Source organism: Dendrobates tinctorius, unplaced genomic scaffold (assembly GCF_039654945.1).
Source record: "Dendrobates tinctorius isolate UK_male_01 unplaced genomic scaffold, ASM3965494v1 ptg000024l, whole genome shotgun sequence".
Classification (NCBI taxonomy): domain Eukaryota; kingdom Metazoa; phylum Chordata; class Amphibia; order Anura; family Dendrobatidae; genus Dendrobates; species Dendrobates tinctorius.
Window position 1 is genome coordinate 14,417,200 of NW_027361692.1, and position 288,358 is coordinate 14,705,557.

Below are 288,358 nucleotides of genomic sequence, written 5' to 3' on the forward strand. Positions count from 1 at the left end.
ACATGCGATGTTGAAGCCCAGGGGTCAATCAGGCAGCAGGCTGAGGCCAACTTGGAGCAAGTTTTATATTGGTTGTACACAACTACTGATTGTAACCGTAATCCTCTTTGGTCTCTGGCTCTACTGTCTCTAGTATTTCCCCTGGCCTCCAACCATGGCAGTTGCTGCTCTGCAGATTTGTGTGCACAATCCACACTTGTTCCTGAGTTACTGGGGCTCAGTCACGTCAGTTGATCCCCTGATGTGTGTCCGGCAAGGTGTCCTGCTCTGTCCACTATTAATGGGAATGGGGACAGAGCAGGAGACATTGCCGGACACACCACAGGGGATCAACTGACGGGACTGAGCCCCAGTAACACAGGAACAAGTGTGGATTGTGCAGACGGCACATCAGAGCAGCGACTGGCGGGGTTGGAGGCCAGGGGAAATACTAGAGACAGTACAGCCAGAGGCCTAAGTGGACCACGGTTAAAAATCAGTAGTAGTGTGATGTTGGAGGCAGCAGGAGACTTTGCCATCCGCACAGCAGGGGAACAGCTGGCGTTACTGAACCCCACAGACACAGGAGCGAGTGTTTCTATCTGTGCGGACGGCACTTCCAAGCTACAACTGGCTGTGTTGAATCCCAGGATCAATGCTCCGAGCAGGCTGAGGCCTACTTGGAGCAAGTGGAAAATAACATGTAGTGTGATGTTGGAGGCAGCAGGAGAAATTGCCGTCCGCACAGCAGGGGAACAGCTGGCGTTACTGAACTCCACAGACACAGGAGCGAGTGTTTCTATCTGTGCGGACGGCACTTCCAAGCTACAACTGGCTGTGTTGAAGCCCAGGATCAATGCTCCGAGCAGGCTGAGGCCTACTTGGAGCAAGTGGAAAATAACATGTAGTGTGATGTTGGAGGCAGCTGGAGACTTTGCCATCCGCACAGCAGGGGAACAGCTGGCACTGAACCCCACTAACACAGGAGCTAGTGTGTGTTTCTCTGTTAAGACGGCACTTCTGGCATTGTGGGAGCCCAGGATGAGGCATGGAGTTGGCTGAGGCCAACTTCCAGCATGTTTTATAGAGGTTGTAGACTACTACTGATTGTAACTGTGCTCCACTTAGGCCTCTGGCTCCACTGTCTCTAGTATTTCCCTTGGCCTCCAACCCCCCAGTGACAGCTCTGAAGTGGCGTCAGCACAATCCACACTTGTTCCTGTGTTACTTGGCCTCAGTCACGTCAGTTGATCCCCTGATGTGTGTCCGGCAAGGTCTCCTGCTCTGTCCACATTCCTATTACTAGTAGTGTGAATGAGGACAGAGCAGGAGACCTTGCCGGACACACATCAGGGGATCAACTGACGGGACTGAGCCCAAGTAACACAGGAACAAGTGTGGATTGTGCTGACGCCACTTCAGAGCTTTCACTGGCGGGGTAGAGGCCAGGGGAAATACTAGAGACAGTGGAGTCAGAGGCCTAAGTGGAGCAGGGTTAAAAATCAGTTGTAGTTTGAATGTGGATGGAGCAGGAGACTTTGCCGTCCACACAGCAGGGGAGCAGCTGGCATTACTGAACCCCACTAACACAGGAGCGAGTGTTTCTATCTGTGCGGACGGCACTTCCAGGCTACAACTGGCTGTGTTATAGCCCAGGATGAAGCATGCAGCAGGCGGAGGACAACTTGCAGCTGGTTTTATAGAGGTTGTAGACTACTACTGATTGTCACCGTGCTCCACTATGTCCTCCGGCTCCACTGTCTCTAGTATTTCCCCTGGCCAACAACCCCGCCAGTTACAGCTGTGAAGTGGTGTCTGCACAATCCACACTTGTTCCTGTGTAACTGTGGCTCAGTCCCATCTGTTGATCCCCTGATGTGTGTCTGGCAAGCTCTCCTGCTCAGTCCTCATTCACACTACTAGTAATGTGAATGTGGACAGAGCAGGAGACCTTGCCGGACACACATCAGGGGATCAAATGATGGGAATGAGCCACAGTAACTCAGGAACAAGTGTGGATTGTGCAGACGCCACTTCACAGCTGTAACTGGCGTGGTTGTTGGCCAGGGGAAATACTAGAGACAGTGGAGCCAGAGGCCTAAGTTGACCAAAGTTACAAATCTGTAGTAGTTTGCATGTGGATGGAGCAGGAGACATTGCCGTCTACACAGCAGGGGAACAGCTGGCATTACTGAACCCCACTGACACAGGAGCTAGAGTGATTTTCTCTGCGGAGACGGCACTTCTGAACACCAACTGGCATTGTTGGAGCCCAGGATGAGGCATGGAGCAGGCTGAGGCCTGATGGTGTTGGCATGTGGATGGAGCAGGAGACATTGCCGTCTACACAGCAGGGGAACAGCTGGCATTAATGAACCCCACTGACACAGGAGCTAGAGTGTTTTTCTCTGCGGAGACGGCACTTCTGAACACCAACTGGCGTTGTTGGAGCCCAGGATGAGGCATGGAGCAGGCTGAGGCCTGATGGTGTTGGCATGTGGAGGCAGCAGGAGACTTTGCCGTCTACACAGCAGGGGAACAGCTGGCATTACTGAACCCCACTGACACAGGAGCTAGTGTGTCTTTCTCTGGGAAGACGGCGCTTCTGAACACCAACTGGCGTTGTTGGAGCCCAGGATGAGGCATGGAGCAGGCTGAGGCCTGATGGTGTTGGCATGTGGAGGCAGCAGGAGACTTTGCCGTCTACACAGCAGGGGAACAGCTGGCATTACTGAACCCCACTAACACAGGAGCGAGTGTTTCTATCTGTGCGGACGGCACTTCCAGGCTACAACTGGCTGTGTTGTAGCCCAGGATCAATGCTCCGAGCAGGCTGAGGCCTACTTGGAGCGAGGAGAAAAAGCATTGTAGTGTGAGTTTGGAGGCAGCTGGAGACTTTGCCGTCCACACAGCAGGGGAACAGCTGGCGTTACTGAACCCCACTAACACAGGAGCGAGTGTTTCTATCTGTGCGGACGGCACTTCCAGACTACAACTGGCTGTGTTGTAGCCCAGGATGAAGCATGCAGCAGGCGGAGTACAACTTGCAGCTGGTTTTATAGAGGTTGTAGACTACTACTGATTGTCACCGTGCTCCACTATGGCCTCTGTCTCCAATGTCTCTAGTATTTCCCCAGGCCAACAACCCCGCCAGTTACAGCTGTGAAGTGGCATCTGCACAATCCACACTTGTTCCTGTGTAACTGTGGCTCAGTCCCATCTGTTGATCCCCTGATGTGTGACTGGCAAGCTCTCCTGCTCAGTCCTCATTCACACTACTAGTAATGTGAATGTGGACAGAGCAGGAGACCTTGCCGGACACACATCAGGGGATCAACTGACGGGACTGAGCCACAGTAACTCAGGAACAAGTGTGGATTGTGCAGACGCCACTTCACAGCTGTAACTGGCGTGGTTGTTGGCCTGGGGAAACACTACAGACAGTGGAGCCAGAGGCCTAAGTTGACCAAAGTTACAAATCTGTAGTAATTTGCATGTGGAGGCAGCAGGAGACTTTGCCATCTACAAAGCAGGGGAACAGCTGGCATTACTGAACCCCACTGACACAGGAGCTAGTGTGTTTTTCTCTGTGAAGACGGCACTTCTGAACACCAACTGGCATTGTTGGAGCCCAGGATGAGGCATGGAGCAGGCTGAGGCCTGATGGTGTTGGCATGTGGAGGCAGCAGGAGACTTTGCCGTCTACACAGCAGGGGAACAGCTGGCATTACTGAACCCCACTAACACAGGAGCTAGTGTGTTTTTCTCTGTGAAGACGGCACTTCTGAACACCAACTGGCATTGTTGGAGCCCAGGATGAGGCATGGAGCAGGCTGAGGCCTGCTGTTTTTTGAATGTGGAGGCAGCAGGCGACATTGCAGTCATCACAGCAGGGGAACAGCTGACGTTACTGAACCCCACTAACGCAGGAGCTAGTGTGTTTTTCTCTGTGAAGACGGCACTTCTGAACACCAACTGGCATTGTTGGAGACCAGGATGAGGCATGGAGCAGGCTGAGGCCTGCTGTTTTTTGAATGTGGAGGCAGCAGGCGACATTGCAGTCATCACAGCAGGGGAACAGCTGGCATTACTGAACCCCACTAACACAGGAGCTAGTGTGTTTTTCTCTGTGAAGACGGCACTTCTGAACACCAACTGACGTTGTTGGAGCCCAGGAAGAGGCATGGAGCTGGCTGAGGCCAACTTGCAGCACGTTTTATAGAGGTAGTAGACTAAAACTGATTGTAACCATGCTCCACTATGGCCTCCGGCTCCACTGTCTCTAGTATTTCCCCTGGCCTCCAACCCCGCCAGTGACAGCTCTGTAGTGGCGTCAACACAATCCACACTTGTTCCTGTGTTACTTGGGCTCAGTCCCGTCCGGCAAGGTCTCCTGCTCTGTCCTCATTCACACTACTAGTAATAGGAATGTGGACAGAGACCTTGCCGGACACACATCAGGGGATCAACTGACGTGACTGAGGCCAAGTAACACTGGAACAAGTGTGGATTATGCAGACGCCACTTAAGAGCTGTCACTGGCGGGGTTGGAGGCCAGGGGAAATACTAGAGACAGTGGAGCCAGAGGCCTAAGTGGAGCAGGGTTAAAAATCAGTAGTAGTTTGAATGTGGATGGAGCAGGAGACTTTGCTGTCCACACAGCAGGGGAGCAGCTGGTGTTACTGAACCCCACTAACACAGGAGCTAGTGTTTTTCTCTGTGCAGATGACACATCTGAGCAACAACTGGCTGTGTTGAAGCCCAGGGATTATAGTTCAGGTGGTAGAAACATGAACACAACAGGAGACCCGGATACAGTTGCCAACCAATTATTTAGTCGGGAAGAGGACTGGCAAATTCTGGGGAGATCCAGGCCTTGTTCATTTTCAGAAAAGTAAGCCAGTCGACGTTATCGGAAGAAAGTCGCATGCGACGGTCTGTTAGTACACCACCTGCGGCACTAAAGATGCGTTCCGATAATACACTGGCAGCAGGCAAGCCAGGACCTCCAATGCATACTGGCTAAGCTCTGGCCATGTATCCAGCATAGAGACCCAAAACTTGAAGGGGGAAGAGCCATCTGGGAGTACACTCACAGGGCAAGACATGTAGTCTGTCACCATCTGACGGAAATGTTGCCTCCTGCTGACTGGAGCCGTCAGTGATGGTGTAGTCAGTTGTGGCGGACACACAAAACTTTGCCACATTTGGGCCATAGTGGTCTTGCCTTGTGCTGAGGTGCTGCCTCTGCTCCCTCTTTGTGCCGAGTTTCCTCCACTGGGTCGACGCACAGAGGTGCTTTGTAAAGCACTAGCACCACTGCTGTCGGGTGGAATGGAAAACATGATGGCCTGCACCAGTGTGTCTTGGTACTCCCGCAGTTTACACTCCCGGTACAACGTTGGTATGAGGGTTTGCAAGTTGTCCCGGTAGCGAGGATCTAGGAGGGTGTACACCCAATAATCAGCCGTGTAGAGAATGTGGGCGATGCGGCGGTCGTTTCTCAGGCACTGCAGCATGAAGTCAACCATGTGCTGCAGACTCCCAACTGCCAAAGAACCGCTGTCCCCTGCTTGAGGCATGATCTCTGCCTGCTCTTCATCACCCCACCCTCGCTGTACATACTGACTAGAGCTTTGTGTACCTCCCTCCTGTGGAGAGATGTCTTCCTCCTCCATCGACTCCTCCTCATCCTCCTCACAAAGTGTCCCCTGCCTAGGCCTTTGTGAGGAAGCACATAGCGCAGACTGTCCAGAAGCAGATGGCATTAGGGACTCCTCATCCTCCACCTCTTCCAAAACCTCATCCCTTAGTGTTTGCAGTGTTTTTTGAAGCATGCAGATAAGGGGGACAGTCATGCTGACTAGTGCATCATCTGCACTTGCCATCCGCGTGGAATCATCGAAGGCACGCAAAACGAAGCAGATGTCCTTCATAGAGGCCCACTCAGTGGTGCTGAAGTGTGACCGGCGCACATTGCGACTTGTTTGCGCCTGATGCAGCTGGTACTCCATGACTGCTGCCTGCTGCTCACACAACCGCTCCAACATATGTAACATTGAATTCCACCTGGTGGGTAGGTCACATATGATGCGATGTTCCGGAAGGCGTAATCGGTGCTGCAGAGCAGCAAGGCGCGATCTTGCCGTGCTGGAACGCCGCAAGTGAGCGCACTCTATGCGGGCCTTGTGCAGCAGTGCATCAAGATCCAGATAGTCCCTCAGAAAGCTCTGCATGACCAAGTTGAGCACATGTGCCAGACATGGGATGTGAGTGAGGTTGCCAAGGCCAAGAGCTGCCACCAGATTTCGGCCATTGTCACACACTACCAAGCCCGGCTGGAGATTCGCTGGCAGAAACCACACGTCGCTCTCCTGCTTGATGGCACTCCAGAGCTCCTGCGCTGTGTGGCTTCGATTCCCCAATGAAATTAATTTCAGTACGGCCTGTTGACGTTTGGCCACAGCTGTGCTCATATTGGTCGTAACAGGCTCCTGCTGCGCTGTTTCAGAGGAACTGGAGTAGGAGGAGGAGTCAATGTGTACAGACTGGATTCCTGCAATCCGTGGAGTTGCAGAACACGTAGAGCGCCACTCTCCAGATCTGTACCCGGCTCCACAACATTGACCCAATGGGCAGTGAGGGAAAGGTATTGTCCCTGTCCATGGTTACTGGTCCACGCATCGGTGGTCAGGTGGACCTTGCTACTGACGGCGTTTAGTAGCGCATGTTTTATGTTTGCCTCCACATGTTTCTGCAGGGCAGGGACGGCTCGCCTGCTGAAATAAAAGCGGCTGGACACAGTGTATTGTGGGACTGCCAATGCCATGAAGTCCCGGAAGGTGTCAGTCTCCACCAGCCTGAATGACAGCATTTCAAGGGCCAGTAGTTTGGCAATGCCAGCATCCAGAGCCTGTGCTCGGGGATGGTTTGCCGAGTATGGCCGCCTTTTCTCCCATGCCTGTGCTACCGATGGCTGCCGAGTGGCCTGGGAGTGTGAGGATGACTTGGAGCGTGGTGCTGTGGGTGGAATGTCACAGGGTCTCCGGACAATAGTGCCAGAGGTTCCTGTGAGGAAGCCGAACCAGCTGTGTGTGAGCTGGAGGAAGAGGCCCCAACACGAGCTGAAGAGGTGGTAGGTGGTGCTGTACGTTGGCCTACGTCTTCAGTGTGTCTGTGTAACTCCAGCTCGTGCTTGGTCTGCACATGTTTCCACATATTAGTGGTATTGAGGTTGCTGTCATTTTTCCCTCTTTTGACTCTCTGATGACACAGCTTGCATTTGACAAAGCAAATGTCATCTGCAACTGTGTCAAAAAAGGACCACACACTGCAAGTCTTGGGAGCGCCCTTTTTGCCTTTTGAAAGTGGAATGCTCCTAACGGGTGCCGAAGTGGAGGCTACAGGCAACCAAGTCTGCCCCCTCCCTCTCCCTCCGGTTTTGGCCGTTCGGGGAATCTCTTCCTCAGAGCTGCTCCCACCACCTTCCTGTTCCTCACGCCATGATGGGTCAAGGACCTCATCATCTACACTCCCCTCTTCAAACACCTGCTTCTCCTGGGTTGTCTCGCCAGCACCGTACGCATCAGAAAGTGGTAACTGAGTCTCGTCATCATCTGATGTGTACTGAGGTGTGCTGACCATAGGCACTGGCCCACCCGCCTCTTCAGATTCAGAGGGACAAAGACGTTGCGCATCACTGCATACTCCCTCTTCTTCACATTCTGGAATGCTGCTTGGCTGGCCCCCTCTTTCCAAACCAACAGATTCCGAGAACAGAAGTAGAGACTGTGATGGCTCCTGTCCAGGGGTCTCTGACTGCCTGGGCACTTTGGCAGGTGGTGAAGAGACAGATGGTTGCTCTTCGGTGCTCTGGCCCTGAGAGGATGTGGAAGTAATTGAAGTCGATAAGTCGATGCGTTAGCTGCCATCCATCCGACAACGGCTTCAATTTGTTCCTCCCGCAGCAGTGGGGTACGGTGAGGTCCTACAAAGCTGCGCATAAAGGACTGTTGCCTGCTAAAACTGGGGGATGCTGACTCACTGGTGCCAACAGCAGGCACAGAATCCCCATGTCCTCTCCCTGCAGAATCCCCACGTCCTCTCCCTGCAGAATCCCCACGTCCTCTCCCTGCTGAAACTCCACGCCCACGGCCACGTGCCTTACTCCCTGCCTTCTTCATCTTGCTAGACTGAGAAAGATAGGCAGAAAAGTACAAAGGGGGGCCTTAGTGTGCTTATTCCTGAACAGCTGGTTACAGGTATAAGAAACACTAATTTTATGAAGTGTGTGTGTCGACTACACTTTAATAGGAGATAATGTGGCCTACACAACTTTCAAATGTAGTGTTTGGTGAACTTTGTTGTTTTTTTATGGGGTAAAAGAAACTAAAAGGATGTGACCAAAGATTTGAAAGTCAGAGTATCACCAACTTTCTGGAGCTATTACAATGCAGGCAGGTAACCTACAATGCAAAAGATGAGGCTCCAAAAAAATTGGGTAATACTAATCTGGCTGCAGCTGAAGGGCACAAGCCAGAAAAAAGGCTCCTCTATCTACTCCTATATAGTGTTTGCAACCAACCAATGTAGGTGGATATGGATGGATGCACACTAATATGAGAAGAAAAAATGAGCTGCAATTAAAGAAATATATGTGTGAGGCAGAGACGCACGCTGAGCAGCCTACAACCAGACGTAGCTGCAGGACACACTACTCAGCGTGAGCTGCACTCACACACAGTCAGAGACCTCTCAGACAGCCGTGAACAGTGCAGCTAAGTGGGCACTAACACTGACAGGCTGCAGAAAGGCTCCGCTGTGTACTCCTAGAGTGTTTGCAACCACCGTATATGGATACGGATGGATGCACACTAATAGGAGAAAAAATGAGCTGCAATAAAAGAAAAATGTGTGAGGCAGTGACACGCTGAGCGTCCTACAACCAGACATAGCTGCAGGACACACTACTCAGCGTGAGCTGCACTCACACACAGTCAGAGACCTCTCAGACAGCCGTGAACAGTGCAGCTAAGTGGGCACTAGAACTGAAAGGCTGCAGAAAGGCTCCGCTGTGTACTCCTAGAGTGTTTGCAACCACCGTATATGGATACGGATGGATGCACACTAATAGGAGAAAAAATGAGCTGCAATAAAAGAAAAATGTGTGAGGCAGTGACACGCTGAGCGTCCTACAACCAGACATAGCTGCAGGACACACTACTCAGCGTGAGCTGCACTCACACACAGTCAGAGACCTCTCAGACAGCCGTGAACAGTGCAGCTAAGTGGGCACTAGAACTGAAAGGCTGCAGAAAGGCTCCGCTGTCTACTACTAGTGTTTGCAACCAACGTATATGGATACGGATGGAAGCACACTAGATAGAATTTTTGAAAAATAAGCAGCTCAAAAAGAAAAATATGTATGAGGTAGCACTGAGGCACGCTGGGCGGCCTACAACTAGACGTGGCTGCAGGACCCACTCCACAGCGTGAGCTGCACTCACACAGCCCTTGCAGACAGCTGTGAACACTGCTGCTAGGGAAAAGCAAGCTACAGTGGTGGTTTATGTAGCCTGGGTAAAGCACAATATTGTTTTAAGAATCGCTATTTCTAACTGTCCCTCACAGTCTTGAACAGCAGCCTGTTCCTAACTGAATTCACAGCAGAGTGACCAGAAATGGCGGCGGCAGTGGCTTTTATAGTGCATCATGACATCATTTCAGCAGCCAATCACAGCCATGCCAATAGTTAACATGCCTACATGCCTAACAGGATGTGCCCACACTTCTGAGGAATCCCATTGGCTGAATCAAAGCGAGCGGGCTGATAGCATTATGGGAACTTCCGATTTCGGTATCCGATATGAAAAAAGTATCGGAAGTCAGTATCGGAATTCCGATACAGCTAATATCGGCCGATACCCGATACTTGCGGTATCGGAAAGCTCAACACTACTAATCACTGGTGAGTGGTCCAATGGGCATCTCTAGACTGTGCTCAATACCTCCGCTGTCTCGACAATTGCTGTCTTTCCAGCCTTAATTGAAGTGGCCGAGATCTCCGAAGTTATTCATGCAGTCTGATCAATTCTTGCAAAGTCAGCAAGAGGCTCTGTGTATAATGTCATCTATTTCAATGAAGGCTGGAGACATGGAGATTGTTAGGACAGAGGAGTTGCCAAGTACAATCCAGATATTCCCATTGGACTGCTTGGTGTCAACTAGCATATGTTGTGGGACATTTATAAAATATATTTTTTTATGCATGCAAGGCAACTGTGATCTTATGAAGTGGTTGCAGGAATGTCAATAAGATAGCACAAGGGTGGGGAATACAGTTTATATAGGGTTAACCTGCTGAAAGGTTCCACTAAAGGATAAAGAGGTTGAGGATTGTCACAGCAGAGGGGACTAGTGAGATTTATATCTGGGAGTGAGGCAAATTATAGCAGCACAGAGGGAGCAATAAGTTTATATATTTTATTCACTTATATAGTGCCATTAAAGGGGTACTCCGGGAGGATTAAAAAAAATATTCTAATGGCCTTCATAAACAAAGTTAACATGAAGAGTGCTGTTTATTCACTGCAGGGCTACTAGCAGGTGGATACACCCCCTGATCTCAGACAGCAGACAACTAGACATTATCAGTGGTCTGGCTGCTACAGAGCACCCTACACCCCCTAATTTGTGATGTATCATCCCAAAAGCGAGGGGGAGCAGTGAAGAGCATCTCCAGCATCACACTGAATTGGAGGAATTGTGAGGGTTACAAACAGCACTATTCCTATTAACTTTATTGTTTATTAAAGCATGGCCAATAGAATATTTTTTTATTTCCTTGGAGTACCCCTTTAATTCCACAGCGTTTTACGGACATCAGCAGTTGCCACACCATAGGGCCTTTGTATGTTGGTGCTTGTGGGTGAAGGTTGCCACAACAGAGATAGATGGTGAGGAGACTGGTTCCTATGTGTTAGGACTGATACTGTAACAAAGAGACTAGGCCACAGGAATATATAAGATTACCATACAATCTCTGCAGAATATTTGCTGCCAAGAGTGGTGACCATAGATGGTTGCTACAGGTACTGATAGATAGTGCTGTATTTCAGAAGGAGTGACACAAAAACTATACCCGAGAAAATCAGGAGCTGCTAAAGAGATTAATAGCAGGCTGTGTCAATGCCAGATGTCTACATGTAATGCTTCTCGTGACACTGTCAAAAACCACCAAACATGAAGGCTTCTTGTAACATTCTTTGTCCATCAAGCTTGTTTTTTCTTCAAGAATAAAGTTAAATGTCTAGTGTTTATATCTGCTTTCCTTTCACAATGTCTGAGTGGGAAACACTCTACCACCAAGGGAGACAGTATTCTATACTCTTAAAGAGTCACACCACCAGCAAATTACGCTCATTCTTTTGGGTCTCTGGAAAGAAGACAAGAGATGCTTTTCACTTTTTATAACAACTAAAAAGGAAAAAGAGTGACGGGGGAAGGGTGAATGAGTGTTGGACAGTTCTCGTGAAGCTCCTCCATGATTAAGGCAATTTACATCAAGGATCGTTCTACTGTATTCATATACCTTGGAGGAATGATAATTACAACCTGAAATCTCATATACTGAGTGTTTCAGTCTTTTTTTTCTTTTTTAGTTTGCACGATAATATCACAATTATGTAATATGTTCTCATCCACTCAAACACAATGAAATTTAGGTAGGGTATTTAACAAGTGAAGTTTAGATAAATGGTGTATTTTGTTACACAGTTATGCTGCTAGGCTGATTGCATATAATTATGTATTCAACCAATATTAACAAAGAAAAATCTCCATTTGCTTTGTGGAACATTTGGATTCTTAAAAGGCCATTTGTTTTCTATATATTTATACTGTATATGAATTGATTTTTGAATGAACCTTAGTTTAGACTAATACCAATCACAGTTGCTAAGTTAACAGTTCGAACTGCAATAAAAAAGAGAACTCTTTTACTAATATATTATTTTTCTCTCTGGATAATGATAAAATACACCATTACTGGAACCTACATTTCAATACATAGCTTAGTGCATGTATAGCACATTTTCTATATTAATAAGTAAGCTTATAGAGTTGGAACACTTCCACCTATTAATCATGAAAATGAAGAGCCAAAAAGCACACACGCTTTTTCATGCTATTTAAATCCTTAAAATATGAAAATTCTTTCACCCTAAATGACCTACTGGTGAACAGTGAAACAATAAAATGTTGTGTGCAACCTTCTGGGAACTGCAAGAAAAACACTGAGATTCAGCTATAACATTTTGTTTGGAATGTTACAATAGTTTGCTTCAGTTAGATTAGTATCTTGACTATACATTATTAACCCACAAAAGACTGAAATCTTCCCAATATCAGCAGCAACAAATCACTATATTCATAGAGTAGAGAACATTGTGATAATGAAAATCTATAGTATAGAGAAAGAAAACCATAATAGAAATACAAAATGTTAATTACTGTTTTTTCCTTTTTTAACTTTATTTGGCCACATTCAAAACAGACACAAGAAAAAAAGTTAAAAAGTTGAATTAAAACATTTTTCCAGTAGCAGGTTTATTATGATGACCTATTCTTGGGATAGGTCATCAATATCAGCTTTGTGGGGGTCTGGAAGCAGCTGGATGCAAACAGAGTACAGCGCAGTGGTGAATGGACAAGCAGGACATTTTCATTGGAAGCAACCATGAGGGGGCACAATCAGACTGCCTAATACAGCGGTCTATCATGTCTCCCAGGTAGCAGCATTTTGCCACCCCGCATGAGTAGAATTCAGCGATTTGCTGAGCCAGTTGTCAAACTGACAGTTGGCTCGGAGAACGTTTTTCGTCAGCTCCCTGCAGTCCATTGTAGTAGCATTTTTCAGGCACAAGTACAATTGAAGCTCTGTCCACAGGCGCTTTTGGGTAAAGGCAAAATCAGTTGCGTGATAAGTTGACATGACAACTTGATCATGCTACAAACGTCACTCCATTCCACAGAGAAGGAGGACGGTTGGTGATAAGGTTAGCCCTTCAAAGAGCTGAAGATGCAGAAGAGTTTGAGAGGGGGCTGGAGGACAGTGTGGGGAGAAAATTGTGATGGAACAGTATGAGGTGGAGAAATTGTGAGGGAATGGTACGGGAGGGAGAAAATTGTGAGGGAACAGTATGAGGATAGAGTGTTAGAGAACAGTATGGTGGGAGAAAATTGTGAGGGGAAAGTATGGTTGGAGAAAATTGTGATAGGACAATATTGGGGAGAAAATTGTCAGTGGAAAGTATGGTGGGAGAAACTTTTGAAGGGCCAGTATGGGGGAAATAATTGTGAGTGGAGAATATGGAGGAGAAGAATGTGAGGTGACAGATATGGGGAGATATGTGTGAGGGGACAGTATGAAGATGCGTGTGAGGGAATACGAAGGGCATTCATTAAAGATTTCTCCTGACCCACTTCTATTTGTCACAGGATGCTGAAACTGCACATGTGTAATGATATAAGTCTCTATAGGTTACGTGCCAATTTGCAACTCAGAACTGATAACGGTATTCATTTTACAGGTGCTGAAGTGGTGTGAGGTTATAATGGACCCAGTGGTATACAGAGCAGTCATCAAGTTCCTTTCTTGAAAGGTCGCACACCAAAGGAGATGTTCGATGAGATGAAAGAGGTTTATGGTGCTGATTCCCCATCATATGATGTAGTAAAGAACTGGCATCATCAATTCAAATATGGTTGGACTTCAGTGCAAACAGCTCCAATTCAAGGGCGACAACACTCTGCTATTGATGAACACACCATCCAGCAAGTGGAGGTCACCATTTTGGAAAATCGCCACATAACCATTCGCCACTTAGCCAAAAATGTCAAGATTAGGGTGGGGTCTGTAGAAAGAATAATACAAGACCATCTTCACATGCATAAGGTATCCACTAGATGGGTTCCCCGGCTGCTCACACCTTTCTAGAAGCAGGAACGAGTCAAATGCTCCCAGGCTGTATTGACGATGTGCCATGGAAATCAGGAGGACTTTTTCAACAGACTGATCACACAGGATGAAAGCTGAGTCCATCAGTATGATCCTGAGACTAAAATCCAGTTGATGCAATGGAAGCATCATGACTCACCGCCTCCAAAGAAGGCAGGCACCCAATCCTCAGCAGGCAAGGTCATGCTCACAGTATTTTAGGACCAGCATGGAGAAGTTTTGATGGATTTCCTAGGAAAGGGTACCATGATCACTGGGGCATACTATGCTTCACTGCTGTGGAAATTGCGGGAGGCCATCAAAACCAAAAGATGTGGCATGCTCACCAAAGGTGTCAGCCTTCTGCAAGACAATGCACCAGTTCACAAGTGACGTGTTGCCCAAATGGAAAAAAACCTGTCGACTTCTACAAGCAAGGTGTTTACAGTTGCTTAAAGAGATGGGAGCAGTGTGTGTCCCTATGTGGCACCTATGTAGAGAAGGAATAAAAACTGTGCCAAGTTTCATTACTCTCAGTCCACAGAAAGTGGGTCAGGGGAAATCTTTAATGAACTCCCCTCATATTATTGGGGAAGTGTCAGGGGATTGGTTGGAGAAAATAGTAAAGGGTCAGATCAGGGGAGAAATTATGGGGGAGAGTACGAGGGATGAAATATGTAAGGGGACATTATGAGTGGGGAAATGTGTGAGTGGAAAGTATGGGAGGAGAAATATGTGAGGGTACAGTATATGCATATACTGGCGGAGAAATTTAGGTGGGACAGTATGTGGGCAAAAGTGTGACAAGACAGTATGGGTGGAGTGTGAGGGGTCACAGTGTATGTGTGGTGTGTGGAGCAATATATAGAGGGGGCAACATAAGGAGACAGTGTGCGGCCCAGCAAGTAGGGGAAAGTATGTAGAGGGGAGAGTGTGAGTAGAGGGCACAGTACAGAGACTGGGCAGTATTGTTAGGAACGGCGGAACGCACTAAATAAAAATAATGAAGTGCGTTCGCCTTATCACCAACCGTCCTCCTTCTCTGTGGAATGGAGTGACATTTGTAGCATGATCAAGTTGTCATGTCACCTTATCACGCAACTGATTTTGCCTTTACCCAAACAATTCCCTCTTTTGAGGGTGACAGACATTAATTGGAACCCTCAAAGTAGATAAGTTCATCTTTAGGATAATAAGATCTTCTTTCTTCTTCTTTGACAAAATAATTTAATATCCTTATTAATAATAATAATAATAATAATATCAGATTATTGTTATTTGTTATACATACTCAATAACATAATGATGTGAATTCATGTTATGGTAAGCCGTGAACAATATTCATATAAAATATATATTATACTTCCCTAAATCTAAATTGAAGCATCTCAGGTCCGGACATCATCATAAGATCTTTCTGATCTCCTGACTGGAGGTTCTTCTGTGTCTTCCTTAGTGGCTTCAGTGCTTATCCACAGTTCAGTGTTTTCCTTTTCGGCATCTGGGTTTGGTGATTGAGATTCTTGTTCTTGCTTCTTAGGTTGAATAACTGGTGTAACTTCATGGAATTTGAGCATTATAGAATTTTCATCAATCACTACATCTCTGCTGGTTGTTACTGTGTTGGTCTCTGGGTGCAAGATTCTGTACCCCTTTTGAGTGTCGCTATAGCCCACCAGGACTCCTTGCTTTGCATGTGATTCCTACTTGGAACGTTTTTCTTTGGGAACATACATAAACGTTTTGCTTCCAAATATCCTGAGGTGCTTCAGCTTAGGCTTCTCGCAGTTCCAGAGCTCATATGGAGTTTTATTTGTGGCTTTACCTGGCAATCTCTTTTGAAGATAACAAGTGGTCACGATGGCTTCTCCACAATACGTTGTAGGTAGATTCGCATCAAAAAACATACTTCTTCCACTTTCACAGAGAATATGGTTCTTTCTCTCTGCAATGCCTTTTTGTTTTGGGTTGTATGAAATGGTAGTCTGGAACATGATTCTATCCTTTTCCAAAATGGTTTGTACCTTACCACTTGTATATTCCATTCCATTATCTGCAAGCAGGGCTTCTGGCATTCTTCCAAATTTGTTAGACACTACAGCAAAATATTCTTCAAGTTTCTTCAACCTTATGTGAATCAGGTACAGTAGGTGACTGTATATCTAGAGTAGTCATCCATAAATGTAAGAAAATATCTCTTCTTGCTAGGCGTTTGAACACTCATTGGACCGCATACATCTGCATGTATCAGATCCAGTGGCTGTGCAGATCTAGTGTTGCTTATTTTAGGAAAGGAATTTCTGGACATTTTACCTTTAAAACAGCTAGTGCACTTCATCATTTGACTACCCTGGTTGAATTCAATACCATTTGCAAGTTGAACTAGCTTCTGGGTCTTTGTGCCCAGGATGTCTGTGCCATACATGGATACAGTTCTTATGTAGATCTTGTCTAACATTGCACACTCTTTCTTTGCATTTTAGCTGATAAAGTTCATCTTGGATTTTCCTTCTGCAAGAGTATGACCCTTCTTTAAGATGATGCAGCTGTTATCTTTAAAAGTAACTTCATTCCCCTTTTGTGAGAGCTTCTTTACTTACAGAAGATTGCTTTCAAGGCTGGGAACATAGAGAACATTCTTTACTGGGATCTTTCTGCTTTGTGCTGAGGAAACTGGAGAGTGGAGGTAGCAGTCTCCTATTCCTTCTGAAGTCATATAGTGACTATTGTTGAGCATTCCAATACCGCAAATATCGGGTATCGGCCGATATTCGTGGTATCGGAATTCCAATACTGAGTTCCGATACTTTTAGCATATCGAATACCGGAATCGGAAGTTCCCATAATGCTATGAGCCAGTTTGATTTGATTCAGCCAATGACAACCCTCAGAAGTGTGGGCACATCCTGTTAAGCATGTAGGCATGTTAAGTAATGGCATGGCTGTGATTGGATGCTGAAAAGATGTCATGATGCACTATAAAGGCCGCCGCCGCCATTTCGGGTTCACTCTGCTGTGAATTCAGTTAGGGACAGGCTGCTGTTCAAGACTCTGAGGGACAGTTAGAGATAGCGATTTTCCAAATCATATTGTGCTTTACCCAGGCTACATAATCAACCACTGTAGCTTTCTTTTGCTTTACAGCAGTGTTCACAGCTGTCTGCAAGGTCTGTGTGAGTGCAGCTCACGCTGTGTAGTGTGTACTGCAGCCAGGTCTGGTTGTAGGCCGCTCAGCATGCGGCACTGCCTCATACATATTTTTCTTTTATTGCAGCTCATTTTTCATTCTCCTATTAGTGTGCATCCATCCATATCCATCTACATTGGTTGGTTGCAAACACTATATAGGTGTAACGTCCGTCTGCGGTTCTGGGCTGCAGCCAGGCAACACCCCGAGAAACACTGATACCCTTTACCCCTATACAGGGATCTGGATTTACAACAGAGCCCAGGAGGTACTGTCTGAATAGGAGCAGCGGCCAGAGCAGGACGGTCGTCAGAGTGAAGTACAAAAACGGCAGGCAATAGCAGAGTCAATTTCAGGCCAAGGTCAGAGTCAAAAACCAGGAGGGCGGCAGAGGTACAGAATCGTTAGGAAGTAGCAGAGTCAGAATATCCAGGCCAAGGTCACAAAACAGGAGAGTAGCAGAAGTACAGAATCGTCAGGCAAAAGAGGGGTCAGAAATCCAGGCTGAGGTCAGAGTCAAACAGAAATCAATCACTAAGTAACACACAGGGGAACCAAGAATATATCCGGCGGCTTGCAAGACCAGTCCCAAGGTATTTGAGGGATCAGGTCATCCCTCACAGGTTCCTGGACTGGTGATGTCATTAGGGCCGCCCCCAAGACCAGGCCAGATGGAGTTGCAGTAACCCCCTGATGACTGACAGAGGGGCGGAGCCTGCGCCCACCAGATGCCTGCGCAGGAGCCACTTCTCTGTCACCACCATAACTCACGGGCGGACCACGGCGCCTCCCAGTGGCCGAGGCAGGAACAGCCGTCCCCGAATCTGACAGTGAAGTGGCGGTCTGGCGCCTCCTAGTGGCCGTGACCGGAACAGCAGGCCTTGAGTCCAACGGTGACGTGACAGACCGGCGCCTCCTAGTGGCTAAAGCTGGGATCATAGGCCCTGAGTCTGACGGCGACGTAATAGAACCACGGCGCCTCCCAGTGGCCGAGGCAGGAACAGCCGTCCCCGAGTCTGACGGCGAAGTGGCGGCCCGGCGCCTCCTAGTGGCTGCGACCGGAACAGCAGGCCCCAAATCTGACGGAGACGTGACAGTACCCCCCCTTCCAAGAGGGGCCTCCGGACCCTCAAAACCTGGTTTGTCAGGGTGGAGGAGGTGAAACCTTCTAATTAGTGCTTTTGCATGGATGTCCCGCGCAGGGACCCAGGACCTCTCCTCCGGGCCGTAGCCCCTCCAGTGTACCAGATACTGTACGGACCCTCTTACAAGGCGGGAGTCAAGGACACCCTGGACTTCATACTCCAAGGACCCTCCGACCGAAATGGGAGGAGGAGGGGACGGGACAGGGTGAATTGGGGAGCGATACAACTTGAGGAGAGACTTGTGGAAGACATTGGGAAATTTGAAAGACTGAGGGAGTTTTAAACGGAAGGCCACCGGGTTAATCACCTCTATAATCTCGTATGGACCAATAAATCTGGGACCCAGTTTGGCAGACGGTACTTTAAGCTTGATGTTTTTGGTGGAGAGCCAAACCTTGTCTCCAACTCCCAGGTGCGGTCCTTTGGATCGCCGTTTGTTCGCTGCCGAGGTCTGTCTAACCCGGGCCCCTTTCAAGTTAGAGTTTACCTCAGACCAAATGGTTTTTAAACGATGTATATTTTTCTCTACCCCAGGAAGCTCCGACATTCTGGCCGAGAATGAGCCAAAGCGCGGATGCAGCCCGTGGTTGCAGAAAAAGGGGGTAGACTTAATGGAGTCCTGATACTGATTGTTTAGGGCAAACTCGGCTAGTGGCAGATGTTCTGCCCAATCGGACTGGTGTTCTGAGATGTAGCAACGAAGGTATTGCTCCAGAGCCTGGTTGACACGTTCGGTTTGCCCATTGGTTTCAGGGTGGTAAGCCGAGGAAAAAGATAGCTCAATACCAATGCGTTTACAGAACGCCCTCCAGAACTTTGACACGAATTGGGTACCCCTGTCAGACACAATATTGACCGGGGCACCGTGTAAACGTACCACATGTACAATAAACAGTTTACTCAACGTTTCCGAGTTAGGTAACCCCGACAGGGGGACAAAATGACATTGTTTACTGAACCTGTCCACCACCACCCAGATACACGTCTTTCCATCTGAGGACGGTAGGTCCGTAATGAAGTCCATGGAGATGTGGGTCCATGGACTCTCGGGGGTGGGCAAGGACTGGAGCCAGCCGGCAGGGCGAGTATGGGAGGACTTGGCGCGGGCACAGACCTCACATGCTAAGACATATTCTTTGCAGTCCTTAACCACCGTCGGCCACCAAAAATTCCTAGTTATCAATCTGGCGGTATTATTGAGACCAGGATGGCCTGCCAAGACAGAGTCATGTGATTCTCTAAGCACTTGTAGGCGAAACGCAGGTGGAACGAACAATTTGTTGGGTGGCGTAGTGTCAGGGGCTTGTTCTGGGGATTTACGGATCTCCTCCAGAAGGTCCAATGACACTGCGGAGACAATGATCCCAGTGGCCAATATCGGAACTGGTTCACAGTCCTCGGCTTGTGAGGGGCAGAAACTGCGAGAGAGGGCATCGGCCCTCACATTTTTTGTACCAGGGCGGAAGGTGATTATAAAATTAAACCTAGAGAAAAACAATGCCCACCTTGCTTGTCTAGGATTTAACCTTTTTGCTGATTCTAGGTATGTCAGATTCTTATGATCGGTAATTACCGTGATCTTGTGTTTGGCGCCCTCGAGGAAGTGACGCCATTCCTCGAAGGCCCATTTAATTGCCAATAGTTCCCGATTCCCAATATCATAGTTTTTCTCCGTGGGAGAGAATTTGCGGGAAAAAAACGCACATGGACGAAGCTGAGTGAGGGATGTAGTGCCTTGTGATAGCACTGCTCCCACTCCGATTTCAGAGGCATCCACCTCCACAATAAATGGACGGTCCAGATCCGGCTGAACCAAAACTGGGTTGGCCACAAAACTCTCTTTTAACGTAGAAAACGCCTGAATTGCCTCAGGATTCCAGTTGGCCACGTCCGCCCCTTTCCGGGTCAGATCCGTGAGTGGCTTGGCAATCTCTGAGAAACCTCTAATAAACTTGCGGTAATAATTAGCGAACCCCAAAAATCGCTGCAGCGCTTTCAGCGATTTTGGTTGCACCCAAGCCTTAATAGGCTGGACCTTGGCAGGATCCATGCGGAAGCCTTTACCTGAAACCATGTATCCTAAAAACTGTACCTCCTCAGCAAAAAATACACATTTCTCCAGTTTAGCAAACAAGGAGTGTTCACGTAGTCTTTGTAGCACAGAACAGACGTGTTGAGAGTGTGTCACTGGGTCAGCAGAGTAAATCAGAATGTCATCTAAATACACCACGACATACACCCCACAAATGTCTCTAAAAATATCGTTAACAAAGTGCTGAAATACGGCAGGTGCGTTGCTGAGTCCGAACGGCATAACCAGGTACTCAAAATGGCCAAGGGGTGTATTGAAGGCCGTTTTCCACTCATCCCCGTCTCTTATGCGGACTAGATTGTATGCCCCCCGGAGGTCAAGTTTAGTAAACCAACGGGCTCCTGTTAGCTGATTAAAAAGATCAGGGATGAGTGGAAGCGGATACTGGTTTTGTATAGTGATTGCATTCAACTCCCGATAATCAATGCAGGGTCTGAGACCACCATCTTTCTTCTCCACAAAGAAGAACCCAGCCCCAACTGGAGAAATGGACGGTCTGATAAACCCTTTTCTTAGGCTATCTGCAATATAGTCATTCATGGCCTGACGCTCTGGGCCAGAGAGATTAAATATTCTTCCCTTAGGGAGACGGGCATCCGGAATCAGATCAATAGGGCAATCATACTCTCTGTGAGGGGGTAGCTTTTCAGATTCTACAATAGAAAAGACATCCTCAAAATCTCTGAAAGCAAACGGTATGCGGGGGGTTTTAACCTTAACTTGGTTTACTGCCAAGGATATGCAATTTTTCTGACACTGTGGGCTCCAGCGTACAACGTCACCCAAGTGCCAGTCGATGACAGGATTGTGCTGGCGTAGCCATGGCATACCCAGAATAACTGCAGAGGTTAAATTGTCCATCACAAAAAATGACACCAGCTCAGTGTGTAAGGCTCCCACAGACATGGCAACCTTGGCAGTAACAAACTTAACCCCCTCCTGAATAATGGACGTGCCATTAATAGCCGTGGTTTTAATAGGGGCATTAAGTTTTAGTAGAGTTACACCCAAATTCCTAGCAGTCAAGGAATCCATAAAATTTCCTTCAGAACCACTATCCACATACGCGTTTAAACACAGCGATTTCTGACCACATGAAACTGAAATGGGTAATAAAACTTTAGCCGCATCTGCGGGCAATACCTGAACCTCTGGGCAACCATAGCCAGAGTAGTTGCCCAGAGGTCGACGTGCCAGGAGCATGGATCTCTGAGGTGCAGCTCTCTCCCTGAAGACTCCAGACTGCCGCATAGTTGTCCAAGAAAATGAGAGAGATCTTCCAGGCTGTGCACTGCAACAGGTGTTCAGGCCAAAAATCAGCTCAGTCAGAAGAAGAAAAAAAAAAAAAAGTTCAGGGAGACTGCTTTTGTATATGTTGGGTATATACACAAGAAGCAGTTAATTTTATGGCCGGATATAATGTAACGTCCGTCTGCGGTTCTGGGCTGCAGCCAGGCAACACCCCGAGAAACACTGATACCCTTTACCCCTATACAGGGATCTGGATTTACAACAGAGCCCAGGAGGTACTGTCTGAATAGGAGCAGCGGCCAGAGCAGGACGGTCGTCAGAGTGAAGTACAAAAACGGCAGGCAATAGCAGAGTCAATTTCAGGCCAAGGTCAGAGTCAAAAACCAGGAGGGCGGCAGAGGTACAGAATCGTTAGGAAGTAGCAGAGTCAGAATATCCAGGCCAAGGTCACAAAACAGGAGAGTAGCAGAAGTACAGAATCGTCAGGCAAAAGAGGGGTCAGAAATCCAGGCTGAGGTCAGAGTCAAACAGAAATCAATCACTAAGTAACACACAGGGGAACCAAGAATATATCCGGCGGCTTGCAAGACCAGTCCCAAGGTATTTGAGGGATCAGGTCATCCCTCACAGGTTCCTGGACTGGTGATGTCATTAGGGCCGCCCCCAAGACCAGGCCAGATGGAGTTGCAGTAACCCCCTGATGACTGACAGAGGGGCGGAGCCTGCGCCCACCAGATGCCTGCGCAGGAGCCACTTCTCTGTCACCACCATAACTCACGGGCGGACCACGGCGCCTCCCAGTGGCCGAGGCAGGAACAGCCGTCCCCGAATCTGACAGTGAAGTGGCGGTCTGGCGCCTCCTAGTGGCCGTGACCGGAACAGCAGGCCTTGAGTCCAACGGTGACGTGACAGACCGGCGCCTCCTAGTGGCTAAAGCTGGGATCATAGGCCCTGAGTCTGACGGCGACGTAATAGAACCACGGCGCCTCCCAGTGGCCGAGGCAGGAACAGCCGTCCCCGAGTCTGACGGCGAAGTGGCGGCCCGGCGCCTCCTAGTGGCTGCGACCGGAACAGCAGGCCCCAAATCTGACGGAGACGTGACAATAGGAGAAGATAGAGGAGCCTTTTATCTGGCTGGTGCCCTTCAGCCAGATTAGTATTACCCTATTTTTTGGAGCTTCATCTTTTGCATTGTAGGTTACCTTCCTGCATTGTAATAGCTCCAAAAAGTTTGTGATACTATCGCTTTCAAATCTTTGGTCACATCCTTTTTGTTTTTTTGAAAAAAACAAACAAACTAAAGTTCGCCAAACACTCCATTTGACAGTTGTGTAGGCCACATTAGCTCATATTAAAGTGTAGTCCACACACTTTATAAAATTAGTGTTTCTTATACCTGTTAGCAGCTGTTCAGGAATAAGCACACTAAGCCCCCCCTTTCTACTTTTCTGCCTATCTTTATCAGTCTACCAAGATGAAGAAGGCAGGGAGTAAGGCGCGTGGGCGTGGAGTTTCAGCAGGGAGAGGACGTGGGGATTCTGCAGGGAGAGGACATGGGGATTCTGTGCTTGCTGCGGACACCAGTGAGTCAGCATCCCCCAGTTTTACCAGGCAACAGTCCATTATGCGCAGCTTTGTAGGACCTCGCCGTACCCCACTGCTGCGGGAGGAACAAATTGAAGCCGTTGTCGGATGGATGGCAGCTAACGTATCGACTTCAATGGCTTCCACGTCCTCTCAGGGCCAGAGTACTGAAGAGCAACCATCTGTCTCTTCACCACCTGCCAAATTGCCCAGGCAGTCAGAGAGCCCTGTACAGGAGCCATCACAGTCTCTACTTCTGTTCTCTGAATCTGTTGGCTTGGAAAGAGGGGGCCAGCCAAGCAGTATTCAAGAATGTGAAGAGGGAGTATGCAGTGATGCGCAACTGCTTTGTCCCTCTGAATCTGAAGAGGCGGGTGGGCCAGTGCCTATGGTCAGCACACCTCAGTATGCATCAGATGATGACGAGACTCAGATGCCACTTTCTGGTGCGTACGGTGCTGGCGAGACTACCCAGGAGAAGCAGGTGTTTGAAGGGGGGAGTGTAGATGATGAAGTCCTTGACCCATCATGGCGTGAGGAACAGGAAGGTGGTGGGAGCAGCTCTGAGGAAGAGATTCCCCGAATGGCCAAAACAGGAGGCAGAGGGAGGGGGCAGACTTAGTTGCCTGTAGCCTCCACTTCGGCACCCGTTAGGAGCATTCCTCTTCCAAAAGCCAAAACGGGCGCTCCCAAGACTTGCAGTGCGTGGTCCTTTTTTGACACAGTTGCAGATGATATTTGCTTTGTTAAATGCAAGCTGTGTCATCAGAAAGTCAAAAGAGGGAAAAGTGTCAGCAACCTCAATACCACAAATATGTGGAAACATGTGCGGACCAAGCACGTGGTGGAGTTACAAAGACACACTGAAGATGTAGGCCAACCTACAGCACCACCTACCACCTCTTCAGCTCGTGTTGTAGCTTCTTCCTCCAGCTCACACACAGGATCGCCACATTACTAGTAGTGGGAATGTGGACAGAGCAGGAGACATTGCCGGACACACATCAGGGGATCAACTGACGTGACTGAGCCCCAGCAACACAGGAACAAGTGTGGATTGTGCAGACACCACTTCTGAGCAGCAACTGGCGGGGTTGGAAGCCAGGGAAAATACTAGAGACAGTGGAGCCAGAGGCCTAAGTGGATCACGGTTACAATCAGTAGTAGTGCACAACCTATATAAAACTTGCTTCAAATAGGCCTCAGCTAGCTCCATGATTGATCCTGGGCTTCAACATAGCCAGTTGTTGCTCAGAAGTGCCATCTGCACAGAGAAAAACACATGCTCCAGTGTTAAGGGGTTCAGTAATGCCTGCTGCTCCCCTGCTGTGTGGACGGCAATATCTCCTGCTGCCTCCACATTCAAACTACAGCACATATACAACTTGCTGCAATTAGGCCTCAGCCTGCTCCATGATTGATCCTGGGCATCAACATAGCCAGTTGTTGCTCGGAAGTGCCGTCTGCACAGATAAAAACACATGCTCCATTGTTAGTGGGGTTCAGTAATGCCTGCTGCTCCCCTGCTGTGTGGACGGCAATATCGCCTGCTGCCTCCACATTCAAGCTACATCACATATACAACTTGCTGCAATTAGGCCTCAGCCTGCTCCATGATTGATCCTGGGCTTCAAGATAGCCAGTTGTTGCTCGGAAGTGCCTTCTGCACAGAGAAAAACACATGCTCCAGTGTTAGTGGGGTTCAGTAATGCCTGCTGCTCCCCTGCTGTGTGGACGGCAACATCTCCTGCTGCCTCCACATTCAAACTACATCACATATACAACTTGCTGCAATTAGGCCTCAGCCTGCTCCATGATTGATCCTGTTCTTCAACATAGCCAGTTGTTGCTCGGAAGTGCCGTCTGCACAGAGAAACACTCATGCTCCTGTGTTAGTGGGGTTCAGTAATGCCTGCTGCTCCCCTGCTGTGTGGACGGCAATATCGCCTGCTGCCTCCACATTCAAACTACATCACATATACAACTTGCTGCAATTGGGCCTCAGCCTGCTCCATGATTGATCCTGGGCTTCAACATAACCAGTTGTTGCTCAGAAGTGCCGTCTGCACAGAGAAAAACACATGCTCCAGTGTTAGTGGGGTTCAGTAATGCCTGCTGCTCCCCTGCTGTGTGGATGGCAATATCTCCTGCTGCCTCCACATTCAAACTACTACTGATTTCAAACTTGTACTAGTGGGAATGTGGACAGAGCAGGAGACATTGCCGGACACACAGGGGATCAGCAGACGTTACCGAACCCCAGTAACACAGGAACAAGTGTTGATTGTGCAGACGCCACTTCTGAGCAGCAACTTGCGGTGTTGGAGGCCAGGGTAAATACTAGAGACAGAGTGGAGCCAGAGGCCTAGTTGGAGCATGTTTAAAATCAGTAGTAGTCTACAACAGATATTAAACTTGATGAAATTAGGCCTCAGCCTACACCCTGATTGACCCTGGGCTCCAACATCGCCAGTTGCTGCTCAGCAGTGTCTTTGGCACGGGTACTCCGTCCTGCCCAGCCTGGTTTCAGCACGCCTGCTGTTTCCGGGTAGTGTCAACGTCTCTTTGCCACCAATACTTTGTCCTGTCGTGTTAGCTGAGTCTATGGTACCTGCAGTTTTGGTGCTTCCTATGTGGGCTGCGGGTTCTGGTAATAAAGGCTAGTTCCGTAGTGCCAATAGGACAAGCACCCCCTGTAGGACTGTGGGTTTCGGTAACTGCGGCTGGCTCGCGGCCTTGCAACTTTGTTTTTCATGGGTACCTTCTGCTACCCATCCGGGTTCAGCACCGTCAGCTGGTTCTCGGCAGTGCCTTTGGCCTAGGTGCCTCCTTCTCGGTATCCGAGTTCCAGCAACGTCTGCTGGTCCTTGGTAGTGCTTTGTAGCACAGGTACCTCCTGCTTATTAACCGTGTTCCAGCACCGTCAGCTGGTCCATGGTTGTACCATTGGCTCTTGTTGCTTCTGCTGCCCATCCAGGTACCAGCACCGTCAGCTGGTTCTCGGCAGTGCCTTTGGCCTAGGTGCCTCCTCGGTATCCGAGTTCCAGCAATGTCTGCTGGTCCTTGGTAGTGCTTTGTAGCACAGGTACTTCCTGCTTAGTAACCGTGTTCCAGCTCCGTCAGCTGGTCCACGGTTGTGCCATTGGCTCTTGTTCCTTCTGCTGCCCCTCTGGGTTCCAGCACCGTCAGCTGGTTCTCGGCAGTGCCTTTGGCCTAGGTGCCTCCTTCTCGGTATCCGAGTTCCAGCAACGTCTACTGGTCCTTGGTAGTGCTTTGTTGTAGCACAGGTACCTCCTGCTTATTAACCATGTTCCAGCACCGTCAGCTGGTCCACAGTTGTGCCATTGGCTCTTTTTCCTTCAGCTGCCACTCTGGGTTCCAGCACCGTCAGCTGGTTCTCGCTAGATCCATTGACTCTTGTAGCTTCTGCTACCCATCCGGGTTCCAGCACCGTCAGCTGGTTCTCGGCAGTGTCTTTGGCACGGGTACTCCCTCCTGCCCAGCCTGGTTCCAGCACGCCTGCTGTTTCCGGGCAGTGTCAACATCACTTTGCCACCAATACATTGTCCTGTCGTGTTGCGGTCGGGTTAGCCGAGTCTATGGTGCCTGCAGTTTCGGTGCTTCCTATGTGGGCTGCGGGTTCTGATAATAAAGGCTGGTTCCGTAGTGCCAAAAGGACAAGCACCCCCTATAGGACTGTGGGTTTCGGTAACTGCGGCTGGCTCGCAGCCTTGCAACTTTGTTTTTCAAGGGTACCTTCTGCTACCCATCCGGGTTCCAGCACCGTCAGCTGGTTCTCGGCAGTGCCTTGGCCTAGGTGTCTCCTTCTCGGTATCCGAGTTCCAGCAACGTCTGCTGGTCCTTGGTAGTGCTTTGTAGCACAGGTACCTCCTGCTTAGTAACCGTGTTCCAGCACCGTCAGCTGGTCCACGGTTGTGCCATTGGCTCTTGTTCCTTCTGCTGCCCCTCCGGGTTCCAGCACCATCAGCTGGTCCTCGCTAGTTCCATTTGCTCTTGCAGCTTCTGCTACCCATCCGGGTTCCAGCACCGTCAGCTGGTTCTCGGCAGTGCCTTTAGCCTAGGTGCCTCCTTCTCGGTATCCGAGTTCCAGCAACGTCTGCTGGTCCTTGGTAGTGCTTTGTAGCACAGGTACCTCCTGCTTAGTTACCGTGTTCCAGCACCGTCAGCTGGTCCACGGTTGTGCCATTGGCTCTTGTTCCTTCTGCTGCCCCTCCGAGTTCCAGCACCATCAGCTGGTCCTCGCTAGTTCCATTTGCTCTTGCAGCTTCTGCTACCCATCTGGGTTCCAGCATCGTCAGCTGGTTCTCGGCAGTGCCTTTAGCCTAGGTGCCTCCTTCTCGGTATCCGAGTTCCAGCAACGTCTGCTGGTCCTTGGTAGTGCTTTGTAGCACAGCTACCTCCTGCTTAGTAACCGTGTTCCAGCACCGTTAGCTGGTCCACGGTTGTCCCATTGGCTCTTGTTCCTTCTGCTGCCCCTCCGGGTTCCAGCACCGTCAGCTGGTCCTCGCTAGTTCCATTTGCTCTTGTTCCTTCTGCTACCCATCCGGGTTCCAGTATCGTCAGCTGGTTCTCGGCAGTTCCTCAGCCTTCGTGTACCTTCTGCTACTTTTCTAAGTTCAAGCTTGTGGAAATGGTTTTTGGTTCTCACTCTGGATCTCCCTGACGACGACCATGAAGACGACGACCCTGAAGACCACACCGAAGAAGACCAAAAAGATGACCCTGAAGAAGATGACCAAGAGGACAAAGAACATGAAGACAGCCACCAAGATGCAGAACAACAAGAGACAGAAGACGAAGAAGCAGAAGAACAAAAAGCAGAAGAACCAAAAGCAGAAGAACATTAAGAATAAGACTAAAAATCCGAGCAACAAATATTATCTAAATTATAAGCAGAAGAAGACTAAGCAGTGTATGGGGGTGAGTCCGTTCCTCCTCGTGGTGCCCCTGGAAAATGCCTGCTGCTGCAGGCCAAACTGAACGCGGACAAATCCTGTTGTAAATCTTTTGTGACAGGCAGAACGGAAGGTGTAATCTTCAAACTTTTATAGATAACAACTACAGGAATGTCTGTCACAGATAAGAATATGATGAAGAAGAAGAATAGGAAGAAGATGAAGAACTAGAATATGAAGAAGAATAATCGTTGAATAAGAAAAATATGAATAATGTACAAAAAAAGAATAATAGGAAGAAGGTGAAGAAGAAGAAGATGAATAACGTGAAGAAGAAGTTGATGAAAAAGATGCTACTGCTGCTGAGGATCATGAAGGAGAAAGTGTGGGAGAAGTAAAAAAGAAGGTGAAGAGCATGGAAGTAGTGAAACATACATATCTGACAAAATATAAAAAAGGTTAACATAGTCAATATCTTTGTAACTCCAAACGTCTTAAAACATTTTTTATTCCTGCTATCCCATTTAATTGGGCTAAACCTTTATGCCTTTAATGTCTCCTCTACCTCCCGCAATACATTCTACATTATTCTTAGTTGTTTTTCGTCATGTAGAATTAACCTACAAGGAAAGAAAGGTTTTTTTTAATTCCGATATTTCTGTCCCATTGACTTGAATGGGACTTCCGGTGTCGGAATCGGCGATACCCGATACTTTTTGGATATCGGCCGATCCAATCCGATCCGATATTTCTCAATATTGGATGGTATCGCTCAACACTAATAGTGACCATTAGCTAAGATGACCTTTTCTGACTTGCTTTCATTAAGGTCAGTGAAGAAATCCTTGTTATTTGTCATATGACTGCTTGCCCCAGAATCTATTCACCATATATACTTTGCAGATGGGCCTGTACTTTGCAGCTTCAACACATGCAGAATCTTCCTTTACAGCTGCTTTAACCCTTTGATGACTGTTCTGCTTTTTAAAATGACTCATTCTTGCGTTCCAAATTCTGCAGTCTGCGTTAAGGTGGCCAAGCTTTTTACAGACAAAACATTCACGAGTTTCTCTTAGATTGCTCTTATATTTAGGGAAATCCTGTGTCTTTAATGCGGTTTCTGCCCTGGATTCATTACTGCTACTTACATGCTGCGTTTTTCTCTTGAATTCATCCACAGGTTTGCCTTTAACATACTCTAGTGTCAGCTTATCATCTGGCCGTGCATCTAGTACAGTCACGAGTGTGTCATAACTCTCTGGAAGACCACTTAATAGAAGTGCAGCAACATGAAAATCTTTAATTTCTTCTCCAATACCCCTGAGGCACTCCACAATCTCAAGGGTGTTTCTTATATAGTCCTGCATATTCTGTCCATAACTTAGCTTAGACTGATACAGATTTCTCTGTTATGATTAGGTAACCGAGGAGGATAACAGGGGAATAGACTAGGCAACCAGATAACCAGAGAGGTTGGTAACTTAGCGGGTTGCAGACCCCTAAACTGACAACACAATTAGAATTAGCCATGGGACGTACCTAAGATGCCCTAGATGCCTCGGCACAGCCAAAGAATTAACTAAGCCTAAAGAGAGAAAAGGGAAAGCTAAACTGCCTCAGAGTAGAACCCCAAAGGAATAGATAGTCCCCGAACATATATTGCCATTGAGACATGATGAGGCACGAAACACAGGCAGAAAATAGAGTAAGCAAATGATGGGGCCCAAACTGTCTAGATAGGACAGGAAAGGATACTGTCTGCAATCACGCAAAAAACCCTAAGAAAAAATCCAACATGTCTGATATGCAAAAATACTGAGGCCACACGACCACTCCCCCACTAAATCAGAACTCTGGTGTGAACTGGAAGCAAAGCAAAAGATACTGATACAGCAGGGGATTAGAAATACTGAAAAGACTGACATGAGCTGTGGCATATGGAACAGAGTCCAGCACAGGTCCCAGCAGGGAACAAGGCTGAACTCACTCCAGCAAAGCAGAAATCAGAGGAAAGCAAAAAATGGATCAAATGCAAAAAGATTCAAACAGACAAATAACATCTGAAAGATGCAGGACAAAGCAGGAGGCAAGCAGACTTCCAAAATGCTCAGGAAGAAAACCAAATCACCGGCAACAACTGAGGGAAAGTTGCTCACTTAAATCTCTCCAGTCTGTAATACCTGACCTCCAATCATCCTCCTCAGGTGACTGACTTCTGTCAGTCAGACCAGCTCCATTACCAGCAGCAACCACCAGAGGGAGCACAAACTCAGAAGCCAGGTCAAAAGTGTTCACAACATTTCTCATGAGATAAAGCTTGTTGCTGAGATTTGATCTTTCATGCACTTTCTGTAACTCATCCCACATCCCCTTTGCAGTTGCACACTTGCATATATGCACAATCTGATTATCATCTACACTGAGGGAGACTGTGCTTTGTGCTTTCTGATACTTCTCTAGCCAATGATATGGTATTGGATGAGGCACTTGAGGCACCTGAGTAAATTTCCACGTACCTTCTCTTATGAGCAGCATCTTCACCTTGAATTTCCAGGACTGGTAGTTCTGGTTAGTGAGGCTTGGTACTGAGATCTTGACACAATCGCTGCTAGTGAACATCTTCTCTGTTGCTCTGTGCTGCTTTTACTTTGGGCATCTGTTGCTCTGTTACTCTTGGGTTCTGTGTCACTCTGGGCCCATAACCTGTTGGCAGCGCATTATTCAGGGTACTCTCCAAGTGTGTGACAACAGAGCTTCTTTATTCAGGAACAAACAGGAGCAATATATGATAAGCTTAATAGATCAGGAATAAATCATCTGTGCATCATCTACAGCAGGCTGCCTCTCTCATACACAGACACAGGAAAAACAGGTAATACAGTCACATGCTCTCCCTGTGTGAGCCTCTGGGAGTTTTTTTTTGTTCTAACTTTATGAACAGCATACAAATCTAGTAACTAAACACTCATAGACAGAAATGGAGTTGTTTCACAAAACATATTCCAACAGAAATGCATTTTAGAATCTGAGATTACGATGCAAAAGTACATTTGATATCATGTCAACTCCAAGCAATTTCTGTATCTCATACTTCAAAGGATTATAATAATAATAATAAATTTTATTTCTATAGCGCCGACATATTCCGCAGCACTTTACATTTCGGAGGGGATTTGTACAGACAATAGACATTACAGCATAACAATAATCACATAGATTATAACAAATACCAAGAGGAATGAGGGCCCTGCTTGCAAGCTTACAGTCTATGAGGAAAGAGGTAGACACGAAAGGTGGGTGGTAACAGTTGCCCTGATTGTATGGACCAGCCATAATTTTAAGTGTCTAACAGTACAGACACAGAGGCTAATGGATGCATAAAGCATGTGGGAACATGATGCGGGGAACCTGGTTATGGTAAAACTTTTGGCTGTGCCACACAGGGATAGATTAGGTTAATATGTTGAGCCGATAGGCCAGTATGAATAAATGCATTTTCAGGGCACGCTTAAAATTGTGGGGATTGGGGACCAATCGTATTGACCTGGGAAGTGCATTCCAAAGAATTGGCACAGCACGTGTAAAGTCTTGGAGACGGGAGTGGTTAACCCATGAACAACATATATCACCTTTCTACTGGTCAGATGATTACTGGGTATGTGACTGCTGCAAACTGTTCATAAGAGCAATAGTCCCACATTCCTTGTGTGACTGAAGCATAAGTGGGTATGTGCGACCAATGCTTTGGAAGTCTCACATGCTCACTAATGCTTTATTCTAACAGGGCATTTTGGGACCTCTGTTTTTTAAATCAGTGGGGTTCTCAATGACTGGGCTCCCAGCAATCATACATTTGTCACCTATCCTGGGTTTATGTATCAGCCCCTTCAATTAAAAACTGTCTGTTATGCTGTGAAATGAATGGTGTTAGCCAAATTTTATCAAGGTTATAGAATAATTACTAATTATTTACAATTGTATATTGGAAACAGTTCTGCTTTTAGGTGAACATCTCATACTGCTTTTTAGTTTTTCATGAAGTAAAACAAATGACCCATCCTAGAACACAGAATGCCATTATTTACTGCTGATATATAGTTGTAGTAGTATCTCTGTATTGCACAATTACTTTGCTGTACTCTGTTTCAGATCTGACAGTGAGAGCACCGGCGATACAGATCACAAGTTAGTAGAAGTAGAAAACAAGTCATGTTCCTGGGATGCTGAGCCCACCTTTCAGAGCAGCTCTTTACTCTGTAGACCCCTGGCTGAGCCCCCTATACTACACAAACTGTACACTGTACACAGCTAGTAGCTGCAGAGGTGGAGCCCAGGGCTAGCCAAACTGGTTCTCATTGGCCTGGAAATGCTAAAGTATAAGACTGCCTATAAATTAGATCCTTTCTGAAAAATCTCAGTGCCCAGAGATAGCAGGGAGCTAATGCCAATGAGTAAGGAGCCATGAAGGGCATCTGGTAAGTGCAATGAAGTTGGAACCAGTGTGAAATAGTACAATTACTGCTACTAAAGTAAATAACATCTATGTGTGATTTTCATTTGCTACAACTTGTAAACAGTTGCACTAAGTAATTCTGGATACAAAATATTCATAAAATTTCAAATGCACTTCAATACATTCTAAGTTTTAAGTATATAATTTCACAATGTATCTAGTACTTCTCATTCAATGCACAAACTTTCATTTAACAGGAACCTGCCACTGGCCTTTTATACATTCAGCTTCCTGGGAACCCTGGTATATGGTACAATTGAACACTACACAAGTAAGTGCTGTCAATAGTTTATAGCCAATGATTGCCTTATAGCTAAATAGATGATAGACTAAAAATGTTTAACTTGACTTAAGATTAAATGGGGATTACGGATTGATTGACTGATTATTGAGTCACTGATTAGTGGATGCATTATATAGATATGGGATAGATAGATAGATATGGGATAGATAGATAGATAGATAGATAGATAGATAGGTAGATAGATAGATATGGGATAGATATATAGATAGATATGGGATAGATAGATAGATAGATAGATATGGGATAGATAGATAGATAAATATGGGATAGATAGATAGCTATGAGAGATAGATAGATGATAGATATGGGAGAGATAGATAGATAGATATGGAATAGATAGATAGATAGATAGATATGGGATAGATAGATAGATAGATAGATATGTGATAGATAGATAGATAGATAGATAGATAGATAGATAGATAGGGGATAGATAGATAGATAGATATGGGATAGATAGATAGATAGATAGATAGATAGATAGATAGATAGATATGGGATAGATAGATAGCTATGAGAGATACATAGATAGATGATAGATATGGGAGAGATAGATAGATAGATAGATATGGGATAGATAAATAGATGGATTTTTTTGTATTATGGCCAACCATTCTGTAAGTGCGCTGTCTACGAGCAAACTATAGATTGATATCATATAGATTGAAAGATAATTAGAAATAGACAGATGAATAGGTAAATAGATATATTAGATGTATAATTTAGAAACATATGAGAATATGCATTAGAAAGGGAGATGTCAGACAGACATTGACTAAACAAACTGTATATATATATATATTCTGGTTTTAAAAATCATTTGTTGTCAGATTTCACAATATAAACTGAATACACTATTAGCTAGATCTTTTAGACCTGATGATGCTGATGTACTTACTTTATAAATCCATGTCAGAATGTGAGCATCTATGACAGCATTCAGCTGGGTGCTCAGTTTCTTACCAGAATGATACAGCCATTCAAACTCAATCCATCAATAGGTTTGAGATCTATTTAATAATGGATTCAGCTTTGCATTGTGAAGTCTGGTGACAGATCTGCTTTAACAATGATGTTGTCATTGAAACATTTTGCTGTTTTTTTTTTTTTTAATACAATCCATCTTACCAGTCTGTCCCATTTACAGCCCATACTTACAAGGTGGGGCGGGATAATATCGGCATGAATTGCCCTTTGATCCTATGCAGCTGGTTTGCAGCCAAATAGCTGTAATTGCAGAATACAGTACATGTTACATTGGGGCTGAGAGGTGTTTTTGCACAGCTAATGTTGTTTAAAGGAAAGCACTGTACAGACAGGGCCACTGTGTGAGAAAAGAGCCCTCTGTGTAAAAGTGGGTGCTCTGCCCAGAGCCCCTGTACTCACAAACCAGACCTGAGTAACATTTTCCAAAATGTTTCTGGGTCATATTGAAGTCGTTTGTAAAGAAAAATGTTTATTTTTCCTGCTCACAGCGAATGCTTTCAGAAAAGCAGACCATTGAGTGTTTAGGTTAAGGTGGTCTTCTATTTGATCTCCACTCTCTACTTCGTGTAAATGTCAATAAACCACAGCATGCGGGCAGCAAAGCCACAGCCCATAGACATTCTTTCCAATAATGAGGGGTGGTGGGGGTGCTCACTGGAGGGTGGGCTCGCAGTGCTACTGTAATGTATGATTACAGAAGAACAGTGAGGCTTTCTCTTCTCTCAGAGCATCTAGAGAACCAATAATGTCACAGTTATTCTTGCCCAGATTATGTTTATTTTGGGACGATTGTATCTCCTTCATATTGAAAGCTGCGAGTGCCATCTCAATGTAAAGTGTCGCGTACAATATATAATATCATTAAAGGCGACCAAAGTGTAATGAACTGATATATGTTGTCGCTTACTGTCTCGATATCGCATATTAATATTGTGTTTCCCTTTAGGATTTCCATTCAGTTTAAAATACAACAATGTCCAGCACAAATGTCCACCTATCAATGGTGGACAGGATGACTTACCAGGTAAAAAGGACTATGACATCTTATATAAATACATATATACTCCATGAGGTAGATTTGCTAAGCATCAAACTTCATAGCTTGCTAGAATGCTATGATATTAGAGGAACATGCACTGGACAGAATGGATTCTTCTTGTCCTGTCAATTTACTTTCCATGAACTTAGGCAATGACAGTGGTATTGTACATCTTCATATCTTAGTAATCACATCAGATAATCTCATCAGACCAGCATCTATGGGGATACTTATAACCATACCCCCTGAGGAAGCTGTATATGCGAAACCTGCTTAGGTATTGGTAGCTAGTGTACCACTTTGGCACTTCATTGTTATGATTGTTAATGGTTATATGGGACTTTCAGTTTATACATGATAATTATCATTTCGCTTGCACTTTAATATGCACTCGATGATTGTTATAAGTGCGGGATTTGCCATTTAGTATATTATGCCATGTTACTTTACCTGCACGTTGCTATGCATTGACTCACACTAAAATATATAGACTTAGTAATCTGTATTGAAGTTCTGCATGAGATCAGCTTTTGGAGACATCAACTATATGATGATTTCGCAAGTAACGGTATCTTAATTTCATCTGTTTTAATGTTACAACTCTTTATCTATGAAAGGTTAATTATTTTAGCACTTACACATTTTTTCGCCTGTATATTTTGCATTAAACATACAGTACGTTGCAAAAGTATTCGACTCCCTGGAACTTTTCAACCTTTTCCCACATATGATGCTTCAAACATAAAGATACCAAATGGGAATTTTTGGTGAAGAATTAACAACAAGTGGGACACAATTGTGAAGTTGAACCAACTTTATTGGTTATTTTAAATTTTTGAGGAAATTCAAAAACTGAAAAGTGGGGCGTGCAATATTATTCGGCCCCTTTACTTTCAGTGCAGCAAATTCACTCCAGAAGTTCATTGTGGATCTCTGAATGATCCAATGTTGTCCTAAATGACTAATGATGAAAAATATAATCCACCTGTGTGTAATCAAGTCTCTGTATAAATGCACCTGCTCTGTGATAGTCTCAGGGTTCTGTTTGATGCACAGAGAGCATCATGAAGACTAAGGAACACAACAGGTAGGACCGTGATACTGTTGTGGAGAAGTTTAAAGCTGGATTTGGATACAAAATGATTTCCAAAACTTTAAACATCCCAAGGAGCACTGTGCGAGCGATCATATTGAAATGGAAGGAGTATCATACCACTGCAAATCTACCAAGACCCGGCCGTCCCTCTAACCTTTCATCTCAAACAAGGAGAAGACTCATCAGAGATGCAGCCAAGAGGCCCATGATCACTCTGGATGAACTGCAGAGATCTACAGCTGAGGTGGGACAGTCTGTCCCTGGGACAACAATCAGTCATAAACTGCACAAATCTGGCATTTATGGAAGAGTGGCAAGAAGAAAGCCATTTCTCAAAGATATCCATAAAAAGTGTTGTTTAAAGATGGCAACAAGCCACCTGGGAGACACACCAAACATGTGGAAGAAGGTGCTCTGGTTAGATGAAACCAAAATCAAACTTTTTGGCAACAATGCCAAATGATATGTTTGGTGTAAAGGCAACACAGCTCATCACCCTGAACACACCATCCCCACTGTCAAACATGGTGGTGGCAGCATCATGGTTTGGGCCTGCATTTTTCTTCAGCAGGGACAGGAGAGATGGTTAAAATTGATGGGAAAATGGATGGAGCCAAATACAGTACCATTCTTGAAGAAAACCTGTTGGAGTCTGCAAAAGACCTGAGACTGGGACGGAGATTTGTCTTCTAACAAGACAATGATCCCAAACATAAAGCAAAATCTACAATGGAATGGTTCACAAATAAATGTATCCAGGTGTTAGGATGGCCAAGTCAAAGTCCAGACCTGAATCCAATCGAGAATCTGTGGAAAGAGCTGAAAGCTTCTAGTTCACAAACGATCTCCATCAAACCTTACTGAGTTCGAGCTGTTTGCCAAGAAAGAATGGTCAAGAATTTCAGTCTCTCGATATAGAAAACTGATAGAGACATACCCCAAGCGACTTGCAGCTGTAATCGCAGCAAAAGGTGGCGCAACAAAGCATTAAGTAAGGCTGGTTTCACACTTGCGTTTTTTTGCGCTGTATTTTAGCGTTAAAAAACGCATGCGTTTTTTCCTATATTTTGCATGGGATGCGCTTATGTGCGCATACACATGCGTTTGTATGCGTTTTTCCGCGCATGCGTTTTTTTGTGGTGTGCGCTCGGCCGCACAAAATGCATCCTGTTGCATTTTTTGGGCGTCCGACTTGCCTCAAAAAAATGCATGCGCACGCAATGCGTTTTTTTTTACAGCAAGACACCCATTATAAGTCTATGGGTGCGCATATGTGCGCATTGCCATGCTCATATATGCGTTTTTTTGCGCATGCTTTTTTTGTTGACCATTAGTTAGACAATGGAATTTAGGGGTTTGGGTTAGAGTTAGGGTTAGTTAAGGGGGTTTAGGGTTAGGGTTAGGGTTTGGGTTTGGGTTAGGGTTAGTATGGTTTGGTTTAGGGTTAGGGTTTAGGGTTAGTTAGGGTTTAGGGTTAGGGTTAGGGTTTGGGTAGGGTTTGGTTAAGGGTTAGGGCTAGGGTTAGGGTTAGTATGGTTTGGTTAAGGGTTAGGGTCAGGGTTAGGGTTAGGGTCAGGGTTAGGGTATGGTTTGGTTAAGGGTTTAGGGTTAGGGTTATGGTCAGGGTTAGGGTTAGGGTTAGTAAAGTCATGGTTTGGGTTAGTGTGAGGGGCCAACTAATGTTGGAAAAAAGCGCAAACGCGGTAAAAATGCACTAAAAACGCATACAAACGCATAAAAACGCTGCGTTTTTTTCATGCATGCTCATAAAAATGCTTGAAAAAAATGCAGCATTTGTATGCGTTTGGATGCGTTTTTTCCATGTGTTTTTTTGCGGGAAAAACGCGCTGCAAAAAAAAGCAAGTGTGAAAGTAGCCTTAAAGGGGCCGAATAACATTGCACACCCCACTTTTCAGTATTTGAATTTCCACAAAAATTTAAAATAACCAATAAATTTCGTTCAACTTCACAATTGTGTTCCACTTGTTGTTGATTCTTCACCAAAAATTTACATTTGGTATCTTTATGTTTGAACCATAATATGTGGGAAAAGGTTGAAAAGTTCCAGGGGGCTGAATACTTTCGCAAGGCACTGTATTTCATTGTGTCTACATAGATATACAGCGTTATGTATACACGGTATAGCTACAATATAATTGTGCATTGTTTCATCATCTTTGCATATAATATACTGTACATTTTTGCCCAGGTGTACTTCCCATGCGGTTTACTCCTTACCGATATTTTGCCACTGATTGTTTTTCATACTATATCAATTGTTTTAATGTATTCTCAATACAATTAGAATTTTTATAGTTTTGCTCACTCTTTTTCATCCATTATCCCTGATGGTCATGTAGAATTCTTATATTATGATAGGGCTTCCTTATTTTCAAAGATATGTACAATTGTGTGAAAAAGTATTTGCCCCTTCCTGATTTCCTATTCTTTTGAATGTTTATCACACTTAAACATTTCAGATCACCAAATTTAAATATTAGACAAAGATAACATAAGTAAACACAAAATGTAGTTTTTAAATGAAGGTCTTTATTATTAAGGGAAAAGGAAATCCAAACTTACAGGGCCCTGTGTGAAAAAGTGACCCACCCCGCTTAAAACATAAATTTACTGCGATTTTTCACATCTTTGTAAGGATGAGTTAAAATCCCCTAGCCACACTCAAGTCTGATTACTGTCTCATCTGTTCTCAATGAAGAAATCTCTTAAATAGGGCCTGCCTGACAAAGTGAAGTAGACCAAAGATCCTCAAAAACTACTGAGAAACAAAGTAATTAGGATCTATCAGTCTTGTGAGGCAGTGACCAGTGTCACAGGTAGGGGTCGCTGTTTATGCTCAGCAAGATGCACACAGTGGCGTATTGAGGTCATGAGGGGGCATTGCAATCGCAGGTGTAGCTGTGATTGCAATGGTGAAGCAGTGACCGATGTCACAGGTAGGGGTCACTGTGTGTTCTCCCCAGGATGTGTATGGAGATGTAAGAAGGCCATAGGAGTTTATGGCAGTCACAGGCATAGCGGTGACTGCAATGCAGACTTGAAATAGTAAAAATAAGTGTAGTCTTGAACATGCTAGTGTCTATGGCAGATGTAGGGAAACCTGCTCTGGGATGTTGTGTTATGAAACAGACTGCAGGATGGTAGTCATTTCATTCCATGCCTGGGTTTTCCAAGTCGCTGAAGGCCACAGGTTTCTTTGTTAAAAACCCTGCAGGAAAGAGTTTGGGTGTGTTAGGGCCTGTTTCAGCTTGGTGTAGGTGAGAGTGCAGACCAGAGGCTCTGCAAAGCTTTGTCTGTGTGAAGAGACACAGGGCAAAGCGGAGCCATAGGTCTGGCACCCACAGTGTACACAGTGGTGCTGCCATCCACGGTGACTGGTCTTGGAGGTGGATTGTCTTGTGCCTGGAGGTGATCCGGAGGTAGACTGTCCTGTGCCCGAAGAAGGACTAGCGTGTTTAATGGCTGCAAACAGGTGGATATGGTACCTGGCTGTAATCTGAAGGATATCAAGGACTGTGTATGGCTGTAAGTAAGAGACATTGACACAGCGGTGCAGTCTCTCACTGTAACTGGTCAAAGGGAAGACTGGCGTGTTTAGTGACTGTGGTCGAAAGTACATTGTGTGCTATGTGAAGATGTGAGTAAGAGACATTGATACGGCAGTACAGTCGCACATGGCAACTTGCCAAAGGGAAGTGCAGCATGTTTAGTGACTGTAAATGGAATGATGCCATGTAGTATGTAGTGCGGTGAAATGGACAATAATATTGTGCACTGAGATTATATGCACTTGTGTGAATTTGGACATTTAATGCTTTAGAGAAAAACATTAAAGGAGTTTTGTGTTTGAACTTTGTGGGTCACTGCCTCATCACTGCCTAGCATGCTACCCATGGCACTACAGTCTGGAAAAGGTTATGAAGCCATTTCTCAAGCTTTGGGACTCCAGCGCACCACAGTGAGAGCCATTATCCACAAATGGTGAAAACATGGAACAGTGGTGAACCTTCCCATGAGTGGCTGGCTGACCAAAATTACCCCCAAGAGTGCAGAGGCAACTCATCCAAGAGGTCATGAAAAAACCCACAAAAACATGCAAAGAACTGCAGGCCTCACTTGCCTCAGTTAAGGTTAGTATTCATGCCACCATAAGAAAGAGACTTGGAATAATTGGCATGCATGGCAGAGTATCCAAGATGAAAGCCACTGCTGAGCAATAAGAACATAAAGATTCATCTCAGTTTTGGCAGAAAACATCTTGATGATCCTCAAGACTTTTGGGAAAATACTTTGTGGACTGACGAGAAAAAAGTTGAACTTTTTGGAAGGTGTATGTCCTTTCAGAAAATATACATACCAATAGTGAAATATGGTGGTAGTAGTGTGATGGTCTGGGGGTGTTTGGCTGCATCAGAGCCTGAAAGACTTGCTGTGGTAAATGGAACCATAAAATTTTGCTGTCTGCCCAAAAAATCCTGAAGGAGAATGTCCGGCCATCTGCTCATGACTTCAAGCAGAAGAGCACTTGGGTTATGCAGCAGGACAATGATCCAGATCACACCAGCAAGTCCTCTCCTGAATGGCTTAATAAAACAAAATTAAGACTTTGGAGTGGCCTAGTCAAATTCCTGACCTTAATCCAATTGAGATGCTGTGGCATGATCTTAAAAAAGGCAATTCATGCTCGGAAACTCTCCAATGTGGCTGAATTACAACAATTCTGCAAAGATGAGTGGGCCAAAATTTCTCCAAAGTATTGTAAGATTCATTGATTCATTGCCAGTTATCGCAAATGCTTGATTGCAGCTATTGCTGCTAAGGGTGGACCAACAAGTTATTAGGTTTAGGGGGCAATCACTTTTTCACACAAAGCCCTGCAGGTTTCCACTTCTTTTTCCTTAATAATAAAGACCTTAATTTACAAACTGAATTGTGTATTTACTTGTGTCATCCTTATCTAATATTTCCATTTATTTGATGATCTGCAACATTTAAGTGTGACAAGCCTGCCAAAGAATAGGAAATCAGGAAGGGAGCAAACACTTTTTTACACTACTATATATCTGGATCGCTATAGGAATTATAATATGTTTAAATAGTATGATTGGTGTAGGCTACAGTGAATACTAACGGGACACATGTCAGCTCAGAGATACATTCGCTTTTGTTGCTAAAATCCCAGTTCTCCATGCTGCAGACCTAGCAGAGCCCTGTATAACCCCACCCTCACCACTGATTGGCAGCTTTCTGTATCCAGTGAGAATTGTCAGAAAGCTGCTAATCATGGCATTAGCAACTAGTTTTCAAGTGATAATCTCCTGCAGGTAAAACACTGATTTTATTGAAACAATGACAAACAGCCCAGTAAGTGACACATTACTGGATCAGGGTCTCTGACCTTATATCATACTGCTCTCAGATTATATAGCTAAAACCTGTTAATAGATTGTATTCCTTTTTTCTTGCAATACTAAACAGAGCCAGCATTCAGGAGTTTGTTTAATGTGGGTGATAAACCTGTTAAAAGTAGAGTTGTGGTCATTGTACTATTCATATCATTTTTCCAAAACACACATACACACACAACTTGTGCCACGTGAATACTTGTATACATTGTTATCTTGCCATTTCCCTTGAGCACACTACATTTTACATTTGACGCTATTTAGAGGACTAGCTCTATAAGTCGGTGTCTATTCCTTTCACTGAGAGCGGTTTATCTCTTCCCCAATAAACATGAACCTCTCATTTCCTCCAATAGGCTTTGATCTGATCTCCAAGTTCCAGATAGACAGAGCGGCTTCAGTGGGGGCTATACAGACTGTGGTGGGGACATCACCATTCCAAGTGGCCTATCAGTTGGGAACAAATGTTGACTTCCGGATTCTAACCAGGTGCGTTACCTCCATCAACAACTCAATGATTTTTTCTTTAATAAACATATAATGGAAGTATTTGTTTTGTTTAAGGAATGTGCGTGGCCACACTTTAATTAATTTCCTGCTTCTCCAAACCACTTTGATTACATTAAAAGCAATTTTGTGGATAAAAGGATATTGAAAACAATATAGGAAAGCAAGTAAAAGGCTTTAATGTTCAAGTGGAAGCAATTTAAGTGACTTAGTAAACAAATTAAATTCATGACAAAGACCACATTGTTTTTTTTTTTGTTATTTTCTACACATATCCATTTATAAAAAAAATTGACAACTAGCTCCCCCTTGTGACATAAGAGAGACAGTGCAGGCGCTGTTCATAGGTTGTGGTGCTGAATTTATACCAGGTAGGTATGATTTAGATAAAAACTCATAATATAATAATACTAGTGATTATAATAATAATAATAATAAAAAACAAAATAGTTAATAAAATCAATAATAATCATAATTATTTTTGTTGTGTGTAACAGCATAATTAGACTTGAGACTAAGAACTTGTGACTGTTACAATATGGGAAGGTACACTAAATGAGATAATTAGCATAATTGCTGATTGCTCACTTGACAAGTATGCAAAGAGGGCAATTAACGTGAACGGCAGTTGTTTGAGTTGGAAAATTTAATTAATAAATGCAATTAAGCAGATTTGTATTCTTATAAAACTAGATGTCTTTTATGCTTAATTGCTCTCAAACTCGTTAACATTTTCTTTGAATTCTTAAGGAAGTTATTTATTAATCGTAAATTCACAATTTTTAGCACTGTCTTAGTCTGTATTGTTTTACCGCAAGAAAAGGAAGGAAGCGAGTATTGATCCATATATTCCTATGAATTTCCTGTCCATTACATTATGCTTATAGGCACATCTATGGCAGTGGGCTACCAGAGGAATATTCCTTTATGTTTACTTTCCGGATGAAAGACAGCACAAAGAGCAAATACTGGACTATCTGGCAAATCGTAGACTCGGAGGGGAAACAGCAAGCCGCTATCAACTTCAACGGCCCTAAAAAAGCCCTTGAGTTCTCTTATAAGGGAGCAGATGGAAAATTGAACACTATCACCTTCGCCCATCTCCCATTCCTGTTTGATACGAAGTTTCACAAAGTTTTATTTAGTGTGCAAAAGGATAAAGTCACACTTTATATTGATTGCATCAAAGTGGATTCATTCAAGCTGGTTCCAAGAGGCAAAATTAGTCTGGATGGATACACTATCATTGGGAAACTGAAGAATAACCATGAAACATCTGTACCGGTAAGCGTTTTTTTTTTGCCTTAATTCTATAATTTAGTTATTTTTACAGCTGATATGACATTGATATAAACGAATTTGTATCATTTAATGTAATTATGAATTTTACAAGTCTAAATTCTTATTATTTCTTATGGGTACTCTGCTTTATTTTTTTCTCCTCTTGACGCTTAATTTGGCCAAATGTTATTGGGGGTGCCCTGATTCTTCCCCAATGGCAGATGTTGGGAAATAAAAGCATTGGACATGATGGATTTTAACAAGTCCAATCCTTTGTTCCCAAAAGAGACTAGCTGTTTTTAAAAGTGTCTGTCACCAGCTAAATTCCCTATTTTTCCATTGAAAGGGCATGTACAGTTACCGATTAGATATTAGAAGAAACTTTTGACAGTGAGGATGATCAATGAGTGGAATGGACTGCCACCAGAGGTGGTGAGTTCTACTTCTATGGAAGTCTTCAAACAGGCTGGACAGACATCTGTCTGAGATGGTTTAGTGAATCCTGCATTAAGCAGGCGGTTGCACACGATGACCATGGAGGTCCCTTCCAACACTACCATTCTATGATTCTAAATTCAGTTCAAGGTTGGGAAGATATTCAGCAAACAGCTACTGAAAGTGTATGTGCATTTTCGGGCTTGTAGCACAAAAACCTATCTTAATTATTTCCTAATTAATTTTGTAGACTAGCAAATAAGTCTGTTTATATAGAGTCTATCGGTGATTAGTTTGAGAGCAATGAAAATGCCCTCACATATACTATAGTGGCAGCCATGAGTGGACACAGTAACAACTATTTTATCTATCCACAAACTGAACGCTCCATATTATTTAAAGATTCAACTTCTTAACGTCTCCAATCTCTCTTTCTGGATGCCGTATCCTTTCAATGATGGGTGGAAAAAGTTAAGTTAAATGACTGTATGACTAAATTAGTGATCCTAGCATTACCATACCACATTCTGCTATCGTTCTCTGTGCATAATAAAATATCCACTCAGGTCTCACTTGCATGATTATGGCAGCCAAGGTAGTTGGTCTTATAAAAAGCACTGAGAGCAATAACTTAAGGGCATGTCACACTAAGAGATATCGCTAGCAATATCGCTATAACTTGTGACGTTATAGCGATATTGCTAGCGATATCGCTGTGTCTGATACTTACCTACGACCGGCTCCCCGCTGGTTATCGCTGATCGCGCGAGAACGTCCAGGACTGTTTCTCGTCATCAGCTTCCTGTGGCGCTTCCTGCTGTGAGGACGAGCGACGCGTGGAGCCGGGCGGGAGGACGCAGGATCGCCTGGTGTGACAGGTAAGTAGCGATCCCCGTCCCCAGCGATGTCGTTAGTGAGATCTGCCTGTGTGGCAGCTCACTAGCGACCACTTAGTGATGTACCAGCGATCCTGACCACGTCATATCGCTGGTCGGGATTGTTGGTGCATCGCTAAGTGTGACAGTACCTTTACACTTGGGGGATGAGACGATAGTCAAACCAGTATTGAAAATTGGAAAGCCATTGTCAAGTTTCCAGCCAAGTCTTATCTTTTGGATTAGTGCAATTTCAACATGCTGCCTTTGATTCATTTTTATAATTGTATCGGTTGTAGTTCTCATATCACTGTAAAAGAACTATACTTCATGATAGAAAGATTAAGTTGAAATTTTCCCTACTTAACTCTTCATTAGCTAGCAATACCAAATTACTACTAACAGATTCTGTTCCAATATTCATTTAAAAGTTCTTAAAATACTACTTGAGTAAAGTCCCTATTGATTTAAATAAAAGCCCCCATAGTTCACATGATGCAGTTTTTTTCCACGTTTATTTCAGCATGGAAAAAAATTTAAATTATTTTGGCATTACGGATTGGATAAATCTTCCAATATTGCCATTGAATTAATTACAAGCAGAAAAATATGTCCCGTATCCATCAAAAGCAGCGTAAGAAAAGGTACCAGTTTATACAGCAAGTTTTTCTGCAATAAAATTCTTGTAAAGAAAACTCTGTGTGAACATTTTGTAACAGCAATTCTTCCTCATTATTACTAGATAACGTGGGTTCGAAGGATTGGGAACAATTAAAGGTGAATAATGCAGGGCAAATCACTTTTAGATCCCCTAATCCACAGTTACTACAATCCAATTTCATAAACATCCCCCCTCAGTCTCAGAAGTTTCTATCCAAATTATTATACAGATCTAATAAGGAAAGTAAAATAATGCCGAGTTAATGTCTCACTAAAAGATATGCTTTATACTTGTAGGGATGTGTTATTAGGCTTGAATTCACTAGGAATATTTTCTATTTCATAAAATCAAATGAATGGGTTTTGGCCTGTCAAATTTTAAGGACTATTTTTCAAATTCACATTTACAATAACTTATTGAATATGTATGGTAAATGCATAAATTTGCTTTAAAAACTCAGCGTACAATTTTCCAAAATTTGTATGAATTAGGATGAACATTGTGAAAATGGTTGGGGAAGCTTTTCCTTGCTGTATTGATATAGCACAAAGCTGGTATCAGTGTTTCATTTATCTTCTAAGCTGAGCCAAAAATAAAAAACGCGTTGATTGATAAAATAGAGACTACCTTTATAAAGTACTAGCTGAAGAGCCTGGCATTACCTGGGCATAGTAGCTAACTACGGTTAGTTATAACAAATTATAAAGATTATATCTATATATATAAAGCTGAGTGTAACGCCCTGCCCACTCAACATAGCCACATTCACTAGAATATCACACATCATCCCTTCAGCCAGAGCCACCGGACTACTACCCCTAATATCCCACATCATCCCATCAGAGCCACCGGACTACTACCCCTAAAATTCCACATCATGCCATCAGCCAGAGCCACCAGACTACTACCACTAATATCCCACATCATCCCGTCAGCCAGAGCTACTGGACTAGTACCACTAATATCCCACATCATCCCATCAAAGCCACTGGACTACTACCACTAATATCCTACATCATCCCTTCAGAGCCAATGGACTACTACCCCTAATATCCCACATCATCCCATCAGCCAGAGCCACCAGACTACTACCACTAGTATCCCACATCATCCCATCAGATAGAGCCACCAGCAGACAACTACCACTAATATCCCACATCATCCCATCAAAGCCACTGGACTACTACCACTAATATCCTACATCATCCCTTCAGAGCCACCGGACTACTACCCCTAATATCCCACATCATCCCATCAGCCAGACCAACCGGACTACTACCCCTAATATCCCACATCATCCTGTCAGCCTGGGGTCAGAACCAGAGCGCTGAGTGGAATGGTCTTAAGTTCCATAGCAGGGATCCCTTTAAGAGAGGCCTGGCGTCAGAACCAGAGCACTGAGTGGATTTACGCTGACTTTCATACCAATGATCCCTTTATTAGAAGGCTAGGGTGAGAATCAGAGCGCTGTGGGATTTACCCTAACTTTCATACCGGAGATCCCTTTAAGGGAGGCCTGGGGTCAGTACCAAAGCGCAGAGTGGATTTGCCCTCACTTCCATACCGGGGATCCCTTTAAGAGGGGCCTGGGGTCAGAATCAGAGCACAGAGTAGATTTGCCCTCACTTCCATACTGGGGATCCTTTTAAGAGAGACTGGGGTCAGAACCAGAGCGCTGAGTGGAATTGCCCTAACTTCTATAATGGGGATCGCTTTAAGAGATCCTGGGATCAGAACCAGAGCGCTGAATGGATTTGCCCTGACTTGCATACCAATGATCCCTTTAATAGAATCCTGGGGTCAGAATCAGAGCACTGAGGGATTTGCCCTAACTTCCATACAGGAGATCCCTTTAAGAGAGCCTGGGGTCAGAACCAGAATGCTGAGTAGAATTGCCATACCGGGGATCCCTTAAAGAGAGGCCTGGGGTCAAACCAAAACGCTGGATGGATTTGCACTGACTTCCATGCCAATGATCCATTTAATAGAAGCCTGGGGTCAGAAACAGAGTGCTGAGAGATTTGTCTTCACTTCCATACTGGAGATCCCTTTAAGAGAGGCATGGGGTCAGTACCAAAGCGCAGAGTGCATTTGCCCTCACTTCCATACTGGGGATCCCTTTAAGAGGGGCCTGGGGTCAGAACCAGAGCACTTAGTGGAATTGCCCTAACTTCCATTCCAATGATCCCTTTAAGAGATCCTGGGGTCAGAACCACAGCACTGAGTGGAATGGTCCTAACTTCCATACCGGGGATCCCTTTAAGGGAGGCCTGGGGTCAAAACCGAAGCTCTGGACGGATTTGCCCTAACTTCCATACCAATGATCGCTTTAAAAGAAGCTTGGGGTCAGAACCTCAGCGCTGAGGGATTTGTCCTAACTTCAATACCGGAGATCCCTTTAAGAGGGAAGATGTGCCTATGGGATGGAGGATGTGTGATGGGTATATTGGCACGGGAGGGGGTGATTCATTTCTGTCATGTGCTCTCTGCTCCTTTCTGAGGGCAGACAATGGCTGGGAGCTTATGTTCCTGGGGATGCTAGATTTCTCCCACCCAGTCAGTGTCTGCTGGGGTGTTGTGGAGTGGGAAAACTGTGGCTCATAGCAACAAATCACAGCTCAGCTTTCATTTATTTAACAGCTCTGATGAAATGAAAGATGCTTAGTGATTGGTTGCAAGGAAAACGTTTGCTCATAGCAACCAATCACAGCTCAGCTTCTTTTAAGCAGCTCTGGCGAAATGAAAGATGCTTCGTGATTGGTTGATGATACACACATACATTCAATTTTATATATAGATAGCATTAAAGCACCACTCCAGTATTTTTTTTTCCTTCTTTTTATTGCAGTGCTGGAGTGGTGCTTTCTAATCTAAGGTCCCTTCCCCCTCTCTCATAATTACCAGCTTCTGCCTCCAGTAGTTTGTCACCTGCCAGTTTGCTCCAGTGTTTGCTAGAGTGAGCTGGAGGTCACTTTTCAATTCAAGTCTATGAGAACCTCATTCTTGCTCTCTTAGACTTGCATTGAGTGCTTATGACCATTACTTCTGACTTCTGGTCAGTCAGAAGTTGGCGCTGTGTGACTGAGGTGGCACCAATAAAAGGAGAGTAAGTATAAGACTATGGTCAGCGACCTTAGATTTGAAGCACCATATCAACATTGAAAAAAAAATCTACTGGAGTGGTACTTTATGAAAAAGATTTGTAGCTGGCATCCTTGGCTCAGCATCATGGGTACCTCTAGAATTTACAAGGACTTGTTGAACTGCTGTTTGGCGTGAAACGGCTGTTGTTCTCTGTGCTTTCCGCTCACCCCTGCAACCCGATGTTTTAACTTTTCTCTTAACCTCTTTCCTCTTTGTGTCCATACATTATAGTTGACTGGTATTTACCAACCTTTGAGGTATGGATACGTAATGGCGATCTCCTGTGCACAGGGGCTGTGTGCACGATTGCCGCCGAGTGTTAGCTGATTCTGACAGCTGACACCAGGCACTCAGTACAGGAGTAGTGCCTGCACCCCTCCCAGCGCTTTGAATCCCTAAATACTGGGATCAAAATCGATCACATTATTTATCAGGCAAGCAGAGGGAGGTAGCCCCTTCTGCTCTCCAATTGGAGCCCTCGTGATGTCATTGTGAGAGGCCGATCATAGCCATGGTGACCAGATGTCATCACGACAACATACGGTTCACGAGAGCTAGCAAACTTGATACAACATGCATGTTGCAAGTTTGTCTGTCAGTGCAGACTCCTGCTTTGCTATGCCTTAAAAGCGATCAGACTGACAGTTTGTAAAGTATAAATCAAATGGTAACGCTGGAGAGACAAAAAAGAGCAAATAGGGTCTTATCTGATAACCAAATGGTGTAAGATATTATAGGTATGCTCACCTGATAGGGTTGTGACAGTCACAATTCCTAAAGAAGCATGTAAAAGCTACAGCGGGACCACCAATGAGATTCAGTGGAATAAATAAGGAATATTGTGCTTCAGAGTCCGTGCTGTCTATGGTTCAAAGATACGATCATACACGAAGTTGAAGCATGAATGCGGTTTATTGTCAACATATTTAAAAGTTTTCAAACCTCTTCAGCAAGACCAAATCACAATGATCCTCCCGCACCGCTCCCAGCACTTTAACCACCTAAATACTGCGATCAAAATCGTTTGCATTATTTATCAGGCAAGTAGAGGAAGGGAGCCTCCTCTGTTCTTCGATCACCTCCCCCCTCCACGACGTCATCATGAGGGGCCAATCATTGCCATGGTGACCCGATTTTGTCATGACAGCATCTGGGTCACCAGAGCTAGCAAACTTGCTACAACATGCTCAGAGAATAGTGTGGCAAGTTTGTCTGTCAGTGCAGTGCTGACAGTCTGTAAAGCATAGTGAAGCTCCCGCTTTGCTATGCCTTACAAGCGATCAGACTGCAAAAAGTGAAAGTGCCATACTGGGACAAAGTAAAAAAATTATAAATTGTAAATATATAGATATATACAGTATGTATAAGTACGTATCTGTATGTATAGATATATATATACACACGTGGTCAAAATTGTTGGTACCCCTCGTTTAATGACAGAAAAAGCCACAATGGTCACATAATAGTCACAGAAATAACTTGTATCTGACAAAAGTAATAAAAAAAATCAAAAATCTATGAAAATTAGAAAATGAAAGTCAGACATTGCTTTTTAACCATGCTTCCACAATTTTAAAAAAAAATAAACTCATGAAATAGGCCTGGACAGAAATGATGGTACCCTTAACTTAGTATTTTGTTGCACAACCTTTTTAGGCAATCACTGCAATCAAACGATTCCTATAACTGTCAATGAGACTTCTGCACTTCTCGACAGGTATTTTGGCCCACTCCTCAAGAGCAAAATTCTCCAGTTGTCTCGTGTTTGAAGGTTGCCTTTTCAAGACGGCATGTTTCAGCTCTTTCCAAAGATGCTCAATAGGATTTAGGTCAGAGCTCATAGAAGGCCACTTTGGAATAGTCCAATGTTTTCCTCTTAGCCATTCTTGGGTGTTTTAGCTGTGTGTTTTGGGTGATTATCCTGTTCCAAGACCCATGACCTGCGACTGAGACCAAGCTTTCTGACACTGGGCAGCACATTTCTCTCTAGAATCCCTTGATAGTCTTGAGATTTCATTATACCCTGCACAGATTCTAGACACCCTGTGCCAGATGCAGCAAAGCAGCCCCGGAACATAACAGAGCCTCCTCCAGTAGGGACTGTGTTATTTTCTTGATATGCTTCATTTTTCCATCTGTGAACATAGAGCTGATGTGCCTTGCCAAAAAGTTCCATTTTTGTCTCATCTGTCCATATAACATTCTCCCAGAAGCTTTGTGGCTTGTCAAGATTGAGTTTGGCAAATTCCAGTCTGGCTTATTTATGATTTTTTTCAACAATGGTGTCCTCCTTGGTCGTTTCCCATGAAGTCCACTTTGGCTCATAAAATGACAGATGGTGCGATCTGACACTGATGTTCTTGGAGCTTTAAGCTCACCTTTAATCTGTTTAGAAGTTTTTCTGGGCCCTTTTGTTACCATTCATAATTTCCATCTCTTTGATTTGTCATCAATTTTCCTCCTGCAGCCATGTCCAGGGAGGTTGGCTACAGTCCCATGGAGCTTAAATTTCTGAATAATATGTGCAACTGTGGTCACAGGAACATCAAGCTGTTTGGAGATGGTCTTATAACTTTTACCTTTTACATGTTTGTCTATAATTTTCTTTCTAATCTCCTGAGACAACTCTTTCGTTCGCTTTCTCTGGTTCATGTTGAGTGTGATACGCGCCATGTCACCAAACAGCACAGTGAGTATCTGTAGCCCTCTATACAGGCCCACTCACTGATTCCAAGATTGTAGACACCTGTGATGCTAATTAGTGGACACACCTTGATTTAACATGTCCCTTTTGTCACATTATTTTCAAGGGTACCATCATTTCTGTCCAGGCCTATTTCATGAGTTTTATTTTATTTAAATTCTGTGGAAGCATAGTTGAAAAGCAATGTCTGACTTTCATTTGTTCATTTTCATAGATTTATGATTTATTATTACCGTATATACTCGAATATAAGCCGAGATTTTCAGCCCATTTTTTCCCCCCTCTCGGCTTATATTTGAGTCATATACACCAGGATGTCGGAGGGGAAGGGGGGGCGGGGTTGTCAGGTCATATCTACCCGTCCTGGCGCTGTCTCTTCAGCCCCCAGCTTCTCCGCGATCTCCCTCCTTCCTTCAGCGGTCACATGGTACCGCTCATTAAACTCATGAATATGTGCATATTCATGAGTTTTAATGAGCGATACCACGTGACCGCTGAAGGCAGGAAGGGAGATCGCGGAGAAGCTGGGGGCTGAAGAGACAGCCCCAGGACAGGTAAGTATAGCGATACTCACCTGTCCTGCGTCCATGGCTGCTTGCTGCTGTCTGGCACATCATCTGTCAGTGACGTTCAGACAGCAGAGGGCACGGTGATGTGGTTAGTGTGTACCGTGCCCCCTGCAGTCTGAACGTCACTGACAGATGATGTGCCAGACAGCAGCAAGCAGCGATGGACCGAGGGACAGGTGAATATCTCAGGTGCCAGCAGTGACACTGGCACCTGGCCCCAGCGACGGAGAGGTGAGTATGTCATTTTTTTATTTTTAAATGCAGCAGCGACAGCACATGGCGGCATAATCTATGGAGCCAGCATATGGGGCATTATCTATGGAGCATCTTATTGGGGAATAATCTATGGAGCATCTTATGGGGGCAGCATATGGGGGCACAATCTATGGATCATCTTATGGTGGCAGCATATGGGGCCATAATCTATGGAGCATCTTATTGGGGCAGCATATAGAAGCATAATCTATGGAGCATCTTATGGGGGCAGCATATGGGGCCATAATCTATGGATCATCTTATGGGGTAGCATATAGAGGCATAATCTATGGAGCATTTTATGGGGGCAGCATATGGGGGAATAATCTATGGAGCATCTTATGGGGGCAGCATATGGGGGAATAATCTATGGAGCATCTTATGGGGCAGCATATGGGGCCATAATCTATGGAGCATCTTATGGGGGCAGCATATAGGGGCATAATCTATGGAGAATCTTATGGGGGCAGCGTATGGGGGAATAATCTATGGAGCATCTTATGGGGGCAGCATATGGGGGAATAATCTATGGAGTATCTTATGGGGGCATCATATGGGGGAATAATCTATGAAGCATCTTATGGGGCAACATATGTGGGCATAATCTATGGAGCATCTTATGGAGGTAGCATATGGGGCATAATCTATGGAACATCTTATGGGGTCATAACCTTTATGGAGCAGCATATGGGGCATATTATTCTATGGAGCATCTTATGGGGCCATTATTAACCTTTGTGCAGCATTATATGGGGTGTATTTTGTATGGAGCATCTTATGGGGCTATCATGAACTGTATGGAGCATTATATGGGGCTCCTGATTCAATATGGATATTCAAAAACATTTAACCTACTGATGTCTCAATCAATTTTACTTTTATTGGTATCTATTTTTATTTTTTAAATTCACCAGTAGCTACTGCATTTTCCACCCTAGGCTTATACTTGAGTCAATAAGTTTTCCCAGTTTTTTGTGGCAAAATTGAGCGGGTCGGCTTATACTTGGGTCGGCTTTTACTTGAGTATATACAGTACTTTTGTCAGATTCAAGATATTTCTGTGACCATTGTGGGTTTTTCTGTCATTAACTGAGGGGTACCAGCAATTTTGACCAAGTGTGTATATAAATAACAAAATGATAATAAAAAAAATATATATTGTACTCATAAATAAATATTTTTATTAAGAAAAAAATAACCAAAAAAGTACACGTATTTGGTATCTACATGTCCGGAACAACCTGACCTTATAAAATTGTCCCACTAGTTAACCCCTTTAGTGAACACCGCAAAAAAATAAATAAAAAACTAGGCAAAAAGCGATGCTCATTGTACCGCCGAACAAAAAGTGGAAAAAACGCGTTCAAAAAGATGAATGTAAATAAAAATGGCATCTCTGAAAATTTTATCTTGTCCTGCAAAAAACAAGTTGCCATACAACTCCATCAACGGAAAACGAAAAATGTTTTAGCTCTTAGAATAAAGTGATGCAAAAATAATAATTTTTCCTATAAAGCAGTTTTTTTGTGTGCAAAAGCACCAAAACTTAAAACAAATATGAATCTGGTAATCTATCTGACCCGAAGAATAAAGCTGCCTTATCTATTTTACCACACGAGGAACAACATAAAAAAAGAAAAAATCCTGAATTGCTGGTTTTTGTTCATTATTCATTATTCCTCTCAAAAATCAGAATAGAAAGCAATAAAAAAGAGTAATGTGCCCGAAAATGGTACCAATAAAAACATAAACCCGTCCTGCAAAAAAGAAGCAGTCACATGATAAAGTGCTGTGCAATGAAAAATTAAATTTGTTATATTGATAAAGGATACAATCCAAAAAATAAAACAACAAATTATGCATTTAATTGAAAACATCACTAATAAAGAAGGCTTTGTTGAACTGTCCTGTTATCAGTCTCTGAGTACTTAGAGTAGACTCAGAAGCAATAAGGTCGGGTTCCCACTGCGCTATGGCAGTCTGTTTAACGGACTGCGTTACACCGCGGTATAATGCGGTGTAACGCAGTCCGTTAATGCTGCCATAGCCTCCCATTATCTAGCGCATCGCGATGTATGCTGTAAAGCGGCACACGTTCGCGATGTGCCGTTAACCACTGATGGAGCCTCGGACGCGGGCTGCAGCATCTGAGGCTCCGTCACAGCTAGCGCTGAGAATTCATCAGCGCTAGCGGTCATAGCATGTCACTACTAGCGCTGATGAATCATCAGCGCTAGCGGTAAAGCATAACGCATATCGCGCTATGCTATACATTACTGCAGCCCGTCAACGCTATGCGTTGATAGGGTTGGTTAACGCTATGTGAACCTGGCCTAAGGTGCAAGTGCATATATTATCTGACCGTCAGATCTAAAACAAATAAATAGACCTAACCTAAAGTGCAAATGCTGTGCATATACTGTGTAGTCAATAGGTATTGTGGAAATAAATAGGCATGATAAATATTGTAAAATGCAAGTGCAAACATCTGAAAAAGTGGTCACAACACGGCAGCCAGAGACCCCCAAAGCGCATTTCGCGTATAGCTTCATCAATAGGGGAAAAGCTGTGTCAGGGAGAAGACCCAGGCTATTTAAATGTCAGGGCACCAATGGTAGCGCAGAGCGGCGCTCGCAGCGGTCAAAACATGAAGCCGGAAATCCGGGCAGTGGCGTCTGACCTCATGCGTCACCGCCCACACCATACGCGTCATGGTGGAGGCGGAGAGGCAAGAGCCGGAGGAGACACGTCGCTATGGAGACCAGCAGCATGTCACCGCAGGGAGCACACAACGTACCAAATGGAATCAGCGAGTGTTAAATAAATAATGCGGATACAGAAAAACTAAAAACTAAAAAAAAAAGATGGAACAGGACAAACTGGATGGGAAAGGGGGAATGTGAGCAGTAAAACAAAGAAAATGAATGGGCTGTAAAGAAACACACTTAAAGAAAATAAGGATATAAATAAAGAAAAAATAAATTAATAGTGTGAAATAAATGAATTGTGAATGTATAAAATTACATATGCATAAAAATAAAAGATAAATGTGAATATATAATCCACAATATAAAGTGACAAGTGCAAATAAAAAATTATAAGTGTTTACATAATAGATATAATTATATATTTATAAAAGTTTATAAAAAAAATATTGCATTAATAATAAAAAGGTACACAATCAAAAAAGTGACTGATGCTAATGAAAGACACTCAATGCATGTATCACTAGATGAACAAAATATTATAAACAGCCACAACAAAGATGTCTAAAGCAGATGAATGAGCAAGATGCCACATTAGACTTGAATCTCATTTAAACCGTTGATTTTATTGGTCGATCTTTTTGAAGTGTGTGGCAAAGTCCTCAGCAGAGATGAGGGAGGTTGGAGGGGGCAATGGTGGGTGGAGAAGGGAGTTAAAAGTTTTGAATAACTGTTTGGGGTTGTAGGATAGGTAAGATACGAGGGTTGTGAAGTAGGTCTGTTTAACAGAGGTGACGGCAGATTTGAAAGCAAGTGTTGCTTGTTTGAGTGCAGTGAAATCATCTTGTCAATTTGTTTTCTTCCAACATAACTCTGCAACCCTGGACACTTGATGGAGCTTTTTAGTGATGTTATTGTGCCAGGGTTGTCTATTGATACGTCGCGCTCTGCCATGAACAAGAGGGGTGACCATGTCAATAGCTGATGAGAGAGTGGCACTGTAGAAAGCAGTGGCACTGTCTGTGTCATGGATTGAGTATATGGATGCCAATGGTGGAATAGAGTCAGAGAGCGTGTGGGAGTCTAGGTGTTTGAGGTTTCTGTGGGGGTGCGCATGTTCCTGGACATGGGTGACAGGTGAGGAGGACAGAGATGAGAAAGTGAGTAGATGGTGGTCAGATAGACGGAGAGGGGAGGTTAAGAAGCTAGATAGAGAGCAGAGATGGTTGAATATCAGGTCTAATGTATTTCCGTCTGTGTGGATGGCTGAGGAGGACCACTGAGTAAGTCCAAAAGATGAAGTAAGGGACAGAAGTTTGGAGGCTGATGACTGAAGGGTATCAGTAGGGATGTTGAAGGCACCCATGATGATAGTGGGAATGTCAGTGGAAAGAAAGTGAAGAAGCCAGGTAAAGAATTGGTCAATAAAGGCAGTGACCAGGCCCGGAGGTTGGTATATGACGGCCACTTGGAGGTTGGAGGGAGAGTAGATTCGGACAGAGTGGACATCAAAAGAGGGTAGGATAAGGGAGGGTAGAGGTGGACCCACCCCATCTGTTGCCGGGGCGAGGAGTGTGGGTGATGTGGAGGCCTTCGTAACACTGTGCAGCAGGGGAGGTGGTGTCTGAGGGTGTCAGCCATGTTTCTTTGAGGCCAAGGAAGGCAAGATTGCGAGAGAGAAAGAGGTCATGAATCACATGAAGCTTATTGCAGATGGAGTGGGCATTCCAGAGTGCTCCAGAGAGAGGGAGCAGGGGAGTGGGCGTCAAGGGCGGGGGTTTTACACTGTAGAGATTGCAGTAGTTCATATTAGATAGGGAGCAGTAGGAGGGGAAATTAATGGGAAGTATTAGCGAAGGAGAGTGAGGATTAGTGAAGCAAACACTGTAAGGGCATATGTAAACATGGTGAAGGAGTTAGATGGGTTAAAAGAAAAGCTAGGTCCAAGTAGTAAGAAGTGCTTAATCGGCAGACATGCCCAAAAGAGACAGATACATAGTGTGGAGTCCTGACTCCTGCCGTGACTAACTGCTTTTAAAATAACTGCAGCTTCTGGATACTTAGCTGCAGTTATACTTTGCTGCAGGACATGTGCCAGACCCCACACGCGTGCACCCCTTAGAATGCTACTAAATTTATATATGTATCCTTCGGGGCTTTCATCTGAATCACGTCACTCAGAGACTAAGGCCAGGTTCACATAGTGTTAATGCAGTCCATTCAAAGTATAGCATTGACTGACTGCGTTAATGCTACTACCTAACGTGATCGCGTTATGCGATCGCACTAGCGCAGATGCTCAATCTGCACTGGCAGTGATGGACCCTCGAACGCTGCAGACCGCGTCCGTGGGTCCTTCACAGAATGACGGCATATCGCTAACGCATGCCGCTTATGACATGTGTTAGCGATGCGCTACATTATTGCCGTCTATGGGTGCATTAACGCATCTGTTACATATCGTTAATGCCGCTATGTAATGGATGCGTTAAACGAACCCCCCTAATGCAATATTAACCCATCCTTAGATGAAAACACCAAAGTAAGTGCTCAACATTGAGCACAGGATAGATGTGATCCCAAACTTTATGTAAAATGTTCAAAATAAAAGCTTTAACTCAATCCACAAAGCAAGTCCCCACTCAGGTCTGTCATCTGTCAACGGAAATATAGGGAGCTTCCATGTTACTGGTAGCACAAAGGTTCTGGAAAAGTAAAATGGCTCCTAGCCCCCCCCAAAGAAATTCAGCTAATTCTGTGCTTCTAAATCCAAATGCCCTCCTCCCTCCTGAGCCCCACAGTATGCCTAAACCACAATTAGCGTCAACATGTTTGGCATTTCCTGTAGCGAGGAGAGCCAGCCTAACTTACAGATGCTTGTCTCCAGAAGCATGAGCTGGGCATAATGTACTGGTCACTACAACATACTGGTCACTATAATGGCAGTTTCCAAGTTTCACTCAACAACATCCACTGGTGCTTGTTTCTGGAAAACACCCATGGAGTCAAACTCATCACTACACCTGTAGATAAATTTCCCAAAGGGGTATAATATCTAAAATGGGGTCACTTGAGGGGGGATTTTGCTCTCCTATCACTTTGGGCTCTGTATATGAAGTCCGCAAACTATTCTAGGAAAATCTGCACTCCAGGAGGCAAATAGAGCTCCATCCCTCCCTAATCTCGCCATGTGGCTAAGCAGTACTGTACAGTCATATATAGGGTATTCTTACATTCAGCAGAATTTGTGGGACAAATTGTGGTGCCATTTTTACGCACTTCCTAGTGTGAAAATGTAAAATCTAGGACTAGCACAACATTTTGGTGGTAAAAATATAATTTTTTTTCTTCACTGCCTAATGATATAAAATTCTGTGACCAACCTGTGGTGTCAACATGATCACTGCATCCCTAGATAAATTCATTAAGAGGTGTCGCTCTCTTATGAGGGGTTCTGCTGTTCTGGCACCTCAGGGCTCTGCCAATGTGACATGACACCCTCAAACTAGTCCAGCAAAATATGAACTTCTTCCCTTCTGAGCTTTGCATTGTGCTTCAAACACAGTTGTTGACCGCATATGGGGTATCAGCACACTCAGGTGAAATTGCACACATTTTGGGTTACATTTTCTCCTGTTATCCTTGTGTATATAAGAAATTTGGGGCTAAAATTAAAATTTTGTGGGAAACGTGATTTTTTTATTTTAACGGCTTTACATTGTAAAGTTTTGTGAAGCACACATCTAGGTACATTCCTTGAAGGGTCTAGTCACTTATTGGAGGTTTTCACTGTGTAGGCACATCAGGGTACAGGGGTTCTCCAAATATGATATGACATCTGCAGACCTTTCCATCAAAATCTGCATTCCAAAACTCCTTCCTTTCTGAGCCCTGCCATGCACCCAAAAAGTAGTTTTTCACCATATATTGAATATCTGCGTACTCAGGAGGAATTACAGAACAAATTTTAGGGTCCATTTTTTGCAGTTACCCATGAGAAAATAAAAAAAAATTGGGTCTAGATTTACATTTTTGTGAAAAAAAGTTAAATGTTTATTTTTTCCTTTCACATTCTAAAAATACTTGTGAAGCACCTGAAAGGTTGATAAACTTCTTGGATGTGGTTTTGTGGAGGAGTGCAGTTTTTAGAATGGTGTCACTTTTGGGTATTTACTGTCATATAGACCCCTGTTATGATTGGGTCACCAAGGAGGAAAGCAAGACCAAGCTAAGCCACAGAAAACCAGAGAGGTTGGCAACTAAGCGGATTGCAGACCCCTGATCCTATCCACACAACTAGAAGTAGCCGTGGACCGTACCTATGATGATTCTAGACGCCTCGACACAGTCGGAGAACTAAATAAGCCTAAAGCACGAAAGGGGAAATCTAAACTGCCCCAGAGCAGACCCCAAAGGAATAGACACGTCTGATAGAAAAAATACTGATGTCACTAGACTTCGCCCACTATATCAGCACTCTGGTATATTCTGAAAGCAGAGCAAAGAGAGGCCAATCTAATAAGGGACAAAAACAAACTGGCACAAACAGTAACATAAGGATGAAAATTCAGCACAGCCCCAGCCGGGGCTGGCTGACCACACAAAACTGAAATAGACAAAACCAAATCAAATGTGAACAATAGCAAAGAACACTTAGCTTGAGCATGCAGGGACTGAGCTGGAAACTAAGACCTCAGGAGGCAGGAAAAAATCACCAGCAAGGATAGAGGGAGTCGGCTGTCTTAAATCCAGTCAGAAACTCCAGATGTCCAATCGTTCTCCTCATTATCAGGTGGCAGGCCTCTGTTAATTAGATCAGCTCCATTACCTCCTGTAACCACCAGAGGGAGCCCGGAAAGAGAACTCGCGACTAGAGTTGAGCGACTTTGGTCGGATCGGGTTTCATGAAACAAAATTTGTTTCAGATGAAACTGGTCCGACTGAAGCAAAAAAAGTCGGAGTTTCGTCCGAAACCCGACCCCAATGCAAGTCAATGGGGAATAAAAGTCGGCATTTCATCTGAAACAAATTTTGTTTCATGAAACCCGATCCGACAAAAGTCGCTCAACTCTACTCGTGACCCCTCTGTCAATATAACCAGCTCCACTACCTTCACTAGTAACCAGAGGTAGGCCAGAAAGTGAATTCACAACAGACCCCTCAAAGTCACTTCAAATGTATTGTGGTCTCTAATAAAAACGGTTGTATAAAATTTATTAAAACATTAGAAATCGTTGGTTAACTTTTAACCCTTATAACTTCCTAAAAAAATGGTGTTTCAGAAATTGTGCTGATATAAAGTAGACAAGTGGGAAATGTTATTTATTTACTATTTTGTGTGGCATAACTCTTATTTAAGGGCATAAAATTGAAAGTTTGAAAAATGCTAAATTTTCAAAATTGTCACCAAATTTCCATTTTTTTCACAAATAGACGCAAGTCATACTGAAAAAATGTTACCACTATCATGAAGTAAAATATGTCACAAAAAACATTCTCAGAATCAGTGGTATCTAGTGAAGCAATCCAGAGTTATTACCTCATACAGTGACAATGGTCACAATTGTAAAATTTGGCTTGGTCATGAAGGTGAAAACAGGCTTGGGGCCAAAGGAGTTATAGTGTTGAAGTTTTAAGGGTATGTGCACATGTTGCAGATTTGCCTGCAGAATTTTCTGCACGGAAACTGCACCTCTTGGCAGAAAATGCAGCTAAAAATCCGTGTGGTTTTGATGCAGATTTTCATGCATTTTTTTAATGCGGATTGTAGGCATTTTTGTAAGCTAAATAAAGATATGTTATTTAACAAAAAAAAAAAAAGATATGTGAAGTCATTTCTGGTCCAGCCTCCTCTTTTACATTTGTCCAACCCACACTCCATTACACACAGATAGATAGATAGATAGATAGATAGACAGATCGATAAATAGAGATAGATAGATAGATATGTGATAGATAGATCTATACATAGATTGATAGATATTATCTATCTATAGATCTCTCTAACTATCTATCCCATATCTATCTAGCTATATATAGATAGATAGATAGATAGATAGATCTATAGATAGATAGATATATCTATATATAGATATATCCATATCTATCCATAGATATATCCATAGATTTATCTATCTTTTAATATATCTATGGATTGATATAGATAGATAAATAATAAGGACAATGTTTATTAATGAACAATATGTTTAATTTTGAAAAAAAAGGGAAACAAAATGGTGTGGTCCCCCGCGCAGTTTTCTGCGGCAGAGAGGGAAAGCCGATGGCCAGGGGCCAATATTTGTAGCCTGGGAAGGGGGTAATACCCATGGCTCCTTCCCAGGCTATGAATATCAGCCCGCAGCTATCTGCATAGCCTTTACTGGCTATTAAAATAGGGGGACCCCCCAAAAAATTCACTTTGGGTCCCCCTATGTTTTATAGCAAGAAAGGCTACGCAGACAGCTGTGGGCTGATATTCATAGCCTAGGAAGGGGCCATAGATATTTAACCCCCCGGCTACAAATACCAGCACGCAGCTGCCCCAGAAATGGTGCATCTGTACGATGCGCAAATTCTGACACTTAGCCTCTCTCATCCCACTGCCGTGTAGTGGTGGCATAAGGGGAAATAAGGGGTTATGGTCACCTTGCTATTGTAAGGTGACATTAAGCCCAGTTAATAATGGAGAGGTGTCAATAAAACGCCTATCCATTATTAATCTTTTGGTACCGAAGGGTTAAAAAAACGCAAACCAGCACAAATACTCCCTGTCCAATGCAGTCCCTCTTTAAAAACGAGTGTCCCACAATGATCTCCCCTATAGAGCTGTCACATAGCAAATGTATCCGGTTTATAGGCCACCGATGACACACTGACTAGAGATAGCTTTACGGCACTACAGCGTGAGAAAATTCTCACACTGTAGTGCCACAAAATGATAGGTGAACTTAGGTGACCTGTCGGCGGCGGAGTGATACAATGCGGATGATTATCTCCGTCATTGTATCACCGGAGCCCCTGGAGAGCGGTCTCATCAGCTGATGTGACAGTTCTCCACGGGGGATTGTCATGGGACAATTGTTATTAATTGGATTATGTCGGACACAGGGAGTATAGTGTTTGCTTTTCATTTCTTTGCTGTTGAGGGAGGACTTCGGGGATTAGGCATAGATGGTGAGCATGAACTATATGTGTACTGTATGTGTTTTTTTGTTTTTTACATTCAACAGATTAGCTGGATGATGGGACTACTACTGTCCCATCATTGGCTAATGTGTCACTCACTGTCACTGTAGCAGGCATAGCTACATCATCCCATCGGGCGAAGCTTGCATACACACACACACACAGCCCCGCAGACACCCGCACAGCCCCACAGATACCCGCACAGCCCCGCTGACCCCCTAGACAGCCCCAGCAGACACCCACACAACCCCGCAGACCCCTCAGACAGCCCCGTAGACCCCCCCGCACAGCCTCGGCAGACCCCCACACAGCCCTGCAGACCTCCAGCACAGCCTCGGCAGACCCCTGTAGACACCGGCACACACAAACACACGCACACAGACACCGCCCACACTCCACGCACACACTTCCCTCCTCCCGATATGCAGCGTTTCATGCGCAGCAAAACCGCAGATCTTTTTTACATCTGCAGTTTTGCTGCGGATTGGCCAAAATCAATGGAAGTCAATGGGTGCAGAAATGCTGCAGATCCACAAAAAGAACTGACATGCTGCGGAAAATAAAATGCTGCGATTCCGTGCGGATTTTTCCGCAGCATGTGCACAGCGTTTTTGGATTTCCCATTGATTAAAATCGTGCGGGGAATTGCATCCAAAAATGCTGCGGAAGTGCATCAAAATCCGCAATGTGTGCACATACCCTAAGAGATGGTGTGATTTCCTTCTACTTTTGATGTTATGCCACTGTTTTTTCTAAAGTAACCTGAAGTCTCTGAAAGGTCTGGCTCCTCTCAGCTTACATTCCAGAGGAGTGAATAGCAGATCACTGGGAGCAAATACCAGATGACAGTTTAGGGCTTTAGATGACTTGTACAAATAAGACGTATGTACAAAAGGAGAGCAATATCAAGTAGGATTTGAGGAAGTTTATCCACTGTTCTTACTAATTACATGTGGTAATCAAACAAGTAAATATAAAAGGGACTGTATTTTCAAGGGTTTTTTTCAGCATCACAAAATGATTATTTATCAATTTCAGATATTACTCCAATGCAGTTTCTAGCACAGTCACTATCAAGTAGAGGGCATGTACCTATAAAGAGCAATGTAAAAATCAATGAACACAAGTGCCGCGGATCTTTCAAACAGCTAGTCATCAAGGGTGCTGAGAAACCGAGCCCCACCAATCTCAAATTGACGACCTTTCCTAAAGATAAGCCCTTAATATTCTGATCCCGTAAAATTTAATGTTCAGACACAGTCTTCTCAGGTAACAAAAAGCCACAGCAATTATCTCTCAGAGAGCAAACCATGCTTCTTCTGAGGTTTGTATTAAGGTGATGACTTTTTATTCATGTGGCTGATGGGAATTTCGTGACAGTTTCCTTGATCTGCTGAGTAATATGTATGAGCTGTTCTACTCCATTCTGCATTAATGCAGGGATATTGTACATGACATCAATAATTAGCTGAGTACTAGAACATGAACTGAATGAAAACATTACTGGAGTTAATTGAGTCAAATCAAGAGAAGAAATTGTCACAAACTTGTTCTAAGATCGATAGTGCAGCTGGCTCTTCTGTCCAGGCAATGGCTGCAGTTGAGGTAGATATAATCTTACCACCTGGCAGTGTAGTATTTTTTTCTTTGATTTTCACAGCTATGTGGCCAATTATACAAGTATCCCAGCTTTTTTTGTTTTCCAAACGTTTTATTGGAGTTTTAATAAATGGGGAAGAAGGTGTAGGGGAGGGAAGGAAAGATGAAAAGGAAAAGAAGAAAAAGAGGAAGGACAACAATGTCCAAAGGTAAAGAATACATAAAATGTAACATGTTAATGCAGAAGCATATTATACAATGAACTATTACAAAGGTAAGTATTTAAGCATATAATATATTAAATTTGTTCCAAGCCAAAGCCCTAACCCCAAAGGGGCCTAAGGCAGGCGCACTCTGGTTGAAGACCTTAAGAGAACAGCTCCAGCCATCTAGACCATTTCCTAGCATGTTTGGCAAATTGATCATGCATATGTGCAAATTTCAGTTCAAAGGAATGAGGAAGGCTAATTTTGTCTATAATATCGTTAATTTGTGGAGGTTTTGGATTTTTCCAAAGGAAAGCGATATTGTGTTTGGAAACTAGTAAAATGTGCATAATCAACAGGCTGTTAGTAGGGTCAATTTTGTTAGCGTCTAGAGAAAGAAGGGCCAGACGAGGAGACAAAATAAGTTGCGTTCCTAAGATAAAATCGATAAGATTTGAAACCTTTCTCCAAAAGGGAACAATTTTGGGACATTGCCAAAATATATGCAAAATATTTCCTGGCCTTCCACAACCCCTCCAACAGAGCGGAGAATTGTCAGGGTTGATTCTATGGAGTCTTACAGGGGTATAATACCATCTCGTTAAAAGTTTGAAGTGGGTCTCTTGTAGTGATAAGGAAATGGTAGAGGCGTACGAGTGGGAGCATGCCTGTTCAAGGTCAGGAGGGTCAATTATTGTATGTAATTCGTTTTCCCATTTGATAATATTTTGAGCCTTGACCACTGCAAAGCTATTACACTACTTGTAAGCATACTCAAAACTCCAGAAAATATTATGGTCTATATTACAAATAAGATTAACTGCTGGTTCAGAAATTCTTGGTGAAATAGCAACGAACTCATGGAGTTTGTCTTTAAGGATGACATAATGTAAGAAAGCAGGAGTAGTAGATTGAAATCTATTCTTGAGTTTGTTATAAGGTGTACAAAGAGCACCATCGTATAAATCTTTGAGTCTTTTGAGACCAAGTGCAGACCAAACGGGGTCAATAGTCTGATTGGATGCTTGAAAAATAACTGATAAGGTCAAATTTTTTAATGTGACTTCTTTATTAGAGCCTCTTTTTGGAACAGAAAATTTTTTCCAAGCTTCAGAAATAGCTTGAAAAATTGGATGAGAGTTTTCAATTAATTTTTTATGAAGGAGTTGGTTCAAAATTAGTAGGTGAAGAGGTTTATAATTGTTAAAAGACAATTCTAGTTCATGCCAAGCTGGTGTCTTATCATGTGGCCACCAGAATGCGCTTTGTTTGACTAAATTTGCAGTGTAATAGGCTGTAATATTTGGGGAACCAGCTCCACCATAAGATTTATGATTGTAGAGAATGTTTTTTGCTATTCTGGGTCTTTTGTTATTCCATATAAATGAATTCAATGAGGCTTGGAGATTTGTAAGAGAAGAAGTGGGAACTTTTAAAGGAAGAGAGCGAAGTAGATATAGGATTTTTGGGAAGATGTATCATTTAACCATCATGATTCTTCCCCACCAAGAGAGTCCATCATCTCTAGATATATGAAATTCATTAAAAAGCTTTTTGGTAAGAATCTCTAAGTTTAATTTTATAAGAGAGTTTATATTTTTGACAAATTTTAGGCCTAAGTATGTCAGCCCTTCAGTAGCCCAACCCGAAGGCGAGAGGCCCTTAATTTTTCCTTGGTCTATTCCCAGGTTAAAGTCAAGTGTTTTGGATTTAGAGTTGTTTATTTTAAAATAAGAGACCTTGGAAAAAGTCTGGATTAGTTTGTAAGGCAGTGATAGAGTTGCTTGGATCGGTAAGGGTAAGAATTATATCATCTGCATATAACGCTATTTTAAAATCTCTATGCAAGGTTTTAATTCCTGAGATCTTTGTACTATTCCTGATTGATTAATTGGGCCAGAGGTTCAATGGCCAATGCGAAAAGCAATGGTGACAAGGGGAAGCCCTGTCTAGTCCCATTAGCTATATTAAACGTAGGGGAAAGATGATTGTTGGAATATACCCTCGCCCCAGGGCCAGAGTACAAAGCCATAATACCTCCCGTGAGTCGAGAATTCATTCCAAATTTTTTGAGAGTCGCTTTGAGATAAGACCAATTAAGGCGGTCAAACGCTTTCTCAGCATCAAGAGAGATAACAGTGGCTTTGAGATTTTTCGAGGAAATGAGCTTAATTATGTTAATGAGCCTTCTCATACCATCTATGGATTGTCTTCCTTTAATGAAGCCTAGCTGATCGTTGGAAATTAGTGTCTGGAGAAATTGATTTAGTCTATTAGCCAAGATTTTTGCATAAATGTTTACGTCTGTGTTGATGAGGGATATAGGTCTATAATTAAAAACTTGGCTAGTGTCAGAATTTGGTTTAGGGATTGCAACAATGGTCGCTTCCAGCATCTCTTTGGGAAATTGACCTGATTGGAAAGATGAATTAAATACTTTTACAAGGTGAGGGGCCAATAAATTACTAAAAGACTAGAAATAATCATTACTAAACCCATCTGGTCCGGGTGATTTAAATGTTTTAAGTTTTTTTATAGTTTCCAGGACTTCTTGTTCGGTGAAGGGAGAAGACAAAAAAGATAAGTCTTCAGAGTTGAGTTTTGGAAGGTTCATGCTGGAAAGGAATGATCCAATCTCTGAGGTAGTTGGCTGCAAATTAGGGTTATCCTGATTAATATTATACAGATTTTTGCAATAATCGGCAAAAGCCTTTACAATATTTTTAGGGTGGACCAGTGATGTACCATTAGAGGAAGTTATAGTGTCAATTCTATTCCGTTTCTGTATATTCTTAATTCTGTTTGACATGTGTTTTGAAGGGTGATCTATAGATAAGTAATGCTTGAATTTTGCCGATCTAATAGCTGAGTCGTAAAAATTGAATATGAGTTTCCTTAATTGCATTCTAAGATTGGTAAATTCTGATAATACAGCTTGTTTGCTAGAGGAAACAGAGGATCGACGAAGCTCCCCTTCTTTAGATTTAATTGACTGTTGTAGGGTAAGGATTTTATCTGTTAACTTTTTTTTGTATGGAGGAAATTTGGATTAAAACTCCCCTCAATACCGCCTTGTGAGCGTTCCAACAGGAAAATGGATTTAGGAGGACGGAGTCGTTTTCACTAAAATAATTCTGTAAGGCTGAGCTGATTTCAGATTTGGTGGAGGGGTTATGAAGCAAAGAGGAGTTGAATTTCCACATGAATTGGGGTTGAGTTGGAGGCCCTATTGTCAATTCAGCAGTTACCGGAGAATGATCTGAAATAGATTTATTAAGTATGGAGACGGAGGAGAACCTTGGCAAGGAGAAGACATCTGTGAGTATCAAGTCTATTCTAGAGGCCGACTGATGGCCATCAGAAAAATGAGTAAATTCTCTAGATGTGGTGTTCAAACAGCGGAATGAGTCCAATAGCTCGTGATTTTAAATCCAGCTGTTCAAGGATTGCGATCTTTTTCTGCTGGGGAGGTGGAGCCTAATGTATTATCTAGCACCATATTAAAGTCACCTAATAAAAGTAGAGTTCCTGAGCGTAAGGTGTCGATTTTTTTCATTAGCTTATTTAGGAAGCTAAGTTGTCTGATGGTGGGAACATAAGTATTAACTATTGTGAAGGTGTGGCCATTCAATTTGCATAGGAGAATGTGATAGTGACCTTTTACATCCTTGACTTCAGAGAGAAATTCAAAGGAAATTTAATTACCAATCAGGGTTAAAACCCCAGCTTTCTTTCGTGGGCCGCAAGACTCAAATACAAATGGGAAATTTTTGAGATTTATAGAAGGGTGGTTTTCTTTTTTGAACTTAATTTCTTGGAGGCATACAACCTCAGGATGTAACCCGTTAATTTCTTTATCAATGGAAAATCTCTTCCAAGGGCTATTTAGCCCCCTGACATTATAAGACACAACTTTTATTTTCATGTTACAAGAGTGGCAAGGACCGTTTGAAGTAGGGTAGATAAAATAAGGAAACCAGAGGGCACCTACCTTTAAAGAACTTAGTTTACAAAAAAACCAACCTAAAACTGAAGACCTGTTTAAAACCGAAAACAGGAAAACACAAAACAGTAAGAACAAAATTGTCCTTCAGAAAGAGCCTAGCCGGTAGGCTCTAATTCCTTAGTGGGGAAAGTTTGTGTAAGGATCCCATTAGAGGCATCCTTTAGCTGTCAATCATAACTGCACTGTTCCTAGAAGGAAAATAATCTCATGTGATATATGAGTCCATAAAGAAGTAAAGATGTAAGAACACCTGTGGAAAGAAGAATAATAAGCAGAATAATACACTGAACAAATAATCAAAAAGTGTAGAGAGGCCTTTTAACCGGGAGAGAAAATATGTAGGCAGGGTCTTTCCATTGGATCATCCCGTCTCTGAAGAGGGCCTGGGGTCTTGAGAGTTAGAGTTTCTATGGCGATCGAGTATCCTGCAGTAGGACAGGAAATCTCTTCCTTCCTTAGGCGAGAATAGGACAGTCGTCTTTCCTTTGTAGAATACCAAAAGTTTAAGTGGAAAGCCCCATTTATAGGGGATATTATTTTCCCTCAAGGTGGAGGTGACTGGCTTAAAAGACTTTCTTCCTTCAATCTTTTCCTTTGAAAGATCCGTGAATAGCTGAAGGTGAGCATAGGGTTCTGGAAAACCTCCTAGCTCTATAACCGATTTTTGAATTTTTTCCTTGATCTTGAAGAAGTGGACCCTTAAGATGGTATCTCTAGGTAGATCTTTATCGATATTCCGTGGTTTGGGAAGTCTGTGGATCCTATCTATGATGAGATCCTGGTCTGTAAGTGCCGGTAGTAATTTTTTGAAAATTGTCTGGACAAAGTCTTCTAGTTTATCCGGTGAGATAGATTCTTGTATTCCTCTTATTTTCAAGTTGTTTCATCTGTTCCTGTCTTCTATATCCGCAACTTTAATTTTAAGTCTGTGAAATTCAGATTTGAGGTCATGGGTGTCTTGTGATAAATCATCAATGTGTTCTTCCACTACAGTTAGCCATTTTTCGTGGTTGTCTAACCTGCTGCTAAATTTATCCAAGGTGGACTGTAAAATTTTATTTTGGTTTTCAAATGATTGAGACATACTGGACATGATTTTCTGGGCGAGAGTATCCATGTAAGAGTGTATGGATATAACATCCAGATTTTGGGAAGGAGAAGGATTGGTGTTATCCATCTTAAATTTTGACCTTTCCGGCAAAAAGTTTGGTGAATTATCTCCAGAATCAGGACTTGACGCGTCGTCTGGCGATGTGAATTTTTCAGAAGTTTTACCAGGATTTTTCCTTTTTGCTGAGAGAGATGTATCCATGACCTCTTTATGATGAGATCTGGTCTTAAATGGGTTAACGATATCCACTTGATCTTTAAAGTGAGGATTGTAAGAATCCTGAAATTTTTGTGCTTTTTGAGGAGTCGTATTAGACACTTTCGTTGATTTGGAAACTGGAGTAGCCTTGTGACTCATCTTGTGCCCTTTTTGAATCCTGCCTTGCAGGGATTATATTAGAGAGAATTGATATTATTGGTGATGTTTATACTGAATAAACGTTAAAAATATAGAAAATTCTTGTCTTCCTATGCCTTTTTATAAAAGGGACCGTGAGGATTGAGATACACCACAGAATCAGATGGCACTTTTAATATTGTATGATGCATACAGTAAAATCCTTTATCAACTGCGCGCCGATATAGACGCGCTCCCTGTGACTTTAAATGCAGCTCAGTGACGTCAGTCCCCGCTCATAAAATATGCAACAGGGGAGGCGGCAGCTGATACACGGCACCGCTGAAAAAAGGCAGATCACCCCAGTGGAGCCGCACAGGAGCGGTGGGGAGCGGAGGAAATATAGAAATAGGCACAAATCACGGACTATTTTGTGTCCTTCCGCCTCACAGATCTGTTGCGATTGTCAGCGTACTACGCCCGTAATACGCCAATGCAAGTCTATGGGTGTGCAAAAAATACGGATTACACACGGACCACACGTGTGACTTGCGACAAATACGCAGGTCTTTTGGCTGGTGACAGGAAATGGCCCAATCTATCATCAGGAAGCCTAGACATGCAAATCACCACAAATAGCGCTCCAGACATCCAGGAAGTCAGCCTCCACGGAGTACAGCAGCGTCATGGTGCCATATTTCCTAAATGTGGAGATGCTCATTGTACTGGTACAGAAGCGGCCAGAACTCTGGGACCAACGGGATGCCAATTATGCAAACCGGGCAAGAAAGGAGGTGTCATGGAGACGCATATGTCGCCAGATGTTCCATGACTTTGGTGATCGGCCACGTGAGGAGCAGCAGAAACTGAGTAAGTACAAGGCCCAAAAATGATTAAAATTACCTCACAACCAAAAATGCATACAGATTCTGCCCCCCTCCCCTTTCTGTGCTTCTACTTTTTTCCTCATGAGGCGGTTAGATTTTGATGTGACACATAGTTTCACACTGCCATAATTTTGCCCAGGCCACAAGCTCCTCATCCTCTTAGCCAACCAAGTTATTAAGTGCAGTTACTTGATACATGAACTATTCAGACCCTGTGTATCTGGCCTGGATGGGCCAATTAGATATGCCACCCTGCCTAGAAACCACACCCCAGAAGGCCACATGCCTAGACTACTGGTAGCAAATGTGACCGATCAAATATGTGAAATTGATAATATTTCCTGTCACACTGCAGTGGAAGATGTTATGAAACGCTGGCGCAGCATCCGGGATCAGTACCGGCGGGAACGTCAGCAGCGGTCCAGGAGTGGGGATGCGGGCTACGTAAAAAGAAAATACGTATATTATGACTGCCTCTCCTTCCTCGCCCCAATTCTGGATCTGAGACCGTAAGTAGATACCTCACACCACATTGCACCCATACTTTACAAGGCCAAAAATATTGATGTATTTTTGTCTCTGTTCTATTTCATAACAGAACTCAATCCAACCTTACGGATTGAGGAACGGGCTCAGAGACAGAGGCCATGATTGATCCTGTAGGGGATGAGGTGGCTGGCCCATCTTCTCCCCCAACAAGAAGCATGGGTGAAGAGCCATCACAAGAGAACCCATTGCCTGCCCAGCAAACACCACCACCAGGACCGTCTGCTGCTGGGCCATCACCCATACTGGAGGAGCAGGGCAACATGAGCAGCAGCCCAACTGCCCAGATACGGGGCTCCCCACAGGCTGCTGTAACATCCCGGCGAGGACGAAGAAGGCGGCAGATGGCTGTTCAAGATACCAGGACCAATGTGGACACTGGGGTCCTAAATTACCTATCTAGAGTCAATGCAGATGATGGGGAAGAGGCCTACTCACGTAGCCTTGCCCTTTATCTCCGTGCACTTTCCCGTGAGGTGGGGCTCCGTATTCGAGGATGTTTTCAGATCCTGCTTGATGCAAGCACACCCCATTTTGAATATCTGGAGAGGTGGCAGCTTTCCCCCAGAAATCTTATGCGCATGAGACCACCCACATAGATGCTTGCTCAAGCAGGGTCTGAACATCCTCAAATACGTGGCCCTACACCTCACCCCCTTCCTCCCCCTACCCAACCTTCCCTACAGCAGCAATATATGTCTGCCTCTAGCCAACCCCACCAATATGGCCACTTTTTCCCACCCAGTGTTGGAGGCTGGTCCCAACCTGGTTGGGGACGACATGGCTATATTGGTGGGTATGAGACACTGGCCTACCCGCCCCAACAAGAAGCCCCTCAGCAGTATTACTCTGGCCACTACCCCCAACAATCACAGGAGGAAGGTCAGTACCAACATCATGGGCAACAGTATGCCCCCACACAGGGCGATGATGCTCAAAATAGTCAGCAGCAACCACAGGCTGCTCTTCCGCCTTCTCCTTCCCCAACATTCCACAATTTATGAGTGGCTACAAACATGCAAATTGTTGATGCATACTGTACATCAGTTTCCATAAGTGGACTGATGGCAGGAGATATCCAGTGTGTTACAACTGGTGCTAAAAATCACAATCCTAAGTAAAAAAAAAGGTGCTCTAAATCATCAAAATGATGTAAAAAATATAAAACGAACATTTATTATGTAGGTTTTGCAAGCATATTAATAAACCACCATGACAGGCAAGGCTACCTTACGCGTTTCTAAGACATATTACATGTCTGTAAGAAATACAATATTTCACCGCGCTATACTGGTAAAGTCAAAGGATCAAAATAGACTACTCACTTGATAATACATAGAAAAGCCGTGCTGTCCATATAAAATTCGTAAATTTGTGGGCAGCTAACTTTCTTTCCAAATCAAGGCAAACAGCCTCAAGAACATCACGCTCTCTCTATGTATTATCAAGTGAGTATTGTAATGTGATCCTTTGAGTTTCCCTGTATAGTGCGCTGAAATATTGTCTTTTTTGCAGACATGTAATATGTCTCAGAAACGCGTAAGGTAGCCTTGCCTGTCATGGTGGCTTATTAATATAATTTGAAAACATTCATAATAAATATTTGTATGATATTTTTTATATCATTTTGATGATGGAGACCTCCTCTTTTTGACTTTGGATTACAATTGTCTAATGTTGCAATGTTGTAATTGCATTATATCTTTTGTTGGATATGTTTGTAAAATTTATTTTGCAACAATGCTCAAATCTGCAAAATGACCAATTTGGCCCATTGCCCAAGTTTTACATAGGGCAAGAATATGTTTGCCTTTAAGAAAAAAAACCCTAAAAAAAGGCAAAAGTAAAAATTTGTCTACTACACTTTACGTCTCTGTCTCAATTCTCAAAAACCGTATCAACATACGCTTACCAATGCAATTAAACAGTCATAGATTCAGAAGGGGTAGAAATATATATTTTTGGACACACATCAAACAAAAATTTACAACATAGAGACAGCATACTCTTGCCAAGAAGTTTCCCCTTCAGGTGCCAGAAAGTAATTAGTGAAAATATCACGCACTTTGAGGCCAGAGAGTGGTCTACGTTGAGGGTTGATAGGTGGTCTCAACCCACGAACATTGTCCGGCCTAAGCACAACACCAGCAGAGGAGGAACAATCATGTATCCTGGTGAAGTTATGAAGAACCACACAGGCTTTCACTACTTCATTAACATTTTGTTCACTCAGCTGAATGGCAGACTGAAGTACACGCCATTTGGCACAAAGAATGCCAAAGGAACACTCCACCAGTCGCCGAGCACGTGATAGGCGCAAGTTAAATATTCTGCGCTTGTGGTCAAGGTTGCGCCGAGGATATGGCCTCATGACTTTGCGTGTTAACTGAAAAGCCTCATCTGCCACAAGGACATACGGGACAGATTCTTGAGTGGAGCCTGGTAGCTGGCGTGGTGATGGTAGATCCAACTGGTTGGTGCGTAGCCGCCGAGCCATAATGGAAGTATTGATGACTCTAGAGTCTCCCGTCCTTCCATAGGCCTCAATGTCAACAATTATAAACTTGTATTGAGGGTCGGCCAGAGCCAACAATGCAACAGAAAAGTATTGTTTATAATTGAACAATTGGGAGCCAGAGTTCGGCGGCTTGCGCACCTGGATATGTTTGCCATCAAGGGCCCCAATACAATTTGGAAACTGGCATTCCTCCTCAAAGTCCCTTGATATCCTCAACCAGTCTTTCATCCTGGGCTCGGGCATGATGACTTGATGTAGTCTTGTCCAGATTTCACTACATGTTAACCTGACTATGCCAGAAATGGTAGATCTTCCAATCAGAAACTCATGGTGTAGGGCAGCATAAGACAGACCAGTGGCCAGGAAGCTGAAGAACAACAGAAAAGGAATATTTTAGAATGCACACATTTACAAAACAAACAGGTCCAAACATAACAAACTTGGTAGGATTTCAGAGCAAATAACACACACATCTTTGTTTGCACAATGAGTTAGTGATATTCAGTACATATTACACATAACATTCTGGTCTGTAAGTTGACACATATGTGGACTAAGATGAGGGCATAAAAGTTACTCCAAGAAGCAAAAAATACATACTTTGGCCAACACATCATGAACATAGAGAATATGGTTGTGTAGTACATACCGTATTATGAGTAGAAGTCGCTCCTCTGCAGATATAGCTTTGCGCATCCTTGTGTCCTGAAAGGTTATCCCAGGGCGCACTGTCTCCAAGAGTCTATCAAATGTTGCAAGGCTCATGCGACAGTATTGGTAGAATTTAGCCGGATGCTCCCGCAGAGAAGAATAGAGGCGGTGAAAATGACCTCTTGTGAGTCGTTGCCTCAAAAGTGGATGTACCCACATGCGTCTCCTCCTCCGCGGATCCTCTATCACTGGGTATGGTTGGCCAAAGCGGCGTGACAAAAGCCAGTTGAAGAGAACCTGCTCAGTTGTGTTGAAACTCAGACTGTTTGCCATGTTGCACATACAACAGCAACACACCTATTGAAGGTAAGGTCACAAATGGACAGAATGGAGGCAGCCACCTGTTCCTGAGGCAATAAATAGGGTGCAGGCTAATGATTTAAATTGCTTGCAGGCCTCAAAACCGTTAAATGTCCATTTTGCAAGGCTGCGAGAAAATCTTGCCATATGGAGTCCATACGGATGCCATACGGATTACATACGGATGCTGACATGCGCAAAAGACACGACCACACCTTGCTTACGGATGACATACGGAGCACTATTTAGGGGTCATTCATCCGTATTACGCATGTAAACTACGGACCATATTTTGCGTCGGTTAGTGTGACCCCGGCCTTACACCACAGCCGCCGCAAATACTGCAGGAGACCTACCGGAGCCCGTATGGATCCATAATACACCCAGAAAACAGTTAAATTTGGTGGTGGAAAGATCATGTTCTGGGGTTACATTCAGTATGGGGGTGTGCAAAACATTTGCAAGATGGAAGGCAATAGCCTAAAATATCAAGACGTATTAGCTACCTCTTATATTCCAAATCATAAAAGGGGTCAAATTCTGCAGCAGGATGGTGCTCTATGCCATGCATCCATCTCTACAACAAAGTTCCTCCAGGCAAAAAAGATCAAGGTGCTCAAGGACTGGCCAGCCCAGTCACCAGACATGAACATCACTGAATGCAAAAACCACGAATTGAAAATACCAATGCCACAATAAAAGCAGTGTAAATAGCAGGTAAACTCCTAAAGCAATAATTGAAAACACCAAAGCCAATATTAAAGCCAGGAAATAAATAAACAAAAAAGTAAAAAAGTAAAAGGGGTCATACCACAATGAGTCCGCTGTGCCGTCTGTTACAGCCCCCTGAGGAAGCCCACGTGAAACGCGCGTTGGGGCTGCGGTAATTTCTGACGGCACAGCGGACTCAATGTGGTATGACCCCTTTTACTTTTTTGTTTATTTCTTTCCTGGCTTTAATATATGGACATTTTTATATGATGTATACTCTGGTTGTTATACTAATGGTGCAAGATATGATATATTTGAGAGTATACCTGGCGTTATAGTCATAGATATATAAATATATTATGGGAAATTAAATTAATAAATATAAGTGATGGTTTGTAAATAAAAATGGAGAGGTCCTTCTACCAAGTCCATATACATATTATGCTGTAGCCTCAGATTTATGTCTGTCTATGTCCTTCTACAATTTGTTTACATGGTGTAATTTTTATATATAGATTTTTAATGATTGATTTAATAAAAATACTATATTTTTTATTGAACTGAGGTTTAGTACTCCTTTTTTTCTTTGGTGTTTTCAATGAACATCATTGAGCATGTTTGGGGTAGGATGAAAGAGGAAGCTTGGAAGACAAAAAAACAAAGAATCTAGATGAACTCTGGGAGGCATGTAAGACTGCATTCTTTGCTATTCCTGATGACTTCATTAATAACTTGTATGGATCATTGTTGAACCGCATGGATGCAGTCCTTCAAGCTCATGAAAGTCACACAAAATATTAAATATGACTCTAATAGCACCACAACTTAATTCACCAATGTTATGCAACATATATTTGTATTTTAAGTTAATTATTTGTTTGAATATCACATTACTTTCTGTGGCCAACAAAACTTTTGTCTTGCCAAAATCTGACCATTCTGTGTCCATTAACCCCTTCACTACCAAGGGTGGTTTGCACGTTAACTCCCGGACCAATTTTTACAATTCTGACCACTGTCCCTTTATGAGGTAATAACTCTAGAACACTTCCATGGATCCCAGTGATTCTGACACTGTTTTCTCGTGACATATTGTACTTCATGTTAATGGTAAAATTTCATTCATATAACTTGCGTTTATTTGTGAAAAAAATGGAAATTTGGCAAAAATTTTGAAAATTTTGCAATTTTCCAAATTTGAATTTTTATGCTCTTAAATCACAGAGATATGGCACTCAAAAAACTTAATAAGTAACATTTCCCACATGTTTACTTTACATCAGCACAATTTGGGAACCAAAATTTTTTTTGTTAGGAAGTTATAAGGGTTAAAAGTTGACTATCGATTTCTCATTTTTACAACACCATTTTATTTTTACGGACCACATCACATTTGAAGTCACTTTGAGGGTCTATATGATAGAAAATACCCAAAAGTGACACCATTCTAAAAACTCCACCCCTCAAGGTGCTCAAAGCCACATTCAAGAAGTTTATTAACCCTTCAGGTGCTTCACAGGAATTTTTTGAATGTTTAAAAAAAATGAACATTTAACTTTTGTCACAAAAATAATTACTTCAGGTTCAATTTTTTTATTTTACCAAGGGTATCAGGAGAAATTGGACTGGAAAAGTCATTGTGCAATTTGTCCTGAGTATGCCGATACCTGATATGTGGGGGGAACCACTATTTGGGCGCATGGTAGAGCTCGGAAGGGAAGGAGCGCCGTTTGACTTTTTCACTGCAAAATTGGCTGGAATTCAGATTGGACACCATGCCACATTTGGAGAGCCCCTGATGTGCCTAAACAGTGGAAACCCCACACAAGTGACCCCATTTTGGAAACTAGACCCCCCAAGGAACTTATCTAGATATTTGGTGAGCACTTTGAACCCCCAAGGGCTTCACAGAAGTTTATAACGTACAGCCGTACAATTAAAAATATCATATTTCTTCCTCAAAAACGATCTTTTCACCCCCAATTTTTATTTTCCCAAGAGTAACAGGACCCCAAAAGTTATTGTGCAATTTGTCCTGAGTACGCTGATACCCCATATATGGGGGTAAACCACTATTTGGGCACATGGCAGAGCTCGGAATGGAAGCAGCGCCATTTAACTTTTTGGCTGGATTTGTGATCGGACGCCATGTCGCGTTTGGAAAGCCACTGATGTGCCAAAACAGTGGAAATCCCCCAATTCTAACTCCAACCCTAACCCTAACCCTAGCCCCAGCCCTAAACCTAGCCCTAACCCTAGCCCTAGCTCTGACCCTAGCCCTATCCCTAATGGTAAAATGGAAATAAATAATTTTTTTTAATTTTATTATTTTTCCCTAACTAAGGGGGTGATAAAGGGGGGTTTGATTTACTATTTATGGCGGGTTTTTATTTTTGGCAGCTGTCACACGCTAAAAGATGCTTTTTATTGTAAAAATAGTTTATGCATCACCACATTTTGAGAGCTATAATTTTTCCATATTTTGACCCACCGAGTCATGTGAGGTCTTATTTTTTGTGGGATGAGTTGACGTTTTTATTGGTGCCATTTTCGGGCACGTGATATTTTTTGATCGCTTTTTATTCCGATTTTTGGAATGCAGAATGAACAAAAACCAGCGTTTCATGAATTTCTTTTGGGGGGTGCGTTTACACCGTTCCGCGTGCGGTAAAATTGATAAAGCGGTTTTATTCTTCGGGTCAGTACGGTTACAGCGATACCTCATTTATGTCATTTTTTTATGTTTTGGCGGTTTTATGCAATGAAAACAATTTTATATAAAAAATAATTATTTTTGCATCACTTTATTCTGCGAGCTATAACTTTTTTATTTTTTTGCTGATGATGCTGTGTGGCAGCTAGTTTTTTTGCGGGACAAGATGATGTTTTCAGAGGTACCATGGATATTTATATGCGTCTTTTTATTCGGTGGTATGATAATAAATCATTATTTTTTGCTTAGTTTTTTATTATTTTTTAAGGGGTTCGCTAAAGGGGTTAACTAATGGGACAGTTTTATAGGGTGGGTCATTACGGACGCGGCGATACCAAATATGTGTACTTTTATTGTTTTTTTGTTTTTTATTTTCAAAAAATGAATTTATTAGGGAATATTTTTTTTTAAATTATTTTTACACTTTTTTTAACTTTATTATAATGTCTCATGGGGGACATCACTGTCCTGTGACAGATCGCTGATCTGTCACATCACAGATCGCTGTGAGAGATCAGCGATCTGTCACAGGCACTGCTGCAGGCTTCCTCATGCCTGCGCTCTGTGGGCAGTGAGGAAGTCAGCTCCCTGCAGGCCCCCGAAGGTCCCCGTCGCTATATTGGATCCGGGGACCTGCAGGAAAGGCGACCCCCCGCAGGAGCGCTGCACATCGCGCTGCTGTGGGGGTCGCAGGGAAGCACGGAGGGAGCCCCCTCTCTGCCGATGCTTCCTTTAACCCCCGGTAAACCTTGATCGCGGTGTGCCAGGGGTTAACTGTGATAATTAGCTGACATCCGGCCACGATCAGGTGAGGGCAGCTGATCGCATTAGACGTACTATTCCGTCCATGGGACTTAGGTCCCAGGTCACATGGACGGAATATTACGTCCATTGTAGGAAAAGGGTTAAATGATCAATATTTCTGCATTGATGGCAATTTATTTTCTTAACCTAAACCACATTTCGGAGGGTTTCCAGCTTTCAAAAGAATAATTTATACAACCAATGGATGAATTTAACGTCAGGTTATAAGCTTTTATTTACATAACATTGATAAGTGACATAAATTCTGTTAGGGAGTGTAATATACTTTCTAAAATGCATTTTTTCAAGATTTTTTTATTCAAATGTATGTATTTTATAGTTTACTTTCTGAAAATTTGATAGGTAACAAATCAAAGACGTATTGCAATATATCAACCCACTGACTAACTCAGCAACCATGTATAAATAGGGCACTTAGGTGGATGAAGAACAAACTTGTTGCTCCCAACGGTGTCACATGTGGGTTTGTGGACCCACTGTGCCACAGGACTGGCCTGCCTAGGAAGGGGCATAGCTAAGCAGCTACGAGGTGTTCACTGGAGCTCCTGATGGGGGAGACAGACTGGGCTGCAGGTAGCCTCCAGGTAACACTCCTAGTCATATTCCGGTACTGCAGCTGCTTACCCCAGGGGTTAGGTAACAGGTTCTCTAACACGGACTAGGGCTATGCTCAGATGCTTTGGTCTAGGATACTGGATAAGGGGCTATCTGCAAACGGACCGGGGGACAGTGTTTCGGCACTGGCCGCACCTGGACCAGGGCACTTCTTTTATACAAGATGCCTCCCAGCTATTGCCTGGGAATCATCTTGCAGGTGCACTACATTATACAAGCTGAGGGCATTTACTATATGCACGCACTAGCCTTTTAAGAGTAGGGGATCATAGGCATGCGCACATAAGGCACGCCACCAGGAACTGCGGAGCGCACACGAAGACTGGACGTGGCAGGACGCAGAATCACGCCAAGGGAAATACATTACACTTGACTTTGGGAAATATAAATTTAGCAAAAAATTTAGTTTAAAACTGACAATTTTGATTCACTTGGTATTCGTATCTTCCAATTGCACACTGGGCTTGGTCACAGGCTGTGTCAATAAGATCTGTCCAGAAATACATGTTTTTTCTAAAAGATTAGGGCATATGCCATCAACTGGATTTATGCTGGCGTTCATCTACTCTAGCCTCTGTATGTTGGTAGTATGTGGGTTTTTTATGTTGCCATTGTGTGGGTTTTGCAAGTTTGCATTACATGGCAGCTTGCCACGATATTTAGTGCTCAGACCTAGATGGAAACTTGCATTTTAGTTAACAAATATGGTGTGTTTGTATGCTGTACATGTATCTTTGTAAGATCTAGAGATGTTTCAGTGTAAATGCACTTTAAACATGCTACATATTTCCCTTTAGCAGTCAAGATGTAGTTCAAATGCCAACCATTCAAATAGATGACCGATCATGTAACACAGAACAGATTTTAACTCATGAGAGCTACTCCATGATATTAATTTGGTTTAATATGTCATATGGAAAATGTTTTTCTTTATGAGACAATCTCTTCAATATTTTTAAAAATGCAAATCTTAATGGGACTGGCAAACACAGTAGCTTCTTCAATAGTCCTTCTTAAAGGGGTTGACCACTACTTTATGTAACGGGAGTGGTAGAACCACTGTGCTGTGGTCCAAGGAAAGCCTGGAGGGGCATGACTAGGTGAGCACCTGACTCTTCACTAGAGCCCCAGATGATGGGGTTAAGCTTGGCTCCCAATGGACACCAGGTGCTACTCCAGGACAGTACTCGGATGCACGGCAACTGACCCCAAGGGACAGGTAGCTGGAACGGCCCAGTATGAGAGTATGGCTGATATACAGACTGGCATGGCAGGTGCAGGCAGATCCAGCTGATCTACAGATTAGCATGGCAGGTGCAGGCGGATCCAACCTGGTATGCAGGCTGGCACAGCAGGTGCAGGCGGGTCCAGCAGATACACAGACTGGCACGGCAGGTGAAGGCGAGTCCGCCTGATATACAGGCTGGGACAGCAGGTGCAGGCGGGTCCGGCTGATTTACAGATTGGCACTGTAGGTGCAGGCAGGTACTAAATACAACCTAACAGTGCAAGTACTAGCAAGAAGTTTAGGGACGGACAGAAGGAAGCTAGCAGAACTGGCGGATACTAGACAACAGATACCTGAGAACTAGCAAGCGGGTAGGGAACAAACTATTAATGTTGCACAGGAGGTGCCTTAAATAGTAAGTTTCCCCCAGCCAATGGCTGAGGACACTTTAGGACAGCGTGTGTATCCTAAGCATAGTGCCCGGGGATCTGAGCGCTGTGCACGCACCCTAGGCAGCAGCAGACAAGGAAGGAGGAGGAAGAGTGGGAGTGAGTCAGCGTCCCTGCCAGGGGAGAGTAGCAGTGTGAAGAGATGCCAGCGCTACACTTTACATGTTACTTTCATCTGAATTAACTGCCATAGATAAACACTTCACTAAATGCTTTGATTAGCCAAATCTGGCTGTAACCTCAGCTGCTCTTCTGGGGTTTGCTGCAAGGGTGTGGGGGCTTACATTTAGCAGAGCTCACTCAGTTTCAGTGAATGCTACCAGCTCTCCGTGCAGATCCAGCTCATCCTTGTTTATCCTGCTATAGTCTTTTTAGAATGAGACTAAGTCTAGAAATCTCTCCATACATGAATCCATCCCTTTCATCCATAGATCCATCTCATCATCTATATCAGTAAGGGGGACTGGGGTTAATCTTTATTGAGAGTGCTGGTGTAATGGTGCTTTGTGCATTGCTTTTATTTCCTGCAGTCTCCTGTACAGGAGATCATGCTGATACTGTGTATGACTATAGGGGAGGAGTGGGATAGGTTTAGGCGAGGTTACAGGTCTGTGCTCACTGCTGGCTTCCAGCCCAAAACAAAGAATGATGGTAAATGTAGTGAGAGGAGAGAAAAGGATTCTGAAGAGGAAGTAATTGTTATGACAGCAGACACAGAAAGGCACAAAACAACATGAAACATGGCAGAAAAGTTATTTGGGGACCTTTAGGGGCATTATCCATGAGAATTTATGGCAAAACTAGTAACTGAATGAGGGTAGTGGACAACCCCTTTAAGTGGGCTTGCAGGCACTGCTTTCAACCAAGTTCCAGCGGTTTACCCTACTGTAGAAAGTGGCATCAAAAGGATTAATTTTCTGCACTCTATAAAGAACTGAAAAGTGATAGTTTCTATGCAGTGACACCAATAATCTTTATACTAATCCAGTACTAGTACAGAACACTTGTATGACTCCAAGGATGCTGCAGTTCCTTCTGTACTGTGAGCAAGGCTGGGGGTCGGCACATTTCAAACTAAAGATGGAGCCTAGCTCTGTCAGAGACGTTAATCCTATAAATTACACGCAGAAGATTTTATTTTTGTCTATTTACCTATATAACATGCTTTAGTTATAGTTACATGTTTTTCCTTATGTTTATCGTATCCACATATCCTCTTTATTTTTAATGAGATTATTGCTTGCAGTTTTACCTTGTTCTTGGAGGAAATAGCTTCTCATGGATGGAGTATTGTTGGCTACTATGATATGCCATCTAAAAAATATCATTTCCCAAATCTAATTAAATGTGTCATCATACACAGATACTAAACAATTTGTTTTTATGTTAAGGTGAAGTATCTAATATATAAGGAAAATAAAGTAAAGTACATAAAGAATTTCTTCACTGTAAGTAGAGGCAGCTTCAAAGCGAAGTAACCTGAAATCACTTAGGCTTTTATATTCATAGAATTCTTGTCTTTAGATTCCCCAGACTGTCATATACCTTAGCATTCCATACTCTTTACATTATACATGTCAGTATGCTGTATATTGATTTTTAGTGATCAATATTCAAGTCACAGTTATACAAGTGTAGCACTGACAAAACCACATGGGAAATCTTATAATGATGCTTTTCAATGCACAGAGTTAACTTTTCTTTAGGTTTCTAGGTGCAGAGAAAAGAGAATATTTTCTATAAAAACAGTGTAATGTATTAAACATTTTCTATCCTTCAAATGCTGCCTTCTTTGAAAAGACCAGTAGATGGCGATATTAGGTAATGCAGTATTTTCTCCTAGCCTTAAGAACAACAATTAATTATTATTAGGAGTTAAGGGAGTAAACTAATGGCCAATGCTAAATTTAGGATTACAAAAATAAAATGTAACAATGGTCTACTGCTTCTACTTTGATCAAAACAATTAATTGCATAAAAAGGGATTAAACATCTGCATGTAATGTAAGTAAATTCTTGCTAAAAAAAAAAAGGGTTCTCATTCCTGAGGTTAAACAATTGTGTACAGATGCTACCAAGAATTTAATCTGATTTCCTGGTGTCCCCCCCCCACTTACTTAATGCTGAATGTAGTATGTGCTTTCACTCTTTAAGGAGGGAGGTGTGAACAAATGAAAGGCCATGGACACTTTTGACAAGGAAAAAGTGATTTTCACATGTTAGTGGTTACCTATAGGTAATAAAAGTGCACAAAGGTTTATATTCATTCATTCATTTTCAGCCCCCTAATGTGCAATTTATAGCCTGATACAATATTCAGACTTTTGTATTATCGGAGTGTCTCTCTCAGTAATGTAGGCTGCATGTGAATGCAGGGTGATGCTACTTTCATTAGCGACCTCTTCTGCTGATAGCCACACATAAAGGTTGTTTGTGCTGCAATTTGTATGTCTGATATACAGCGGGTGATGTAAGTATTGAACACATCACTAATTTTCTAAGTAAATATATTTTTAAAGGTGCGACTGACATGAAATTCTCTCCAGATATTGGTAAAAGCCCATCCAACCTACACAAACAAAGAAATCAAACCAGAGCTGTGTCCCTTGCTGATTTGTATGCTGTCAATTTGATAAATCACTGTATTCTCTGCTGCAGATCTAGCAGTGCTCAGAATGCTGAGCCCTGCCCACACCACTGATTGGCATCTTTCTCTGTACACTGTGCATAGGCAGAAAGCTGATAATCAGTGGCGGGAATGGAGGTACGCAGAACAATTGACTAGAAGGAACTAGTCCTTTAGTGATAATATCCTGCTGATAAAACACTGATTTCATTGAAAAAGCATCTCACAGTCCAGTAAGTAACATATGACTGAAATCTGGCTCTCGAACCATACATTGTGCTGCTCTCGGATTACATAGCAAAGTCCTACTTTCAGATTCCCTTGAAAACAATAATGGGCACAGAGGTCCATTAACAAACATCTTAATTTGGAACGCAATTGAAAGCCTTGTATTTGCCTCTATATCCTGTATATACAAAAGTGGGGTTTTGATTATCTTTTTACAGTTTGAGAAGCAAAGAGTTATTTTTTATTTGCTCATTTATATAGTGCCATTAATTCCACAGCGCTTTAAAGACACTATTGGCACGGTCCCCGATGGGGCTCACAATCTAGATTCCCCTATCAGTATGTCTTTGGAGTGTGGGAGGAAACTGGAGAACCTGGAGGAAACCCATGCAAACACGGGGAGAACATGCAAACTCCTTGCAGATGTTGTCCTTGGTCAGGTTTGAATTCAGGACCCCAGCGCTGTAAGGCTGCAGTGCTAACCACTGAGCCACCGTGCTACGATACAGAGTAGTACTCTCGTGGGACATCAATAGGCATTGTTCTACATTAATATTCAAATATTCATTGCAAGTCTTTTTCTGCTTTGAAATTGGCACATAAGACTGTATCTTCTTTTATAATATTTGCTCTGTTAATAGGCTGTTCTCATTTATGATGATCTAACAGCAGTGTCTGTCTTTATTTATAAGCTGCGTTCTATCTGTGACGTGATGATGTCACAATAGTTTCTGCCTTTATATCTAGGCATTTCTAACCAAGGTCGGACCGGCCCACAGGAGAACAGGTGAATCCCCTGGTGGGCCCCCTGTACAGGAGTATGCCACTTCCCACCAATATGAGCAACTAGCTGAAGAGCCCGGCGTTGCCTGGGCATAGTAACCAACTATGGTTAGTTATAACAAATTATAATGATTATATTGCACATAAAAACATTTCACCTCATATATTCAACACTACAGATTTGCAACACAAATTAACTAAACGATTACCTAAGTATTGATAGTATTTTATTTTCAACTCATTCAAGAGCCTTTTGATAAACAACATGTTTGGTTTTTCCTTTTGGTGCAAAGATGAACAGATTTTTGGCAGTTCCAACTCTTGAATAGATCACGTTAAGTTGGCCATGAGAAAAGCATGGACATTGCAAATCGATCCCTACTACTTAAATCGATCCCTACTACTTTCAAGGACTGTCCCTGAGCATTGTTAATGGACATTGCAAATAGCAGTTGGAAACTGGAGGCGTTTAAAATCAAAAAACAAATCAGATGTAATGAGTGGAATTCTTGGAATGAAAATGTCCTCTCCTTTGGCACATCCTGTTTCTGAGCTGTGTATCTAACCCTATCCTGTGTGATAATGTCTGCTGAGCTGTGTATCTAATCCTATTGTGTGTTACTGACTGCTCAGCCGTGTATCTAATCCTATCCTGGATCTCCCCAAATTTACTCAACATATAAACTGCTTCACGAGAGAGAAGAATACGCTTGATCACTGCTATACAGTCATAAAAGGGGCCTACAGGGCAGTGAGGAGAGCAGCAGTGGGCTTTTCAGATCATTGTCTAATTCATTTAATTCCAGCCTACAGGCAAAGGTTGAAAACATCCAACCCTACAGTTTATACAAAGAAGACATGGTCTGAGGAGGCAAAATTGCAACTACAAGCATGCTTTGAATGCACGGACTGGGAGGTATTCCAGGAAACATGCTCGGGTCTGGATGAATGGGTTGATGCAGTGTCCTCATATATCCGTTTTTGTGAAGACACGTTTATTCCATCCAAATCTGTCCACTTTCGGGGAAACAACAAGCCGTGGTTTACAAATAAAGTCAGGTTGATCCGTAAGAGAAAAGAGGAGGCTTATAAAGCAGGCGATATTACTGAATTCAAGAAACTTAGGAACTCGCTATCTAAAGAGATCAAGTTAGCCAAACACGAGTATGCAAAGATTCTGGAGGAAAGGTTCTCATCAAAAGATAATAGATCTGCATGGAGAGGATTAAGAGAGGTCACCAATTATAAAAGCCACCCCACTATAGTGAACCCCAGCAGAAGTCTGGCAGCAGAGTTAAATGAATTCTACTGCAGATTTGAGGCAAGCTCTACACACAGTGGCTATTCATCTCTAAGCTCCTCAGTCTGTTCATATAAAGATCATTCATTGTGCAACACCCAAGTAGTGATCTCCGAGGCAGAGGTGACACACATCCTGAAGAGACTTAAGGTCAAAAAGGCACCTGGCCCTGATGGTGTATCTCCAATGTGTCTGAAAGTATGTGCTACCCAGCTTGCCCCTATACTGACAAATATATACAATGTGTCACTGAAAGAGTGCGTTGTACCTCAGTGTTGGAAAAATTCCACAATTATCCCTGTCCCCAAGAAAGTGGGATCCTCTGAGTTGAACGACTATAGACCAGTAGCACTCACATCTGTAGCTATGAAAGTCTTTGAAAGAATTATGATGTCCCACCTGATAAAATTCACGCAGAAGCTATGGGACCTGCTTCAGTTTGCCTATAAGGAGAATCGTTCGGCAAACGACACTGTCAATCTGGCACTGAAGTACATTTTGGATCATACAGATGAACTGCACTCATATGTCCGGATTCTTTTCATGGACTTTAGCTCAGCGTTCAATACCATTGATCCGAATTTACTTCATAAGAAAATGGTAGCTCTTGGAGTCCCTCTTAACTTATGCTTGTGGATTTATAACTTCCTGACAGCCAGGATACAGAGTGTAAAAGTTGGACCATTCACTTCGGACACCTTGGTCACAAACATCGGGGCACCTCAGGGGTGTGTTTTGTCCCCGTTACTGTTTTCTCTCTATACGAATGATTACATCTCTTCAGCAGACTCAGTAAAAATCTTGAAATTTGCCGATGATATGACACTGATTGGTCTCATCAGGGGAAATGCTGAAGACTTGTATCGGAGTGAGGTGGAAAGAATATGTGACTGGTGTAAAGCCAATAATCTTGTACTCAACACTAAAAAAACTGCTGAGATGGTTGTGGATTTTAGGAAAGATCAACATGAGATACTTCCAATCTACATCCATGACGAAGTGGTTCTTAGGGTCACAGAGACCAAATTCCTTGGTGTTATCATCTCTCATGATCTTAAATGGGGGAAAAACGTGGATGCTGTTATAAGAAAAGCACAACAGAGGATGTTCTTCCTGCGTCAGCTGAAAAGATATGGTTTGTCTAAGAATCTGCTGATCTTATTCTTTAATGCTGTCATCAGATCTGTGATTTGTTCCTCTCTGATAGTCTGGTATGGGGGAGCCACTGCGCATGACAAACTCCGCTTACAAAGGACTTTCAGAACAGCAGAGAGAATTATAGGTTCCCCCCTGCCTAAAATCCAGGATCTTTATGATAAGAGTATTCGATCCCACGCATTGAAAATTTCATCCGATCCCTCTCACCCGGGACACTCCTCATTCCAACTACTCCCTTCAGGACGTCGCTTCAGAGTCCCCAAATGCAGCACCAACCGCCATATGAACAGCTTCTATCCACTCTCTGTTCAACAATTAAATCGTCATGTGTAGACTATATACTGTATTTGTCTTGTTAGATGTTACTTGTTGTATCTGTTGTTATATATTATGTTGCCTCTTTGCCACAAAGAATTCCTTGTATATATGTAATATGTACTTGGCGATAATAAATTTGATTTGATTTGATTTTTGATCCTGTGTGATACTGACTGCTGAGCCGTGTATCTAATCCTATCCTGTGTGATACTGACTGCTGAGCAGTGTATCTAATCCTATCCTGTGTGAAACCATCTGCTGAGCCATGTATCTAACCCTATTCTGTGTGATACTGACTGCTGAGCCGTGTACCTAATCCTATCATGTGTGTTACTGACTGCTTAGCTGAGTATCTAATCCTATCCTGTGTGATACTGACTGCTGAGCCGTGTATCTAATCCTATTCTTTGTGATACTGTCTGCTGAGCCGTGTATCTGATACTATTCTGTGTGATACTGTGTGCTGAGCCGTGTATCTATTCCTATCCTGTATCCATCAAAAATTGAAAGCAGCATGCCTTAGAAATTTCAATGTGATGATGTTTTTATTCAGCCCATCAGGCTATGTGCCCATTCAGTGCAGCGTTTCGGTCCAGAAACGTCTCTATGGTGGAAAACAGATATAATTTCTATTATATGGTGAATAAGGGACAAATTTTGTGGCTGTAGCTGTAATGGTGCAGATGCCAATCCCGGACATACACACATACATACAAACATACACACACACACACACACACACACACACACACGTTTTATATATTAGAAAATTGCTCCAATACATTTAATTCACTATGTACAGACAAAAGCATCATCTCATCATCAATTAATTCAGCCAATTGCCCAGTTTATTATTATATGAGAGCATAGGCAACTTTATGACTGAGGCAAATGCAGTATTTGCATGTAGATGAATAGTAAGCACCCAGAGTCAATGTTACTGATTGGCCCTTACCACCCCAGTTCGACTCTGTTTCTAAATTTCTATATGTATATAAATGAATTTATTTATAGCATAATATCTTTATATATAATATTTCTCTCTATTATGTTAATGTTATAATAGTGGTTGTATTTGGCTCTAGGCTACACTCTGTCGATAATGATGATGGTCTGTATAGGCTGTGCACTATTATGGTCAAGCAACAATAATGTTGTGATGATATACCAATAGCTTATGTCTATGGTTAAAAGCTAGAGAAATTACAATTGCCTTTGTCGTCATTTATAACCTTCTTTTTTATTGTAGTATCTCACAATAGTATTCAATCCTGAACTGCATTCTACAGTGATAATGTCACAATAGTATTTGTCATTAATGTATAATAGACTCTACAAAATTGTATACCTATATACAGTACATAACCTAGGAATAGTGTGTGTCCTGATTCCTAGGCTCCGATCTATATTGTTGGTGTTGAAAGAGGGTAGAGGCTTAAGGACCCATACAAATTAGACTAATGACAGTCAAACCCGCCAATATTGATGGGTTAGGCTGATGGTCGGGCGAGATGTCGATGGCGCATGTCCTATTTCAGAAAGAACTTAAATAACTCAGGAGTGGTTTGCCGAATCAGCACTCCTGTCTGAGAGAGAAGACTGAGATGGCTGTCGGCCGAACCATCTAGGTCGAATTCTAGAAGTGTTTTTGAGGTGCAGATAACAAGAGCGAGCCAGTGATCGGATGTGGGGGGCGAATGAAAGCTCAGAGTCAAATATGACCCCAAGACAGCGGGCATGTTGCTGGGGAGTAATAGTAGAACCACACACGGAAATGGCAATGTCGGGTATAGGTACATTAATAGCGGGAGGAAACACAAGGAGTTCAGTCTTTGTCAGGTTCAGTTTCAGATAGAGGGAGGACATGATGTTAGACATAGCGTTTAGACAATCGCTGGTGTTTTCTAAAAAGGCAGGCGTGATGTCAGGAGAAGAAGCGTATAATTGGGTGTCATCAGCATAGAGATGGTACTGGAAACCAAATCTACTGATTGTTTGACCAATAGGGGCAGTGTACAAAGAGAAGAGGAGGGGGCCTAGGACTGATCCTTGAGGAACCCCAACAGTAAGGAGAAGATCAGAGGAAGAGGAACCAGCAAAAGATACCGTAAAGGAGCGGTCAGAGAAATAGGAGGAGAACCAGGAGAGAATGGTGTCCTTGAGGCCAATAGAGCGGAGCATAATGAGGAGGAGCTGGTGATCCACAGTGTCGAATGCTGCAGAGAGATCCAAGAGAATTAGCATGGAGTAATGACCATTTGATTTAGCTGTTAGTAGATCATTAGAGACTTTAGTGAGGGCAGCTTCAGTAGAGTGTAAAGAGCGGAAACCAGATTAAAGAGGGTCGAGAAGAGAGTTGTCAGAGAGATAGCGGATCAGACAGGAGCGGACCAGGCGTTCCAGGAGTTTAGAAATGAAGGGAAGATTAGAGACAGGTCTATAGTTAGTGGCACAGTTTTGGTCGAGGGATGATTTTTTAAGTAGTGGATGTATGATGGCATGCTTAAATGAGGAGGGAAAGATACCAGAAGAGAGAGAGAGGTTAAATATTTTAGTTAGGTGAGGGGTAACAGCAGGGGAAAGGGACTGGAGGAGATGTGACGGAAATGGGTCACTGGTGCAAGTGGTTAGGCGAGAAGATACAAGGAGCCTGCTTAATTCTTCTGTGACTGGTTCAAAATCAGAGCGTGAGCTAGATGCTGTGGGGGAGGGAGGACAGTGCATGGTTTGAGGTGATTGGGAGATAATTTCCTGTCGGATCTGGTCAATTTTTTCTTTGAAGTAATTGGCCAGATCATCAGCTCGAAGCTCCATGGTTGGGGCCTCTATTCTTGGGTTGAGTAGAGAATGAAAAGTGTCAAAGAGATGTTTAGGGTTATTAGACAGTGAGGTGATGAGGGTGTTGAAATAGGTTTGTTTTGAGAGGTGAAGGGCAGTGTAGTATGTTCTAAGCATAAACTTATAATGGATGAAATCTTCGTGTAGATTGGATTTTCTCCACAGATGTTCGGCGCACCTGGAGCACCGCTGCAGTAAACTTGTTTGCAGGGTGTGCCAGGGTTGTCGCCGTCTGCATTGTGGTGTTCTATTTATAGGAGGTGCAAATTCATCCAGGGCATTTTGAAGTGTTTCATTGTAATGCTTCAATGCAGAATCAGGACATGAGAGGGAGGAGATAGGGACTAATGAAGTCTGCAAGTTCTTCATAAGTTTCTGGGTGTTAATGGCCTGTATGTTTCTATAAGTATGGACAGTGGGTGTGACCTGAGCGGCCTGGCAGTTCTTGATAGAGAATGAAAGAAGGTTGTGGTCAGAGAGCGGGAGAGGGTAGCTTGCAAAATCATCCATTGTACAAAGCCGAGAGAAGACCAAGTCAAGGGAGTTTCTGTCTTCATGCTTTGGAGACTTAGTAAGCTGCGAAAGGCCAAACGAGGAGGTTAGAGATAAAAGGTGAGAAGCAGATGGGGAGAGGGGAAGAGCAATGGGGATGTTGAAATCGCCCATGATGAGGGTAGGGATGTCACAGGAGAGAAAATGTGGAAGCCAAGTGGCAAAATGACCAAGGAACTGATGGGAGTGGCCGGGAGGATGATACACCACCGCCACTCGCATGGAGAAGGGGATGTAGAGTCTGATGGCATGGACCTCAAAAGAAGGGAAGACAAGTGAGGGTAGTTGAGGGATAACCTGAAAGGTACATTTTGGTGATAGGAGCAGACCAACGCCTCCACCAGCTCTATTGTCTGATCTTGGGCTATGAGAGAAGTGTAGTCCACCATATGGAAGAGCAGCAGCAGCAGTAGTGTCTGACTGCTGGATCCAGGTTTCAGTAAGAGCCAGAAGGTTAAGAGAATTAGAAAGGAAAAAGTCATGGATGAAGGAGAGTTTGTTACACACTGAGTGAGAATTCCAAAGGGCACAATTAAAAGAGACAGATGGCATGCAGGGAATATTAATAAGATTAGAGGGGTTTCTGAGTGCAGCAGTTGAGGGGTTTGACTTTCTATAACATGGGGGACAACGGTTGGGAGCAATGTCTCCTGCAACTAGGAGAAGGAGGATAGAAAGAGTGAGCAGATGGTTAAGTGATTTGTGAGAGCGTCTCTGATGTTGAATGGTGGGACTGAATCGATCTGTGCTGTGTAGCAATGTGAAAAGAGCGTGAGTGTTATACATAGGAGAGGAAAGGAGTGGGGGGGCCAATATGGATGGAGTGTAGAGAGTTAATACCAGGGCGGTGGATGTGTGTGAATGCAGCGGCCATGATATAAATTACACAAATGCATATGGTATATATTTGTTGTAATCCAAATGTACAGGGAGTAGATGTATATAAATGTCTTACCTGTCTCCTGCCCTGTCTAACTGCCATGTTATAACTGCCTCATACTTTGATTAAATGTACTTCGATTAAATGTGCATAAATGCCTTCCCCAAGCTATGTCTGAATATATAGGAGGCTAAGGCTTAGATCTCCTTTTTTTTTTGCTCTCTCTCTCTTCTCGTTAATCAATCAAACTAAATTGAGACAGCAGGACCCAATAAATGTTGTGGTCAGATAAACAAATGTCCAGCACTACATGGATCATAAAGCACTTTGAAAAGTTTCTTGACTTCACAATATAAGGGAACAAGCAGAGTAAGTTGAAATAACTATATACCAGATATAAGCTTGCATAGTTGAAAACACATATATAGCATTCAGGATGAACTGCTTGCTGACATTGAATGGAGTGGAGACACACAGGAGTTGATTCAGAGCAGAGATTGAAAGAGCTGGTTACCAGATATAATAAGCTTGCATAGTTGAAAACACATATGTAGTATTCAGGATTAACTGCTTGCTGACATTGAATGGAGTGGAGACACACAGGAGTTGATTCAGAGCAGAGATTTAAAGAGCTGGTTACCAGATATAAGCTTGCATAGTTGAAAACACATATATAGCATTCAGGATTAACTTCTTGCTGACATTGAATGGAGTGGAGACACACAGGAGTTGATTCAGAGCAGAGATTGAAAGAGCTGGTTACCTGTATGAAGAGAATAGAGATGCGTGTCACATTCATCCTTGTTATAACTGCCTCATACTTTGATTAAATGTACTTCAATTAAATGTGCATAAATGCCCCCTGCGATAAAAAAATCGGATTGAATTTGGACCAATGTTATTCTATGATTGTATCTTCATCTGCTTTTTTTTTCCAGCTTGGATCGGATCACGATCGGACTGGAAAAAAAAATTGCAGCATGCTGCGATTGTAATCGGAAATCGGTACAGTGTGTGCAAATTGCTGGACATGTATTTAAATAATAAAAGATAATTTTTCCGAAAAAATGGCGTGGGCTGCCACGCAATTTTCGTAATCAGCAGAGGGTAAGTCGGTGACTGGGGGCAGATGTTTATAGCCTGGGAAGGGGGTAATACCCATGGAGCCTCCCAGGCTATTGATATCAGCTCACAACTGTATACTTAGCCTTTACTAGCTATTAAAATGGGGGACCTAAAAAAAACCATGACGTGGGATCAGAAAGGAAGGAGCACAGTTTGACTTTTTGATTGCAAAATTGTCTGGAATCGAGAAAGGGTGCCATGTAGCATTTGGAGAGCCCCTGATGTAGCTAAACAGTAGAAACCCCCAACAAGTAAGCTAATTTTAGAAAATAGACACCTCGAGGAATTTATATACATGTGCTATGAGCACCTTGAGCCCGCTGGTGCTTCACAGAATTTTATAACTTTGAGAAAATGAAAAAATAATTTTTTCCTGCAAAAAATTTGGATTTTGCCCCAATTTTTTCAATTTTCACAATGGTAACAGGAAAGATTGGATTGTTTGTTGTATACAGAGGTATGTATAGTAATGTAAATAGTAATAGAAATTGCAAAGCAATTACCTGGAAGTTGTGGTGCCACAACCCCATATGTGACTGTGTAAGAAGAAGGACCATGCCATGGGTACCTGTTCTGTGTCGGTTCTGAAACAGTTGGGGCTGTCTCCTCTGTTGTCCCAGGGGAAGCTTAGGGGACAGGACCAATCCTTGCAGGCAGAAGCAGGGTGTGTGGTTAAGCCTATACAGTCTCAGCGCATGCAGAAACCGGCAGACTTGGTGGGAGCAGACAGCACGCAGCAGAGAGAAGTGAGTGCTCCGGCCTGTGAGAATCAGTATAGCGCAGGCCCGCGCCTGAGCATCACTGCTGCCACTGATAGAGACTGTGAGGAGAGGCATGCAGTGTGCCCGTTGGTCACCACGAAGCTGGGTGCCAAACGCTTCGGGCCCGTGAGTACTGTGCGCCTTGCGTCTAAGAGAGACTGGGTGCAGGACCGCCATTTGTGCCCCGATTTCCCAGTGTATATCTGCTGGACCACGGTGGGCTCAGACAGTGCAGTGGCCCACATTCCCCCGGCCATACCAGTATATGGACTAGGGGCTCAGCGGAAGGTACCAGAGACCAACCGCTGCCGTCAGAAGACAGATCGTCGTTTCTCATGGGACCTCATCAGACAAGCATCGCACCAGCCGCTGTTGGTGCCATCGTCCATTCAGCTACACCCACTTCCTTAGAAACAACTGACAGCATAAGTGAACAAATGAACTGCCGTTACTGAATCCATTGTTCTTCAACACTGTATATCCTTTTGCCTTTGAACTGTACATTCTACCATTTAACTGCCTATTTCCCCATTTAACTGTTTACCTCCCTGCGTGGTGTATCCCCCTGTTAAAGTAAAGTTGTTAACTCTTGCTCTGCCTTCTGTCTGTCACTGCATCCCGCAACCTGCTAACAACTATACAGTACTCTTTGGCCATAAGGCGAGGCTTGGGAAGGAAGGAGTTCTATTTGACTCTTGGAGAACAAATTTTCATAGAATAGTTTGCGGACTCCATATACTGTACAGTACTCTTAAGTGCCACCTATAATTTTGTTAGAGGGAACCTGTCAACAGGACTGAGCTGAGTAACATGCAGACATTATTATGTTGGTGCCGTTATACTGATTAAAATGATACCTTGGTGATGATATCCGTCTTGTGGTTGTTATTTCTTCCTTATTTTCAGTTTTGAGTTAATGATATGCTCATGTTCAGGGGCGGCCTGTGGGGGGGTCTTCACGTGTTGCTCTGCTTAGGTATTCATGTGTATGGCTTCTGGCAAGTCACTGATCTCTCAGTCACTTGCCCCCTACTTTACATATTGAATATTATATGTATTGAAAAAGTCACCTTCAGCAGGCAGGTACTGACACTGCAGCATGATTGCATGTATAATAATTATCCATATATACTCGTGTATAAGCCAAGATTTTCAGCCCATTTTTGTATATACTCGTGTATAAGCCAAGATTTTCAGCCCATTTTTGGGGGCTGAAAGTCCCCCTCTCGGCTTATACATGGGTCATATACCTGGGGGTCGATGGGGGAGGAGGAGCGGGAGTGTCAGAGATCATACTTACCTGTCCTGCCGCGGTCTCTGCAGCCTTGCTCGCTTCTCCACTGTCTCCCTTCCTGTCTTCAGCACTCACATGGTACCACTCATTACCACTCATGAATATGCGCATATTCATGAGTGTAATGAGCGGCACCACGTGACCACTGAAGACAGGAAGGGAGATAGTGGAGAAGCGAGGCTGCTGAGACTGCGGCAGGATGAGTGAGTATAGCGATATTCACCTGTCCCCCGGTCCATTGCTGCTCACCGCTGTCTCTGCTGCGTCCTGTGTCAGAGACGTTTAGGCAGCAGGGGGCGTGGTGACGTGGTTAGTGCGTGCCGCCCCTTTGCTGGCTGAACAGTCACTGACACAAGAAGCGGCAGACAGCGGCGATGGACCCAGGAGAGGTGAGTATGGCTTTTTTTTTTGAGCACATGGGGGCATATTCTATGGAGCAGCATATGGGGGCATATTCTATGGAGCAGCATATGGGGGCATATTCTATGGAGCAGCATATGGGGGCATATTCTATGGGGCAGAATATGGGGGCATATTCTATGGAGCAGCATATCGGGGCATATTCTATGGAGCAGCATATGGGGGTATAGTCTATGGGGCAGCATATGGGGCATATTTTATGGGGCAGAATATGGGGGGCATAGTCTATGGAGCAGTATATGGGGGCATAGTCTATGGAGCAGTATATGGGGGCATAATCTATGGAGCAGCATATGGCGGCATATTCTATGGAGCAGTATATGGGGGCATAGTCTATGGGGCAGCATATGAGGGGCATAAACTATGGAGCAGCATGTGGGGGCATAATCTATGGAGCAGCATATGGGGGCATATTCTATGGAGCAGCATATGGGGGCATATTCTATGGAGCAGCATATGGGTGCATATTCTATGGAGCAGCATATGGGGGCATAAACTATGGAGCAGCATATGGGGGCATAAACTATGGAGCAGCATATGGGGGCATAGTCTATGGATTCCACCCTCGGCTTATACATGAGTCAATAAGTTTTCCCAGTTTTTGTGGCTTATACATGGGTCAGCTTATACACGAGTATATACGGTACATTGTTTTATTTGCTGTTTATAAATTTAGTCAGAAAGAAAAAAAAATTATGTCTTTAGTGACCTGTCTCCTTTTTTACATAATGCATATAATATTGTTGGCTTAGAAAAAAAGTAACTTTAGCAAAATGGCGACGGTGACGGCACCTGCTCAGTAGCGTCTATCCCTTATTGATAGATGCTGCTGCGCAAGCACCTTTGCTGCAGCCAGATTTTGCGCATGCGCAGTAGCACCTATTGCTTGCCACCATTGTGCTGGATGTTAATTTTTTTATGTTTTGTCGCTTCTACACTATAAAAACTATTTTATAGAAAAAATATTGTTTTCATACTGCTTAATTCTGACAGCTATAGCTTTTTTATTTTTATACTAATGGAGCTGTATGTTGGCTTGTTTTTTGCAGGACGAGATGACTTTTTCAACGATACTGTTTTTATTTTTATCGCATTGTATTCCACTTTTTTCCAGCAACTATAGTTTTTTACCGCACATTTTTTTAAAGTTTTTTTACGGTGTTCACTGAAAGGGGCTAACTAGTGGGACAGTTTTATAGGTTATGTCGTTCTGGATGCAACGATACCAAATGTATGTACTTATAGTGTTTTTTTTTACATCAGGTATTGCCTGTGGCTGGATGTAACAGGTCACCGTACATGGCACACCAGTAGATCAATGTTTGACCTCTGAGTGTCATGACAACAATCAGCTCCCAGTGATTTCATCTCTGGGGTGCTGATGGGGGTGAGAGAGGGATCCCCTTCCCTTTCACAACCTTCCAAATGTTGCAATCGCACTCGATCATGGTATCTGACAGTTTAATGAGCCAGGGGCTGTGCTGGCACCGTCCCTGACTCTCACTGCAGGAGCTCGGCCGTTAGTTGCGCCGACCTCCTGCGATGATCGAGCGGAAGATGCTGATAGTTCAACACCATCTGCTCGATCATGCTGTGATTGGTCAATCAGATTTGCTGACTAATCACAGCACTCTGAGTTCAGGGACCACTGACATTGATCCCCTCAACTCTTCCCATGCCGCTCACATGTAACTGTCACTGCGTGTTTACAAGAGTTTTAAAGCATAACGACCGTAGCACGTCATGATGTGTGAACTGACACCTGGTCATGACGTGCTTTGTCGGTCATTAGTTGGAAAGAGGTTAAAGAGCTTGTGCATTAGTTCTCATTTCCATATTGGACAATAAGAGTCACCCCTGAAAATGGTGCCTGTTGGAACTCAGGCCGGTGTCATGCAAGCATCCTATTCTGATTAGTAGGAATGGTGCACTACAACTGACTGGAGTCCAACATTTGCCTTAACTAATGTCCCAGTCATGCTGTAGCATCTCTTGCATGAAAAGGGGAAATTAGATAATAGATTTATTAGTGAACTGCCAACAATGTAACCAAATGGTTCCTAGCTATGTAAAGATTGATGTTAAAGGGATCCTGCCAGTAAGATTAAAGGGAACCTAAAAGGTCCCCATCCCCTCCTAACCAGCAGCATTCACATATGTATTACTAAATCACCTACCTACCCAACTCTTTATAATGTTATTCACTTACATTCATGCTTAAAAAAAGTATTTATAACCTCCGCTTTATCTATCCTAATTAGGCCTTTGACTAGTCAATGGGGCGTTATTTTCCTCAGACTAGTCAGTCCTCTTTGCATATTATCATTCCCCTGTGGATGTGATAACATGATTTGCAACACTCGCAGTCATCGCTAGCTTCCTACAATCTTGCACATGCACACATCTTTATTTGTCAGCATCCTTGAGCCTTTGAAGCTGGGCGTATGCTTCCTGGCTTCAGGTGCACAATGCCCATGATCGAAAATGTAGAAGGTGTACATGAGCTGTCTTCTGCACTTCTGGTCAAGTGCATACACCCAGCTTCAAAGGCTCAATGACACTGTTGAATAGAGCCGCACATCGGAGCTGCCGATTACTCTGTCTCTTGCAAAACATGTTATCGCGCCCCCATAAAATGATACCTTGATATCTGAAATCGGATGTCCACTTCTAGAGAAATCCCCTTTAATTTAATACAAGCTCTAAAGATAGATTCTCAGGGAGATCTATATCCGGCCCATAGATCTTAACATCTCATAAACATATTAAGAAAAAAGTGGATTTTTCTGAAATAAGACATCAGACCACAGATATCAAGGTATCATTTTATTCAGCTTCCTATGACTTATGTGCCCATGTAGACGGCTTAGGAGGGTTGATCCTGCTGACAGATTTCCTTTATATTTGATTATCTATTTAAATACAGTTACGGAATATTTATATCTTTTTGATGATCTTTTAATATTTATCCTTGTTCCTTTGCTAATATGACAACAGGTTAAACTTTGCATGAAAAATGCTCCTAATACTGATTATTTCTGACATTAGCCAAAGGCGCAGGTTAATAAGAGCGATATTAGTCTAATGCTCACAAAAGCTTGACTCCTAGCTAAACATTAAGGCATGTAAATCTTATCTTTTCGTTCCCTGGGGTTCTGCAGTACAAGACCAGTTTATTGAGGCTCAACATGATAAATAAATGTGAAAATGTCTCTGGCTGATCTTTGTCTCAATAAAGTAATTTCCATAATATTTAAAAGCATAACTTTCTTTCCTTACACTACCAGGAGAGGCTGAATTTGTAAATGTCAATTAGGCTAGCCCAAGTGAGAAGCGCTGAAGCATGGATCTCCGGCACGCTGAGCAGTGGAGGGCAGCACATTACATTGCACTGTTGATTTCCTATGCGCAAATCCGAATAACCATTGTGCACACAGAGGGCAGCAAAGTCTCAGTTTAATGACCATGATTTTGCAAAATGATTCTGTCTGGTTGCATAAATGTATTTTTTTTCTTCTGAGCATTCCGTTCTCTGTAGAAATAATGTGCACGCCATTTTCAACTGCAGTGTGTTCTGTCTCCTAGTTTCCATAGCAATGATCATTTATGTATGAAAGGAATTCATTATCTCCCATAGCAGCTACCGTACAACAGGCAGTTGCAGGAGACTTTAGCTCTTCATCATAGGTCACATTATGGAGGCCAGTCTACATATCTCACAGTGGTGAAACATTTCACAGGATCATAGCAGTCAGTCACAGAGAGCCCCTTGTGAACCAGCGTCATGCAGTGTATACCTGGAGCACACGCTCTAAAATGGCCCTTCTTACATTGGGGTCATTCATATAATCAGATGCACAAGCTACGTATATGGCAGCACTGTGATGGATAGAAAGCTATTTTAAATTGTAGCATAGCAATAAAAATTACAAAGGCAACACTAACAAAAGTGATATTAAAGCACCACTCTGGTATTTTTTTTATTTATTTTACCACTGGTGTGGTGTCACTAATTTATCTTCCCTGCCCCTAGTCTTATACTTATCAGCCGCCGTCTTTATCTGTTATTAGGGTTTCTCCAGTTGTCTTCTGCAGGTTGTGACCTGCTGGATCATTCCAGTGTTTGCTGGGCGGACAGGAAGTCACTTCTCAATGTAAATCTATGGGAACCAGAACAAGGTACTCATAGACTTACAGTGAGAGCTTGTGACCATTACCTCGGACTTCCTACTAGTCAGGAGCTCTGGTCACAAGATCGGGACCAGAGCGGCACCAGAACAGCTGAAGATAGCAGCTGGTAAGTATAATGCTAAGGTCATGGAACTTACATTAGTGGCACCACTCCAGTTCAGAAATAACAAAAAAAAATGGTGGAGTGCTGCTTTTTAAATTTTACACAAGAGTTTGCAATTTTAGGTGTTTACTTCAGAATTCTGACATACTATGCCTTTAAAAAAATGTTTGCGCAATGAAGAGTTGTGTAAAAGCAGTCTGACTTTTGACGTTTTTACGCCAGTCCCAACCAGTTCTGACAAAATGGGTGGAGGATGTATGGGATTCCGCATGGCTATCCCCATGCATATAATTCAAGAAAATTTACACCGCTTTAGTGGCGTAAATTTCTCCAGAAATGTACTCATGTCCCTGACTGGAATACGTCTCTGGCGCATCTTGTGCTACAGCATCCCTTCATTGAGACTAGCGTGAACAATTCCAGTCTTAATGAATCGGGCTCTTTAAAATGTGTAATGTATTTATGATGCAGTAGCCCAAAGTTCCCTACTAAGTTTTATCCCCGACTATTTTTATGATAATCTGTGACCATGATCATTATGTATGTTAAAGGGAACCTGACAGCCGATTCATGATTCCTGTTGCCAGAACTACAGGCATTCTGAATGGAACACTGGCTCCTCCATTTCAGCCAGTTATGTTTGACTTTGAAATGCTGTGCTGTATCGGAGAGAAACCGGTCATACTGTACATATCCCCTATTGCTCCATAAGTGACATCATGACAACAGCACATGACTCGCTGCAGCCAATCACTGGGCCCCGTCATGCAATCAACATTAGATGGCTGAACTGATTGGCTGCAGCAGTCACCTGCCGTACTTGTGATGTAACCGCTGCAGCCCTGTCAATAAAAACTGGGGGCAGAGACAGGAGGCAGTGCTAATAGGTGATAACTATGGCTAATTTTGGTATTGTAATTAATAAAATGCTTATAAATAAAACAAATATCTCGAAAATCTGTTTGCATTTTGACATTGGCGTCAAATTTCGACATTGTGTTTGCTTTAGTTTTAAGGAAAATTTCCAGAAGTGTTCTAGTTTTAAATAATCTATACGATTGCACATGAGCTAGCAGTGGTGTGAATTATCTACTATCTATCATCACAATATGCATACAGTCATGAATATTGTGTCCTTCACCTATCTATCTATAAATATCACATGGCAACTAAACCTGTTACAATTCTGTTTTCCCAGTTTGATCTCCAATGGATGTTAATTCATTGTGATCCTCTGCGACCTGAGAGAGAGTCCTGCACTGAGCTGGAAGCCCAAAGAGCGGTAAGTGGATATATATAGTGTCCTCCTCTGGATACTTCCTCCTTAAATATATAACATATATCTATGCACAGTTCTCTCTAAATGGAGGGCACAATACACAGCAGTGAAACTTCTTTGAGATTAAAGAAAATTGTCTAGATCAGTGGTCCTATCATCAAAGATATTCAGAAAATATATATGCCATAGCTAAATTTTTTACATACTGTTTAAGCATTTTCCATTCTGTGGGGTATTTTTATTTGTAAGTTAGAGGAGTTTTGTAGTTTCTACAGAATTAAGTAATGGTATGCCACAATCATGGAGCTGTGCCTAAATCATTAGCTGCACATGCCAACAGGGCAGCACGGTGGCTCAGTGGTTAGCGCTGCAGCCTTGCAGCGCTGGGGTCCTGGGTTCGAATCCCACCAAGGACAACATCTGCAAGGAGTTTGTATGTTCTCCCCGTGTTTGCGTGGGTTTCCTCCGGGTACTCCGGTTTCCTCCCACACTTCAAAGACATACTGATAGGGAATTTAGATTGTGAGCCCCCCATCTGGGACAGTGATGAAAATGTGTGCAAACTGTAAAGCGCTGCGGAATATGTTAGCGCTATATAAAGATTATTATTATTATTATTAACTGTGTTTCACAGTCCTCACCTCACTTTAATGACCTAGATCGAAGACAGGTGACTACAGGAATTCAGTGGTTAGATGGGGAAAGGGGCTTCCTCTGTTACTAATTCAATGCCTCCCCAATATGATTGTGGTGTGCTGATATTAATCTGTGATTCAACAATGATCCCCAGGTCTGACACTGACATAAGTCTACAGGGTCCTGCTAGAATCTGGGCATAGAATTTAGCTTTTAATAGAATCATTAAAACAACCCATAAAATTGGACATAACTATCCAGTCACTATTATAGACAATTGTCGTTAGAAATAAATGTATAAAGGGGCAAAAAAGCTATAATGCCCTAGTGGGCCCTAAAATGACCCTTCCTGACTGCGGAGGTTGGCACCCTAGATGTATATGGTGCCCCCGCTCAACGTCGGCATCCCTAGTTACGCCCTAGACCACCCTACGTATACAAAAAAGGACACAAAAAGAAAAACACACACTCACACCTATGGTACCGAAAAACAAAAGAGAAGAGACAATAGGTCTCATATAAAAGTGCTATAGTGCTGTAAACCTTATCTCGTAGTAAAAAATGTGGCCTTATCTGAGAGTTTGAGCAATAAGTATGAAAAATGCAGCTTCAAAATAACTTATCTCGTAGTCAAAAAGACAGCAAGCTGCAGTAGACAAAAATCTGGGCTTAATAACCTCTTAAAGAAATTTTTTGAAAAAAACGTCTACATAGGGGTTAAACTGAAATACTGGAAGATGCAGCTACAATAGAACTTATCTCTTAGTAACAAAAATAGCAAAAATGGCAGGCTGCAGTAGACAAACACCTAGGTTTAATCCCCCATTCTATAATCTGAAAAAAGACTGAAATGCTCAGCAGCACATATAACACAGGTGTACCAAAATCAGGACGCACGTTTGGACTAGAGCACACTGCACAAATTCAATGATAGGCATAAACGCTTGAATATCAAAGCAAATATGCTCTCTGCACAATGTCAATAGAAAAAAGCAGAGGTATGCAATCGCCCAGTATTCTATGCAACAGAAAGGGTAACAATAAATAATAATATATCTCAAAATGCTATCTCCGCCACAAAATAGCAGAAGCAGAGACAAGCATACTAGTATTATGCATAGACTGTGCAGTATTTCTTGCAGTAAAAAACAGGTTTATCAATACATCTGTTTATCATGAGGTACGTAATTTCACCTCAGCGTCCATTCACGGACAATCTGCCAAATACAATGTGCAGTAAAGATACTTATCAGCTATTGATGGAAACGGGACCCGACGCGTTTCCCCCTCAAAATAGGTGAGGGTTCATCAGGGGTCAGAAAATGGGGGTCTCATCATGCTGCACTGACCGGACGGCCAGGTTCTCCTTGATGTATTGTGACATGGCCTCCGTCTCCGGAAGAGACAGAGGATACACCCGACCCCGGGGAGGTTCTGCACCAGGCAGGAGGTCGATAGGACAGTCGTAGGGGCGGTGTGGCGGGAGAGTCTCAACCGCTCTCTTGGAGAACAAATCTGCGTACTGCTGATAGTGTTTAGGGAGCGAAGAGAGATCTGCGGGAGCTGCAGTGGAAGCAACCTGAACGCATTTGCTCAGACATCTACCCTCACAAGACTTACTCCAACTAAGAATTTTCCCCGAGGACCACTCAATATGGGGAGAGTGGCAGCGCAACCAGGGAACACCCAAGAGAACCTGATCAATACCCTCAGGCATAATAAGGAGGGACACTGTCTCGTGATGGGACGGAGACAGTGAGAGTCTTAATGGAGCAGTCTGATGGGTAATCTGTGAGGGTAATGTCGAGCCGTTCACGACTCTGATGGTTACCGCTTGAGGTAACCTGGCCAAGGGTATCACGTGCTGAAGAGCGAAGGCTGAGGACATAAAATTACCCTCCGCTCCAGAATCCATGGAAACCTCCATCGCCAGAGTGGAGGAACCGAACTCCAGCTCCCCCTTGAAGGTTAGCTTGGAGGAAAATGGTGTGGAGTCACGTGACCCTTCTGCTGTTGCCACTAGATGCGGGCATTTTTCCGAGCGCTGTGGGCACCTATTGGCAACGTGACCAGACTTTCGGCAGTAGGAATGAGCTTTGGAGGTTCGAGCAGGGCGGAACTTAGAGCCCGTATGATGCAGCTCCATATCCACCAACGACTCGGACGCTCGATTGGGTGGCTCCAGAGGTTTAGAGAAAGTTGGAGCCAACCTAAACCCTCGCTCTAGGAAACGGAGATTAATGCGGGTGGAGATGGTAATAAGCTCCTCCAGAGTACCGGGAACCTCCCGAGTGGCCAGAGCGCCCTTAATGTGGTCAGCCAAACCCCTCCAAAATATTGGTATTAGGGCCTTATCTGACCACTCCAACTCGGAGGCCAGTGTCCGAAAACGGATGGCATACTGGCTGACCGGGGATGAACCCTGTGTCAGGGCCAACAGCTGGAGCGCGGTATCATGTGTGACCCGTGGTCCCAGAAAGACCTGCTTCAGAGAGCCTAGGAACTGAGAGGCTCTCTGAACCGCGGGGTCACCACGCTCCCACAGTGGTGTGGCCCACTCCAGAGCCCTGCCGCCAGAAGGGAAATTAATCCGACCTTAGCCCGCTCAGAGGGGAATCGCACAGCCAGCAGCTCTAACTGAATAGCACACTGGCTGACGAATCCTCTACAGGAGGCACTATCACCCGAGAACTTCTCGGGCAGTGGGAGGTGGGATAACATCGGTGCAGGGATGGAAGTGGGAACACGAGAAACAGCCTCCGCGGCTGCCTGGGCAGCGGCCGCAGCAACATTCGCAGCCGAGGTTGAACGTTCGAGAGCTGCCAACCTGTCCCCCAGCTGCCGAATGTGGAGCAGTAGTTGCTGTTTATCCTCCATTACTAGCCAGACCCTGGCGCTAGTATAATGTTAGGGCTGGCGGAACTCACCAAATTATAAAATAATAGTAGGTGCGTTCGTAGCCCGGGGTCCACCGTGCAGAGGTGGTACACTGCTGCTAAGTAAAGACGGAAGTATAAAGCGGTGTGGGAAGGTCACACGTGGGTTAACGTCACCCAGTGTGAACAGCAGCGACTCTGTTTACTCTCAGAGCCGCACTACCGCTGAACATAAACACTGGAGCCTGTTTAACTCACAGAGCCCGGCCAAGGAGTGCACAGAAAGCGGTCACAGAACACTGCCCCAAGGACACTGGGTCAGAGTCCCTCTAGACCTTCTGAGTGCGCGTCGTCGCATCTGCGGATGCCGGTATAGACACTGACTTCAGTGTGTAGAGCACGTGCACTGTGGTGTGCCGAGCCACTGGTGGAGACCAATGCCTGTCACTGACTCTGACCTACTTACATCTAAGCCTGGGCTCTTAACAGGCTAGGCTGCACAACTCATGCGCACCAAGGGTAGGGGTTATTAATGAGTCATTCACCAGAGACATTCATACATGCATACGACACTCACTCTTGATAGTCAGGTAATGCAGTCTATACTAGCGCATGGCCGAGCGGCCATGCAAACCTTTTATAGCCTCGTGCTTCCGGGACCTTCCTGGCCTTTCGGATAGACCAATCCTAGCTGGAGAAGGACCTGAGCATGTGACCTTCGATCTCCAATGGGAGATCACACCATGGGCATGCTCAGTGGACCGCAAGGAGGACTTAATCCCTGGAGAGACTCGCTGCTGGCCAGCCTGCATTGCTAATGGTGGACCAGAGGTGGCAGCAGCAAGCAAGCCCACAGTGCTGGTCTGAGCAGAGTGCTGGGAAAGACGAGTCTGCTGAGCAGGCTCCTCTGTGGCCGAAGGAGAATGGGAGACCGTTGAGTGCAAGGCTCGGGAATCCTGCTGTGCAGCAGCAGAAACCCAACGCCTAACAGTGTGTCTTGTTGTGAGTTCATTTTCCCCTTCACCGTCGATGTCTGATGAACTCCCTCTTCTGGTGAAGGAAGGTAGTGAGGCTGATTACCAAACACCTGATCTGGTAGATGATAACTGGGTAACAGGAACTGCTGACTGGATATAAGGCAGCCGATGCCCTTCTGAGTCGCTGGTGATTTCTCTGCTGGATTCTTGGAGACCAGTCTGATTCCTGCTTCCCAAAGATAAGTTTTTGCTCTGCTATTGAACTTATTAGTTTTGTTTTGTTTTCCTTGTTTTTCGGAGTTCAGCCATCCCCGGTCGGGGGTGTGCTGAGTTCCATTTTTGTCTCTGATCAGTTTGTCTCTTTGCTCTGTCTTCAGAATTTACCTGAGTGCTGATATAGTCTTTTTGAAGTCCTAGCGACTTCAGGGCCTGTTTTTCCTATCAGTCGGTTGGGACATTTTTTGGTAGGGTTTTTTACGGATTGCAGACAGCAGCTTTTCTATCCTGTCCTTTTTAGTTAGCTTGGGCCCCATCGTTTGCTCAACCTATCTTTCTATCTGTGTTAGTGTTTTCATCTTGCTTCACCGTTATTATATGTTGGGGGCTGCCTATTGCTTTGGGGTCTGCTCTGGGGCAGTTTAGATTTCCCCTTTCTTTCTTTAGGCCTATTTAGTTCTCTGGCTGTGATTGAGGGGTCTAGGGCATCGTAGGAACCTCCCACAGCTACTGTTAGTTGTTGTGGATAGGATCAGGGGTCTGCAATAAGATAGCTACCAACCTCTCCGGTTTTCTGGACTTAGCTTGTATTTTTGTTTTTTCCTCCTTCGGTGACTCATTCATAACAGTGTCTGCATTAATGTGTGTGTAACATTGCTGGGCTATGGGGCTGCATTAGTGTGTGTGTGCGTGCGTGCGTGCAATGCATTGTGCTGTGCGTGTGGGGGCTTCATTATACTGTGTGTGTGGGCTGCATTATACTGTGTGTGTGGGGGGTTTGGGGCAGCATTATACTGTGTGAGTGTGTGTAGGGGGCTGCATTATATGGTGTGTATAGGAGGTCTCATTATACTGTGTATGTGGGGGCTACATTATACTGTGTGTGGGGGGTGTTGAATTATACTTTGAGAGGCCACTGCATTGTACTCTGAGGGGGCACTGCATTATACTCTATAAGGGGATGCTGCCTTATACCCTATGGAGAAGGCTGCATTATACTCTATTGGGGGCCACATTGTACTCTATGGGAAGGCTGCATTATACTGTATGTGAGGGTGTTGAATTATACTTTGAGAGGCTGCTGTATTGTACTCTGAGGGGGCACTGCATTATACTTTATGAGAGGATGCTGCATTATACTCTATGGGGGACTGCAATATACTTTATTGAGGGCCGAATTGTACTCTATGGGAAGGATGCATTATACTGTGTATGTGGGGGGGCTGCTTTATTCTGTGTGTGAGGGTGTTGAATTATACTTTGAGGGGCCGCTGCAATATACTCTGAAGGGGCGCTGCATTATACTCTATGGGGAGCTGCATTATACTCTATTGGGGGTCGCATTGTACTCTGGGAAAGCTGCATTATACTGTGTGTGGGGGGTTTCATTATACTGTGTGTCTGTGGGGGTTGCATTATACTGTGTGTGGGGGGTTGCATTATATTGTGTGTGTGGGGGTCTGTATTGTACTCTGTGTGTAGGGGTGGCTGCATTATACTGTGTGTGTGGGTTGAATTATACTTTATGAGGCAGCTGTATTATATGCTATGAGGGGGCTGTATTATACTCTATTAAGGGGCTGTATTATACTCTATGAGGGGGCTGTATTATACTGTATGAGGGGGCATTGCATTGTACTTTATGAGGGGGTTCTGCATTGTACTCTATGAGGGGGCGCTGCATTATACTGTATGAAGGGGCGCTGCATTGTACTCTGTGAGGGGGTGCTGCATTGTACTCTGAGGGGGGCTGCATTATACTCTGGGGGCTGAATTGTACTCTGAGAGGGGCTGCATTATGCTCTAAGTGGGGCTGCATTATACTCTATTGAGTGAGGCTGCATTGTACTCTATCAAGGACCATGGGGAGTGCATTATACTATATGTACTATATGGGACCTGCATTATAATGTATCGAGAAGTATGGGGAATGCAGAATACTATATGAAGGACTATGGGGTGCATTGTACTATATGGAGGACTATGGGGAGTGTATTAAAGTATAATGAGGGATATGGGGCACATTACACTATATGGAGGACTATAGGGCACATTACACTATATGGAGGACTATGGGGCACATTATACTATATGGAGGACTATGGGGTGTGCATTATACAATATGGAGGACTATGGGGTGTATTATACTAAACAACAAAATGCTGCCTATTCATCGAGTGATCAGATTGTTTATGCCAGAACAAAAATCATTGTTCTCGGCAGCACATTGCCCAGTGAAAACTGCAGATAAGCTGCTAATAACATGATACTGGGGACAGATTAATCTACTGGTGATCATTCTGTAGCAATTATTGTTCCTCAGCCAGTGTAAAGAGGCCGGTAAACAAGCATTGAACGACTTCAATATTGTCATTCGCACTCATTTAGCAGCCTGAACTCTGCACCTGTAAATACTACTGAAAAGTTTCTGTGTGACATGGAATATGTGAGCATTTGGGGCCCCACTTTAAATTTTTGCCCAGGGCCCACTTTGTCTAAAACCGGCCCTGCAAATCACATGCTGGCAGTCACATGACCGTTTGCGCTTGTCGCCGGCACTAGAAAATCCTCAGGGCGTGCTCTGTGTGCGAAGTGAGGATCCGCAAGTCTGCAGTCACATAGAGTGACTGCAGACTTTCATGATAAATCTGCACAAGCCCTTTTAATAGTATTAGCAATCTAATTTTGCTTTTTTCAAGCTTTAAAATAATATATGTAATTGTACATGACAGTGTTAATTACCTTTAAATATATACATATATTTTTGTTAAAAATGATTATATGAGCATATTTGTGGTTCAGCACTCAAGGACAGTTGGGTGGCTAAATATATGATGTAATAATAGCAGTCATGCTGCTTGTCACCCAACTTTCCCATAAACAGATAAAACAACAAAATTTTAGCAGTTTGTGAAAAGATGACAACTCTTTGGCTGAAATATCTTGAGGGATCATTTTCTTGAAATGGCTATTAACACGTGAGTGAATCAGGCTTTCACAGCCTTAGTCAGGTAAATGACAAAAATTAAGAGTAATGAAAAAGAAATGTAAAAAAAAGAAGAAAAAATAGTGTCATGTAAGTAATTTCTAGCTTCTTGATAAGACACAGGTTATAAGGTGATGGCGTGGGAATTTCATATTGGTCCAATAAAAATGAAGCTATTATACCAAATTGTAGAGGGTGTTCTGTGAGGTCAATAACCTCTTCCTACCAGTCCCACGTAAATGCAGTTGAGTATTATATTACAGTTCGAGCTTCCAGAGGAAGGGTTAAAAGAACTTCACAATCCTACCTTTCCCATCCCACAGACTAGGCATCCTCCAATCATTACTACCCTCCTCCCAGAACATTAATAAACATAAGGATCCGAGTCTTCTCCAGGGCTTACCTTGCTTCTTGTGTTAGCTCATTCACTTGGGGGATTTACTTGTGGGTCCTAATATTGGACAGGGACTAAGGATACTGAGATTTCTCCCCTGGCCATAGGTCTCACCATGGCTAAAAGTGTCAGGGAAAGCAGTGCCCTCCTGCTGGTGCTAGTGTTGCACCTCATTAGCTTCTCCTTAGCTCAAGTAAGTGTCAACTAACTTCCTTCATTTGTCTTTTCCAGGTCACCCAGGTATTGATAAAGGTAAGAGATGCTGCACAGGGCAGACGTTTGTAGAAGGGCTATACACTGCCTGAATGTATCTGCTTACAGCAAATGAAGTGTTAACTGATAAAAGTTTGGCTACTTTGTGGAAAGTTTACAAAACTTTCTAGCTCAGCATAAGTGATGTTCCAATGATACAATGTATACTGCAATGGCTTACATGGCATAGTGTTTTGCGGTTATCTTATGTGCACACAGGGGCAAGATAACGCTTTTAAGGAGACTAGTTTTACATTTCTGATTTGGCTAATCACTCCCTGGGCATGCCAATTACATGCCAATTAAACACCGCTTTCCTTAAAGTGATGCAGGCAGCATGGAGAGATTTCAAAAACACATAGTGAGTCGGAAAGTGAGTCTCAGGAGGACCATTGCCAGATGTGGGAATAGACTAGGGGTTGATGAAGGGTTAACAGTAATGCATCTCAATGCTTAAAGAAGCAAGTAGGGTTACAGTATAGGATACAGACAAGAAAGGGTTATCTAGGGTCAGAGAGAGAGAGAGAACTATGAAGGGGTTAAGATGTAGTAGGGTTAATATAATTGCAGAACAGGCATTTTGGTTGTTTGGGGAGAACAGGCAGGTCCAGGTAATAAAGGATCAGGGTGAGGGGTGTAGTAGAGGGGTTACATTAATACATGGTGAATGAGGGTGCAGTACAGGGGTCAGGAGGTGGCAAGGAAGCAGAATGTGGGGATACCGGCTAATGACAGCATACTACAACAGTTCTGGCCAGTTCACATCAAGGGGATGGACCTGACGTCGCCCACCCCCAACTTCTCTGCACATGGAGGAGGGAGGCAGAGGAGAGACCTCTACCTCACAATGTCCTCTTTGTAAACCCCCGTACAGCCACTGTAAAAATAGATGGAGAAAAAAAAGCCCAACAAGAAAGAGCACATTCATTCTGCCCGCAGGGGCTAAAGCCTGCACACTCCGCTGTCACAGCCGTGCAGAGAATATGCCACAGATCATATCTAACCTGTATAATATACCTATTCGTGTAATTATTCCAGATCGGCGATACGTAACAATGCTAAAGTATGACAGCTGTCAATCACTGGTTGCATTTGTGTTCATATATCCATGCCAAAAATGGTCGCTACATCCTATCAGCCTTTATTGTGTCGTTGGATATTTAGCTATAAACGTTCAGTCTAATAGCTGTAGACAGGTGTACACGGCATTGTACGCAGTATACCTAATGTATCCTATTGTTTTATCAGAGAGGACCCCCAGGACCCCCTGGACCAGCAGGTCCCCCTGGAACATCCGGAGTTCCTGGCATAGATGGCATTGATGTAAGTGTCATATTTAGAACAAATTTTGTATATATATATATATATATATATATATATATATATATATATATATATATACTTTAGTAACTGCAAGGATCATGCCTCCCATATAATCTACTATCACCTATGTGTTGAATGTAGTTGTCATCTGCCAATGGAGCTGAATTTTCGACTTTTGCTTTTATAGGGAGACAGGGGTCCAGATGGTCCTCCAGGCCCTCCGGTAAGTTTCAAGAATCCTCCAGACTGCTGTGTATTTTATTTGTTTTTTTTTCTTTTATTACTAATATTTCCTTTTATCAGGGTCCAGGTGGGGAACCGGGCAAACCAGGATCTCCCGGGCTACCAGGCGAGCCAGGAGCCGATGTGAGTATGATCACTATTACAAGGTGTTTTTTGAGATGCTGAGGTTGTGTAAGAAGGAGGGAAGTCCCTGCAGACGTCTTCGCTATGCAGTCTGGATAGAGGGCTTGTTGTCTGCACATAGCCTTGTGTTGGAGAGGATGGCTGAGGCTCAGATATCACAGCAGACTGTGTGTGAGCTCCATTCACCAAGAAGAGCAGTCACAGTGCTCACTTGTACTTGCAATGTTAGAACACGACTAAGCGTCAATATTGCAGCGTCCACATAGTATCTATTGTAATGCTGTGATTTCAGTTTATTACTATTTTATACAGAGGTGACAATTTTAAATGCAGCAGAGCCGATTTTGTCATTTGGCACGTAGTTTAGTCTACACCAGATTGTGTCTGTTTCTGGGAAAGCTGGGTGACAAGTAATATGGTGATAATTGTATTCTCTACAGACTTCAGAATGGCAGATTTGCTATAGTTGAGCAAACAGAGAATGAGGGACATGTACAGTATTTTTTTCAGTTTGGAAAGACTAGGTCTTAATTATTTCCAGTTTGATACGGTGGCCATATTAGCTGTCACCCAACTTTCCAGGAAGTGACGGATGCAGGCCGGCTCGGACTGGACCGCTGTAGAGCAGGAGAATTCTCTGGTGGGCCACCACACTCTTATATGAGCAGTACTTGGCACTATACCCTTAAATCTTCGCGTACAGATAAATTACAGACAAATGTACAGACAAATTTGTCATTTTGTGTTTTCTTGTTGTGTACAGATAACTGCAGCATCTTATTCATGTAACAATCTTCCAAGTTCATTGTTATATAAATTTGTGATTTGCGGATAATGTCACAGTTGCATGTAGTTGTAAACTGGAGCCCTGGAGTTGGTTTACATTTGGGCCCTTGGCACCCCAGCCCGACTCTGCCTGCAGGTAGTGTCAGCGTTTTATATTGTGTGCTGTGATTATCTGTTAGTATACTGACAGCTGCCTCGTCATGCTCATTGTGATGTATCAGAAATCCCGTCTCGTACATCAGACAATAACATATGGTATGACAGCGCGTCTCCGTATCACAGCAGACATTTCCTCACCGGTGACTTTATAGGAGAAGTCACATAGCTTCCTGCTCGACATCATCTTTGCTCTGATCAAGTTGCATGTTTGTCATATTGTGCTGATAGAGTATGCTTAGCCCGGATATGTGGGGCCTGCAGGCTGACTGTAATTATTACAATTACATGGGCTGCATACACAATGTTGATGGCATGTGAAACCTCCGCAGTTTACAGTCAGCCCTTCTTACTTCTGTGACTTGGATTTTTAACACATGTTGAGGGGCTATAAATAAATCACCTTTTTCCTACATCTTGTATATGTTTGTTGGCTGAAAGCAAAAAATTACCTTTAGGCTATGTGCCCACAGAAGCATTTTTAAACGCTCAGGAAACGGGTCTCCTTCCCAGAAAACGCGTTTTTTGCGATTTTTGCGCGTTTTTGATGCGTTTTTTCCGCGCGTCTTCTGGGCTATAGGAAATAGCCAAAAACGCGGACCTAAGCGGAAATTAAGGCTATGTGCACACGTTGCGGATTCCGCTGCGGGTTTTTCCGCGCGGAAATGCAGGTAAAACCGCAGGTAAAGTGACCTGTGGTTTTCCTGCGGTTTGGTCTGCGGTTTTGCCCTGCGGTTTCACACCTCTACTATGGTAAAGGTATAAAACCACTGCGGAATCCGCACAAACAATTGACATGCTGCGGTTTGTAAACCGCAGCAAAACCGCACAGAAAAATCCGCACCATCAGCACAGCGCTTCTGAAACCCCATAGGGTTTCATTGTACTGTACATGGTCAGCGGAACTGCTGCGTTTCCGCAGGGCCAAAACCGCTGCGGAAACGCAGCAGAATCTGCAACGTGTGCACATAGCCTAATGAACATGCTGGGTTTTTTACCGCTAAGCGTTTCCTTAGCGGTAAAAAACGCATCCATTGGCACAAAAAGGCATTAAAATGAATGGGATGCTTCTTTTAAGCGTTTTTGATGTGGTTTGCCCCCGAAAAACGCATCAAAAACGCTTAAGATAACGCAACGTGGGCACACAGCCTTAATGTGTTTTTAAACTTAATTATTCAGATTAATACATAGGTGTAGCAGAGCTGAATGACACATTGCTATGCAAGTGGGATCTGTAATGCTATCATTTATATCGGGTCCATAAAATGAAGACTTTATCTTTCATGTCACTGGCTAAAATCGGAGCATGATGGATGACATGAATCCATTTACCGGAAGGATGCAGAACACAATTAAAATTCCCAGCATGTTGCAGCACCGTGAGCACAGAGAAGGACCCCGGCCTTGTCATTTCTAATAAGTCCCATTTAGTGCACTTTGACCTTAAGGGCTTACGACGTCCAGTTACCTGCTGTGGGCCACAGTGTTCCCATTCTTTGAGGTTTAATAAAAATTTGGAGCGGGTATATTTGTACTTTTTGCAAAGTTTCATTCATTAAGTAGCATAAATGGGTGGGGTGTTAGACCCCCTCCGATCCGATATTGATGAGCTTTCCTAAGGATTTGTAGCCAATTTCATTTTAGTGGAAGACTCCTTCAAAGGAATTGACCACTTTATGTTTAATACAAGGGCTGGGGATGTGATTTTGTGACACTTGCTTATTTATACATATTACAGGTATCGGTGAGCGGATACATTCTGGTGGACTGAATTCTACTCGAGTTTTACAAAATTAAGCATTTGCCAAAATGCTGATTTTGTTTCATTCTCTTCATGGATTCAGCTCTCCATCCCCTTACTGTAATCCGTCTGGTCTTCACCGCATCTTCAGATTGCTGTCGTTCGCGGTGATTTCCCCGCCTAAAGCTACTTTCACACTTGCGTTTTTTTGCGATGCGTGCGCAGTGCAAACACGCATAAAAAATGCATCATGCGTTTTTATGCGTTTTCTTGTTTTTTGCGCATGGTTTTTGCAAAAAAAGCATGCTTTTTTTTGCGCTGCCGTGCACATGACTATGCGCACGTCAGCGCTCCCATAGACTTTAATGGGTTTTTGGGTGAATTTCATGCACATTGCGTGCGCATGTGTTTTTTTGAGACAGGTCGGACGCACAAAAAATGCAACAGGATGCATTTTGTGCACCAGGGCGCACACTACAAAAAAACGCATGCGCATACAAACGCATGACAATGCCCACCCATGTTAAGTATAGGAAAAAAATGCATGCGCATTTATGCGCAAAAACGCAGCGCAAAAAAACGCAAGTGTGAAACCTGCCTAAGTGCGTGAAAGGTCATAGCATCATGACGTGCCAGTATGCACCATGACTTTGCAGGCTCATGCACAGAACAATGATTGGCATCAATGTAAAGATCTGGTGAGGACCAGAAAGGTGATAGTGAAGAGTGGAAGGGTCTGAGAGGTGAGCGGTAAGTGGAGTATATGTGTTTTTCTTTTTACATCTTATGTTTATTATGCTCTTTGGTCCAGAGAGACCCCAGATCATAATAAGGGACATTGAATTTGTGGAGAATAATTTCAATGTGAATCTTATTTCCCGAGAATCTGCGTGAACTGGCAAATTTGCAGTGTTGCTAAACTGCTCATCTCTAATTACAGGCTTTCCTCCACATGTGACCAGACTTCCTCCAATTGAAAACAGCTTTCTCAAGTGCAGTGCTTTTTCATTTGAAGGAGGCTGATGGCCATGTTCCCAACACATTAATTAAAATAAACGTAACGTTGCCATCCCCTTTAAAGGCAATCTGTCACTATGTTTTTTCTACCCTGTTTGAGAGCATGATGATATATGGACAAAGACCTTGACGCCAGCAATGTATCACTTACTGGGCTGATTGCTACAGTTCGATTAAATCCCTGCTGTAGATCTACCAGTTTTCTGAATGCAGTACTCTGTATAGCCCCATCACCACAGATTGGCAGCTTTCTGTGTACACTGTGCATAGGCAGAAATCTGCCAATCAGTGGTGGGGGCAGTGTTCTGCAGAGCTCATGAATATGGAGGACTACCAGACAACAGGTTTACTAGTCCTGCTAATAAAACAGTGATTTTATCAAAACTACTGCTAGCAGCCGAGTAAGTGACACATCATTGGAATCAGAGTCTCTGTCTCTACATTATGCTGCTCTTAGATTAAGAGTCTGAAACCTGGTGACAGATTATCTTTAATGGGTACCTATCACCAGAAGAAAATGCTATTACCTGCAGATATGGGGTTAATCTGCATGGTAATAGCGTTACTAACCTGCCCAGAGCCCGCACCTAGCTGGATGCTGCTGGGAGAAAATGAACATTTTACCTCCAGGCAGTTTTTCGGTTTCAGTCACAGGGACGGGGCCAGTGTTGGTTCAGCAAAAAGGCCGTTCGTCCAGTGCATTGAGCTTTATGCTTTCATAAAAGTTTATTGTTAAACGCAGCAGCACAAAAAAACACAATAGAAAAAACAGTTTTTATGCTATGTTGGAACATGATAAGTTTTTGGTCTCTGTTTTCTAAGGGACCAATCCTTGTGACAAACACCACACATCGGCCAATACTTCTTATGGCAAAATATTGTAGCCATGTCCAGAAGATTGTACCCAGAACACTGGGTACAAAGAGGATTGTGCCCTGTACATTGGGTACAAAGAGGATTGTGCCCTGAACATTGGGTACAAAGAGGATTGTGGCCTGAACATTGGGTACACAGAGGATTGTGCCCTGTACATTGGGTACAAAGAGGATTGTGCCCTGAACATTGGGTACAAAGAGGATTGTGGCCTGAACATTGGGTACACAGAGGATTGTGCCCTGAACATTGGGTACACAGAGGATTGTGCCCTGAACATTGGGTACAAAGAGGATTGTGCCCTGAACATTGGGTACACAGAGGATTGTGCCCTGAACATTGGGTACAAAGAAGATTGTGCCCTGAACATTGGGTACAAAGAGGATTGTGCCCTGAACATTGGGTACAAAGAGGATTGTGCCCTGAACATTGGGTACAAAGAGGATTGTGCCCTGAACATTGGGCTTAGTGGGGAAAAGTTCTTCTAGATTTTTAAACATATTTTACTTATACTTACATTTATAGCCTGCCCATGCCATCCTACAAACCAACACAAGAAGCAGAAAAGTACTTTCCGTGGCCACTTTGCTCTTAACAAGTAGTGATTTGGGGTTGTTCAGCCTCTTCAGTCATTCACGCCGGTCATTTTACTCTGCTAATAGATTGTCAAGTACAGTCAAGAATATGGAGAAGAGATTCTTTCTTTGCCTAGCAATGCTGTGTTAATGGGAACCTGTCACCATAAAAGTGTAGTCCAATCTGCAGGTATCATGTTATAGCATGGGTGGGAAGTTTTGTGAGAAAAGATACAGTGTAGCCTGTGTTTTCATAATTTAAACCTCTGATCTTTCTGGGGTTTTATCCCCTTAGTGACAGAGACAATTTTGTACTTAATGACCAAGCCAATTTTTACAGTTCTGACCACTGTCACTTTATGAAGTTATAGCTCTGAAACGCTTCAAAATATTCCACTGATTCTGAGATTGTTCTTTCATGACAGATTGTACTTCATGTTAGTGGTAAAATTTCTTCCATATGACTTGCATTTATTTATGAAAAAAACAGAAATTTGACAAAAATTTTGAAAGATTTGCAATTTTCAAATTTTTAATTTTTGTGACCTTAAATCAGAGAGTCATATCACACAACATAGTTAATAAATAACATTTCCCACATGTCTACTTTACATCGGCACAATTTTGGAAACTTTTTTCGTTAGGGTATTATAAGGGTTAAAAGTTGACCAACGATTTCTCATTTTTTCAACAATATTTACAACACCATTTTTTTAGGGACCCACCTCACATTTGAAGTGAGTTTGAGGGGTCAATATGACAGAAAATACCCCAAAGTGACACCATTCTAAAAACTGCACCCCGGAAGAAGCTCAAAACCACATTCAAGAAGTTTATTAGCCCTTCAGGTGTTTCACGAGAACTAAAGCAATGTGGAAGGAAAAAATGAACCCTTTACTTTTTTCACACAAAAACATTACTTTAGATCCAAACTTTTTTATTTTCACAAGGGTAACAAGAGAAAATGGACCACAAAATTTGTTGTGCAATTTCTCCTGAGTACACCGATACCCCAAATGTGGGAGAAAGCCACTGTTTGGACGCATGGCAGGGCGCAGAAGGGAGGCAGCACCGTTTGACTTTTTGAATCCAAAATTGGCTGGAATGGCGAGCGCCATGTCGCTTTTGGAGACCACCCTGATGTAACTAAGCGGTGGAAACCCCCCAATTCTTACTCCAACCCTAACCACAACCCAAACCCCAACTCCAACACCACCTTAACCTTAATACCCCAACTGTAACCCCAAAGCAGCCATAACCCCAACACAACTCTAACCCCAACACAACACTAACCCCCACACCACAACCGTAACCTCAACACAACCCTAACCCTAGCCCCAATCTTAACCCTAGCCCAACCCTAACGCTAGCTCTAACCCCAACCCTAACCCTAGCCCCAACCCTAAGCTTAGCCCTAACCCTAATGGAAAAATGGAAATAAATGCATTTGTTTTAATTTTATTATATTTACCTAAAGGGATGATAAAGGGGAAGTTTGATTTACTATTTTTTTTATTCTGATCACTGTGATAGAGTCTATCACAGTGATCAAAATGAATCAATAGGAGAAATCTCCTATTGTTTCCAGGTGCCAGCAGGCAGATCTCGGCAGGCACTCTGCGCATGTGCCCCATTTCTCTCTCCTCTGATGTGCTAGATCATATCAGAGGAGAGAAAAATAAATGGGAAATCAGACTTTTTTTGCGGTCGCCGTTATTCGGTGAATAGCGAAGATGAGATGAAAAAATGACCTTAATCATGTTTTCCGGGATCTCAGCTACCCCCAGTAGCCGAGACCCCAGAGATTTTCCGACGCTGGGGGCGCTATATCCTTATTTCTCAGTGCCGTTAAAAAGCGGCGCTGAGGAATAAGTACCCTTAACTGTCGCCATTAAAATGCGTATTGCGGTCGTTAAGTCCAGTGGATGGTCCTATCAGAGACTGACAGCTGCCTGTGAATGTCTGTTTATATGATAGCTGTCAGTCACTGATATGACCACCCGCTGGACCAAAAATTCCAGCAAGAGCAGAGAATTAAATCATGATTATAATCAATCTTTTCTCACAAAACCATATATCATTGTGTTCAGCTCCCCCTGCTCTATAACATGGTGCCAGGAGGTTGGACTGCATTTTCATGGTGACAGGATCCCTTTAAAACAAGGATATGATGATGGGAATATGTACACAAGAGGTCAAATGAAAGGCCAAACACAGCTGTGTACTTTGCAATCTTATACCGAATCCACAGTTAGTCGGCTAACATGATGTCTTACAGAAAACCACTGATAAGTCATTGTGATGGCAGAATGTGCCTCATATAACATACCCAGCTTTGCCACAGTATACAGTGGGGAAAAAAAGAATTTAGTCAGCCACCAGTTGTGCAAGTTCTCCCACTTAAAAAGATGAGAGAGGCCTGTAATTTACATCATAGGTAGACCACAACTATGAGAGTCAAAATGAGAAAACAAATCCAGAAAATCACCTTGTCTGATTTGGCAAGATTTATTTTGCAAATTATGGTGGAAAATAAGTATTAAGTCACCTAAAAACATGCAAGATTTCTGGCTCTCACAGACCTCTAACTTCTTTAAGAGGCTCCTCTGTCCTCCACTCATTACCTGTAGTAATGGCACCTGTTTGAACTTTTTATCAGTATAAAAGACACCTGTCCACAACCTCAAACAGTCACACTCCAAACTCCACTATGGTGAAGACCAAAGAGCTGTTGAAGGACACCAGAAACAAAATTGTAGCACTGCACCAGGCTGGGAAGACTGAATCTGCAATAGGAAAGCAACTTGGTGTGATGAAATCAACTGTGGGAGCAATAAAAAGAAAATGGAAGACATACAAGACCACTGATAATCTCCCTTAATCTGGGGCACCACGCAAGATCTCACCCTGTGGGGTCAAAATGATCTCAAGAAGGGTGAGCAAAAATCCCAGAACCACATGGGGGACCTAATGAATGACCTGCATAGAGCTGGGACCACCGTAACAAAGGCTACCATCAGTAACACACTACGCCGCCAGGGACTCAGATCCTGCAGTGCCAGATGTGTCCTGCTGCTTAAGCCAGTACATATCCGGGACTGTCTGAAGTTTGTTAGAGAGCATTTGGATTATCCAGAAGAGTACTTGGAGACTGTCATATGGTCTGATGAAACCAAAGTAGAACTGTTTGGTAGAAACAAAACTGGTGTTTGGAGGAGACAGAATGCTGAGTTGCATCCAAAGAACACCATACCTACTGTGAAGCATGGGGGTGGCAACATCATGCTTTAGTGCTGTTTCTCTGCAAAGGGAACGAATGATCTGTGTACATGAAATAATGAATGGGGCCATGTACTGTGAGATTTTTAGTGCAAACCTCCTTCCATCAGCAAGGCCATTGAAGATGAAACATGCATGGGTATTTCAGCATGATAATGATCCCAAGCACACCACCAGGGCAACGAAGGAGTGGCTTCATAAGAAGCATATGAAGGTCTTGGAGTGGCCTAGCTAGTCTCCAGATCTCAACTCCATAGAAAACCTTTGGAGGGATTTGAAAGTCCATGTTGCCCAGCAACAGGCCCGAAACATCATTGCTCTAGAGGAGATCTGCTTGGAGGAATGAGCCGACATACCACCAACAGTGTGTGCCAACATTGTGAAGACTTACAGAAAACGTTTGAACTCTGTCATTGCCAGCAAAGGATATATAACAAAATATTGAGATGAACTTTTGTTAATGATTAAATACTTAGTTTCCACCATAATTTGCAAAATAAATCTTGCAAAAACTGACAAGGTGATTTTCTAGGTTTGTTTTCTCATTTTGACTCTCATAGTTGTGGTCTCTACCTATGATGTCAATTACAGGCCTCTCACATTTTAAGTGGGAAAACTTGCACAATTGGTGGCTGACTAAATACTTTTTTTCCCCACTGTATATATCTATTCTATTTTAACCTGTCACTCTGTGATTTCACATAGGCTTCTGAATTGTCGGTTTTATTCTATCTATCTATCTATCTATCTATCTATCTATCTATCTATCTATCTATCTATCTATCTATCTATCTATCTTTCTACAGTTTTGGCCAAAAGTATTGACACCCCTGCAATTCTTTCAGATAATACTCAGTTTCTTCCTGAAAATGGTTGCAAACACAAATTCTTTGGTATTATTATCTTCATTTAATTTGTCTTAAATGAAAAAACACAAAAAGAATTGTCCTAAAGCCAAATTGGATATAATTCCACACCAAACATAAAAAAGAGGATGGACAAAAGTATTGGCACTGTTTGAAAAATCATGTGATGCTTCTCTAATTTGTGTAATTAACAGCACCTGTAACTTACCTTTGGCACCTAACAGGTGTTGGCATAAACTAAATCACACTTGCAGCCAGTTGACATGGATTAAAGTTGACTCAACCTCTGTCCTGTGTCCTTGTGTGTACCACATTGAGCATGGAGAAAAGAAAGAAGACCAAAGAACTGTCTGAGGACTTGAGAAACCAAATTGTGAGGAAGCATGAGCAATCTCAAGGCTACAAGTCCATCTCCAAAGACCTGAATGTTCCTGTGTCTACCGTGCGCAGTGTCATCAAGAAGTTTAAAGCCCATGGCACTGTGGCTAACCTCCCTAGATGTGGACGGAAAAGAAAAATTGACAAGAGATTTCAACGCAAGATTGTGCAGATGTTGGATAAAGAACCTCGACTAACATCCAAACAAGTTCAAGCTGCCCTGCAGTCCGAGGGTACAACAATGTCAACCTGTACTATCCGTCGGCGTCTGAATGAAAAGGGACTGTATGGTAGGAGACCCAGGAAGACCCCACTTCTTACCCCGAGACATAAAAAAGCCAGGCTGGAGTTTGCCAAAACTTACCTGAAAAAGCCTAAAACGTTTTGGAAGAATGTTCTCTGGTCAGATGACACAAAAGTAGAGCTTTTTGGGAAAGGCATCAACATAGAGTTTACAGGAGAAAAAAAGAGGCATTCAAAGAAAAGAACAAACATGGCGGAGGTTCCCTGATGTTTTGGGGTTGCTTTGCTGCCTCTGGCACTGGACTGCTTGACCATATGCATGGCATTATGAAGTCAGAAGACTACCAACAAATTTTGCAGCATAATGTAGTGCCCAGTGTGAGAAAGCTGGGTCTCCCTCAGAGGTCATGGGTCTTCCAGCAGGACAATGACTCAAAACACACTTCAAAAAGCACTAGAAAATGGTTTGAGAGAAAGCACTGGAGACTTCTAAGGTGGCCAGCAATGAGTCCAGACCTGAATCCCATAGAACACCTGTGGAGAGATCTAAAAATGGCAGTTTGGAGAAGGCACCCTTCAAATATCAGGGACCTGGAGCAGTTTGCCAAAGAAGAATGGTCTAAAATTCCAGCAGAGCATTGTAAGAAACTCATTGATGGTTACCGGAAGCGGTTGGTCGCAGTTATTTTGGCTAAAGGTTGTGCAACCAAGTATTAGGCTGAGGGTGCCAATACTTTTGTCTGGCCCATTTTTGGAGTTTTGTGTGAAATGATCAATGTTTTGCTTTTTGCTTCATTCGCTTCATTCTCTTTTGTGTTTTTTCATTTAAGACAAATTAAATGAAGATAATAATACCAAAGAATTTGTGTTTGCAATCATTTTCAGGAAGAAACTGAGTATTATCTGACAGAATTGCAGGGGTGTCAATACTTTTGGCCACAACTGTATCTCTCTATCTATTATGTTTTGAAGAGTATTTTCTTTGAAAACGATGTGTAAATGCCAGAGAATTTCTCTATGTAAAAGCTCATGCTAAAATCGCATTGCATTCGGATAGCAATCACACTGCATTCAGATGTAAATCGGATGCCAGGTGTGAAATATCGGATTGTACTCGCATAAAAAATGCTTGACACTTACAAGACACTTGCATTACACTCGTCCGACTCTCCTGCATCAAAACTGGACCGATTTTAAAATCGCTAGTGTGACTCCAGCCTAAGCCTAACTATAGCCTCAATCTCAGGCTAGTTTCACACTTGCTTTTTTTTGCAGCGCGTTTTTCCCGCAAAAAAACGCATTGAAAAAACGCATACATAAGCATACAACTGCTGCGTTTTTTTCAAGCATTTTTATGAGCATGCATGAAAAAAACGCAGCGTTTTTATGCGTTTGTATGCGTTTTTAGCGCGTTTTTACCGCGTTTGCGTTTTTTTCCAACATTTTTAGGTGGCCCCTCACACTACCCAAACCATGACTTTACTAACCCTAACCCTGACCCTAACCCTAACCCTGACCCTGACCATAAGCCTAACCCTAAACCCCCTTAACTAACCCTAACTCTAACCCAAACCCCTAAATTCCATGGTTTAAAAAAAAAACCGCATATGCAAAAAAACGCATACATGAGCATGCCAGTGCGCACATATGCGCATCCATAGGCTATAATGGCCATTTTTAGAGCAAAACGTGCGCATATGTGCGCATGCGCTTTTTTGCAGGGCCAAAAAATGCAACATGCTGCGTCTGGAAAATCCCAACGCACACCCCAAAAAAACGCAGCGCATGAAAATCGCATACATGCGCTGACCAGTGCGCAGGTATGCGCACCCATGTTAAATATAGGGGAAAAAACGCATGCGCAGGTGTGCGTTTTTTTCCAGCGCTAAAAAACGCAAATGTGAAACCAGCCTTAGTTAGGGTTTGAAATAATATAGTAATATAACAGCAGCTTTTAGTATTGAATCATATCCTCTACACATGATTCAACAATGTCTTCATTCAGTAGCTGCTCATCTTCTGTCACTGCCTATGCAGAGCGCAGCAGATGAAATGAGTTTGTCATTTGCTGCTACCCTCTGGAAAGGCAGTGACTGATATTGCAAAGCTTTAAGGTTACTTCATTACATGGAAAGCTTTGATATCTTGGTCACTGCCTATGTAAAACGCAGCAGCCTATGATAAACTCATCTCCACTACTGAGCTCTGCAAAAGGAGTGCTGGGCAGGCTCTAAGAAAAAGTGGTGCATGATGTTGAAGTTTGTAAACTTTTGTAAACAGATGGGACGGAGTAAAATGACTTTGGAGCCCATCACGCTATACCGTTGCATAATTTTGCAATTGATCTGTGAAAGTTAATGAGGTTGAGGTGATATACTGTAAGTTAAGAGAAGCAGCATGCTACTAAACATAACACACACAAAACTATTCTCTACAGTGTTGCGTTAGAAGACTGAAGCGCAGGTTGTTTTGCAGATTACCTGGTGGCAGAAATTCGAAGGACATGATAGAAGATGGAGTTTATGCATTTATTGCTTTGTTGAGTACATTATGCTGCTCTCAGATTAGGCTGCAAAAACCTGCTGACAGATTCCCTTTAACACAACAAATGCCATTAAATTTGTATAATTCGGTGTGAGTTACACTTCTCTGTATCGTGATAGCTTTGTTATTTGAAGAAAGGCTAGAGCTGTATGTAATGTGTGAATTGTCCAGTAGATGGCACTCAGGTAGTGCGCTAGTCTGCTTCCTCCTGTTTGGTTTGTTGTAGTTTTGTGCGTGGTAACTGGTCTTTTGAGACTCTTCCCGTTACTCATCCGGATTATATATATTTCAGTTTTTAGACAACAGTGATATTTGTTATTTTTTTGAGCCGAGTTCTCTTACTCGTGAGTTATTTTTAAAGTGAGTCTGATGACCTTGGGTTAGTGTAGAAAACCCACACAAACAGTAATAGAAGTGGCTGACATTTGAGCAAATTTTGGTCTTGTTTTTCCGGACATTTTATTTATTGCTCTCTTGCTCTAAACTTTTGGATTTATTTATTTAAGCATTTTTCAATTTCTTTGACATAATTTGGCCAATGTTGACATTTTCTGTCATTGATGGCCAATTGGTAGGCTGGCATGAGGCTCTCCGACAGTTTACTTGCAGTCCTAGAATTCAGACAGTAAAAATAGTTGAGTCTCTACAAAGGCAGCCTATTTCACTGAGCGGAAAGAGATCAAGATTTCATTCTATAGCAAACATCTCTTTCTTACTAAACCTTGTATATAGTACATAATGTGGACTAGTGGTGCTTCTTAGGCTTGGGTCACATTCATGCAGGGCTCTCCACCAAGCACTACATTAAGGTTTCTGTCAGAAATCTCAAACTGCATTCTGACAGGAACCCTGACAGAGCACCGGCTTCTCCATAAGTCACTGTACACACTGTCTGACGGAACGCATCCACTTCAGACGTTCATAGAAATGTGGTTTGACATGTTTTTGTGCATGTCTGAAAAAGACCAATACTACCAGGACGGAGCTCAGTCAGAGTCTACAGTGTCTTCGGTGGCTTTATTCACTGAATGGCTCTCTGTTGCTTCCTGTCAGAATACAGTTCTTCAGGGACTCTGACAGAAACCCGACGCAGTGCACTGCATGAATGTGAACCTAACCTTACATGTACACGACGCTGGATGTATCTATGGTAACATCAGTGAAAACATCCGTCCATCACAATGCTGGCTAAATTCAGAGGAAAACTGACTTCTTTTCTGATTAGATATAGACCCCTTTAATTTTTTAAAAGTGCCATGAGGCAGTGTTTTATTTCCTTCCCTTGCTGTTTTCCCGCCATAATGACATCTAATGGCTAGCACAACTTCCACAATTGCTGTCATTCAGTATAACAAACTGCTAAATAAAAGCTTCTCAGTGATGGGGAAATGAAGAGCTTGTTGTTCCCTGTTGGCAGAATAAAGCCGGGTGATAATAGCCTTTGTGGTTGTTGAAATTGCCGCCATATATACTTCCAGAGATGTAGTTAGACTTTACCTCACCTGAGGCGAAGATTGAGTTTCAAGAGGTCTGCAGAAATTTTGTGGCCAATCAATATCCAAAGTTTTCTAAGAATACGCCACATATGAATTCAAAGAAGCTTATCACAGGGCGATAATGCCTCTCTAACCATCACAGTGCCCCCATTATTGGTGTCTTACCCATGTGTGTGGCCAGGTGGATGTCTTTTGTGGCCCTGTGGCCCACCTCTCTTTTGTGTGTCTGTGAGATTAGTGAGCGTGACCTTCTCTGTTTCCGTCCTTCTCCCCCACATTCTGCATCAGGTTGTGCAGAATACATTCAGGTGACATATGCTATATGTTGATAGCTTCCTATCTCATACATACTCTACACACACTGGACAGAGAACCAAGGAGAAAAACCCACAAATGGTCAGCAACAGCCTATAACAAATGGTTTGAGTGAATGTATGTATATCACTTTCACTAATTGTACAGAATATCCTCACAAAAGCCTTGTTAGAAGAAATCTGTCAGTAGGTTTTTCTAACCACACCTGATAGCAGTAGAATATAAGGGCAAAGACCCTGATTCCAGTGATGTATAAGTTACTGTGCTGCTTGCTGCAGTTTTGTTTTATCTGCAGCAGATATATCAATTCTCTGAATGCTGAGCCCTGTATGACACTCCTCCGCCATTGATTGACTACTTACAGGGTGGGACATTTATATGGATACACCTGGGTGGGCCATTTATATGGATAAACCAAAATTAAATGGGAATGGTTGGTGATATCAACTTCCTGTTTGTGGCACATTAGTATATGGGAGGGGGAAAGCTTTTCAAGATGGGTGGTAACCATGGCGACCATTTTGAAGTCAGCCATTTTGGATTGCACCTTTATAAATGGCCCACCCAGGTGTATCCATATAAATGGCCCACCCTGTATTATGTACACTATGCATAGGCAGAAAGCTGCCAATCAGTGATGGGGATAGGGTTGTAGAGAGCTCATGAATATGGAGGACTACATGGCACCAGGTTTACGAGTCCTCTAGTGATAATCTCCTCCAGACAGGTATGGATTGGGGCTGAAATTCAGCCCTGGCATTTGAAATCACACAGCACCATGCTGTCCATGTCCCCAAGCACCAGATGGGAATATATTACTAATATTACCATGGATGGAGGAAAGTAAGATTTACTACAAGACCAATATTTCTACTGATACTCGTGGCCTGCTTGGGTAAGTGATGGAGTCAGCGACTTTGTGCTCTGTCACAACTCTTAACAGTATGGGTGTCGTGAGAACACAAATTCTGGTAACAATGTAGCAGACAAGGCAGCCCACGAACAGACAGGCCCTTCTGGAAATTGCCAGAATTGCTAGATGGCCAGTCCGGTCCTGCCTCCAGATAAAACAGTGATTTTATCAAAACTACAGCTATCAGTACAGTAAATGACATATTGCTGGAATCAGGGTCTCTGTCCCTTCATCATGTTGTTCTCAGATTACATAGCAAAATCATGATGACAGATTCTTTTTAACCCCTTCACAGTCTTGGACGTATAGGTACATCCAAGGTAGTAGTATCCATACATATGATACGAGTTCCTGCGTTGAGTCCGCATGTTTCCCTGCACATGACAGCTGATCTGATAAGCTGCATTGTACCTGTAACAGCCGCATGTGGATCCGAGATAAACCCACTGCTGTTGACAAGTTAAATGCATCTGTCAGCCTATGACAGCAGCATTTAACGCGCCGGTGAGAAGCGCATCACAATACCCGCCCATTGGCAGGTGTCACGTGATCGTGGGACGCTGATGGATTGTAAATCTCCTATGAATGCCTGCCCGTGATTTATGAAACACTGCTATATGTAGCACATCAATAGGATGATCACAGCTTCAAGTCTCCTATTGAAGCCAGTAAAAAAAAAGTTTTAAAAAAATATTTTAAAAATTAAGAAAACATTAAAGTCCAAATTACCCGCCTTTTGCCTCATTTGAAATAAAACAATTAAAAAAAATCTGGTATTGCTGCGTTCAGAAATCTCAGATCCATCAAAATATAAAGTAAATTAATCTGATCAGTAAATGGCGTAACAAGATAAAAAAATAGAAACTCCAGAATTAGGTTTTGTTTTTGCCGTCGAACTTTGCAATAAATCGCAATAACAATCAAAACATCCTATTTACCTAAAATAGTATAAAAAACGTAAGCTTTGGGCACAAAAATAAGCCCTCACCCAGCCCCAGATCCTGAAAAATGGAGCCGCTACGGGTCTCGGAAAATTACTTTTTTTTTTTTTTTACAAAATTTTTCACCACTGAGATAAAAAAGAATGTATACATGTTTGGTATCTGCACACTCATACTGACCTGGAGAATCGTAATGGTAGTTTAGTTTAAATAAATGCTTAAAGGCATAATAATTATTGACACATTAATTCACATATCCTAAGTATTAATCATTTATTAGAAATTCAGAAACACTTGTCCTCATATCCTGCTTATACTTTAGTATTATTTCCTTGTTGAGATAAACCAACTCAATTTTATTGATAAAGTCAAAGGATAATATATAAGGTGAGCAGCACTAGAAAATAAGTTTTCTTTCCCGTTGTCAATATATAATTGGCATTTCCAGGAATCCTTTCACTCGTATTTACTGGTAATTCTTCTCTTGAAATCTTCTCTATGGTTTTATTGTGACTATATTGCATTAAAGTATTAATGTCGGTGAAGAATTTTCCCGTTTCTCTTTTTCTAAATGATTTCCTCACTGGGTTTGTTACCATTTAGTTAACAGGACTTAACATTTAAAGGAGTATTCCCATTTTATATAGTGATGACACATTACTAGGATATGACATCATTTTTAGAACAGTGGGAGACTTTTGGTACCCCCACAGATCTTGAGGATAGAGAAGCTGATATGTTAACAAAAGTCACTTTTTTTGACACTGCTTGATTTGGATTTCATGAAGAGTCCATGTTGGGTGGCCACTCAAAAAATAGCCACATTATTAAGTGGGTTTGCAGCTTGTCAACTTTTCTACTGGTAAAATACTGTGATTTTTTTTTACAATTTTTTTTCAAAAGGGATTGAGTAATTTGGGAGAAGCAAAGTGATAACTTTATACGCCCCTTTGAAACAATGAGGGTGCGCTACTCAACCTTAAGATGGCTCCCCACTCAGCGATAGTGTGGAAGAACTACAGCAGAAAGCCAATGCAAGAGGTGTTTTTTTTATTTACTGGAAGGAAGAACTCTTCATACGTTGTTATAATTTTAGGGAATGGGTAGAAGAAACAGTCTTTGTAATGAATTTAGTTACATAGGCCCCCTCGGGCTTTCCTTTGCATTTCACTCTTTTCCTCAAAGGCAAGCACTCTTTCACACTGTCTTCCGGTGGTCCCTGACTTTGTCCACAGCCAGTAACTCTTTTATATACCCTATAGCTGGTCACTCACACTGCGAATACGGTCTCTTTCTCAGCACAACTTGTAATAGGGCATGTAGCCTGTGACCATTTTTTGGCTCTATCTCCTGCGTGGCTGCCATCACTACTCACACTTCCTCAAATACTACTTGGCATCTTACCTATGCTTGACATTTCTTGGTGGGGCTCCTCCTCGCTCACTCACACAGACAGCGATAATTTTCTCAAGTGGATACGTTCCTTCCTTACTCAGAGGCAGCATCAATATTGCTCACCCACATCGCTCAATCTTACACAACCATAGGCATAAGCTTCTCTCCCCACCTCGCTGGAACCTTTCTCTATATAACTCTGTAGCACCCCCTTGTCACTATCTAAATGTGCGGTGGGACAATTGGTGAGTGCTACCTATTCTCCACATTCTCAATTAAGTAGTTTACGTACATTATAGATGGTGCACACCTTAGTTTTATCCAATGCCTTGGAGGTGAAATCTTTTATAGCTACTTGTGAGTAGTTGACAAGCTCAAATCCACAGTCTTCTGGTTTCATTTGTACAAAAAGCAGTTCTTATGACTGGCTCCATATTCATTCACTATCTGCTTCTGTGAAGAGGTATGCCTTTGCGAAAAGCAGCATGGATTAGCTGGAATTAGGGAGTGGTCTTTAATGGAACTCTGTGTCCCCAAACATGTGCCAAAATTTCTCGGGCAAAGTAAACCAACTATTTTAGAGTGGTGTAAACTTAGCCTACACAGTCTTACATTATGCCAGATCTATCAGACAGCATGACATACTGCTGTATGATAAATCTGGCACATTTTATGACTGCCTTGCCTAAGTCTAAACTTTCTAAGAATTTTTAGACAGCGTTGACAGTATTGATAAGTTTTTTAAGACATAATTGACTTGAATTTGTCACAAACTTTTGGCTTTGTCTGTTAGTGGAGTTATATGATTCTTATTTTTTTAGATTCTTGACCACTAATAGAGCTGTTTTATGATATATGTATCTTTAATGGAACCTTTTGAAGAACTCATTCATGTCATATAAGGGCATTCGTTTATAAATGTGTATTTTATATACCTAGAAAGCAATTTCTTTTTTTCCATACTTCTCAGTGTTCTGGAAAATAAGTATTGAAAAACAATGCTAAAGTATCATTCTCCATAACACATCTATACCGTGTACCACTGTAATACTTATTTCTGTCTAAACAATGAAAACCATACCTGAATTATGAATTGTTACTTCCTGATCATTATAACAGGGATTGACTGGACCTGGAGGAACCCCTGGACCTTCTGGACCAAGAGGACAAAAGGTAGACATTGAATATTGGAAATTTAGCCATACGGTATGGTAAAATCATACATGACACAAACACAGTGGAAAGGGGATGTGTTAATTAACCAATTAAATTGAAGAGAAAGTAGAAACACCCAAAAGCTGTTGATGAGGGAAATACTATGTTATTAGAAAATGCATTACATCAATATTCGCCCATACATTGCCTACTGATTGTACACTGCAGACTAAAACAATCTGTCTGCTGCTGGACCGTCTTCCTCTTCTCTGTCTCCTCCTGATAATTGAGGGATGGTAACAGTAGATGAGAGATTTTCCATATTTGTCAAAGGTCATCTAGTTATCATACATTATTATACTTATTGTGAGTATTTGGAAATTATGTTTTAATCGTTGATATGCACTCATTATATATTATTCTTTCAGGGTGAGCCTGGATTGCCAGGTTCCCGCGGTTTGTCGGTAAGTGACAATAACAGATTAATGGATTTTCAGTGGGATATGTAAAAATGATTAACATGCGTAAAGAACTACAGGGAAGCAAAATAAGATGTAGAGTTATTGTTGAACTATGAGCTTTTAATATAATGATTTCTCAGTGTACATGTGCCAAACCAAACAACGTAAAACAATGCATGTACCTGTAGTTTATCATTAGAGACCAGTGATTGCCTGAAACATAGTCTAGAGATGCAGTCACTACGGGCTTCAGAACTGCAATTTACTGCATCTCTTGCTTCATCAGTGTTTGCACAGAGCTAGGAAGGAACATGACAATGGATTCATGCTGTCCGAACCCTATATGTGTTTACAGGGAAAGACCTGTTAGTCATGGAGCGTGGGGAATATACAAGCCACTGGGACATGCCTCAGACTTGTCATCTGAGACACATTGTCTCGACTTGGATTTGCAAAGTATGTTTTCAGTAAAGCATGTAAGGCAGTGTCTGATTCATGCTGCCTGTGGTTCAGGCAGCATCAATCCCGTCAGGATCTCTTAAAGGCTCACTTACACGGGACGATTTCTACCCATGAGTGAGTGCCAATCAACGATATGGTGTCACGTGCCCCATCCTGAGTGACACGGCCAGCAGGCCGGTAACTGTTACAACAGGACGCGGCACGTGTAATTGTCCTATGTGACGCGGTCTGCAGGCCGGTAACTAATACAATACGACAAGGGAATAGGGAAAACCTGGGTAACAATAACAATGGTGGCCCTGCGATAGGGAACGGGGAAGTGGAGACCTCCTGTACTCCCCTGAGTCAGTGTCTACACTCCTAACGTTCCCTAGGCCGGTTCCGCACCGGGTGCCGATCAGGAACCTAAAAACCCTTACTCGCCCTGCACCTAAACCCTCGCTAGGGAATTGGTCGGTGCGGAAACTAATCCCACCACTGCACTAAACCCACATAAGGAAAAGTGACCAAACAGGGGAACACCACTTAGCTTTGCTCTGTTGCTTATGCTCCCAGCAACAGAGCCCACCACCTGCGTGCATCTTTTCCTCCACCGTGTCCAACATCTGGGTGCACTGTCCAGCAATGGAGTCCAGCACCTGAGTGCAGCTGTCCAGCAACGGGGTTCAGCACCTGAGTGCAGCTTCAGCAAAAGAGTCCAGCAACTGAGTGCAGCTCTACACCATAGCTGCCACTCCACCAAGCTTTGCAAGAATTCTTCACTGACACCATAGCTGCCACTCCACCATGCTTTCCACGAACTCCTCGCTGACACCATAGCTGTCACTCCAGGACTCTGACTGAGTTGTCCTGGACTCTTCTCAGCACCATAGTGCAGCCTTGGAGCAAACAGAGTCCACACCTGTGTGCAGTTGTCCAGAAACAGAGTCCAGCAAATGAGTCCAGCTTTTCTGCCAAAGAGTCCAACATTTTGAGTCCAGCTTTCAGCAAGCGAGTCCAGCATCCTGAGTGCAGCTCTACACCATAGCTCCACTCCACCAAGCAATGCCAGCCCTCCTTGCAGACACCATAGCTGACACTCCACCAATCCATGCCAGCCCTCCTTGCAGACACCATAGCTGCTACTTCAGCACTCTGACTGGGCTGCCTGTGACTCTCCTTCAGCTCCATTCTTTACCCAGGATTGCTTGCAAATGAGGAACTATCACCAACAGTGATTAACACACCTGATACTCTCTTATAGTGCAATCACACCTGTTACATAATTACGTGCACAAACTAAGGAAACCAGAGTGCAATGATCCTAATGGCCACCGGGGGGAAACTGCAACTGAAATCACCACAGTGCAATGACCCTAACGGCCACCAGGGGCAAAACCACCTTTGGCACACAGCCAAAGGAAAAAAAAAGTTACTTTGTGCATTTAATCTGTCAGATTCAACCTGGATCATAACATATGGAAGTTGATCAGTGCTTGATTGTGGCCTATGCACTGAAGAGTTCAACTAATATAGCGGTATCATAAGCAAGAGACAACCCGATATACACTCAGCATGCCGAAAGAGGTCATAGAAGAAGGGCAGTCTAAATAAGAGAATTACTTTTGTAAAAGTTCAAGTTTGAGGAATACTTATGGATGACCCAACCTTAGGATATACAAACAAAGGAATACAGCAGCACATTGTAAGTGCTAAGATGTTTTCCAACATTGAATATATGAAATTTGAACTGCATTACTGCGGTATACAGTAGAATATCCTTTTAAAAATGAAGGTGCGTAGTGCATTTTGTGAGAGCCCATCAGCTATGACAAGGCGTTACTTTCTTTAATGGGACCCTATCCCTATATTATGTCTCTTCCAGGATAAAATGACCTTAGGCTGATGGAAGGAGTGGTCAGTCAGAAAAGGAGGCAGACAATATCTCCTAGCCTAGGATATGAAATTAATGTGTGACTGATGACAACCATTGGGAATACAAAAATCATCAGAATAAGAATGGACAAATACTATAGTTCAGCCTCATTCATTCTTTTGAGTATCACCTTCTTCCTGCTGGTGAGGATCCCAGAGGTCAGACCCTTTCAATTACACTTTGATAGCCTATTCTAAGGCTGGACCATCAATAAAAATTCCTGGAAAACTACTTTAACACTATGGCACGAAATACTTTTTTTCCTTTTACTCTGTAAAGCTTATTCCTAGGTAAAGGAATTAGAGTAGTAGGAATTAACACAATACTCACAACAACTAAATCACATGTTAAGATTTTAGGTGAAGAAAGCACCTACATTTCCATTTAGAATATCATTTTGCTGTTCCAGTTCGGTCTGTTTGAGTTTGCTAAATTCAACCTAATTGGATAAAGGGAGAAGTTTTAGCATCTGGATGTGACAATCGATGATTAGTTATGTCTTATAATTTAATTCTCTTCGGTTATAATTTAAAGTGAAATGTAGTGTGAATGTCACGTTATATATAATGGTTATCAGAACTATAAATTATTTTAACAAATGAAGGATATCTTACCCATTTTGTACAGTGGTTGAAATTATGTTGGCACAGTCATTGCCTTAGAAAGATTAAAATGATATTACCGTATATTTAACACATGCATTGCAGTTCGGATGATTGACTTTTATCTCAGACAGTCTTGTAGTACTGAATATTACCTAATTTATTAAGAGGTGCACGCCAGACTGCTTTTTATTAAGATCAGGGTAAAGTAGGTGATTCTTAATACAGTATTTCTCCCCCAGAGTGTACAAATCCTTATCTCGTTTGCCCAGAAATAGGGATGGGCGAATCTACTCGTTAGGACTCGTTACTCTGCGAGTAGTAGGGGACTCGCAGGAGTCGGTACTCTGCGAGTTTCCAAGCAATTACTCGCACAGTAACGAGTCCAATGCAAATCAATGGCAATCCTAGTTTTTTCAGAGTTTAATACAAGCAATCCTAGTTTCTTAGCGATTTTGTGTCCCGCTGTCAGCAGCGAGTCTTAGCGAGTCTAGGACTCCTATATACTGTATTCGGGACTCGCAGAATACAGAATATGTTAATTTTCAGAGACAGCCTAGTTTGTTAGGTGAGAAAACTGTGAAGAGCACTACTATGATTGGCTGCTGTCCATCGTGATGCCTATGTCATGTATCACAGGCAAGGCTGTATATAAACCCTGCCCCCGCCATTTTGGGCACATTCCTGTGACGATCTGAGCTAGTGCAGGGCGAGTTGGAGACATAGAGCAGATCTAGGGACTGTTAGTCAGTGTAGGACCTCAAGATTCCTCACATATAACACAAAAGTTCTTTTCAGAACTACCAGGACGGAGGAGTACTGTAGAGGACTGTAGGTAGGGAGAAAGGCAGGAGCAGCCTTACAGTGCATACAGCACCATCCTCAGAGCTTAGCTTACTCACTCAGCTTCCATCAGAGCTGAAATCAGAAGCATAGCTGAGCAAATTTTCTTTTTTTTTTCCACCAGATATTATTGGGGTCATATTTACCCCTGCAGCGTTATTGTTTCTGTGGCAGACCAGTGCGTTGCTGCTATCTATCCCACCAGCTAATAGCACGCATGCTGCCTGCTTGTGTGCACTAAACAATTTTTTCAGGGAGAGTGCGTTGCTTCTCTGCTAAGTTACAGCACGCACTTCACCCCAGAGCGGTGACGCAGACAGCACCACAGTCCACCTAGGTGACTGCCTTTGCGCACTAAACAATTTTTTCAGGGAGAGTGCAGGGCTTCTCTGCTACCAGCTAATAGCACGCACATTACCTTCCTGCTGTGCCAATACGCATCACTAGCCTTGATTGTCCTCCTATTACAGTCCCCTGTAGTTATCCCCTTTGCACTGTGCATCCCCTGAGACTACAGCACGGGTCACATCACATCCCCCAGTGAAGCAGACCCCGGCCCGGTGCTGGGTACCACGGTTTCAGTGCGTCACAGACGCCAATGGTGACACAAGAAATCTCACTCTCTCCTAATCCAAAAAAGGGTACAGTAAAAGAAAATAGAAGAAATGACATCACATAACTCTTACCCATGTTTGCCTGCCCATCTTCTCCAGCGTGATCAAATGACGGGAACATACTTCTGGCGATGGACCTCCAAGCCATATTTCGCTGTCTTTCATCACCATAGCCAGGGTGGATGGGCTGCCACAGCTGGGGCCACTCTTCAACCAGGCCGATCAGCCTCTCTGTATCACGTCTGTTACACATCTTTGGTGGGCCTGTGTGTGCAGATCTGATCGCCCGGTGTGTGCGGATCAGATCGCCCTGTGTGTGCAGATCAGATCTGCCTGTGTGTGCAGAATATCAGATCAGCCTGTGCAGTAAATCGGTTAGCACAGGCAACATCCTGTTTAGCTTCTAGCGTGATATAGAAACGATTTTCTGTGCTTTAGGGATGAATTCTAAATCGCTAAGCTAGGGGCCACTTGCGAGAGTAAAGAGTAAAAAAAATGGCAGCACAGGAATCGCTGCAATACTCGCATCCCCATTCATTAACATTGGACTCGCTAGACTTGCAACGAATAGCGAGTTTCCGAGTCGGACTCGTTAGAGTCTAGCGATTCCGAGTATTTCAGGATTCGCCCATCCCTACCCAGAAACACTCAACTAATACCACATTCTGCGGACTATTGCAGAATAGTTTTCACTGCAGACCACACACTGCAAATATGTACATTTATGGTCACCTTTCAACCCTTACAAAACATGTGAAAGTTGCTAATGTTTCTATTATTCACCCCTTTACACTTTCTGTTATCTTCCAGCCCTATTACCGCAATAACCAATTCATTGTAGCAGCAACGTGATGTCATTAGTGACATCACACCTGTGGCCAGCAAGGGGCCCGCAATAGTTAGAAGCCGCTTTAATGTACACACACATTCATGCACAGTATAAGGGTCCTGTTTCACTAAACGACGCACCAGCGATCCCGACAACGATATGACCTGGTCAGGATCGCTTGTGTGTTGCGCTGAAAGCTGGTATCCAAGGTAAACAGAGGGTAACTAAGCTTGTGCGGCGCTTAGTTACCTGCTGTTTACCTTGGGTACCAGCTCTCAGCACAAGCACGCTGGTATCCAGGGTACACAGCGGGTAACTAAGCGACGCGCGCGCTTAGTTACCCGCTGTTTACCTTGGATACCAGCTCCTAGCATCTGCTTATAGCGCTTGGAGCTCGCTGGTCGATGGTCTCCTGCTGCCACACGCAGTGATTCGTGCTGGCCAGTGGGAGACCAACGATCAAACAATGGCCCAGGATGTTCCTGCTCGATAAGCGATACCCGGCGGGGGGGCGGTCGCTGATATGTGTCACACACAGCGAGATCGCTGTTGCGTCACAAAATCGGTAACTCATCAGCGATCTCGCTTAGTGTGAAGTACCCCTAAGTCAACATAAAACCCTTTTTATCAGGTGTATACAATACATAAAGCTTTGTTCACATCATGTTAGTGAACCGAATTTTGTGAAATTTTGCAGTTCATACACAAGACCATGTCAATAGTCCCACCTTAAACTTGTGTATGCAAAATGGCATTTTGGCATTTTCCATGACTGCTCTGCTCAGCAAACCATTTTTTGATGTAGTGTATATAATATGCTATTATACACATGGATTACAGTAGGAGTCTAGTGGTGATATGTCAAGAAATCCTCCCAAAAATGTTCATATTTCACACACACACGTCTTTGCACATTACCATCATGCAGTGTCTATCTGGTTTCCAATATAAGAACTATAGATGAATTAATAAGCATTTTACTATTGCATTGCCTTTAATTTACAAAACTACATACAATATAATCCTATTTTCATGTTCTTTTTCCAGGGTGGAGGAGTTTCAGGGCCACGGGCAAGTACATTGATTCGGCATTTATTTCCAGAAGCAATGTCATAAATAAAATACTGCATACCACGAAGTAATGTCGTTTGTAGATACAAATACTTTATTAAAAGATTGTATATTGAATGGAAATCCCGTTAGCTTTTGTACACTTAGCAGCCTGTATATACATCATCAACGCTCTGTTGCTGCTTTCATATAGATGATAATGTATGTGATTCTCTGCTGCATGGTATTATGCGAGAACAGGTTTTACTCAAAGTTCAAGAGCAGTAATAATCTGTCATGTCGCATGAAAGTATACTATTCCTTACCTTAAAATGAAGCATTTTGCTACCTGACAATTCATTGAGCAGTTGTTTTTTTATGTAAATGCACACTAATCCATTATGAGCCATTTTTTCCCCATTTTCGGGCAGCAGTAGTGAACAAATGCTTGAAAGGTTTGGGGTGGTTTACTCTAAAAAATATTGGAACTTTAGTATCAGAAATATAAGTAGCGATAACTAAGAAAATCATATGGTTACATTTCTAATTCTCATTACAGGGAGTACCTGGTCCCCCTGGACTTCCAGGAGAGTTGGGTCGGGTTGGCCCAGTGGTAAGAAGCTCCACTTATATATGTGTTAATATCATGTTTGATTCTCAGCAGTCATAGTATTCTTTTCAGAAAAGTGAGGTCCAGGTTTTTACACACCCTAAACCGCGCTGAGTCAGGGACACAACATATGATGTAAGTATACATCATAGGTAGTGAAAGGGTTGTTTTTTTCAGAGTTATTGACATATTCTGGAGACAAAGGACAGGGGAAGAAGTGGCTCATAAGTGGAGAAAGAAGCAGATTTCTGTGATAAGATATATTACAAAGTTTATTTTATTTGCTTGAACTACAGTGTGTCCGGAAAGTCATGGTGCACTTTTGACCAGTCACAGGAAAGTATACAAGCATACCACGATCCCCGGATCTGACCCCTTAGACTTTTACTTTTGGGGTACTGTGAAGCAGCATGTGTACATTGAACGTATCAGCGACATTAATCACTTAAAACAGAGAATCACGGACATTATTGACTCTGTTACACCAGACGTCCTTACCCGTGTGTGGCAAGGACTTCACTATTGCTTGGGTGTGTGTAGGGCAACAAATGGAGCCCACATCGAACTGCACTGAATAGGTATGAAGCTGGGAGAGTTTTTCTTTTATTTGGAGGAGATTTCACATTTCTATAGTTTTTTGTTGCTTTCCAGTGACTGGTCAAAAGTGCACCATGACTTTACGGACACACTGTATTGGTTTATACAAAGTTTGTTGAAAGTACAATTCCCATTTAACAACAATTGCCCAGGGCAAAATGATCAAAAATAACAAAACTGATTTTAACAAAACAGACCATTACAATATTAAGGCCCTAATTCATCATAGTGATTATGACATAATTCTGGTGTGAATTGCTTTTAAAAATGTTGCAACTTTTGTCGTTGTCGCCCAGCTTCACCAAAATGGATAGAGTTGGGAAAGAACGGAGGTGTGAAGGGCGCTCATCTAATTCATGACGAAATATACTATTCCTTACGCCAGCAATCTTACTCCAGTTCCTGATTGGAGTAATAAGTAGCAAGGCGCACGGACGTGCACACCACTTTTCAGCTGCTCTTTACTCATTACGAGGTGTGCATTGCTTCATGAATTAGAAGTGTCTGACTCCAGCACATCCCCTCATTAAGACCGGTGTGAAAATTGCCAGTGTTGATGAATAGGGGCCAAAAAATTGAATGCTAACGGTCACAATGAAGAAATTCTCATCTTCCCGTAACATAGCTGCAGCACACATGTTTTCCATTAAGCATCAGCTATTTCCTTTTTGGTATACATCATATCCTACTTTGTTTTGCAGCACATCATTTACCCTTTGTAGCACATTTACGCTTTATTTTGTAGTACACTATTATCCAATATCTTTTTCAAAAACATCCTAACTGATCTTGAACCATATCATCCCTTCTTTATAGCACTATGCCTGCTTGTTTTTTTTTGCAGCAAATTCCCAATCATGTGGCCCAGAGGAGCCACAATGGTAGTGTATTTATACACATTGATTTTCTGTAATCCTGAATGCTCTCCAAAGGAGGCCAAGCCAGTATGTTTCCACGATAAATTAACTCAATATTGGAGATTTAGTTAGCAACACTCTCTCCTTGATGCCATTATATATGATGTGACCCCTCATTTCTATCAGGGCACTAAATGGAGGAAGTGCCTGACATCTATCTGGGCACTTGGGACACCGAGTTGCTATTGGTTGCTGTCACCTTTAAAAATGTAACAGGTGATGTTTCACCCAAAAACATGCAGCAAAAAGGTAGATTATTTGTAAAATCTAACAGAGTTACATTGTAATTTACTGGCCCTTATTTCTCTATTGTAAGCCTATCTCTATGCACATCTCTTTAACAAGTGCGTTCAACCATGATCCAGCTACAAATACTATAGCCATGGGAGTAATTGTTGGAAAATAAAAGACGGAGCTGATGCACTTGTTAATGAAGTGGTCTGCTTGGAAAATATAACCTATTGACATTACAAGCACAACCTGAATGCCCACAAAGGTTATTTTCAATGCGGCATTGAGCTATTGATTAAATAGGTCAATATAAACTTAGACTAAACATGGCCGAGAACATCAATGTGTCTAGAAAGACTGACTATTTTGCAAGTAGGCAACATTTCAAATTGCAACTTTCCCGTAAGATAGCAGGAAACCAGCAGAAATCACAGCTCTGCTCATTGACAAGTGCTGTCATTAATGAATAGAATCTCCACTGCTCGTGTAGACCATTAAAATGGAGAATTAAAACGGTCTTCTGATGCAGTCACAATTAGAGTTTGTCTCTAGCTAAATTTCAGATTGTTGCTGAAATGAAAATGCTTTTTGTTTTTTGAACCCATACAAATATATTTTACAATAAATCCAAATCTTGACAGATTTGATCTGTAAATTACATGTGCATTTTTCATCATCTCAAGAGAAGTAATTTTTATTCACTTCATTCGATATGGGATAATGGTGGGCTGGAAATTGCACAGTAAGTTTGTAAGTGTAGAAGTTTTATCAAAATAAAGTTGATTAGTCATTACTGCTCATGACGAATTTGATATTTTCAGCTTAAATAACAAGTATAGTGGGTTTACTTTACGTCATTGTACATAACGGCTGATGAAGTGAACTTTCAAAGAAGACCTGTCATCTCTCTATTTTTAGTTTTTGAACAACTTTGTTATTCTCTCTATTATGAAATAAATAAAAAAATTATATATTTTTAAATTTTTAGGAGGAAGAGCGAGTCACAAAATACCTAACCATTTTCCTTTCATTAAACCTTGTACAAAACTTTTAGCGTGAAATTTTGCTGATTTTCCATCAATCCCCTGCTATTGGCAATTGGCCAAATACATTTTTAGTAAAGTATACTATTTATCTTCTGTTTAGGGTGATGCTGGAGGAAGAGGATCTCCAGGACCACCAGGGCCACCAGGACCACCAGTAAGTAGTTAGTAAGCATTATAAGCAATGTGATTTGGATCATGACAAACAATGCAATGTCATTATAGGTTTATTACAAATTGGAGCTCTAATCAGAGTTTTTCATTCAAATGTAACACCTTCAGCTCTTTATCAAGTTACATTACCATAATACAACCTGATCTGCCACATCATTAAAACCACTGACATATTTTAAATTGTTAGATTTACAAAGGGTAAGATCTATGAGGCTGCAAATAAGTAGTCAGTTCTTGTAGTGAATGTGTTGAAAACAGAAAAAAATGTGTAAGTGTAGGGATCTGAGACATTTTGGCAAGGGCCAATTGTAAGTGCCAAATCACTGGATCAGGCAATCTCTAAAATAGCTGATTTTATGGGGTTTTCATAGTATGCAGCAGCTAGAGTCCTACAAAATGTTTCTATGAAAGGGCACTCAGTGACCTGGTGACAGGGTCATGGGCATCTAAGGTTCACTGGTTCATGTGGAAAGTGAAGGATAGTTAGTCTAGTCAAATCTTGCAGAAAAGCTAATAGCCAATATTGCTGAAAAGAACAATAAAACCATGGAGCAATTGGAGAAGTTGGGCTGAATCACATTTCTTTTAAGTCATGGAAACAGACAGGAGTTCACGAGTGTGTCAGTTGCCTATCTGGAGAAGCGATGGCACTCAGATACCCTATGTGAGAAGGCAAGCCAGCAGAGTGAACATTATTCTTGGCAATGATTGCATGTATTTCCAGTTGGAGAACTGTACAAACTGTTTCGTGATTGGATCACACACATGACCTTTTTGATCACAAACAGATCTGGTCAGTGAAGGAGTAAACCAAGCATAAATATACACATGTGAATAAAACTGTTATTGTAAGACAAATCCACGATGGTCACTGAAATAACTTGAAACTGACAAAAGTAATTTTCAGTATAAATTTCCTGAATATTAACTAATGAAAATCAGACAATGTTTGTGAATTGTGGTTCAACAGAAAAAAAGCCTAATGAAAAAGGCCTCCACAAAAATAATGGTACTCCTGGAATAGATTGTAAATATTTTGACCATAGGGATATATGAAACTAAGCTGTGCACTGTAAATAGCATCAGAGGTGTCTACAAACTTATAATTAGTCTGCCTATTCAAAAGGTGAAAAGTAGTCACTGTGCTATTTGCTATCATTTTGTGTACCACACTGAAAATGGACCAAATAAAACTAAAGAGAAAGTTGTCTCAAGAGAGTAGAAATAAAATTATTGACAAACATGTTAAAGGTAAAGGCTATAAGATCATATTTGAACAACTTGATGTTTCTGTTACTAGAGTTGCACATATTAATCAGAAGTTTAAGGCCTTTTAGGACTGTGGCCAACCTCCCTGGACGTGGCTGCAAGAGAAAAAAATTGATGGCAAATTTAAGAGACGTTAATAAGAATGGCAACCAAAGAGCCCAAAATAACTTCCAAAGAGATTAGAAGTGAACTCCAAGTTCAAGGTACATCAGTGTCAGATTGCACCATCCCTTTCTGTCTTGGGCAAAGCGGACTTCATGGAAGACAGCCGAGGAGGAAACCACTGCTGAAAGCCACAAAACTTCTGGGAGAATATCCCTTTGACAGATGAAACAAAAGTGGAGCTTTTTGGCAAGTTATTTCAGCTCAATGTTCCTAGATGCAAAAACAAAGCATACAAAGAAAAGAACATTGTACCTACTGTGAAACATGCTCTGCTATGTTTTTGGGTTGCCTTGCTGAATCTGGCATAGGATATCTTCAATCCAGGCAAGATGCAATGAAATGTGAAGACTATCAACACATTCTTGAGTGAATTGTGCTGACTGTTGTCAGAACGTTTGGTCTTAATTGCAGGTCATGGGTCTTCCAACAGGATAGTGATTCAAACACACAGCTAAAATCATCCAGGAATGGCTAAGAGCAAAGCATTGGACTATTCTGAAGTGATGGTCTAAGAGCCCTATTCTAAATCCCATTGAACAAGGAGTAGGTCAAAATACCTTTGGACAGGTGCAGAAATCTTGTTGAGCATTCAAGAAATAGTTTGCTTGCAGTTATTGCCTCAAAAGATTGTGCAACAAAATATTAAGTTAAGGGAACCATCAATTTTGTCCAGGCCATTTTTACTATTTTGTTTTTTAATGTTTCTGTTATTTCAGTGTCTATTTAACAGAAGGGTACTAACAATTTTGTTCATATGTGTAGTTAACTTAGTCTGGTGTTCTGATATATCCAAATAATTCTTATTTTGCTTGGCCAATGCTGTTAGGATGTTGTTCTATTAGTGATAGAATATGGATGTTTTTTTCATCCCTGAAATTATTAAACAGTTTTTATGCTATCTAAACATAAAATGGTGTATCCAAAGTGAAAATCAGCATGATTCATATCAAATAGCAATTTGTGCTTTACATGATAGCAATATTATTATTTTGCTGCATTTTCTATATAAATAAGGTAATATCCACAAAACTCTGATATGTTGCATAACTATCCAATGGTTGGAGAGAAAAAGTTTGATGACCTGTGGTTGAACATTACAGGCATTTTATTTTCTTCAGAATTTCAATTACAATTGATTTCCTTGTGTTTTCTGATGTGATGTGTTTCTGACTGACTACAGATAACATCTATTTTTGTTTTTGACAGGGGACAGTTGCTCTACCTGAAGGCGATCCCCTGGTGAGCTCTGTGTGAAAAGCATTAACAGTTGTAGCTGTGTTCTCCATGCTTTCAATTTGTTAGTTATCAGAATTGTTATTTTATTTTCAGTGCCCTAATGCATGCCCACCAGGCCGTCCAGGATATCCAGGTTTGCCAGGAATGAAGGTAAATTAATGTTATGGAATAGTTTCTTCCATTTCTAAAGTTACAAATTAATAGCTAATGAGAATGTATATTCAATCAGAAGAACAGTTTCATCTCTTTGACAAAAGAGGGACACATTCTTGGTAGTAAATATATACCTGTATGCTTCTCCTATATCTGAAGAAATTTGAGTCATGTATTCAGAGTTAGTTGGAAATATATTTGGAGGTGCCAACTCATTTCTTAAGGTTTTGTTGAGTTTGTGCGTTATTCTTCTAGCAAAATTTCTGATCTTCTCAAAAATTGCTTCCGCAAATAATAGTGGTTAAAGTTTATGTGCCCTAACAAGTAAATATGTAAGCCTTGAGGGTCAGAAAAAATAGTCACGGTATTATGGTTAGATAATGAGTGGATCAATCCGTGAAGGATCAACTAAAGTCAAATTTCCTGAAATATGCGGTTTCACATGTATTCGAATATTTTGAGTTTTGATTTGGGGTTCACAAAAAATAAAACTTGCCTGGCCTCATTTCTAACGGTGCTGAAGCATTAGATAGTGGACTAATGTGATTTTGTGTTGCCGCATTGGCCTTCCCATAATGCTCTGCAGCTTTGACATGTTACGGATTATTATTCCTTATACAACAGTAGTCAGTATCTGGGCCATTACAGATTCTGGTTCTCAGAGAATTGTTTTCCATCTGATTTAGGGCTCCGTCATACATAGCGATCTCGCTAGCGAGATAGCTGCTGAGTCACAAGTTTTGTGACACAACAGCGATCTCACCAGCGAGATCGCTGTGTATGACAGTGATCAGCGACCGGCCCCCCTGCCGGTATCGCTGATCGCTGTAGGAAACCGCTGGACATTTCTTTTGTCGCTGGTCTCCCGCTGGCCAGCACGAATCGCTGCGTGTGACAGGCAGGAGACCAGCGATCTGCTGGTAACTAACGTACACATCGGGTATCCAAGGGATGTGCGTCCCTTAGATACCCGATGTGTACGTTAGTTACCAGCGCGCTGATGCAGGGAGCTGGTAACTAACATACACATTGGGTATCTAAGGGACGCACGTCCCTTGGATACCCGATGTGTACGCTAGTTACCAGCTCCCTGCATCAGCGCGCTGGTAACTAACAAACACAGCGACGCTGTGCTGATCGCTGGTAAAGCTGTCTGTGTGACAGCTCACCAGCGATCACATAGCGACTCACCAGCGATCCTGACACGTTGATATCGTTGTCGGGATCGCTGGTGAGTCGCTATGTGTGACTCCAGCTTAAGTCTGGTTTACAGACTGGTTAAGCCTGTCTCTTCTGTAGCGTATATGCTTTTATGGTCAGTAAGGTTGTCTCTCTCTCTTATGCCTATAACATGTAAGCTTTCATGGTAAGTGAGGTTGTCTCTCTTACATCTATAAAATGTAAGCTCTTATGGTCAACGGGGGCCTCTTTCTTTCTCACCTGGAGAGAGTAAGCTCTTATTGATTGTAGGGTTCTTTCTCTTACCTGTAGAGTATAAGTTTTTATGGTCAGTGGGATCTTCTTACTCTTTCTTTCTAACCTGGAGAGTGCAAGCTATTATAGTCAGCGAGTTCCTCTCTCTCTTTCGCCTGTAAAGTGTGAGGTCTTATGGTCAACAGGGTTCACTGTTCACTCTGCTCTCCCCACATGTAATTTTAGGGAAATTACAAGCTCTCCAGTATTGAAAGATGTGCAAATATATTCAAAAAATCCAGTTTGGGGGGAAAATTCAGTGAAGTCAGTGAATTTGAATTTCTATTAATCTCTAATCGAGGTCAATAATCTTTACGTAAAAGAACTTCAAATGTTAATTAGGGGGAACAAAATAAAGCTTGTAAATTGCTATAGTGATACAACACCAACATGTTCCTTGCAACTATAAATAGGAGGTGCTAATTACAAGATTGAACAAAATCCACGTGCTGTACCAGATAGAATAGGTAGAGTAAGTGGCAGCTGTAGACAGCTGATTGGCAGAGGGTGGCTGTGGCCAAGAAAAGCCATGCTTGGATGCAATGGCTCTAGAGAAGACATCTATGGTTGAAGAATGGGAAAGGTCATTCTATGGAGTCCGTAATCCTCGTCAATGTGTGATCAATGCTGTTGTGTTTGGACTGGCTCTGAATTAGATACTTAGGATCTGATCATGAAGCTAGCCTGGGTAACACATGAGTGATAGATCTATTTATACTAAATGGAAATCCAGTAATAACCATTTGAAATGGGATTAGCCTTATATGCTCATGTCTAATCTTTTATTTCAATATATTCTAATTTTTGTTAGAAAAAAGTTTACCTTTTAAATCATTCAGAACGTTTTGTGCTTTTTTTGACATCCTTTCTACAAAATTGTTAAATCTGGCAAGTTAAGAACCTGATGAATGCTTGTTTCTTTTTGGACATAATATAAACCCAGAATAGCTGTGTTAGTATCCTCTTGTACGACAAGAAGACCAGATATATGTGTATCACCATGAAACATTAATATTAATGGTCATTTTTATTTGTGTTGTGTTCCTAATATTAGGGCCACAAAGGTGTAAAGGGAGAAGCTGGTGAACCTGGAAAGCAAGGTCATAAGGTAATAACTAATTCAACAGCATTTCAGAATCAGTGACTACATAACATTTTTATTTTTTAAACACAGTATGTGATTAAATAAAAAGCATTTTGTTTGGACTGGTAAACCACAAGAAATACAACGAAAATATGCATTTTTTAAAAAGTTTTACAATTATTTATTTATAAGTTCTAGATTTATAGAGGTCCACAAATGCATCCCATATTATTACACTGTACATTGACAAATTGAATCTCATAGTGCATGAACACTCTACATGCACTTGCACTGTAGTTTCTATACATTTATTACCTTTGAATATAATAATCTAAGCTCCATTGATGCATTATAATGAGGAAGCTGGTAGACTTTTGATTAAGTGCAAAGTACCAATCTGAATAGATAGTCTTTTGACGGCCTGGATGTGAATGCCAGATGATTATCTCACATACAATCCTGTGGATGCTATGCTCCAGTTCTTTTGCATTGCAGCCTCAATTTTCATTTGTTCAGTAGATATGTTTACATTGTAGAGAATGGTAGTAATAAAGCGACTTTCATTCCTTCTTTAAATTTGTATATTACTCTTTCATTTCAGGGTGAAGAAGGTGAACAAGGAGGGATCGGTGAAATTGGTGCCCAAGGACCTCCAGTAAAGCTCTTTTAGTTTCATATTTTTAAAAGATATACAGTATATTATTTTACAGTTCAAAGTTTATAGGACAGACAGGCAATATTTTAATGTGTGTGTGTGAATATATATATATATATATATATATCTGTGTCAAATGGTTATAGTATGACTAAGTTAAGTTAAGCCTTAGGCCTCACCTTCCCACCTTAGTTGACTACTGGCTGAACGATGGTTCAGCTAATTATTCAGCTGATAACTATTTCACCTGACTCTCCCATACACAGGAGCACTCGCTGTGTTAAGCATACCTCTGCTCTCTATGAGAGAGCCGCTGTTAGACATCTCTGGTGGTGGCGTATTTCAGAGAGAACAAATGGACTGGCAGTCTGACATCAGAAATGTCAGATCCCTATCTTACCCAACAATCTATTGTCCGGAGCCCCCAAACTCACTAGAATGTCAGCCAAACCTATTGATATTGATGGATTTGGTCATCTAATTGTGTGAATTAATAATAATGTTGTTAATCAAGAAAAAAACTTTTGAAAAGTTTCATATGGCTCTTATCATGGGACCTACATAATTGTACTTTCGTACAAATGATGAGAATTGTAGTTGGTAGCCCACCTGAGTGTTCCCTCTATGGATCATAAAGCCAACACTTTAATATCCAAAATTGTGACCTTTAAGTCCCACTCTAAGACTACCATAATTCACCCAGTTTTGGACAAAATTAGAATAGACCCAACTTTTGCTGGGCTAATTGGGGCATTGTCCTGGTGATCAGGAATGTAGGCAGATATGTGTAATGAACCAGCACCAAGACATTTAGACATTTTGTATTCATTTCATTTATAGTGAAGATTTTAAACTCTTGGAGTTTTATGTAAAAAGTGATACGTGTTTGATTATTATCCTATATCTCCAAACTTGGGTGTGTGGGAGTGCGATAGCTACTTAGAACACATCCTAATGTAAATGGCGTGTTAATGTTTAAAAGGTTTAATACTGCAAAGACTCTGCTTAAAATTAAGAAAATCAGCCTTAGGGCTCGCTCAGATGAGCATATACATTGGACGAGTGCTATCCGATGCATACCAATGTTATTCTATGGGGCAGTGATGATGAGTGTTTTCTTTCTCATACCGAATTGGCATGAGATAAAATGTGCAGCATGCTGTTATACATGCTGTAGTACAAATTGGATGTCACAGACCCATTTAAGTCTATGGGTGCATGGAAATCATGGGACTGTTCTGATTTTGAAGGACTCACAGACTGGAGAAGATGGAGAAATTATGATCTGTATCTTCTCACCTGTGATACCATTCTCTCAGAATTCGATCACTATAAATTGACACTAGAATCAAACTCGGAGTTTTATCAGAGTGTTATTACCATAATAGAACTTATTCTCTTGGAGGAGAGAATATACACCCACATTACTCTGGCTTTATCTATGCACTGCAGCTCCAGCACTACCTCTCCACTGCTCCCTCAGTTGTTATTTCTGCAGCACTGCAGTTCTTATGCCCCGTCTAGTCAAGAGAAGCCTGCAGCCAATCACTGAACTCACAGACCTCATGTTATTTGCTTTCGCATCACATATGAAGTCAGTGATTGGCTGCAGAGGTCATGTGCAGTTGATGGGACTTTACCACTGCAGCCATGTCACCAACGGGGAGCAGCAGAGAAGAAACGCTGAAGTGGCATTCTGTAGGTAAGGCTGATTTTCCTACTTTTAAACAGAGGAAGTCTGTGCAGTATTATCATTTAAAAGGGGCAACATTTAAAGGGGATTTACTGTAACTTTCTAAATATACAATTAAATTAATATAGTATTGCATTTTACACATTGATAAAATATATGATCTCTATAAAAACAAGGTAAAGTTTACTTCATATGTATATTTATATTCCTTTTAGGGACCACAAGGTTTAAGAGGAATTACTGGCATAATGGGACTCAAAGGTGGCAAGGTAAGTTTTGATATAATTGATATGTAGAATAAAGTTATAGCAGTTTTGTGGCATTCACATATGCACTAAGTAGATATTTGATGTTTATAATAGCAATGTGTAACAATTGTTTTCATTTTTAGCTCATAAATCAATAGTACACATGAAAATGAGTAATATTACAATATATCTTATCAGAGAAATCTGCTTTTTTCTCCTCCTAGTTGATCTTTCACTCTCAATTCAAGGGTGAAACACATTTTCACACTATGGAGATGACAGTTGCTGCTCATAAGCTTCTATGGAGATGGGAGGAGGTGAGGAGGGAGGAGCTAGAGGCAGACACAGACATTCTGCTATAATTACAGTTCAGCTATGTGCACATGTTGCGGAATTGCGCGGAAATTTCTGTGGGAAATATGCGAGAAAACCGCATTTTAATTCCTGCCTATTTCCCGCGGAAAAAGTAGTGATTTGCAAGTGTAATTAGCTTGCAGAATACTAGCGTTTTCCAAGTGATCTGTAGCATCGCTTGGAAAACTGATTGACAGGTTGGTCACACTTGTCAAACATAGTGTTTGACTAGCGTGACCAATTTTTTACTATTGAGGCTGCCTATGCAGCATCAGTAGTAAAAAGATGTAAAGTTAAAAATAATAAAAAAAATAAAAAATCATGTTTTTCTCACCTTCCGGTGTCCTGCGCAGCGTTCCCGATCATCGCAATGCTCCCGTCAGGTCCCGTTCCCAGTGATGCATTGCGACAATGACCTATGATGACGTCGCGGTCTCGCGAGACCACTACGGTATCGCGAGACCGCGATGTCATCAAAGGTCATTATGGCAATGCATCACTGGGAACTGGACCTGCCGGGAGCATCGCTGAGGCCTGCTGATGCTGCGCGGGATGTCGGAAGGTGAGAATATGAAGATTTTTTTATTTTAATCCTATTTTTTACAGGGATATGTAGGTGGGTACCATCCGCAAATGTTCTGCTTGCATTTCGCATGGTGGGCACAGCCACATGCAGAAAGTAAGCAGAATAATGCATTCATGTGTGCAGATTTTCCCGCTATTCCGCACAAAGAATGAGCATGCTGCGTATTTTTCCATGATGCAGTTCCGCCTCGGAAAAATCTGCAACCTTAGTACAGCATGTGCGGAATGCCATAGGATTGCATGGGATGCTTTTTTTTTGCGTTTTCACGACAAAATCGGCCGTTTAAAATCGCCACGAAAACGCAAAAAAAAAACGCTACGTGTGAACACAGCCTTACAGTTCTCTCTAGAATTTTATGAGCACCAACTGCCATCATCAATCTGTCATGTAAAACTCTGTGTTCACTGAATGTAGATTTCACCAATGAATTGACAGTTTTGAGAATGAAAGATCAGTCAAGGAGGAGAAAGAAGCAGATTTCCTTGATAAGGTCTGTTAGAAAGGTCCTTATTTTCACCTATACTTGCATATATATATATGTGTGTGTGTATATATATATATATATATATATATATATATATGATCCTCAAGATGAAAGCAGCCACCAAGGAAGTTCCAGTTTAAGTCCTACTTATTAGCCCATCCGGCTAGTTGCCCATACAGCGACGTTTCGGTCCTATGAATTGTGGACCTTTTTTCTACATACATATATATATAGCCTTGAAATTGTTCCAGAAAATTAAGTATTTCTCCCTGGAAAGTATTGCATTTACACGTTTATTTATTTTCTTTGTGTGTTTTGGAACAGTAATAAAGCTTTGACAAAGAATGCAGTAATGTTCAAAATGCATTACCGCAGGGACATGGAACTTTTTAAATCAATTTTTCAAATAAAGGTGTTTGCTATTTTATGAAGCAGGAACCTCTTTTTCTTCGCATATTGGAACAACACAAAAAAATGAGAAAAAAATGGCAAATTGGGCACAATTTCAAACAATACACCAAAAATGGGCTGGACAAAATTGTTGGCACCCTCAACTTAATATTTGGTTGCACTCCCTTTGAAATAAATAACTGAAATCAATTGCTTCCTATAACAATCAACAAGTTTCTTACACCTCTCAACTGGAATTTTGGACCACTATTTTTGCAAACTGATCCAGGTCTCTCATATTTGAATGTTGCCTTCTAACAGCAATTTTAAGATCCATTTCTGAGTGCTTCTAGAAGTATGTTTGGGATCAATGTCCTTCTGGAGGACCCATGACCTAGGACACAAACCCAGCTTTCTGACACTGGGCACTACATTTCAACCCAAAATCCTTTAATAATCTTCAGATTTCATGATGCACATAGTCAAGGCACCCAGTGCCAGAGGCAGCAAAACAATCCCTAAACATCTTTGAACCACCACCATATTTGACTGTAGTTACTATGTTCTTTTCTTTGTAGCCCTCATTCCATTTTTGGTAAATAGTAAAATGATTGTACTTTAAAAGGTTCTATCTTGGTCTCATCTGTCCACAAGATAATTTCCAAGATGGATTTTGGCTTACTTACATACATTTTTGAAAACTGCAATCTTTCTTTTTTATGTCTCTGTGTCAGCAGTGGGGTTCTCTTGGGTCACAGTGATTATAGTGTGATCCGATTTTCTCGGATGAGAAGATGGAAAATAAAGTTTGTTTGTCTTCTGTATTCTGTCAGAAAATCAGATGGCACTGGGATTTTATCCCAATGTGGTCCGATTTTTTCCATGGACTAATTGACTTGCATGGCCAAGTGTAGTCCGAATATCGGATGCAAATCACGCATTCTGTGATTTTTTTTTTTGGACAGACATGGTCAGAGATAACTCCCATATTGAATACTTTTGTAGACTTGTATCTAATTCAGCTTCAACCATTATAGCCTATTGAAAAATATTAATTTCAATATTTCAAACTGTCTGTATAACATTGCAGGTGACAAGTGACAAGGACACTGAGACTAGAATTACACTCATCATTCTTTGCAGAAGCATTATGAATTGTAGTGAAATAATAACCACAATATTTTTCATATACAAATGAATATTTAGCATAGTTCTTGCAGCATACCACTAAATAATGCATTGTATTGTGTTATATACTAATAATGAATTTTTGTTTTTAGGGTGCTCGTGGAGCTGATGGAGTGCCAGGTCCTCAAGGTGTTGCTGGTGCTACTGTGAGTTTAAGTACTATTAAATCATTTTATAAACTGTGAATATATTACATATTGCATATACGGTACCTTTGTGCATAAGCTATATTGCTGTCAGTAGACATACTTGTAGAATTTGTAGAGAACACTGTCCTAGATATTTTTCCATTACATTGTATACTTTATAATATATAGAGCATCAAGATATTTCTTTAAAAAGTTCAGTGTAGCATTCAACCTTATAAAAACAGCATTCTAGCATTTTTTGCATATAAAATTCAGCACAGTGCACAGTAATGAGATGCTGGACTCTTTACCATGATGCAAACTTCCTTAGTGCTTTATTTTGTTGCTTTCACTTGGCTTCTTATTTTTTTAAATCATATCAGCTCTTCGTTGCTCTCTTCTCTTGTTTCCCCAGGCCCTTTTGTATTGTGTGCTAATTCACTTATATTTCACTTCCCATCTTATTTGTTCTATTCTCAAATTTTCTCCTCCTACTAAGGTTCTTTGCAATAGCTAGCTCTTTCCCCATTTGTATTTCACTTGCAGCCTTGCTTGTTATAGCACATTAGCAGTGCAACTTTAAGCAGTATATTCTGAGAGCTAAAGGAAGGGAAGTTGGAGCACATGCTTCAAGTAAGTTTAGTCAGCACAGTGCATGCCTCCTGCTCTTGAAAAACTGCAAGAAGTGCTGTCAGAAGATCAGGCAGCTGGGAATGCAAAAAAAATGGCAAGGAGGCACAAAACGTTGAACAGCATAGGTAACGTGCTATATAAAATTATGCATTTTTTACATTTTCAATCAAATAACAGGCATTCTTTAAAAAAGACTTGTATTCTATGTGTATTTCTGCTTCAGCTGATGTGCCATTTCTAGATTTTCTGCTTTATAGATTCCTACTTCTCATATTTGGATCCCATCAAGCAGGCTACATGGTTTTGCAAAAGGGGTAGTGACTCACATGACAGTATTCTCAGTGTTTGCTATGTTACTCAGTTTCAGTCTGTCTCCTGCTTGTGATTGATTTCTTCCAATCAGCTCTTGCAAGCAGGAGACAGGAGAGATTGAAGTTGCATCTCATAGAAATACACTGGAGATACTGCACACAATACACACAAGCAGTGTTTGATAGGGAGTTTAATAACTGTGGCAACTCATTGCATGGACTCGCTGCTCTTTTACATAAAGTAGAAATTACAACTGTTGCAGAGCACAGTACACATATCAAATCACATAACTATGTCACATAAAACAGCAGATCTGCATAATAACATTAGAGAAGTCTTCAGAGAGGGTGTTTAGATAACTTATCCATTTTTACAAATCAATGTAGACACTTGTTTTAATTTTCCCCAGGGTGACCAAGGTCAGAGAGGTTCATTAGGAGAAGCTGGACCAAAAGGTGAAAGAGTAAGTATATTGTTTCTATACGTTATGTTTAGCAAATACTTACACAGCTATAAGTCCATTGAAAGCAATAACATTGGGCGTTCAAATTCAATACATCTTGTACCTATTTTTTACCTTACTATCTTACCGGCTGTTGTGTCTTTAACCACATTTTACATGTCTTGTTATATGATTCTGTAATGCAATATGCATAATATTTATATTTTTCATCATACAGGGACCTGTTGGACCAAGAGGTATTACTGGAATGCCAGGGTCAAAAGGGGAATCGGTATGTATATATCATGGTGCTTTTTTTAATTAAAATTACAATACATTGTCAAAAGTATAACAACTGCTTACACTGCATTTATTGCTAAAGCTTTATAAAATCAAGCATAAAAGAACTGAATGAATGTTACTATAGAATTTTGTGATTTTTAATGTGATACTATCATTGATTTCCATATTACCAACCACTCATTTTAGTAAAGTTGTGTAGAATCTGGTGGCAGCTACATCTGAGGACACACATGCTCAGTGCTAAGATAAAAGGCCATTTGTAAGATAAAGTTTACAATAAATCTCCATTAGATACTTTATGAAATTCTTCTTGCTAAGCAGTCTCACAAGTAGATCACAATACACGCTGTCAAGAATCAATTAAACTGCATGTAACTTCTACAGAACTGAACAGGGGTGAAGTCCCCTGAAAAGTAGTGGGTTCCAGTGTCTGAGGGGACGTAGACATTTAGCAAAGAATGTGGAGCTATCAGGTTGGAGTCCATGTTGTGGGTGTGCTTATTAAGGGCATAGTGACTGTGATAGGGTATTGCATGGAACCACCATTCAGTGACTTTTTTTTTACACATGTACTCTGCTATTTTATAGGTGACTAAAGTTAAATTGTTCCTCCCCTCACAGACGGCATCCAATGGCCCCCATCTCACTCTAATATTGCTGTCCATGGACTCTTTCTCACAGACTGCTTCCCTTGTTCCTTCCCCTTTCACACAAAATGCTCCCTATTTCCTCTGCTTTACCTCATAGACTTCTCCTCATGCTCCCTTCTGTCTCACACAGATAGCTTACCATGAATCCCCTGTCTCACAGACTGCTCCTGTGTACCCTTTCTCTCACATACTGTGATTTGCTTCCAGACAGCTATCTAATACCCACCCATCTCTCCATGTTCCCTGCGCTCTCACTATGACTGCTCCCTACCTCTGCTGCTCTACCCTCAAAGACTGCTCCCCATGACCCTGCTCTCTTACATTGACTGCACTCCATGCCGCTTCTCTCTCACACAGACTGTTCCCCATGGCCCTGCTCGCTCACGCAGACTGCGCCACATGTGCTTGCTCTCTCATGCAGTCTGCTTCCTATTCCCCAGCTGTCTCACATAGACTTCCTTTATTCCCCACCTCTCTCACACAGACTGCTGTCCATGCCTCTGCTCTCTCACACAGACCACTCACTTTGCCACTGCTGTCTTACGCAACTGCTCCCCATGCCCCTGCTCCTTCACAAAGACTGCTCCCTATTCCCCTTCACTCTCATGAAAACTGCTCCCTATTCCCCCTGCTCTCTCTCACAGACTGCTCCCCATGCCCCTGCTCCTTCACAAAGACTGCTCCCTATTCCCCTTCACTCTCAGGAAGACTGCAACCTATTCCCCTGCTCTCTTTCGAAGACTGCTCCCTACTCCGCTTCTCTCTCATGAAAACTGCTCCCTATTCCCCTGCTCTCTCTCACAGACTGCTCCCCATGTGCTTGCTCTCTCATACAGACTGCTCTCTAAGCCTCTGCTCTCTCAAACAGACTGCTCCATTTGCCTCTTCTCTCTCATGCAACTGCTCCCCATGCCGCTCCTCCCTCACAAAGACTGCTCCCTATTCCCCTGTGCTCTCACTTAGACAGCTCCATTTGTCTCTGCTCTCTCATGCCACTCCGCCCTCACAAAGTCTGCTCCCTATTCCCCTGCTCTCACGAAGACTGCTTCCTATTTCACTGCTCTCTCCTGAAGACTGCTCCCATTTTCCCTGCTCTTTCATGAAGACTGCTCCCTATTCCCCTGCTCTCTCATGAAGACTACTCCCTGTTCCCATGCTCTCTCACAAAGACTGCTCCCTATTCCCCTGCTCTCTCGTGAAGACTGCTCCCTATTTCCCTGCTCACTCATGAAGACTGCTCCCTATTCCCCTGCTCTCTCACGAAGACTGCTCCCTATTCCCCTGCTCTCTCTCGAAGACTGATCCCTATGTCACCTGCTCCCTTCTCCCTGACAGACCTGCCTGCTCTCCACTTGTGCTCCATCCCTAGTTACTATTATCCCAATCAGTAGCTTGCAGCACAACATCTTTTTTTGGTCTCCACATTTTTTTCCTCTATAGATAAGCATTACTGCCTTTCAATAAAGTCATATTTATGTAATTTATGAAAAAAAAAAACACCAAATATAAAACATGACCAAAACATCACTGCTGACACTTATCAAGTACAGTATACCAAGCTGAGGACAGGTGTAATTGGGCCCTTTGTGACTCTATCACCTATGGTCTCAATAACCATGCAAGTAGCCTTATAACACGCATGTGCCTGAGATGACAGAACTTGATTGTGACACCAAATCTAAACCTAGTTTTTAAATAACATATAGTATATTTTGTTCTTCTAGGGATTGCCGGGCGTTGATGGCCGTGATGGAATCCCTGGAATGCCAGGGTCAAAGGTAACTTTGAACAATGTGCACTCAGTATGGCTTTTTAGCAGGCAGATTAATATTTATGTTAGAGAATATGTTGAAATGAATGAATCATTTATCTGACTATGTTTATTACCATTACAAGGGTTTGCCAGGTGAATAGAACAGTTGTCACATGCGCAACTCCTTCTTCACTAACTTCTAAGGAACGGATGAACATAGTCATTCAATCAATCCTGTAGAATTGAATGAAGCAGAGGTTGAGATAAGGTAGAATAGCTGTGCACAGTTTGCCTAAGTATGTTTGTGTTTTACACATTACAGCACATACAGTATATAGATCTAGTTTGATCATTTACATTGACACAAAGGGAATTTTTCATAGTAGCACTTATCCTCTCAGCACCTCATTGCAGTCAATGATAATAATGCTGCCATATTTCAAGTACACGACATTTATGTCATGAAACACATGACTTATTTAATATCCCATTCTATAATGCTTTAGCCAAATGAAATGAGTGTTATAAAGTGTAGAACCTTTGATGCAGATTTCTAAAACTGACAAGGTTAATGACAGCTAAGAAGTGTCACTAGTCTATGAATAGAACTTGATTGATCCTTCCCATTATTAAACCATTAGAACCTATTCTGGCATTACATACTGATGATAATGACTTAAAAGAGGTATAAAACACTTTGATACAATGATCTTACAGGCCAATAACCAATATGGTACCTAATGCTATAAATATGATTAAACGTGCATGTTTTGCATTGATTTGTGTTAATTAGATCTTAATTCTTTAGATACGGTTTGCACATTTATAAATTTGATGGTTGAAACATAAACATGCCATTCTGCAATATGTCAGTTTTAAGGTACGAGTGTGAAAACTAGGAACAATCCAATATAAAAAAACATAAACTCAAAGCTGTAATCAATCAATCTCAATATCGTACAAGCATGATTAATATCACGAGTGACAAGTTCTTAATTATTACACTCTATGCTAGACTGTTTATATTTGAATTTTACTGTAACTGCTTTTGGATTTTGGCTGTCATCTGCCACACCTACTGCGTATTGATAGCTAATTTGTGCATAAAAGTTTCTACTTTTCTACCCCTAATAATATAGAAAACAATTATGGTGCATAAATGTGCCTGTCCTGTATGATGTTCATTTCTACTCTGTCTCTTAGGCCACTCCTGTATTCAACAGGGGAAGCCGTGCTATTCAATATAATATGATTCTACGGCACTGCCTCCTCAACTGTAATTGTAAGTAGGAGACAGAGAAGACCATTTAGTGCAGAGTGTGAAAACTCGGGGGCCTCCAAGGCACCTAATACTCCAGGCAAAGGGAGAAAACTCCCTCTGTCGCCCGTTTTTCCCACTTGCAACACAGACACACAATGGTCCACACTGTACATTAAGGCTGTGTGCCCACATAGCGATTTTTAAGCGTTTTTGCAGCGATTTTCAGCGCGATAACGCAGCGAAAACATTTTAAAATCGTGTACAGAATGCCCCCATGCATTCCTATGGCATTCCGCACATGCTGTGCTAATGCTGCGCTTTTTTCCGCGGCGGAATCGCATCGCGGAAAAAATCGCAGCATGCTCATTCTTTTGTGCAGAATCGCAAATAATTACCGCGATTCCGCACCCATAGGAATGCATGAGAATCGCTTACTTCCCGCATGTAGCTATGTCCACCATGCGGGAAGTTAAGCGTCTCATGTGCGGTTGGTACCCACGGTGTGGAGGAGAGGAGACTGTCCTCCAGGCCCTGGGTACCATACCCCTGTAAAAAAAAGAATAAAAAATAAAAAATCAGGGTATATTTACCTTCCGGCGTCCCGCGCTGCCATCCCGGCCTAAGCGTTCCCAGTAATGCCTTGCGGCAAGGCCCTGTGATGACGTAGTCTCGCGTGACTCTAGCGGTCTCGCGAGATCGCTATAGCAATGCGAGACTACGTCACCACAGGTCTCGCAAGGCATTACTGGGAACGCTGAGGCCCGTGATGGCAGCGCGGGACGCCGGAAGGTAAATATACACCGATTTTTTTATTTTTTTTAGCATTTTAACATTCTATCTTTTTGCTATTGATGCCGCATAGGCGGCCTCAATAGTAAAAACCTGGTCACACTTGTCAAACACTGTTTGACGAGTGTGACCAACCTGTCAATCACTTTCCAAGCGATGCTTCAAATCGCTTGGAAAGTGCTTGAATATCGCACACGAAAATCGCAGCAAAATCGCGGTAAAATCGCGCGATTTCTGGGAAGGAGTCAGTTTTTTGGTGTGCGTTTTAACACGCACCGTGGACACATAGCCTAAAACTAATAAAATAAAAAGTGATCCAAAAGTTGTACAGTATGTACTCCAAATCATAGTAATGATAACAGCTCATCTTTTAAAACAGAAGTGTGCACACACAATGTTTTAAAGTGATATTATTATTGTGTAAGGTGGACAGGGTGGTAGTCATGGCAACAAGCTGTAGTGTTCCCACACCCTGGCGCCCCACACATTAAATATAGGGTCCCTTATGCAAAGTGTGTAAAGTGCGCAACAAGACACTCACTTTAGTTGTCAGAGTCCCCTCGGCTTCTGTTACTCCGGCTCCGCATCCATGAGCTCTACAAACCATTTTAGAGACAATGTCGTTTTTCAACAGTTCAACTTTACTGAGCAGTAGGGTATCCATCACACATGCAGCACAGTGTACACAGAGTTGCATCTCTCACCCTCTTCCTGTCTTCCTAGCAATTTCTGCTCTTCCTGGACAATTTCTGTCCTGTCTTAGCAACCTCTGCTCTTCCCTGCCTTCCCGGCATCTTCTATTCCTTCTGGCAATACCTGCCATTCTTCTGGCAATTCCTGCCTCACTTCCAGCAATCACTGCCTTTTTCTTTGACAATCTCTGTCCCTTTTCAGCAATCAATGCTGTTTCGGACAATCCCTGTCCCTTTCCAGCAATCACTGATCTTTTGGTCAATCCCTGTCCCTTTCCAGCAATTACTACTCTTTCAGACAATCCCTGTGCCATCTGTGCTTCAGGCCCACCAGCTTTTTGCCATTCCCCTGGTCCAGCTTAGAGTTATAGGGTAACGGTCTTGCCGTCTCAGCTGCCTGCCCCCTTGTCCCTGGCGTAAGCTTTGGATCCTCCTCGGGACGGTTCTGTCTAAGCTGGTGACCGCCTGCACAACACTCAGTCTGGGTTCCTTTCCTGCCTTAGCAGCTTCACCCCCACAGCTGTCAGACTGTGTCTTTTCACTGCTGCATCTGCTCTGCACTGACTTCTTACCCTAGGCAAGGCTGCCTGAGCTCTGCTCACTAACCAGGAAGTGTCTACACTATATCCTATTGTTCTGCACTACAGTACACTACACTGTAAGCTCCTCCCCATCTGGAAAACCTCTATCCTGACTAAACCTAAGTTAATACCTCTATTCCCTATCACTTCTATGTCCTTTCTATTCTAATCCCACTATTGTACTATGCTACCTTCTATTCTATCCTTAAGCTTATAAACAGTGCATACAGTTATGCTCAAAACTTTACATACCCCAGCAGAATTTTTGCTTTCTTGGCCTTTTTTTCAGAGAATATGAATGTTAACACCAAAACTTTTTCTCCACTCTTGGTTAGTGGTTGGATGAAGCCATTTATTGTCAAACTACTGTGTTTTCTCTTTTTAAATCAAAATGACAACCCAAAACATCCAAATGACCCTGATCAAAAGTTTACATACCTTGGTGATTTTGGCCTGATAACATGCACAGAAGTTGACACAAATGGGTTTGAATGACTGCTAAAGGTAACATCCTCATCAGTGACCTGTGACAAATGCCAGGAAAATTGATTGGGATGCAAAGAAAAACCCACAAATAACATCAGCTGGAATACTTGAGCACAACCCCCATCTGTGGACGTTGGGCACTCAGACCATCCTTATGGAGTCGGTTTCTAACCGTTTGTGCAGACACATGCACATTTGTGGCCTGCTGGAGGTCAGTTTGCAGGGATTTTGCAGTGCTCCTCCTGTTCCTCCTTGCACAAAGGCTGAGGTAGCGGTCCTGCTGCTGGGTTGTTGCCCTCCTACGGCCCCCTCCACGTCTCCTGGTATACTGACCTGTCTTCTGGTAGTGCCTCCAGCCTCTGGACACTACGCTGACATACACAGCAAACCTTCTTGTCACAACTCACATTGATGTGCCATCTTGGATGAGCTGCACTACTTGAGCCACTTGTGTGGGTTGTAGAGTCCATCTCATGCTACCACGAGTGTGAAAGCACAACCAACATTCAAAAGTGACCAAAACATCAGCCAGAAATCATTGGTAATGAGAAGTGGTCTGTGGTCCCCACCTGCAGAACCACTCCTTTATTGAGGGTGTCTTGATAATTGCCAATAATTTCCATCTGTTGTCTATTCCATTTGCACAACAGCATGTGAAATTGATTGTCAATCATAGGTTTGATTTAGTTGGAGTTATATTCTGTTGTTTAAGTGTTCCCTTTATTTTTTTGAGCAGTGTGTACAGTGGGGAAAAAAAGTATTTAGTCAGTCAGCAATAGTGCAAGTTCCACCACTTAAAAAGATGAGAGGCGTCTGTAATTTACATCATAGGTAGACCTCAACTATGGGAGACAAACTGAGAAAAAAAAATCCAGAAAATCACATTGTCTGTTTTTTTTTCATTTTATTTGCATATTATGGTGGAAAATAAGTATTTGGTCAGAAACAAGCAATCAAGATTTCTGGCTCTCACAGACCTGTAACTTCTTCTTTAAGAGTCTCCTCTTTCCTCCACTCATTACCTGTAGTAATGGCACCTGTTTAAACTTGTTATCAGTATAAAAAGACACCTGTGCACACCCTCAAACAGTCTGACTCCAAACTCCACTATGGTGAAAACCAAAGAGCTGTCAAAGGACACCAGAAACAAAATTGTAGCCCTGCACCAGGCTGGGAAGACTGAATCTGCAATAGCCAACCAGCTTGGAGTGAAGAAATCAACTGTGGGAGCAATAATTAGAAAATGGAAGACATACAAGACCACTGATAATCTCCCTCGATCTGGTGCTCCACGCAAAATCCCACCCCGTGGGGTCAGAATGATCACAAGAACGGTGAGCAAAAATCCCAGAACCACGCGGGGGACCTAGTGAATGAACTGCAGAGAGCTGGGACCAATGTAACAAGGCCTACCATAAGTAACACACTACGCCACCATGGACTCAGATCCTGCAGTGCCAGACGTGTCCCACTGCTTAAGCCTGTACATGTCCGGGCCCATCTGAAGTTTGCTAGAGAGCATTTGGATGATCCAGAGGAGTTTTGGGAGAATGTCCTATGGTCTGATGAAACCAAACTGGAACTGTTTGGTAGAAACACAACTTGTCGTGTTTGGAGGAAAAAGAATACTGAGTTGCATCCATCAAACACCATACCTACTGTAAAGCATGGTGGTGGAAACATCATGCTTTGGGGCTGTTTCTCTGCAAAGGGGCCAGGACGACTGATCCGGGTACATGAAAGAATGAATGGGGCCATGTATCGTGAGATTTTGAGTGCAAACCTCCTTCCATCAGCAAGGGCATTGAAGATGAAACGTGGCTGGGTCTTTCAACATGACAATGATCCAAAGCACACCTCCAGGGCAATGAAGGAGTGGCTTCGTAAGAAGCATTTCAAGGTCCTGGAGTGGCCTAGCCAGTCTCCAGATCTCAACCCTATAGAAAACCTTTGGAGGGAGTTGAAAGTCCGTGTTGCCAAGCGAAAAGCCAAAAACATCACAGCTCTAGAGGAGATCTGCATGGAGGAATGGGCCAACATACGACAGTGTGTGGCAACCTTGTGAAGACTTACAGAAAACGTTTGACCTCTGTCATTGCCAACAAAAGATATATCACAAAGTATTGAGATGAAATTTTGTTTCTGACCAAATACTTATTTTCCACCATAATATGCAAATAAAATGAAAAAAAAACAGACAATGTGATTTTCTGGATTTTTTTTTCTCAGTTTGTCTCCCATAGTTGAGGTCTACCTATGATGTAAATTACATACACCTCTCATCTTTTTAAGTGGTGGAACTTGCACTATTGCTGACTGACTAAATACTTTTTTTCCCCACTGTGTATATATATATATATATATATATATATATATATATATATATATATACTGCTCAAAAAAATAAAGGGAACACTTAAACAACACGATGTACTAGGATGTGTTCCCTTTTTTTTTTAGCAGTGTATATATATATATACATACACACACAAACACATATGGCCTTGAAATTGTTCCAGAAAATTTAGTATTTCTCCCAGGAAATTATTGCAATTACACATTTGCATTTTTCCTTTGAAAACAATGTGTAAATGGCATAGAGAATTGCTCTTTGTAAAAGCTCATGTTAAAATCGCACTGCACTCGGTTGTAAATCGGATGCTAGGTGTGAAAATTCGTATTGTACTGGCATGACACTCGCATGTCACTTGCATTACACTCGTCCAACTTTGCAGCAACAAAATATGACCAATTTTAAAATCGCTAGTGTGACTCCAGACGAAGACTGAAGATCTGCTGTGGCTGAAGATTGGATGGTTAGTAAGTATAGGAGCTGAACAGAGATGTTGAGATGTTGAGGGTCAGATGAGTATTGTAATTTTTTTTTAACGGACACGACATCAAATAAATAATAAAGCTATTCTGACATCTATTTGGTTATCATCTTCTCCATGTAGTCCAGTCCGGCCCTAAGTCAGAGCAGTTCTTTGTTTTGTTTTGCCCAGTCCAGCTTCCAGCACTGATTAGGTCTTATGCGGTGTCATGACATGCATTGCACCACGTGGTCAAACTTAAAAAAAAAATTAAAACAAGTATTGAAAATGTACTGAAATAACACTGACCTGACACTGACAATATTTGTAAGAGTGCTTTCACATTGCATTCAGGCACCCGCTCTGTGACTCCCGCACAAAACGGGATTCTAACGTATGCGCCAAAGGGGCCATAGACTATAATGGTGCGGGCAGAGTGAGCGTGAGCTCTGACGTTCATCTTTTTAGGAGGCAGAAACTCAGACGCAGTCTACTACCTCTGAGTGTCCATCCCCAGTAGGCACAGCCATCCGAAAATGATGCACGTCAGAGCTCATGTTTGCTCAGCTCACAGTATTATGGTCTATGGCCCCATTGGCGCATACGTTAGAATTCCATTTTGAGGTCAGTGAACACATTTACCTGCATTCGATAGAACAAAGCAATTTGGACGCAGTGAAAATATACTGCATCCAAAGCGCTGCTACTTCCTGATCATGGGCACATAGCCTAAGTGATAAATATCTTTCATGGGATGTTGTAAAGCCTCACCAGAATACATTTAGAATAAATGAAACATCAGAAAGTGAATATTTTGACCACATGGGGATTTAGGTGAAATTTGAAGCTATCCAATGCTGCAGCAATCTTCTTTATCTAATATATTTCATATTTATTTTAGGGTGACTCTGGAGAACCTGGAGCCCCAGGAGAAGCAGGTCTGCAAGGATTGCCAGTAAGTTTACACCTGATACTCAGTATTCACACTACATTGCTGTAATATACCTTAAAGATTTATTTCCAGAATAGTAAATTATCCCCTTATTCCTGGAAGTCCAATCACTAGGATACACAAGTGATCGTAAGAATGGGGCTCTGAAATTTGGGAACCAAGCTCTACAGCCCCATTTTGAAGATCATTTACTATTTTATGAATTATCCAGTCATGTTTAATGCTGTTGCTGTTCAGTTACAATTTGTATACACATGTCGTATCAATTTAAAGTCAATCTGTCACCAGGTTTTGAAAACTCATCTTAGAGCAGTATAATGTAGGAAAAGAGACCCTGATTCCAGTGATGTGTCACTTAGTTGACCGGGTGCAGCGCTTGAGACACAATCAGAATTCTTCGATGTAGCATCTGTCCTCAGATTAAACAGTAGAAACCTGCTGACAAATTCCCTTGGCAGATCTGCTCGGCAGAGGCCAGACAGTATCACATGGAAAAGAGCTGCAGAGCTGGAGTAATTCACCAGTAATTCATGAGTAATACTTGTACAAAGTTGGAGTAATTCACCAGTAATACAGAGCTGGAGAAATTCACCAGTAATACAGAGCTGGAGTAATTTACCAGTAATTCATTAATAATACAAATCTAAAGTAATTCACCAGTAATTCACCAGTAATACAGAGCTGGAGTAATTCACCAGTAATACAGAGCTGGAGTAATTCACCAGTAATAAAGAGCTGGAGTAATTCACCAGTAATTCCTTAATAATACCAATCTGAAGTAATTCACCAGTAATTCACCAGTAATACAGAACTGGAGTAATTTACCAGTAATTCATTAATAATACAAATCTAAAGTAATTCACCAGTAATACAGAGCTGGAGTAATTTACCAGTAATTCATTAATAATACAAATCTGAAGTAATTCACCAGTAATTCACCAGTAATACAGAGCTGGATTAATTCATCAGTAATACAGAGCTGGAGAAATTCACCAGTGATACAGAGCCGCAGAGCTGGAGAAATTCACCAGTGATTCACCAGTAATACAGATCTGAAGTAATTCACCAGTATTCCACTGGTAATACAGAGCTGGAGTAATTCACCAGTGATACAGAACCGCAGAGCTGGAGTAATTCACCAGTAATTCATGAGTAATACAGAGCTGGAGTAATTCACCAGTAATTCATGAGTAACACAGAACTGGAGTAATTCACCAGTAATACAGATCTGAAGTAATTCACTAGTAATTCACCGGTAATACAGAGCTGGAGTAATACACCAGTAATACAGAGCTGGAGTAATTCACCAGTGATACAGAGCCGCAGAGCTGGAGTAATTCACCAGTGATTCACCAGTAATACAGATCTGAAGTAATTCACCAGTATTCCACTGGTAATACAGAGCTGGAGTAATTCACCAGTGATACAGAACCGCAGAGCTGGAGTAATTCACCAGTAATTCATGAGTAATACAGAGCTGGAGTAATTCACCAGTAATTCATGAGTAACACAGAGCTGGAGTAATTCACCAGTAATACAGATCTGAAGTAATTCACCAGTAATTCACCGGTAATACAGAGCTGGAGTAATTCACCAGTAATAAAGAGCTAGAGTAATTCAACAGTGATACAGAACCGCAGAGCTGGAGTAATTCACCAGTAATTCATGAGTAATACAGAGCTGGAGTAATTCACCAGTAATTCACCAGTAATACAGATCTGAAGTAATTCACCAGTAATACAGAGCTGGAGTAATTCACCAGTAATTCACCAGTAATACAGAGCTGTAGTAATTCACCAGTGATACAGATCTGAAGTAATTCACCAGTAATTCACCGGTAATACAGAGCTGGAGTAATTCACCAGTAATACAGAGCTGGAGTAATTCACCAGTGATACAGAGCTGGAGTAATTCACCAGTGATACAGATCTGAAGTAATTCACCAGTACTACTGAGCTGGAGTAATTCACCAGTATTACAGATCTGAAGTAATTCACCAGTAATACAGAGCCACAGAGCTGGAGTAATTCACCAGTAATTCACCAGTAATACAGATCTGAAGTAATTCACCAGTAATACAGATCTGAAGTAATTCACCAGTAATTCACCGGTAATACAGAGCTGGAGTAATACACCAGTAATACAGAGCTGGAGTAATTCACCAGTGATACAGAGCCGCAGAGCTGGAGTAATTCACCAGTGATTCACCAGTAATACAGATCTGAAGTAATTCACCAGTATTCCACTGGTAATACAGTGCTGGAGTAATTCACCAGTGATACAGAACCGCAGAGCTAGAGTAATTCACCAGTAATTCATGAGTAATACAGAGCTGGAGTAATTCACCAGTAATTCATGAGTAACACAGAGCTGGAGTAATTCACCAGTAATACAGATCTGAAGTAATTCACCAGTAATTCACCGGTAATACAGAGCTGGAGTAATTCACCAGTAATAAAGAGCTGGAGTAATTCACCAGTGATACAGAACCGCAGAGCTGGAGTAATTCACCAGCAATTCATGAGTAATACAGAGCTGGAGTAATTCACCAGTAATTCACCAGTTATACAGATCTGAAGTAATTCACCAGTAATTCACCAGTAATACAGAGCTGGAGTAATTCACCAGTAATACAGAGCTGGAGTAATTCACCAGTGATACAGATCTGAAGTAAATCACCAGTAATTCACCGGTAATACAGAGCTGGAGTAATTCACCAGTAATACAGAGCTGGAGTAATTCACCAGTGATATAGAGCTGGAGTAATTCACCAGTGATACAGATCTGAAGTAATCCACCAGTGATACAGAGCCGCAGAGCTGGAGTAATTCACCAGTAATACAGATCTGAAGTAATTCACCAGTACTACTGAGCTGGAGTAATTCACCAGTAATTCACCAGTATTACAGATCTGAAGTAATTCACCAGTAATACAGAGCCACAGAGCTGGAGTAATTCACCAGTAATTCACCAGTAATACAGATCTGAAGTAATTCACCAGTAATACAGATCTGAAGTAATTCACCAGTAATTCACCGGTAATACAGAGCTGGAGTAATACACCAGTAATACAGAGCTGGAGTAATTCACCAGTGATACAGAGCCGCAGAGCTGGAGTAATTCACCAGTGATTCACCAGTAATACAGATCTGAAGTAATTCACCAGTATTCCACTGGTAATACAGAGCTGGAGTAATTCACCAGTGATACAGAACCGCAGAGCTAGAGTAATTCACCAGTAATTCATGAGTAATACAGAGCTGGAGTAATTCACCAGTAATTCATGAGTAACACAGAGCTGGAGTAATTCACCAGTAATACAGATCTGAAGTAATTCACCAGTAATTCATCGATAATACAGAGCTGGAGTAATTCACCAGTAATAAAGAGCTGGAGTAATTCACCAGTGATACAGAACCGCAGAGCTGGAGTAATTCACCAGCAATTCATGAGTAATACAGAGCTGGAGTAATTCACCAGTAATTCACCAGTAATACAGATCTGAAGTAATTCACCAGTAATTCACCAGTAATACAGAGCTGGAGTAATTCACCAGTAATACAGACCTGGAGTAATTCACCAGTGATACAGATCTGAAGTAATTCACCAGTAATTCACAGGTAATACAGAGCTGGAGTAATTCACCAGTAATACAGAGCTGGAGTAATTCACCAGTGATATAGAGCTGGAGTAATTCACCAGTGATACAGATCTGAAGTAATCCACCAGTGATACAGAGCCGCAGAGCTGGAGTAATTCACCAGTAATACAGATCTGAAGTAATTCACCAGTACTACTGAGCTGGAGTAATTCACCAGTAATTCACCAGTATTACAGATCTGAAGTAATTCACCAGTAATACAGAGCCACAGAGCTGGAGTAATTCACCAGTAATTCACCAGTAATACAGATCTGAAGTAATTCACCAGTAATACAGATCTGAAGTAATTCACCAGTAATTTACCGGTAATACAGAGCTGGAGTAATACACCAGTAATACAGAGCTGGAGTAATTCACCAGTGATACAGAGCTGGAGTAATTCACCAGTGATACAGATCTGAAGTAATTCACCAGTGATACAGAGCTGCAGAGCTGGAGTAATTCACCAGTAATACAGATCTGAAGTAATTCACCAGTACTACTGAGCTGGAGTAATTCACCAGTAATTCACCAGTATTACAGATCTGAAGTAATTCTCCAGTAATACAGAGCCACAGAGCTGGAGTAATTCACCAGTAATTCACCAGTAATACAGAGCTGGAGTAATTCACCAGTAATTCACCAGTAATACAGAGCTGGAGTAATTCACCAGTAATACAGATCTGAAGTAATTCACCAGTAATACAGAGCTGGAGTAATTCACCAGTAATACAGAGCTGGAGTAATTCACCAGTGATACAGAGCCGCAGAGCTGGAGTAATTCACCAGTAATTCACCAGTAATACAGATCTGAAGTAATTCACCAGTAATACTGAGCTGGAGTAATTCACCAGTAATTCACCAGTATTACAGATCTGAAGTAATTCACCAGTAATACAGAGCCACAGAGCTGGAGTAATTCACCAGTAATTCACCAGTAATTCAACAGTAATACAGATCGGAAGTAATTCACCAGTTGTTCACCGGTAATACAGAGCTGGAGTAATTCACCAGTTATACAGAGCTGGAGTAATTCACCAGTAATTCACCAGTATTACAGATCTGAAGTAATTCACCAGTAATACAGAGCCACAGAGCTGGAGTAATTCACCAGTAATTCACCAGTAATACAGATCTGAAGTAATTCACCAGTAATTCACCAGTAATACAGATATGAAGTAATTCACCAGTCGTTCACCGGTAATACAGAGCTGGTGTAATTCACCAGTAATTCACCAGTATTACAGATCTGAAGTAATTCACCAGTAATACAGAGCCACAGAGCTGGAGTAATTCACCAGTAATTCACTAGTAATACAGAGCTGGAGTAATTCACCAGTAATTCACCAGTAATACAGAGCCACAGAGCTGGAGTAATTCACCAGTAATTGACTAGTAATAAAGAGCTGGAGTAATTCACCAGTAATTCACCAGTAATACAGAGCTGGAGTAATTCACCAGTAATACAGATCTGAAGTAATTCACCAGTAATACAGATCTGAAGTAATTCACCAGTAATACAGAGCTGGAGTAATTCACCAGTAATTCCCCAGTAATACAGAGCTGGAGTAATTCACCAGTAATACAGATCTGAAGTAATTCACCAGTAATTCACCGGTAATACAGAGCTGGAGTAATTCACCAGTAATACAGAGATGGAGTAATTCACCAGTAATAAAGAGCTGGAGTAATTCACCAGTAATACAGATCTGAAGTAATTCACCAGTAATTCACCAGTAATACAGATCTGAAGTAATTCACCAGTAATTCACCAGTAATACAGATCTGAAGTAATTCACCAGTAATTCACCAGTAATACAGAGCTGGAGTAATTCACCAGTAATACAGAGCTGGAGTAATTCACCAGTGATACAGATCTGAAGTAATTCACCAGTAATACAGAGCTGGAGTAATTCACCAGTAATACAGAGCTGGAGTAATTCACCAGTGATACAGAACTGGAGTAATTCACCAGTGATACAGATCTGAAGTAATTCACCAGTGATACAGAGCCGCAGAGCTGGAGTAATTCACCAGTAATACAGATCTGAAGTAATTCACCAGTACTACTGAGATGGAGAAATTCACCAGTAATTCACCTGTATTATAGATCTGAAGTCATTCACCAGTAATACAGAGCCACAGAGCTGGAGTAATTCACCAGTAATTCACCGGTAATACAGAGCTGGAGTAATTCACCAGTAATACAGAGCTGGAGTAATTCACCAGTGATACAGAGCTGGAGTAATTCACCAGTGATACAGATCTGAAGTAATTCACCAGTGATACAGAGCCGCAGAGCTGGAGTAATTCACCAGTAATACAGATCTGAAGTAATTCATCAGTACTACTGAGCTGGAGTAATTCACCTGTAATTCACCAGTATTACAGATCTGAAGTAATTCACCAGTAATACAGAGCAACAGAGCTGGAGTAATTCACCAGTAATTCACCAGTAATACAGAGCTGGAGTAATTCACCAGTAATTCACCAGTAATACAGAGCTGGAGTAATTCACCAGTAATACAGATCTGAAGTAATTCACCAGTAAATCAGATCTGAAGTAATTCACCAGTAATTCACCGGTAATACAGAGCTGGAGTAATTCACCAGTAATAAAGAGCTGGAGTAATTCACCAGTGATACAGAGCCGCAGAGCTGGAGTAATTCACCAGTAATTCACCAGTAATACAGATCTGAAGTAATTCACCAGTAATACTGAGCTGGAGTAATTAACCAGTAATTCACCAGTATTACAGATCTGAAGTAATTCACCAGTAATACAGAGCCACAGAGCTGGAGTAATTCACCAGTAATTCAACAGTAATACAGATCTGAAGTAATTCACCAGTCGTTCACCGGTAATACAGAGCTGGAGTAATTCACCAGTTATATAGAGCTGGAGTAATTCACTAGTAATTCGCCAGTATTACAGATCTGAAGTAATTCACCAGTAATACAGATCTGAAGTAATTCACCAGTCGTTCACCGGTAATACAGAGCTGGAGTAATTCACCAGTAATTCACCAGTATTACAGATCTGAAGTAATTCACCATTAATACAGAGCCACAGAGCTGGAGTAATTCACCAGTAATTCACCAGTAATACAGAGCTGGAGTAATTCACCAGTAATTCACCAGTAATACAGAGCTGGAGTAATTCACCAGTAATACAGATCTGAAGTAATTCACCAGTAATACAGATCTGAAGTAATTCACCAGTAATACAGAGCTGGAGTAATTCACCAGTAATTCCCCAGTAATACAGAGCTGGAGTAATTCACCAGTAATACAGATCTGAAGTAATTCACCAGTAATACAGATCTGAAGTAATTCACCAGTAATTCAGCGGTAATACAGAGCTGGAGTAATTCACCAGTAATACTGAGCTGGAGTAATTCACCAGTAATAAAGAGCTGGAGTAATTCACAAGTGATACAGAGCCACAGAGCTGGAGTAATTCACCAGTAATACTGAGCTGGAGTAATTCACCAGTAATTCATCAGTATTACAGATCTGAAGTAATTCACCAGTAATACAGAGCCACAGAGCTGGAGTAATTCACCAGTAATACAGATCTGAAGTAATTCACCAGTAATACAGAGCTGGAGTAATTCACCAGTAATTCACCAGTATTACAGATCTGAAGTAATTCACCAGTAATACAGAGCCACAGAGCTGGAGTAATTCACCAGTAATACAGATCTGAAGTAATTCACCAGTAATACTGAGCTGGAGTAATTCAGCAGTAGTACTGAGCTGGAGTAATTCACCAGTAATTCACCAGTATTACAGATCTGAAGTAATTCACCAGTAATACAGAACCACAGAGCTGGAGAAATTCACCAGTAATTCACCAGTAATACAGATCTGAAGTAATTCACCAGTAACACAGATCTGAAGTAATTCACCAGTAATTCACCAGTAATACAGAGCTGGAGTAATTCACCAGTAATACAGAGCTGGAGTAATTCACCAGTGATACAGAGCTGGAGTAATTCACCAGTGATACAGATCTGAAGTAATTCACCAGTGATACAGAGCCGCAGAGCTGGAGTAATTCACCAGTAATACAGATCTGAAGTAATTCACCAGTACTACTGAGCTGGAGTAATTAACCAGTAATTCACCAGTATTACAGATCTGAAGTAATTCACCAGTAATACAGAGCCACAGAGCTGGAGTAATTCACCAGTAATTCACCAGTAATTCAACAGTAATACAGATCTGATGTAATTCACCAGTCGTTCACCGGTATTACAGAGCTGGAGTAATTCACCAGTTATACAGAGCTGGAGTAATTCACTAGTAATTCACCAGTATTACAGATCTGAAGTAATTCACCAGTAATTCACCAGTAATACAGATCTGAAGTAATTCACCAGTCGTTCACCGGTAATACAGAGCTGGAGTAATTCACCAGTAATTCACCAGTATTACAGAGCTGGAGTAATTCACCATTAATACAGAGCCACAGAGCTGGAGTAATTCACCAGTAATTCACCAGTAATACAGAGCTGGAGTAATTCACCAGTAATTCACCAGTATTACAGATCTGAAGTAATTCACCATTAATACAGAGCCACAGAGCTGGAGTAATTCACCAGTAATTCACCAGTAATACAGAGCTGGAGTAATTCACCAGTAATTCACCAGTAATACAGAGCTGGAGTAATTCACCAGTAATACAGATCTGAAGTAATTCACCAGTAATACAGATCTGAAGTAATTCACCAGTAATACAGAGCCACAGAGCTGGAGTAATTCACCAGTAATACAGATCTGAAGTAATTCACCAGTAATACAGAGCTGGAGTAATTCACCAGTAATTCACCAGTATTACAGATCTGAAGTAATTCACCAGTAATACAGAGCCACAGAGCTGGAGTAATTCACCAGTAATACAGATCTGAAGTAATTCACCAGTAATACTGAGCTGGAGTAATTCAGCAGTAGTACTGAGCTGGAGTAATTCACCAGTAATTCACCAGTATTACAGATCTGAAGTAATTCACCAGTAATACAGAACCACAGAGCTGGAGAAATTCACCAGTAATTCACCAGTAATACAGATCTGAAGTAATTCACCAGTAACACAGATCTGAAGTAATTCACCAGTAATTCACCAGTAATACAGAGCTGGAGTAATTCACCAGTAATACAGAGCTGGAGTAATTCACCAGTGATACAGAGCTGGAGTAATTCACCAGTGATACAGATCTGAAGTAATTCACCAGTGATACAGAGCCGCAGAGCTGGAGTAATTCACCAGTAATACAGATCTGAAGTAATTCACCAGTACTACTGAGCTGGAGTAATTAACCAGTAATTCACCAGTATTACAGATCTGAAGTAATTCACCAGTAATACAGAGCCACAGAGCTGGAGTAATTCACCAGTAATTCACCAGTAATTCAACAGTAATACAGATCTGATGTAATTCACCAGTCGTTCACCGGTATTACAGAGCTGGAGTAATTCACCAGTTATACAGAGCTGGAGTAATTCACTAGTAATTCACCAGTATTACAGATCTGAAGTAATTCACCAGTAATTCACCAGTAATACAGATCTGAAGTAATTCACCAGTCGTTCACCGGTAATACAGAGCTGGAGTAATTCACCAGTAATTCTCCAGTATTACAGAGCTGGAGTAATTCACCATTAATACAGAGCCACAGAGCTGGAGTAATTCACCAGTAATTCACCAGTAATACAGAGCTGGAGTAATTCACCAGTAATTCACCAGTATTACAGATCTGAAGTAATTCACCATTAATACAGAGCCACAGAGCTGGAGTAATTCACCAGTAATTCACCAGTAATACAGAGCTGGAGTAATTCACCAGTAATTCACCAGTAATACAGAGCTGGAGTAATTCACCAGTAATACAGATCTGAAGTAATTCACCAGTAATACAGATCTGAAGTAATTCACCAGTGATACAGATCTGAAGTAATTCACCAGTAATTCACCAGTAATGCAGATCTGAAGTAATTCACCAGTAATTCAGCGGTAATACAGAGCTGGAGTAATTCACCAGTAATAAAGAGCTGGAGTAATTCACCAGTGATACAGATCTGAAGTAATTCACTAGTAATACTGAGCTGGAGTAATTCACCAGTAATTCACCAGTATTACAGATCTGAAGTAATTCACCAGTAATACAGAGCCACAGAGCTGGAGTAATTCACCAGTAATACAGATCTGAAGTAATTCACCAGTAATACACAGCTGGAGTAATTCACCAGTAATAAAGAGCTGGAGTAATTCACCAGTGATACAGATCTGAAGTAATTCACCAGTAATACTGAGCTGGAGTAATTCACCAGTAATTCACCAGTATTACAGATCTGAAGTAATTCACCAGTAATACAGAACCACAGAGCTGGAGTAATTCACCAGTAATTCACCAGTAATACAGAGCCACAGAACTGGAGTAATTCACCAGTAATACAGAGCCACAGAGCTGGAGTAATTCACCAGTAATTCAACAGTAATACAGATCTGAAGTAATTCACCATTAATTCACCAGTAATACAGATCTGAAGTAATTCACCAGTCGTTCACCGGTAATACAGAGCTGGACTAATTCACCAGTAATTCAGAGCTGGAGTAATTCACCAGTAATTCAGAGCTGGAGTAATTCACCAGTAATACAGATCTGAAGTAATTCACCAGTAATTCAGCGGTAATACAGAGCTGGAGTAATTCACCAGTAATACAGAGCTGGAGTTATTCACCAGTAATAAAGAGCTGGAGTAATTCACCAGTGATACAGATCTGAAGTAATTCACCAGTAATACTGAGCTGGAGTAATTCACCAGTAATTCACCAGTATTACAGATCTGAAGTAATTCACCAGTAATACTGAGCTGGAGTAATTCACCAGTAATTCACCAGTATTACAGATCTGAAGTAATTCACCAGTAATACAGAGCCACAGAGCTGGAGTAATTCACCAGTAATACAGATCTGAAGTAATTCACCAGTAATACAGAGCTGGAGTAATTCACCAGTAATAAAGAGCTGGAGTAATTCACCAGTGATACAGAGCTGGAGTAATTCACCAGTAATAAAGAGCTGGAGTAATTCACCAGTGATACAGATCTGAAGTAATTCACCAGTAATACTGAGCTGGAGTAATTCACCAGTAATTCACCAGTATTACAGATCTGAAGTAATTCACCAGTAATACAGAACCACAGAGCTGGAGTAATTCACCAGTAATTCACCAGTAATACAGAGCCACAGAACTGGAGTAATTCACCAGTAATACAGAGCCACAGAGCTGGAGTAATTCACCAGTAATTCAACAGTAATACAGATCTGAAGTAATTCACCATTAATTCACCAGTAATACAGATCTGAAGTAATTCACCAGTCGTTCACCGGTAATACAGAGCTGGACTAATTCACCAGTAATTCAGAGCTGGAGTAATTCACCAGTAATTCAGAGCTGGAGTAATTCATCAGTAATTCACCAGTAATACACAGCTGGATTAATTCACCAGTAGTACATAGCTGGAGTAGTTCACCAGCAATTCACCAGTAATACATAGCTGGAATAATTCACCAGTAATACAGATCTGAATTAATTCACCAGTAATACATAGCTGGAGTAATTCACCAGTAATTCACCAGTAGTACAGAACTGGAGTAATTCATCATGTAATATCATCTGCCAGGTACTGTAGAACAGCTCCCATTCAGTAGAGTAAAATGGAGATGTAATCCTCTACTTAGCAGAACTTCTGCTATTCAAAAGAATAGGAGCTATTGTGCTGTACTCGGCAGCAGCCAATGTGCATTGATTGAAGCTGGGCTCTGCAGATCCGTTCCATTTGTTTACATCTGGCCATAGATGGAGCAAATAACAGCTATTCAGTGGGGTCTGCCTTGACTCGAACCACCATAATCTCATTTTGATAATCTATCACACATAGATACATTATCAATATGGTGTGACCATACAAGACCTTTAAATCTATGAATGAGTCTTATATTAATAATATAGAAATCACATGGTATTGATCAGGCATATATGGATAGGTCATCAATATGGTGTGAATGGATGAACCCTATAATCATATGACCTGCCAAAAATAGAAGACTTCAAAAATTAAAACACTAAAATTACATTTATAGTTTACTCCAAAATCACAAAACGTGTTCCTCAATATTTAATTATTAAGAGACTTCTCATGTGAGAAAAGTGATAGCTTTATAGGGAATGTGTAGTCAGAAAATGGTTGAAAACTCCTCGCTGGGAGACAAACAGTTAACTTTGAAAAAAGAGCAAATGTAAGATGACAGCAGTCCAACTATCAAACTTATCATGTCCTTATGGTCCTTCAACGCAGATGATCCGTTGAGGGTTGTAGTATTGGCAGCGGCCGGAGTAGTCTCCACAGAAGGGGCCCCATAGACGGCGATCCAGCCTCTGGCGGCAATGGGTGATCTCCAGTTTTACCCATTGAGCCCCTAGTCCATGAGCCTGTGGAGCCAAAACAATGAGAGCTGGACCAATCCCGGAATCAAACATGAGCTTAGGCGTGCTGTCCGGCATATGGTCCCGCGGCCTAATGTCCACACCTTTGCACGCGCACGGTCTTGTGCTTAGACGGGTGCACAGTGCTCCTCACACTCACTGTCACATTGGAGCACTCAGGAGATCTCGGCCACAGTACTTCTCAGCGCTGTCTGTCACCCTGTGGAGCGAGACGCACGTCTGCTTCTGTTCGCGCTGCCGGCCGGAAACTATCACTTCGTGTGCTTTTTCTCTGTTTCTGGCTTAAACACGCCCCCTCTTCCCAGGTCATGTGACCTGTCCAGTTCTCCATTCCTTCCCCTGGGCAACAGGGGACGCAGCCTCGACAGTTCTGGACCCGGCTCAATACAGATACCCGCAGCCTGGTCTTCCTCCTTACACATTTTGTTCATTTTATGGGAAAGTTTGCAACACTTTTTCAGGTGGATTCCGGACAAAATACACCTGAAAAAGACGCTGTGTGCACATAATCTAAGACTATTTTGTAGAGATTACTTTTCAGTAGTGGCTCAGGCTCATTGACTTTTTCAGGAAATTTTTATAGGCATACTCTGATATGTAAAGGTCATTGCGAAGAGGGAGACTGTTATTATCACCTATTGTGAAAGGTCGTTGTAATCCTGCCTGTAATGATAATGCCTGATGAAGTCATCTGTACAGAGCGGGAAGCATGAGACTAGTGTTTGGCTTAGTGGCCAGTGTGCAAATGATTAGATTTCTCATTTTTGTAATACAAATAATAATATGTAAAAAAAGATTATATTTTTTTAAATTCAGAATTAAAATGTTAGGCTATCTTCTGATGACACTTTCTAAGAGCCTTGTACTCCTGTGATTTAAACATCCTATAAATCATCATGCAGTTTACTCTCATAAAGATCATTATCGTCATCTACAACAACACCTTAATACTTTGACAGGTGGTTGTGGCATAATTTTCACAGAAAAATAATGACCACCTGCTTCTTTCTCCACATCACTTCCAAGTGTAGGCACCTCACATGAGATAATTACCTGCCTCCCCTGACAGAGGTCCAGTTGGCAGCTATTGTATAGGTTGCAGGATATAGACATGCAGAAGCAAGTTTTCAATTCTGTATTCATTATTTTCTGAACTACGGATCGTAATGAGTAAACACATTGGTAGTTTAGTGTGATGGAAGTATATTTAAGACAATGATTTCCACAGAATAGCTTCAGGGGATGTGTAAGTGTAAGCCAACAATATATGTGACATACCTATTTTTATTTATTTACTTGCATGGGGAAGATGTAATGATTAAGATCGCTATAAATAGAGAGAAACACGTGCGAGTTTCTTGCATCACATACCGTAGTGTGATCCCGGCCTTAGGCCAAATGACCAGACAGATATGCCTGTTTTAGAAAGCAAATACAATACTTAAAAACTAAAAAAGAAAACTCCTTGAAGAGATCACAAAATCAAAAGCTTTGATTTTACTCCGGACGGATTCATGGTATGCATACTACATAAATCCAGTTTTAGGGTTCGCCAACATTATTGTATAAAAATCAGTCCCATTCTCAACAAGAAGAGTTGCACAATTTTTTCTCAGTTGGTGTCCCAGTACAAACTTTTTTTTTTACTCAGCAGCTATTAATCATTTACAGGACCATTTAGGCTATGGGCCCACAAAGCGTTTTAAAACGCACAATGAAAACCGGACTTCCTCCCAGAAATTGCACGTTTTTTTCAGCGCGATTTCACCGCGATTCTGTTCGCGATTTTGCAGCGATTTTCCCAAGCACTTTCCAAGCGATTTGAAGCATCGCTTGGAAAGTGATTGACAGGTTGGTCACACTCGTCAAACATAGTGTTTGACAAGTGTGACCAGCTTTTTACTATTGAGGCCGCCTATGCGGCCTCAATAGTAAAAGATAAAATGATAAAAATGATAAAAAAATAAAAAATCGGGGTATATTTACCTTCTGACGTCCCGCGCTGCCATCCCGGGCCTCAGCGTTCCCAGCGATGCCTTGCGAGATCTGTGATGACGTTGGTCTCGCGTTACTATAGCGATCTTGCGAGACCGCTAGAGTCACGCGAGACTACGTCATCACAGGACCTTGCCGCAAGGCATTACTGGGAACGCTGAGGCCCGGGAATGCAGCGCGGGATATCGGAAGGTAAATATACCCCGATTTTTTTATTTTTTATTCTTTTTTTTACAGGGGTATGGTACCCAGGGCCTGGAGGACAGTCTCCTCTCCTCCACACCGTGGGTACCAACCGCACATGAGACGCTTAACTTCCCACATGGTGGGCATAGCCACATGCGGAAAGTAAGCGATTCTCATGCATTCCTATGGGTGCAGAGTCGCGGGAATTCTTTGCGATTCCGCACAAAAGAATGATCATGCAGCAATTTTTTTCCGCGATGCGATTCCGCCGCGGAAAAAAGCGCAGCATTAGCACAGCATGTGCGGAATGCCATAGGAATGCATGGGGTGCATTCTGTACAAGATTTTTAAATATTTTCGGGCCGAAAATCGCGGCAAAAACGCTTAAAAATCGTATCATGGGCACACAGCCTTAAAGTTTCCTATATTACAGAATTGTAATGTATCCATAATAAACAGATGATATACCGATGGCTTGTGATTTTTTTTTTCTTTCACTGATTTCGGAGTGAAATCACAGCATGACGCAATTTTTTTTCTCGCGCTGAATACCATTGAGAAAAAATAGGCAGGTCTGTCTCATTGAATAACATTGGTCTGAATGCTATCCGATTTTTTTATTGGATCGCACTAGTCCTCGTTATATGCCAGTGTGAGCGAGTCCTTAGGGAGGTTTCACACGTCCAGATAAATCCGGTACCGGAAAACCTGGTACCGGAGCTATCCTTGTCCGTGTGTCCTTGTGGACACGTGGTACCTCCATGTGGCACACGTGTGGCAACCATGTGCCGCATGTGTGCCACATCAGGACCACACGGACGGCGCCGGGAAGAATTGCCACAGTAAGCGCTGTTCCCGGCGGCTGGTGCTGACCGCGGCTGTGATTCTGCTCTCCTGCTCTGCTGGCAGGAGAGCAGAATGAATGAAAACCCGACATGGGGTTCCCCTCATTTTCATAACCAACCAGACGAAACTTACAGCTGGGGGCTGCATCCGTCAGCTTCAGCCAGGTTGGTTGTGAAGAATAGAGGGGTCCCCATGCTGATTTTTAAATTATTTAAATAAATAATATAAAAAACCGGCGTGGGGTCCTCCTATTTTTGACAACCAACCTGACTAAAGCTGACAGCTGAGGGCTGATATTCTCAGGCTGGTAAGGGGCCATTGATCTTGGCCCCCCAGCCTAAAAACAGCAGCCCCCAGCTGCCCAGAAAAGGTGCATCTATTAGATGAGCCTAATCTGGAGCTTTGCCCAGTTCTTCCCACTGCCCTGTAGCTGTGGCAAGTGAGGTAATAAGGGGTTAATGGCACCTTTCTATTAACATTGAGTGACATTAAGCCCAGATTAGTAATAGAGAGGTGTCAATAAGACACCGATCCATTACTAATCCTACTGTAAAGAAAGGGTTAAATAAACACTCACACAATAAGAATAAATTATTTTAATGAAAGAATACAACACACACATTTTTATAATCTCTATTACACTGGTAATTCCTCAGCGAAGCCCTCGTTCTTCTGAAAAAAAGTTGAAAACAATAAAACAAATCGATACATTACCTGTCCGGCGCTCAGTCATGTCCCACGGCATAAATCCATCTCGGGGGTTAATATATTTACAGTTGGAGAGCTGCTAATTCAACCGCTGCCCACTGTAAATGACTGGGGAATAAATGGAGCAGCTGGCGCATGCTCAGTAACTAGCGGTGACGTCACCGTTCATCACTGAGTGCGCTCTGCTCCACTCATTCCCCAGTCATTTACAGTCGTGAGCGGTTGTATTAGCAGCATTCCAACTGTAAATATATTAACGCCCGAGGTGAATTTACGCTGTGGGACATGAGCACCGGACACGTAATGTTTTGCACACGGACACACGGCCCATGAAAACCTGCTGACATCTGAATTGACCCATTCATTTGAATGGGTCTATGTGTGTCAGTGACTATTTTCTCACGTACCGGAGACACTGACGTGTGAAACCGGCCTTATACTGATACTGACTCTATCTCCTCCTTGATGTTCAGTTAAGGTTCCTCACAGACTATGTGCAGCATGATGTTTATGGACAAAGCACAAAATCATCTAAAGGCTCATTTAGATGTCTGTTTATCATATACTAGTTTTATCCGAGTTTTTCACACATGTCCATTATAGTCTATGGGGCTATAATGTCCACATGTCTAAGTTTTCTCGCAGATACAGTGGCCTGCAAAATGAGCAAAACAGAGACATGATCGGTTTTTAAATTTTGAACCACGGATCAATCTTACCAATTGAAGTGAGAGTTTCGGACAGAGCATGAACGTCATCCTAGATTAATCTATGATTCTATGATTCTCTCACTGTTTGATAGCAAAGGCTAGGAATCTTTCATTGTTTGATTTTTTTGGCAGATGAGAAAAACTGGTGGTAAAAACTGCAACACTGGTGAAATACAAACCAAACATATCCATCAGACTGATGAAGATCAGTCACTTTTTCACTTATGAAAATTCTCCTCTCTACCCAAAAAAAAAAAAACAATAAAAAAAATGTCAGAATGAGGCCTAACTTGTACTTATCATCAAGTTTTACAGTAAAGGGAATCTGTCACCAGGTTTTTGCTACTTCATCTGAGCAGCATAATGTAGGAAAAGAAACCCTGATTCCAGCGATGTATCACTTAGATTACTAAGTGCAGGAGTTGTGATACAAAATTCTTAAATTCTTAAATGTGGCATGTAGCAGAGCTGAAAAACTAACCCCGCCACACGCCATAGCTTTCTGTGTACATTGTACAGTATATTGAAAGTAAGCTGCAGAATCTGTGCTGGGGGCGTGGCTGGACCAGGAGTCACGTGAGCTGAAGTCCTGTAGTTTTAATCTCCTGCTGATAAAACACTCATTGTATTGAAACAACCTAGTAAGTTACACATCTCTGAAATCAGTGTTTCTGTCCCTACCTGATGCTGCCCTCAGATTAAATAGCAAACACCTGCTGACAGATTCCCTTTTAAAAAGGTCCAACGTAGCTTACTAAGTCTTTGTTCTGTTCTGTACCAGCACCATGCTTTCTGTGTATACTGAAACCATGACAGCTACGAGGGATGTGATGAATCAAGGCAGAACTTATAGGCTATAATTGGATCCCTCATCTATTTCTTTGGGTTCCTATAAAGTGTAGAATAAAATTACAGCTACAGACTATGTTATTCTTGCTCTAACATGATGGAAATCATAGAATCATAGAATCGTAGAGTTGGAAGGGACCTCCTGGGCCATCTGGTCCAACCCCCTGCTCAAAGCAGGATTCGCTAAATCATCCCAGTCAGATGTCTGTCCAGCCTCTGTTTGAAGACTTCCATTGAAGGAGAACTCACCACTTCTCGTGGCAGCCTGTTCCACTCATTGATCACTCTAACTGTCAAAGAGTTTTTTCTAATATCTAATCTGTGTCTCCTCCCATTCAGTTTCATCCCATTGCTTCTAGTCTTTCCTTGTGCAAATGAGAATAAAGTTGATCCTTCTACAATGTGACAGCCCTTTAGATATTTGTAGACAGCTATTAAGTCTCCTCTCAGTCTTCTCTTTTGCAAACTAAACATTCCCAAATCCTGCAACCTTTCCTCATAAGACAGGGTTTGCAGACCGGTCACCATTCTGGTCGCTCTTTTCTGAACTTGCTCCAGTTTGTTGATGTCTTTTTTAAAATGTGGTGCCCAAAACTGGACACAATATTCCAGATGAGGTCTGACCAAAGAGGAGTAGAGGGAAATAATGACTTCACGTGATCTAGACTGTAAGCTTCTGTTAATACATCCTAGAATTGCATTTGCCTTTTTTGCTGCTGCATCACACTGTTTACTCATATTCAGTCTGTGATCTATTAGTATACCCAAGTCTTTTTCACATGTGCTGTCACTTAGCCCTATTCCTCCCATTCTATATATGCTTTTTCCATTTTTATTGCCCAGATGTAGTACTTTGCATTTCTCCCTGTTAAAAACCATTCTGTTAGTTGCTGCCCACTTCTCCAGTTTATTTAAATCTTTTTGAATCCTCTCTCTCTCTTCTCTAGTATTAGCTATCCCTCCTAGCTTTGTGTCATCAGCAAATTTAATCAGTTTACCCTCAATTCCTTCATCTAAATCGTTGATAAAGATGTTGAACAATACAGGGCCCAGGACAGAGCCCTGTGGTACCCCACTTGAGACATTCTTCCAACTGGATGTGCAGCCATTTACGACCACTCTTTGGGTCCGATCACTAAGCCAGTTATGAATCCACCTAACAGTTGCCTTGTCCATTCCATACTTAATCATTTTTTCAATAAGGATTGTATGAGAGACTTTGTCAAATGCTTTGCTGAAGTCAAGATATACTATATCTACAGCATTTCCTTGATCCACCCAATCAGTGATACCGTCATAGAAGGAAATTAAGTTAGTCTGACATGACTTATTAGTTACAAACCCATGCTGACTCTGTTTAATCACTTCATTCTTATCCAGGTATTGACATACATGTTGTTTAATAATTTGTTCAAAGATCTGTCCTGGTATAGAAGTCAGACTCACCGGCCTATAGTTACCTGGGTCCACCTTCTTCCCCTTTTTGAAGATAGGAACAACATTTGCTCTTCTCCAGTCTTCTGGCACTTCTCCTGTTCTCCAAGAATTTTCAAAGATTATAGAGAGGGGTTCAAAAATTTCTTCTGCTATCTCCTTCAGTACTCTGGGGTGTAATTCATCTGGACCTGGAGACTTGAATTCATTTAGGCTAGCTAAGTGTTTCCTCACTATCTTTCTGTTTATAGATATCCTGGATTCTTCTATTCCCTTAATAGGACAGTGAATAACAGTTGATGTTACATTTCCTTCCTGAGAGAAAACAGATGCAAAATAGGAATTTAAAAGTTCAGCCTTCTCAACATCCTGTCTTACCATTTCATCATTTTCATCCTGTAAAAATCCTATAGCATCTTTGACTTTTCTTTTACTTTTGACATATCCCCAAAATCCTTTATTATTGCTTTTGACATCTCTTGCAAGCCTCAATTCATTTTCAGCTTTAGCTAATCTGATTTGTGCCCTGCAGGTTCTGCAGACAGCATTATATTCTTCTTTAGATATGCCTCCCTCTTTCCATTTTATAAACATTTTTTTCTTCCTTTTTAGCATGTGCTTAAGTTCTGTGTTCATCCATCCTGGTTTCCTTAACTGCTTCCTATTCTTCCCTCTTTTCGGAATTGTTAACAACTGTGCTTTGAGAATTTCATTTTTCAAGATTTCCCATCCTTCCTGGACATTTTTGTCTTTAAGGATATCCAGCCATTGGATCCCTCCAATTCTCTTTCTGAATCCCTTAAAATCTGCCTTTCTGAAATCTAACCTTGACGTCTGAGTCTTCACAGGTCTTCCGCCTCTAGTTATCCAAAATTCTAAAATAGCATGGTCGCTACCTCCTGACGATTAAGTATGATAATGGCAGAAAGGTATTCTAAATGAGTAAAACCTCTTGGAAACAAGGAATGACTTTTGTTTGACTAGCAGTTCACATATAAAGCAACAGAAAGTAAAAGTTGCTAGTTCTGCTCTTCTAGAAACACACATATTCATGCTCAATGATAAGAGCCGAGTTAAATTATAGACTAGGTTCTTCAATCCCGCTCTTATGTATTGTGATTATCGGACAATAAAAGTCACAGCCAGTCATCTATCACTTTTTCATTCATCTCTCTCTGCCATCTTTCCTTGTAGAACAATGTTAGAATCTGTTCTAAGATTATAATTAAAGCCACTCATCATGTCTCACTTCAACTGCCGAAAAATGTTCCTATTTGGCATCCTAATAAGCCATATGTTCCCACTCGAGTCTATTCAAAACATTGCATCTATGCTCATCCATCTAAGGCACCACAAGATGCCTGTCATCCCCCATAGAAATGAGTTCATTCTTGTGCCGATATCTTCTAGGATACTACTCAAATCAACGTACTCGTTTCCTAACTTAAAAGAATATTGGATTTCAATGTGTATCCTTAATAATATCCTTACTACTACTAACTACGAAGCATATCCTTACTACTTCTTATCCTTCCCTGAGTAGACTTGTTTTCTTATGTTTTTATAACCCAAATTAACAAAAGTATAAAATACGTAATTTTGATTTTAACTTTGTGTTTATAGGGTTTGCCAGGCAGTCCAGGAGCAAAAGGAGTAGCTGGAGAGAAGGTAACAATGTCGCTTTGACTAGACTTGACGTTCCTTTTTAATGTCATTTTGAAGGTTTTTTTACCTTCTATTTTGTATGTTACACCTGTTCATTTTGGCAGATCATCATTCTTGCAATCTGGGCTACACATATGATTTGTCTGTTGTTGATAGTTTAATAGCTAGAAATGATTTGGGCATTATAAAGATGCTCAATCATTAGGGTTACGTATAGTGTAGCCATTGAGAAAAATTATTCAGAGTTAAAAATAGAATGTATTCACCCAGTAATGAGTAATGTTATTTTTAACATGTGAGGCAGATTGGCTTTTCCAGCAAAAATGTATTTTTTATAGAGAGAAGCAATATGAGGTGATTACACGTGGCTGTAAACTGGAATTTGATTTTTGATTTTGGCAAACAACTTCTAGTCTTGATCAGATTTTCAGCCAGGTAGTAACCTCATTTCCCCACAGACACTATGCAGTCAAAGTTGAATGACAAACCGTAGGAGTATTAACTAAAGAGTATCCTTGAGGATAGGGCTCATACACACAACATGCTACAGAGCCATAGGCACTCTAGTGCTGACATATTGAGTTCTGTATGGAATAGTTTTATATAAATTCTTTGTTAGGAGGAATTTATTAAAGGAGTTATCCATAACTTTTTTTTAACTATGATCCTAAAAACTAGCATTTGTTAAAAAAGGTAACTACCGGCCTGTTCTATTGGGTGCTGGCCCAGCGGACTTTAGCTTCACCACATCCTTTTTCACTCTGCTCTAGTGGCGGGGCATGACTGCTGAAGTCATGATGATTGATAGCCGGATTTCCGCAGTTAGGCAGCATAATGCCAGCTGTCAATGAGCATGACATCGGCAATCGTGCCACATTAACAGAACAGAGTGGAAGAGAAGCTGCTGCTTTGTCGATGTTACGTCAGTGGAAGCCACAGAGTCTCTGGCAGTAGTGGTTCAATGACTGCTCAGTGCCAGCAGGGATCGGCTCTGGGCACAATAGGCAGGTAATTAGAAACTGCCTACCTGTTAGTTCTTAGGCGCAAAGTAAAAAATTAGATAGTCCTGATAAACCCTTTTAAACATGCATTTTTATGCAAAGCTGTCCTGAGTTTGATGTGCATGCATTTTAATAAGTTAGTGCATCTCTAGCTCTGCATACGCTAGAAATTTAAATATATGGCAACCATGACTTGATGCAGACTTGCACTATAACGGACACCAACTTCTGGATAAACCCTGTAAAGCTTGCAGTTTTTATGCAAAGCTGTTTAGTGTATGATGCGTCTGCATCTTAATAAACTAGGTGCATATCTTGCTCTGCATGCGCCAGAAATTCAAATTTATGCCAGCCATGGCCTGTTATAGACTTGTACTATAATTTGCACAAATGTCTGGCGTAAATTACATTAAATTTGTGAGGCCGCAATGTACTTTGCCCCCAGTTACTAGATTCTGTTTATTTTGGATGGGATTTTCCACAAATCTTCTCTTTTATGTATGTCTATCCCAAATGTTGTATCTTGCCTGGAATGTTCTTAGGCCATGTGCACACGTTGTGGATTCTGCTGCGGATCGGCAGCGTTTCAGGCTCTGCGGGTCCACAGCAGATTTAGGTGCGTTGTACAGTACTATTGTTTTCAATGGTAAACTGAAAAACGCTGTGCACATGCTGAGGGTTTTTCCGCACGGATTTACGGCGGGTTCAAATCTGCAGCAAGCAAATTCTTTGTGCGGAATCCACAGCGGTTTCACACCTTCTCCATTATAGATGTGTGAAACCGCAGGGCTAAACTGCAGGCTATTCCGCAGGTAAACGGCAGGTCTTTTGACCTGAGAATTTACCTGCGGATTTTTACAAATCCGCGTGGAAAAATCCACAGCACCTAAAACTACGTGTGCACATAGCCTTAAGGGTATAGCTTATTTTTCTAAATGTATTCTAACGTAGTATTGATGATTGAGGCGTAAAATATTGATGCTTCAGATTCCTAACTCTCTCATTTTTTTCTTATTTTTAGGGAAACTCTGGTGCTCCAGGTGTAGCTGGATTAATGGGAAAATCTGGTAAACCTGTAAGATTTAGTTTTCTGTAATTTTTTTTAAATTTATCATTGACTTCATATCAACACAAGGAAAATCAGATCCTCAGTTATATATAATCTAGAAGAATTGAATCCCCAAAAATGCAAGTGCTCCAGCATTCTTAAAGTTGGACTAGTTTTTGTACATTCAAAGCTAATGAGACCATCTGTTTATATCTTTACAGGGTGATCAAGGACCTCAAGGAGAAGTCGGCCCAAGAGGACCTGTTGGACCTTCAGTAAGTAAACAATCTTAGAGATCATTCAGTTATTATACACAACATTGACTTTTAGGTGGGGATGGATGTGCCCTTTAATATCAGCCTGTAGACTATTCTTAACACTTCTTACAATAATTTCAATTAAAATCCTTATAATTTGCACTGAAAGCAAAAGAAGCAGATTCGAGAGAATCCAAAAAGTTAATTTTAGTTTAGTACCAGGAGTTATTGGATGTCATATATGGAAAGCGTTCAAGATTCTAGAGGACTACTGACCATGAACATATAGTAGAACACTAATCTTTCTTTCGCATTTAAATGTCAAACTTCTATTAGGGTTAATTAGTAATAAAGATTGAGGACTAGTTCTTTATAGATCAGAATGTTCTGAACAGAGATTGCATAAATATCACAATTTATACTTTATGTATAGTATATATGCATAAAGTCAAGACATATCTCAATTATTATGTAAAGGAAACAAAAAATGTATTGTAAATTGTGTGCATATCGTAGTAGCTACCATTATAACAGTATAGAAAGGTAGATAAGGTGCTAAAGCATCATAGTATGTACTGAAGAGTCAGTATGTATGTATCGATATACTTTCTTTGCCAAAATTCATTCTAAATATTGAAAGACCAATAGATTCAATAAACAAGATGATTTTTACATTGTGTTTTCACTTTGGTGAAACATGCCAAAAATTGGTAAATTAATTCTATGGTTTAGACACTATGGCACCAGTTCATCAAAGTGATTTCACATGAAATTTGATATAAAACATGTCGATAAGCTGCTAAATTTTTTGAAAAATCGAGAATGAGCAAAAATGTATTGACTTTTGGAGTTTTCACACTAGTTTCAGTCAGCTCCAGCATAATGGAGACAGTGGAATGAAGACATCATGCCACAGCTTGTCTACAGTGGGTACGGAAAGTATTCAGATCCCTTTAAAATTTTCACTCTTTGTTTCATTGAAGCCATTTGGTAAATTCAAAAAAGGTCATTTCTTTTCTCATTAAAGTACACTCTGCACCCCATCTTGACTTTTCAGGTCTCTCTAGAGATGCTCAATCGGGTTTAGGTCAGGACTCTGGCTGGGCCAGTCAAGAATGGTCACAGAGTTGTTCTGAAGCCACTCTTTTGTTATTTTAACTGTGTGCTTAGGATCATTGTTTTGTTAGAAGGTGAACCTCCGGCCAAGTCTGAGGTCCAGAGCACTCTGGAAGAGGTTTTCATCCAGGATAGCTCTGTAATTTGCCACATTCATGTTTCCTTCAATTGCATGAAAAACACCACCATAGAATGATGCTGCCACCACCATGTTTCACTGTTGGGATTGTATTGGGCAGGTGATGAGCAGTGCCTGACTTTCTCCACACATACCGCTTAGAATTATCACCAAAAAGTTCTATCTTCATTTCATCAGACCAGAGAATCTTATTTCTCAGAGTCTGGGAGTCCTTCATGTGTTTTTTTTCGCAAACTCTATGTGGGCTTTCATATGTCTGGCACTGAGGAGAGGCTTCCGTCGGGCCACTCTGCCATAAAGGCCTGATGGTAGAGGACTGCAGTGATAGTTGACTTTATGGAACTTTCTCCCATCTCCCTACTGCATCTGTGGAGCTCAGGGACAATGATCTTGGGGTTCTTCTTTACCTCTCTCACCAAGGCTCTTCTCCCACGATTGCTCAGTTTGGCTGGACGGCCAGATCCAAGAAGACTTCTGGTGGTCTCAAACTTCTATTTAAGGATTATGGAGGCCACTGTGCTCTTAGGAACCTTGAGTACTGCAGAAATTCTTTTGTAACCTTGGCCAGATATGTGCCTTGCCACAATTCTGTCCCTGAGCTCTTTTTCCAATTGCTTTGACCTCATGATTCTCATTTGGTCTGACATGCACTGTGAGTTGTGAGGTCTTATATAGACAGGTGTGTGCCTTTACAAATCAAGTCCTATCAGTTTAATTAAACACAACTGGACTCCAATGAAGGAGTAGAACCATCTCAAGGAGGATCACAAAGAAATGGACAGCATTTGACTTAAATATGAGTGTCTGAGTAAAAGGTCTGAATACTTATGACCATGTGATATTTCAGTTTTTCTTTTTTAATAAATTTGCAAAAATTTCTACATTTCTGTTTTTTTTCAGGCAAGATGGGGTGCAGAATGTACATTAATGAGAAAAAAATGAACTTTTTTGAATTTACCAAATGACTGCAATGAAACAAAGACTGAACAATTTAAAAGGGTCTGAATATTTTCCGTACCCACTGTAATTCTTGATGAGCTTTGCACCTTAGGCTTTCTTCACACGTATGCTTTTTATGTCCGTATGTGGTCCTTTATTTAAGGATGACAAATATGGACATACACTCACCCATTGTATTCAATTGTCGTGCGCACATGTCAGTTTTTTGCGCGAGCAGGAGACAATAATGAAAGTGGCCTTCAGCAGCCGGCTGGCTCCAAGGAACAGCGCTAACTGTGCCGCTCCTTCCCTGGCGCCGTTACTTGTTATTCTGATGACAACTCCCATCATTGTCTCCTGGTCACGCTGATCTCAGCATGAGCAGGAGATCATGATGACAGCTGCCTTCAGCAGACAGCCGGCGCCAGGAAACAGCGCAAATTGTATCTCTGCTTCTCTGATACTGATACGCATCACACAGACACACGGATGGCACACAGATGTAACACACTGACCATTGGACAGTACACAGAGTGCACATGGATGTCACATACGCACACACAGACACGGACCACGGACCTGACCAGGACTGTTTTCTCCTGTACAGGAATCACCAGGACGTGTGAAGAAGGCCTTGAACTAGAAATTTTACCCCAGTCCCTGATTTAAAAAAAATTGTGACAAATCAGGTGCCACTTTTCAGATTGAGTTATTAAGAGGTGTGCACATCTTAATGAATTAGGTGCCTCAGACTCCAACATGCAGATTCGTCAAGACTGTCATGCACAACCGATCAGTGGTATAGCAAGGGTATATTGAGCTCAATATGAAGGACTTCATAGCAAAAAAGGTTTACTAGTCCTCCAGTGATAATTTCCTGCTGATAATATACAGGGATTTCTCAACGCTAAAACAAGCAGCCCAGTAAGTGACACATTGTTGTAATCAGGGTCTCTGTCTCTACCTTAAGCTGTTCTCAGATCAGGTAATAACCAGGTAATTACCAGACATTTGGTAATAAATTCCTTTTAAATCTGCAAATAAATATGCTGCCCTCTACAGTTGCTGATGTAACATGGCACATAAGCTTTAACTGTGTAAAGATAGACATACACCTTAGATAGTGGTCAGCCAAAATAGTTACTCCTCCTGAATCCCCAAATGCGTTCACACTTTCCTTATCCTAGCATGTTCCTAAAAGGGTTTCTGGTCTTTTTTTAATTACCAGTGGGAAACTGAAAAAAGTAAGTTATACTTACCACTAGTGTTGAGCGATACCATCCGATATTCAGAAATATCGGATAGGATTGTATCGGCCCTATACACAAAAAGTATTGGGTATCGCCAATTCCGATCCCGGAAGTCCCATTCAAGTCAATGGGACAGAAATATCGGAATTAAAAAAACCCCTTTCTTGCCTTGTACATCCTGTTCGGGAGGGGGGAAGAGTGTGGGCGGACACTGTGCGTGTCTGTGTGTGCGGGCGGGGTCTGTGCAGGCCTCTCGGGGGTCTGTGCCGACTGTCGGGGGCCTGTGCCGGCTGCCGATGGTCTGTATGGGCCTCTCGGGGGCCTGTGCCGGCTGTCGGTGGTCTGTGCCGGCTGCCGGGAGCCTGTGCCGGCTGCCGGTGGTCTGTACGGGCCTCTAGGGGGCCTGTGCCGGCTGTCGGTGGTCTGTGCGGGCCTGCCGGGGGTCTTGTGTGTGTGCAGGCACCGTCCGATGGGACTACAAGTCCCATCGGGCAATGCCTACTACGATGACAGTGATTGACACATTAGCCAATGATGGGACAGTAGTAGTCCCATCATCCCGCTAATGTGTTGAATGTAAAAAAAAAACCAAAAAAAAAAAACTACATATATACTACATATATACAACATTCATACATACTACATACATACTACGTATATACAGCATACATACATACTACATACATGCTACATATATACTACATTCATACAATATACATACATACTACATACATGCTACATATATACTACATTCATACACACTACATACATGCTACATATATACTACATTCATACAACATACATACTACATACTACATACATGCTACATATATACTACATTCATACAACATACATACATACTACATACTGCATACATGCTACATATATACTACATTCATACAACATACATATATACTACATACATGCTACATCTATACTACATTCATACAACATACATACATACTACATACTACATACATTCTACATATATACTACATTCATACAACATACATACATACTACATGCATGCTTCATATATACTACATTCATACAACATACGTACATAGTACATACATACTACATACATACTGCATACATACTACATACTGCATACACACTACATACATACTACATACAATACATTCATACATTCATACAATACATACATATAGACATACAGTACATATAACATAGAGTACATACTCACCATCACTTGTCACTTTGATCCCCGAAGCCAGTGTCATCTGTGGTAAAATATGAAAATAACAAACAAACAATATACTCCCTGATCCGCAGAAATCCACGCGTGTCCCACGCCGATCTCCCGTGGAGAACAGCAGCATCAGCTGATGTGACCGTTCTCTACGGGGCTCTAGGAATCCAGTGACGGGAGGTAGGTATCCTTCTGCACTGTATTCCTCCACCACTGTAATAAAATAGTCCCTGGTCTCACTTTATGGCAAAAGCTGCATGGGAACTTTCTCACACAGTAATGCCAAAAGTGAGACTAGGGACTATTTTTTTACAGTGGTGGAGGAATACAGTGCGGAAGGATACCTACCTCCCGTCATTGGATTATTGAAGCCCCTAGAGAGTGTTCGCATCAGCTGATGCTCCTGTTCTCCACGGGAGATCGGCGTGGGACCCTCGTGGATTTCTGCGGATCAGGGAGTATATGGCTTGTTTGTTATTTTCATATTTTTTCATAGATGACACTGGCTTCAGGGATCAAAGTGACAAGTGATGGTGAATATGTACTCTATGTTATATGTACTGTATGTCTATGTATGTATTGTATGAATGTATTGTATGCAGTATGTAGTATCTATGTATGTTGTATGAATGTAGTATATATGTAGCATGTATGTAGTATGTACAGTATGTATGTTGTATGAATGTAGTATACATGTAGTATGTATGTAGTATGTATGTTGTATGAATGTAGTACATATGTAGCATGTATGTAGTATGTAGTATGTATGTATGTTGTATGAATGTAGTATACATGTAGTATGTATGTATGTATGTTGTATGAGTGTAGCATATATGTAGTATGTATGTAGTATGTATGTATGTATGTTGTATGAATGTAGTATATATGTAGCATGTATGTAGTATGTATGTATGTATGTTGTATGAATGTAGTATATATGTAGCACGTATGTAGTATGTATGTATGTTGCATGAATGTAGTATATATGTAGCATGTATGTAGTATATATGTATGTTGTATGAATGTAGTATATATGGAGCATGTATGTAGTATGTAGTATATATGTATGTTGTATGAATGTAGTATATATGAAGTATGTATGTAGTATGTATGTATGTTGTATGAATGTAGTATATATGTAGTATGTATGTAGTATTTTTTTTTTTTTTTACATTCAACACATTAGCCGGATGATGGGACTACTACTGTCCCATCATTGGCTAATGTGTCAATCACTGTCATTGTAGCAGGCATCGCCCAATGGGACTTGTAGTCCCATCGGACGATGCCTGCACACACACAAGACCCCCGGCAGGCCCGCACAGACCACCGGCAGCCGGCACAGACCACCGACAGCCGGCACAGGCCCCCGAGAGGCCCGTACAGACCACCGGCAGCCGGCACAGGCCCCCGGCAGCCGGCACAGACCACCGACAGCCGGCACAGGCCCCCGAGAGGCCCGTACAGACAAACGACAGCCGGCACAGCCCCCAACAGGCCTGTACAGACCCTCGAGAGGCCCGTGCAGACCACCGGCAGCCGGCACACGCCCCCGAGAGGCCCGTACAGATCACCGGCAGCCGGCACAGGCCCCCGACAAGCCTGTACAGACCCCCGAGAGGCCCGTACAGACCACCGGCAGCCAGCACAGGCCCCTGAGAGGCCCGTACAGACCACCGGCAGCCGGCACAGGCCCCCGACAGGCCTGTACAGACCCCCAAGAGGGGCGTACAGACCCCCGACAGTTGGCACAGACCCCCCGCAGTCGGCACAGACCGCGCATCATGATGACATCATTTCAGCAGCCAATCACAGCCACAACACTGGCTCATTGCATTATGGGGACTTCCCATTCCGGTATCAATATTGAAAAAATATCGGTACTCGGTATCGGAATTCCGATACAGCGAATATCGGCCGATACCCGATATTTGCAGTATCGGAATGCTCAACACTACTTACCACCAAAATCTAAGCCCTGTTCCAGTAGTCTGATGGTCTCCAATGGACAGGAAATGATGATATGACAACCACCAGTCACCTGACATTGCATCCAATGTGAAGCCTCAACAGTCTAATGATTGGGGGTCATGAAGTCATCACTTTTGGTCTGGTGGACACTAAATAAATGGCAGGGCTAGTTTCTTTTATATTTTTTTTTAATCGGGGTGGCTTCTCACTGGTAATAAAAAAAAGTCTCTCAAACCCTTTAAACTGGGGCTACATGGCAACTTTGGCCACAACACATGTTGCTTGACCAAGGTTTGCTCAGTGCTGCTGCTACATTGAAATGCAATATAAGCGGATAGGGCTGCATTGCGACCATGAGGATACTGTGACTGCGACAAGGAAGATGCAAGAAATCTGATTATGTTAGACTTCTTGAGACTTGTTTGGCGCAGTTGCAGTACCCTCGTGTTTGCAGTGTGACCCCATTCACTTGTATTGCGGTGCTTTGTAATAGTGGCACTGAGTGAACTGTGGTCACGCGACCGGTGTCACAGCCAAAATCGTCATACAGATGTAGCCAAAGGGAACCTGTCAGTACATTTTTACATAATGTTGAAAATGCACTACCAATATAACAATGCCCTTGCCCGCATTTTCCACTGCCTCGGAATAACCCTTGACTCTGCCCTGTCCTTCAAACTGCACATCCAAGCTGTTTCTACTTCCTGTTGCCTCCAGCTCAAAAATATTTCCAGAATCCGTCCCTTCCTCAACCGTCACTCTACCAAATTGCTTGTGCATGCCCTCATCATCTCCCGCCTCGACTACTGCAACATCTTTCTGTAGCCTCCCTGCTAAAACTCTCGCACCTTTCCAGTCCATCCTTAACTCTACTGCCTGACTAATTCATTTCTTTCCTCGCTACTCCTCCGCTTCTCCCCTCTGTAAATCTCTTCACTGGCTCCCATTCCCTCAGCATATCCAGTTCAAATTACTAACACTGACCTACAAGGCCATCTATAACCTGTCTCATCCATATATCTCTGAACTAGTCTCCTCATATCTTCCCTCACGTAATCTCCGATCCTCCCAAGACCGCCTTCTCTCCTCCACACTTATTCACTCCTCACCCAACCGCCTCCAAGACTTCTCCTGAATATCCCCCATCTTCTGGAATTCTGTGCCCCAACACGTCTGACTATCAACCACATTCGGATCCTTCAGACGGAACCTGTAAATCCACCTCTTCAAGAAAGCTTACAGCCTGCAATGACCCCGCTGCCTCCTCACCACTATCGGAGCTACCGCCTCACTATCACCAGAGCTGCTGCAACCCCCCTAACCTACTGTCTCCTTCCCCACCATCCTGTAGAATATAAGCCTGCAAGGGCAGGGTCCCCCCCCCATATCAGTCTGTGATTGTTAGTTTGTTTACTGTAAGTGATATCTGTAATTTGTATGTAACCCCTTAACCCCTTCTCATGTGCAGCACAATGGAACCAATGGTGCTATATAAATAATAATAATAATAATAATAATAATAATAATAATATGTACTGAAACATCCCCATCCATCCTGATGTGCATATGGCTTCTTTGCTAGATTTTTAATGTCTTACACAATGGATATCCCCAAGTAATTTTTTTGTGGACGTTAAACATTTATACAGCCATATGATTACTTTTATATATAAAAATGTACTCTTTAAGAGAAAGAGGGAAATAAGATACTTTTGATACTTTTGGAGGCAGATTATCTAGTTTGAGAGCTAAGAATAGGATAGTTTAGATTCTTCTTCCTCTTAATTACAGTCAGCAAAATTTTTAGTTTACAGTTTTGTCTCACAAAATGTCATATAACTAATGTAATACAAGATAAGTAAAATAAGTTATTTACAGATTTTCAACATTGTAACTGCAGAGTGTTGGAAATTTCTCATATACGTTAAGATAGGTTAGTGCCCTAATATGAGCAGGAGAGTAATGTATAAAGTAGAATTAAATGGAAATCTTAAAGGGATTCTTTCAGCAGGTTTTTGCTATGTTATCTGAGGACAGTATGCTGTAGAGGTTAAAACACAGATTTCAGCAATGTATCACGTATTAGGGTGTTTGCTGTTGCTTTCTTACAATGAAGGTTTTATCAATAGGACATTATCACTACTCGGACTACAGCTCAAGCACCTGCTAGACCGACCACGCCCCCTCCTCGGATAAGCAGTTTACTGTCTATAGATAATGTACACAGAAAGCTGTGGTGTGGGGGCGGGGCTGCCTTTCTCAGCTCTTCTACATGTTACATTTAAGAACTCTGATTCTATCACATCTGCTGTACTCAGTACACTAAGAGATACATTCTGAATTGTAGTCAGCATAGCATAGAGAAGGAGAAGCTAAATGAGTTATACATTTATTGGAAAAGAATCAGTATAACTTGTATGTTATTCATTGAAATCCTTGGAATAGTTTGCATATACGTAAGTCCAGTGGGCGGTCCTACTGAGTGATTGACAGCTACACAGGAAAGACTGACAATCACTGAATAGGACCGCCCACTGGACTCATATACATACAAACACCACAGATTTCAATGAATAAAATGCAAATTTCACTTAAATTTTTCCCACAAAATACAATCTGATCAGCTCCTTCTTCTCTATAACATCCTCCTTGCTGTCTGATCAGATACCATTTTCAACATGACACATTCCCTTTAAATTGCAGCTATCTTCACTGCTGCTTGATTAGAGCAGTGCTATGGCAATGAAATGCTAGGGAGCTTTGGTGACTTTCTTCTCTTGATTTTTCTTGAATTGATAGACCCCTACTGACTATTATGTAATTCACGTGATTGCGTTTCATCTGCGATTTATGAAAGTATTACATTGGCAATACAGCTTATGTATGTTATCTCTCTGTTTTGTTCTTTTAATTAAGGGTGACAGGGGCGAGTCAGGTCCTGTAGGCCCACCTGGACCACCTGGAAAACTAGTAAGTAAAACAATATTTAAGCTGAAAATTTTTGATAATGAAAAATATATTTCTTGTGTTGAAGCACTAACAAAGACATGTTAAAATATCTGAATGTCCTAAAAATTGCTACAAATACAAGCCGGTTGGAATAATTACAAAGAGCAATGAACTTCCTTTAGGAAAAGAAATGATTGCAATTTTCAGAGCAGCAAAGTGAAAAGATGTTCTCTGTCTGGAAGTAATGAGCATGGCAATGAATGCCCCCTTTCTATGCAGGCTGGCCGGTATTTACATAGCATCAGCAAAGAGGGTCCGCTTTGAAAGATTTCACTGTTCATAAGGAATGTAAACCTTGGGGATCGTAGCGCACAGGGGAAGCCAAGAATAAACAGTCATCGCTGTCATTTCCTTTTTGCTCATTTCAAATAATACAATTTGCATTTGAAGAACAACACAGTGTCGACTTTATGTGCTAGAATATTAATGTCAGTGTTTTTTTTAAAGGGTCCACGAGGTGATCCTGGCTTTTTAGGTCTGCCTGGCCCTTCTGGCCTTCCAGGAGTTAAAGGTGACAGGGTAAGTACTGTCATGTGCATGTCGCTATGTGCTTATACACTGTACAGCTAAATCATGCTACTAAAATTATACATGAGAAAATAGTCATATTTAAAATATATGAATATAGTTGTAGTTACATAAATCTATGAATTGGATTCTGATAAAGTTACGGTGTGTCCATAACATCTTATAATCCCAATTTAATATATCCATATACCGTATGTAAGCGATCGCTGCAGAGTAGCGGCATATGACAGTTTACACTGCAGCATGTGGCCAATGCAAAATAAAATCTCTGACATTTTCTAACAAAGGGATATCTTCCTGCTGGCAAGACAGCAAGCAACAACTAGGGCATGTAATTAACAGAATGAGAAGGAGCACTTCTTGGCCAGAAATGTATAATTGAGGTAGAACTGGAACATTTGCAAATTATGCAGAGATAATGATAACGGTGAACATAACCATTGAAATTCGTCCAATTATGTGTCTACGTACATCAAGGCAGTAGAGCTTAAGTATTAGGCAAAAGCAAATTTTGAGCCTTTAGCTTGATATGCCATTTTGCATGATGAAAATGTTGATATCTGAACTTAATATTTTCATAGAGAACAATTTGGCACCTATTATACCAAGAACAGGGGTTTAACTAAGTTATAAATATAATTTTCATTTTTGTTTTTTCATCACTACCCTCCAGGGCCATGTGGCATCAATTATTGCATTCTGTTTATAAGAAAGAAATGCTTAACTATGGATAAAATGATTTTTACGTATGTAAGGGGTACTTTTCATAAATCATTTATTTATTAGAACTATAAATATACACAATCATAAATACAGATGCTACCATTTTTCCTCTACTACATTTGCCAAACATAGCTGGATCTTATATAGTAAGAATGGATATAGTCATATGTACTGTACATACTTCTCTGTTAGCGCCAAGACCCCCATCAGTCTCAAGAATCGGGCAGGTCAGAACAGTCAGAACTGGGTCCTGCTCTGCCCCTGTGTATTTTGAGGCCTTCTGGCACATATGCAAGGTGAATTACAAGAGTTATTGACCATCCTAATTGGGTATAGCTTGCCATAGTGGGATGGCTTTTATGCTTTTTTGAGGGTATTTGCTCATTGTTTTTAAGGTTCCATCTTTGGCAAACCATACCCTATTTAGCAAGAGGGGATCCATTAAGCTGTAATGTACCTTCTTCTTTGTTTCCGCTGGGACCACCATTGATTTCAAGAACTGGGGCTCTATGGTGCCCGGCTGATTGGAGCGGAGGTCGATCATGCACACTGCCTCTCCATTTATTCTAATGGGAATAAAAAGGATAAGCTGTGCACAGCGCCTGGCAATCTTTGGCTTTAGTTAATGGAGCAGTAGTGCGCAGGATCGACACATCTGCTCCATTCAGCTAAGACTCATCAGAGCCCCAATTTCCAGGAGCCATGGTGGTCAGACTCTCAATGATCTGAAAATTATCCTGTATTCCATGAATAAGGGATAACTGTCAACTTTAGAATGCCTCTTTAAGTAAATGATTAGCATTATTTTCATCTTCCTGTTGATTAACTGGGGTTTTTAATAGTGATGAGCGAGTATACTCGTTGCTCGGGTGGTCTCCCAGTATTTTGGCGTGCTTGGAGATTGTGTTTGTCGACACAGCTGCATGATTTGCGGCTGCTAGACAGCCTGAATACATGTGGGAATTCCCTAACAAACAGACAATCCTCACATGTATTCAGCCTGTCCAGCAGCCGCAAATCATTCCGCTGCTTCGACACCAACTAAATCTCTGAACACGCCAAAATACTCGGAGGACACCCGAGCATGCTCGGGATAACCCGAGCAATGAGTATACTCACTCATCACTAGTTTTTAAGTACAACATCTACAATTGCGTTAGCTTTACCCTCCAGTTGCCCTTTTGGCTCAAAGTTTCTATTGTCCACGATTCATCTTCTTGACATGTTGCACCATTGTTTGACCTAATGAGTTAGTTGAAGAGGAGTAAAATACACTTACAAATGTGCAAGAATTTTCAGTATGTCCTCACTTTATTACAAGTTCCCTACTAGCAGAGATGAGATTTGTGGTCTTAATATATACATTATTTAAGATTTATAGGAAATGTGGAAAAACATGTATATAATCTTTTCCTTAAAGGGTCTGCTTGAGATGGAGATATTGCTGACACACACAAACATCTGCTGCCATTGGAAGTGCGCAATGAAGATAGCCGTAACATCATAGCTCCTTCGTACAGTGTCTAGTGACTGTTCTTTGGTACTCCAGCTCAGCTTCTATTGAAATAAATGGGAGCAGAACTGCAGTACACTGCGTACCCCCAGCAGCAAGTATAAGCTGATTAGTGGGGGGTACCTGGTGTTCGACCCCTATCCATCTGATATTTCTAACATATCATTAGGACAAATCATTAATATCTCAATCCCAGACAACCTCATTAATTACGTAAGGCTGAAAGCTACTAATTTTAATGACAGCTAGAAATATTAAAGTTGGTTATATTATCATATAATAAATCATAATTACATATAAGTACAAATGGGCAGTTGTTTCCTACACAGATAACACACGAGGACTAAAATACCTTTAGAATAGTCATTTAAAAGACGTTAAATGTAAAATTCTTCTTTGACTTAAATCATTTTTACATTACTGGCTGATTTGATTTAGCAATTACAACAATAACAACTCAGTGGGTATTTTTTTTAGAATATTTAATATATTGTAAGGCTGTGAATTAGGGGCATCCCCTGCTAAGAATCAAATTGAAATCAAAATAAAAAAAGCTATAAAAAGTATTAAGCTGATTCATTTTTCTTATCAAAGAACCTTCAACTGGCATGTTTGTTCCACAAGAGTCAGAATTTTTTTTTCTTTTTTACAAAGGTCACACAGATATGTTTGCAAAACTAAATGTATAAACTTTGTTTGATAAAAAAATGCTTTATGGATATTACACTATTACTAAACTCACTAACATGAATCCTTTCTCTGTGCTGTTGGGTTCATGTTGGTCTTGGGTACAATGAGAACAATAGAAAAAAGAATTTCATCGTCTGCGTATAATACTTTCCATAAACTCACCTCCATAAGAAGGTCCTATTGTGGAAAGAGGTAGTTGTGAGTACTATTTGGAACATTTAGGGTCACCAATATTAAGATTTTTTTGTTATTGGAACGCTGGAGTCGGACTACTAATCTAAGTTTCTTGCACTTAATGCAGCGTCCAACTTTATCTTTTAATCGCGCCACTCTAGCCAGTCTCCAGCAGTTTGTGTACTGCCACAGTGCTCCATCGTTTGATGGGCGATACGAAAGTCACAAGCAATGTAAGTCTATGAGAGCCAGAACGAGATTCTTGTAGACTTGCATTGAAAGCTTGTGACCGGTATCTCTGATTTATGGTCAGTCAGAATTTGTCACAAGATGGTGGCACAGAAATGGACCGGCGCCAGGATAAGCTGAAGACGCCAACTGGTAAGTATAAGACTAATGGCAGGGACCTTACATTAGTAGCACCAGCATTGCATTAAGATCATTATAGACGATTGTCTTGAAGGAGTGGCCACGGTGACCCTGCTTAACAATAAAATGTTTCCTGCATCTAGATGATTGGTCATGGTGCATGCTTTCATAGATAAAGTTTCAAGTTGGCAGTTTGCCATTATTATGGCTCCCAAAGGTAGTTATCTATCTATCTATCTATCTATCTATTTTTCTATCTAGCTATCTATCCATCCATCCCTGGTATACAGTTCAGGTGTCATTCAGAAATCACACACTTACCAAACCATCAACTTGTTGTCTGTTAGCAGAATCACTTGTGGGGCATTTTACAATATCTCATAACGTGAACTGTGGAAAAGCCAGTATGTTATGAGACTGTTTAAAGAATCTGGCAACTCATAATAGGGCTTCTATGGGCAGTGTTTAACAGGTCACATGGAAAATTCATTTTTCCACCACTTTCCAGAAATCTAACCTTTGCTGTAAAGCTTTTTTGTGTTCAATGAGTATCTGCTGCCCAATGGAGTGAGTTGAAAGTGGAACTGATAATACGTTAAGTCAGAACCAGATCGATGAAATAAATGATATAATCAGCAGGCACACAAGATCAGGATGATAGACACAATACAACTGGTCTATGCTGTCAACCATATTTTGCACATACAGATATATCTTTCCCTAATTTCCTCTTGGCTGCACATATCCTGACATGGGTGGCATATGAACCACTTTGAAAAAACATGATTTTTTGTGCTACTTTGTCAGAAGTTGTTTATACTATATGTGGCCACACACTGGGTGACACTCGTTCAAAAATGTTGCATACATGTTGCTAGAATGTATTTAATTTGTATAGTCAGAAATTAGATTCCTTAAAAAAAAATTGGGATGTTTGGATAATAGATATACTTCTGTAACATGTTAGCCATCAAGGTAAATCCATTGCTCACTGATTGAAAATTTGGAATTGTTGAATCAATTAAATGTGGAAAATGTGTGAAGTACTATATTGTGTGAAGTATATATAGTACAGACTGTTATTTAATTTTCTAGTGTAGAAGGTACGTGAGCCATAGTAAGTTTAGATTCATCATGTAATAGAATAATTGTTGATTTAAGCATGTATATGTATGCTACAATGGAATTTTGTCATGTTGCTGATATATTGTTGGGTAGATTAGTGTCTCCAGCTACTAAATTGTATGTGTAGGCAATGTGCAGGCAAAATAAAAATGTCTATACGCATCTCTCGCGATGGCACAATTCCAGTGGTGTTAGCACTTGCGTTCCCGGGGAGGTTAAATACATGCTGATTTTATTATTTTACCTGGTCATGACAATGTCTTGCAAAGTGGTGAAGATAGAAAACCCCTTTAATTTTTGTCGTGGCTGAAATCAAATTCCAGGATAAGATTTGGAATCTTCAGCTCATAAGTCTATTTTTTAGTCTAGTCCAATATTAAATATCAGCAAACTGATTGATTTTGGGATTTGATTTTCCAGCTTTGAGCTTCAAAGCTGATGAATCAATTTGATTTTATCTAGTGAACAGTTGTGTTTATATGAACTGTAAATTGCAAACTTGATGAATTGATCTGCTCATCCAAGGGTTGTTCTGACAGGCTTGTGTTCGATGGCACTGTCCTTCAAGATTAACTTTGTTGTTATACTGTATGTAAATGCTTTTAAATAGTTAAAAATAACAAAAAAATGTATTATTTATATCTAAATTCTTAAGGTATCTTTAAATGTCAAGGAATTACAGATTATTATTTACTACTAGGGCTGTTACTAGTGGGTTCATTGGAATTAAAAACAGTCATGTAACATTTAGGGCCTGCTCCATTGCTGGACTCTTTGCCCTTTTGTATGGCTAATATGGGCGATTTATAGGGTTCCTTAAACTAGGGTTACTAGGTTCCTTAGACTAGTGTTCCACAGCGACTTTTGATCTCCAAGATGTCACAGTGAAATTGAGTTATTGAAACCTTGTACTTTCCCCTGGGTAACTTGGAACTATCACAAAAATCCAGATCATGTTTGAATTTGTGAAATTATGCTTGGCTGTTTTCCTGTTAGAAGTTAAAACAGGAATTTTGCAAGCAGAGTCTAAATCATAATATACTACACCTTTGTTGAGTTCATAAGTTAAAAGGATTATCCAGGACTACTTTTTTTTACAAGGTGACTAAGAACTAAGAACTTACAGGCCGTTACAAACTACCTGCCTGTTGTGTGCGGCGCCAATCTCTGCTGGCAAAGAGTGTTACCAGACTGCTCATGCCAGCAATTCAGTGGCTTCTGATGATGTCACATTGACAGAACAGCGCCTTCTCTTCCTCTCTCCTCTGTTGATGCAGTGTAACTGCCTAAGTCATGCTGAATGAATGCCGGCTCACAGCTGCCTAACTGTGGGAAGCTGGCTGTCAATCAGCATGATGATGGGAGTCAAGCCCATCAACACAGCAGCCCGGAAGAAGAAAAGCTGCTCTGTTGATGTGAAACAGCTGAATCACTGGCAGGAGTGGTTGGTAACTGATCTGAACTTTGACATTTAGGAAAATCCTTTTAAAGATTCTAAAACACTATAAGAAAAGAGGAAATCTACCTTAACAGTTGTTGTTGATAGGCTTCACATATGTAGGAAATGTATGTAATTGCAAGAAAAAATGAATTGCTGTAATTATTGTGTTAATAATAAACCTGTATCCTGTAGTTAAAAGCCTTCTGAATTTGGATTAACACAAAAGGGTTAATTGATAGTAATAAATAATGCTGATAAGTTGAGAATTGTATTTTTTCTATACATCCAGGGGACTGCACTGCATGGACCTAATATCCCTATTTTCACGTGAACTTCTGTACAGGAGCCTCTCTGGACATACTTTATTCATAGACCTCAGTGCACACCATTTATCCAGAGGTTTGGCTGTATAGAAGCGCATGAACATTGGAGAATGAGTTTCTGATAGATGTTTATCATATTGTTTCACTTTTTTAGTAATGAATCATTTGATAATGAATTATTAATTTCTGTCAACTCTTTTATCAGATGAACTAGCAATAATCTGGAGTCACATTCACCTTTTGGTATAATCAGGTCAGGTTAGCTGTCAAAGAATTTTTAGCACAAAAAATGCAGAAAATGTCAAATAGTTTAATAGAAAAAAAAGCTATTATTGCCAACAGTGTGAGCCTTTACCTGCACATGTATGAATCTTTTTTTTAAACACCATTGTAGTCTGTGGCAAACAGCGGGCTGTCTTCCAGACATCCACATACATATTTGACATGAATAGAAACACTTCAGAGACTTCAGTCTTACGTGGAGAACTTCATGTCTAAGGTTCCTCTGCATGGGGGAATTGTCTATGCGCACAGTTGATGCAAAAGCGTGTAATAGGTGGCATATAAAATTATTGAGCCCTGAAAGAAGACTGACATTCTCCCAGGGTGTTGGCCATCATCTTTAGGAATAAGTTACAGTGGGAAGAGGAAATGTTTCACCTGCATTTGATGGCAGCAGATCCCTGGATTCTTTTTTCTTTTCTATAAGATTTATATCCAGCAACATAAATGGGGAACAGGAAGAAGCACAAGGCATTTACAAGCGAAGAGACTGGGCTTCATGTCTCTCCATGTTTATTCCACTGTGAACACTAATCATTTATGCCTCCAGTAGACTTGAGATTTGACAGGCTGCAGGGATGAGACTGGATTGTTGTAAAAGTTTTAATGTCTGCGCGGTGATGTCGAAACTATTTTATTTACTACAATCATGTAGAAGGAGAATAAAATCCCACTGCACTGTGTACTGATGAGTGTGAAAGGAACCCAAAAACACTCGCAGTCTGGAAGTTCTGCTTAAATGCTTCAATGAATACATCGACATAAAGAGCAGCTATGTTTAAGAGGCCATAATATAAGTAACATATTTAAAGTTAACATACATTTTTATCTTTTAGGATGAGTATAAGAAGAATTTGTCTTAAGTCTTTCAATACTGAACAGTTTACTAATACTTTGTGTTTCAATTTCTCACCATTTTTGAAATCTCATCTTTTTGTCAGTAATATATGCAGTGGGGAAAATAAATATTTGATAAGTGTTCGAAGAAGAGTTGATGCGGCACCAGTTTACTCTACAGCAAGTGTAGAGTAGGAGGGCTTCTTAAAGAAAAACAGGTCTGTGAGAACCAGAAGTTTTGATGGTTGATAGGTGATTAAATACTTATTTCATGCAATTAAATGAAATTTCATTATTTAAAAATCATACAATGTGATTTTCTAGATTTTTTTAAAATTCACTGTACCTACCATAAAAATTCCAGACCACTCCATTCTTTGTAGGTGTGAAAATTTGCAAAATCGGCAGTGTATCAAATACTTTTTTTCCCCACTGTCCATGCAACTTCCCAGTCCTGACCTTGCCTTATTTATGCACTTCATGACTTGTTAGAAAGTATCCAGTCAGATAGCCCATTTAGATGAGCCAATATAAACAAGTGTTTGTTAGACTACCTGACAAAAGTGGAAAACTCTTGTTTATTAAGTGCGATGATCAGCATAAATATCATTGTTATCAGCAGCACACGGCCCCATATAAACAGGTGATATGCTACCCATAACATTATATTCTATACACACAAAGTGATCACACTGTGCTAACAATCTTTCTATGGCCATAGAATGTTCGGCAGTTTTTCTAAACAGGCCAGTAAACGACCACTAATTAGCGTGTCTGTAACTGATCATGTGGTTGTCTAGCGGCCCATCTAAAGGGGTCATACTCATAAGCTATCATTTGTAAACCTGCGGATCCGCAGCAGAATCCACAACGTGTGCACATGTGGTGCCCCTGAGGCTCAGTCGCCACAGAGGTACTGCACCTTCTCCTAAGGTGTAGTGCCCCACCATCCAGGTAAGGTGGGAACTCATTTCCACACTCCAACACTCGCACCCCACACAGCAGGGTAGTTCTGCACAACCACATTGCGGCTCAGTGCTTAGAGAGTAGCAGAGCACCTCTGGTGGTTTCCTGCTTGGAACACTGGATGTGCTGGGAGGTGGGTGGAGTTGAGATATAAAAGAGTGGGAAAGTGTAGGATTACAGGTTCAATCTGGCAGAAGGTCAGGTGGGTAAGAAGTCACTCAGACAGGAATGAGGATCCCTGGAAGAAGGGATGGAGGAAGGAGTGTTGCAGCTGCCTCAGTGATCTGAGCCAGCTGGCACGGGAAAGGGAAAGAATGAGAAAGTCGTAGAACTGCAACCTAAGCTTCCATAAGAGAGAGAAAGATCAGTACAGAACGAAGGAGTAAGGAGAACAGAGAGGACGTGGGTTGGAAGAGGAACCCTGCCTATAGGTTCTCAGCGCAAGGCCGGGGCCCGGTCCCCGAGGTTGTATGGACACTTATGGTTCTGCAGCAGACACCGGTGGAGTAGTTGGCTATAAATGCACTACTTCCATCTAAGACTTGGGGCACAACAGCAACACGGATAGAGAGCCGGGACTTAGGAGTAGAGAGTCCCCGAAGCAGGCTACAGCTGTCTGCCATACGAGTAGACTTCTTGGGAACATCTGACAAGTGGAACTCCAGAGTACCACGGTACTGGAGCTCTTCACACTTTAAGGCGCAATAGAGGAGTCGTTCAGAAAAGGTACATGTTGGCGGAGTGTTGGAGGGGAGCTTTCCATCTGGCCTGGAGGTTGACTGAGTCTCTGACCCGGAGGACACGGCCCGGAGGCAGGCACCCTTGTGTACCACAGACTGTGAGTAAAGCTTTGGAAGTGCAAGCCTCGGTGTCCTCCATTCATTCCTGCGCCAACCTGCTCAGCACCGCTGCATCTGGGTACCATTCTTTACACTGCCTTCACCTTTCCACAACCATTACAACTACACTGCCCTGGGACATCAGCCCTGCCTGTGGAGGGCTATACCATCACTGCTGCACCATACCATCTGTCCCAGAGGATCTGTCTGAAGCGTCGGCTTTACACCTCCCTTGCTGAGCACCACAGGTGCCGTCATGAACTATTCCACTTAAACTACATTACATTCCCCCATTACTTGGGCGCCCAGGGCCACGGACCGGGTCACCGCTGCTGTGACACATTCCCCTGACAACGGCCCGGTACCGAGTACCCCACGGCCCTGGGAGAGCGACCCACACATACTCTAAGAGCGTCAGGTTCCCCGAGTGGGCACCAATGCGTGAGTCCCTTCTGCCTCTCCTTGGTAGATATCCTACTGGATACATTGATACTTTTCAGATGGTGTAATAAAAGTAGTATAATATTATTAGCCGCATAACTGTACAATATTTAAACTTTATTTTCATAAGAGTAGAAACTTTTCATACCAATAGCAATTTCTCTCTCTTGTTTGGTTTGGAAAAAAGGCAATACATTTTTTTTTAAATGTTTGTCCTTGTAAATGTGACACTAGTTTATAGCTGCTGTATAAGTGTATATGAATGCACTCCAGGCTACCATCTGTTGTGAAACAACTTGTGAACACTGACAAATTAATAGACAAATTGTTGACAGTTTTAGCTGAAATGTTCTACAGCCTTAAATTAAAGTTATAGGATGTTGCATTGATTGTGCAGCATCAGACTACTTTTTTTTAGGTCAGTGCTTTGACTATAGAGGACAAATTCTCACTACATACTAGTTGTCACAGCTTAACCATAGCTGGAAATTCATGAATTCCAATTAAAGGAAGTCTGTCACCACCAAAGTGCAAATTCAACGAATGTGAATATGTATATTGGGGCTTCACCACCATGAAAATCATACAAGTAGCAATCATTTTAGTGGTGCAGTTGCAGGTCGCTTCGGTGCACCCTATGTATGGCCAATGGCTCGGGACACCATTACACTATCCGATTTGCACTGTCTCGGAGATTGACTAACAGCGCTCGCTTTCTCATAGTCAGCGCTGGCTGCCTGCTCCTGCGTGTGCGCACTAACACTGAAGGATCCAGCAGCATGATCACATTGTCACTGATGGTGTGCAATCAGTGTGTGTGTACTGGGAGAAAATGAGCTTATTTCCTCTTGGAGCTTCTAGCTTTCACTCAAATGTGCGTGCACAGAGCGGTACAGTTACCATTCACAGCGCCGCTCATTATACTGTGAGGAGTGTCTGTAAAGACGCCCCAGCACATAGTCCCGGCACAGGTAAAGCGATGCAGTAATATCTTACGTCACCTATATCTTTGACGTTATATGCGTCACCAGTGTCATGTGCCCCCATGACTTAAAGCCAATGACTCCTAAGAGGAAATAATTACATTTTCTCCCAAAAATCACATTCTCAGTAACATATCCAGGCAGCATTGTAATGCTATTTGCCTGCAGATTAACCCTATATATGCAGATAAATAGCGTTTTCCTTGGAGACAGGTTCCCTTTGCAAGTCCAATATATTTGTACCTGTGCCACTCATGCACGTTTCCTTTAGGAGATGCAGACTTTGTTCTATTCAATGACTGGTAAATTCTGAATTGGATCCGTATTACAAATGACCCAATTCTCTAGAGCTCAAACTGTTTCTGTTTGTAGCATCAGAACTAATAGTCATTTGTTTGCGTAGTGTCAGATCATGCACTCTCTATGTAATTACTCTGACAGGTCTTTTTTTTTCCCCTCAATTTATTTGCCTTAGTTTGTTTAATTTTCTATTACCTTTTCAAAGTGTTTTCTATGCAGCTACGAAAGAACATGGGATTTGTAATAAAATTACATTTGTTTGATTTGCGGAATATAGGCCGTTGTAGCTTTAATCCAGCGCTGGCAATTCCTGACTGCACTGATTAGTAAACATATGCAAATACATGCTTAGAAGTGTTCCTTGTAATTGTAGGATGCTTGGAATATTTTCAAATGTAGCTCAACTCCCGGGATTTAATCCATTTATCTCAACTGAATCTTCAGACATTCTGAGACTCCTTCTCTGTTCTTTATGCTTGTGTTTATTTGCAAACAATCACTAAAAGCGAACTATTTTCTGCATAAAACAAACATGTAAACAAATATTGTTATAAAATCTGCGTATTACTTGCCGTCTACTACCTGTCAGTAATTACTGAAATGTGTCATACTAAGGCAATCTTGTTTGAATTCAAATAGAAATGTTCCTAAAGCAAAATCATATTCATCTTACAAATATCCAGACATAGATCTGCCACGCGGTCACTTAGGGTTGGGGAAGGCATGTTCTTATTGGATTCCATCTCCTTGCATACAGTTTTACATTTATCTGTGCTATATGATAATCTTCCATCTAATTTTACTAAAATTTAATTTGTGTTCCTTTAGGGTGGAGTAGGTGAGAATGGACCTAAAGGAGAACAGGTAAGATCTGTGTTTGAAGTATATTATATTTGTTAATTGATATGCCTACTGTATGTAGAGTAGTTATGGTATGAGAGCCTAACTGTATGCTCCTCACTACAGGGTGAGGCAGGAGAAGAAGGATTTGCTGGAGACAAAGGTGAACTGGTAAGAAAATTACATGTGCATAATTTCTATCTATCTATCTATCTATCTATCTATCTATCTATCTATCTATCTATCTATCTATCTATCTCATATCTATCTATCTATCTATCCCATATCTATCTATCTATCTATCTATCATCTACCTATCTATCTATCTATCTATCTATCTTTATTGATCTATCTTCTAATTATCCGTTTACATTTTACTTTTAGATACTTTTATGCATGTCATATAGGTAGATCTTGACACGATCAAATTGGCAACTGTTTAAAGGATATAGAAATAACATACAGATGGATCCTATGGAGCATAATGACTAAGCAACATAATTGGCAGGAAACAACCACTTATTCACAGTAGTGAGGCTTGTCCATTTGCTGCTCTTGAACTGAGAGATTGACTTGTGCATGTATAAGACATGTTAATGCCCACCTAATGCCAAACGTCTACTTTAAAATATTGTCTGTAATAGTTTAAAAATCATGGTTTCCTTGTATTTTTCAAAGTTAAAATTTTCAAAAATGGTCATTATTATTTTCATGTGCTGTCCTTTATAGCCAATAACAACTACCCGACAAAACAATTAAAACTCAAGCTCTATTCATTGAAACTGTAAAATGATAAATATTGTGGCACACCACAGTAGAAGAGACTGAGCCCAGAAGGTGTGACAGAAGATTTCCTTGCCTATTATATCATAATTAAAGGACTGGGCCACTTTATGTTCTTTTTCACAGATGTGTTGTGGACATGCTTCTGTCTACATTTACTATAATAAAGTTATGACAGGTTCTCCTCCTGCACTTGCTGGTACGGCCTTCCTCGCAGACTGCACTGCTCTCCTGTCCACAAAGTGGCTGCTGATGGAGGAGCATGTGACCAGACCCGTCCATCAGACTCGCACAATTAATAAGCACCTCACATGGAAAAGCTGCTTTTCTATTGGAGGAGGCAGATGGGCTTGTCTGGTCACATGCTCCTCCATCAGCAGCCATTTTTTGGATAAAAGACCTGTGCAGTCTATGAGGAAATCTTATAAAGAAGGAGAACCTGTAACAGTTATATATTAGTACGTGCCAAAAAATCATGTCCTCAACACATAAACACTAAACACTGTTTTTAATCATAGTGCATCCTTGGTGGTACAGAAATGTACTGTATATTGCTGTTATTCATCCACATGACAATGCCATTATACTGATAGAAGTTAGTAGCAAGAACCCTCCACAGTTCCACAATATATATGGCCAAGAAGGCATATACTGATCACAGCAAAAAATATAGAATATTTTTACTTTGGGCCTAGAGTTTGACCACTGTGGATGGCCATGGGTCACCATATTCTGCTAATGAGACTTTGTTGGACAAACAAACCCATCTATATACTATATTTTGTACATACTTAGATGATTAGTTTGTCTCAAATTCTAATTAATCTGGTTTAAATTCAATGTCTTGTATTCATGACTTACTTGTCTAATTGCTTCATTCCTCATAAATTATTTATTGCATTTCCAGCATAAAAAGGAAAATTTAAGTTTGGACATGAATTTGTTCTATGTGCAAATGTCTAAAAAGACAAATGAGCTGGTAGGCTGCCCTCCTATAATAAAACCAATTAGTGAGTAATAGTACAGTGACAGTCTAATATGTACCATAAAGCTTGTTAAGTCTAATCAATGTATGTGACCAATCTTTTCCTACAATCCTCCATTAAACATTTTGTTTATGCTGCATAGAAAGTCTACAGAATAACATGTGGAATGTATTTACTGTCTTTATTTGATTTTTTTTATTTAGGGTGAAGTAGGAGGTGCAGGTCCAAAGGGATCGGTAAGTGGTAATTTTTTACTTGCATAATATCAAGATAAATTAATATTACACTATCTAGATACAATTTCCTAAATGTACCAGACTAGGCATCAATTATATTATGTGTTTTACCCTTATTTACACCTTTCCCTGTAGCTTTTAAAAATACATGCATTTCTAGTACTTATGTAGTGGTTTTACAAGTGCTGTTAGCAGGGTTTTTAATTTTTATGCACTTCTTATATTTTTAAAGTCCTATAGAGATGTCTGTGGGAAAAACACCATAGAAATAAAACCCTATCGCATACTGAATTTTAATGAAAGTGCCAATGACTCCAAAAATGCTACAATAAAATTAAGTTCAATATACAGTGCCTTGCGAAAGTATTCGGCCGCCTGGAACTTTTCAACCTTTTCCCACATATCATGCTTCAAACATAAAGATACCAAATGTAAATTTTTGGTGAAGAATCAACAAGTGGACCACAATTGTGAAGTTGAGCGAAATGTATTGGTTATTTTAAATTTTTGTGGAAATTCAAAAACTGAAAAGTGGGGCGTGCAATATTATTCGGCCCCTTTACTTTCAGTGCAGCAAACTCACTCCAGAAGTTCATTGTGGATCTCTGAATGATCCAATGTTGTCCTAAATGACTATTGATGATAAATATAATCCACCTGTCTGTAATCAAGTCTCCGTATAAATGCACCTGCTCTGTGATAGTCTCAGGGTTTTGTTTGAAGCACAGAGAGCATCATGAAGACCAAGCAACACAACAGGCAGGTCCGTGATACTGTTGTGGAGAAGTTTAAAGCTGGATTTGGATACAAAATGATTTCCAAAACTTTAAACATCCCAAGGAGCACTGTGCATGCGATGATATTGAAATGGAAGGAGTATCATACCACTGAGAATCTACCAAGACCCGGCCGTCCCTCTAAACTTTCACCTCAAACAAGGAGAAGACTGATCAGAGATGCAGCCAAGAGGCCCATGATCACTCTGGATGAACTGCAGAGATCTACAGCTGAGGTGGGACAGTCTGTCCATAGGACAACAATCAGTCGTACACTGCACAAATCTGGCCTTTATGGAAGAGTGGCAAGAAGAAAGCCATTTCTCAAAGATATCCATAAAAAGTGTCGTTTGCAGTTTGCAACAAGCCACCTGGGAGACACACCAAACATGTGGAAGAAGGTGCTCTGGTCAGATAAAACCAAAGTCAAACTTTTGGGCAACAATGCCAAATTATATGCTTGACGTAAAGGCAGCACAGCTCATCACCCTGAACAAACCATCCCCACTGTCAAACATGGTGGTGGCAGCATCATGGTTTGGGCCTGCTTTTCTTCAGCAGGGACAGGGAAGATGGTTAAAATTGATGGGAAGATTGATGGAACCAAGTATAGGACCATTCTTGAAGAAAACCTGTTGGAGTCTGCAAAAGACCTGAGAATGGGAAGGAGATTTGTCTTCCAACAAGACAATGATCCCAAACATAAAGCAAAATCTACAATGGAATGGTTCACAAATAAACATATCCAGGTGTTAGAATGGCCAAGTCAAAGTCCAGACCTGAATCCAATTGAGAATCTGTGGAAAGAGCTGAAAACTGCTGTTCACAAACGATCTCCATCAAACCTCAATGAGCTCGAGCTGTTTGCCAAGGAAGAATGGGCAAGAATTTCAGTCTCTCGATGTACAAAACTGATAGAGACATACCCCAAGAGACTTGCAGCTGTAATCGCAGCAAAAGGTGGCGCAGCAAAGTATTAAGTTAAAGGGGCTGAATAATATTGCACGCCCCACTTTTCAGTTTTTTAATTTCCACAAAAATTTAAAATAACCAATAAATTTCGTTCAACTTCACAACTGTGTCCCACTTGTTGTTGATTCTTCACCAAAAATTTACATTTGGTATCTTTATGTCTGAAGCAAGATATGTGGGAAAAGGTTGAAAAGTTCCAGGGGGCCGAATACTTTCGCAAGGCACTGTAGCTTTCATGGCAGAATTTTGGAATAAAAGCTTTGGAAGTTGGAAAATGTAGGCACAAGTTGGAGAGGCACCTAAATTTTGTAGCGTTTTGCATTTTCTTGCCAGTTTATCCCAAAATGGGTGGCACTTGGGCAGGACAGAGACATAGGGGGAGCATGACGCCACATCTTGTCTAATTCATCAAGAGCTGTGACGTTCCTTACTCCAGAAATCTCACTTCAGTACCTGCCAGGAGAGAGATTTCTGATGTAGGGCACAGAGGTGCATGTCACTCAACAGACTCTCCAGATTCTAGAACAGACATGCACCTTTTCATGAATCAGAAGCATCTAACTCCAGCATGCTCCCTCATCAAGACCAGCGTGAACAACCCCAGTCTTGATGAATCAAACCCAATGATATATCATTATACACTTAAAAGTAACATCTGCCCGCTGCTCTTTCAAACAAAAAAATGCACTGAAAAATGTCACAACATGACAACATGTGAATTTAATAACTGCGAACCGCAACACTAGAAACCCCATGATAAGTAGAATGGGCATTCCCGAGTGTTCTGTTCCTTCTCACCTTCAGAATTGCATGTACTTTACTGCTCCATTTCAACTTCTTGGGAGTAACCATATCAAGAAAGCATTACTATGGCAGTTTATGCACAAATTGTTCCATGCCACATCTCCATTTTGATACACTTGTTGTGACTTGCACAATTTTTACCTAAGTGCCAGATGATATATGCATCCTATGAAACTATTAAAAGACCAGTCTTCAGGGTTTTCAATCCCAAAAGCATTGTTTATACCTGTAAAGCTCTTTACATTGTTACATTTTTCACATTTGAGCCCAATAAATAAGATATATAAATGAGATATAGTTTTGATTTAATGAACATTCAATTGCCAGAAACCTGATTACCTTATATCTTCTCAAAATATTTGAACAGATTTTATTGAAAGATCTGGAAGTTGTAATTTTTATTGCCTACATAGAATTCTGGGAGCTCCATCTGTTTGAAACATAATGTATCCTCTGATGTTTTACACAATGCAGTCATTAGTGGTCTGATTTAGTCTAAATCTTAAGTTTCAAACATAAACTAAACTTTAAGCTACTTTATCATCTCACTGTGTTAAAAATACTATTTAGAACAATGAATACAAAAGGCTGATTCCTATGCCATAAGCTGTTTACTGTGGGTCATTCTCCCTGAAACCTTGGCAAAAAATTGATTTTGCTGTCAGCTAAAAAGTCTACCACACAAAGACTTGGCTCAAGCCACTCCATCCAGTGGATTCCAAGATTCCAAGGATTCCTGGCCTTCACCCTCTAACCACTTCTCTGAGATGTGAACTAACAAAGGGGCCCGCTGGGTTGCATCCATGGAGAGACTGCTGGCCAAAGGAGCAAGTCTGAGGCAAGGATGGTCGAACAAAGCCAAGTCAGTGTCAGGAAAGACAAAACAAGTTACAAAACCAAAATATAAAATTGATGTCAGAGGGAAAGCCTTGGTCATATACCAGAAGATCAGTAAAGAATGGAGTCAGACAAGACAGAGTCAGAATTTAAAGAGAACATAAAACAAACGTGGTCATTGTCACTAGCTGGGATCAGAATCAGAAACGGAACATAAAAATAGCACCAGAGATGTAGGAATACCAAACAATAGATGGCAATGCCAAGCAGTATGCTGGAAGTTGAAGTAGGTCCTGGTACTGCACCATTGGCAACAGGGAACTGAATATACTTGATTACATTTCCTGAGCTGTTTTACAGCACATATCCATTCTTCCTGAGTGGCAAAGCAAGTCTCAATCAAACTCAGATACCTGGATTACCCAGCAATATTGGCCACAACAGCTGCTCTATCACCAGCAACTCCCACAGGATAAATACAGCTGTGCCTAGTGACAGAAGTGTAGTAGCAGGTGTGGCATCAGAAAGTATATCACAGAGATTGTCAGTTGAAGGCTCGGCACTTCTAAGAATCAGAAGACTCAGTCGGCACCATGCATGGCCAAGCTGACATCAGGCTTCACTTTCCTCTGCCTGAATGCTGCGGTGCCTTTAGCTGACAAGCTCTATGATATACTTTCTAATGATCAGCACATCACAGGACTTGTCAGCTGAATGGACACCACTTTAAAGCAGCATCCAAGCAAAGAGGAGAGTGAAGTCTGATCTGAGCATGCATGCTCAAACTGCAGTCACTCACCGAGATGTAGTCATGCCCTTACTAGTGAGGTGCCCTGCTCTGTTTGTCTGATTCCGGTCTCTGGATTGGAAGTAGCAGAGTCAGAATCAAAACAGAAGGATATATGACCTAGAGAGAGCTGAGCTTGCAGGAACAGGGTAGGAAATAAAAGTATATTATAAAAGTGTTAGCTAGGAAGAGTTGGGAGAAATGAAAGGGGGTTAAATTATTAGAGAAAACCTATTTAAGTTTTCAAATTATTAAACTCCCATGCTACAAAAATTCTCCTCAAGATAAATTAGTGCTTTACAAGTTGAAGTCAGTTTTGCTGGAGGCCACGTTGACTTTACTGGCACTAAATTTATCAAAGTGTTGCACAATGATAAATATGGTGCATTTTTAGATATTTTTTTAATTTTTGTGCCACTTGATCATTGTGATATTGTTTCGAGAGTTGTATTTATTTTTACTTAATTCATAAATATGGCTTAGACCTATCTGTAAAGCAATGTACCGTATGTCCACTTCCCTATCAACATTTTAAAATGCTGAGAATGGTGCAATATGGGAAATGTTCAAGCAAATATGACACACATCAAAATTTGTGACCTTTAGTCATTAAAAAAAAACTGTTGAAAAAAACCTTTATAAATTCTCCAGCTGAGTTCTTATCTAATGTAACAGATTCTTCTAATCTATAGTGGTATGGTATGCATACTACTATTTTATAATGATTGGGTCTCCATCTAGGGTTTTACAAATTTTTAAATGACTTAGTGTGTTTATGTTATTATATATGTACTATCTGTTTAAATCAAAATCTATTTATGCATAGACTGGAAACCCTGGAGAACCAGGCAATCGTGGTCCAGAAGGTGTTCGGGGTCTACCAGGTGTAGAAGGTCCTCAAGGTTCTCTTGGCCCACGTGGCATGCAAGGCGAACAAGGAGCACCAGGGTTACCAGGCAGTCAGGGTCCAGCAGTAAGTGATTGTCTTGTTGCTTTTAATTATGTCTTTTGCTTTTAAATTATATTTATTAACCTGTTTTCTTTGCATGTAACATTTTATTTTCTTTAATCATAGGGTAGGGAACCAACTGATCAGCACATTAAGCAAGTCTGCATGAGAGTTTTACAAGGTATGTTGGGTTATATTAGACCTTTTTATACAAATTCAGACTCATTTCACTATACTGTATTACATTGTGGCACATCATAAAACTTTTCAATACTAACACAAAATCAGTAACAAACTCCTCCCATCCCATTTACCGTGTGCAATATATAATTTTGGCTTCTTGTATAGCAGATGGGCCTTAATATTCCCTCAGATAGAACTGGTACATCTGCAATTTTGAAAACAACTAAGGTTAAACTAAAAAAGGTCCTTTTTTACAAGATAAGACCAGTTTTTCTATAAGAAAGAATATTAAGTGAATCATATTCAGTCTTACAGTGAAATTTCTAAACAGATCTGATGTGCTTTAATCACCATAAATATGCATATATTCATTACTGAAAGGTAAGGAAAATTATTATGTAACTTTTTTTATCTTTGTTTCACAGAACAGTTAGCAAGCTTGGCAGCTAGTCTCAGAAGGCCAGAATCTGGAGCAGTTGGCTTACCGGGACGACCGGGTCCACCAGGACCACCTGGGGTACCAGGAGATAATGGTGTTCCTGGACATGTTGGAGCAAGAGGACTTCCTGGGCTAAAAGGACCTCCTGGAGAAATTGGTATTAAAGGTCCAAAAGGTAGGATATAACGCTAACTAATCAACCATAATGAATATGATAGACTCCTTCTCTCGAGACTATTCCCATGTTGTGTTCTCTGGCAAGGTCACATACTTTACTGATAATGCACTGGTCCTATTCTTTTCATCACCATTTAATCATGGCGACATTCCTACTATGGAGGTTCACCTTCACTACATATATGTCCAGTGCATACCTAGAGTCCGATGGGCCCAGGGTACAATATTTGGAATGGAGTCTCCTCCATTCCTTCACACGTTGGTCAGATGTATGGGCCCTTGTAGCATTCTAAATCCTTTAAGGACATACATGTTGCTCCTCCCATTATGTAGTAATGTCCCCATCCCAGGTGGCCCCTTTCCGCTATATGTATCCCCCATCCTGTACCCCTTTCAGGTATATATGTTCCCAAACTGGGTCCATTCCAGGTATATATATCCCACACCCTGTGCTTCTTCCTGCTATATATGACCCTCATCCTAGTATATATGCCCTCCATCCTGGGTGTCTTCATGTACTATATGCCCCCCATCCTGGTATACAGTATATGACTCCCATCCTGGGCCCCATCCTGGTATATATGTCCCCCATCCTGGGCTCCTTCGTGGTATATACAGTATGTGTACCATCCTGGTATATACCCAGATCCAAGGTGCTCTCGATGTCGATGGGCCACCTTCCTGCACGAACCTGGTCGCTGTTGTAGAAGGCGCGATTGTTATGCCCTTGTATATGCCTTTTTGTAGGTGACCAGAATATTTGTTTTTTGCTTCATATAAGTGAAAAAGTAATAAACATAATAATGGAAACAACTCAGGTGTTTTCTCTTATCTCTTTTAGCCTGTGCTTAAAGTTACAAAGAACTCTAAAAAAAAATAAGAAAAAAAGCAACCTGTCTAGCAGCATTATAATAGTGTGATTTGTGCGCTTGGATGCCTTTAATTATTTCTAGTGGAGGAGTCTGGCTGATATTAGCACAGTCTCATGAATTGTACTACTTCTGGCAGTGGAAATTACTATGCTATGACCGATCGTGGTAGTATGTCATTATATAATAGAGGTTTTCCAGGGTAAATTAAGAAAACACATGTTTAAAACCATGTATTTTAACACATATTCGAAATTTCAGCAAGATTATTTATTAGCTGTTTAACAGCATTTTCCTGGGGGGTTCTCGCTGCTACTTGAAAATGTTAAATATCCTGGATGATTATTACAATGCACCTGTTGCCTAGTAACATTGACAATCTGCCAAGGGCATCACAAGCAGTTGCTAGAATATTTTTTGCTAGAACCTATTACCTGTGCAACTGGACTTGGCAATTTCCATGGTTCTTTGTGCCAGAAAATGTCGCTATAAGAGATGACCATAATAATTTGTATATTTATTCATAATTGTAATCTTAAACTGTGTACGACTGGGGTAAGTATGGCACAGTGACCAAATTCTTATATGTTTCTCATCTTGTTGCTCAAGTAACACTACATTTGGATGAAAAAACTGTAAGAACTTGCACAGAAACTGTAATGTTTGGGCACACAACATCTTTTAGATACAAGAGTTCTTGCTGAGTTTTTCAAGATGAATTTGTGTCAGGAAACACCAGCACCTGTTGTCCAGAAGCAACATTTTAAGGTTTCCTTAGGTCTAGAGATGGGCAAATCCGAACAGTAAAGTTCAACGTCCGTACCGAACATCTACTGTTCGGGCACGGACACCGAACACGGATTTCACGAGGAAGTCCGTGTCACTGTTCGGGTTCGCCTGCCTGAACACTGGGTGTTTGTCATGCTGTCAAGTGCATGACAGCGTGGCAAACACTGCTTCTAATTGGCGGGGAAATCATCCCCGCCAGTCAGAGAGACGCGGTTCCCATGCTTGCAAAAGACAGCAGGAGCACTCAGCTGTGATCGGACGTATAAAGCTTATCTTTGGTCACTGGTGTCAGCTGATAGGACTACTGCTCCTATCATCCAATACCTGCTACCGCTAATTACAATGAGAGCAGGAGCGGCAGATGGGAGTATTCATTAGCCGCTCCTGCGCTGTTATTAAATAATTTTTAAAAAATGGCGTGGGTTCCCCTGTATTTTTGATAACCAGCCAGATAAAACTCACAGCTGGGGGCTGCAACCTTCAGCTGTTAGCTTCAGCAAGGCTAGTTAGCAAGAATAAAGTGGTCCCCACGCTGATTTATTAATTATTTAAATAAATAATTTAAAAAAATGGCGTGGGGTCCCCCCCATTTTTTACAAACAACCTTGCTAAAGCAGACAGCTGGGGGCTGGTATTCTCAAATAAGGGGTCATGGATATTGTCCCCCCAGCCTAAAAATAGCAGCCCACAGCTGCCCAGAAAAGGGTCATCTATTAGATGGGCAAATTCTGGTGCTTTGCCCTGCTATTCCCACTTACCCTGTAGCGGTGGCGAGTGGGGTAATATTTGGGGGGTTGATGTCACCTTTGTATTGTCCGGTGACATCAAGCCCATGGCTTAGTAATGTAGAGGCGTCTATAAGACACCTATCCATTACTAATCCTATAGTTGTATTGTAAATAAAGACACAGACAGAATAAAGTCTTTTATTAAAAATAAGACTAAACACAGTTTTCCATTTTTATTTAAATGCCTAATCCTAGTGAAGCCCTTGATCTCCTGTAATAAAAGTAAAATAAAAAAACAATATACCATACCTGTCTGTCATCATTCTTTCCCACGCCGTAATCCATGTCTGGGGATAAACCGTTTTCAACCTGGATGGTGCCAAGATGCGACCGTCCTGGCTGAAAACCACTGGTGAATGAGATGCTGGGAGCGCAGCCTCAGAGACCGTGACATCATAGAGGTTATGCCCGGTCACTGAGGCTGTGTTCCCAGCCAGTCTGAACTGCAGTGACCTCAGTGATATCCCCGCTAGCACGGTGAGAAAAACTCTCACGCTGCTAGCGGGGATGTCACCGAGGTTGTCGCAGCTCAGCCCGACTGGGAATGGAGCCTCACTGACCGGAGATAAGCTCAATGACGCCACCACTGGTCTCTGAGGCCTAGGTCGCAGTAGTTCATACACCAGTGGTTTTCAGCCGGGACAGTTGCATCTTGGCATCGTCCAGGTTAAAAACTGTTTATCCCCCAGACATGGATAACGGCATGGGACAAAACGACGGACAGGTATGATATATTGTTGTTTTTTTATTTTACTTTTATTACAGGAGATCAAGGGTTAAGCGTTCATATAAAAATGGAAAACTGTGTTTAGTCTTTTTTTAAATAAAGGACTTGATTCTGGCTGTGTCTTTATTTACAATACAACTATAGGATTAGTAATGGATGGGTGTATTACAGACAACTCTCCATTACTAAGCTGTGGGCTTGATGTCACCGGACAATATAAAGGTGACATCAACCCCACAAATATTACCCACATGTCACCGCTACAGGGCAAGTGGGAAGAGCCGGGCAAAGCGCCAGAACTGGTGCATCTAATAGATGTGCCTTTTCTGGGCAGCTGTGGGCTGCTATTTTTAGGCTGGGGGAGGAGGCAATATCCATGGCCCCTTGCCAGCCTGAGAATACCAGCCCTCAGCTGTGTCCTTTAGCAAGGTTGGTTGTCAAAAATTTAAATAATTAAAAAACACTGTGGGGACCCCTCTATTCTTGCTAACTAGCCTTGCTGAAGCTGACAGCTGAGGGTTGCAGCCCAAAGCTGTGAGTTTTGTCTGGCTGGTTAGCAAAAATACAGAGGAACCCACGCCGTTTGTTTTTTTTAATTATTCATTTACAGCGCAGGAGTGGCTAATGAAAACTCTCATCCGCCACTCCTGCTCTCACTGTAATTAGTGGTAGCAGGTGTCAGATGATAGGAGCTGTAGTTCCATCAGCTGACACCAGTGACCGAAGGTAAGCTTTATACCTCCGATCACAGCTGAGCGCTCACGTTTTGACAGCATGGGAACCGTGGCTTTCTGACCGGTGAGGATGATTTCCCTGACAATCAGAAGTGGTGTTTGCCATGCTGTCAAGCACATTACAGCGCAGAAAACACTGGATGTTTGAGCCCCCCATTCAAGTGAATAGGGTCCAGTTTCGGGTCCAGGTACTGTTCTGGTACCCAAACTTTTTGTAACTGTTCAGCCAAATCTGCCAAACCCGAACATCCAAGTGTCCACCCATCTTTACTTAGGTCACTTCTTTTAGCTGCTTCACAGCTTTGGCATCTTGAAGTGTTTTCAAGAAGCTCAGAAGACTGAACATATGAACAGCAAGTCGTTTTTACATATAAATTCATTCTTTTGAGAATTTATTTAATGTTTCTTTAGGCCGTCATGTGCACATACCCTAGAGCTGTACATAGATATGTGGCAGAGCTATATGCATTACAAGTACTGCCATACTAAGATATTCTGGATGCAAAACTGAGAATAACTCTATAATTATACAAGACACAATTTTCTTTCTAAGGTAGTTTTAAAGTAGCAGACTATAAACCACTCTGAATCTAGAGCAATGTAAGCTGTTATATAATCCCATTACACACTATAGGTGCCCTATTATGTCGCCATTCAGCTGAAGCTTTATATAGTTGTACACCAGCAACATTGCTGCACATGTTATCCTAAAATCTCTAATACATGAAGTTACAAAGTAGCCAGACAACAAACCCCTGAAGAGGTGGAAACAGAACTGAGTAGTGTCATGGAGCTATGAATTTTGTGATAGGATAGAAGACTTCTGACAGTAGCTGACACAGAAAGAAGAGGGCCCTTGTGCAAGAATGATACATGGGCCCTTTGCAGTCCAATAGCTCATCGTTATGCATAATTCCACCTGCCCTGGAGGTGGTAGTAGGGCCCCTTACCTCTCGGGCCCCTGTGCGGCTGCGCAGGTTCCCCCATTTGTATGTCCACCCCTGCCTTCGTCTTCTCATGATGTAAAAGGGCAAGATTTCTTACAGGGAAAGCATAAGGTTTTCCCTACTGTCAATCCACCAAGCAACATCAGTGGGGAATTAGCCTTGTCACTAGTTTAGTTACTGATTTTTCAATTATTTGATGTCACTTAGTATTATTCTTTATTTTCCAAACATGCTCCAATTTCTAGTCCTCAGTGCTGGTCCTAGGTACTGATGACTACAAGTACGGCTTGGGGTTTGACAAAGTAGAAATATTTCTGTGTCTGTGCATGACCTGTGCTGTTTGTGAAGTAGCAAGTGGATATCAATAACTAAGTGGACGCCCTTCTATGTCTATAAACTAAACATAGCAGATAAATTCTCATCATACCTAACAGACCGAACATTTAGCATCTCCCTCTCACACACCACCTCCTCACCTCGCCCCCTGTCTGTTGGTGTTTCTCAGGGCTCTGTCCTAGGACCCCTACTATTCTCCATCTACACCTTTGGCTTGGGACAGCTCATAGAATCCTACGGTTTGCAGTATTACCTCTATGCCGATGGCACGCAGATCTACCTATCTGGACCCAACCTCGCCTCCTTACTGACTGAAATCCCACAATGTCTGTCTGCTATCTCAGCCTTCTTCTCTGCTCGCTTTCTCAAACTGAACATGGACAAAACAGAATTCATCATCTTTCCGCCATCTCACTCTACCCCTCCAATAGACCTTCCCATCAATGTCAATGGCTGCTTTCTTTCCCTTGTCCCGCACGCTCGGTGCCTTGGGGTGATCCTCGACTCTGCGCTCTCTTTCAAACCACATATCCAAGTCCTCGCCTCCTCCTGCCGCCTCAAACTCAAAAAATATTTCCCGGATCCGCTCATTCCTCAACCACGAAACCACAAAAACACTAGTGCATGCTCTTATCATCTCCCGCCTCGACTATTGCAACCTCCTACTCTCTGACCTCCCCTCTAGCACTCTGGCTCCCCTCCAGTCCATCCTACACTCTGCTGCCCGACTAATCCTCCTGTCTCCCTGCTATTCCCCAGCCTCCCCCCTATGCCAGGCCCTTCACTGGCTTCCTATTGCCCAGAAGGCTCCAATTCAAAACCCTATCCATGACATACAAAGCCATCCACAACCTGTCCCCTCCATACATCTGTGACATGGTCTCTAGGTACCTACCCGCACGCAACCTTCGATCATCTCAAGATCTCCTTCTCTACTCCCCCCTTATCTCTTCTTCCCACAACCGCATACAAGACTTCTCCTGTGCTTCCCCCATACTCTGGAACTCTCTGCGGCAACACATCAGACTCTCACCATCAACGGAAACCTTCAAGAAGAACCTGAAGACCCACCTGTTCCGACAAGCCTACAGCCTGCAATGATACTCAGTCTACTGAACCACCGCACGACCTGCTCTACCCTCTCCTACTGTATCCTCACCCATCCCTGTAGACTGTGAGCCCTCGCGGGCAGGGTCCCCTCTCCTTATGTACTTGTGTGTCCCTTGTCTTACACATGTTTATTATACTTGTCTATATTTCCCCTTTTCACATGTAAAGCACCATGGAATAAATGGCACTATATAAATGCATAATAATAATAATAATAATAATAATAATAATAATAATAATAAATTAACTGGATTAGTTATTGACATAAAAGAATCAACCAGCCCCCTTCACACATAGCACTGGTGATGGCTGACACATGGGGCTATTTCCTCCTTATGTCAAACCCAACATGATATTGAAGCTGTCAGAACTTAAATAACACTTAAGTCTCAAAGGGATGTAAGATTCGTATGATGAATATGGCACTCACAAGTGATAGTGCCCACCCCATATATAGCAGTACACATTTCCAAGTTCCTTAGAAGTGCCAAGTCTTAGTAGGTGACATATCTTTGTGCTCTTGGAAAACCCCTTTAAGATCTCTTTATGGTTATTTTCAGTCCTATAATAAATGTCAGGTAATGCATAATGATTTTTTTATGATTTCAGATTATAAAATGAGCTGTGGAGCAATTGCATAGATAAACTATCAGGAAATATATAGAATGTTAGACTAATGTGAATGTTGATATCTTTGTAAGGAGCTGCAGAATATGTATAAGCCAAAGGACATGTAAAAAAGTAAAAGCTTAAAACCACTTATGAAAGGTTGTTGATGTCATACCAGAGATGCCTTTCAACTCCTTGTAATATATAGGCTATAATGTGTTATCATAAAAGAGTACACGCTGTATATCATTTTACCTGCACAGTAATATAGGCAATCCGTCTGTGGACGGCATCAGGCATTGAAACATAAGCTTAAAAGGTCTGATCTCGTTTCTATTTGACACTTCCACACACATCTTAAAAGTGTCAATGCATCATCAGAATCCCATTTTCATTTATCAGGCGGCAAGAATTGAGTATTTGTTGCGAGGCGATTTACAAAGCACGAGGATAGAGAGGATCAGAATATATTTCCTTTTCAACACGATTCTTAATTTGTATTTTAACCTTTGCTATATTTATTGTGTGAAAGGAGAATCTAATTTTTCATATTTATATTCTATCACTGCTTTCATGGCTGCTTTGCATAATTGCATAAATGGCATATGATTCATAATTCCTCATCTCCAGGGAAGAGTCATGCCGTGCAAGCTATTGTGTGTTGGAAATTCATAACACTTTTAATAGTTGGGCATAAAAAAATGCTGTACTGATTCTTCCTGCTTTATAGGAACTGTATAAAGGACTGAACCCAATCAATTTATTAAATGTTACCATTCACATTTAGGTGATTCTGGTGAAAGAGGAGAGAGAGGATTACCAGGCAGAGGTCCAAAAGGAATGCCAGGAATACCAGGACTTACAGGTATGGACTAATCATTTGCTAGCTATTATACATAGCTGATACATAATGATGGAATTGTGAATATTAAACGGAATCATCAAAGACAAGCCATGCAGATTGGATAACATATGGAGAGAACATATGAAAAAGGACAGAGTGTTAGTACCCAGGAGATGAGCAGCAGAATACTAGGCAAAGCTATTGCCTATGTAAAGATGTAGATTTAAAGTCAATTTATTAGTATTTATCATGTGATTAGCATATGCCATTTACATCAGGATTGAAGGTAGTCATAGGAACTGTTCATCCTGGCCACACTCGTGGAAATGGATAAGCGCTATGTTCCAGAGTGTTTAGAAATTCTACCCAATTAATGGAATTTGGCATTCCTCAAGGATCCATTCCTGATGGAATTAGGATGTTTGCACTCATTTATTTTACGTCTATAGTGTTTCCAGGGAATATATGCATAGAATGTTAAATAAAACACATGACTGAAGTTGTCCATACCTATCGTTTCTAAGCTTAGGATATGGATTTTACTTTTTGTTTGTGAAATATATGCAATCTAGTTACTGTATCTACCCTTAATGTCCCAAAATTCAAACGCAGATAATGTCCACCTGTTTAGAGTAAATCCACCTTGGTCGGTCAAAGTACCAGATTTTCTGGTGTGCTTTGACACAATAATGGGCATCAAAGGAACCCATAAACTCATTTTGAGTTGATTTTTTGGAGCTATTCACTTGTTAGCAGAGTCTCTTTCTTATGGACACATTTACAAATAACCTGTCTGATTTTATTAATAATGTACTATGTGTGCATTAATTACAAAGGGTTTTTCCCCCCAATTTGGTGTTGCTCCACTAATTTGTATACATGTATAATTGAGATGTCTGAAAAAGCTCTACTAGAATAACTCCATAATAACTAATTGGAAGGGTATAGCATTTATGGCACATATCTTTCAGAAGACACAGTTTCCTATATCTATAAATTAATATATTGTAGTTGATTCATTGATGATATTTATAGTCAGGCAGCATGAATCAGAGTCTGCCTGTATGATTGCAGTCAGTTATATTGCTAATTGTTTTATGTAGCTCTCTGGCATTGCAGAGAAAGTATAGCTAAAAGATCTGGCTGGAGACTATAGATAGAGACGAGACTAGTCTGGAGCTACCCCAGCTGGTTTCTCCCAGCATCGCTCCTGGTGATTGACAGATATTTCCCATAGTGAGACCTGTCAATCACCTGTGGTGGAGCTGGGAAAAGCTGAGGGTAGCATTAGACTAGTCTCATGTCTCTTTATAGGATCTTCAAGCTACGGTATATTTTCTCTGAAACATACCTGACTGCAATGGTTCAGCCAAGCTCTAATTCATGCTGCCGATGATTTTGGGAAGCATGAATCAGGTGACAACTACCTTTTATTCGCATCTGTAATACGAATCTAAAAATCATCTTATTTGGATTTGTATTCAGTGTATTTTGGGATACACCTTAGAACGAATATTGATCTCACAGGGACAGACTTAAGTCTTTTCTTACAGTCATGTGAAATAATCCTAAGCCTACATTCCCACAATGAGCTTTTAGTGTGTTATTGTGAGAAAAGAAAAAGACATCTTATATAAACAGGGACCACCAAAAATTAATACACAGCACAATTTTTATTGGAGCATACAGCAAAAAAAAATTAAAAGCAGTTAAAAGATCAATTGATGACATACATGACAATTGCTTGAAATAAGGCTCAACCCTGCCTAGTAAGCAGTCATGAAAATAAACATTCTACCGTACATATCACCACTGAAAATCAGAAAAAATGAAAATAAATATAAAGTATTTGCATGTGTGGTTAGCACAAAAAAACATCACCTATGCATATCAAATCTCAATGTGCACAATGTGCAGCAAAATGTCAGAAAAGAGCACAGAATGTATGGAGCCAAATGATCAGATACACCAATATGCATTAACCAGCACTATATGCACACATATGGGCCCAAGTAATGAAAGCAATGATATATTTTGACCCACACTACAGTATGTGCAAAAAACACGCTATGAACTGAGTCAGAATGGCTCGTAATGTATAAGACTATAGTGATAGAATAAAGCGTGGTAAGCTAGTAAAAGTAGGGAGTCAATGCCCACAAACCTGTGACCTGCTGAATGCAGCCCAAACAGCATGGTATGCCAAGACAGGTGGGGAAAGAAGATTTTGCCCAACGCGTGTCGCTAAACACTGTGGCTTGCTCAGGGGCCTGTCTTTTGGTGCATCATACTGCATATTTTTGCTGCAGCAAAACGCAGTGTCTTACAGTTCCAGCAATGTGGATGTGATTTATAGCATTCTCCTGCCCACTGTGCTTCTTATTTATGCTGCGTAAACACACCTGCGGTTCATTTTTCAAATCAGCAGCATGTCCATTTCTCTTGCGGGCACGCTGCATTATTTCTGTGCATATTTTTTCCAATAGACTACAATAGATGTGGAAAATCAGCAGGTAAAAAAACACACATGCGTTTTTAGTGTAGAAATGCATCAAAAACGCATGTAATCTGCACCTAGGTATATCAATAAAGTTTTGTCAAAGCCAAATTCCAATAAGTATCAAAAACAAAGCAGCTTTATTTACACATCAACAAGAGACAAAAAACCACAGTGTCAAAAGCGTGATAAAAGCACATGTTAAAAATGCACTCAAAAATGCAATGAAAAAGCGCAAGTAACTTAATTTACATAATAGAAATAGCGCAGAATTTCTGCAATGTTAAAAACTCACCAAAAGCTCATAGTGGGAACATAACCCTAGACAAATTTTCTGCATTGACTAGACAGTTTTGAAAAGGTGCATGGCTAAATGGAGTCATAACATGTGCCAGACTGACTATTATAAACAGATCTGGCAGAATTCAAATATCTGCAGATTGCACAGAATTTCTCAGGAAATTGGAATTGCAGGAAAGTTATTCCTTGCAAATTGAATGCCCTTTATTATGCTCTGGGGTCTCTACAGACCCCAAGGCATAATAAACATAATACAGCTCTGGTAAAAATTAAGGGACCACTTCCAAATGTTCAGTTTGTCTGATTTTTCTCTTTATACAGTGGGGCAAAAAAGTATTTAGTCAGTCAGCAATAGTGCAAGTTCCACCACTTAAAAAGATGAGAGGCGTCTGTAATTTACATCATAGGTAGACCTCAACTATGGGAGACAAACTGAGAAAAAAAAATCCAGAAAATCACATTGTCTGTTTTTTTTTCATTTTATTTGCATATTATGGTGGAAAATAAGTATTTGGTCAGAAACAAAATTTCATCTCAATACTTTGTGATATATCCTTTGTTGGCAATGACAGAGGTCAAACGTTTTCTGTAAGTCTTCACAAGGTTGCCACACACTGTTGTTGGTATGTTGGCCCATTCCTCCATGCAGATCTCCTCTAGAGCAGTGATGTTTTTGGCTTTTCGCTTGGCAACACGGACTTTCAACTCCCTCCAAAGGTTTTCTATAGGGTTGAGATCTGGAGACTGGCTAGGCCACTCCAGGACCTTGCAATGCTTCTTACGAAGCCACTCCTTCGTTGCCCTGGCGGTGTGCTTTGGATCATTGTCATGTTGAAAGACCCAGCCACGTTTCATCTTCAATGCCCTTGCTGATGGAAGGAGGTTTGCACTCAAAATCTCACGATACATGGCCCCATTCATTCTTCCATGTACCCGGATCAGTCGTCCTGGCCCCTTTGCAGAGAAACAGCCCCAAAGCATGATTTTCCACCACCATGCTTTACAATAGGTATGGTGTTTGATGGATGCAACTCAGTATTCTTTTTCCTCCAAACACGACAAGTTGTGTTTCTACCAAACAGTTCCAGTTTGGTTTCATCAGACCATAGGACATTCTCCCAAAACTCCTCTGGATCATCCAAATGCTCTCTAGCAAACTTCAGACAGGCCCGGACATGTACAGGCTTAAGCAGTGGGACACGTCTGGCACTGCAGGATCTGAGTCCATGGTGGCGTAGTGTGTTACTTATGGTAGGCCTTGTTACATTGGTCCCAGCTCTCTGCAGTTCATTCACTAGGTCCCCCCGCGTGGTTCTGGGATTTTTGCTCACCGTTCTTGTGATCATTCTGACCCCACGGGGTGGGATTTTGCGTGGAGCACCAGATCGTAGGGAGATTATCAGTGGTCTTGTATGTCTTCCATTTTCTAATTATTGCTCCCACAGTTGATTTCTTCACTCCAAGCTGGTTGGCTATTGCAGATTCAGTCTTCCCAGCCTGGTGCAGGGCTACAATTTTTTTTCTGGTGTCCTTTGACAGCTCTTTGGTCTTCACCATAGTGGAGTTTGGAGTCAGACTGTTTGAGGGTGTGCACAGGTGTCTTTTTATACTGATAACAAGTTTAAACAGGTGCCATTACTACAGGTAATGAGTGGAGGAAAGAGGAGACTCTTAAAGAAGAAGTTACAGGTCTGTGAGAGCCAGAAATCTTGATTGCTTGTTTCTGACCAAATACTTATTTTCCACCATAATATGCAAATAAAATGAAAAAAAAAACAGACAATGTGATTTTCTGGATTTTTTTTTCTCAGTTTGTCTCCCATAGTTGAGGTCTGCCTATGATGTAAATTACAGACGCCTCTCATCTTTTTAAGTGGTGGAACTAGCACTATTGCTGACTGACTAAATACTTTTTTGCCCCACTGTAGGTATAGTTTTGAGTAAAATGTAAATTGTTCTTGTAGTCTACAAACTTCTGACAACATGTTTCCGAACTTGTAAGCAATAAATTGTGTATTTTTTTTTCTGAAAAAGAGAAATGGTCAAAATTAAAAAACAACAGTGCTTTCAGACCTCAAATAATGCAAAGAAAACAAGTTCATAATTATTTAGAAATAACAATACTAATGTTTTAACTCAGGAAGAGTTCTGAAATTAATATTTTGTGGAATAACCATGATTTTTAAAAACAGCTTTCATGCGTCTTGGCATGCTTGCCACCAGTTTTTCACACTGCTTCTGGTGCAAAAATTTAAGCAGTCCTTCTTTGCTTGATGGCTTGTGACTATCCATCATCCTCTTGATTACATTCCAGAGGTTTTCAATGGGGTTCAGGTCTGAAGAATGGGCTGCCCATGACAAGGTTTTGATGTGGTGGTCTCTTAATTTTTGCCAGAGCTGTATGTATAAAGTAGAAAAAAATGCTTAAACTCACCTTACCACTCAGCTCTTTGGCCCATCCACTCCTTACCATCTCCCTTTACTGTAGGTTCTCCTTGCACATCTATATCACTGATGTCAAATGTAGATTTTTGTAAAGTTAAATTTCACTTGAATACATTTTTTCATCTCTAATATTAATGTTAACGAAGCCAGTCAAAACGAAGAGAAAAGTGTCTACTATAGAAAGCTAATTTCTGCCGGGCTTGTCTAGTTGCCTGCTGTTGTCAGTATTAATAAATACGACACAATATTTGCACCTAACCCATTACTGTGTTCTCTAGTTTGGATTCATTCCCTAAACAGAATCATCTCAAAATGTAAGATGTGTATCTATAACAGAAAAAAGTTGTTAAGGTTGAAGGTCTGAGGTTACGCCTGCATGATTTTACCAATCAATACTGCTGCCATGTAGACAAGTATATAAGTCATCAGCAAGCACACCGGTAAGGGCAGCTGCCTGAAGAGCAGGGCAGAGTGGTTTTTCCCTCCTTGGTAAAGACCAGAGATTGTAAATATCTTTCGATGATGAAAATGAAAAATAAATATATAAGGAATTGTTCCCGCCTAGACTAAATGATATGATGCATATAAAATTATGTAAAATTAAAATATTATTCTTAAATTTCTTCACGGAAGCATTACAAGTAATGTCAGTAGTGTAATAATAATAATAATATAATAATAATAATAATAAATTTTATTTTTATAGCGCCGACATATTCCACAGCACTTTACATTTCAGAGGGGATTTGTACAGACAATAGACATTACAGCATAACAATAATCACATACAGTAGATTATAACAAATACCAAGAGGAGTGAGGGCCCTGCTCGCAAGCTTACAGTCTATGAGGAAAGAGGTAGACACGAAAGGTGGGTGGTAACAGTTGCCCTGATTGTACGGACCAGCCATAATGTTAAGTGTGTAACAGTACAGACACAGAGGGCTAATGGATGCATAAAGCATGTGGGAACATGATGCTGGGAACCTGGTTATGGTAAAATTTTTGGCTCTGCCACACAGGGATAGGTTAGGTTAATGTGTTGAGGCGATAGGCCAGTCTGAATAAATGCGTTTTCAGGACACGCTTAAAATTGTGGGGACTGGGGACTAATCGTATTGACCTGGGAAGTGCATTCCAAAGAATTGGCGCGGCACGTGTAAAGTCTTGGAGACGGGAGTGGGAGGTTCTGACTATTGAGGATACTAACCTCAGGTCATCAGCAGAACGGAGGGCGCGGGTAGGGTGGTATACTGAAACAAGGGAGGAGATGTAGGGTGGTGCTGAGCCATGGAGGGCTTTGTGGGTGAGGGTAATAAGTTTAAAAGAATAATAGTGTAAAAGAATAATAAAAATTATAGCGGTTTTGTAGTAATCTGAATTGCCAGTGCTGAGATACTGAGCTTTGAATCCACATACACATTAGCCTGGAAATGCACTGAGGCATGTCCGTGCACACAGAGTACAACAACACCCCCTCAATGCACTTTTCGGCTACTTTGTGTGAAAGTCGGCCTCAAAGAATTCACATGTTGTAATATGAACATAGTATATTATATAAACCCAATGAGACCTGAAAGATTTACTTTAAAGTGTAATCCTCATTTTAACTTTAATTTCTTGAATAAATAGTACACATGAAAATAAGCAACTTTGTAATATATCTTATCAGAGAAATCTGCTTCTATCACTTCCTGGACAGTTCACTCTCACTTCATGGGTAAAATCTGTATATTTGAGGTAGGAGATGACAGTCGGTGCTTTTAAAATTCTATAGCGAGAGGAGAAGAGAGAAACTGGAGGCAGACACACACATTCTGCTGCACCTGCAACTTCTCCTGATGCGACATTTCTAGTTCCCCACAGAACTTTATGAGCTCCAGTTATCATCACCTACCTATATATAGGAACATCTATATTCACTAAAGGCAGAATTTACCCATACACTGAGAATTTTGAAAATGAACAATCAATCCAGGAGAAAAAAGAAACAGATTTATGTAAAACATATTTTCCAACGTTTGTTATTTTGACGAGTGCTATTGATTAGTGGAAAAAAAAAATTGCTCTTTCTCTCCTTCATGACATTTGATGTAACTGTATTCCCACAAATTGACGGACAGTTACATCATGATCATTTTGGCACATAAGCTATGCTCGCACGATTGCCACCAGAAGCTCAGCTTAAGTGATAGCTGAGCTTCGGCTGTTTAACCCCCTAATTTCCATGATCAATAGCGATCGCAGCAGAAGTTTAGGAGAGGGCTCCCTCTCCCACCCGATCGGCACCCTGTGAATCTGTGAAGCATATGTGGGTTCAAGTTCAAGATGCTTATCATACTCAAGATAAATTCATTGAAATCAGGAGGTCTGCAAACGCGAAATGGCGTCGACTGTCTATTATAGTCAATTTTGCGCTCTAAAAGTCAAATAGCACTCTTTCCCTTCTGAGCCCTGCCATGCACCCAAACAGTAGATTTTATACCACATATTGGGCATCTTTATACTCAGGAGAAATTGTGCAACAAATTTTGGGGTCCATTTTCTCCTCTTATCCTTGTGAAAAAGAAACATGTAGAGCTAGAACAACATTATTGTGGAGAAAGTTACAATTTTCATTTTTTCCTTCCACATTGCTTTATTCCTGTGAAGCCCCAATGAACTTTTTGAATGTGGTTTTGAGCACCTTCAGGGGTGCAGTTTTTAAAATGGTGTCACTTCTTGGTATATTTCTGTCACATAGACCATTCAAAGTGACTTCAAATGTGATGTAGTCCATAAAAATGTTTTTTTAAATTTTGTTGGAAAAATGAAAAATTGCTGATAAAGTTTTAACCCTTCTAACTTCCCTTCTAAAGAAAAGTGATATTTCAAAAATGATGCAGATGTGAAGTAGACATGAGGGGAATGTTATTTATTATTTTGTGTGGTATAACTATCTGGTTTAAGGGAATAAAAATTCAAAGTTTGAAAATTGTGATATTTTCACAGTTTTTGCAAAATTTTTGATATTTTCATAAAAAAAGCAAATCATATCAACCTAAATTTACTGCTAACATAAAGTACAATGTGTCACGATAAAACAAATCTCCAAAGCATTGGGATACGTTGAAGCGTTCCAGAGTTATTACCCCATAAATGGACACTGGTCAAAATTGAAAAATTTGGCCTTGTCAGACAAGTGAAAACAGTCTTGGAGGTGAAGGGATTAAGCTTCCTTTCTACCTTAAAGGGAACCTGTCACCCCCCCAGGCGTTTTTAAGTAAAAGAGCCACCTTGTGCAGCACTAATGCTGCATTCTGTCAAGGTGGCTCTTTTATTTAGCGTCCCTTCCACCGCCGAAATAATCGTTTTTAAAATTGGTCAGACATACCTGAATTTTGACAGGGGGGAAGGTTTTTCCCCCCAGACACAGATGCCTCACATACGTCAGTCATGTACTTCTTTTGAATTTGGCGCTGCCTGCTCAGCGTTCATTTCTTTTTCTCGTGCTTGCGCTGTAATATTCTGACATCACCACAGGTCCTGCTGCACCACTGCTCTGCTGAGCTCCGCCCCTCCTGGTCACATGGTGCTGACGTCATCACAGGTCCTGCAGCACCACTGCTCTGCTAAGCTCCGCCCCTCCTGGTCACATGGTGCTGACGTCATCACCGGTCCTGCTGCACCACTACTCTGCTGAGCTCTGCCCCTCCTAGTCACATGGTGTCACATCATGTGATGTCATAGGATGGGCAGCGCTAATTGCCATGCCCAAGAAAGAATATTACAGCGCAGGAGTGAGAAAAAGAAATGAACGCTGAGGCGGCGGCGCCAAACTCAAAAGCAGGACATGACTGACGTATGTGAGGCGTCTGTGTCTGGGGGGAAAGACCCGCCCCCCTGTCAAAATTCAGGTATGTCTGACCAATTTTAAAAACGATTATTTCTGAGGTGGAAGGGACGCTAATTAAAAGAGCCACCTTGACAGAATGCAGCATTAGTGCTGCACAAGGTGGCTTTTACTTAAAAACCCCTGGGGGGGGTGACAGGTTCCATTTAATGGTCCAGCAGTAAATATTTGACTGTTACCTTGGAAGTGGATCAATTACTCTTGGTTTATTGTTTGTTTTTTCGGCGAGTTAATAGAAATAATTTTATTGGGTTGGTATTGATGATATCTAAAGTTTATTATGCAATAAAATGTGATCAAGCATACGTTCTATAAAACTTGAGAATAGATCATATTCTTCTGATGGCCCCAAGGAACATCATCATAATCTGTGAACATTCTGAAATTGAAAAAAAAGACAACCTCAGCTAATGTCACTGCAATTTGTAGTTAACCCCTGTCACCCTTACTTCAAGGGTGAAATCTTCTTAACTTCACTAGAAAATATCTAAAACATTGCGCACACCCCCATGATATCGTAGCCGCGGCTGCCCTCTACAGCAAGAGCTTGATGTCATGAGTTTAGATGTGACGCGCTTCAATAACATTGCCTAAAACCTGCATTTAATTTTATTACAGATAGCTGGAAAATAAGTGAAGACTTCACTGCAGGGTTTTAAAACACATAACAAATGAGTTCCTGGAATTATTTTGGACTTAAGCTTGCAATATCTGGCTAGTAGATGTAATAACATTAACATTAGCTAGATTTTCTAGTATAATATGTATTCGTGAAATCTAGCATATTTAAAGTAAGAGGGAGCGCACAGCTTGATATTGAATTATAATGCCATTCATCACAGAATACCATTTGCACAATATGTTTTCAGTTCTTCTAAAGATTTCTGTACCAAGAAAAAATAGTTTGATTTTACATAAGTTTTTTAATCCTTAAGGTGAACCAGGAAAGCCAAGCTACGGGCGGGAAGGTCGTGATGGAGAGAGAGGTCCACCTGGCCCCGGTGGACAACCTGGAATTCCAGGACCACCAGGTCCTCCTGGCCATGCGGGATTCTGTGATCCATCCTCTTGCAGCCTTCAGGCCATTGCTGCTCCCCAGTCTGCTAAAGATTCCAACATGAAAGGACCTTGAACAGCTTAAATGCCATGTTACTGTCTGCAATTACATCCCACATCAAAGAATGGATTGAACGGAAGAGATAATAAACAAGGCTCTTTTTTGATTCTGAACAGCAGACATTAACAAACTGTGACATTTATAATTTAAAAGAAATTACTACCGAATTTGGAAAAAAAAAAAGATGGTGCTTAAAATACTCAGTCAAGACCTCCAAAATATGTCATTCTAATAAATGTTTAATTTGCCACTTCCAGGGTGTGCAGGTGTCTCCATGGATGAAGAAACTTCGTATTTACCTCAAGTGTTAATCACCTTCATAGTTATTACCTATAGCCCAAAAGGTAAAGGTGTAAAACAGTGACGTAAGTTAAAAATACGACATTAGCTACAAAATATGTAAAGTAAAGGCAGTTGTAATGTAAGACCCTATACCAAAGACCCCAAACCAAAAGGTAACCAGGAAATGACACTTTTATCTATGGTGAATCCATTAGGTGCTTTTTTTTATATTTGGATCACTGTATATCCATGGAGGAAAATGGTATAGAAGAAGAACCAAAGTGACACACTGAGTGCACAACATGTGCTGTAAATCTCTGTAAATGTGCTATGGGTGACGTCAATGACCAGCGTGCCTTCAACATTCAGCATTGTAATTGAATAGATGATTCTTCTTGATTTTATATGGTTTTTTTTTCAAGCATTTTGGGTTTATAATCTAACTCCACCCCTCTGTGACATCAGCTCCTCAATGTGATGAAATCAATAGCAGATTTTAATATCCAGAAATAAAATTGTTTTAGAACAGAGAATATTTATTTTCATGTGGCATCTCTGAAAAAGAAAAAGGAAGAATAAATACTGTTTCGTAACCTTGTGCATTTTTTCGATGTATGCTTTAATTAAGTTAAATGAGGAAATTGAACTGGACCCCTGAGGAGACATCTGGCTTTCAGTTTCAAACATTTATTCTGCAAATGGGATAATTCAAAGTTTAGTTGTATGCTTAATTTATCAAACGCTATATAGAAACGACAGGGGGTTATATATCAAAGTAATGGCATTAACTTTAATTAATGTTAGGAGACCTATTATGAACATATGGCAGATTGCTTTGTGTCAGTTATCTCTCGTATTGCGGGTGGCTGCAGAGATCAATAGTGCATGGCAAGAATAATCAAAGTTTAGAAAAATTCTACTTTTAGGCATTTGCTTAAAATTGAGCGTGGGGAAATGCACACGGTTCTGAGTGCAGAAAATTCTAATATTGTATCAGGTGTTGACATTTAGAAAACATTAGAGAAATTTTCAAATTTTGGGATGGAAGGGGCTTGGAAAACAATACCCGGCATCTCAACTACCCTGCCGCCTCAGTTTTCCGCTTGAGGCTTCACTCTTTGCTAGTGTTTCTGGCACCGATGGGACTCGGCAAACATTCTGACATGCCATGCACTTCCCTAAGTGACCACATGGGGCGACGCATATTATGATGTCAGAGAATGCCTGAAGCGCAAGTGAAGAGAAGAAATGATCAGAGCAAGGGCCTGGTAAGCCGCTGGAGGATCGGTGGGAAGCTGAGATCACAGAGATGAAAAAGGACTAGCTGAGCATAATTTTGTATTTTTTTAACCCCTTGCAGGCCTGTTTAGTATACTTTGGATTTGTCAAACCACAGAGAAAGATAAATGGCTCATTTGATTCGCATTGGATAATATTGATATGAATAACATTTCCAACCCACATTCCAACGAATTTGCTGAATTTAAATTTTGGAGAAAATAGTGAAAAATAATTTTTCCATCTTCTCAATTCTGTCAGTCTGTGAAAATTGGACTGCACTCGGCTGTCATCCGAATACAGTACAATGTTTTCCATGGACCCATTAACTTGCATGGCCTACTGTGATCTGAATAATCGGATCCAACTCAAACATGCTACATTTTTTTCCTTGGACAGACTCTGAAGGAAAAGAATCTGACGTGTGTGCGGCCCCATGGAATAACATTGGTCCGAGTGCGATTCGATCGCACTCGAACCAAAAATACACTCATGTGCAAGAGCCCTTACAAGAAGCAATAAGTTTTTTGGTGACTACAATCTCACAAGTAGTAAGTGCTTGATATCAACAGAGGTAGAAAAATAAGAAGCTCTACATTTGCTCTGGGAAAATCTTTGTGTCACAGTCAATGCAATATGGCTTACTCTCTTGAAGGCAATATGTAAGCAGCTTTTTGCAATGTAATCTTAGAGCAGCATGATATAGGAGTAGAACCTTATTCCAGGGATGTGTCACATTAGACTAGGCTGTGTGTTGCTGTTTCAATAAAATCAAAGTCTTATCATCAGGAGATTATAACTACAGGACTAGCTGCCCCCTAGTCACTTGCTCTGTGTAACCCCACCCCTACATATGATTACCAGCTTTCTGTCAATGTACATTGTACATGGAAAGCTGCCAATCAGTGGTGTGGGCGGGGTTAAACAGGGCTCAGCATTATGAGCACTTCGAGATCTGCACCAGAGAAAACGGATTGCATCAAAATAACAGCATGCAGACCTGCACATCACTGGAATCAGAGTCTCAGCCCCTATATCATGATGCTCTCAGATTACATAACAAAAACCTGCTGACAGATTCCCTTTAATTATTGCCTCAGCCCCACTTTTGGTTATCTTGGCTGCAATACACTGCAATATCTGGCCTGTCCATCAGTGCCTCTCTGAATCACTCTGCTGTGGCAATCATTGCCTGAAGTCTCATCAACGATGCTACTTCAATGCAGGTGGGCTCACTAGGGACAAACTACACCAACAGCAATATGGGCTTTGAGCCATGTTTTTCTGTGGCTTTCTCTGGCATTAGATAGTGCACCATATATAATTCGTGGTAGTCACCCTCAGTTGCTAGCTATGCTGTAGACCCTTTTGGCTGGGCTAATAGCCGCTCCTCCTTCTGCCTGCATCGTCAGTGTGTGTCTGACCTCTACTGGCAGGAAGCAAGAACCTTTTGTGCTCTCTGTTACTCTTAACAGGGGATGTGTTTGCACTTATGGTATCAACCTCTAACCCAGCCATGTCATCAGTAGTGATGAGCTAGTATAGTCGTTGCTTGGGTTTTCCCCGAGCATGCTCGAGTATTTTGGCGTGCTCGGAGATTTTCGCCTCAGCTGCATGATTTGTGACTGTTAGACAGCTTGAATACTGTACATGTGTGGAATGCCTGTTTGTTAGGGAATCCCCACATGTATTCAGCCTGTCTACAAGTCGCAAATCATGCAGCTGAGAAGAAATCTAAATCTCCGAGCACGCCAAAATACTTGGAGACCACTCGAGCATGCTCAGGAAAACCCAAGCAACGAGTATACTCGCTCATCACTAGTCATCAGCATTAGCAAACAAATCAAGTTATAAAAGATATGGATGCACAGCCAAATGTAGCATCAACTAGGCTGCTACCACTGCAAATAACCACTAATGATCGGAGAAAGAAAAGAGCAATGAAGAAAAAGGTGCACACCCAGAGATACAGGACAATAAATGTTATTTAACACTATATAACTTCACCATTAAAAAAAACACAATCATGACAACCTCATAGATATGTATAAATCACTGTACAACAATGAAATGCAACAATATTAAATATATAACTGTGCTGTAAGATCCTTCTAAGTTGATATACAGTGAAGAGCAAAAGTGTAACAATGTTTTGAACTTTTGACTTCCAGGCTCCTTATCTCACCATCCACTACTGCTTCAAATGTGGAACTACCATCATTTTATAAACAGTCATCTTGGTTATCTCATACATAGATTTGACTTGCAACTATTTTACATATGATTAGTTATACAGGTTCTCGTCATGTCCCTGCATTGTTACATTTTTCTTCCTGAATACTAGGAATTACAACCTGTTCACACATTCCCTATGGGTATGTTCCCATGGTCAGTAAATGCAAATGCTTTGGATGCAGCACATGTCTGCTCCGTCCAAAGCACTGCCGGCTTTTGAACGCAGGTGATTCCACATGTGTTCATTGAACCGTGTAGAATCACCCTGTCCAATACATTAGACTGGTATTATTTAATTTGCAGAGAATGATCCTCTTCGCAAGATAAATAGACATGCTGCGGTCTGGAAAGACACGCCACATGTGCGTAAACGCAGGGAAGCCGGAGGCATCCCTGCACACATAGTGGACATGGGATTTCATGAAATTCCATCCACTATGCTGTAACATCTGGCCGCTGCAGATGTACACAGCATCCAACCTGCAGCGTTTACTGACCATAGGAGCATACCTTAATAGGTAAGTGTGTTATTAGGATGATTCCCAAGTGAAAGGCCCCTGGTTCGAATTGAGGAACAGCCATGAAGACAATTTCCCAAGAAAAGAAAAACAGCGGTCTCTTGGCCAAGAAAATTCCAAACTGCATCATGTGAGTGTCATGAGAGTTAGAAGAATATAAAATAAAGTCCATCCATCTGTTCAGAAGCCAAAAGGTGGACATCCAGGCAAAATATCAAAGTCAGCAAGTCATCTCATCCCAAGGTCTATCAGTTCTGGCAGTGGAGGTGGCTCGTTTGCTTCATAATAGCGTTATCTCAGACGTCAATGCAAGTACTGGGTACAAGTTGCACAAATCTGGAATAGTGTCCCAAAAAAGGTGAAGATGCCTCAACTTCAATAAGCGTTGCTTCGAGTTTGCAAACAAGTACGAAATGTGGACATTCAAAGATTTGAAAAGGGTGATTTGGAGTGATGATACAAAAGTCAATAGACTAGGTTCTAATATGTGCAAATAGGTCTGAAAGAAACAAGGGAAAAGGAGCTAATGGATTGAGAAATTGAAGGAAATGTCAAGTTCGTTGGCGGAAGCCTGAAGATATTGGGTTGTTTCACAGCCAAAAGCATTGGATACTTGACCAGGATCAATGGTGGTCTCAATGCTGAGCTATATGTGAGTATCCTACAAGATGAGTTACTTTGCACACTCAAGTACTATGGATATGAAAAGGATGACATAGTGTTCCATCAGGACATCGACCAGAAGCATACATCAAGATTGGCAAAGAATTGGTTCAATGACAATGAAGTAGAGGTGCTGTAATGGCCCCCACAGTCCCCAGACCTCAACCCAATCAAATACTTGTGGGTAGAATTGAAGAAAAAACTGTATACATACCTAAACGAGTTGACCAGTATGCACCAAGTTTGGGAACGTGTAGAAGAGACCTGAGATCAAATTTCAGTCAACACATGTTTCAATTTGATCGAGAGCATGTTCAGAAGGAATCAGGCAGTGTTGAAAGCCAAATGTGGCTTTACGAAATTATAACAAAATAATATAAAATAATATTTAGATGTTTAGGACCAAAATATTAACAATGCATTGACATGACAAGAATCTGCATAACTAATCATATTCGAAATAGTTGCAAGTCAAATTTAAGTATGAGATATCCAATATGGTTGTCTATAAAATTTTGCTAGTCTCACATTCAAAGATGTAGTGGATGGTAAGATATGGAGCATGAAAGTGAAAAGTTCAAAACATTGTTACACTTTTGCTTTTCAATGTATATGCAATCAATAACATACCAATGTGACATAGAGGCACTATGGATCTTTAAGTAAAAAAGATAATAATAGTCATGTCCAATGCCACATGATATTATATTCCACAGTACGCTGTAAGAAATTAAATATGTCTGAACTAGTGATGGGTTAACCCGTGGATGTTCGTCCGAACATCTAAAAAAAAGTTTAGTTCAGATACCAAAACGGTACCTGAACCCCAACCCCATTCAGATTAATGGGTGGACCGAACATCTTTTGTTTATCACGCATTCATCTACATGACAGTATGGCAAACAGACGCTAATTGTTGGTAAGATCATTACTATCAATCAGAAAGCTGCAGATTCCAAGCTGTCAGATGACAGTATGTGAGCCAGCAGCTGTGACCGGCAGTAAAAAAGTTACCGCCTGTCAAAGATGACTTCGTGTATGTGTATACCATGATTAAGGCTTAATTGCTGAAACGTGTTGGTCATATTTCTGCCTCTTGTGTTACCCACATTGTTTTTTCATGTTTTTAAAAAGCAAATAAAAACTGTTTTTAATACATCAGTGGATTGTTTCATCGCTGGAGCACATCTCTTCTTTTTTTCTGCTGATTGCTGACGCCCTGGACTGGGGCGGCTCCGTGCAGAGGACTTCCACTATTACAGACCAGCATGATGTGGTGAGCTGACTTTCCTTTTCCCCTACCCTATCTTTTGATATACCTGTTGTCACTAATAACAGCAAGAGGAGGCACCACTGATGGGATTATTCATCAGATGGCGCCTGTGCTGCAAATAAATTAATAATTTACAACACAGGCGAATGCTGATGGGAGTAGTACTCTTTCATCAGCCTACGGTTGTGACCGGAGGTAACCTTTTTACCACAGGTCACAGCTCCTGGCTCATGCTGTCATCAGACAGCGTGGGAATCGCAGCTCTCCAACCGGTGGCAATTATCTTATCGCCGATCAGAGCTGCCAGTGTTTTTTGCGCTATCATGCAGATGACAGCGTGGGAAACACCCGATGTTTGGAGTGCCAAAACCGAATTGACACGGACTTCCTGGAAAAGTCCGTGTTTGGGGTCCGTGTCCTTACACTAGATGTTTGGTACGGACCCCGAAGTTTACTGTTTGGGTTTGCCCATCTCAAGTCTGAACCTATAGTAAGTATTTAAACCATAAAGAAGCAATTGCAACAGCCCTGCTCAGGAATATAGATATAAACATGCATATAGAGCAAAGAAAAATGTTAATAGTGGAATCAGTCAGCAAGTGTGCATGCATGCCACCGTGCAAATGTATGCATAGAGGATAACACAAATTAGGCTGTGTTCACACACAGCGTTTTTTAGCGGTATTTTTAGCGGATTTTCCAATAAAACCGCTAAAAATAAACTTCCCATTCATTTCTATGCATTTTGCACTTTTTGTGCATACTGATGCGTTTTTTACCACGAAAAAAACACTTTGCGGTAAAAAAACGCAGCATGCTCATTAATTTTGCGGATTTTTCCGTGTTTCTGGCTATTTCTATGTGTCTTGAAAACACGCGAAAAAAACGCATAAAAACCGCTCATTTTTTGCGCAAAAACCGAGCAGAAAACGCGTGGAAAACGCGCAGAAAAAAACGCGCAGTTTCTGGGAAGGGAGTCAGGTTTTTCAGCAGAAATTTTCTGCTACGTGTGCACATAGCCTAAGAGTTTGTATCCAAATCACATGGAAAATACTCTATAGAAAGCGCATATTACAAGACCCAAGGCTCCAAGCGGCTTCCTCAGAGGAGAAACTGCTCTGTTTTGCAGCAATATATGTGAGGTTCCCCCATTGCTTCTTCCTTGGAGACATGGATCTTTTAATATGTGCTTATTGATAATTTTCCATGTTATTTGGATACAAACCCTTATTGGAAAGTGACACAGAGATACTGGAGACTTCGCGATTTGGACTGGACAATCCCTTTAACTTCTTACAGCATAATGTGGAATATAATATCATATGAGTATGGACTTGACTATTATTATATTGATTGCATATATTTCAACTTATAAGGATCTTACATCATATTATATATTTATTATTGTTGCATTTCATTGTTGTACAGTGATTTATACATATGTATGAGGTTGTAATGGTTTTAATAATTTTTAATCATGGAGTTATATGGTGTGTAATAAAATGTATTGTCATTTTTCTCTGGGTGTGCACCTTTTTCTGTATTAAAACTTTTCTTTGATCATCAGCAAACAAAAGGCAACTCCTAGTGAGTGGTGCTTCAGAACTCCTTACTGCTACAAGTGACATCCTGTATGGTCTTTAATTATCGGACCAGAACACATTTCCCAAATACTTTTTATTTACTTACATCACCCATGCAGCATTTTATAAATTTGTCACAACTCATTTGCAGCAACCACTTATAATAACACAGCAATAATAAACATTATTGTAGCACACAATTGCCAGAAATTTATTGGACATAATCCTATCTAGCAATAATATGGATTGGTAATTTTGTGAAGCAAAATAAACATTATATTAAATAGCACATAAATATGACATTTGCATATCAATACAGCAGCTTAGGTGACCATGTGTTAGGGCTGGCGGAACGCACCAAGTTATAAAGTAGTAGTTGGTGCGTTCGCAGCCCGGGGTCCACCCTGCAGAGTTGGTACACTGCTGCTAGACAATGGCGGAAGAATAGAGCGGCGTGAAAACAGTCACACGTGGGTTACGTCACCCAGTGTGAGCAGGAGCAGACTCTGTTAATTCACAGAGCCGCACAACCACTGAATGTGGATGCCGGAGCCTGTTCAGCTCATAGAGCCTGGCTAAAGAGGGCACAGCAAACGGCCACGGAACTCTACCCCAAGGACACGGGGTTAGAGTCCCTCTAGGCCCACTGAGTGCATGGCGTCGCTACCACGAACGCCGCTATAGACGCTGGCTATGGAGTGTGGAGCACTTGCACTGAGGCGTGCCGAGTCACTGATGATGACTAATGCCTGAGTCAACTCTGACCTACCTACGCCTAAGCCTGGGTGCTAGCAGGCTAGGCTGCACAACACATGCGTACCAAGGGTAGGGGTTTCATAATGAGTCAGTCACCAGATACATTCATACATGCATACATCACTCACTCACTCACTCCATATAGTCTGAAAATACAGTCTATCCTAGCGCATGGCCGAGTGGCCATGCAAACCTTTTATAGCCGCGAGCGTCCGGGACCTTCCTGGCTTCTCAGATGGGCCAATCCGAACAGGAGCAGGACCTGAGTGCGTGACCTTCGATCTCCAATGGGAGATCACTCCACGGGCATGCTCAGTGGCCCGACATGGGGACTTAGTCCCTGGAGAATCTCGCTGCTGAGCAGCATGTATTGCCATAGCTGTACCAGAGGTGGCAGCAGAAAGCAAACCCACGGAGCTGGTCTGGGCAGAGCGCCGGGACCGACGAGTTTGCTGAGCAACCTCCTCTGCGGATGGAGAGGAATGGGAGACCACCCGAAGCAAAGCTCGGATTCCCACTGTGCAGCGACAGGAACCCGACGCCTAACATTGGCCCCCTCCTCTCCGAGCCTCGCTCTGCTCAAATTGCGCAATGAGAAGAGGAGCATGGATGTTCTCCACCGGCTCCCAGGTCCGAGCCTCTGGACCATGACTCATCCAATCCACCAAATAAAATTTTTTGCCCTGCATCCCACAATGGCATTGACCTCAAACTCATCTGACGACAGGTCTGATGTCCCGGCAGATGGCTCAGAAAACTGGGACATGTGAACCGGCTTAAGGAGAGACACATGAAACATGTCCGAGATGGCAAAGTGTGGTGGAAGAGCCAGGCGATAGACCACAGGGTTGATCTGTTTGAAGACCTTGAAAGGACCAATATAGCGCGGTGCGAACTTAGCGTATTCCACCCGCAGCCTGATGTTTCGCATGGAGAGCCACACCAAGTCGCCAGGGGCGAAGGTCAGAGCCGGGCACCGGTGAGTGTCAGTGGAGGACCTCATTCTCTCCTTGGAGGCCCGGATAGCATCCTGCGTGTGATCCCAAATGTCACGTGCCTCCACCGCCCAGTCTGCCACCCTAGAGTCGGTGGACGACACAGGCATGGGCACTGGGACGTGCGGATGCTGGCCGTAGTTTAAGAGGAAAGGGGTCTGACTGGTGGAGTCGGCCACAGCGTGGTTCAAGGCGAACTCCGCCCACGGCAGCAAGGGTGCCCAATCATCCTGCCTAGCCGAGACAAAATGTCGCAGATATGTCACCAGGGTCTGGTAGGCTCTCTCAACCAACGCGTTCGTCTCGGGATGATAGGCCGAGGAGAGATTTAGCTCAATGCTGAGCAGAGAACAGAGCTCTCTCCAGAACCGAGATGCAAACTAAGGACCCCGGTCGCTGACAATCTTATCCGGCATGCCGTGCAGGCGGAAAACATGTTTAATAAACAACGCTGCCAGACCCCGTGCCGAAGGTAGCCGAGAGAGTGGTGCCAGATGCACCATCTTGGAGAAATGATCGGTGACCACCCAAATGACAGTGCTGCCGCTGGACTTGGGCAGACCCACCACAAAGTCCATACAAACCATCTCCCAGATGCAAACGGCAGAGGATAGAGTAACCCAGCGGGCCGCTGCCGAGAGGGCCGATTCTGGGTGCAAGAGATGCACGCCCGAATATAGTCCCTGACATCACGGGCCATATGCGGCCACCAGTACGTCCTCGCCAGGAGTTCAGAGGTCCGTTTGATCCCGAAATGGCCACCCACCCTGGACGAATGGGCCCAAGAGAGGACCTCCGGTCGCAGATGGGCAGGGACCAAAGTCTTGCCCGGAGGTACCGACTGGAGAGCAACCGGAGCCACGGTCCTCAGGCTCTCTGATGGGACTATCAGCCGAGGCTTCTCCTCCTCCGATGACACCACGGAGCGAGAAAGAGCATCGGCCCGAACGTTCTTCTCCCCGGAGAGAAAATGCGGTGTGAAATGGAATCGGGAGAAGAACAAGGACCATCTGGCCTGGGGAGAATTCAGCTGCTGGGCTGTCTGTAAATAGACCAAATTTTTGTGGTCGGTGAACACCTGAAATGGGTGGTGAGCCCCCTCCAGGAGGTGTCTCCACTCTGAGAAGGCCAGCTTCATTGCTAGCAACTCCCTGTCCCTGATGGAATAATTCCTCTCCGCCGGTGTGGAGGTCTTAGAGAAGAAGAAGCATGGGTGCTTCCGACCTTGCGAGTCCTTCTGAAAAAGGACCGCTCAGGCACCGACGGAGGAGGCATCCACCTCCAGGATGATGGGCCTATCTACATCAGGGCGATGTAGAATGGGAGCGCTAGCGAAGTGGGACTTAATGGAGGCGAAGGCCTTGGAGACAGTCTCCGACCACAGTTTGGGATTTGCACCCTTCTTGGTGAGGGCTACCAAGGGCGCTACCAAAGTTGAGAAATGGGGAATGAATTGGCGATAGTAATTTATGAACCCCATAAAGCACTGCACCGCTTTGAGAGAATGGGGTTCCTGCCAATCCATCACTGCCTGTAGCTTGGCAGGATCCATGGCCAAACCCTGGGCTGAGATGATGTAGCCCAGGAAAGGCAAGGACTCCTGCTCAAACACACATTTCTCCAATTTGGCATAAAGACAGTTGGCCCGCAGGAGATCGAAAACTTTGCGAACATCTCTCCAGTCAATATCTGGAGAATAAATGAGAATATCGTCCAGATAGACTACTACTGAGGTGGTAAGCATATCCCAGAAGATGTTGTTCACAAAGTCTTGGAAGACAGCTGGAGCATTACATAGCCCGAAGGGCATCACCAGATATTCATAGTGCCCGTCTCTGGTGTTAAAAGCCATCTTCCATTCGTCCCCCTCACGGATGCGAATCAGGTTATAGGCTCCCCGCAGATAGAGTTTAGTAAACACTCTCGCTCCCCGTAGCCTATCAAACAGTTCCGATATCAGGGGCAGAGGATACTTGTTCTTAATGGTTATGGCGTTAAGGCCCCTAAAATCGATGCATGGACGTAATTCTCCATTCTTCTTTTGGACAAAGAAGTATCCCACTCCCGCCGGTGACTCCGACTTCCTAATGAATCCTCTTGCCAGATTCTCCCTGATATACTGAGACATGGCCTCTGTCTCTGGGAGAGATAGGGGATATACTCGACCCCGGGGAGGCTCAGCACCAGGCAAGAGGTCAATAGGACAGTCGTAAGGGCAGTGCGGCGGAAGGGTCTCTGTGGCCTTCTTGGAGAACACGTCTGTGTTGTGAGCTCATCTGTTCATTCATCTTTTGTGTCCGAGGATCTCCCTCTTCTGGTGAAGGAAGGTAGTGAGGCTGATTACCAAACACCTGATCAGGTGGATGGTGACTGGGTAACGGGAACTTCAGACTGGATATAAGGAAGCCGACGCCCTTCTGAGTTGCTGGTGATTTCTCTGCTGGATTCTTGGAGACCAGTCTGATTCCTGCTTCCCAAAGATAAGTTTTTGATCTGCTATTGAACTTATTAGCTTTGGTTTTGCTTACCTTGTTTTTTGGAGTTCAGCCATCCCCGGCCGGGGGTGTGCTGGATTCTTTCTCCTTGATCAGTGTTCTCTTTTGCTCTGCTTCCAGAATATTCTGAGTGCTGATATAAGGTTTGAAGTCTAGTGACTTCAGGGTCCTTCTTGCTTATCAGCTGTGTTGGTAATATTTTTAGCAGGGTTTTCTCGGATTGCAGACAGCAGCTTTTCAGGCCTCTCCAGAATACCGATATGAGAAACTTATCTGGCCACTCCAGCTCCGAGGCCACAGTTCTGAAGAGGATGACATACTGGCTGACCAGAGACGCATCCTGGGTTAGAGCCAGCAAAAAAAGGAAAAAAAAAAAAGGTGTCAGAATTTTTTTTTGCGTATATTTTTTCCTCTTTTTCTCTGAGGCCGTAGGAGGAATATTTTTTTTTTTTCTGATGGAGTTTAAGCAATTGTCTGATTGTGTGGAGCAGCTTGCTGCTGAGGTGCGGGGAATTTCTGCCTATCTTGCTCGTTCACACGCTGCTGAACCAAAAATCCCCACTCCTGATGTGTTTTATGGGGATCGGTCTAAATTTTTGAATTTTAAGAATAATTGTAAATTATTTCTTGCCTTGAAGCCTAACTCATCGGGGAGGTCTGCGCAGCAGGTTAAGATTGTCATCTCCTTGCTGCGCGGCGATCCCCAGGATTGGACGTTTTCTTTAGTACCAGATGATCCTATTCTAACTAATGTAGACGCATTTTTTCAGGCCTTGGGGTTGTTGTATGATGAACCTAATGTGATTGATCAAGCTGAAAAGACCCTGTTGGCATTGAGCCAGGGTCAAGATTCTGCAGAACTGTACTTTCAAAAATTCCGAAAGTGGGCCGTCCTCACCACTTGGAATGATGGTACCTTGGCAGCTCTCTTTCGGAAGGGTTTGTCAGAAACCGAAAAAGATACTATGGTGGGATTTCCTGTTCCCTCTGGTCTTGACGATTCTATGTCATTAGCCATTCAGGTTGATCGGCGTTTACGTGAACCTAAAATTATACGGGAAATGCTGCCACCTGTTGAACAAATGTCTGAACCTATGCAATGTGATAGAGTTTTGTCTAGGGCGCAACATCAGAGTTCAGAAGGCGTAATAAGCTGTGTTTTTTCTGTGGAGATGCCTCTCATATTATTTCTGTCTGCCCTAAACGAGAGAAACGTTTTGCACACACATTTGCTGTAGGTGGTGTACAACCTAAGTTTCTTCTGGCAATTACTCTGATCTGCTCCCTGTCCACATTTTCTGCTAAAGCCTTTGTGGATTCAGGAGCAGCCTTGAACCTAATTGATTTAGATTTTGCTAAATGTTGTGGTTTCGCTATGACACCCCTGCGGACGCCTATTCCTTTGAGGGGTATTGATGCTACTCCTTTGGTGAAGAATAAACCTCAGTTTTGGACCTAGGTGGTAATGTGGGTCACCCCAGACCATCAAGAAAATTGCAGATTTTTGGTGTTACATAATTTGCATGATACCATCTTGCTGGGGTTCCCCTGGTTGCAAATCCATATTCCAGTTTTGGATTGGAAATCTGTGTCTGTGGTGAGTTGGGGTTGTCGGTGTGCTCTTAGTGACACTCCTGTTTTCTCCACCTCTCCCAAGTCGCATGAGGTTCCTGACTATTTGGCTGATTTTTATGATGTGTTTAGTGAGAGTAAGTCTGCATCTTTGCCTCCTCATAGGAGTTATGACTGTGCAATTGAGCTGAGTCCGGGGTGTAAATTTCCCAAGGGTCGACTTTTTAATTTATCTGTACCCGAACATGAGGCTATGCGTTCTTATATTAAGGAGTCGTTGGAGAAGGGTCATATTAGACCATCCTCTTCACCCTTGGGTGCTGGGTTTTTTTTTGTGGCCAAGAAGGATGGCTCATTAAGGCCCTGCATTGACTATCGCTCCCTTAACAAAATTACTGTTAAATATCAGTATCTGTTACCCCTGATTTCTGACCTATTTTCTAGAGTTGAAGGTGCTTGCTGGTTTACCAAGCTTGACCTCAGGGGGCGTATAATCTTATTCGCATTAAGCAGGGGGATGAATGGAAGACAGCGTTTAATACTCCGGAGGGACATTTTGAGTACCTGGTGATGCCTTTTGGGCTCACTAACGCCCCTTCTGTCTTCCAGTGCTTCATGAATGATATTTTCCGGGACTTTGTGGATAAGTTTCTGATCATCTATTTGGATGATATTTTGATCTTTTCCAGGGATTGGGACTCTCATGTGGAACATGTTCAGACTGTGTTCCGGATTTTGAGAGAAAAATCCCTGTATGTTAACCCCTTCACGACCTATGAAAAGCAGTGCCCAAACGACCTATGACGCCTACATAGGCGTCATGCTATAAATAGCCCCCCTGCGGGTTGGGTGACCAGGGTCACTGAAAGGTCACCCAACCCGCACACAAAGGACCCTTCAGAGTTAACAACTGGGGGTGTGGCTTAGCCCCCACGTGCCTACGATCGCTCTGATTGGCTGTTAAAAGTGAAACTGCCAATCAGAGCGATTGTAATATTTCACCAATGAAAATTGGTGAAATATTACAATCCAGCCATGGCCGATGCTGAAATAGCATCGGACATGGCTGGACACCGAGACCCGACCCCCCCACACTGACTGACGTCACCGATCGGCTGCCGCCACCGTCTGACGGCACCGATCGGCAGCCGCCGTCATGATCTGCCCCTCCGCCTTCCCTCCGCCCCCCCAGCCCTCCGATCGCCCCTCCGATCACCCACTCTCACCCTCCTTTGTGCCTCCGACCTCCCGCTATCCGTCCCGGTGTCCTGCCGTCCAGCGTCATGGGCGCCGCCATCTTGCAAGATGGCGGGCGCATGCGCAGTGCGCCGAATCGAATCTGCAATGCTGCAGATTCATTCATTTATTTTGATCACTATGATAAACTTTCATAGTGATCAAAATAAATAAAAAGTAAATCACCGCCCCCCTTATCACCCCCATAGGTAGGGACAAATAATAAAATATTTATTTTTTTTTTCCATTAGGGTTAGGTCCAGGGCTAGGGTTAGGGTTAGGGTTAGGGCTAGGGTTAGGGCTAGGGTTAGGGCTAGGGCTAGGGCTAGGGTTAGGGTTGGACTAGGGGTTAGGGTTGGACTAGGGGTTAGGGTTGGACTAGGGGTTAGGGTTGGACTAAGGGTTAGGGTTGGACTAGGGGTTAGGGTAGGACTAGGGGTTAGGGTTGGACTAAGGGTTAGGGTTGGACTAAGGGTTAGGGTTGAACTTAGGGTTAGGGTTGAACTTAGGGTTAGGGTTGGAATTGGGATTAGGGTTGGGTTGGGGTTGGGATTACGGTTAGGCTTGTGGTTAGGGTTAGAGTTGGGATTTCGTTAGGGGTGTGTTGGGATTAGGGTTGTGGTTAGGGTTATGATTAGGGTTGGGATTAGGGTTAGGGGTGTGTTGGGGTTAGGGTTGGAGATAGAATTGAGGGGTTTCCACTGTTTAGGCACATCAGGGGCTCTCCAAACGCGACATGGAGCCACCATTTATTCCAGCCAATTTTGCGTTCAAAAAGTCAAACGGTGCTCCCTCCATTTCGAGCCTCGACGTGTGCCCAAACAGTGGTGTACCCCCACTTATGGGGTATCAGGGTACTCAGGAAAAATTGCACAACAACTTTGGTGGTCTAATTTCTCCTGTTACCCTTGGGAAAATAAAAAAATGGGGGCTAAAATTATTATTTTTGTGGAAAAAAAAGATTTTTTATTTTCACGGTTCTGCGTTATAAACTTCTGTGAAGCACTTGGGGGTTCAACGTGCTCACCACACATCTAGATAAGTTCCTTGGGGGGTCTAGTTTCCAAAATGGGGTCACTTGTGGGGGGTTTCCACTGTTTAGGTACATCAGGGGCTCTGCAAACGTAACATGACGCCCACAGACCATTCCATCAAGTCGGCATTTCAAAACGTCACTACTTCCATTCCGAGCCCCAACGTGTCCCCGAACAGTGGTCCCCCCATATATGGGGTACCAGCGTACTCAGGACAAACTGGACAACAACTTTTGGGGTCCAATTTATCCTGTTACCCTTGTGAAAATAAAAAATAGTGGGCTAAAAATCACTTTTTGAGGAAAATTTTTTTTTTTTATTTTCACATCTCTGCATTATAAACTTCTGTGAAGCACTTGGGGGTTCAACGTGCTCACCACACATCTAGATAAGTTCCTTGGGGGGTCTAGTTTCCAAAATGGGGTCACTTGTGGGGGGTTTCCACTGTTTAGGTACATCAGGGGCTCTGCAAACGTAACATGACGCCCACAGACCATTCCATCAAGTCGGCATTTCAAAGCGTCACTACTTCCCTTCCGAGCCCCAACGTGTGCCCAAACAGTGGTTCCCCCCATATATGGGGTACCAGCGTACTCAGGACAAACTGGACAACAACTTTTGGGGTACAATTTATCCTGTTACCCTTGTGAAAATAAAAAATAGTGGGCTAAAAATCACTTTTTGAGGAAAAAAAAATATTTTTTTATCTTCACAGCTCTGCGTTATAAACTTCTGTGAAGCACTTGGGGGTTCAAAGTGCTGACCTCACATCTAGATTAGTTCCTTAGGTGATATAGTTTCCAAAATGGGGTCACTTGTGGGGGGTTTCCACTGTTTAGGTACATCAGGGGCTCTGCAAATGTAGCATGACGCCCACAGACCATTCCATCAAGTCTTCATTTCAAAGCGTCACTACTTCCCTTCCGAGCCCCAACGTGTGCCCAAACAGTGGTCCCCCCCCACTTATGGGGTACCAGCGTACTCAGGACACACTGGACAACAACTTTTGGGGTCCAATTTATCCTGTTACCCTTGTGAAAATAAAAAATAGTGGACTAAAAATAATTTTTTGAGGAAAAAAAAATATTTTTTTATTTTCACGGCTCTGCGTTATAAACTTCTGTGAAGCACTTGGGGGTTCAAAGTGCTCACCACACATCTATATTAGTTTCTTGGGTGATCTAGTTTCCAAAATGGGGTCATTTGTGGGGTGTTTCCACTGTTTAGGTACATCAGGGGCTCTGCAAACATAACATGACGCCCACAGACCATTCCATCAAGTCGGCATTTCAAAACGTCACTACTTCCCTTCTGAGCCCCAACGTGTGCCCAAACAGTGGTCCCCCCACATATGTGGTACCAGCGTACTTAGGACAAGCTGGACAACAACTTTTGGGGTCCAATTTATCCTGTTACCTTTGTGAAAATAAAAAATAGCAGGCTAAAAATGTATTTTTTGAGGCAAAAAAAAATATTTTTATTTTAACGGCTCTGCGTTATAAACTTCTGTGTAGCACCTGGGGGTTCAAAGTGCTCACTATGCATCTAGATAAGTTCCTTAGGGGGTCTAGTTTCCAAAATGGGGTCATTTGTGGCGGAGCTCCAAAGTTTACGCACACAGGGGCTCTGCAAACACAACATGGTGTCCGCTAACGATTGGAGCTAATTTTCCATTCAAAAAGTCAAATGACGCTCCTTCCCTTCTGAGCCATGCCGTGCGCTCAAACAGTGGTTTTCCCCCACATATAGGGTACCAGTGTACTCAGGACAAACTGGACAACAACTTTTGGGGTCCAATTTATCCTGTTACCCTTGGGAAAATAAAAAATAGCGGGCTAAAAAATCATTTTTGAGGAAAAAAAATTATTTTTTTATTTTCACTGCTCTGCGTTATAAACTTCTGTGAAGCACTTGGGGGTTCAAAGTGCTCACCACACATCTAGATAAGTTCCTTCGGGGGTCTAGTTTCCAAAATGGGGTCACTTGTGGGGGAGCTCCAATGTTTAGGCACACAGGGGCTTTCCAAACGCGACATGGTGTCCGCTAACGATTGGAGCTAATTTTCCAATCAAAAAGTCACATGGCGCTCCTTCCCTTCCGGGCCTTGCGGTGCGCCCAAACAGTGGTTTATGACCACATATAAGATATTTATGTACTCAGGAGAAATTGCCCAACAAATTTTAGGATCCATTTTATCCTGTTGCCCATGTGAAAATGAAAAAACTGAGGCCAAATAAAATTTTTGTGAAAAAAAAAAGTACTTTTTTTTTTTACAGATCAATTTGTGAAGCACCTGGGGGTTCAAAGTGCATACTATGCATCTAGATAAGTTCCTTGGAGGGTCTAGTTTCCAAAATGGGCTCACTTGTGGGGGAGCTCCAATGTTTATGCACACAGGTACTCTTAAAACAAGACATGGCAACCGCTAAACATTCAAGCATATTTTACATTCAAAAAGTAAAATGGCGCTCCTTGCCTTCTGAGCCCTGCCGTGCGCCCAAACAGTGGTTTATGACCACATATGAGGTATCAGTGTACTCAGGAGAAATTGCCCAACAAATTTTAGGATACATTTTATCCTGTTACCCATGTGAAAATGAAAAAACTGATGCTAAACTAAAATTTTGGTTGGAAAAATTAAAATGTCCATTTTTTCATTCCATGTTGCTTTAGTTCCTGTGAAGCACCTGAAGGGTTAATAATCTTCTTGAATGTAGTTTTGAGTAGCTTGAGGGGTGCAGTTTTTAGAATGGTGACACTTTTGGGTATTTTCTGCCATTTAGACCCCTCAAAGTGACTTCAAATGTGAGGTGGTCCCTAAAAAAAATGGTTTTGTAAATTTTGTTGTAAAAATGAGAAATTGCTGGTCAACTTTTAACCCTTATAACTTCCTAACGAAAAAAAATGTTTCCAAAATTGTGCTGATGTAAAGTAGACATGTGGGAAATGTTATTTATTAACTATTTTGTGTCACATAACTCTCTGGTTTAACAGAATAAAAATTCAAAATTTGAAAATTGCAAAATTTTCAACATTTTCGCCAAATTTCCATTTTTTTCACAAATAAACGCAAAAATTATCAACCTAAATTTACCACTATCATGAAGCCCAATATGTCACGAAAAAACAATCTCGGAATCGCTAGGATGCGTTGAAGCGTTCCTGAGTTATTACCTCATAAAGGGACATTGGTCAGAATTGCAAAAAATGGCCAGGTCATTAAGGTCAAAATAGACTGGGTCATGAAGGGGTTAAGGGACTGAAATGTCTTTTTGGTGTACAGAGGATTTCATTTTTGGGATTTATTTTGTCTCTGTCAACTATTGAAATGGACCCGGCCAAGGTACAGGCCATTTATGATTGGGTGCAGCCCACTTCTATGAAGGCTCTCCAGAAGTTTTTGGGTTTTGCTAATTTTTATCGTAAGTTTATAGCCAATTTTTCTGTTATTGCCAAACTATTGACTGATTTGACTAAGAAGGGCGCTGATTTGCTGAATTGGTCTCCAGAGGCTGTTTCTTCTTTTCAGGAGCTGAAGCGGAGGTTCACTTCTCCGGTTTTGCGACAACCTGATGTCTCACTTCCATTTCAGGTGGAGGTGGATGCTTCAGAGACTGGTGCAGGAGCTGTTTTGTCCCAAAAAGATCCTGTAACATCTAAAATGAACCCCTGTGCCTTCTTTTCCCGAAAGTTCTCTCCTTCGGGATGCAACTATGATGTGGGGAATTGAGAACTGTTGGCCATGAAGTGGGCATTTGAGGAGTGGAGACATTGGTTGGAGGGAGCTAGACATCAAGTTCTGGTCCTCACTGACCACAAGACTTTGATCTACCTTGAGTCGGCTAAATGCTTGAATCCGAGACAGGCCAGGTGGGCCTTGTTTTTCACACGTTTTGATTTTGTGGTCTCCTTTCTCCCGAGCACTAAGAACGTAAAGGCTGATGCCCTCTCTAGGAGTTTTTTGGCCGATTCTCCTATTGTGACCAAGCCTGCTACCATCTTAGGTGAGGGGGTGGTTCTTTCTGCCATCTCGCCTGATTTGAGTCGTGCTCTGGAGAAGTTTCAGGAGGATAAACCTGAGCGTTGTCCCAGTGGTAGGTTGTATGTTCCTGACCAGTGGAGGAGGAAAGTGATGTCTGAGGTTCATTGCTCCGCGTTGGCTGGTCATCCAGGTATTTTTGGTGCTAGAGATTTGGTGAGTCGGTCTTTTTGGTGGCCTGCCTTGTCTCGTGATGTCAGAAATTTTGTGCAGTCCTGTGGGACTTGCTCCCGATCTAAGCCTTGTTCTCGTTCTAGTGGGTTGTTGATGCCTTTGCCGGTGCCCAGGAGGCCATGGACCCATATTTCAATGGATTTTATTTCTGATCTGCCTGTCTCTCAGAGGATGACTGTTAACTGGGTGATTTGTGATAGATTCTCTAAGATGGTCCAACTTGTACCACTCTCTAAGTTGTCATCTTCCTCAGAGTTGGTGCCCTTGTTTTTGCAACACGTGGTTCGCTTGCACGGGATTCCTGAGAACATTGTATCGGACAGAGGAGTTCAGTTTGTCTCTAGATTCTGGAGGACCTTTTGTTCCAAGTTGGGAATTCAGTTGTCCTTCTCCTCTGCATTTCACCCTCAGACCAATGGGCAGACGGAGAGAACAAACTTGACTTTGGAGGCTTATTTGAGATGTTTTATATCTGCTGATCAGGATGATTGGGTCTCATTTTTACCCTTGGCCGAATTTGCTTTAAATAATAGAGCTAGTTCTGCCACTTTGATGTCACCCTTTTTCTGTAACTTTGGGTTTCATCCTCGATTTTCTTCAGGGCAGGTGGAGTCTTCTGCCTGTCCAGGGGTTGACACTGTGGTGGAAAGAATGCAGCAGATTTGGGACCAAGTGGTGGATAAGTTGTCTCTTTCCCAGGAAAAGGCCCAGCGGTTTTCTAACCGGCATAGGACCATTGGTCCCCGGTTTAAGGTGGGTGATATGGTCTGGTTGTCATCAAAGAATATCTCAAAGAAAGTGGCTTCTCCAAAGTTTAAACCTAGATTTATTGGACCTTACAAGATTTTGGAGATTATTAATCCGGTCTCTTTTCGGTTGGCTCCTCCTGTCACATTTAAGATTCATAATGTGTTTCATAAGTCCTTGTTGAAGAGGTTTGTTGAACCAGTGGTTCCTATGGTGGCACCTCCCGACCCTGTGTTGGTTGAAGGTAACATGGAATATGAGGTAGAGAAGATACTGGATTCCCGTCTGGCTAGACGGAGACTCCAGTATTTAGTTAAGTGGAAGGGTTATGGTCAGGAGGATAATTCCTGGGTCTCTGCCTTGGATAATCATGCTGAAAGATTAGTGCGTGCTTTTCATCGAGCTCATCCTGATCGGCCTGGTGGCTTGGATGAGGGTTCGGTGACCCCTCCTCAAGGGGGAGGTACTGTTGTGAGCTCATCTGTTCATTCATCTTTTGTGTCCGAGGATCTCCCTCTTCTGGTGAAGGAAGGTAGTGAGGCTGATTACCAAACACCTGATCAGGTGGATGGTGACTGGGTAACGGGAACTTCTGACTAGATATAAGGCAGCCGACGCCCTTCTGAGTTGCTGGTGATTTCTCTGCTGGATTCTTGGAGACCAGTCTGATTCCTGCTTCCCAAAGATAAGTTTTTGCTCTGCTATTGAACTTATTAGTTTTGGTTTTGTTTACCTTGTTTTTTGGAGTTCAGCCATCCCCGGCCGGGGGTGTGCTGGATTCTTTTTCCTTGATCAGTGTTCTCTTTTGCTCTGCTTCCAGAATATTCTGAGTGCTGATATAGGGTTTGAAGTGTAATGACTTCAGGGTCCTTTTTGCTTATCAGTTGTGTTGGTAATATTTTTAGCAGGGTTTTCTCGGATTGCAGACAGCAGCTTTTCTATCCTGTCCTTTTTAGTTAGCTTGGGCCCCATCGTTTGCTCAACCTATCTTTCTATCTTTGTTAGTGTTTTCATCTTGCTTCACTGTCATTATATGTTGGGGGCTGCCTATTGCTTTGGGGTCAGCTCTGGGGCAGTCAGTTTTTCCCTTTTCTCTCTTTAGGATTATGTAGAACTCCGGCTGTGATGAGGTGTCTAGGATCACAGTAGGAACACTCCACGGCTACTGCTAGTTGTGTGATAGGATTAGGGGTCTGCAATCCGCTAGTTTCCAACCTCTCTGTTTTTCTGAGCTGAGCTTGTGTTTTGTTTTTTCCTCCTCGGTGACTCAATCATAACACGTCTGCATACTGCTGATATGGCTTGGGAAGCGAGGAGAAATCTGCAGGAACCTCAGAAGTAGCGACCTGTACGCAGTCCCTCAGACACCTACCTTCGCAGGACTTGCTCCAACTGAGGATTTTCCCTGAAGACAAATCTATGTGGGGAGAATGAGATCGTAACCAGGGAACCCCTAGGAGGACCTGGTTTATCCCTTCGGGCATAACAAGGAGAGACAGCATCTCCTGATAAGAAGGAGACAAAGAGAGTCTCAGTGGAGCCGTCTGGTGGGTGATTTGGGACGGGAGTGTTGCCCCATTCACCACTCTGATGGTGACTGGTTGAGGGAGTAAGACCAGGGGGATTGCGTGTTGTTGAGCGAAGGCAGATGGCATGAAATTGCCCTCAGCCCCAGAGTCCACGCAAACCTCCACAACCAGAGTGGAAGAATTAAATTCTAACGCCCCTTTAAACAGGAGCTTGGAGGAAAAAGTTGCGGTGTCTAGTAGGCCTCCTCCGATAACCACTAGACGGCAGCGTTTCCTGAGCGCTGTTGGCACTGGTTAGCAAGGTGTCCAGTCTGTCGACAGCGGAAGCAGACTAGAGGTACCAGCGCGGACCAGGCCCTGGACCCTGTGCGGGACACCTCCATGGCCTCAGGAGGCTCGGGGGGCTGACCGGGAGGTTCCAGTGGTCTAGCAAAATTTGGAGACAACTTATATCGTTGGTGGGACCTGGAGCGCTCCAGCCCTCGCTCAGTGAAGCGAATGTCAATTCAGGTAGAGACTGTAATGAGCTCCTCTAAAGTGGTGGGCACCTCCCTGGTGGCCAGGGCATCTTTGACATGATCAGCCAGGCCTCTCCAGAATACTGATATGAGAACCTTATCTGGCCACTCCAGCTCCGAGGCCAGAGTTCTGAAGAGGATGACATACTGGCTGACCAGAGACGCATCCTGGGTTAGAGCCAGCAACTGAAGTGCGGTATCGTGCATGACCCGAGGACCCAGGAACACCTGCTTCAGAGCGACCAGGAAATGGGTGGCATTCTGTACCAGGAGATCCCCGCGCTCCCACAGTGGGGTGGCCCACTCCTTGGCCCTGCCCGACAGGAGGGAGATGATAAATCCCACCTTGGCCTGCTCGGAGGGAAATCGTGTGGCCAGCAACTCCAGGTGAATGGAGCACTGACTCACAAAACCCCTGCATGAAGCACTATCACCCGAGAACTTCTCAGGCAGCGGGAGGCGGGACAAGATCGGTGCAGGACTAGCCATGGAGACACGGGCGACAGCCTCTGTAGCTGCTTGGACGGTGACCGAGGTAACATCCGCAGCTGAGGTGGAACGCTCTAGCGCTGCCAACCTACCCTCCAGCTGCTGGATGTACCTATGCAGTCACTGTTCATACGCCATTACTAGCCAGACCCTGGCGCTAGGATACTGTTAGGGTTGGCGGAACGCACCAAATTACAAAGTAGTAGTTGGTGCATTCGCAGCTCGGGGTCCACTGTGCAGAGGTGGTACACTGCTGCTAGACAATGGCGGAAGAATAGAGCGGCGTGAAAACAGTCACACGTGGATTTCGTCACCCAGTGTGAGCAGGAGCGGACTCTGTTAATTCACAGAGCCGCACAACCTCTGAACGTGGATGCCGGAACCTGTTCAGCTCACAGACCCCGGCCAAAGAGCGCACCGCAAACGGTCACGGAACTCTACCCCAAGGACACGGGGTTAGAGTCCCTCTAGGCCCACTGAGCGCGCGGCGTCGCTACCACGAACGCCGCTATAGACGCTGGCTATGGAGTGTGGAGCACTTGCACTGAGGCGTGCCGAGTCACTGACGATGACTAATGCCTGAGTCAACTCTGACCTACCTACGCCTAAGCCTGGGCGCTAGCAGGCTAGGCTGCACAACACATGCATACCAAGGGTAGGGGTTTCATAATGAGTCAGTCACCAGAGACATTCATACGTGCATACATCACTCACTCCATATAGTCTGAAAATACAGTCTATCCTAGCTCATGGCCGAATGGCCATGCAAACCTTTTATAGCCGCAAGCGTCTGGGACCTTCCTGGCTTCTTGGATGGGCCAATCCGAACAGGAGCAGGACCTGAGCATGTGACCTTCGATCTCCAATGGGAGATCACTCCACGGGCATGCTCAGTGGCCCGACATGGGGACTTAGTCCCTGGAGAATCTCGCTGCTGAGCAGCGTGTATTGCCATAGCTGTGCCAGAGGTGGCAGCAGAAAGCAAACCCACGGAGCTGGTCTGGGCAGAGCGCCGGGACCGACGAGTTTGCTGAGCAACCTCCTCTGTGGCTGGAGAGGAATGGAAGACCGCCGGAAGCAAGGCTTGGGATTCCCGCTGTGCAGCGACAGGAACCCGACGCCTAACACCAAGTGATACCTTCACTACAAGAGAGTCAGTGATAACCCATAGCAACCAAAAAAGAAACGCTCACTTTTCATACAGTTCAGACAATAAAGTCAGAGGCAAATCTAGGTTTTCCTGCAGCTAACGGAAAAACTCAGTGTGGCGCCCCCTCCTATACACAGCACAAGAGGGTTGAGTAGTTGTCGACTAGCCTCTCTTCCTGATTCTCTCAATAATTGGTGGAAAACTACAGCTCCTGCTTCATTGAGATAAGCAGGAAGAGAAGCTAGATGACATGTCAGTGGTTATGTGATGAACGCTGGAGCTGGCAAACAAAAACTAGTCCAGACAGTGAGTATCTTACATGTTGTTAGGATATGGCATGCTTAATTGTATAATTAATGCTCCTAGCGTAAATACAGATATAGTAACTTTTAACTTGTCAGATGGTACAATACCTTATTAAGGCTGGTTTCACATTCGCGCTTTTTAAGCGCACGCACGGCCGGGGGTAGCTCCGCCCCCGAGCCGGCTCTCTGCACGGCGTGCCCGCCCCTTCCTTGTAGCGCCGCCTCCTAGCGCACAGCGGCGCCTGCGATCGGCGCACCCTATCTTTAGCATAGGGTGCGCAGATCGTGCGCAGGCCGTGCGCTAGTTGCGCTTTGACCTGTGCTGCGCACTTTTGACGGTGCGCCGTGCGCACCAAAATCCGAAAAGTTTGATTTTGGCGCGCACGGCGCACCGTCAAAAGTGCGCAGCGCAGGTCAAAGCGCAACTAGCGCACGGCCTGCGCACGATCTGCGCACCCTATGCTAAAGATAGGGTGCGCCGATCGCAGGCGCCGCTGTGCGCTAGGAGGCGGCGCTACAAGGAAGGGGCGGGCACGCCGGGCAGAGAGCCGGCTCGGGGGCGGAGCTACCCCCGGCCGTGCGTGCGCTTAAAAAGCGCGAATGTGAAACCAGCCTAACATAGCCAATTGTCACATTATCTGACATATTCTGGATTGCTACATATGGTACATGATAAGAACCAATTAATAGTAAATGAATACAGCAACAGAGGTACCATCTGAACTGAAATACAGTAGAACAACCACCATCAATACATGAGTAGGTCACCAGAACCATCACTAGTACATAAATACATCATGAATACAGCATCAAAACCACCATCAATAGAGGAATACATCACAAGAACCATAATTAGTTCATGAATACAGCACTAAGCTGAGTACAGTGATCAATTACAATGTCAGGTCAGCCCCATATCCAATTGTATTATATTAACCTACTACTCTCAGTATGTCCTTAACAATACAAATTAGATACTTGGAGCTTTTCTTAACAGACATTATCAGACTGTGGATCATATAGGAATCACAGTACTGGAGAGACTAGTTAGTATAAAAAATAAACATTTACATTCAGGTACTTTAAAAGTGCCATTATAAGGTCCCTGAGTGAAAATAACTGCCCTATGTGCTTCGGAATAGCTGTGCCTCACTGTGTTCCTGCTCAAAATATGACCCTCCCCATTGTCCCTTTTATAGTATAGCCTCCACACTGTCCTCTACTAAAAAATATTGCCTTCACACTGCCTGTCTTATTGGCTATAATCGCCACACTGTCCTTCATCATGCTGCCCCCTTTCCATAATGACAACCCTGTTCACACTTTGATCTATACTACCCTGTCTCTATATTGAGCTCCTCTTCAACCCTCCTCTGTTTTCTCCATATTGAGCGTGCACATTGTCTCCTCATACTGACCCCTCTCTATATTTCCCTCACACACTTTTCTCCCCATAATTTTCTCCTTATGCTCCCATACTGTCTCCTCACACTTTTCACTTAATACTGTCTCCTTACATTCCCCCATACTGACTCTTTATACTTTTCCCCAATACTGTCCCTCACACTTCCCCCATACTGTTCATTCACAATATTCCCCCATATTCTTCCCTCTCAATATTCTGCTCATATTGCCCCCTTTTACTTGTTGCCCCATATTTTACCCTCAAAGTTTTCATGACATAATGTCACACTTTTCTCTCCCCCATAATGGCTCCTCACACATTGTTCCATGTTGTCCATTCACAATCCCACCATACTGCTCCCTCACACTTTTCTCCTCCATACTGCTACCTCAATCTACCCTCCCAATAAAAGTCCTCTTTGTCTTTGGCTGCATTAGAGCACTTACCTGATCTCCGGACTCTACCCATGTGGGGTAGGAGTGACATCAGCATTATGATCAGGTGATCTGATCATGCTGCTGTAGTCGCCTTTCCCTCCAGAAGTGCCGGGAGTCAGAGATTGAATTATACTTGTGCCTGAAAGACATGAGTGCAATTGAATGCAGAGAGCCATCCATTTACTTGTTTTCCAATCTGGCTAAAGGTTGGCAAAATGTCATCTGGAATACACCTTGGATTACTTAATTAGGTGGCCTGATGGCATCCACCTGCTCGCTCCTCCCTCCAGTTACACCCCTGGTTGGTTTCAGGTGGCATAGGTACTTAATTTTTGTAAGTGTTAGTTAGTGTTGAGCATTCCGATACCGCAAGTATCGGGTATCGGCCGATATTAGCTGTATCGGAATTCCGATACTTAGTTCCGATACTTTTTTCATATCGAATACCGGAATCGGAAGTTCCCATAATGCTAGGAGCCCGCTCGATTTGATTCAGCCAATGGGGATCCTTAGAAGTGTGGGCACATCCTGTTAGGCATGTAGGCATGTTAACTACTGGCATGGCTGTTTTTGGCTGCTGAAATGATGTCATGATGCACTATAAAAACCGCTGCAGCCGCCATTTCTGGTCACTCTGCTGTGAATTCAGTTAGGGACAGGCTGCTGTTGAAGACTGTGAGGGACAGTTAGAAATAGCGATCATCAAAAATATCTATTGCTCTACCCAGGCTACATAATCCACCTGTTTTTATTTATTCTATGTCTTGTCCATTGTTGTATAAGTTTTTTCCTTTTTTTTTTTCTTTCTTCTTGCAAGGGAGTGACTCCACCAGTGATTTGAGGGCTTAGTTGTCTGCCTCTTTGATTATACACATGTGTGGAGTCCCTCTGCTGATTAGGAATGTTTATAATCATTTTGTGAACTGTTTTGTTTCATGTCTCTGAGGAAGAACCTGGTGTAAGGTTCGAAACGCTTCAGGCGTGGGGGGACTGTTTTCCCCTTTATGGTTTTATCATGAAATTATGTGAATAAAACTTATCGTGGATTTTATCAAGTCTCCAGTGCCGGATCTTCCTTCTCTCTTCATGTTTACATAATCCACCACTGTAGCATTTTTGTAGCCCAGCAGCGCTGTTTTAATAGCTGTCTGCAAGGGCTGTGTGAGTGCAGACCCACGCTGTGTAGTGTGTCCTGCAGGCACATCTGCTTGTAGGCCACCCAGCGTGTGTCTCTGCCTCATACACATTTTTCTTTTATTGCTGCTTTTTTTTTCTCCTGTATAGTGTACTTCCATACGTATCCATATACGTTGGTTGCAAACACTAAAGGAGTGGACAGCGGAGCCTTTCAGCAGCCTTTCAGTGCTATAGCCCATTTCTCTGCACAGTTTTTGGCTGTCTGATAGGTCTCTCTGTGTGTGAGTGCAGCTCACGTTGCAGTGTGGTCTACAGCCACCGCTGGTTGTAGTCCGCTCAGCGTGCATCACTGCCTCATACACAGTCCTTTTTTTTTATTTATAGCAGCAAATTTGTCCAGGTTTTTGCTCCTATATTAGTGTGCTTCCATCCGCATCCATTGTCATTGGTTGGTTGCAAACACTATATAGGATTAGATAGAGGAGCCTTTTTGCTGGCTTGTGCCCTTCAGGGCCAGCCAGACTAGTATCACCCTATTTTTTGGAGCCTCATCGATTGCGTTGTAGGTTAGCTTCCTGCATTGTAATCGCTCCAAAAAGTTTGTGATACTATAGCTTTCAAACTTTGGTCACATCCTTTTATTTTTCCCAAAAAAAAAAAAAAGGAAGTAAAGTTCACCCCACACTCCACTTTAGAGTTGTGTAGGCCACATTAGATCATATTAAAGTGTAGTACACACACTCTTGTCAAAATTAGTGTTTCTTATACTGGTTAGCAGGTGTTCAGGAATAAGAACACTAAGCCCCCCCTTTTTTACTTTTCTGCCTATCTTTATCAGTCTACCAAGATGAAGAAGGCAGGGAGTAAGGCACGTGGTCGTGGCCGTGGAGTTTCAGCAGGGAGAGGACGTGGGGATTCAGCAGGGAGAGATCGTGGGGATTCGGTGCCTGCTGCGGCCACCAGTGACCTGGCATCCCCCACTTTTACCAGGCAACAGTCCTTCATGCGCAGCTTTGTAGGACCTCGCCGTACCCCACTGCTGCGTGACGAACAAATTGAAGCCATTGTCGGATGGATGGCAGCTAACGCATCCACTTCAATGACTTCCGCATCCTCTCAGGGCCAGAGCACTGAAGAGCAACCATCTGTCTCTTCACCACCTGCCAAATTGCCCAGGCAGTCTGAGAGCCCTGGACAGGAGCCATCTCAATCTTTACATCTGTTCTCAGAATCTGTTGGCTTGGAAAGAGGTGGCCAGCCAAGCAGCATTCTAGAGCGTGAAGAAGAAGGGAGTATGCAGTGATGCGCAACTGCTTTGTCCCTCTGAATCTGAAGAGGAGGGTGGGCCAGTGCCTATTGTAAGCACACCTCAGTACTCATCTGATGATGATGAGACTCAGTTGCCAATTTCTGGTGTGTATGGTGCTGGCGAGACAACCCAGGACCAGCCGGTGCTTGAAGAGGGGAGTGTAAATGATGAGGTCCTTGACCCATCATGGCGTCAGCCACAGGAAGGTGGTGGGAGCAGCTCTGAGGAAGAGATTCCCCGAACGGCCACAACAGGAGGGAGAGGGCGGGGGCAGACTTGGTTGCCTGTAGCCTCCACTTTGGCACCCGTGAGGAGCAATCCTCTTACAAAACACAAAACGGGCGCTCCCAGGACTTGCAGTGCGTGGTCTTTTTTTGACATAGTTGCAGATGACATTTGCTTTGTCAAATGCAAGCTGTGTCATCAGAAAGTTAAACGAGGGAAAAATGTGAGCAACCTCAATACCACAAATATGTGGAAACATGTGCGTACCAAGCACGAGGTGGAGTTACACAGACACACTGAAGATGTAGGCCAACCTTCAGCAGCACCTACCACCTATTCAGCTCATGTTGGGGCCTCTTCCTCCAGCTCACACACAGCTGGTTCGGCTTCCTCACTGGAACGCCATGGAGGAACCTCTGCCACTGTTGTCCAGAGACCCAGTGAAATTCCACCCACTGAACCACGTTCTCAGTCATCATTACACTCCCAGGCCACTCACCAGCAATCGGTAGCACAGGCATGGGAGAAAAAGCGGCCATACTCGGCAAACCATCCCCGAGCATTAGCTCTGAATGCCGGCATTGCCAAACTACTGGCCCTTGAGATGCTGTCATTCAGGCTGGTGGAGACTGACACCTTCTGGAACTTGATGTCATTGGCAGTTCCACAATACAATGTGCCCAGCCGCTTTTATTTCAGCAGGCAAGCTGTCCCTGCCCTGCAAAAGCATGTGGAGGGAAAAATTAAAAATGCGCTACTAAACACCGTCAGTAGCAAGGTCCACCTGACCACCGATGCGTGGACCAGTAGCCATGGACAGGGACGATACCTTTCCCTCACTGCCCATTGGGTCAATGTTGTGGAGCAGGGTACAGATCTGGAGAGTGGCTCTGTACGTATTCTGCCAACTCCAAGGATTGCGGGAATGCAGTCTGTACATATTGAGTCCTCCTCCTACTCTAGTTCCTCGGAATCAGTACTGCATGAGCCTGTTAGGACAGATATGAGCACAGGTGTGGCCAAACGTCAACAGGCCGTACTTAAATTAATTTCTTTGGGGAATTAGAGCCACACAGCACAGGAGCTCTGGAATGCCATCAAACAGGAGAGTGATGTGTGGTTTGTGCCTGCGAATCTCCAGCCAGGTTTGGTAGTGAGTGACAATGGCCGAAATCTAGTGCCAGCTCTGGGTCTAGGCAACCTAACTCACATACCATGTCTGGCACACGTGCTCAATTTGGTCGTGCAGAGCTTTCTGAGGGACTATCCGGATCTTGATGCACTGCTGCACAAGGTTCGCCTAGAGTGTGCTCACTTGCGGCGTTCCAGCATGGCAAGATCGCGCATTGCATCTCTGCAACGCTGATTCCGCCTGCCAGAACATCGCATCATATGTGACCTCCCCACCAGGTGGAATTCAACGTTACATATGTTGGAGCGTTTGTGTGAGCAGCAGGCAGCAGTAATGGAGTACCAGCTGCATCAGGCGCAAACAAGTCGCACTGTGCGCCGGTCACACTTCACCACCACCGAGTGGGCCACTATGAGGGACATCTGCCAAGTTTTGCATGCCTTCGATGACTCCATGCGGATGGCCAGTGCAGATGATGCACTAGTCAGCATGACAGTCCCCTTATCTGTCTGCTTCAAAAAACCTTACAAGCACTAAGTGAGGAGATTTTTGAAGAGGTCGAGGATGAGGAGTCCGAAATGCCATCTGCTTCTGGCAAGTCTGCGCAATGTGGTTCCACACAAAGGCCTAGGCAGGGGACACTTAGTGAGGAGGATGACGAGGAGTCAATGGAGGAGGAGGAACACATCTCTCCAGAGGAGGGAGGTACACAAGGCTCTAGTAGTCAGTGTGCACAGCGAGGGTGGGGTGATGCTGAGCAGGCTGAGATGCTGCCTCAAGCTGGGGACAGCATTTCCGGTCCAGTTGGCAGTCTGCAGCACATGGTTGATTTCATGCTGCAGTGCTTGTTAAATGACCGCCGCATTGCCAACATTCTCCACACGGCTGATTATTGGGTGTACACCCTCCTAGATCCTCGCTACCGGGACAACTTACAAAGCCTCACACCACAGTTGAACCGGGAGCATAAAATGCGGGAGTACCAAGAAACACTTGTGCAGGCCATCATGTTCTCCATTCCCCCGCGAGCATTGCTGGTAGTGCTTTTCAAAGCAGCCATGTGGGTAGAGGCAGTGGAGGAAGCTCTGCACAAAGAGGTAGCAGAGGCAGTGCCGCAGGACAAGGCAAGGCCAGTATGGCCCAAATGTGGAAAAGTTTTGTGGGACCGCCACAAAACGGCTACACCATCACAGACGGCTCCAGTCAGCAGGAGGCAATGTTTCCGTCAGGTGGTGACAGACTACTTGTCTTGCCCTGTTAGTGTACTCCCAGACGGCTCTTCCCCGTTCAAGTTTTGGGTCTCTAAGCTGGATACATGGCAAGAGCTTAGCCAGTATGCATTGGAGGTGCTTGCTTGCCCTCCTGCCAGTGTATTATCGGAACGTGTCTTTAGTGCTGCAGGTGGTGTGGTAACAGACCGTCGCACGCGACTTCCGCCGATAATGTTGACTGGCTTACTTTTGTGAAAATGAACAAGGCCTGGATCTAACCTGAATTTGCCAGTCCTCTTCCAGAATAAATAATTGCTTGGCAACAGGATCCAGGTCTCCTGTTGTGTTCATGTTTCTATGACCTGAACTGTAATTCCTGGGCTACAACAACGCCCGTTGTTGCTCAGAAGTGCTGTCCACACAGACAAAACACTCGCTCATGTGTAAGTGGGGTTTGGTAATGTCAGCTGATCCCCTGCTGTGTGTATGGCAAAGTGTCCTGCTCCCTCCAAACTCTATGTACCTCAGATTTACACCTGGTTCCAAGTAGGCCTCAACCTACTACCTGATTTTTCCTGGGCTCCGACAGCGCCAGTTGGTGTTCAGAAGTGCTGTACGCACAGAAAAAACACTCGTTCATGTGTAAGTAGGGTTCGGTAAAGTCAGCTGATCCCCTGCTGTGTGTATGGCAAAGTGTCCTGCTCCCGCCAAACTCTATGTACCTCAGATTTACACCTGGCTCCAAGTAGGCCTCAACCTACTACCTGATTTTTCCTGGGCTCCGACAACGCCAGTTGGTGCTCAGAAGTGCTGTACGCACAGAAAAAACACTCGCTCATGTGTAAGTGGGGTTCGGTAACGTCAGCTGATCCCCTGCTGTGTGTACGTCAAATTCCTCTGCTGCCTACAACTTCTGACTACCTCTGATTTAATATGTTCACTGATTTGCCCTCTGTCTCCACTCCGTTTTGAGTATTTCCTCAGGCCTCCAACACCGCCTGTTTCTGCTCTCAAGTGCCGTCTGCACAATCAACACTTGTTCCTGTGTTACCATGATCCTGTAACATCAGCTGATCTCCAGGGGTGAGTCCGGCAATGTCTCCCGCTTTGTCTACATTCCCACTACTTGTAGTGGAAAAGTGGACAGAGCAGGAGACATTGCCTGACTCACCTCTAGGGATAAACTGCTGTTACAGAACCCCAGTAACACAGGAACAAGTGTTGGTTGTGCAGACGGCATTTCAGAGCAGCAACTGTCGTGTTTGGAAGCCAGAGGAAATACTTGAAACAGAGTGAAGACAGAGGCCTAATTGGAGTACGTTGACAGTTAGTAGTAGTCTAGAGAAACAATCTAAAACTGCCACCTAGTAGGCGTCAGCCTACTACCTGATTTTTCCTGGGCTCCGACAACGCTAGTTGGTGCTCAGAAGTGCTGTACGCACAGAAAAAACACTCGCTCATGTGTAAGGCTAGTTTCACACTTGCTTTTTTTTGCAGCGCGTTTTTCCCGCAAAAAAACGCATTGAAAAAACGCATACATAAGCATACAACTGCTGCGTTTTTTTCAAGCATTTTTATGAGCATGCATGAAAAAAACGCAGCGTTTTTATGCGTTTGTATGCGTTTTTAGCGCGTTTTTACCGCGTTTGCGTTTTTTTCCAACATTTTTAGGTGGCCCCTCACACTACCCAAACCATGACTTTACTAACCCTAACCCTGACCCTAACCCTAACCCTAACCCTGACCCTAACCCTTAACCAAATCATACTTAACCCTAACCCAAACCCTAAACCCTAACTAACCCTAACCCTAACCCTAACCCTGACCCTAACCCTAACCCTAACCCTAACCCTGACCCTAACCCTAACCCTAACCCTGACCCTAACCCTTAACAAAACCATACTTAACCCTAACCCTGACCCTAACCCTAACCCTAACCCTAACCCTGACCCTGACCCTAACCCTTAACCAAACCATACTTAACCCTAATCCTGACCCTAACCCTGACCCTAACCCTAACCCTAACCCTAACCCTGACCCTAACCCTTAACAAAACCATACTAACCCTAATCCTGACCCTAACCCTGACCCTAATCCTTAACAAAACCATACTTAACCCTAATCCTGACCCTAACCCTGACCCTAACCCTAACCCTAACCCTAACCCTGACCCTAACCCTAACCCTAACCCTAACCCTAACCCTGACCCTAACCCTTAACAAAACCATACTAACCCTAATCCTGACCCTAACCCTGACCCTAATCCTTAACAAAACCATACTTAACCCTAATCCTGACCCTAACCCTGACCCTAACCCTAACCCTAACCCTGACCCTAACCCTAACCCTAACCCTAACCCTGACCCTAACCCTTAACAAAACCATACTTAACCCTAATCCTGACCCTAACCATGACCCTAATCCTTAACAAAACCATACTTAACCCTAACCCTGACCCAAACCCCAACCCTAACCCTGACCCTGACCATAACCCTAACCCTAAACCCCCTTAACTAACCCTAACTCTAACCCAAACCCCTAAATTCCATGGTTTAAAAAAAAAAACGCATATGCAAAAAAAGCATACATGAGCATGCCAGTGCGCACATATGCGCATCCATAGGCTATAATGGCCATTTTTAGCGCAAAACGTGCGCATATGTGCGCATGCGCTTTTTTGCAGGGCCAAAAAATGCAACATGCTGCGTCTGGAAAATCACAACGCACACCCCAAAAAAACGCAGCGCATGAAAATTGCATACATGCGCTTACCAGCGCGCAGGTATGCGCACCCATGTTAAATATAGGGGAAAAAACGCATGCGCAGGTGTGCGTTTTTTTCCAGCGCTAAAAAACGCAAATGTGAAGCCAGCCTTAGTGGGGTTTGGTAACGTCAGCTGATCCCCTGCTGTGTGTATGGCAAAGAGTGCTGCTCCCTCCAAACTCTAAGTACCTCAGATTTACACCTGGTTCCATGTAGGCCTCGGCCTACTACCTGATTTTCCCTGGGCTCCAACAACGCCAGTTGGTGTTCAGAAGTGCTGTACGCACAGAAAAAACACTCGCTCATGTGTAAGTGGTGTTCGGTAACGTCAGCTGATCCCCTGCTGTGCGTATGGCAAGGTGTCCTGCTCCCTCCAAACTCTATGTACCTCAGATTTACACCTGGCTCCAAGTAGGCCTCAACCTACTACCTGATTTTTCCTGGGCTCCGACAACACCAGTTGGTGCTCAGAAGTGCTGTACACACAGAAAAAACACTCGCTCATGTGTAAGTGGGGTTCGGTAATGTCAGCTGATCCCCTGCTGTGTGTATGTCAAACTCTCCTGCTGCCTACAACTTCTGACTACCTCTGATTTAATATGTTCACTGATTTGCCCTCTGTTTCCACTCCGTTTTGAGTATTTCCTCAGGCCTCCAACACCGCCTGTTTCTGCTCTCAAGTGCCGTCTGCACAATCAACACTTGTTCCTGTGTTACCATGGTCCTGTAACATCAGCTGATCTCCAGAGGTGAGTCCGGCAATGTCTCCTGCTTTGTCTACATTCCCACTACTTGTAGTGGAAAAGTGGACAGAGCAGGAGACATTGCCTGACTCACCTCTAGGGATAAGCTGCTGTTACAGAACCCCAGTAACACAGGAACAAGTGTTGGTTGTGCAGACGGCATTTCAGAGCAGCAACTGTCGTGTTTGGAAGCCAGAGGAAATACTTGAAACAGAGTGAAGACAGAGGCCTAATTGGAGTACATTGACAGTAGTAGTCTAGAAACAATCTAAAACTGCCACCTAGTAGGCCTCAGCCTACTACCTGATTTTTCCTGGGCTCCGACAACGCTAGTTGGTGCTCAGAAGTGCTGTACGCACAGAAAAAACACTCGCTCATGTGTAAGTGGGGTTCGGTAACGTCAGCTGATCCCCTGCTGTGCGTATGGCAAAGTGTCCTGCTCCCTCCAAACTCTATGTACCTCAGATTTACACCTGGCTCCAAGTAGGCCTCAACCTACTACCTGATTTTCCCTGGGCTCCGACAACGCCAGTTGGTGTTCAGAAGTGCTGTACGCACAGAAAAAACACTCGCTCATGTGTAAGTGGGGTTCGGCAACGTCAGCTGATCCCCTGCTGTGTGTATGGCAAAGTGTCCTGCTCCCTCCAAACTCTATGTACCTCAGATTTACACATGGCTCCAAGTAGGCCTCAACCTACTACCTGATTTTTCCTGGGCTCCGACAACGCCAGTTGGTGCTCAGAAGTGCTGTACGCACAGAAAAAACACTCGCTCATGTGTAAGTGGGGTTTGGTAATGTCAGCTGATCCCCTGCTGTGTGTATGTCAAACTCTCCTGCTGCCTACAACTTCTGACTACCTCTGATTTAATATGTTCACTGATTTGCCCTCTGTCTCCACTCCGTTTTGAGTATTTCCTCAGGCCTCCAACACCGCCTGTTTCTGCTCTCAAGTGCCGTCTGCACAATCAACACTTGTTCCTGTGTTACCATGGTCCTGTAACATCAGCTGATCTCCAGAGGTGAGTCCGGCAATGTCTCCTGCTTTGTCTACATTCCCACTACTTGTAGTGGAAAAGTGGACAGAGCAGGAGACATTGCCTGACTCACCTCTAGGGATAAGCTGCTGTTACAGAACCCCAGTAACACAGGAACAAGTGTTGGTTGTGCAGACGGCATTTCAGAGCAGCAACTGTCGTGTTTGGAAGCCAGAGGAAATACTTGAAACAGAGTGAAGACAGAGGCCTAATTGGAGTACATTGACAGTTAGTAGTAGTCTAGAAACAATCTAAAACTGCCACCTAGTAGGCCTCAGCCTACTACCTGATTTTTCCTGGGCTCCGACAACGCTAGTTGGTGCTCAGAAGTGCTGTACGCACAGAAAAAACACTCGCTCATGTGTAAGTGGGGTTCGGTAACGTCAGCTGATCCCCTGCTGTGCGTATGGCAAAGTGTCCTGCTCCCTCCAAACTCTATGTACCTCAGATTTACACCTGGCTCCAAGTAGGCCTCAACCTACTACCTGATTTTCCCTGGGCTCCGACAACGCCAGTTGGTGTTCAGAAGTGCTGTACGCACAGAAAAAACACTCGCTCATGTGTAAGTGGGGTTCGGCAACGTCAGCTGATCCCCTGCTGTGTGTATGGCAAAGTGTCCTGCTCCCTCCAAACTCTATGTACCTCAGATTTACACATGGCTCCAAGTAGGCCTCAACCTACTACCTGATTTTTCCTGGGCTCCGACAACGCCAGTTGGTGCTCAGAAGTGCTGTACGCACAGAAAAAACACTCGCTCATGTGTAAGTGGGGTTTGGTAATGTCAGCTGATCCCCTGCTGTGTGTATGTCAAACTCTCCTGCTGCCTACAACTTCTGACTACCTCTGATTTAATATGTTCACTAATTTGCCCTCTGTCTCCACTCCGTTTTGAGTATTTCCTCAGGCCTCCAACACCGCCTGTTTCTGCTCTCAAGTGCCGTCTGCACAATCAACACTTGTTCCTGTGTTACCATGGTCCTGTAACATCAGCTGATCTCCAGAGGTGAGTCCGGCAATGTCTCCTGCTTTGTCTACATTCCCACTACTTGTAGTGGAAAAGTGGACAGAGCAGGAGACATTGCCTGACTCACCTCTAGGGATAAGCTGCTGTTACAGAACCCCAGTAACACAGGAACAAGTGTTGGTTGTGCAGACGGCATTTCAGAGCAGCAACTGTCGTGTTTGGAAGCCAGAGGAAATACTTGAAACAGAGTGAAGACAGAGGCCTAATTGGAGTACATTGACAGTTAGTAGTAGTCTAGAAACAATCTAAAACAGCCACCTAGTAGGCCTCAGCCTACTACCTGATTTTTCCTGGGCTCCGACAACGCTAGTTGGTGCTCAGAAGTGCTGTATGCACAGAAAAAACACTCGCTCATGTGTAAGTGGGGTTTGGTAACGTCAGCTGATCCCCTGCTGTGTGTATGGCAAAGTGTCCTGCTCCCTCCAAACTCTAAGTACCTCAGATTTACACCTGGCTCCAAGTAGGCCTCAACCCACTACCTGATTTTCCCTGGGCTCCGACAACACCAGTTGGTGCTCAGAAGTGCTGTACGCACAGAAAAAACACTCGCTCATGTGTAAGTAGGGTTCGGTAACGTCAGCTGATCCCCTGCTGTGTGTATGGTAAAGTGTCCTGCTCCCTCCAAAGTCAAACTACCTACCTACTGCTGCTGCCTCCAAATTCTAACTACTTCTGATTTAAACATTCTCTGATTTGGCCTCTGTCTCCACTCTGTCTCGAGTATTTCCCCTGACCTCCTACACCACCAGTTCCTGCTCACAGTTGCCGTCCACACATTCCACACTTGTTCCTGTGTTCCTGGTGTTCTGTTACGTGAGCTGATCCCCCAATGTGTGTCCGGCACTGTCTCCTGCGCTGTCCACCTTCCCACTACAAGTGGTGGGAATGTGGACAGAGCAGGAGACATTGCCAGACACACATCAGGGGATCTGCTGACATTACAGAACCCCAGTAACACAGGAACACGTGTGGATTGGGCTGACGGCTACTGTGCGCATAAACTAGCAGTGTTGGTGGTCAGGTTAAATCCTGGAAACAGAGTGGAGACAGATGCCTAATTGGAGCACGTTGACAGTCAGTTGTAGTCCAGAACCGATATAAAACTGCCACCAAGTAGGCCTCGGCCTACACCATGATGGTCCCTGGGCTCCAACAACACCAGTTGGTGCTCGGAAGTGTTGTCCACACAGAAAAAACACTTGTTCATGTGTAAGTGGGGTTCGGTAACGCCAGCTGATCCCCTGCTGTGTGTATGGCAAAGTGTCCTGCTCCCTCCAAAGTCAAACTACCTCCGATTTACACCTGGCTCCTAGTAGGCCTCAGCCTACTCCATGATTGTCCCTGGGCTCCGACAACGCCAGTTGGTGCTCGGAAGTGCTGTCCGCACAGAAAAAACACTTGTTCATGTGTAAGTGGGGTTCGGTAACGTCAGCTGATCCCCTGCTGTGTGGACGGCAAACTGCTGCTGCCTCCAAATTCTAACTACTTCTGATTTAAACATTCTCTGATTTGGCCTCTGTCTCCACTCTGTCTCGAGTATTTCCCCTGACCTCCTACACCACCAGTTCCTGCTCACAGTTGCCGTCCACACATTCCACACTTGTTCCTGTGTTCCTGGTGTTCTGTTACGTGAGCTGATCCCCCAATGTGTGTCCGGCACTGTCTCCTGCGCTGTCCACCTTCCCACTACAAGTGGTGGGAATGTGGACAGAGCAGGAGACATTGCCAGACACACATCAGGGGATCTGCTGACATTACAGAACCCCAGTAACACAGGAACACGTGTGGATTGGGCTGACGGCTACTGTGCGCATAAACTGGCGGTGTTGGTGGTCAGGTTAAATCCTGGAAACAGAGTGGAGACAGATACCTAATTGGAGCACGTTGACAGTCAGCTGTAGTCCAGAACCGATATAAAACTACCACCAAGTAGGCCTCGGCCTACACCATGATTGTTCCTGGGCTCCAACAACGCCAGTTGGTGCTCGGCAGTGTTTTTGGCACGGGTACTCCCTGTTGCCAAGCCTGGTTCCAGCACGCCAGCTGTTTCCAGGTAGTGTCAATTTCACTTTGCCACCAATCCGTTGTCCTGTCGTCTTGCGGCCGGGTTAGCCGACTCTACGGTGCCTGCAGTTTAGGTGACTCCTATGTGGGCTGCGGGAACTGGCACTGAAGGCTGGATCCGTAGTGCCAATGGGACATGGACCCCCTGTAGGACTGTGGGTTTCAGTAACTGCGGCCGGCTTGCGGCCTGGCTACTTTGCTTTGGATGGGTACCTTCTGCTACCCACCCGGGTTCCAGCACTGTCAGCTGGTTCTCGCCAGAGCCTTTGGCCTAGGTGCCTCCATCTCGGTATCCGAGGTCCAGCAACGTCAGCTGGTCCTTGGCAGTGCTTTTTAGCACAGGTACCTTCTGCTTAGTAACCGTGGTCCAGCACCGTCAGACAAAGAACATGAAGACAACCACCAAGATACAGAACAAAAGACAGAATAACAAGAAGCAGAAGAAGCAAAAGCAGAAGAACAGAAAGCAGAAGAACATTAAGCGTAAGACTAAAAATCAGCATAGAGGATATCAAGAATTATAAGCAGAAGAAGACTAAGCAGTAAATGGGGGTGAGTCCGTTCCTCCTCGTGGTGCTCCTGGATAATGCCTGCTGCTGCAGGCCAAACTGAACGCGGACAAATCCTGTTGCAAATCTATTGTGACAGGCAGAACGTAAGGTGTAATCTTATAACTTTTATAGATAAATACTACAGGAATGTCTGTCATCATACGAAAATGAAGAAGAAGAAGAATAGGAAGAAGATGAAGAAATAGCATATGAAAATTAATAATAGCTGAATAAGAAGAATATGAAGAATGGAAAAAAAAAATTATGGGAAGAAGGTGAAGAAGAAGAAGATGAATAAGGTGAAGAAAAAGTTGATGAAAAAAATGCTACTGTTGCGGATCATGAAGGAGAAAGTGTGGGAGAAGTATAAAAGAAGGTGAAGAGCATGGAAGTTGTGAAACATACATATCTGACAAAATATAAAAAAGGTTAACATAGTCAATATCTTTTTAACTCCGAACGTCTTGAAAAAAAAAAATTGGAATTAATGCTATGCCATGTGATTTGAATAAACCTCTATGCCTTTAATGTCTCTTCCACCTCCCACAATACATTCTACATGATTTTTATTTGTTTTCAATTATGTAGAATTAGCCAACAAGGAAATAAAGGGCTTTTTTAAATTCCGATACCGGAAGTCCCATTGACTTGAATGGGACTTCCGGTATCGGAATCGGCGATACCCGATATTTTTTTCGTATCGGGCGATACCATCCGATACGATATTTTTGGATATCGAATGGTATCGATCAACATTAGTGTTAGTAGATCCATTCGTAAACCTCTTATATGCTGATCCATAGAAAAATCTACAGCAGATGTTTTGCATGTGTGTCTGTACACTTAAAGGGAATTTATCAGAAGGTTTTTGCTATATAATCTCAGGATAGCATGAGGTAGGTGTCTCAGACATTGATTTCAGCAATGTATCACTTATTAGGCTGTGTGCTGCTATTTCAATACAATAAGTGTTTTATCAGCAGGAGATAAGTGTTTTTATCATTGCTGGACTAGCTGCCCAGTGCCGTCCCCTTGCACTGATGAGCAGCTTATTGTCAATGTACAATGTACAAAGAAAGCTGTGGTGTTGGCGACATTAGCTTTCTGAGCAATGATACACCTACAGAAGAGAAAATTCTCATTGCATCACAACTGCTGCACCAAGTAAACTAATTGATACATCGCTGGAATCAGGGTCTCTTTCCCTACATTATGCTGGTCTCAGATGACATAGTAAAAGCCTGGTGACAGATTGTCTTTAAAGTGGTTGTCTCCTACTACCCCCATTTGGGATATGAATATTAAAAGAAGGACCATTTTGTGTTACAACTAAAAAAGTGGCTTCTAGTACATTTTTATATTTCTCATGGAAAGTTGGACTGAGATTTCACTGGATGACTGAAATATAATTTTACATTTCCTTTGCAGCACCTTCCTGTTGAGTTGACATTAACTGCAATGAAAAATGAGGCTGCTGGGTGAGACTACCTCATTAATTCAGACTTTTAGAGACACTTATTATAATAAGGAGAATTAAAAGTTTCTCTATGAGTACTTATTAAAGCACCAGTCCAGCATTTTTTTCAGTCCTGGAGTGGTGCTTTAAATGTAAGCCCCTGCCCAGTTTTTATGCTCACCTTTTTATGGCTTCACCTTTTGCTCTGGTCCCGCAGCGCCATCTTGTGACAATAGCTGGACATCACAAGCTCTCAGTGCAAGTTTATGAGAGCCAGAATGAGGCTCTCATAGACTTGTATTGAAAAGTGACCACCGACGCACTCCAGCAGACCCTGGAGCGCGCCAGCAGGTCACTTTTCGCCAGAGACTGACCGGAAAAGAATGAATAGGACGACATGTGAGTATGAGACACTTGGCAGGAGACTTATATTTCAAACTCAACTCCAGCAGTGCAATAAAGAAAATGCTGGAGTGGTGCTTTAAGTAATGGACAGAATAGGTAGAAACTGCTGATAAAGCAATGCATTGAAGCAGGTATTATTGCAAGTTGCAGGCTTTCCATAAGAGTCAGTTTTCGGGTTTGCATTTGAAGCATTGAAAGGAGGGAGAGATTATCAGTGATCACCAGTTGGTGTAGAAGAGTTCCAGAACATGGGGAAAGCACAGGAGAAATCTTGGACAAAGAAGGGGGTCTTCTGAGAACCAGTGATTATGGGTGGGAAGATAGCAGGAGATGAATTCTGGTATAATCGCTTTGATCTGCAGAGTAAGGCCTCTTTCACACATCAGGTTTTCGCCGTCAGGCGCGATCCGGCGCTTTTGACAGAAACCGGATCCGGCGAAATGCAATTCCGGATCCGGTTTCCCCCCCATTGACTTGCATTTGCGCCGGATCGCGCCGGATGGCCATGCGTTTCATCCGGTTTTCGCCATGTGTCAATGTGTCGAGATCCGGCGTCTGGAAAAAACGGCTACTGTAACGTTTTTTGTCTCCGGCGTAAAAGCCGGACACGCCGGATCCGGCGCGTCCGGCTTTTTCACACAATGAAAGCCTATGAGCGCCGCAATGCGCCGGATCCGGTTTTTTGGGTCTGAGCATGCTCAGTAGCTCTGCCCACAAGACATATATAAAAGCAAGACAGTGGGACCCACAGCCACACCCAACATGCCACCCAAGAAAGCAACCAAGCGCAGCAGGAGAAGGCAGGAGACCACTGCAGCACCATCAGCACCACCACCACCCCAAATGGAGCAGCAAATGGAACATGCTGAGGAGGGGAGGCCAGCAGCAGATGAGAGACGGTAATTATCAAATCCCCCATTCCTCCAAACTAGGGCTATTGAATATCAAGATATTCATTGGCCCTTTGTTTCTCTTTATTCAACAGCCGCCCAATAGATGCAGCAGCAGCAGCAGCAATGGCAGCAGGTGGAACACCACCCACAGGCATGGAGTGTGGCCACCAGGAAGACAGCACATCATCTTCTGGGAGCCCTCCCTCGCATCGTCAGCGTTTGACGGTAAGTTTTTATTTCCAAAATCCATCATCTCTGTAATATATGTCTATTCATTGCCTTTTATTTCAAAACAGGATTCACAAGATGAAGAGGAGCTCCCAGAAGAAGAAGGAAGGGGTGGACAGACACTTGGAGTGGGCTCACAATTGGTAAGTTTTTTGCATCAAACGCAGAAACACAACATCACACTACACACAACACATAGAAAACAATGTTCTGCAGACCACACACAGCAAACAAATGCCTACATCCAAAGACATAACATTTTTTGTTTTCTTCTCTAGTCTTCCCAATCTGGTGCTCGGCCAAGAGGTCCTCGCAGTGCCTCCCAGGGTCGTCGGTGACAGCAACGCGGCGGTCACCAGCGTGTAAGTATAAATATTTTTGCTTTGTTTTTTTGCACTTTTTATTTCATTTCTTTTGTGGAGGCTAATTATGTTATTTTTGTCTTTTTCTTTAACAGCCTTCACAGCGTGCTCCCGACTCTGACGGTGAGGATGGAGGACTCGATGTGGACCACCTCATCGATCTCGTCAGAGAAAGGGAGCCGCTCTGGAATATGGCTGACCGCCGCCACGCTGACCTTATCGTTACCCGACGACTCTGGGAGGAAATCTGTTCGCTCCTTGTGGGCCGCTGGGAGGACCTCGATGTTCGGGCCCAGATTAAAGAGCGTAAGTATATACAGTACCGGTTGCTTGATGTAAACCAGTGTTTCCCGAACTCCAGTCCTCATGGTCCCCACGGATCATGTGTTCAGGATTTCTATTTACTATGGAAATCCTGAAAACATGACCCCTGGGGACCATGAGGACTGGAGTTTGGGAAACACTGATGTTGTATACTAACCACTTTGTCCTTTCTCGTTTCAGGGAACAGAATTGTGAATCGGTGGCGGTCTGTGAGGGATCGTTTCAAGAAGGAGTTCAATAAAGAGATGTGGGCCCCGAGTGGATCTGGAGGACGCAGGAGCAAGTACAAGTACGCAGAAGCCCTGTCGTTCCTCCGGGAAACAATAGTCACTAGAAGGTAAATATTACACACCACATGTGAAAAAAAATGTTAGATGTAAATTTTTTTTTTCAGCCAGGGCCATACCATGTCAGTATTTTAGTTGTTTTTTTTTCTCTTTATTCCACAGCACGGTGAGCAGCACTCGGGAGCCTGCACGATTGGACCCTTCTGAGGCGATCCCTGAGGAGACCGGCACCGAGGGACACTTCGACCGCCCCGGTACATCTGCACCTTCCCAGCCTTCCCACACATTCGACCCATCTGTCCCATCCACCAGCACAGGAGCATCGTGGCCGCCTACATTACATGAAGCTGCTGGTGAGGAGATCCCTTTACCCCACCCTTCTGCCCCTGCCACCTCTAGTACACCTGCGGGTACTGGGCGGCAGCGGCAGAGGGGTCAGGAAAAGACTTATGCGCCAGAGTTCTTGCATCTGAATGCATCTTTCCAGAATTGTCTAAAAGTCTTGTCAGAGCAAATCTCCGCAGGCTATCAGCAGATCAACTCCAGCATTCTGGAGGTGAAGACACTTCTGCAAACCATGCATTCAGAAGCAAGATCTTCGCCAAACCACACCTTTTTCAGGTCTGTTGTGGAGCGCATGGAAATGCTCTCTCCTGCTCAGCAGATGCATGTAATGCATTCATGCCACGCTGCTCTCCAGCAAGTTACCTCCCAACCTCCTCCTCCCACCACAGTAGTTCCTCCACCTGCACCCCCTCCAGCCACTTTCCATCCTCCCCCTCCTATTACATCTAAACCCCCTCCAGCCACTTTACATCCTCCCCCTCCTATTACATCTACACCCCCTCCAGCCACTTTCCATCCTCCCCCTCCTATTACATACCATCCACCTCCCAGGCACCATCCACCTCCCCAGCACCAGCAACCTCCCCAGCACCAGCAACCTCCCCAGCACCAGCAACCTCCCCAGTACCAGCAACCTCCCCAGTACCAGCAACCTCCCCAGTACCAGCAACCTCCCCAGTACCAGCAACCTCCCCAGTACCAGCAACCTCCCCAGTACTAGCAACCTCCCCAGTACCTGCAAACTCCCCAGTACCAGCAACCTCCCCAGTACCAGACATCTCCCCACTTCCAGCAACCTGCCCCGTACCAGACATCTCCCCACTTCCAGCAACCTGCCCCGTACCAGACATCTCCCCACTTCCAGCAACCTGCCCCATACCAAACTCCTTCCCCATACAACTTGCCATCAACATCATCTGCTCCTACAGTCCCTGCCCAACCCTCCACTCCACCACCCACCACCTCTTCTGCTTCCCACATGTCCACCCATTCTGTAGTTTTTTCCACACCTTCACCTCTAACTGTTCCTTCCCCACCACGATCCCAGTCCTCTCTCCACACTCCCAGTGTCGAAGTGTCCCGCAGCCCCTCCAGCAGTATTTCCACCACACACTACACAGATTTATAATGTGTGTATTTAAATAAAAATGACCAGTTTTATGGTTTCAAAGCTTTATTAAACAAGTTTATTAAAATTTTTAAAAAGTTTACTAAAAAAAACATTTTTCAATAAAAGTTAAATTATTTTACACTGGTTGTCTGTCATTTCTTTCTGCGGCGAAAAAGGTTAAATACAGGGTATTTAAAAGGTGAAATGGTATTCAAAACTAGGTATATAACTGTGGGTAAATTTTAGCTTTTTGCCACAGTTGTGTTCCTGGTTGTGTTTGAAGCAAAGTATTTCACCTAAAAAGTTGTGTTTATTGTTGGTGATTTCCTAACAATGTACACAACTTTTGTTAAAAGGTGAAATACTTTGCATAAAACACAACCAGGTACACACCTGTGGCCTAAAGCTAAAAATAGTAAGACCATGACAAGATAGCCAACTTTGGTTGGCAAAGGTATATACTGTTGGTCCAGAAGGTACACAAGTTTGGTTAGGGCACAAATCTTTCACACTCTGTCATCCTGCCAGTGTACTCTGCCTTGAGGTGACATAAAGTATATTGCAAAATTGTCCCTCATTACTGAAACCGTCACAGAACTTCTAGTGGTAATGTCATGGTAATCTTGCAAGGTGGTTTCTTCAGAGGTGTCCTCAATGGAAATGGGTTCCTTGCAGATAACAAAATTGTGGAGTAACACGCACGCTTTGATCACCTCGTCCACAGTCTCTGTCTTGAGGTTGATCGCAGTCAATAGGACCCGCCATTTGGCTGTCAGAATACCAAAGGTACATTCAACCATTCTTCTTGCTCTTGTGAGGCGGTAATTAAAAATGCGTTTTGGTCTTGTCAATCCTCTGCTAGAGTACGGTTTCAAAAGGTGTTCTGACAGCTGGAAGGCTTCATCCCCTACACAGACAAATGGCATAGGTGGACCAGATGTTTGCGGCAGCGGTCTAGGTGGTGGGAACTGGAAGGTGTTTCCATACAGTTTACGCCCCATGGCAGACAGTTTGAAAACTTGAGAGTCATTGGAGCGGCCATAGGCCCCAATATCAACCGCAATAAATTTGTATTCCGCGTCAGCGATGGCCATGAGGACAATTGAAAAATATTTCTTGTAATTGAAATATTCCGATCCCGATCCAGCTGGCTTTACAATGCGGATATGTTTCCCGTCCACAGCGCCCAAGCAGTTTGGAAACTGACATATCTGTTGAAACTTGTCAGCAATTTCAATCCACCTCTCTGTTGTGGGCTCTGGTAAAAACTCTTCAGCTAAGGAGTCCCACAGTGCACGGCATGTGTACTTCACAATTCCAGATATGGTGGAAATCCCGAGTCTGTACTGGAAATGCAGTGACGAAAGGGATTCTCCAGTTGCAAGAAATCTGTGGGGAATTAAAAAACAATAAATTAGTTTTAAATCACAGCATTACATACCAAAACTGACCTATAACACTTGGAGATACAAACTACCACCAACAAGATTGCAGTGAAAGTGTGCTCTGATGCGAGCATATCCAATAAATGTGGCTTACCTTAAAGTCACCATCAGACGCTCTGCGGGTGAAACAGAGAAGCGGCAATAGGTGTCCGCTTTTCTTATGAGGTGTGCAATGCGCTCCACCAAGTAATCAAAATTCTCCATTTTCATCCTAACATATCCAAAAAATGTATCCGGGTTTCGTCGAAGGTCCATGCAGAGTGTAGAATAGACCCCATGCGTCATTCTCTTGGCTGTGATGGGGTGGATCCACAAACGTCGTCTACGAGGCCTGATGCGCTGCTGTCTCGCTCTCTCCTTCTCCAGAACAATCACCCTCAAACGATTCGCCTCCGCTATAAAATCCGCCAAATTCTTCAAAATATTTCCAATGACAACATCCATCTTCGCCAGTAACTTGCTCTTCTCTCCAACCTGCACTTTCTCCTCTACAACCTGTCAAAGAAGGGCTGTAGGAACACGCTATATATAGTTTTCCAGTAGCCAATCCCGTTTGGAAGGCCAAAAGGGTCAATTTTAAAAACCGGATCCGGCGTAATCTGTCGAAAAACGGATAGAAAAACGGATGAACAGGATGAGACGGATCCGGTTTTGTCTGTCAAGAAAAAGACGGATCCGGCAGAAAACCGGATCCGTCACATCCGGTTTTACGAAACATTTGCCGGATCCGGCGTTCCGGCACAACGCCGGATCGCGCCTGACGCCGAAAACCTGATGTGTGAAAGTAGCCTAACAGAGAGCAAACCACATGCAGTCTGATCCTGCATTAATATTCTATTTCTTCAGTCCCCTACTTTTGGCTAACCTACGGACCTTAGTATAAAAAGGAGGGAAATTGAACAATGTACAGTTTGATACTGCGTAACAGTAGGGTTACACATAACAGAATTTGTTTGCTGTCTGTTGCTATGGAAGCACAACTTTGCTTAAGAACTGTAGAAACAAAACAATACAGAATTATTAATTAAGAAGACCTATTACAAAGTTACATTTTTTTTTTACTATTTTAGACTTATTAGCAAAATAAAAACCATCTGTGAAGGTATACATAGCCTTTAGCCAAAATAAATGTGAATTAGGGTTAATGTTTTGAGAAATTACATCTGCATTTATATTAAAGTTCCCATAAAGACAAACCATGTGAATGCATAAAACATGCCAAATCTTCTCTATTTGGTTAAAATATGGGAACATTCACAATAATTGATATTGTCTCTTGCAGCATCTGGTTTCTTTCCATCACACATAATTAGCCCCACTAACATGTGTTTAATCTCACTATGTGAGAAATGAGCGCTGTCCCAGGTGTTTACCCTAATTCTTGCTCAATCATTTTTGCTAATAATGACTGACAATTGTTTTGACAGCTTTTCAAGTCTTCTCAATTATCCTCTGGCCATTCAATTTTCACAGGTCGTACTGTCTACCTGACACAGGGAAAAAGAAAAGTTTTGAAGAAAGCGATTCAGTTCATAAGAATGGTCTATAGAGGTTTAAAACCAGATGAATAATCCTTGTTTTGAACTGAAAATTCTCAGTTTTGACTTTTTTATTTTTTAAAGCTGTCACAGTAACACTTACTGTATTAAATGTATAAACTCACAGTACATGAATTAGAAAAAAATGAACTTTTTTGAATTTACCAAATGGCTGCAATGGAACAAAGAGTGAAAAATGTAAAGGGGTCTGAATACTTTCCATACCCACTGTACATGAACAATCAACTATGTAATAATAGGATATAGAGATTAATTAGATGGATATACATCTAAAGAAGCACTGCTTCCATCAAAGTTTTTTCTCCTAATATATTGCAGTCATCATATTATATAGCACTGTGTACTTACAATTGCTCATTTTGCCTTTCTACCCAGCTAATTCTTCTCTTTTCTATTAGGTCTATGACATCACGTGATTAAAAACTGACTATCTGAATCTTTCTAAGCTCTATGTAGAAACAGGAGGTCTCTTTTCTATGTATGAGTCATCATTAAAGCTACAACTCTACATCACTGCAAATAAAATATTCCCCCCCACAACAAACTAAACAGTGTTAGTGATATGTACTGAACATAATCTTTTGTAGATTTTTTTTCTCTTACCAACGCTTAGATTCCCAGGGTGTATCACAGTTGTTCTACTTGACTTGTAGAGTGGGTCAGAAGTTTCAGTGATGTGCCTAAGACTACACTTCTTGTGATGCTTGCTTCCCCTCCTTACTGCACAGTTTTGGACGACCCCATGTGCAGCATATCATTTATAAAGATGTGTACATAGTGGTGATGGAGGGGATAGCTACTGTGCTGGAGTTAGGGTATGTGCACATGGTGCAGATTCTGCTGCGTTGTACAGTACCTTTATTTCCTATGGAAATTAAAAAACGCTGTGCACATGCTGCGGATTTTTCCGCGTGGTTTTGCTGCAGTTTACAATCCGCAACATGTCAATTGTTTGGTGCAGAAACGCTGCAGTTTTACACCTCATCCATTATGAGGTGTAAAACCGCAGATAAACCGCAGGACTTTTGTCCTGCGGATTTACCTGCGGTTTCCTCTCCAAAATCCGCACACCAAAAAAACTACGTGTGCACATAGCCTTAGGGTACTGTTACACATAGCAACGCTCCAGCTATCCCGACAACGATACGACCTGGTAGGGATCACTGGTACATCGCTACATGGTCACTAGTAAGCTATCAAACAGGCAGATCTACTCAATGACGCAGCAACGATGCGGCGATCCGTATAACGACCTCGGCAGTCGTTGGGACCTTGTCACACAGCAGCTATTCTGACGACTCAGACCTCGATAGCGTGAGTTCTGAGTCGCCAACTAGGTCGCTCATCGTTGTTATAGTGTCAAACACAGCGATGCATGCTGGCCAGTGGGACACCAACGATCAAAAAATGGCCCAGGACATTCGAGCACGATCAGCGATATCGCAGCGGGGGGGCGTTCACCGCTATGTGTCACACGTAGCGAGATCGCTGGTGAGATTGCTGTTACGTCACAAAATCTGTGACGTTTCAGCAATCTCGCTAATGATCTCACTATTTGTAACGGGGCCATTACACTAGCCTTGGCTTAGTGTATGGGACTTGATTGACCATATGCCATAAGTTGCACAGAAAAGCCATCGAGCTATGTGTATAAGATATCATTGTCACCGGAAGAAGAAAGACATGTGGACTACGTCTTCCAAATGCATTCACGTGCCTCTAGGGCACTCCCAGCTTGATTTGCTTAAGACTTCTATACATAACTTCTCATTTTTGGCACGTTGTGTATGTTCAACAAAAGGACCATATTTATTAGGGACAGGCACATATACATACTACATACAGTGCTCAACATACACTCCCATTTGTAAAGAAAGATTTTTATCAAGATCTCACTGAATGGAAGAACAAATTTGACAAGACTGAGTTTCAAAGAACATTTTTAACCCATAAGATGAAAGTAACGTTAATAATAACATTTTCATTACAAAATATTTAGCTTTACTCAAATTACTTGATGCAAAAATGAATACACCCCACATACTAAACTACTACAAAGATTTCCTTTGCATGTAATTTTGAGGCATCAGCATTGAGCGAGCACATCACTAAGCATTGAAAACCACACTTATTGTAGGAAGAATAATAGCAGAACCATGCCATCTATTTATCTGTGATTTATTTGATAATTCTTGGGCTAATCATCTCATCCTGTGCTAGGTGTGCTTATAATTTACACATTTTTCACACTCTGGTAATCTAAAGCTAAAACTGCATGGACAGAATCAGTTCTCAATGACTCAATCCAACAATGGCATCACAAACTAATGAGGAACCTGTCAGAAGTACTGCAGTGTGTGGGAGGAATAAAATGTTTCGATCACCAGATGAGATGAAAGCAAATCAGAAAAGATCTTTTTGACATGTAGCTCTTAGTTCCTCTGGTATGTCAAGAGGCCTGTTTTTATCGGGAGAAAGATACAGTTTGCAGCACAATCCCATTCTAAGATTCTATTCATTCCACATAGCCGGTAAATGTTGCAAAGCTTAGTTGTCTATAGGTCAATATGAGATGTAATGAGAACATATATATAAGCCTAAAAGAGATGACACTCATCAGGACAATGCCTCGCCACCTATGGTCCTCATTGAAAGGCACAAATTAATCATGAATAGCATGTACAAAAAAATATTATATTTTTGCATAATATTTCCTATCCTATTTGCAAAGTATTCTGCTTGGGTATAGAAACCTGAACCTGACAGTGTCATAGGCAGACATTAGATTTGCATACCATACTAATGCTCTTGGTTGTGATGCAAAATGGTTCAGCCCCCTGCCAGCCCGAGAGCACTTAATTATCTTGGAAAAGATCTCAGCAGGCTATTTATACCAATATGATCCCGTCAGGTGCCACAGACTAAAAAGAAGTGCGTATGCTCCTTTAAATAAAATTGTGTCTGCTATTATTTGAGTGGAATCTTTTCAGACATGGTGTAGGACATTATTATCAAGAACAACTGTAGAAACAAATGTCTTGTATAATTGACGGTTTTGTTAAATTAAACATTTTAAATTATTCTGTGATATATCATTGATATCTAGAAGTGTAACAGTAGATTAATTTGATTAAGTATGAGATCTTGCAAAATCACTGATTTCCAGAATTAAAAGGCATCATAAACAGATAAAACCCAGTAGGGAATTCTGTTACTGAAAGCCCAAACGTTTTGTAAAAAGGCTCACTTGGTGAGGTGGATCAACAATGCTGAAGGTCATGGTGAACACAAGGACCCAGGGCATTGGAGCAGCAAGGCATGAACATTACAGAACAAGCTATATGTAAAGAAAAAAAAAATGAATAACAAAAGAAATTTGTAGAGGGACAGAAATTAATGATTACCGGTTGTGATTATTTGGTGATCCTCTGAGGCGTTCAACCAGGTTACCCATGCGTTTAGAGTCTTTAAGTTTTTAGATCCTGAAAGTCTAATTTTCTCGTATATACCGATTTGGTTGGATTCTTTTATCCATTCTTTGCAGGTAGGGGTCTCTACATCTTTCCAGTGTCATGCGATAGTTATTTTAGCTGTGTGAGCAGGTGAGGTATCAGCGAGCCTTTTTTAAAGTGTAAATTTGAAGGATCCAGATTGAATATAATGAAACTTGATGTTAATGGGATGTCTACGTTTAAGGTTTCCTTTATATGCTCTCTAACTCTCTCCCAGAAACTTTTAATTTTTGTGCATTCCAGCCAAAAGTGAGATTGAGAACACTTCTCTCTGGTGCATCTCCAACAAAGAGGGGAGATTGAGCTGTCTATTTTAGTCAATATGTTAGGTGTTTTATACCATCTTGATATAATTTTGTAAGTAAGTTCTTGGAATCTCACTGAAGATGTTAGGGAGTGGATGTTTTTGAAGATTGTATGAATTTCTTCTGGGAGAAATTTTGTGTTTAGTTCTAATTCCCATTTTTTAATGAAATCTGGGATTTCCTGTGTTTGGGTTAGGTTCTTATTTATTTTGGCTATCATTTTTCTCTTTTCTTTTGTGTTCATAATTTGTTTAAGAATTGGCGGATCAGGAGCTGAGGTAGAAATGTCCGGGAGATAAAGATTTATTACTTCCTGTAGCGTTTGAATTTCCTCATCTTTCAAGTGAAGGTTTTCAGTGAGTGAGCTGATCTTCTTCTTGCTCTGTTTTTGTGCACCAATGAGTAAATTGGCATGTTTCTGAAGGGAATCGAGAGCCTGATTTTCCTCTTAAGAGATCTATATTTATTAGGGATCAAATGCAAGATAGGAGTGGCTTTGCATATATTTGGAATAAGATTCATTTTTTTATTTGTTTTGTGCCGTAATCTGAGGGTAGTCATAGTGTACGGGTTCGTGATATTATTGTATTTAAATCTATTAAATGGGGTGGGCCATAGGTAGTGTGCAAAACCATCATGAATATCATTCAACTCAAGTGGAACCCTAAGTTTTGTGGGACAAGGGGATTGCAGCTCAATCACTCTTTATATGTGGATTTATAATCTATATCTTTCAAAATCAGGGAGACCTAAACATCCTCAATGTCTTGATTTTATGAAGGTTTTATTGTTTATCCTATAGTTTTTATCTGCCCAGATACATTTTGAAATTATATTTTTGAGTTTTTGAAAAAATTGTTGAGGAATGTCTATTGGGAGGGTTTGGAGAAGGTATAGGACTTTGGGGAGAATTATCATTTTTATAAGGTTGACTCTACCGAACCATGAAACCGGGACATCTCTCCAATTTGATAAGCTAGACTTGACCAAATGGAACAATGGTTTGAAGTTTAAATTGAAAAGGCGTGAAGGAGAGCAGCAAAGTTTGGTTCCCAAATATGCAATGGATGAGCATTCTTTAAATGGGGAGAGTGATGCTAAATTACTTCTGTTTTCAGGAGATAAACAAATATGCATGATATTGGACTTGGTGAAGTTTATTTTGAAGTTGAAGATAGAGTTAAAGAAGCACAACTCATTGAGTAAAATCTGAATAGAGTTGTCAGGATCCACCAAAAAGAAAAGTATGTCATCTGCATATGCTGCACATTTGTGTTCAACTGTGCCGATTTTCAATCCTTTGATCTTAGGGGATTGTCGTATTTTCTGCAAGAATGTCTCTAATAAATAAACAAAAGGGGCAATAGGGGGCAACCTTGCCTTGTGCCATTTTTAATGTCAAAGCTGGCAGATAGTGTGTTATTAATTTTAATTTTCGCAGAGGGTGCTTTGTATTGGGCAGATATTTTATGTATAAAATTTAGAGGGAAGCCAAATTTTGCAAGCGCTTGTTCCATGATATACCAATCAACCCGATTGAAAGCTTTCTCTGCATCTGTGGAGAGAATCGATATTTGTGTATTGTGTTGTTTTGCTAGATGAATCGCGTTGATTGTCCTCATGACATTATCCTTGGCTTCTCTTCCTTTGACAAAGCCAACTTGTTCTGGGTTTATCAGATCTGGAAGAAGTTTTTGTATTCTGTTTGCTAATATTTTGGCGTATAATTTCACATCATTATTGAGTGAAATTGGCCTGTAACTACTGCAAGAGGTGGGGTCTTTTCCCTCTTTTGGAATAAGGCTGATGTGGGCTACTAGAGACTCTTTTTTGAAATTGTTGTCTTTACTAATATGATTAAAATAGTCTATCAATTGTTGGGATAATTCAGTTTTAAAATATTTGTAGTATTCAATCGAAAAACTGTCTGGACCTGGACTTTTTCCACCTGGAGATCGGTTTATCGCCTCTTCCAATTCTTCTTTAGTTATGGGACTATCTAAAAAATTAGATTGAAGGTTCATGATTTGGGGAAGGGATAGGTCTTTTAAGAAATTTTGTGTTTTAACAGTCTTATCTATGGCAGAGCCATAATTGGGTTTTAAATTGTATAGATTTGAGTTAAAATCTGAGAAGGCCTTGGCAATATCTTCTGTTTTATAAAGTAACTGATCTTTATTATTCTTTATTTTAAGTATGTGCGTGGAGTTGATTTGTTTCTTAATTGTATTTGCTAGATATTTGCCACATTTATTTGCAGATGAATATGCTCTGAACCGAGAATATGATAACAATTTTTCAAATTTTTGATTTAGGAGGGCCTTTAGTTCAACTCTTAAGTTATAGAGGTCTTTCTCTAGAGAGGGAAGCTGTGTTAGTTTGTGTGAAGCCTCTAGTTTTTTTTATCTGAGAGAGTTTCAGTAGTATTTCCTTTTCTTTTTCTTTTTTTGCTCTGCAACCCAATTCAATAAGGATTCCCCTAAGAACGGCTTTATGAGCCTCCCAGGTGTTGGAGTCGCATTTGTCATGAGGGCGGTTTTCTTTGAAGAAATTCTTTATGCCTATGGCCATATATTCTTGTGTGATGTTGTTCTTAAGTAGATTATTATTAAGCTTCCAGTTTAATGGCCCTCTTTTATGTGGATCTATGGCTGTTTTGAAAAATAATGGGGCATGATCTGAAAAAAGAATTGTGCCATAAGAAATTTTTTGTATGGTATTCAATAGATGATGGGGGAGGAACAGGTAATCAATTCTTGAATATTTGTTATGAACTGTGGAGAAAAAAGAATAATCTTTTGTGGAGGGATGTATTGTTCTCCAAGCATCTATCAAGAGTCTGTCATTTAATAGTTTTTTTATGTATCTGATTGTTTTTGCGGGTACTGTAGAGTGACCATTTGAAGTGTCTAGAGAGGGGTGTAGAGGTACATTAAAATCACCTCCTAAAGTTATTTGACCTTCTCCAAAATTATCTAAAATATCAATAATCTTCTTAACCCCTTCACTACCAAGGGTGGTTTGCACGTTAACTCCCGGGCCAATTTTTACAATTCTGACCACTGTCCTTTTATGAGGCCATAACTCTGGAACGCTTCCATGGATCCTGGTGATTCTGACATTGTTTTCTCGTGACATATTGTACTTCA

The 288,358-nt window shown here is 42.5% G+C and overlaps 1 protein-coding gene across 1 annotated transcript; it reads left to right on the forward strand.

Annotated features, from left to right (window-relative positions):
• The first annotated feature begins 32,583 nt into the window (after positions 1-32,583).
• COL9A1 (collagen type IX alpha 1 chain) lies at positions 32,584-233,880 on the forward strand. The gene is made up of 38 exons (XM_073569386.1): positions 32,584-32,625; positions 32,861-32,934; positions 34,901-34,978; positions 41,872-42,004; positions 42,910-43,306; positions 100,373-100,456; positions 108,770-108,790; positions 110,039-110,113; positions 110,301-110,336; positions 110,417-110,479; positions 129,117-129,170; positions 129,581-129,616; positions 135,926-135,949; positions 136,488-136,541; positions 139,430-139,483; positions 142,141-142,173; positions 142,264-142,320; positions 144,851-144,904; positions 145,482-145,535; positions 147,444-147,497; positions 150,571-150,624; positions 151,961-152,014; positions 152,232-152,285; positions 154,671-154,724; positions 162,223-162,276; positions 182,778-182,822; positions 184,842-184,895; positions 185,090-185,143; positions 194,670-194,723; positions 195,210-195,281; positions 207,125-207,160; positions 207,263-207,307; positions 209,109-209,141; positions 214,144-214,290; positions 214,393-214,447; positions 214,875-215,063; positions 222,762-222,839; positions 232,888-233,880. The coding sequence occupies exons 1-38, from the start codon at positions 32,612-32,614 to the stop codon at positions 233,082-233,084; spliced, it is 2,778 nt and encodes a 925-aa protein (XP_073425487.1). The 5' UTR covers positions 32,584-32,611; the 3' UTR covers positions 233,085-233,880.
• Positions 233,881-288,358: the final 54,478 nt, after the last annotated feature.

Bases quoted from the DNA above. Each gene is read 5' to 3' on its own strand.
- COL9A1 (XM_073569386.1), top strand. The intron at 110,337-110,416 runs GTAAGTTTCAAG...TCCTTTTATCAG, and splicing joins ATGGTCCTCCAGGCCCTCCG to GGTCCAGGTGGGGAACCGGG. The intron at 207,308-209,108 runs GTAAGAAAATTA...TTTTTTATTTAG, and splicing joins CTGGAGACAAAGGTGAACTG to GGTGAAGTAGGAGGTGCAGG.